The following is a 288,358-nucleotide window of genomic DNA, read 5'->3' on the forward strand; positions in this document are numbered from 1 at the left end:
AAAGAGAGTTCAGCTCTGTATCGATAGCCTTGAAATAAAGGTATTTTCTGTTTACCTGCATTTGGGTCCTGCTTTCCTCACTCAACCCTTACAGAATCTGCATTTGGGTCCTGCTTGCCTCACTCAACCCTGACAATAACTTACATTGGTTGCCATAAACATTTGGGCTTTCAATCCTGTTGCTTACAAAATTTGTTTTAATGTATACTGCAAATTGCTCTGCCAAATATGAGCTGTGTAATGCCTTATAGCAATGTCTCTTTCAATCCAGTAGGTGTGACATTATCTGATTACACAGACGTCCCATAGCTTGTCTTGTTGTTCAGATCAGTGTTGACTTGTTCAGTATTCAACCAACATCAACCAACCTCCATCAACCAATCATACCCGTAAAGCAATTGATAACAAAGTAGTTACTAGAAGTTGATATAGTAAAGGAATACAATTACTTTTACAGTTTTTTTCGATTGAATTGCTTGCTATGAAAATGCTCTGACATGTTAATTAAAACATGGCTACATTGTTTTCCCTTTAAACTATATTGGAACAAATGTGTATTGGGACAGCGTTGGATAATTGCTGTTTTATAAAACACTTGAGTTCATCAATCAAACTATTTAACATTGATTACATATTGATCTATCTGTTGTAATTGATTGAATATTCATTATAGTTGAGATTGGAGTTTGAAAAAACTATCCTTTTACAAAGAAAATCTTTGCATAAGAATAACGAACAAAGCTTGCCTTAGTTTAGACACATCAGCATTGGTATCACTGATGCATTATTTGTTGGTTAACAGTTGACTTGTAACATGCTCATATATTCCCTTATTCAAGTGTACTAGATGGGCTCCTCTAACTCCTCCTCATGTGATTTATGTTTTGGTTTTAGGGAGATGACTTCTCCCAGCATAATCTGGGACACTAATTTTATCAATACATTATGTGTGTGACTACACTCTTTAAGTTATGAACATTACCAACACCCAAGAGTCTCAGGGAGTTTTATTTGTTTCCCAAAGCCTTTTATCTTCCCATATTTCCACTTCTCAACCTTGATCCCAGACAACATGTTTTTCTTCACTTGGAGAAACATAGACAGAACATACAGCAAAAGAAAAGCCAAAAATGACCATGTGCTGTTCTAATTTCTGAAGATATTTTTCTACACTTTTTTTCGCTTGGCTGGTGTTGCGTTGAGATGATGCTGGCTCCATGAAGGAGCAGATGCCTCTGATAAGCTGCCATCACTCCTCTGTCGCGTCACACAAGCATATTCCTGCTTCCTCCCATGGGTGATCAGACATCCAACATTATCTTCTGCCAGTTTTGTGCACGAGTGTCTGTGTGTGTAGCAGGGAGTGATAAACAGGCAGATTGAGGACAAAATGTGGCAATAAGATAGATGATGCATGAGGAAGAGAGAAAGAAGTCTGTGTGAGGAGAGAGTTGAGAGAGCTGTCACACTTCCTCTCTGTCTGCTGGGACACAGACTCAGTTTATGACACCGTCAGGCCGTCGGGCAGACAGGATCCTTGCGAGACCAGTCCAGAAGATTAAAGCAGGACAGCTGGCTTTGATGCTGGCTCTGCTCGGTGGTGAGTGGGGTGGAGCGGGGTGGAGAGCTGGCTTGTTGTTCTGCCCGGGGCTCCAGCCTCTTTTTCCCTGTCTGCAGAAACAGCTATTCATCCATTGGCTGGACACAGAACCATGTTCATAATCAGAGTCTGGTTTCACATACAGGCAAAAATATCAGTCTGGCATAAAGTCATTGTAAAGGATTTGATGTCCTGTACAACTCGAGTACATATTCAGCTGATGCTTTTATCCAAAGCCACTAACACACACTTCAATAATATTAGCAATGACTACAGGAGACATTTTGGGCTTGAGTATCTTGCCCAAGGACACTTCGGCATGGTCAATGCAGGGGCTGCAGATCAAACTACTGACTTTCTGAATGATAAATGTCCATTTTCCCTCTGTGCCACATCCACACCCTTAACACTATCAACACTAAAGGGGAAAAAAAGGCAATTGTTTTAAATAAAACGCAGAGGCAATTGAAAATCATAAATGTAAGGCATATCATTTGATAAAAACAGCAGTTAAATACACACTTATGAGGAAAACAATCACAATTAAAGTACAAAGAATTACATTTAGTGCATTTATGTTTCGATAAGAGTGCAGGTAGGCCATTATTGTGGGTGGTGGTTGGATCTTGTTTTTTATTTTGTCCTTGAGCAAGACCACGAAGCCCGAAATTTCTTTGGATGTGTCCACATGTGAGGAAACATACAGTTTCAATGCGGACCTGTGCAGCTATAACCAAGCTATAGTAAGACAATGCCTACATTTATAGCAAGGAATAGCTGTTAACTGGATTATTTGAGAGAGAAGATGGTAAGGAATTTGTTGTATCATCCTTTAAATTGCTTTACTTTCAATCAGATTTCTAATATTGATATCTAATTTGCTGTAGGTCAAGTGAGTGAGAGTTGGAAATATGTGTGCCAGGAAGAGTTTCTTTTTTAGTGCAGACAGCACAGCTGAGTGGTATATAAAAGATGTTCAATGTCATTGCTCAATATTTAGCTGATCCTGACAATGTTGTTATCCTAACCCTCATGCAAGACTTGAGATAACACTTGGTTAGACAAAACAGGCCCCATCAATGGACTAGTAAAAAAAAGAAAAAAGTTCCATAATATTGTACTTACAGAATAATAACAATCTGAGCCAGTCAATGAAAACACTTTTATTGGACATTCACAGACGGTGCCAAATTGCCCAATAGTACTGCCGGCTAAAGCACTCTCACTGGACTCAAAACTTTTGGACCCCATCAGTCACTCAAAATCATGGGAACATAGGATTCAGGTTGAAAAATACCCAATGGTTACCCATAAACTGCTTGTTTTGTTGTACAGCATTTATTTTACCCTTATGAAACACCTGTTGCTTAACACCTGCTGTATACATTTTCTGAGACCTTGATTTATTTGTTCTCAGGCGAGAGCACGATGACTGACATGCATGCTGGTTATACGGTGCACTTTGCTGCTAATGGTGTCTCACAATACATCTAATGCACGGGGGGTGGTATAGAGCTAATCAACAAGACAGCAAGCTAAGGCAAGGAAACACCAGACACTAGAAAATGAATGTAAACAATTATGGTTTGAAGTATCCTTCTTTTTTATCTGCAAATGTTTTTATGTAGCACATTTCTCAAAGGATACACTCAATATGTTCTGGTGAGAAACACTGAATGTAAAGAGACACTTTGTTTGTTTATAAGAAAGCCCTCAGGCACCTTTAAGTACATTTATAACACATTCTTTGTCTTAACTGCCTCTTAAGAGCCATAAGAGCATACATGAGAAACGAATGTACAAAGTGCTTGTGAAAAATTAGGAAGGCATAACATCTCATTACACTTTCATAGTGTTCACATAATTCTGAGATGTCTCTCTTTACTAACCCTGGGGGAAAATAGTCATTATACATCAGAGTGTGACAGTCTTCTTTCCAAACCATTCATTATCGTAGGTGAGGGATAATTCTCTATGTTTGGTTATTGCATCACTTTGTTTACTCCGTTTTTTTGCGGTGCATAATGAGCTTCTCTAGATGACAGGAAGCTTCTGTGCATATGCCAAAGATGAATACAACTTCGGAAATATCAGTGCCTGATAAATTCATATGCTGTCCCTGAATGCATGAGTCACCCCAAAAGTATCTGCAGGATACATATTAATGACTGATGCTTGGAGGATAAAATAACACTGAAATGTGTCATCATGCAGTGACAAAATCAACTATTTCTCGTGGATAACAGTATCTTACAGGACGAAATCCAGACAGGAAGACATAGTGTGATGGCCAGAAGCTGGATTTTTTTTTTGAATCACCAGGAGATCATTGTAGTACAATATTGCAGGAAGAATGAATCACTCTTTCTTTGCCATCAGTGTTTATTTGTGTGCTCTGTCTCACTGTTGATGATCTTTAGGGGCATTGAAGTCTGAGAAAATTAAGGCCATCAACGCATTTGTCATGCAGAGTGGCTGATTGCAGAATTCCCACATCAGGGAGCAGAGTCCATTATCATCAGTTATACACAGATATGTGCCGCAGAGAGTCAAGGATGACAGGGCGAGGGGAGAGCAGGAGACAGAGAGAGAAAGAGTAGGAGACGAGCTAGGTAAAACACAAAAGAATGAGAAAAGAGAGCTCAATAAAGTCGGGGAGATTGAAAAGAGAATGCACAGACACACGGGGAGGGAGAAGTAGGGGCAAAGGGAGGGTGAGGGGGAAAGTGAGAACAAGAGGGAGCTATTGATTGTCGCCCTGACGTACAGAAAGGAAAAAGCACCAGTGAACATCAGACGTCATTATTTGGGAGGAGATTGGTGAGTTCCCTGACTCATCTGTCATCCACCATTTCCTCCACCACACATCAAAATGCAGCACTTCTCAGAGTGTGATTCATTTGAAGCAAACAACATGCAAAATAAATGATTGTGGACTGGATATTGCAAGTGTCAATCACTTGTACACAGAGAGGAAGACAATACTGCTTTTTCAGGTATTAAAGGTCCCATGTCATGCTTTTCCGGTTATTACCTGTCCCCTTGTGTGTTTTGTAGCTTTTTTTATGCAGAGTCACAAACCCTCAAAGTACACACTGTAGTGAGTAAAACTCTAACACAGAAAAGACCTGTCTATGCTGCCCCAGAACGGCTCGTTGGAGATTTTTCTTTTTCTTCCTGGGTACAGTGACGTGCCCATACCCAAATAGACCCATTGGTCCACATAATCACTGATGTGTAGGACAGAGAGTGAATACACATACTATACAGAGATGCTGTATGAGAAACCAATGTGAGTTTGGAACATTGAACAATGTAAATCTATTCTTGTATACTTTAACAATGGAATTATGATCAGTAGAAATGGCCAAGACATGGGACCTTTAAAGTCCTTAAAAAAGAGCACTTTGAAGTTTTCTGAGTTGGAGTTATATTGAAAGGTATAAACCAGATTATCAATATCAAATTCTTGATGAGGTATTTCAAATCAACAATGGTCAGGTACAGATGTAGCACTTCATTTCAGACTCCAGCTTACAGCTTCCTGGCTACGACCTGCCTAAAACCAGTATAGAGGAATGTTAAGCCCTCCCACTATTTTCCAAGAGGGCGTTGCCAGATTTTCAATTTCAGATTTTAACCAGGAGATGTCGCTTCATTCACAAATACAGAAAGACAAGTTTCATGGACTTTCAGTTGTGTTTTGAAGAGCATTTGAACACATCAATATTTTAGATACTATACTAAAGTATATCTAATCTTGTAATTCAATAATATATAGTCTTTATATATTAAATAATCATTATAATGTAAATGTTTACATTACACTTCTTTATTTGTTATGCTCATACTTTTACCTTTACAATCGTTTGCTTTAATATGCAGTATATTTTTTGTATGTTTTTGTGTTTGCTTCCTCCTGCTCCCTTTCAGACACATACTGTATGATTTATTATTATTATTAATATGAAGATATTATTAAGATAAGATAAGATGTTACTTTATTGATTGAACATTTTAGTTTAGAATGTGCTGTCTGTCCCACGGTAATTCAGAAGGCTCACAGGTCACATTCCGACCATTATTTAAAACAATAGGTGCTTTCACACCGTCTACAGTTTGATTTGTATAGAGGGAGCTCTGTGGCTGAATGGCCAGCGATTAGGTGTGGCGCATTTATCATAGGTGATCAGAGCTAACTGCCTGCCGTCAGATTTCATTTAAAAAACAGATCTGATTTTAAGACTATTTCTGCGCTCATAAAGAATGATAAGAATAAGAATAATGCGTATTGAGCTGGTTTCATTAATTAGTGAGTTTATTTAACACTAGAACCACCAATCGGGTCAATTTGTGTGATGTGTGTTGTGTGTGTGCAATGTAACTTTTTTTCAATAAAATATTAAAGTCTCCCAGTCCGTGACTTTTCCTGAAAGTGTGTTATGTAGCACCCTATGTTGTTAAAAATTGCATTCTAATAGCGGGATTTGACGGTTTTAGGTAGGCCTATACAAAAACCTCTGGCGGTTCTAGTGTTAAGGTAATTAGGTACAGTAGAAGCCCTTTTTTATCAGTAACGAATTTAGCAGTTGAACATAAAAGTCAACGAACTGAGGGTCACTTGCAATGATAGTGTTGTGTCTACTGTAAGCTTGTCACTCAGAGTAACCTACAGTTAATTTAGCTGCTGGAGAAGAAAGATCAATAGGGGAGGGGGGGAGAGAGCTGTGGTTGATGGGCCATTAGTTGTGTAAATACACAGCTGATAGCTGCCGTTTCATTCAGACTGTTTAAAAAACGGTAACAACGGACTATTTTTCAAGATCAAGATCCCTCCGCTACGCTTTGGGATTCTGATCTGCGGACGAGGCTCCATTAAAATATAAATATTTTTAGTGAATTACTGAGTTTAGGCACGTTAATAACGTTTTAATGAAGTTGAATACTGTATATTCATATTTGTCAGTGATTTCATGTCATTTCATGTAGATCTGCAATAAAAATATTTTTGGGGTATGGGGGGGTCTGGGACCCGGAGTAATCTGCGGCCGTGAGCTGTTATGTGCCATCATGACACGCATGGTGTTATTTTTTTATATATTATAATGAAGTGCGAGCTGTGTGCTCGAGTCTTCCTGCCTGTCGGCTCTGCTCATGGATGTATAATAAGGCTCTGCTGCTCCGAGATGATGGTCTAGCTTCAGCAGCTACATTACCTACGGGTGCGTTCGTTAATATTAACTGCGCGTCCGGAGTCACAGTGGCACAGACTGGACCGCTGGTGAACAGCTGTTAGAACGGGCCGTTCAGGTGTTCAGAGCAGAGCTCCCTGTCGGAGCGGCAGAGCGTGATGTGAACTGAAAAGATTTTCTGTGGCAATATTATTTAAGGAATCGTTGAGCTAGCTAGCTAGCATATATTGTCACTATCTGCTAACGTTAGCTTTAGCCTTCTATTTCTAATAGTTTTTTTCATAGGCTATAAATAGAGGTGGTATAAGTATATATATATATATTATATATATATATATATATATATATATATATATATATATTGTACTTGAGTAAAAGTAGAAGCACTCAGATCTTGTACTTGAGTAAAAGTAGAAGCACGCAGATCTTGTAGAGTAAAAGTAGAAGTAGTCAGATCTTGTACTTGAGTAAAAGTAGAAGTACTCAGATCTTGTACTTGAGTAAAAGTAGAAGTACCAGAGTGTAGGAATACTCTGTTACAGTAAAAGTCCTGCATTCAAAATGTTCCTCAAGTGAAAGTAGAAAAGTATTTTCTCATCAAAATATAGTGAAAGTAGCGACAGTAAAAGTAGTCATTGTGCAGATTGGTCCATTTCAGAATAATATATATGATATGTTTTATAATGATTGATCATGAAAGTCTTCTCAAAGCTGGTAAAGGTGCAGCTAGTTTGAATGAGTTTGTATACTGCAGGGTAGCTTGTGGATTTACTCCAGGTGGAACTAAAGTCTGATTTAACACTTGATTATATTTCACATAATTCATCCACATCTGTAAAGTAACTAAAGGTATTAAATACATGTAGGGGAGTAGAAGTACACCATGTACCTCTGAACTGTAGTGGAGTAGAAGAACAAAGTAGCAAAACATTGAAATACTTAAATAAAGTACAAGTATCTCAAAATTGTGCCCAAGTATGGTACTTGTTGAGTTTATGAACTTAGTTGCTTTACACCATGTGGCTATAAAGATAAAAAGACTTAAGCCTTGCACAGAGGCATGAAAATACATTTTCAAAATGCTCAACAGTGCTGCCAAAAATATAAACTGACTGCTACACAATTAAAATAAATGCTTTTATATATTTCTATTAGATGTGACTCTTTGGCGTTTCTGTTATTATTAACACTGCTGCTTTAGTTGTTCTGACTGCTGAAATCCTCTGTTATTCCTCATTTTAAAGCCGATATTCCGTGGGGTGGGGGAACCGGGGGCTCGGATCCTTGTCACCTTTTTCATACCTGATGAGTTTGCATCCCTGTATGTTAAAAAGCCTCAACACATCTCAGGTCAGTAACACTCAAAGCTAAATGTGCAATGCCATGTTCAGCTATGTTACTATTTATAATGTTATTGTTGTTACATCCGAAGGTGTACATATTGGAATGATTTCTTAACTTACAGTAGGCTATTTTTTACAATGGATTTATTAAATTACTTTGAATAATGTCATTGTTGAAGGCTTTTAGAGAAGGATGAACTATAAGCCTGAATTACATAACATTTTATACCTAAAAACATAAAAGCCACAATAAATAAATCACAGTTATTCTAGTTATTTTTACCTCCCGTATTGCTTTCAACCCACCAGCTTTTATGGTGTTGTTACGTCACTAACTGTAAGCTTGTCACATACAGTCTATGGTCACTCAGAGTAACCTACTGTTAATTTAGCTGCTGGAGAAGAAAGATCAGGGGGGGAGGGGGGGAGAGAGCTGTGGTTGATGGGCCATTAGTTGTGTAAATACACAGCTGAGAGCTGCCGTTTCATTCACACTGTTTAAAAAACGGTAACAACGGACTATTTTTCTTAGCGGATGCATGTCAATTTAAATCAATACATACAACTATTTTTTAAATCAATAAAAACAATTTCTAAATCCATAAAAGCATTTAAATTAATATTGGGTGTCATGTCGTTACTTTGTTGAAAATGTGGCCATGTAATAAGCAGGATCATTTGCAGCGACTTGTTCCTTATGGGGAAAATAACACCTGTCATGCAGACCAAGATCCCTCCGCTGCGCGTTGGGATCCTGATCTGCCGACGAGGCTCCATTAAAATATAAATATTTTTAGTGAATTACTGAGTTTAGGCACGTTAATAACGTTTTAATGAAGTTGAATACAGTATATTCATATGTGTTAGTGATTTCATGTCAATTCGGCGAACATAAACATAAATGATTGTGGTGAAGATGATGATAAAATTAGGATTACAAATCGAGAGCCGGGCTGCATTTCCTCCCGTTCGTTTTTTTTTACTAAACAACATTATTTTGTTAAATAACAACATGGTGATGTTTTGTAAATGATTACATGTCTCTTATTTAGCACAGAGTATGATATCAGTGACATATGGATCTTAACAAAGTTCCGCTGTACATCCAGCATACTGTATCTCACTTTATTTCACATGAGCTCCAGTGTGGAACCCCACTGCACCCCCTTGTGGATCAATGATCCATTGCAGCTGGCTTCATTATAATTACATTTATCTATCATGGGGGCGGTCTCAAGTCAAGCTGGAGGTTTTCCCTTGAGCGAGGGCAGATCACGTACCAATCATGGTCCTCGCGTTTCAAACTGTCTGAAATGAATCGCTACATCTGTACATACTCTTTACACTTGGATATATTTTGATGGTAAGCTGTTCCAATAATTGCAACTTTTAAAACAGTGACAGTGATTTCTGACATAACTCACCCAGGTGTTTCTTACAAAGAATCCTCCAAGAAAACACAGACAATTGAGGAACTACTAGCATTGAAAGGGGCTGATAAGTACTGGGATGTAGATTTACCTCAACCTGATAGTTGTAATTTCATGTTTTTGCCACTCCCGCAAAATGTTCTTCAAAGCCAAGCGCTGTACTGGGGGCTTACCACTAAGCCTCTAAAAGTCGCCATTATTTTGACGAACAGTTGGCTCTCAAGGTAGGTCACACACACCAAAATCATGTGAGTAATGTGCCTAAAGGTTAGGAAATGTAGTTAATGAACATTATTCTAGATAGCGCACCTGGCCAATAATTAAACTGCTTTGATTGAAGAGTGTTTGCAGTTCAATGAGACATAACTTTCTTCCCTTACAACTTGCATGCATATTATATGAGTAGATGAGTTCGGACTGAAAAAGTTCAATATTTGGAACAAGTAAATGAGTAACTTCTATATATATATTCTATGAGTCCATATAACATATCTGACTTCATTTAGGTAAGCTTAAATATCTCATGTTGATCAAATTATAATTATGTATTCCTGTTATAGTTCATTCAAGTTCAAGTTACAGAGGATGAACTAACACTATTTCATGGAACTTGTTGACAAAATAATTTGTATTAAGTTAATATTTTCATTTTTGAGTGCAAGTTTGTATCTATTAATTTAAAATGTAATTTACTTAATAAACCCTCAACAAACCATTTAATATGTTTTTCCCCTGTGTGGAGTGTTTATGTCCGTCAAACTCTGCAGAAATGAAATAAATGATAAATTATTGTGTTTTAAGTGAGCACATTGTTTCCATCTGCACGTCTTTTCTCCGACGGTTTCACACTAGTATAAAAAAGATTAGGTGTCGGTGTTAGGTTGAGGGTGTAAGACAAATCAAGCATACCCCCATGTCTGCTTCACTTGATATTAAATTGGAATCAGGCGTTGGGGTTCGGGGATTGTGGGGTGTGCATTTTACCGATATCTCAGATTTAACACTAAATCTTTCTCAGTGGCAGAGCATGTCATTTCATTAGAAAAGAAAGGAGGAAAGGTTTATCTTGACGTATTTGCAACAGAAATGACTTGCAAACTTTTTTAACGGAATTCACTCTGCATTTTGTTGAGTACAAACCCAACCCCTGTGTGGCCTAACTCAGGTTAGATTTTAATTTACTCAAGAACAAGTTGTCGTTATTGTAGTTTATTGTTTGTGTGATTTTGGTGTGACTAGCCAAAATAAATTGGCAACCTCACCAGTAGATCTATCTAATTGTATCTCCACAAACAAAGTGTTTCTATGGTTCACACTTTTTTCATGAACTAGTTAGCTGAGTATGCTAGTGATTGTAGTTTACATGAGAATAGATTATCCAGCTCTTAATGCCATGAATGCCATTAACCAACCATGCTGCTCTTCCACTGCTTAGAATCCACAGCTGAGGATGCTAACCCAGCTACTTCTCTGTGGGTTTGACATTTACTTTAATTGCTGGTTGTGTGGAATCAACCTTTACTGATGTAGGTTGCCGTATGTTGTTTTCTGATTGCTGGAATACATTTCAAGTCACGTAAGCTTTTTCAAATGTCTTATATATCACGTTCTGGGCCATTACATTTAATTCATTTCACTTGCAATTCAAAAACCATTATTTTCTAATCCTTTGTATTGAGGATCAACAATCTCTTGACCTTCCTTTTGGGAGATCTGCAGTACAGCTGGGAGTGAGGGCTGCTGGCAGGTACAAGGAGTTATACTCTCATTAAAGCCTCCTTGACATCTAGGTGACAGGGTGTTAAAAAATACTGCTGGTCAACTTTCCGTTGATCTTTTAGTAACCCATGTTTTCTACAAGAATGTCACATAAAGGTCATTTTACACATCCCGAGGATAAGCAGGTGCAGCAGCAGGAAGACTTTCTGTTATCTAACATCTATCAAGGATACGCAGCACCGACTCTGCACAGACCTTGGTTTCAATGCTGAGCCTTGGTACCTTTACGCACATGTTAAAAAGTGTTTCGCAACTCTTTTATATCAACTGTGACAGGACATGTAGACAATATGCTGTGAAGGTTATAATAAAATGTTATATTCCTAATTTGCAAGTCAAAGTCTCTCATATCTTAGCAGGATCTACAATTTTAATGGACTGCCTTTAAAAAGTAATTGCTCTTTATTCCTGCAACTGCCCAATCTGATCCTCAATCAAATCATTAAAAAAAAAAAAATCGTCTTTTAAACAAGTTATATCAGTAGTCGGGATGAAAGAAGATCTCAAACTTTATCACCCATTGCAATTTAAACAACTTTCATCTCTTCGTCATTCTCCATTCACAATTACTTTAATATATGTCGGTTTTATGACTGATTGATTAAGTTGACTTGGATTAAGTTAACTCTCCTAATATACGGGAATTGATTGCAATGCACATAGGGGAAATGTGCTTTTGAAACAGGGACTTATAACTCTTTTATTTTGCAATATATCACAAAGTCCAAAACCGAAAATCCAGATCATTATATGTTAACATGTTATGTTGAAGATTTCAGCAAGAAAAGATAATGAGCTAACTTTTAACATGACCAAAAAGGCATGATGAACACTTGAGGTTTACCAACTTTGAAACACGTTTAACCCATAAGAACCTGAGGTGACGCGCATGTCACACACAATTTTAGGGTGTAGCAGGGGTGTCACTTCAAGTATACCCTTAATTTCAACTCATATAGTCCTGAAGCGACACCCAAGTCACATTTCTGAAAGGTCATGTGACCATTGGGATGACCTCATGTTCAATTAGCAGCCACCTTTCCTGACTGTTTTCTCCACAAGCTAACTTCAGTCTGCCAGCTAATTTGCCCCTCTGCCCATCCTGAGGATAAAAGGTAAGATCCATCAAATCCTATGGTTGAAATATTGGATAACATGTTGTTTGTCGAATATAAATCATTGTTTAGACTTTTTATTTTTTATTCTGTGGTAAAAGAGCAAGTAAATATGTGTGTGACATAGACGTCACTGCAGGCATTTAGACTAAACTGGTAAAAAAAATAAGTGTTGTGACCTATATGTCACAATTAGAAAACTTGTCATTATCTGATCAGTTTACTTAATTCAATTATACTCAGTAATATATTGTTATTATATTATATATATATAGCTAGCTATAACTAGTAATAACTAGTTACTTATACTACTATCTAGCTAGCTACCTACAACATGGCAGGTTTAGGACTAACGTCATGTGGCACTTTACCTCACAGCTGGAAATGATAATTACCGTGCTGTAGGGTAAAGTGCTACCAACGTTACATGATGACATCAGCTGAAAGTCATGATTATTTTCCATATTTTCTTCTCTAGATGAACAGGAAAAATAGGTGGGATGGAGACAAGGACATCCAGAAGATCCTGGAAATAATCCTGGATGGAAACGAAAGTGAGGTGGAGGGATTAGGTGGTGAGGATGAAGATGAGGATGAATTTGATGATCCTGTCTTAGATCCTGATTATCAGGAGGAGCCATATGAGTCGGAAAGCGACATAGGGGAAGAGGAACCACCTCAACCAGAGGGAGAAGAACCTCCTAATGAAGAACCTCCGACTGCAGCATCCCACCGTTCTACTGGCCAAGAAAGATTCTTATGGCGAAAAAAAAGCTTTTGAAACACCAGACCACACCTTCAAAGGAGAGAGGGTCCAACCTCCAGATGAGCTCCCCACTCCCCTGCAGTACTTCAGGAGGTTCATTACAGATGAGATGCTTGTGGCAATGATGGAGCAAACCAACCTCTACAGCGTTCAAACCTCTGCCACCCACAAGAACGTGCAGACCACAGTAAAGGAGCTGGAAATCCTAATCGGCATGTACCTGCGCATGGGACTTTGCCAGCTTCCAGGAAACCGTGTCTACTGGGAAAACGACACAAGGATTGGCATGGTCGCTGACAACATGTCACGCGACCGTTTCCAGACCCTCCTCACATCTCTCCACTTCACCGACAACGAGGCTCCATCCAACAGGCAAAAAGGGGATAAGTGCTGGAAGATCCGTCCATGGCTTGACATGTTCCGCAAACAATGTCTCCAGATCACCCCGATGGAGCACAACTCCATCGATGAACAGATGGTCTCGTTCAGAGGAACGCGCTGCCCCATCAGGCAATATGTGAAGGGCAAACCCCACCCCTGGGGATTCAAGATCTGGGCCCGTTGCTCATCCGACGGAATCCTATGTGATTTCCAGGTCTATGAAGGTGGCACTGGGAAAAGAACCACACTTGGAATGGGAGGAGATGTGGTCGTCAAGTTGTGTGAAACTCTTCCATCAGGCCAGAACTACAAAGTGTTCGCCGACAACCTCTTCTCTTCAGCCGCACTGGTGCGAGAGCTTCGTCAGCGGCAGATCTTCTACACAGGTAACACACACACACACACACATACATACACGCACACACACACAAACACACACACACACACACACACACACACAGGTAATAACAACATACCTATGGTCTCATTCTCCTTTGTTTCTAGTTTTGACTCATCTTGTCTTATTCTTTATGTATTACAGGAACAGTCCGCAGCAGTCGCCTGGCTGGATGTCAGCTTGAGGATGACAAGAGTCTTGCCAAGAGAGGCAGAGGATCTTTCGATTGCCGGGTGGAGAAAGAGGGGTCCATGGCCATAGTAAAGTGGCATGACAACAGACCTGTCACCTTGATCTCCTCTCAAACAGCAGTGGAACCACAAGACAAAGCTAGGCGCTGGAGCAAACCCCAGAAGGCATTCCTTGACGTCATCCGGCCTAATGTCGTCAAAGAGTACAACACCTTCATGGGGGGGGTGGATCTCATGGATAGATGCCTTCTCCGGTACAAATACCACATGAGATCACGGAGATGGTACATCTACCTCTTCTGGCACACCCTCATGGTAGCCCTGGTCAACGCGTGGCTGATCTACAAGAACGACTGCAAGCTGATCGGTGAGAGAGCACTGAATCTAAGAAGATTCCAGGCAGAGGTGGCAACTTGCCTCATCCTCATCCAGGCAAGAAGGGGGCGCCCATCACTTGACATGAACACTCCATCTCCTTCAGCACCTCCCACGAGAAAGAGAGTCCGTGTTGGAGTTCCTGATGATGTCCGTAAGGACCACTTTGGACACTGGCCCGTGAAATCTACCGAGCGTGGCCGCTGCACAGTCTGCAAAACAAATGCAACCACCACCCTGTGTGAGAAATGCGACGTGCATCTCTGCTTCACAGAAGAGAGAAACTGCTTCAAAGGCTACCATTTCTAAACAGCCAGCAGTAGGCTTGGAAAGGATAGTGTAGGATGACTGGGAGGAGAAGAGGAACGGGAAGTTGTTGAGATGTAGGTGTTGTGGAATTAAAAATATTCCTGGTGATTATTGACACTCTGTTTCACGTGTTCCAAATGGTTCCAAATCTACCAGGCAACATGTTTTCTATTGTTCAGATTGTACTTTTCCTGCTGTTGATCTGAAATAATTTCTAGCCGGACATTGTTTTTTTTATTATTCAAGTGGCATTGGATGTTGATAAAAATAAAAAGTCAGCTACATTCTCAGTCTGATTAATTTTAGACAAATGAAGATTGACATTGACCTAACAGACAAAGATCCACCTCTCACCTGGTCCAGTTTGAAATGTCAGACACCTGGTGTGAAAAATGAATGAATGGCACTTGTTCTACACTAGTAATACATGGCATATTACATATAATAGATATAATACATATTGTATTGTCTCTTGAGGACAGTGTGGGACATGGACATGGTCTTTGAATAGAGTGCAATTGCGTTATCAACACAGGTGAGTCAGGTGAGCACTAATGATCAGTCCCTTGCTGCAGGTGTGGTGCTCTGGCGACAACACTTGACCTTTATTTGATGATAACTCCTTCTGGGAAGGTCTTATGGACCTTGGGGAATGGACTTGATATAATTGTTCCTTGGGAAATGTAGATGTTAAAAAACATATGGCATGCCTAGGTGTAGAGATGTTTGGTGGGGGCACTTTTGGGGCCAATAATGGCATGCGGGCCCTTTTGGGGGCAATCGGAAATGCAAATACTCCTTTCTCTCTCTGTGCTCTTTCTGAGATGGTTTGACCATGACTAAGTCATCTGAAATGGATTCCATTCCTTCTCAGCTTTCCAACCATACATAATATGCCTATGGTAACATCTTTGGAAGCTTCAGAGTTAATGGAATGTGCTCAGGAATGTCAGAAATGTCAGAAAACACTGTACATTTAATAATTTAATTTAACAATCAAATAAGACTGCAGTGACACTGATGTCACTTTTCAGATCTCTGTCATCTGGTGGTGGAATTTAGATTTTTTTTTTAGACATGTGTTCTATGTGCTCTATTCAACCTGTGTTATGCTCCCACTAATTTTTATTGAGCCAGAAATTGGTCCAGGTTCTTATGGGTTAAAGATACAACACGTAAACAAATGTCTGTGATGGATGATGGGATAGGAGAATTAGCATAGTAAATCAGGATACAGCTATGTAGCTTGTTTTTAATCTTGTTATGTTTTTTTTATTCTTATTGAATTACTCTTGGTTTGTTTGAGTGCTTCATTCCCTTTATTTTCTCCAACAAGTTGATCAAGGTGTGTGTGTATAGTCAGCACATAGTTGGAAAGTTTATTGATTAAGTACAAACAATGGGCTAAGACTTGACAAGCATTCACTGGTTCCTACTGTACTTCCTAATCTTCTACTTAACTTATTTGTTTACTTTATATATTAAAAGTTGAAAATGTCTTACTTTTATAATATTTATATCACATATAATGTTCAGTATAGGATCACAAAATACATCTAAAACTACCACAATAACCCTGACTATATACTGTATTGTTGTTGTATGCCACATACATTACTCTGTCTTTCTGTCTCCCCACAGATGGGAGCTGTCAGTCAGAGGATGGAGGATCAAGAGGTCTGTGCCAGAGGTGACAGAGCTGACTCCCACATGTCAAGTTTTTCCATGCTGAAATATGAAAAGACATGGCGGCATTGCTGCTCACTTTAGCCCGACATGAAATACATGTATACACCAACAAGATACACCCAAATAAAAGCAAGTTACTGTAGGCTGTGTGTATGTGGTGTTCACAACTCTCAACACCTTGTTTCCGCTTTCTTTGAAATAAGTTGAATCACCACAATTACAGCATGAACGGCTTTTCATAACATCTTATGAACAGATCAAGGCAAAGGATGGTAATGCAATATACAATTAGATTGTTCAATAAAACTAAAAGTGTGATCCATGCTCTATGCATCAGAAATCCAACTCCTTTTCCAAAGTGCAAGAAATCAGTAAATGACATCATGCACACAATGCTGCAACGTGCTCTCTCTGGTGAGAGACGTCTTTAGGATAAAAACACAAACATAAACGAAAAATAGATCATATTAAAGCACATTGTATAATTTAAGCTTTATAGATAGTCTTTAATTGTCGGCTTTTCCTTAATCGTAAATTTTACTATAGATGTTTGCCAATGTGTTTAGAAACAACAGTAAGCCGTCCGTAATAATAACATATCACCTTGAAAAATGACATTCATGTCTGTTGATGAAAGCCCTTAAATTGGCTATACATTATCTAGAATTAGCCTTTTAAACGTATTGCTAGCATTGGTTCTTACTACCAAATACCAATATATTGTTTTATTGTATTGTTACTTATCGCATTAATCTGAATGACTTCCATAATTATGTTGTCTTCTTTCTTCATGAAATACAACTGCATGTTGTAGTAGTGAAGAGATTTCTTTAACCTACTGCCAAATAGACTATTTTTAGAATGTTCTTTGTTCATCTAGTTTTGCTTCCCGAGGTGGATGATGTGCACAGGTTGTGAGTTCTCCTGGATGGAGTCATTTCATCATGACCTTTTGAGACTCTGTTTCTGTTACTTTTTTGTGCAGCTGCGGGTGATAATGAAATAAGGGGAAGGGTTGAGGTGAGAATTGGGACAAAGCCTTAAGTTACAAATCTTCCCAGCACCTTATTTCAACACTCAGCCTCTCACACGAATAAAACCACGTTAGCCGAGTTGGTGTGTTTGCATTTGTTCTGTATGTGTGTGTGCAATCATCCAGTGCACTTGCTCCCCGGCCATGGAGGGGTGGGGCTCTGGGCGGCACTGATAAGGATGCCCAGTGACGAGAACAGCATGCCACTTGTAGATAAAATAAAGGGACAACAAGAGAAAAAAGGCTGAAAAACAGAGATTTTGTCATTCTTTCCCGGCAAAATCAAGGTTACAGTACGCTAGAGTAGACACATTTCCAGACAATGTAACAGGATTAGTTTCACCCTAGTGTGTGTGTTGTGAAGCCACTTCAACTGTGTAATAGAGTGACGGGGAGGGGCCCTGACCGACCGTCAACACGTGACGGGTTGGGAGTGAGAACGTGTTGGTATGGTATATGGTGTTATTATTTGATGTTATAATGATCAATGTGTGTGTGTTTCCAACATAGCACACAGGACCACATGCTAACTGAAATTCCTGTCACTAAAAATATCTTGTTCTCACCAAAGTCGTAATTCACATACACAAGCTCTGTTTACCAGCTGTTTATCTTCTTGTCACAGCTGGATAGCACTTTTGTGACATCTGTTTTTCTGTTCAGCAGCATCACTTCCTCCTCTCAGCAGGATTCCTCTCACAGCATCTTTGTGATGTTGATGATATGCTTATGGAGCCAAACTGACTGATGGCAGTGTCACGCCTGACAGTAGCATTATAGATTGTGGAACAACAATGTGATGTGACATCTTAAAAACCACTGAAGAAGAAAAGAGGAAGACAAAGCAGAGATGTTAATGGCGCATGATTGAGGATATTTTGAACCTCCTTTAAATGCAGCCGACATTGAGACACCTCTGTGCCTCTGTTTCATATTGCTCTGAAACAGATTTTGAAGTTAATAAGAAGTGATAGAGATCAAATGAAAAACCTCCGAGGTGTTAAGGGAACTGGGCCTGGCATTGATTTCCTTCCCTCCCCAACTATTTCCAGGCAGGACTGATTGAGATTTGACTCCAGTTTTACCAAGGTCCTGTTGGAGGTGGTAGGAAGAGCAGGACGCCTTATCTCCTCCTGGAGAACTCGCCGGGAAAATAGTACTAACCCGCTCCCACACAAGGACATTGAGACACTTTAAGAGTAATCTTAAGGTTTTTCACTCCTGGGGTGCTCCTTCTGCTTGGAACAAAAACCCAATGCCATTGTAAGAAAAATCTGTTTTTCCTCGCTTTTTTCAACATCTTCTTAAGCTTGGCAGACATGGCTAAGCCCCATTGAGCTCACAGTGGTTGGTAGAAGATCACAGAGAAACTAATCTGTATCTGCGGGAGGAGAAAGGAATAAATGTTTTGAAATAGCATAGGGATGTAAACACATTACTAGCATTTAGCTTATTTTATGACAATGTGTCTGAATCAAAGCCTGAGCTTTATGAATGATGTATTTTTAACAGTGACGTGCGGTGAGGTTCATGGCTGGTGAGGCACTGACTCTTTCAGAGTCAGATTTACAAATATTATATTTTGGCCTTAATCGAAATATTCGGCTATTTTCAAAAGCTGTTTTAGTCTGATGCTTCAATTCATTTTAAACAGACCGTTCAACAAAAGGATACCCAACATCTAAATATTGGATTGTTCTTTCTTAGTAAGATCCCATTTTCATTACAATTGTGGTCTTACCTTGACTTGAAGATGAAGTTCATGCTATCCTTCTGGACAACAATCTCTATTACTTTTTTGTAAAAGTCCTCCTTATCTTCCTGTAATTTGAAAAGTCTAGCTTGTTGTTTGTGTCTATCCGTCTCTGCTTAGAATAACAGTAGCAACAAGAACCTGTGGGCTCATGTGCGCCCCCTTCAGTGCGGCAGAGGTTATGGCTGCCTCCCCTGGTGCTTTTTTCATTGCCGTTGTATGATGAGACCAGCGAGCCTAAATATCATATATACATGAAAAAAGTTATTTAGAGACTATGGATGGCGAGGATAAATGTAATAAAGGGATCTACAAACATTACCTTGGTGACCTACAGTGAGATGGTAACAGGCATGCGCTTATGGCCCGCGCTCCAGCCAGTTTCTGTGGGGTGACGCATTCTGAAGTGAGGCAGAGCTCATCTGTGCCTCAGTTTACCCCACAGCGGCGCTGCCCCACAGTAACTGGCTTGAGCGCGCTCACAAAATAAGTGCCCGCGTTAAATTAGTGCCCGTGCTCCAGCAAGTTCTCATTCGTAACACTCCGTTCGATGTCTCACTATGGGATGCGCCTCATCGCGGAGCAAACAGAAGCATCAATCTCATTACGCCAATCCTGATTGGCTGGTGATCTTGACGTCAGCGTCAGGGAATCTACCCCCTATAAGTAGCTTGCGCTACGCCGCATGCATCATTCAAACACCTCTTCTCGCTTCAGAGCACATCTCTATTGGTAGCCGGGCTAGCTCACACAGTCCACAGACGGAACCAAGCTATCCAAGCTAACTTCGGTCGACGGGCGCTCGCCGGCTACTTTTATATATACTTCTGCAAGAAGACTGTTAATACTAACACACCAGTTAGTGTTGCAATCTACCTCGCCGTTTATTTCTTCGGAATTAAAGGTAAGGTTTTGATTTTTAAGCTGGTAACACACCTGTTACTAGCTTGCCTTTCCTCACTACCGACACCAAGGTAGCGGGGACGGTTTTTTCTTTTTCTCTCTCACACCAGAGGAGGGGAAGATAAAAAGGGTATTAACACACCAGTTAATATTCTTTGAGAATAAAATTCTACACCGTCGATTTTTTCTCCGCATTAACGACAGGTGGGGAAGGATTTTTTCTCAGCAACGTACCTGTTATGAGCGGGTCCTCTCCACGCCTTCACCACGGCGAACGAGATGGACGCTTCTCTCCCTCACACCAGAGGAGTCAGGGACTCGGAGGCTCGGCTCTGCGGCTGCGGGTTGAAGATATCAGGCACAGACTCACACCAGGTCTGCTCGTCCTGCCTCGGGCTGGAACACGCCCAGGAGGCTATCGACAACCCCGGCTCGTGCGGGCATTGTGCCCGCTTCACCATCAAGAGCCTCCGCCAACGGCTAGCACGCCAAGCTAGCTTGTCGGGACAGGACCCCCTCATGTCCGCTGTTTCGCCGGCCGGCAATCAAGACATGGGGGCGTCCGCCGCGGTGATTGAGCCCCGCGCTGTGTCAGGCTGGGGCTCAATAACAGCGGCAGCTGCTGAACCGGAGCCCCGCGCCGTGTCACGCTGGGACCCGGTGGCGGCAACAGCCGCGAAAGCGGAGCCCCGCGCTATGTCAGGCTGGGGCTCCCAACTGGACCTCACCATGGTCTCGCCCGCGGATGATGTCCTGGAGTTGCACTACATGGAGGACGAAGAGGATACCTCTGAGTTCCTCCTGTCCGACTCGGATGAGCAAGACGATGATGTCTTCGTGTCATCAGCTCAGGCTGCAAAGCCGGGAGCGATGGCTGCTCTCCCGGGCGATAGCGCACCAGCTTCGCCCTGTCTGAGCATGGACCTGCAGGCCGTGTGTCAACGTGCCGCGTCCAGGCTGGACATCCCATGGCCTGAATTGGCCAAGGAGACCTCCAGGTCTCGCTACGAGGGGAAGACTGAGGCTGGCTGTGACACCAAGCAGGAACCCCACGCTACCGGTGAAGGCAGACCGGTTCCAGTCAGCGATGACGGAACGGGCCTATAAAGCCGCAGCGTTGTCCGCCAGGGCACTCAATGTCTCCTCACTGCTGACCGCCTACCAGGCGGAGCTCTGCGAGGACCTATCGAGCAAACCTGGGCCGGCCTTATGGGACAAGATCGCAGCGATCATGGACATTTGCCTCCGTGTGAAGCGCTGTGCAGTCCAGGCCACGGGCAAAGTCATGGGCATAATGGTGGTACAGGAGAGAGCCAGGTGGCTCAACCTGACCAACCTCCCAGACCGGGAAAAGGAGGATGTTCTTGACATGCCCATCGTTCCCGAGGGTATTTTCGGCTCCGCTTTAGTCTCGATGCAGCGGAGATGTGAGTCGAAAAAGAAGGAAGACGAGGCCCTGCACCTCTGTCTCCCCCGAAGGGTCCAGCCGCTACCTGCGACGGTCTCGCGGCAGTCCTTCGCCCAAGTTGCCTCACGTTCTACCCGGTTCAAGGTACCGAGGCAGCAGAGGCCACAGCCCGCCCCGAGTCCCCAGCCCAGGCAGGAGACGAGGACGAGCTGGCCGAGGAAATCTCTGGTTTCGGCAGCTGCTGTTCAGGCACAGCCGACTCAGATTTTCGGTCACCAGTCGAGGAAGAAGAAGCGGGCGGCCTGACGGCCTCCTCTCCTCTCCTCGGTGACAGAGCTGGAAGTTCCCTGTTCCCCAGCTCCAGATGTGTTTTCGGGATGCCACCAGGCCTCCATCTTCCCGCCGCCTCGAGTGATGCCGCAACGCCATCCTCAAGTTCGCGCCAGAAGGGAAACAGACTTAATACCAGAGACAGCGAGTTCTGCTATCTGCCTAAGTCACAAAAACACATGTCACAATTGTTGGTGTTTTCAAATAAACCATTTTTCACTGTCGCATCCAGGCTTCAAGCCGAGGGCGCAGTCCAAAAAAATGAAAAGAAAGACAATAAAAACAATAAACAGTCTGTCGCCTGTCCCTCTTTTGAGAGCAGCTACGGCCTCTCTCAAAAGGCGGATAATAGACGGGTCTGTGAAGGCACCACCGCCATGCGCATGCGCAGTGCCGACTGGGGTTATAGAGCCGCTACCGTCACGCGCATGAGCAGTGCCGGCTGGGGTTGTGAAGGCACCACCGTCACGCGCATGCGCAGTCTCGGTGGGGATTGTCGAAATGGGGTACCATCGTGTTCAGACACTAGAGGGCCCCATAACACAACAAATAGAGACTCAGAGGGTAAGAGACGTGACATCTCCGCTGGCTCTAAGGAGCAAACAGTGGGAGATGCTCACAGCGTCTGCTTGGGTTTTCAAGACAGTAACACGGGGCTACAGACTCCAATTCGCTGTCACCCCCCCTCGCTTCTCGGGCGTTCTGTATTCACAAACCCGAGGAGAGTCAGCCCATATTCTGGAGAGAGAGATTCTCTCACTTCTAGAAAAGAAGGCTATATCTATAATACCCTCCGAGCAGAGTCAGAGCAGCTTTTATTCCAAGTATTTCCTCGTTCCCAAACGGGGAGGGAACGGAATTCGGCCAATACTAGATTTGAGGGCTCTGAACAAATATCTAAGAAGATACAAATTCAGAATGCTCACTCACACATACATCTCTGCTGCGTCTCGTGCGACAAAACGACTGGTTTACATCAGTCAACCTGAAAGATGCGTATTTCCACATCCCAGTATATTACCCACACAGGAAATATCTGAGGTTCGCATTTCGGTCTGTCTCTCAGTCCAAGAGTGTTTGTACGATGTACGGAAGCCGCAATAGCCCCGTTAAGACAACAGGGTATTCGCCTGGCAACCTACCTAGACGACTGGCTGCTTCTCGCACAGTCGGAACAGGAGGCTATTACGCAAATGTCCTCGTAAAGCACCTGCTCAACCTGGTTTTCATAATAAACACAGAAAAGAGCATGTTGTGCCCGGCACAGACTGTAATCTTCCTGGGTTTACACCTGAACTCGGTGCCTTTTACAGCCCGCCTGTCAGCGGAAAGAGTGAAAGCTTTCATTGCTTGCCTCGCTCATTTCCAGCTGCGAAAAAATGTTCTTTTCAGATCATGCCTGCGGTTACTGGGGCTCATGGCGTCAGCCATCCTGGTCGTACGACTGGGACGGTTACACATGAGGGAGTTTCAGCGCTGGGTAGCCGCTCTAAAACTAAACCCCGCCATGGAGCGCTGAGAGTGATGGTTACTGTGAAATGCGTAATGGCACTGCGCCACTGGCTGCACCCGACTTTTCTGGTACGGGGCGTGCCTATGGGTGCTGTCCTTTCACGGAAGGTGGTCACCACAGACGCATGTCTGACAGGGGCAGGTATACGAAGGTCGTCCGGTGAGGGGTCTCTGGAGCAGAGACCTCCAGCGGTCGCACATAAATTACCTGGAGCTTTTAGCGGTGTTCTTCACCCTAAAACGCTTTCTGCCTTTTCTCAGAGGACACCATGTCCTCGTGAGGACGGACAATACAATTTGCGCTCTCTCCAGTTACACATGCTGGCACGCAAACTGATCTTGTGGAGCTGCGGCCGTCTCCTCTCTCTGAGAGCGACGCACGTACCGGGTGTGATGAACCTCGGGGCAGACCTGCTGTCCAGAGGTGTACCACTGTATGCAGACTGGACTCTACATCCAATGGTTGTGAGCCAGCTGTGGGTGCGTTACGGCCGAGTCGCGGTAGATCTGTTCGCATCAAAAGAAAATGCTCACTGTCAGCTTTTCTTTTCAATGCGCGATCCAAACGCACCATTAGGCGTGGACGCGCTCGCGCACATTTGGCCTCCGGTCCTCCTGTACGCGTTTCCACCCCTGGCGCTGATACCCCCAGTTCTGGCCAGAGTGAGGGAACGGCGACACAAAATGATCCTGATAGCTCCGCACTGGCCTGCAATGTACTGGCTGGCGGAGATATATCAGCTGCTGTGCGGTCAGCCGTGGCAGCTCCCCCTACGCAGAGACATACTGTCTCAGGCGGGGGGGACGATCTTTCACCCACACCCGGAGCGCATGGCCCTATGGGACTGGCCCGTGAGTGGTATAATCTGAATGCAGTGGGTCTCCCGCAGAAGGTGATAAACACTATTCAGGGTGCGAGAGCTTCCTCCACTAGGTGTCTTTATGACTGTAAGTGGAGGGTGTTTGAGGACTGGTGCCTTCAAAAAGGGCACACCTCTTTTCAATGCCCTGTGGGAGTGATTTTATCATTTCTACAGGACCTAATTGATAAACACAGAGCTTTCTACACGATCAAAGTCTACCTGGCTGCTATTGCTGCATGCCATGTGGGTTTTGAGGGTTAGACGGCCGGCCAACATCCTCTGGTCTGCCGTTTTATGAAGGGAGCTCGCAGGCTCCTTCCTGTTTCCAGGTCACTGGTGCCCTTATGGGACTTGACAGTGGTTTTAGATGGGCTCACTCGAGCCCCATTTGAACCCCTGGAAGAAGCTGACATGAAGCACCTGTCACTCAAGTCAGTGCTGTTACTGGCCCTGGCATCCGCCAAGCGAGTCAGTGACATTCATGCGCTATCTGTACATCTTTCATGCACTCAGTTCGCCCGAGGGTTAACGAGAGTGTTGCTGAAGCCCAACCCTGCCTTTATACCTAAGGTGGTTGGTTCATGTACCCCCATTGACATTGAGGCATTTCCTCCGCCGCCGTGTCCCTCCGGGGAACAGCAGCCGAATTTGCTATGTCCAGTCCGTGCTTTACGCACTTATATGGACAGATCAGAAGAGTTTCGTCATAAAGACCAACTCTTTGTGTCCTGGGCTAACCCTCAGAAGGGCAAGCCTGTTACTAGGCAACGGCTCTCTCACTGGATTGTGGAGGCAATTGCTTTGGCTTACACGAGTCAGGGTCTGCAGGCACCTTCGGGTTTGCGTGCTCATTCGACTCATGGTCTGGCTACATCCTGGGCTTTGTTCAGGGGTGTTTCCATCCAAGACATTTGTGCAGCGGCGAGCTGGTCCTCGCCGCTCACTTTTGTCCGCTTTTACAGATTAGACGTCTCTGCTCCCAGTGTGGCCCATGCAGTGCTGGGCCCCCTGCTGAGTTAGAGCTCTAACTGTTCAATTCTGGTTGGGTTTGGTGATTTTCGAGATAAGCTCGTCTGGCAATACGGGAGCTACAATATCCCATAGTGAGACATCGAACGGAGTGTTACGAATGAGAACTATAGGTTACTTACGTAACCCCAGTTCTCAGAGTAACATGAAGTGATATGTCTCACCAGACGGCCCTCCTTGCTATGGTGAAGCGAGAAGAGGTGCTTATTTTGAATGATGCATGCGGCGTAGCGCAAGCTACTTATAGGGGGTAGATTCCCTGACGCTGACGTCAAGATCACCAGCCAATCAGGATTGGCGTAATGAGATTGATGCTTCTGTTTGCTCCGCGATGAGGCGCATCCCATAGTGAGACATCTCACTTCATGTTACTCTGAGAACTGGGGTTACGTAAGTAACCTATAGTTACTGTGGGCTTACGAGAGGCAGAGCTCGTCCCTGCCTCACTTCTCATCACTACCCGTAGTTGTAGCGGAGCTCGGCAAATTTGCTGATTTTGACTTTAAAAAGCGATTGGAATCATACATAAATCACACTTACAACACAGATCAGTGGAGACATTTTATTATTACTATTACTATTTAGTTTTTCTTTAGTTATTTTTCCGTTACATTGGAGTATGACAGGAGAGGCTCTGCCTCCCCTGACCGCACGTCGCTGATTTTTAATGGGGTGTTTTATTACTTTGTCTGCCATCTGATGGTTATCTGTTATTATATGTGATATTTCTGAGGAAAAATGCTTTGGTAAACATGAAATGATGATTGTAACAACTGTAAAAATAGCATTAGCAGTTTGTTCAGAATAAATCAGAAGAGGATATTGTCGACTTCTTTTGGGATTTAAGCAGAAAACATTTATTGCAACCACAATTTTTATCTGTAACTTAGGTAAGTATTTATTTATTTATGTCATATTTATTTTTAAAGGAGATCTGGACTACACAAGAAATGTGGGTTTTTGTACTTTGAACCAATATCCTAATAATATGATATTTCATTGATACCTCATTAGTGTATTTAATACTGTTGTCTTGTTATTCATACAAAAATTACTTGGTCCACAAAAAAATAAAAATAATGCTCAACCTGGAATTTTTTTTTTAATTATGCAAATGAACGGTTCTATTGTCTTCGTTTCCCCCTCCCTTACTTTGGTGTTCGCGGTCAAATTTGACCGGTCCTGTTTTAACTGCTATTACACAAACACAAAAAACATTAATCATCACCAAATGTCATTGAATACCCTTTCAAACTGCAAACATTGTATCAGACTACTGGTATACATGAACAACTGCAGTATAGACACTGAGTATGTATTGCGTGGGCCAGGTGTGATCCATGTGGGGGGATGGGCATATACGAGCGGGAAATGTGTCAAATTGTGTGTGTGTGTGTGTGTGTGTGTGTGTGTGTGTGTGTGTGTGTGTGTGTGTGTGTATGCGTGTGTGTGTGTGTGTGTGTGTGTGTGTGTGTGTGGGTGTGTGTGTGTGTGTGTGTGTGTGTGTGTGTGTGTGTGTGTGGGGGGGGGGGGGGGGGGGGGGTGTGTGTGTGTGTGTGTGTGTGTGTGTGTGTGTGTGTGTGTGTGTGTGTCTATGCGTGTGTGTGTGTGTGTGTGTGTGTGTGTGTGTGTGTTTGTGTGTGTGTGTGGGTGTGTGTGTGTGTGGGTGTGTGTGTGTGTGTGTGTGTGTGTGTGTGGGGGGGGGGGGGTGTGTGTGTGTGGGTGTGTGTATTTTATCTGATCCGGATGGTTACTAATTCCTTTTCTTTATGGGTGTTACAAAGTTGACTAAATCCTCCAAAATTCAATGAAAGTGGTGATCAGCCATTTCATATGTTCAAATGTATACTGTGAAGGATATCATAAATCCTAAAGGATGTTAAATGATGTAAATATGCGTTTAAAGATCATATTTTTACTAAGGTTTTAAGAGGTGACAGGCAGCTTCTGTTTGGGGCAACATATGATGTGGCTTAGATTTTACTAATCCCTCCAAGGCCTGTCGCTCAACAGACATGAACATACAGGATTTATAGAACAAAAGAAAAAGGTGGACATCCACTGTTCAACTCACAGTGATTGATAGTCACTTCAAAGGAATCTGTCATCCCAGAAAAAAAAGAGAGCATTTGTCATTTGTTCAAATGCCAAAATGACCTACGTTTTCTTGACAAGGGCCTCTGGTGTCTGAGGGGTAATGGAAGACGTACTGCATCGTGGCTGCAGAAGGTCTTATGAAGGAGGTTGGGATGGATGGCTGTGTCAACAAAGCATTAGACCTTTTCGTTACCCATTTCCTTCTTACTGCCAACACTGATTTCATTTAATGTTTCTGTGATTTAACCAAGCCAAACCAGAACCATAGTGTCGAAATATTAGAAAATATTTTGATATGTACATTTCTGGAAGGCTTTTCATTCAAATGTACAATGAATTTTAAGCTCAAGTTTAGAATGTCGCAAATATAGAAATGCGAATTAACATCGTTTTCATTGACTGATTTTAGATCTAGAAACCGTGTATCTGTAATGCGTAGAAGAATTAGAGGCTGCGATTTAAAAATGCAACAAGCCGCCTTTGTCTTCTTACACATCTATGAGAGATAATGGAAAAAGGTCTTCAGGAATGTATCAGCTCGAATTGGCTATGCTTAATGCTGTATGAATGTTTTGCATGATGGGAACACTGCTTATCTAATGTAGATATGGATATGTGTAAATGCAATGTATTCTTTTATTCTTATCTGTTGTTTATGTTTGAGCTTTATTTGTCAAAACGAGACAAAATAAACTGAGACGCAATACTTATTAAGACGGATATGGATAAAAACAGGTCGCCAACTGGCCGTTTTAATGAAAAATATACTGCCTTCATGCTTTTAAGGTTGCAAAAAAGATGGAAAAAGGTCAGAAATCTCCCGGATGACAGCTGATCTATACTCCTTATGAGTTACTGTGTCTCTGGAGAAACAAATCGATCAGTTTCTGCCCAGTGATTGATTTGAATGTTGACCCCCCCACACCTCCTGTCAACTTTGCCCTTCACTAGAACAAACTGAGTGTGAAGGTAGCCACGCTAATCTGACTCTAATACTGACCAACCTTCTGGGAACCATTTAGAAACACATTTCATGGCATAATTCAACTTCTACCAAAGCAGGAGGCAACAACTGCTGCACCCTTGAGACCAGTAAACTATGCTAGTTCATTATTTCATACAAATAGCCTTGAAAACATAGATGTTGTAGGTGCCATAACGCTACTTAGCTCAAGTTCATTATTTATATTATTATTATTCGTTTACGTCACCTTTATTTGTTTGTTGAGCACTTCCGGTAATTGTCACATGGGTGTTGTTTGGTTATATAAGTCACCTGTTTGATTTCGATTGCACATGACAGAGGGTGAGCTTGTGCTGTCATTTTTTCTGTTGACCGTTTTGTCCATAGTTACTATGTTTTGATTTTGTTTATTAAATATCCCTAAAACTATATTGCTTCAATAAGGACTTTCTTTTCGAAAACGCGTCACAGTTTATAGCCAAGTTTAGCCTCTCGGCGACTCAAATGTAACTGGGGATTGAGCCGCCGCAGATGTCTAAAGCTGGTTGTTATTGATTGACCTTGATATTGTGTTAAGAGGGTTTACATCTCACATTTTTTGATGTATGTTTTATGTGAGGCAATTTGTAACACTGAGTCAAATGTCTCAACAGTTATAGGATGGTCGTAAAATACAGACAGTGATTATGCAACCCAGTCTCACGGCATTTCGTGTTATAGTCACGACATTTATTGATTCATGTTCACCAACACATCGAAGGGGGAAAACACAAAAGGATTGTACACAATTCAAACCAATCAATGTTGTTTAATTAACAAGGATAAACTGATGTGTTTAGTTGATGAGATACTGCAGATTACTATGCAAACTTTGAGACCAGAAATACTGTTTTCACCCCAAGCGTAATTCTGTTGATAGTTATTTCATATCACATTAACACCATATCCCAACGTGCATTGCGGCTAAAACATCCAATCACCGAGCTTCAACCATAGCTGAGGATCTTGGGTAATCAGTTCAGTGGGTGTGTATCGCCTACGTCTGTTTCCGGTGACTTTACTTTGAAATTCAGTTCCTGACGGACGGCAAAAAAGAAACAAAATCAAACAAATAAATAAAAACAAGGATAATTGTGTGTTATTGTTGAGTATATAACAGTGTGTTATTTAGAAAACAATAACAAATTAGAAGGAAACAAATTATAAAAAAATACAGCTTTCAGTATTCTGAGCCCAATTTATTTTCCTCACGGATGGCAAAAAAAGTCTGACATTATAGAATTTGAAATAAAAACAATAAAAGTGGCTTGATATTGAGTAATAAAATGTTTTTATGAACCACACAGCTTCCGGTCTTCCAAGACCCGACCGGACAAAAACACGAAACACACTACCAATAGAAATACATTGCTTTTAAAATCGTTCTGTGTGACACGAAAAAAATGGGGAAATCGTGTTGGTGAACACGAATCAATAGATTAAATGTCGTGACTATAACACAAAATGCCATGAGACTGGGTTGGATTATGATCTCATCAATAGTGTTGAGTGTTCTTCAATAGGCTATGCCATGATGTCCCCGTTGTTAATAAAGGTTCCATTTAAAGGAAAATAAATGACTTGCCAACACAGCATTGTACAAATTGGATGTCCTTTTTGGACAATTTTTTTTTGTAAAAATCAGCGGTGCGCTTGATTTGAGCCTGGAATGCACCGCTCGAACGGTCTATGATGACAGTTGACATCAGTCTAGGACCTATCTCCGCCCACCCCCTCACGCGTCCGTGTGCGTAGGACGGTCTAGGACCAAGCTAGCTGATTCTCCGCTCAAGAAAAGGCTGAGGTGAGGTAAGGTTTTGTGATGATCCTGTTTGCCGTTAAGTTTTTCATTTGTCCAGCTTTAAGTGTAATTTTATGGATAACATAACTATTTCTTGCTCGTATGGTAATGCATAATTATAATATTTTGAAGTGTTTTTGTTACTACTTGGATAAGTTATCAGGGCTCGTACGGGTGCTTGAAATCCTTGAAAATGCTTGAATTTTTACGAGGTGTTTTCATGACTTGAAAAGTGCTTGAATTTTGGGAATGGTGCTTGGATTTGAGATAAAGTGCTTGAAATTGTAAATGCTTTACTTTTACAATAAATTGTTGTCTGACTGAATAGTTCGCTTTTTAGATTAAAAGAAAATAAAGAAGTCGGAGCGCGCTTAGTTGCTTCGCTTCTACATAAAACAGCTCCGCTCCGGCCTTCCCGCGCTATGCGCGCGACCTGCAAGTGTTTTATTTGTGTGACCTGGGCATTCTAATGAGAGAATGACAGTATGCCAGGAGGTTGCTGTTTTAACGAGCGTTGGCTATCCGAAAAGAAATACAAGCTGTGGCTAAAACGAGGATCAACCCAACGATTCGCCTTCTGCACAGTTTGCCACAAAGAATTTCAATTATTCGCGATGGGAGAGTCTGCGCTGACGAGCAATATGAAAGGTAAGCCGTAGTAGAGCATTTTGGATTAGGCTAACGTTGCATGTTACGTTTGTTTAAGCTAGTAACGTTAGCGAACTCGATGTGGATTATTGCTTATGCAGGTGACAATAATAAAAAGGAGCGTACCTATGTCAGTATGTGCGACAGTCGCCATCCTGTGGTTTTCAGAGGATGAAGCACATAAAAGCAATGTATTTCTACTGTTAGTATTTTTCGTGCCTAAACTTGCTCCATCGAAATCAGTCACATTGACCCGAAGACACATTTTGAGTTATACACTGTTGGAAAGAGGATATTCCTAGCTTTCTAACGGAGGAAACATATTTTAGTTTGTATTAATGGTCTGGGGGAAGCTCGCGAGTGTGTGTTTGTGTATTTTTGCGTTTGTGTGTATTGTGTTAGTTTCCCGGGGAAAACACTCACAAGAAACACCGGCTGTTGTTATGCCTGCTTTGACGTAAAGTTACTCCGTTCTCCGCTTGTAATTATGCCGTTACAAGCTTCAAAGTTGTATTTATCATCTGAATTTGCCGAAACAAGTTTAATATTCTGAAAGCCAAGACTTTGTTTATTTGAAATCAGATGAAAACAAACTGTAACGGACCCTGCCGTGTTATCTATGATTACTATACGCCAGGGGTCAGCAACCCCTGGCACGCGTGCCAGCATTGGCATAACCAGTGGCACACTAGGAATAAGTGGAATAAGTGTGCAAAATATTTAAATTAATTTTCGGATCCTGAACGCGAGACCGCCGCCAGAGCTCGTCTCCCCGTTACCTGCAGAAGGAAGCCATGCACGCAACGCAGCCCCGCTCTCTTTATCTCCAGTTGACTTTCTGCCGCTTTCCTCTGTGGTGCAGTTCTGATCGTTTTACCACGGAGGAAAGCACTTCACTAATTGCAGTAACCATAAGGAGCTGTACAAATGCCGCAGTTTTTGCGTGGCTGTGTATTTAGTTGAAAGCCCAGTGGCGATCTGCTCATCTCTCATCGAAATAATATGCTACAAAGGGGCGGACTGGCCATCTGTGTGTTGAACTTTCCTGTCGGCTCCCAGACCGTAGTCGAGGAGGGCAGAAGCAACAAGCTTCAGGTTCAATAACCCACTTTAGCTTAAATGACTGGAGAGAGGCGAGCTCTTCTTGGGAGGACGTTGCATTTATTTAGCTGTTCTTCTGTTTCACAAAATACATCACAGACCTCTGTTTTTCTGCTTTCGCGTTTCACTTCCAGAAACATATACACGTTCCCTCACTGTCGCTCTACCATTCACAAACACACATGCACAAGCCGCACCCCTTTCTCTCTCTCTTAAAGGGAGAGCGATCTCATCTCACTCTGCATGACCCTAATATCATAACATTTGTGCTCTGGAGAATCACAGAACGGACGATCGTCCTTATTATTATGCCGTTTAAACCAACTATTTAAATGTGTTTTTTAAATTCGGCATCATGTAAGTTGCGCTGACAGGTCCACACACTGCTTCCCCGCAGCGAGGCTCCCCCGCCCTCCAGCTGATAGTTGACGAGCGTCAAGCTTTGTTTAATTGCAATTTGGTGTCCATTGAATGCTTAATAAATATATATAAAAGTATTGTAAATGCATATACAATCGTAGTCACTTCATATCGTATGTTAAATCATTGTTTTAATTTATGGCCTTGGTGCCCTGGCTTTTGGCCTTTGTGCCCTTAAAAAATTGACAACTCAAAAGGCCAAGTGGCCTTGCCCCTAAAATGACGAAATTCCAGGCCTGATGGCAACAGACAAAATATAAAACTCAAGGATTCAAGATGGAAGTCAACATGTCTAACTTAGTTTATAAAGTTTCTTTAAAGTTTCTTGAATCTGAGGTGTTTGAGGTATATGCCTCTAACACAGCTGAAAAAGCGGCAATGGGACCAGACGCTGTTCAGTCAAACTTTGCACTTTCAACAATTTCAAACTTCTTCTCTACCCTTTCAACCCTTGTTTGGCTACAAGGAAGCCAACAAGTAAAGAGATGCCAAATGCTTTTAGAGTGTCCATCTGAAAGTTCATAGCCTCAAGAAATAGGACGGTTACTGTATTTACTGGTGCTCCCTTTGGTGCCACTGAAGAAAGCATTAACGCTGATGAATGCTTTCTCTTGTGAGCATATCCATTCATATTCTGTATTGCCAGAGGAAACACATTGACATATATCAATATATATATATATATATATATTTCTATATATATATATAGCAAATTGTTAAATTGTGTTTCCATCTGTTGTTGTAGATATCTGCAGTGTATTGATATTTTTGACATTCCACTGTGTCAAGCTTAAGGTAAGGTGACTTTTTAAGCATTTCATATTTAAATTGTATGCAGCAGATCTATTTTAGTGTCATAACCTTATTTACAACTTTAATTTTATTCCTGTCTCTTTAACAGCTTTGTAAGATTGAATTCATAACTAATTGACCAGTTTTTGCTTTGTCAGGTTAAAGTTATTAACTTCGAAAGTTAGCACGGAGTCGAGCATATTCATGAGGGTTAAAACTCACTCAAGTATTTGAAATTCACCATCCTGTCTTTTTAATTAAGGGCAGGGAGACATCTTATCTCTGCTGTAATTAATCAGAAGAACACACTTTCTGCACTGCTGAATGAAAATGATGAGCATGTGTGTGTGTGTGTGTGTGTGTGTGTGTGTGTGTGTGTGTGTGTGTGTGTGTGTGTGTGTGTGTGTGTGTGTGTGTGTGTGTGTGTGTGTGTGTGTGTGTGTGTGTGTGTGTGTGTGTGTACATGTGTGAAGAAAATGAGAAAATCGACTACTCATCCCTTCAGTCCACTTATCTTTTGATATCACTTTGAACACTGTGGCTATTTGTGGAGAAGGTTTTCCCTTTATCAGCCAGTAATATAAGAGTTACTGTGCAAAATATGGCATATCCATGTTGAGAGTTTGTGTTTTCATATCATTTGAAATACATTGTACATTATGGAAATTGCAAAAGCATTGCATTTAGTAAAAAAATGATCTTATTATCTCAAGATGACAAATCATACAGTACAGCATGACTGAGATTGAAGAACAAATATCTTAATTATGATGATCAGGATAATTGATTGTGTTTTTTTTATTGAATAAGATGTTATATTATCATATTATCTAAAAAAGATCAAATGTTGTTCTCTCAAAATAACATGATAAGTAACCAGTTTTGATGAAGTGATAACCCAATTATAAAGAATAGTATATTGTTGGAGTGTGTGAGTTCTGTTGCTGTACATAGTTTAGCTGGTCATAAATGGGAAAGTCCATTTCAAACAATATCTCTATCAGAAAGAAAATAATTCTGTCCATGTTAGACCTTGATTGACATACACTCAATGCTCTAATCATGGGTAAGTAATATATAAGATATTTTCAGCTGAAATCAGGTGCTACACTACCCAGGGTGCATGTTCTTTTTCCATTATAACGTTTGTTTTAATGAATTATTGCAGATAGCGCAAAATCTCTTCTTGTGGTAATTAGATAATCATTCTGTTAATTTGTTTTCTTGACAGGAACTTTATTTTGTTTACAAGATAATTAATCTGTTATCTTGAGAAAATGAGCGTGTTGTTGTGATAAGATCATTATCTCTGTGAGGGACTGAGCTGGGAGGCATGAGGAGACACAGGAAGGGTTTTTAAAAAGGTGAGTTTTTTCACCCCAAAACAAAGGAAACAACTTGCAAAACATGCAATAAACATACAAAAGGCCAACTTTCCATGACTTAACTTACAGTTTGGGTGTTACGGAGGGGGCCTGCTACATTATAGGTTGTTAACTGTAATCACATTCGAGAAAATTGAGATTTTCGCTTGCAGACAACACCATAATTCAAACTAAGCACAAGGATAGAATTACCCTATTTCAATTAGTGTGTATGAAACGTTGTCCGCAGTAGCAGGAGAGGTTTTCTGATTTAGGCGAATGAGATAACAATTTTATCGATTTTTATATAGCTTGTATCATTGCTGAGTGTCCATCCAAGTGGTTACAGCAGATGATAACATTAACATCCCAGTTTTGATTATGGCATTGGGACAAATTGTTGCGATAGACGATGGATTGTCACAAAATCTACCCATTTCTAGTTATTTCTACTTTGTTCTACAAAGATTTTTTTTTTTTTTTAAACTAATATGTAATACTTTAAAATGTACCATTGGTTTAAAGAAAGAAATACAGTCTACAGTCTTTGAGTTGTGAAAAGCGCTATATAAATAAAATGCATTATTATTATTATTATTATTACATATATATACAGTATAACCAACTGTATACGCTTCTCTGGTTCTAGGAAGAACTATATCACTAAATTACAGCTCAATAATGCTTCCTGGTATAGCTCAATAATAATTTCCTCTTCATGACCCTTCTGGAAGGAAGATGAATCATCCACTACAAATTGCAACAGGAATGTATCCCCCACAGTCACAATTACAGGTGCATGCAGTAAATACCTCTGTAATTTACACAGGGTATCTCACTGCTCCTCGTATCAGCCAATCTTCTCATTTCGGAGGAATACTCTATGACTGCCAAGAAATAATAGGGCTGGCCCCTGTGTTAATTGCATTCTGAGATTCAGAATTATACAGCAGTTGGAATCTGAATAAAGTTATTTCCAAGCACCGACTGTGAGGATTCTTTGTGAATATTAAAAGATGGGATTATATAATGTGATACACGAATGTGATGAACACCGCTGGTGAAGGTAGCAGTGGAGGTCGGCCGATGATATTGCAGATGCAAACATTTGCTTAATCTCTTTCTGAACTTAATAAAGGGTGGTGTTTGTTTCTTATTTCACTGGATAGAGGTTGAGTAAATTATGTTTGTTTTGTTCTGCCATGGCTATTTATGCCCATGCTAGTTCATCTCTTTGTTAAAGAAACACACTAAATGAATTTTGAACACCAGGTTTCAAAAACAAACATTTCAAAAGCCATTTAAGGGCTGAGTCATCACCGTGTTTTATCAGACACCAACAGCTACAAAACAGATATTTGTTTATAGGAAAATGCAAGAAAAGCCATGAAATGCAAATATGAAAGACAGCATCTGTGGAGTGGTGTTGAATTTTAATCACTAAGTAATGGCAGGTCACCAAGAAGGTATTATGAACTACAAAGGCAGTGCTGCTGATGGGATGTTAAAATTAAAGAGAATTTGAACCAACAACCGTGTAGTTTAAAAAATGTTCAATTATCAAGCTTCAGAGTCACTTCACTCTTGCCGTCCTTGCTTCGTCAATCACATTATCGAGAGGAGCATTACTAAGCTAACTGGATATTGCCCATTTTCCATTATCTGGAATTTACACTGGGACAACAATGAACTGCAATTGCAAATTCAACAGGCGCCAAGCCAAGGGAATGTCACAGTGATGGTTCAAGGTACGACTAAATAACAGGATATCCAAACACGGCACAACCTTGAGTCTGAGAAGCTATTAGGATTGAGAGAAGCTTTGCAGGATGCAATACGTTAAACACTGATATACAGCATGTGATGCTCAGGCAAACTCATGCTATGAACAGTGCAATAGGACTTTCAAAGTTTGTTATAAATGCTGTTCCTAAACTTCATAGAGCAAATGTTTGAAATAAGTATATAACGTTCAATATTCCACAAAAATAGACCATGCATCTCTGATCCACTATGCTTTATTTAAGTTATATCTATCATTATTTATGGCTCCTTTACTCCCACACAGTTACTTTGGCTCTGGTTAGACCACTGCTCTGTTTTGCATGGAATGAGGCCAAATTCATGTCACAGCATTTGTTTCATTACTCGTTTCCGCCTTGTTGATAGCATTCTCATTAATATAATTAAAAGTTATAATTACGGCTAGTATTCATTTTTCCTGAAAACTTTGATACATCTACCTAGATTAAAAATAAAAACAACAAACACGAATGCCGCACACCACCCAAAGTCAGCGATATAAGGTAATTAAAATTCACATTTAATGCATAATCCACAACACTTCCTATGCACATACTTTTTAACCCTGGCATGACCAACCTTGCAGTCAAACAAATGTTAGATGACGTATATAAACTTCAATATTAGATGATGTGCCAATAGCGGGGAAACAATTGTGAAGTCAGGCCTAACATGCCTGTTGAGCCCTGAGCCTGTTTTTCAGGTCTCAGTCTCGAAAATGACATTCCCAGAACAAATTACTATAACTTCACTTCTAAAAGGGGTAAATTAATAATGTTTTTCTCAAAGCAATGATAAACCTGTGATTTGGATGTAGAAAAGTCAGAATCAATATAGATTGTTTTAATTTTAAAGTAAATTCAGATTGAACAAAGTAAAACAAATTAAATTATAGTGTCTTTCCAAAAAAATAAAAAATACTTATAGTGAAAACCACATTTGAATGATGGGATGGTAGACTAAAAGCTTAAAGAATCCAAACTATAATAAGTACCCTGTATCAAGATTGATGCAAAACAAGTGACATTTGACCTTTTTAGAGAGATTTAGAAAAAACACTTCTGGGGTCATTTGGGTGCATTTTCCATATCTCTGGCCCCCCTCGGTCGATTTTGATGATTGACATCTCTTTTTAACCGTTAGAGCCAATATAATCGAGGGGAAGTCCCTAAAATCCATCTAAACATTACCCATTGGTGAATGAGTGATGCGCAGCCAGAATGCCCCGGAACTGGAAGCTGCGATTTTTTACATAAAAATGGAATGATTGATTATCAGTAATCATTTCAGAGTGACACAGACAGACACATTGGATTAACCTATGGATTAACCTTCAGTAGAGTTTTTATTGTTTTAATGCCATTGAACACAAGTTTTGATCAGAATAACAGCTAAGGTGAGACGATCTCCCGTGAATGCTCCGTAATGCTACATGTTGTGATGTCTGTGTTTGCTTCCCCTGTCGCGAGTTCTGATCGCTCACGGATGATACCAATACCTATGTAATCTGTGGAATCTCAATCAATCTGTTTTAATCTGATATCTTGTATGAGCAGTTACGATAAGTAATAAGGGTATTTTTACCTTGAGTTCTGTGCTAAGTGCTCATTTTTTCGCTCAGGGCTCATTTAGACGCTTCTTGTGAGACTTGTGCTTTGTTTCGGTAAAAATGTTTCGTATCTCCAGTTAGCTGAGTTTCTTACCATTAAGTGAGTATGACACATGAATAGGTTTTTAAATATTAAGATGCCCTGAGACACAGTTTTGTGAAAAAATACCCCGCAGCCCCCTGTGCAGGGGGCTCTTGGGCTTAACAGGTTAAGTGCAAATGTTGACATGTCAGATTTAACATGAGTTTGGTTATATGAATCTAACAAAGGGGCAGTATATATTTTCCAACCTTACTCAGATGAGAGTGGATCTGTCAATCAAACACAGGTTGAAACCGTTTTAATACCGAGAAGGCAATTAAGAAGTTCATTACAATTATTAATTAATAATGCAAAACACGTTTCTGGGTGGAATATTTAAATTAATGTACAATTTATGAATCATTATTGGGCTAAGCTAAGCAAGTTATTTTATTTTGTTTTAAATATTATAAAAGTAAGTCTCATCGGTGTGTTGTGAATGTGTTTTTCTTACCTGAACTTTGGTGTAAATTGTTTTTTCCTACATTTGAACTTGACCATAAATGACCATGTTGGATGTTATGAGAATGTAAAAAAGTAAGACACCTAATGAAAACTATGCTCGTGTTACTAAATATAAAAAACAAACTGTGCACAGGTCTCACTCCCTATGAAACAACCTCTTTGTCATAATACACAGAGATGTCAGTTATGACTAATCCAAAATTAAAATATCCATGCATATACAAAAAGTAGTCTGTGTTAGTTGGCTATACATCCAATCTGTTATTTGTGGCACCAGCTGACATAAGTTGGCTATACAGTAAATTACCTTTTTAAGGATCAGATTCCTTGTTAGTGTCCTCTTTAATGCATTTTGAAATAAATAGAAGCTTGTATAATTTGGCGTAGAGTAGCTGAAACCTTTTCATATCAGAAATCACAATCAGTTTGTCTAAAAAAATAAATAAAATGCAACCAACTAATTAATGGATAATAACTGTGATGCTGTTGATGTAGATATTGAGTGTGAAATGTACTGTTGTTAAATCTGACAGTTGAATGGATTTGCACACCCATATTTGTGTGTTTGTTAGAAAAATGTTTTCAAAACACATTTAAGGTCATCAGTATATCTCGTTTGAAAACGAAGCCATATAATAATGAATAGATTTGTTTTTGGTCAGAACTGGATCCAGTGTTTTGCACTTTTATTGACATTTTTCAAATGCCCAAAACATTTTTTTAATTGTCAAAGTATAGGTTTACTTATGAGCAGCAAGGCGGGTGTTTTCAATATTGTTATAATCATTTTAAAAGCTTCACCTAGAGTTTACCTGGCAGACTCGACCATTTTGTGTGAGCGCATTGCAGTACCACCCTTGACCACACAAAATGACCTGCTTCAACAATGGGATTAAAGGGGGCGCTCTTTGGCCTATTTGAAGAAAATATGTACACAATTAGAAAATAAATAAGCCTTAAATACAGTTTGATTAATGTTAAAGTGGACCTATCATGCTATATTTGAATAATATAGTGTAGGACCATACCTATATAAGGCATATTCATACTTTTATTTTTCAAAATACCAAACAGATCATGCATTTTAGCCATTCCTCATTTCGCTCAATTTAACACTGTCTTTTCATGGGCTGATTCTGTGAGAACAGCACCATCTACAGGCCCGGCATATGTACTACAGCGTCTGAAGCGCTTTTGAACGGCAATGTCCGTGGCTGTCTCCTCCTGATTGGTGGAGTTGGCCCAATAGCCGTAGCGCCACCTCTGTGACGTAATAGAAGTGTTCAAATCTGGATAAGTTTGTATCAGATCCGTTGCAGCCCCTTTTTAAGAGATTTGGGTATGGAGGAAAATAGAGAGGGTTGTGTTTTCTGACACTTGGTGAGTTCCCTGGAACACCGGGGACACATATTCATGTATAAAAGAAGTACAAAAGTGCATTTTGCATGATAGGTCACCTTTAAATGAAAAACGAAGTATTTAAAACAAATAATGAGTAATGGGATAGGTGGCGGTCAGTTACTCTCATGTTACTGTGAGACTCGAAGTGGTCAAGTTAACCTACACTTTACTTACAGTTAAACCAGGGCTCTGCAAGATTTTTTGTCTGGAGCCGCAAAACATATTTCATAGCTTGATAGCTAATAAAGTTGTATTTATTGTTATATCAGACAAAAACTACAGTTTTTTTGCATTTATTAGCAGTGGTTTTTTTCCTGGAGGCCAAGGGAAGCTTCCCCTGTTTTTTCGGATTGTATTTATAATTTTAATAAATAAATAAAAACACTTCGTTGAGTTTCGGAAATTCTTTGTTGTGTGTTGCTGCCGGCCCGTCTCTCACCCATTCTCATTGAGTATTTTACAAAGAGTGAAACAGCGCCCCTCTAGATGTTATGGTGAAACAGTAGATTGCACTCTCTGTTGCGAGAGGAGGCCAGCCGAAATTTGCTTCCCTTGGTGAAAAAAAATGGAGGGATTGACCAATCAGATGAGGCTCACGTCATGCCCCTGCCAACCTGTGATTGGTCAGGGCCATGCCAAGGGAAGCCAGAGGCGGCTGGCTTCCCTTGCCTCACAATCCAATCAAATCGCATCAACTTAGTGGTGCAGTGACGCGTCCCAAAAAGCGGAAGTAAGCTGCGCTCGGTTTCCCTCTACAAAATGGTTATGGCTAGAAAGGATCCGTCTAGTGTAAATATGACGTCACGTTCTCGTTGTAACTCTCGTTCTATATCGTATAAGGCTTCGCCCTCTAAGGCTATCGCTATTGGGTAATCCCTCCTGCACGTGTGCAGCACTGACAGATTTAATCCACGCCCACCTATGACGTGGGCCCCACCTCCGGGCTCACTTCCGTATAAATAGGAAGTAGGCCCTACTATCTACTCCCACTTTTCTTCAGCACTCCGTTGCAGAAGCATTGTCAGGCAAAAACAGTTCTGTTAAGAGCTACTTACCGTAACACAAGCATTCCTCCTAAAAAGCTTCTGTTTTCCGGTAAAATGGAGACTGGACAGGAAAGTCAAGGCTGTGTCAGGGATTGCCTCGTATGCGGAACGGGCTACATTATGAGTTTTGACAGGCACTCACAGTGTGAGTCCTGCCTGGGATTAGAGCATGCGAACGCTGCTCTCAATCCCGGGGTGTCTTGCTCGCATTGTGCCCGTCTCCCGCTGGCCCTCAGACAGCAGAGAGCGGACGCTCTCGCGACTGCGGCCGCCGAGGACGATTGGCACGTCCAGGAGGAGTACTCCGGGGACAAAGCCCTTGATTTCCTGGATCCGAGTGGAGGGCACGAGTCGGACGACTACGTCCCCTCCATTCAGGGATCACCGGGTGATTCCCCCATCATCTCTCCCCTCCGGACGGAGGAGACAGGTATGGGGCCCGGTGCAGGGCCGGTGTACGTCCCAGTGATCCCTATCTCCGGCGCCACGGCGTTGCCATCGATCGGTGGGATCCTCCTAGAACTTCCGGAGATTATATCTAAGGCGGCCGCCTGGAGAAATCTCCCTGTTCCCCTAGCTCAGGAGAGCTCACCGCCGGATGATATGTCCGGGGTGTTCTCCCGGGTGCACAGGGTTAGGACTGACCCGATCTGGCCACGCTTCCCGGCCATAAGGAAGTACCAGGAGGGGGCAGCGAGGGACCCTGGAGCAATGAAAGCTCCGATAGGGACATACGTGCCCCTCACGAGAGTGGAGGGATTCACGGACGTGAATTTCCCGACCGTGCCTCCTCTAGAGCCGAACCTCACGGCATTCTTTGGGGCTAGGCAGGCCAACACGGTTTCCGGACGGCAACCCATGTTGGCTGCCGCCAAAGATCGGTTTGTCGCTTGACAGACTGACCTCATGCATCAGTGTGCGTTCCAGGCGTCGGCGGCGGCAAACAATATAGCGTTGCTGTCAAATTCCATGGTGGAAATGTCAGAGCAGTCTAAAACCATGTCCTCAGTGGAGGCTGAGGAGATAGGTAAGGCGGCTAGTACTGCACTTACCCTGTGCGCAGCAGTCGCAGTCTCGCAGGCGCGGATTGCGACATGGGCGACACAGGTTCAACGGTACCTCTGGCTACAGCAGGGGAATATACCGGAGGGTGCAGGAAAGGAGCTGCTGGAGGCGCCAGTCAGTCCGGACGGACTGTTTGGGCCACAGTTCCACACCATGGTGGAGTCTATGAAATCTGCCGCGGAGCAGGCAGAAGACATAAGGCGTCACGCTAGCTGGCTTCAGGACAAACGTCCTCAGCAACAGCAGCGACAGCAACGACAGCACCCGCAGCCCCCGCAACAGTCTCAGCGAGGGCAGCGCGGGCAACGGCGAGAACAGCAACGGCGTCAGAATCGCCCTTCGGCAGCTGCAGGGGCTCCGTCCCAGGTCTCCGCTCCTCCGCCACAGAGACAGGATCTGCAGGCGTCGAGTCGGAGGGGAAAAAGGAACCCCCACTCCTGGTCTGCTCCTCCGAGGGAACCTCCGAGGAAACAGAACCGAAGATGACTCTTTGGGGGGGTTATGTGGGAAGAGAGAATTTTGAATAAAAACGATTCAAATCTCAACAGTGTGTCTGTAGCAACTGTGTCTCACATGTCCCCCACACTAGTCAGGCCGGCTGCCATTAATCTATTGGTTAAAAGGCAGCGGGACTTGTTGCATATTCCATCTGTTTTTTCCTTTTCGGGTAAAAGACAGAAGGACTCGCCGTTTGAGCCAGCTGTTTCTAATCTGTCGGTTAGAAAACAGCAAGGCTCGCTGTATAAGCCTGCGGTATTTAACCAGTCGGTTAAAAGACAACAGGGCTTGACATTTAAACCGGCTACTTCTATCCTTTTGGGTAACAAGCAGCGCAGTTTTTTCTCTGTTCCAGTTGTGCCTACACACAGTCGTATTAAGCCTAGCGCGGCTATTACGCACGAGGTGAATAGCACTGCACACACCTCCACGAGTTGGAGCATAAACCCGCCTCAGGGTCCTGTTGATGAGTCTTCTCCTAAACAGAGACAGGTTGAGAGCCGGTATGTGATGCAGCGTGTGGAGACCCCTTCAAAGCCCTTTAGGGCGGGGCCCCCCTTGGGTTGCTTCACGGGCAACGGCGGCAAGGGCTCTGGCATGGCTTGTCACCATGACTACCACAACACAACAAAAACAGGTATGCCCGCTCTCAGAGCGGTGCTCAGAGTGGAGGCGGTTATGTTTAATGGACGGATGGATGAGCAGGCTGATCAGCAGAGGGTACTCTCTGCAATTTGCCTTACCCCCCCCCGCAGTTCGAGGGGATTCAGGAAACGCTCCTGTCATCCCAAGAACAGTGTCTTGCGCTCCAGTCAGAGCTGCGGAAACTCCTGTTAAAGAAAGCAATTTCCAGGGTTCCTCAGGGGAAAGAAAATCGGGGGTTTTTCTCCCGTTATTTTCTTATCCCGAAAAAGACCGGGGGGATGAGACCCATCCTAGATCTGTCAGCATTCAACAGGGTGATAATGAAAAGACCGTTTCATATGCTGACAATCAAACAGGTAATGGAGTGTGTTCACCAGGGAGATTGGTGCACCTCCATAGACCTGAAGGATGCTTACTTCCACATAACCATCATCCCAAAACACAGGAAATTCCTGCGTTTTTCATTCCAGGGAATAGCGTACCAGTTCAATCGACTGCCGTTCGGATATTCTCTGGCTCCACGCACTTTTTCAAAGTGTGTAGAGACGGCGCTGGAGCCGCTACGCAGAAGAGGGATGAGAGTGTTATTTTATCTGGACGACCTGCTATTGCTGGCCCGCTCCAGAGAGGAAGCTGCTTTACAGACGGTACAACTTGTATCTCACCTGTCAAGCCTGGGTTTCATAATCAATTGGGAGAAGAGCTGTCCTCTTCCCTCCCAGGTTATCATATATCTGGGGGTGGAATTCAACTCAGCCCGCATGAGAGCACGACTCTCACAGCGGAGAGTGGAGGATCTGACAGCTCTCCTCGGGCGCGTCACACCCGGCAGGGTGGTGACAGCCCTCTCCGTGATGCAGCTGTTGGGCATGATGTCAGCTGGTCACGTGGTGATCCCCCTGGGTCTCCTTTACATGAGGAGACTTCAGAGAGGGTTTATTCGCCTGCGCATCGACCCCGTGCGTCAGAAGAGACGCATGGTGTACATTCCTCTGTCCGTAGGTTTAGATCTGACCTACTGGAAAAATCCCCACGTCCTGTCAGTGGGGGTTCCCCTCGGCAGAGTGACGTCACACACCTCGGTGTTCACAGACGCATCGCTCTCAGGGTGGGGAGGAACATGCATGTCGCAGGCAGTGGGGGGACAGTGGCCGCCTCACATGTCCCTTCATATAAACGCGCTGGAATTACTCGCCATATGGAAAGTAATCCGGCACTTCGCCCCGTTGCTGTGGAATCATCATGTGTTGATTCGAACGGACAACAAGGCAGCAGCAGCATACATAAATCGTCAGGGAGGTGTACGATCAGCGCAGCTGCTGGACACAGCCAGGAGGCTGTTGTGCTGGGCGCGCACACACGTACTCTCTGTCAGAGCAGTATATATTCCCGGCGAGCTGAACAGAGGGGCAGACCTCATGTCCAGAGGAGGTCCTCGACAAGGGGACTGGAGCCTCCACCCCGAGCTGGTCTCCCAGGTATGGAGCAGGTTCGGAAGAGCGGAGGTAGATCTGTTCGCTGCACGCGGGAACGCGCAATGTGCTCTCTGGTTCTCCCTGAGAAGGCAGGATCACCCCCCTCTGGGGGTGGACGCGTTCGCACACAGACCTTGGCCCAAGGTGTTACTGTACGCTTTCCCACCAGTCCCTCTGATCCCTCGGTTCCTGGACCGAGTGCAGGAGGAGCGGCTGATAGCGGTCTTAATAGCCCCGGAGCGCACGGGAGCGTCCTGGTTCCCCGGCATACAGCGGATGCTGTCAGGGAGACCGTGGGAAATTCCATGGCGGGGGGATGCTCTCTCCCAGGTGGAGGGAGCGATCCACAGTCACCCAATGTTAGGCCAACGTTTGTGGGCATGGCCCCTGAGCGGGAACACTTAGAGAGGCTTGGCCTCTCTCAAGATGTTGTGAGTACTATTCAGGGGTCTAGGGCCGCGTCCACCAGGGCGTCTTACACAGCCAAATGGACAGCGTTCCAGCGTTGGTGTGTAGGGAAAGGCTTGGACCCCGTTACGTGTCCCCTGCCTCACGTGCTGTCATTCCTCCAGCTGTTGCTGGACAGGAATTTGGCTTATAGCACGATAAAAACATATGCCGCTGCCATTTCTTCATGCCACGTAGGTTTTGAGATCAGCACGGTGTTCAGTCACCCTCTGACAAAACGTTTTCTACGAGGAGTACAGAGACTCAGACCGGTGTCACGCGCTTTAGCGCCTCAATGGGATTTGGCTTTAGTGCTGCGCGCACTGGGTAAAGCTCCTTTTGAACCATTAGATCAGGTTCCCCTGAAGTTTTTGTCAGTCAAAGTAGCTCTGCTCTTAGCTCTGACATCAGCTAAAAGGGTGAGTGACTTGTCTGCTCTCTCGGTGGCTCCGTCGTGTCTCCAGATCCAAGGAGATGGCAGCTCAGCTGTATTACGCCCGAACCCGGCGTTTATGCCAAAGGTGATAACAAGCTCTTTTAGATCAAGAGTGATAACCTTGAAGGGCTTCTTTCCCCCTCCTCACATATCGGAGGAAGAAGCCACTTTTCATCTCCTCTGTCCCGTGCGCGCGCTGGCAGGCTATATTGCACGCACGGCTGCTTTACGCAAATCCCAGCGTCTGTTTGTACATTATAGAGAGCGCTCATTAGGGCAGCCTCTATCTACACAGCGCCTGTCACACTGGCTATGTGAGGCGGTGTCACAGGCGTATGTCTCCTCTGGGTTGGATCCCCCGGAGAACATTAAAGCGCACAGCACCAGGGGAGTTTCAACCTCTACGGCGTTGCACGGAGGAATGACACTGGAAGACATTTGCACGGCTGCATCTTGGTCTTCACCCTGTTCTTTTATTCGTTTTTATTTGAGGGATGTCTCCCATTCCTCTCTGACACATTCAGTGCTGAATAGCCTGTCAGAATGAGTAATGTCGGGGTTTTTTAATTGCGTGCCCTCTCTCCGGCCGGTAGGCACTTAGAGAGCTGCCCTTTTTCCCCCTCTCTTGATCGTTTTATTTAAAGGAGACTCGGTCTCTATCTCTTATAAACGATAGGTAGCATAAGTAAGCCTACCCTCGTTCCCTTATGGAGAATATTCATTTTTTAAATGATATATTCCCTGGGAATGTGATGCTCCATTTTACGCAGGACGAAATGGACATGGGTTATTAACTGAGTAGGTGTGTTTTGTGCTTCTGGTAACGGACGGAACCAGTGGGGCGTAGACTACATCCTGCTTCGCCCTTAACCCAATAGCGATAGCCTTAGAGGGCGAAGCCTTATACGATATAGAACTGGGGTTACGTAATGTAACCCAGCTTCTATGAGTATAGGCGCAGCCCTCTAAGGGTCGGGCCCCACTGGCTCCGCGAATAGCTGAAGAAAAGCTGTTTGTGTGGGAGTAGATAGTAGGGCCTACTTCCTATTTATACGGAAGTGAGCCCGGAGGTGGGGCCCACGTCATAGGTGGGCGTGGATTAAAATCTGTCAGTGCTGCACACGTGCAGGAGGGATTACCCAATAGCGATAGCCTTAGAGGGCTGCGCCTATACTCATAGAAGCTGGGTTACATTACGTAACCCCAGTTGTAATTGGAGCGGCTCGGAAACACATCTACAGCAGTAACATGATGCAACATACAAATTAATGCAGCAGCAATATTAATAGAGACATAATAGTAAAACACTGCAAGGGAAAATTTTATTGCACCAGGAACTAACGTTGACTTGCCTGTGAATAAAAAATAAACCATAGTATTGGTGATCTACAGTGTTGTCATTCTTCTTTGAACACCAGCAAGACCGCTAACACCCTATTTCAACAATCACACTCCCTGTAATTGACATAATTAATAGATAGTTTAGCTTCTCATCATCATTTGCTGTGGCCCACTGATGTTAACGATCGTAACTGAAAGGCTGCCTGCCAAACGTAAACATTCAGCCACGTGACATTCAGCTCTCGCGAGAGTTTTACACAAGACGGATCCTTTCTAGCCATAACCCGACAAAATAGCAATGAGATTTCTCCATGGGATTTTGGAAAATAGCTCGAAAAAAGGTCAATGGAAAACGAACCTGTTAGGTAAATGCACGTTTTGTTCAGTCGGATAATATCCACATGTCTACCCTACTTTTATAATTTTCGAATCATAAATCTAATCGATAGAAGATAGATAGCGTCACTGCACCACTCTCACCGCCGTTAGAAAGTAGCAAGCAACTGAAGCAAGTGCAATTATGGAGGGTGGAGATTCGGAGTATTTAATCAAAAATAATTGTACTAAACTTCCGCTGCAGCAGCAACAACAAATACAATCTGATGACAGGCCAATGCCCAAACTGGAGCTGTGTACAGCGAGGAACAAAAGAGCGAACCTGACGTAAAACGTTGAAGGTCTCCTGATTTAGTTTGTGAATGAATGCTTATTAGAGTTTCGGCTGGAGGGCGCGTGCGGACCTGTCGGTCAGATAACAGGCGTGTGTAAGTCCTGCATCTGTATGATACAAATGTGTGTAAAATGATACCGGGCGCTGTAATCACTCATCTGGTTACGTTATTACATTGACCACCCCCCCCCCCCCCCCCCCCCAAAAGAAAGGACGTATTATTGGCTTCCCCTAATTTTTCCCCCACGCCACGCTACTGTTTATTAGGCTATTTATTACATTATATAAAACTGTTAACCTCTAATAAGAAACAAATAACTCCTATAAGGAGATTTAGCAGCTCAAGTTATTCGCCTGCAAGAAAAGGCGCTAGCGCGGGACCGTAGCAGGATGTGACGCATATTTAGTTGACCTAATTAAAACCGTTTTGTTTTTTATTTATGTGTCACACAGTATCACCTCAAAATACAAGATATGAAACATTTTTTTTGCAACCGTGCAACAAAATATAAATAGTCCTACAAATACTTTTATTTTATTTCCTTCTTATTTTTGTCTAAGCTCAAGGGAGCCAGAGCAGGGGGCTTAATAAAGGGCTGCATGCGGCTCGAGAGCCGCGGGTTGCCGACCCCTGAGTTAAACTAACAAGTTATAAAAAGTCATAAAACAGTCGGGAGAGTTAGCTAGCTTTTTGAATATAGATTGTAGATGTAAGCTAGTTTAGAAGCGTGGTGGAAAGAAACAACAACAGCAACACGTCTTGCAGTGAGATACTGTGACATGAAAATCAATCATATTCGCCTCCAACGAAACAACTGGAATCTTAAATTATCGTGAGTAAAAAAAATATTTATTTGCTGGATGTGTCTTGACTGTAACTGTATGCAATATAACTTCCTGTCTAGTTGTTGATGTTTTGTTCAAATGTGGCCTGTTTGCTTGGACACTTGTGTGTTGTCTCAGGGTGTGTGAATTATAATTTTCCAATTGTGTGTTTCTCAGTAGTCTTTTATTCACTGTCTCTGGTGTGTGAATATAGTGTATTCTGTGCATTAATTGATTGTTGCTTCAGATGCAGTAGGCTATTGCCCTTAAAAAAGGCTTTGTATTCTATGCCAACTAGAGATATTTATCATATTTTGATGCATGGATAAATCATATTGCTCTCTCCAATAAACCTAATATGATCTTTAGTTTAAAATGTCCTTAAAGAGATACGAGTCTGTGTAAGTCGTGTATCTATGATATGTGCATTATTTCCTTTTTATCAACATGTTATCTCAATGCAGTCATGTACTTTTGCTAAGGTACTACCAATTGTATTGATTGGGGTTAAACTCCTTATTTAATGTTGGCTTTGTTTTCACAGTTGACTCTCGAAGGCATAGTTTAATGGAAAGCAGCAGTTGCATTGTGTTGCTCTTTGTATTGTCTATGTTAAAATAAACTGTTGGACCATCAGAAGCTATGAACCATCTGTAGGTGGTGCACTTGAATACTAAATTGTAGCACTAACCTTGACCAGTTTCCAATTTACTGGAGCTCTGGTTCTATGATTGAATGATCTTGGCTTGGTTAAAGGTCCCATCTCATGGCCATTTTTTACTGATCATAATTCCATTATTGAGGTCTACTAGAATAGATTAACATTGTTCAATGTTCCAAAATCACATTGGTTTCTCACACAGCATCTCTGTATAGTATGTGTATTCACTCTCTGTCCTACATGGCTTGTTGGAGCTCCTGCCCCCCCCCCCCTCCCTATGAGCCCACTGTGCTCTGATTGGTCAGCTCGCCCACTCTGTTCTGATGAGTCAGTCCACCACCGTAACAGCGGAACATCAGTGATTATGTGTCACAATGGCGTCAGAAACCAGAAAATGACACCAGTAAGGACAAACAGATGAGAATGCTGCGTGGGGTCTGGGTGCCGTGTTGGCGGCACGTTGCGAAGCTCGCTGCTTCCCCCTTTGGTGTCATTTCCTGGTTGCTGCGTGGGGTCTGCGAGACAGCGAGACACCGCGAAACTCACCTGAACTCAGCTTGAGTAAAAACAGCCTGGCTGTGAGTCTGTGTGTGTGCTCGGGCTGAGTTCAGGCTGAATTTCGCGTTGTCTCGCTGTCTCAGGCTGAATTCAAGCTGAGAAATCCGCGGCTAAGATAAGATAAGGCTGAGTGAGTGAGTGAGTGAGTGAGTGTGTGTGTGAGGAGCTCCACGGATTGGTCCATTTGGACCTGGGCATGGTCACGTCACCATACTCAGGAAGAAAGAAATGGAAAAAGAGAAATCTCCAACGAGGCGTTATGGGTTAGCATAGACAGGTCTTTCCTGTATTAGAGTTTTACTCGCTACAGGGTGTACTTTCAGGGTTTGAGACTTTGCAGACCGTTTACATGCATAAAAAGCGACATAACACACAAGGGGACGGGTAATAACCTGACATGGGATCTTTAAGACATAGTTTGGTTCTTGGTTGACTCTGATTTCAGGTGTTGAGCATTCATGCCCTTGTATTTGTTTTATTTCTTGCTAAATCACTTTGCTCTTAATTGTATACACAAATTCAGTTGGTTTTGAAGTTTAAGAAATGTAATAAATACTGATTTAATTAACAGATAAAAAAAGAAAAGAAAACCTTTAAAAGAGAAGACTAAATTAAAGGAACAACAAATAAATCACACTGACTGGGTAGTTAGATACCTGTAGATTTATCCAATGGGTACAAGATAAATTATGGTTCTAGTGTTGGTTAAACACTCACAAAATTAAACTTGAAATGTAAATGTAAATTTTCCTAGAGCAAAAAATGCACATGAAATAACCTGGAGAAGAGTGTTACTGGTATAATGCAGCTCACAAAATAAATAAATAGCGCTTACCATTTTCCTTAATGATATTTAAAAAATGCATTGAAGTGCATTCTGGACGCACTACAAGATGCTTTTTATTGATTTCTTATGAAGTCATATTTCACAGTTTTTACTCAAAGTGTTAGTTGGTTCAGTTATTCTCCTATTTCTTTCATGTGAGCTCAGTGGTGTCCTTGCAGAGTTGTCTGTTATTGCACTACTTCATAAGTGCCAGAAAGCAAAAGGACTGACTCATTAATTCCTGCCTTGCTGTGCGAGGACAAATGCGGCCAGAATAAATGGTATCATAAACAAGGTATTTGATGATCTATTTAGCAATATTTCCTGTTAGACTCAATCCCTTTTCTGGGGTGGATTGTATAGTGCACAGCCTCATAGACAAGACTACAGCGTCTGGGCTAGTTTATATATTCAGGTGGTTGTATGAAGAAGACAGCATACAGATGCCTTTCAAGAAAATAAGCTTTTCTTGTTTGTGTCTTTTACCAATGTTTGCTTTTCTTCTCTGTGTGTGGTGGGAGCAATTACTGGAAACACTTCAAAGCCATTGTGTGCACCACAGTTGGGGGGCTTACATTAGGGATACACTATATACCTCTACCTGTACGACATGAAATACAGAGACCATTAAAGTCTCCAATAAAGCAGCATTCTTTCACATCATTGGTTCAGGTCTATGGTCAAATGGGAACAAAGAAAACAAATCCAGCGAATCGACATCCAGCTGCTTTTATAGGTGCAATCAGTGATTCTGCTTTTGGTGCTAGATGCGCAACATTGCAATGTTTCGAAACACGCCTTGTCCTGGGGGGTATACTGCGAAGCAGGATTTTCGCTTGGCCGGCTAACTTCAGGGAAAACTCGGGGTTTCCGGTCCTACGAAGCTGGTTCTCTTTTTAGCAGGCTAGATCTCCATGGTAACTTATGCTGTGCGGCTAACCTGCCCCGGAGCAGGTTAGGTTGCAGGCTAAGAGCTCAACTCAGTGAAAGCACTGCCTGCTGACCAATCAGAGCTCAGTGTGCGGAGTTTAAAGCGATCAGGTCATATTACAGGAGAAAGGAAATACAGAAAAACTGCCGTTGCAGGAAAGACGGCCGGCAAAAATCACGATTGTGTGAACGTGAACATTAATAGAATCACCTCCCATCTTCAGAGCAATCTGACTAGTATAACATTAGCGTTAAGAAAGCTTATTTAAATATCTGCCACAACATAAGTAACCGGATCAGAGTAACATTCACCCCCTGATCCCACCGGAAGCGTCTGCGCTGTGCTACGGCTGCGCCGCGATGCGACCTCCTCCTGCGTCATAACCCACCAGGCGCGTTTCAAAACATTGCGGAAGCGGAGCGTCGTGTATGCAGCCTCGCAGTTGTTGTTGATTTTGGAATATTTCCTGGACATTTGTACTTCTAGGCTACGTAGTTAAATGGTTTATGTTTGTGTCTGTTTAAATCGTGTTTATTGTTGTTATTTCCTATTTTGTTGTGTTCTAGACTACAGACATAGTTAATAATAATTGTAATATTCCAGTTATAAACGACATGAATCAAAGATGTGTTGCTGTATTTTAGTGGTAAAAAAATATGCATTCATCATCATAATTATTCCATATATATATAATTTACAGTGCCTGTAAACCGGAGGAGAACGCTGGCATGTATTCTCCAACTTGAAAGACTACGGGGGGGTGGGGGGAGGAGAAGGAGCCGGTTTTGGGTGCACCCCCTCAACCAGCAAAGGAGACAACAAGGTGATTTTCATCACCTCGTGGCTGGACAGCCAACAACATCACCAATATTTTCGGATGAACGTTCCACTTCCCGCCTGCGCTGCGCTGCGTCAAAAATAGGATTCATCCTATATTTTAGAAATGCCTTGCGGCGAGGAGCTTCTGGGACGCTTCGAGCCACGGCGCGGCGCAGCGGGTCTGGTGGAATAGCATCCATTGACTAGAGTGGCCGCGATCGCTATAAACGCCACAGCCGCAGCGCAGACGCTTCCGGTGGGATCAGGGGGTCAGTACAGTCCGCGGCATATCACATCATAACGTATCAGTATATTTCCTTATCTGAGTCAGCTGAGCCGTATCTGGCCGTGCAACTCAGTGTCACATACTGTATGCAGAAGTAATATACGCTAGTAATAATACGCTTTCATAAATAACACATTTGTTCTGCAATAATATGTTTTATGTTTCCTGTAATTTTTGTTAGGAAAGGACATGCCTGAAAGACAAGACATTTTCTCCTTCTCTGAGGGTCAAGAAGAACATCCAAGAGGAAAATTAAAAGCTGATGCTATGAGATTTTAAGACCAGTACACTAAGAAACTACTTTTATTATAAAAACAATCAGCTGATCGAATGCACCTATTTCCACATCTACGCTCCATCAGCTAATTATTTCTATTTGCCTCGCTTTATGAGCTTCACATTACTTGTGCCTTGTACCGCAGAGTTTGCAACGTCACAAATAAATGGGGCCAATCTTCAGTCAGAGGTGAATGTGTAATCTAACATTTTCAGTAGGAGTAATGGACAAAAGGAGTGCAAATACAAATATAATTTATTGAAATGTCAACCAAAACTTAATCAAACATGTTTTAAATAAAAAGCACATAAGGACAGAAGGTGTAAAACTATTAAATGTACAAGTAAACACATTTAGTCAAATAAAGTGACAGACTAGGCCTGTGCAGTTGGTATCAGCTTTGCCCAGATGGGCTCCTCCATCAGGCCTGGTCCCCCTCGCTGAGGAAAGACCCTCAGTCTTCTCCGGGCCAAACAAACAGACAGGACATTCATCACACGGAGGTTTCTCCCTGAAGTCTCTGCAGTTTTCTGGACACCACGCTGTCTCAGTCCATCCACACTGAATATGAGAGGGGGAAATGAAAATAACAAATGCTTTAGAAAATAAGAAACATAAAGTTGACTGTTGAGTTGCTACATTTTTTTAGATTGTCAATACTATTACTGTATAACTAATATATCAGGTTAAGAGGCACATTCAAATAAAGATTGGTCTTTAAATGCATGTTGTCTTTTGAATTGTTTGTCTAAAGTCAAGGATCTAGAACTGGTACTTAGTTTTAATGATAGTCTGTTTATTATGCTGTTTGGAGGAGGCCTCACAGGTAAGAGCACTAACTAGCTACCATCACATGTACCTTAGCTTGACTTAAATGTATTAAACGTATAATTAAGTGATATCAAAATATAAATAACTAATATCATGCAAACATATTAATATTTGCTGGATTCCAGTGTTGAATCTAGCACAATTGCATACAAACGTTAAGGGATTTTAAGATTCTGAAGTATTATGCTAAAAACTCAATAACTTAGATTATTATTTATAGTTTTGCTGAGTAGTTTCATGTCCGCTTACCTTAGAAACGTAAAATGCCACGGTAGTGTGCAGATGGGGAGCATGTCAGCTAGCTCTGGAACTTTCAGCTCGGTGGCAGGAGGTCCCGCCTCGGCTCCGCCTCTTTGCCCTTATTTGGAGCAGGCTGGAGAAGGCGGGAGTTGAACTCTGACGTCACTGCCGAGCCGTTCGTGGCCGACTCCGCCTGCTAAGGGCTTCTCGGCAGAATCCTATGGGTGATGTCACGGACCCTACGTCCATTTATATATACAGTCTATGGCAGGGGTATTCAACTAGATTAGGAAGGGGGCCACAATTGTAAAATGTCTTGAAGGCGAGGGCCACAAGACTGACAATGAAAATGAACAAATGCCATTGTTATTGTACAACCAACCATGCAATAATAAATTATTATTATTATTATTATTGATATTGTTATTATTATTGTAGTAGTAGTAAAATAGGCAACCAAAATAGTAATGTAGGCTACTGTGGCAGATTTGTGGTCTGCTGCGGAATATAAGGAGGGAGAGCGAGACGCAGTCGGGTAAACGGATATTTATTTCACACAAGGTTCCCGAGGTGGCTAAAACAGAACAATCCCTCAACGGGCAAATGATAACTGGCAGGGGTCTGGATTCTCGTCCTGGCGTAACGTTCGTCTTTCCGTCTGTCCGCCAGTCTCCTACTGAGAGAACAAAAACACACGTGGTTAAATACCACCGCATTCCTATCATTCTAATCCACTTGACAGCTACGTCAATCCCAGGCAATTAGCCGCTCCGCCCCCTGCTTTACAACCTGCCGCTAAACCACGCCCGCCCCCCCATACCACAGCTACTTTATTCTAATGAATCCATATAGATTTGTGTATTATAACACCAAAATGCTGGGTGGCAACAAATACCAGAAAACAATGCTAGGCCTAGGATAGCAAATGCGATCAGTAAGAGGCAGAGGAGGCCTAGAAGTCCGAGATTAACAAAGATGCAAGCATAGGCAGCGTCCCATCATTACAAAATAAATGAAAATAGAAGCTACCTGACAAATCAGTGTGAGAAGTTGCATTTCCGAGCCATAGCCAGTTTGCTGAATTCAGGTCGGTGCGAGGTCAGAGCAAGCTGCATGCACTGGTTGAGATGTTCATCCGTGAGTCGATTGCGATGTTGATTCTTTATCAAGTTCATTGTCGAAAATCCGGACTCGCATATGTAAGTAGATCCAAACATGGTTAACAGGTAGATAGCCAGTCTCCGGCAGTGATGAAACTGATGAGTAGAATGAGCCCAAAACTCGCACAGTCCCTCTTCTCCGAATTTTGCTTTCAGCACATCAGAGCTCTGAATTTGCACCAACTCCAGCTGGAATGCAGCCTCGTCAATACCGGGCATCACGGCTTTCGCCTCGGCTGGACAGGACCCGGAAACATCGACCGCAAATGGATTGCGCACAAATAAAAGAACCTGTTTTGGAATCTTGAAGTCGTTGAATCGCTCTGTGAAGTTTTCAGCCAAGCTTTTCAAAAGTCCCTTCATTCCAGCCATTGCTGCGCTGCTCACGGGGACGTTGCGTAGTGTTGGGAAGTGGATCTTCCTCCCCATTACGTCAGGTAGAAAGAGGTCCAGGTTCACCCGAAACGCACTAACCTTCTCAATGATCTCAGCCACACTTGACCCTCCCCCCTGTAGCTGCAGGTTGAGTGTGTTTAGGTGGCCCATGATGTCGCACAAAAAGGCAATCTGTGCAATGAAATCCGGCTTTTGCATGCGTGCAAGTAGGTCTTTAGCTTTGCTTGATTTCTGGCTTGAGAGGAATTCACTCACCTCCTTTCGCAGTGCAAAGAAACGTTCGAGAACACGTCCTCGGCTCAACCAGCGGACATCGTTATGTTGCAATAGGTCTGAGTATGCGGCTTCCTGCTCTTGAAGCAGCATTTTGAACAGTCGGTGCTGCAGACCTGACGTCGAGCGAATATGATTCACAATTTTTACGACAGTCTCCATTGTTTCTTTCAACTCCCCTGACAATTTCGCACACAGAACTGATTGATGTATGATGCAATGCAGTGTGTTCACTGTGAGATGCTCTGCACATAAGCGAGATGCAAAGCCCCTTTCTTTCCCAATCATGGACGGGCAGCCATCGGTAACGAGAAGGTTGATCTTACCTAGATCCAAACCTTTCTCTTCAAAAAAACTCCAAACTGCAGCGAAAATCACTTCACCTGTAGTGCTGGTTGTCAGTGGTAAAAGGCATAACAACTCCTCTTTAAAAACGTCACCATCGAAGTACCTCACAAACATCGAGAGCTGTGCCGTATCTGTTGCATCGGTCGATTCATCGACAGCGAGTGACATGTACTCTGTCGATTTGAGATCGGCAATTAATGCTGAAAAACAGTCCTCAAACAGTACCTCTACTCTTCGACTTCCCGATGTGTCAGAGAGCGGTACTTGCTTCAAACGGTTCATTATATATTCCTTGTTTTTATCTCCTGCAAAAAGTTCATCCACCATCTCAAGAGTACACTCCTTCACAACTTCAGCGTCAGTGAATGGCTTTCTCTTTTTGGCTAAAGCGAACATCACTCGTAGGGAAGCAGCAGTGGCCTTTTCCTGGGCTGTAGAAGCAGTTGTAAGAATAGTGGTTGATGCAGTGTAAGAAGATTTAAGTATTTCTATTTTACCACGTCTAGCTGTGCTACCAGGCGGGTAAGCAGCATTGAAGTTAGCAGCATGCTAGGTCTCATAGTGGCGCCTCACAATAGCAACCTTGCAGACTGAAACAGTTATTTGACATATTAAACATAAAGGTCTAGGATTGGCGTGCGATGGTAAAATAAATACAAAATCATCAGTCCATTTGGGGTTGAAGTGTCGGTTTTCACCGTCAATTTTCCGCCGTTTCTCTCCGCTCATTTTGGATCAGTAACGAGAGTAACGAGATTGACACGATATCGCGATAATTACACGCTGATCAGTCCAATGCAAGATTGCCTTTTAAGAGCTATTGAAGGAGAAATAATTTGGACTCATTTAATTCGGATAACATAATAGCGAACATATATTTACATTTATTTAAATGATTATAAAAATAAATTCTGTAATTAGAATTTTTTTTGTATATATTTTTTTTAATATTTTTTTTTAATATTTTTTTTTTAAATATTTTTTTTATATTGGAATATGGAGTGCGTTCCAGGGGCCACGAGAAAGCTCCCCGCGGGCCGCCAGTTTAATATCCCTGGTCTATGGTATTAACACGTCTTCATTAATCTTTTGGCATTGTTACTGAAATAAGCATGGTCTCTGCCATTTCTACATTAACGTTTCACCCGTTGTTTAATGGGACACCAGTAATAGAGTAATTTGGAGGGGGAAATCAGCGAACTTTTTCTGTAGGCTAGTTAACTGATTGAGCTAACTGTCAAGCTATGAATGTTAAATTAGGAAATTTAGATGCAAGACATTTGGACAAGTGTACTCTAAATAACTTATTGTTAAGTTGGTGTGCTATGTGTTGAGTGTATTTTATTGTATTTTGCTTCTCTGTAGTGTAGGCTACTCCTAGTGGTTTTATGATGATACTGAAAACTACATTTCAACCTTAGTAGCCATAGTGCAGGCTCCAGCACAATCCTCTGTATTGGAACCATGTTCACTTACATTGTCCCTTTGAATGAAATGGAAATAGTAAACAATGAAGAATAGTGGAAGCTATCCCCAAGAACGACATTCGAAAGCTGAATATGAGGAATTGTAATGATATAAAGTGAAAGCATTTTGAATTGTTAACATGTTACTGTTATAAGTTTCACTTTATTATCCATCCTCAGGATCCTTACTTAAGTTTCTAGCACCAGCAGCAGCAACGGAAAAGGATAAGGTGCCCCCTCCAAATGCTGATGATGGTAAGTTAAGTATTCCACTTTTAATTGATTATACTGTGCATTGCACTCCAAAGATTCCTTGTAACATTATATTCCCTGTTTCTTTTTTGGTCATAGCAGTTCAGTCAACATCTACCTCCAGTGGGGAGTCAATATCTACCTTGAGTGGGGCGTCAACATCTTCCTCCAGTGGGGCGTCCACATCTGCCTCCAGTGAGGCGTCAACATCTGCCTCCAGTGGGGCGTCAACATCTGCCTCCAGTGGGACAGCAACATCTTCTCATCATGAAGATGACACGTCACCCCCTACCTCCAGCAGCACTACCACGACTACAAAAGGTTTGATCACATCAGACGACCCTGCATAATGGCCAAATGTCCTAAATGATAGTGAAAAGTGTGCACTAGTAACAAGAGGACCAATACAAGAAACAGATATAGTCTTTCCGCAGAATACTGAAAAAACTTCACATAGATTTACAAAGAAAAATTACTCTGGTTTTAATTGTTCTTTATATTTATATGCGTGATTTATTCGTTTTTGTACGTCTTTTATATTCATATTACTAACTAATAACTAACTTTGAAAATAACAAAAATGCGAAGTTGTTAAATAACAAAACTGTTTAGCAATTTTTTTGTTCGTGTCGGATTATTTATAACACAATGGTGATGAAAGCTGGTTCGAGGGGCCCCCAGTGAATTTTTGCCTAGGGCCCCCACAGACCCTAGAATCGGCCCTGGGTATGCTAATAGAAACACACGCCAAACACGCTAAATCATATCAGAAGGCATAACCCAGATTTGCCAATCACCGGAGCCCGGCAAAAGACAACAGCAGTTCAACAGCTTATCCCCACTGTTTTTAAGAAGCCAATAGACATGAAAGCCGTGAGACCAAAAGAAATAACGGAAGCTTTTGGCATATGTTTTTCAACGACTATGCGCTCTTGAAACACTTTCTTATTATTTATGATGTAATATTTTCAAGACATTCTTTTTAGTTTTACAGCTTGATGAAACCTTTTTGTTTGACATCAGCTATAGATAATATGGCCATCTGAGTGTGTGTGGTACGGTTTGTGGTTTGTTTTTAACTGTTTAATACAGTTAATTATTCAAAATGTTAGAGTTCCTTATTTTTAAACTGAAAATTGCATTACTGTTCAAAAATAAATAACAACAAACCTGGAATTATGCATTTGGGACTTTTTTTTGCTTTTTCTTGTTGTACCGAACCCGTACCGAACCGCGGCCCCCAAACCGAGGTACGAACCGAACCATGGCTTGTGTGAACCGTTACACCCCTATGTCTGGCTGATTTTATTTTGCTGTACTGTTACAGAGAATCTAAATCTCACTTTGAATTGTTGTTGTTGTTTACAACTAAATTCATTCTTACTGAATATTTTAAAGCAAACTGTCATGTTTATGCTGACATAAAATAACGAATTTTGTTCTTAAAGTTAATGATACAACATGTTTCTATTTTTGTCAGCTTCAAGAAGAAAGGAAAGCAGAAATATACTGAAATATTGGGATATTATTCTAGGGCCATGCTATCCACCCCTACTGACCACCTTTGCATTAACAACAGTAAGGAGAATTAAAGCGTTTAATGAAACTGTCTTAACCTGAATTCAGGCTTTCACCTTTTGGAGTCATACAAAAACAACATAAAGAAAAGTTACATCCGCAAGAATAAAATAATAATAATAATAATACAGAAAATACATTTTATTTATCAAGTGCTTTTAAGGTGCTCAAAGACACAGAGATACAAATAAATAAATAAAATAAAACTCATATTGAAATTGAGTACACAACATTAACCACACATTACAAGCCATTCTGTAAAGGAGAGTTTTGGTCAGTGTTTTGAAGGTTGGGAGGTCAGTGCATAAATTGTGGACAAAATGATTTTGAACTATTTCTTATGAAGTGATATTTGTTATTATATATAGACACTTTCAAAGTGTTAGTGGGTTCAGTTAGCTTATACTCATTTGAAACCATTGTTAATATATTGCACAGTATTATTTTCACAAAAAATTCTTAACCTTATCACACATTGGTTGAGGAACCAATGTGAATCTTTATTACTAGAACTCTCTGTTGGCTGTTTGCCGTAGTAAAGTCATTTGCGTGTATCTAATAAAAATGCCATTTAATTGTATTGAATTCTACATTGTAAACCAAGGAGGGTAGAAGAGGCAGAGAAGATGCCGGTGATGTTACACTGTTGTTTTAGTTTCCACAAATCACAGATAAACAGGATAGGAGATATAGATTGCTTCATGCCCCTTTAATCCCTCGATAAATTACACAATAGATTTTCTCCTTGGTTTTGTGGAGCGGTAAGAACAATTTACAACAACAAACATCACAGCTTTTGTTGTATGTTTTGCTTCCCTGCTCTGCCTCTCTGTGTAACATGTGCTGGGCGCAAGAATATTTATATGTACACTGTTATTATCTATGAAAAGAATAGGCACCCTGCTGGCCTTCTGTATCTGTATTTAGACATCAAGTTGTGCAATTATCTATGAAGATTGGAATGAGCCGAGCAGGCAGGAGATCTGACTTATATTTCTTTCTTTAAAGCTTCTATGGCACTGAGGGAGATTGAAAATAACTGCACATTGAAAAAAGTCATTACATTCCCTTGATTTACTCTGTTTTTGAGCGAAATAGAATTTGAACTTCATTATTGAATCTTATCACAATATATTTATATAATACTTTACACAGTTTCGCAATTTTTCACGTTCCATCCTCTCTTCAAATGTATGCATGTTCCTTATCATGACAGCTACATGTATCACTGGATACAGATGACAAGTGTGAGAGTTGTGTAGAGAGGAGAGTCTTTCATGGATATTTGCTTTGACATGCAATAGTCGGTACATTCTTGACTGTAATATGTTTTTACAGCACTGCAAGCTCAGCTACTCTGACGGTCAAACATATCATGCACCATATAGTCTGAAGTGTGTAAAGGAACATGTTGTGCACCGACAGAAATGTTGAGATTTATGTTTTTTGGTTGTATTGTCTTCCACTTCCTGTTTTGTTTTGTCACTCACCGTTTACTTGTCAATCCAGACTCATCAGCACCAGCCCCGGCCCTAATTGTTTTCACCTGTCACCCCTTCTGTGTCTCCTGTGCTCATCAGCCCCGCCCCTGATTGTTCCCACCTGTGTCTTATTGTCTTGTGTTTAAATTCCCCTGTTCCCCCCAGTGTTCCTTGTCAGTTTGTTTTTGTCTATTGCCATGGTCAGATCTTGCTCTAGTCTTTTGCCACAGTCAGGTCTATGCTCTCTAAGTGCTCTTGTGAAAGTTTTGATCCTCACTACGTGAGCGTTTTCATTTTGTTCTCCATTTTTGTAGAGAACATTTTTTGTTGATCATTTTTGCTGTTCTTGAAAAAATAAAGTATCTTACAAATACTTTACCTCTGTCTCCCGGGTCGTGCAATTGGGTCCTACCTCCTAAGTGTCTGAGTTCGTAACAGAACAGGCTGCACTTATTTACTTTATCTATGTTTTATTTGGCTTATAAGAAAGTGGCTTCTGGTCACTGGTGGTGGGCATATTTGTGACACTAAACCTACTTTTTTGTTTTTCAAGCACATTGGTATACATTTAATTTATATTATTTCTTTGTATTCAAGCCTAATGAAAAGCAGTTGACACCATCAGTGAGGTTAAAACTCAAGGCAGCTCTATGCCTTCATGCCCTCAGAGAACACAGAGGCAATCTAAAGCTAATTATAATGAACAGCGTGAAACAATGGCAGTGTTTTCTTTTTTTGGGCCAGAGCTACAGTATATCATTAATCCCATGCCAACCGATGCAGCTTCAATGTGAGGCTCCGACTCACGTCTCTGAACCAATCACTACACTCAAGTAAATCGTACAACAGAACAAGCAAGTTTCTTATTTTCACACGTACAGTACAATATTGACTAAATCTCTTAAAAGATATATATGTATCAAACATTACACCTCATCCAATTTGAAGTCTTTATTTGTCATATACACAACATTACAGTATTGGGTTGTTGTGAGTGATTGCACATCTAGAATAACTGATTATATTAATAAAATGTGTGTTGTACAAAATGTATTTTATAATAGCGAACATCATGATTTAGAAGTGTGATGTTTCTCTTTGAACATCACCATATACCGATTTGTTAAATATCCCAACCCTTGTACATCAAGCACAATTATATTTTATTTCTAAACATTGGAAACATGTTGCCAAAAATAATATAATGTAATATTAATATGAATATTATATTATTTTGCAAAGGTTATTACAACTCATTAGTTGTTTAACAGCAGGTTATTCAGATATTCGATGTAGGCTACTGCATTGGTGCAAAAATATTACAATATGTATTTATATTTTTATAATATAACGAATATTAATACTATTACTGCTGGGATTGAAATGTATGAATAAATGTTCTCGTGTGACGCTATTGATTTCATGGGCAAGAAAAGGAGAGTTTTTCAAAGATGAATACTGTAAGTAACCTGGTTTATAACCAGGGGTGCACATAACTGGTGCGCAGCTACGCATGCGCGGCCTAAGTGTGGAATGCGTAACGTCACGTGAGTCACTGCGCGCCTTTGCGTACCTGATCAAATCATAACATATTTGGTGTACACGTGTTTCATGTAAACATTCAATGGAGTAGACATGTCGAAAAAACAAAAAATACTGAGCAACTACTTTGGCGTTGCGCCACCTGCAAAGAAACAACAAACCAAGCCAGAGCCGAAGAAACAATTGTTTTCTGAAAAGTGGCTCCAAGACGTGCCGTGGCTGGATGCCGATGATGAGCGCACTGAAATGTGGTGCAAAATATGCTGCTCGCATCCACATCTAGCAGACAAAACGGGTACGTGTTATACAGGCTCGAAAAATGTCAACCACCCTTTGTTTGAAAAACATGAAAAGAGCATGTTAATGTGGCACAAGTTATTGTTAATAATAACAACAAGCTACTAACGAAGAACTATCCATCAACCAACTTGCTAGATGGCAAGGCAAGCTGAATGAAGAACAAGGCAAGCTGAATGAAGAACAACGGCAAGGCCTGTGTAATATGTTTCTCCTCGCCTTTCATAAAGCTAAACATGCACGTCCCATGTCTTCCTACTGTATGCTGAGGATATTCCTTTACTGAAGCGGCTAGGAGTAAATATCGGAGGCGCATATCAGTCACGTGAAAGGGGGACACTGTCAGGGTGCGGGAAAAATAGGACCCAAATGCAGAATGAGGAGGAAGCTGTTTTCAAAAGGAAACAAAAGGCGAGCTTTATTCAACAAAAGCTGAACAAAAACAAGAATCCAAAACAGGTACCAGGTAGCATCCAATACTAAGGTGACAATGACCAACATGAAGGGGAACAGGAATGACAAAATAATGCACCAACACTGAACACAGGAAGAGACAAGACTAAATACAGAGAGGGATAATCACAAGACGAGAAATAGCCGGGCAGGGGAGGAGAAACACAAGGGCCACAGGTGAACACAATCGGGTAATCAGGGAGGGAAAACAGACAGCAAGCAACAGGCAAGACAGGAGGTGAACACTTTACAAATTAAAAACAGGAAACCAAAGACAGAAAAAGACAAGACAAAACAGACAGATCGTGACAGACACGGATAATGCAGACCATTGCACAAACTATCAGTGGGGAGTTGAGACTAAAGTTGAAGTCTGCTGAATTTGGGGGCTGCTTTTTGATTTATCTGAGGACATCATAAAAACCGAGCAGGAGATCGTTTACATCGTGTCTGTACGGAGATTTTACTTCGGACTTTCTTGGACTAATTGAACTGGGTGCTGACCGAACCGCAAAGGCCATAACAGACGGACTGGTGACGCTTTTCCAGGAGGCAGGCTTGGATGACTGGAAGAAAAAGTTAGTCGCTGTGTGCACAGACAGGGCTGCTGTTAACGCTGGTGTGTACAACGGTATTGTGCCAAAACTACGCCGACTGGCTGCGGGGGGAGACTCGCTTGTGCACATTCTGTGCACCGCGCACACACTGGAGAACTGCGCCAAATCAGTTGATCGCAACGTTCCTTACTGTGAAACTTTTAATCGATCTGTGTTCATGCTGCTCCAGTTTTATTTACAGAAATGTGGAGCAAAACACACTGCTGTGCTAAAGAGATTGTGTCCTGAAATGGGATCCCCTTTGTGAAACTGGGTAAGTTTCACAATATCAGATGGTCTGCGTGGAGGCATGCAACACTGTTAAAAATATCAAGACTATTGCCAGCCATTAAAGTGCAACTGGCTACAAGTGATAACAATGACTTAAAGCATATGCTCTGAGCGTTTTCACTGTTTTCTGGCCAACATGTTTGACATTGGCAACATTTCTAAGATCACATCCATTAGATTTCAGAAGGAAAAACTGACTATTGGGGAATGTAAGGATGAACTCATGGTGGCTATTGGACAGTTCACACTTCTGCTCGATGCTGAAGGCCACTACAGGAGGAGACACACTGTTTCTAATGATGATGCTGACAGGGACAAGACAAACGTACTCAGGGGGTTAATTGAAGAGTTTGAAATCGGATATGACTCCCTCAAGTCATGTGATCACTTCTTAGTGTTTGATCCTTGAACTTGACCTCAGGAATGCAAGGAATTCACAGTTTTGTCAACACAACAGTTTGCAACATTCTTCAGAAATATGAGGCCACCTTGCAACTTGACAGAGACACTATTCTGAGAGAATGGAAAACGCTTGGCTGCTTCCTCTGTGTATGACTTGCTCCAAATATTAAATTGTAATCCAGATGCTTCCTCCAGCATCAACACATTAGTTAAACTGTCTCTTATACTGCCTTTGAGCAGTGCAGCTTGTGGGAGGGGATTCAAATCTAAACATAATAAAAAACCAAGTATAGATCTCGTCTGTCACATGCTCGTCTGTCAGCCCTGATGCAAATTCACCTGTCAAAGAAGACCACAGAGACATTTGACCCAAAGCCAGCTGTTGACCTGTGGATGGACACGGCGAATCGGAGGCTTAAACAGGGACAGGGAGGTGCATCTGCAGCATCTTCATCCTTTACCATGCAAGAAGTGGAAATAGAGGACAGTGAGGAAGACACTGAGGAAGATGCTGAGGAGGAATACACTTATTGAAACCACGCTTCGTGTGGGGTGAGTACCAAACCCTGTCTCCTGGTACTCATCTGAGTAACTCTCTGAAAAGGTTATGTGCACTCCTGTTTATAACTATGTCTTTATACCTTATACTTTTAATAAGTGTATTTAAAGAAAACTGCCACATTATCTACTATAACTTTCAGTTCACATTACAGAATGCAACTGAACTTTTTTTTTTACTTCCTCCGAATTTTTCTTCAAAAAGACCTGTCTGAAGTATGAAAGAAAATTGCCACAAACAGTACTCTTTATCTTAATTTGGATTTATCAGAGCCTTGAAAGAGCAGCATGGGAGTAATACTTGTGGTTGATAACGCTCTACAATCTCATTTATACAACCTCAGAAACATTTTCTCCAGCAGTTATGAGGAGGACAAACTCTTCATCATTATTATACATGTTTGTTTGTCTCCCCCAGCTGGCAAATGCCTCAAGTGTGAGAGTGAATTCTGATTTCACTACATGGTCATTTTAACGTATACATTCTGTGTAAAGTTCACCAAAACGCACTTGTATATGTTTTTCAACAACAGAACATATTAGAGATTTGAATCTGCCTTGGATCTTGTTAACTGTTTGGAAGACGTCTAACCTGAACTTAATGTGAGTTTGTGGGTGGCTATCAATCTAATGTGTTGAAAGGGTTACAAGTACATTTTAATAACTCCAAAATGGCTAGCAGTGCAGAAAATAATGAATTTTTTTCATGTGGAAAGAGATCTAGAAATCTGAGACCTTTTAAAGAAAATAAGACCTGATGAGCAATTTTGCTCTTCCCAAAACATTTTCTTTTAAAAGAAGCCACATTTTTCAGATAAGCATAGCAGACATAAGTTGTCTTAAGTTGACTTGGTACTGGCCAAATTCATGGACCAACTTAAACTGTGTGTACACATACAGAGAGAAATATGCATTATTTTAATTTTGGATAAAAGCGTCAGCTAAATGCAATGTAATGTAATGTAAAGCCGCATATACGCCTCTTCTGTTTGATAAATCTTGATCATTATGGATCAGGGTGCACAGGCACAGACCTCATTTCCTCTCCCACAGTTAGCTTAAATGCATGTAAGTACGCCCTGAGTGGTGTGTTTGCATATTGATACTGTGCCTGCTCCATCACTCATTAGACCTGCCGATGAAAATAACTGCAAAGAAGACATTCAATTTCATTTCTGCAGCGCCACCAGAGCAGCTGTCATTAAACAAGACATTACTCCAGGACGAGGCTGTGTAGGAACCACTTATTCATTACATGCCTCAGTCATATTGAAACAAACTTTGGAAGGTGCTTAGTATTCAGGATAACATAAACATATCATTATCATTGAAATGATCGCTTGGTTGGAAATATGATGGGAGAAATTCAAATATTCATGAATTACTTAATATTACGTTTATAAATGCAAACCTTTGATTGACATTTTAAAGTGTAGACTGCAATAACATATTTACACAATCAGTGTAGTTGACAACAAACGGCAACAAACAATGTTCAAGTCTTAGTTTAAGGCTGCTACCTCATATGACCACCATATCCAACCCAGTCTCATGGCATTTCGTGTTCAACAACACGATTTTTAATCTATTGATTCGTGTTCACCAACACGATTTTCCCCTTTTTTTCGTGTTACACAGCACGATTTTAAAAGCAATGTATTTCTACTGGTAGTGTGTTTTTCGTGCCTGAAGCACGTCTTTTTCTCCGTTCAGGTCGTGGAATACCGGAAGCTGTGTGGTTCATAAAAACATGTTCTTACTCAATATCAAGCCAAAATTATTGCTTTTATTTTAAATCGTATAATTTCTGACTTTTGTTGCCGTCTGTGAGGAAAATAAATAGGGCTCAGAGCCTCAGAATACTGAAATCTGTATTTTTTAAATCTTTTTTTCCTTCTAATTTGTTATTATTTTCAAAATAACACACTGTTATTTACTCACCAATAACACACAATTATAATTGCTTTTATTTATTTGTTTAATTCCATAATCTCAGGCTTTTTTGGCGTCCGTCAGGAACTGAATTTCAAAATAAAAATAACCGGAAACAGACGTAGGCATTTCGAGCGATTACCCAAGATCCGCAGCTATGGTTTAAGGAGGACAAACGGAAGTGGGCGTGGCCTACACATTTTTTGACGCAAAGTTCCGGAACCAATTACACCTCGCAATTTTCCCCACTTGTGACGCACGTGCAACATTTGGTGAGTTTTCACATATGTTACGGGGGTCAAAAGTGCGCGCAATGTATTTAAATAATAATCATAACAAATAATCCGTCCGATCTCAATAATGTGCTAGTTTACAGTGAGGTGGGCTTTTGCCCTTCGTTTCCCCTGTTTTTTGTGGGTTTTGCATGGTTATGCGAGCGACTAAATTGATCGTAACGATATCAAATATGCGAGTTGCTCCGCCCACGTGACTGGGCTCGCGCGGCCTATCAGCCGTCATCATTTCCGAACCTTTTCTGTGCTTTTGCCGGTCGTTTTCCCTGTTTTGGGTGTGTTTCGCAGGTTTATCGGTCGCTGCGTTCTCTGAGGGGGAGGCTCACCTTCCCACACTTTGGGAACCCCTGCTTTAGGTTAAGGTCTTCTTTTAAATAAGAAAAAAACTTTGGGGGTATCTATCTACAGATAAATATTAAACCTGACAAAGTACTTAACGTCTAATATATTGCTTTCCTGCGATGTTAACTATGTTGAAGCACTTATTTTAACTGATATTATACTTAAAGAGCAACTTCCAGGTTAAAGACACCTGTGAATAAATGTGTAGGAAAATGATGAATACACTAGATTTTCAAAAAAATATATAAAGAAATATACACTACAGTGACATCTGGCGTCGTTTTTGTAAGAAATGTTCACTTCCGCATAAAAAAGCCTCGTGACCTCCCGCGTGTGACGTAACATGGGGGAAACAAGGGGGAGAGCGGCCGGTGTAACGTATTAATAAACATGGATCCCAATGCTAGTTTCGACACAGAAGACACAGAAGAAGTTGAACATGAATATTCGAATGCATATGACGGACCACAACCTTATAATGATGAGCTTGCTAGGCGTCCAAGAGACCAGGAGCAGCCAAGGATTAGAAGAAATAACGGCCATCGGAGAGAAATTGAGCTTTGGTGTGAGGAGAACCAGTGGAGAACTGGGCAGCTATCCTGGTGAGTGACCGGCGTTAGCTACAGAATGTTAGCTAACGTCACATCACAACATTGTGAAGTTAGCTATCATATATCAGGCTATAGCTAAAGTAGCATTGATAATATAGTAACGTTACTGGCAGGACTGTTGATACTGATCCATAACAGAAACTAATGCGCAAGTATCAGCCGTATCTCGCGTTACCTAATGCAACTCCACACTACGGTGCTGTGTACCGGAGGGGAGACGCGAGATACGGCTGATACTTGACGATCTGAAGGAGAAAGGTTGTGGAGCCTCCGTTGATATGCCGTTGTAAATGGCTTGATGGAAAGCAGGTGTGTAGTCGGGGAGGGTGCACAGCTGATTGCAGCAGGTGAGTGGAGGTTGAGCCGGGAGCCTGGAGTGACAGCCACCACGCACACACAAACAACACAGACAGGGGGAAACAAGCAAACACAAAGGAGACGGCTGGAGCAGTACAGCCACCACAGCGTTACCTAATGCATCTCCACACTATGTCTTACGGTGCCGTGTACCGGAGGGGAGAGAGAGAGAGAGCAGCGAAGGGGGGAGGGAGAGAGATGTAATACGGTTTCCTGATAAAGCTGTGGAGAGTATGCTGCAGGGAGGTGGATGCACAACGCACCCAAGAACGAACGCTAGCTCCGGTCCTTTTCCCGTGAGGCAAACTGTGGACTCGATGTCCTGACAGGCTGGTATTTGTGCAACCTGCACAAACACAATACTGCACCATGATTACAAATGGTGAAATACAATGTAAAACTACCGAAAAATACCAGCTCACTAAAACACAACCGCTCAACTCAACGCAACTACTAACTATACCCGCGGTCAGAGAGCGGAGATGTTTACCCTTTGTGATGTAATATGACGCGTTTGACGTATGACCTTAACCCTTTGGAGTCGACCGTCACGCCGGCGTGATCAGATCACATGACCTGTTCAAGCCGGTGCCGCATAAAAACAACAGTCCGGACAACATTGCCGTGTCGAAAGTACTGGCTTGAAACTATATCCCAGTCTTTGTTTCATGCAAAAAGACCCAGTAAACACGGAGATACGATGATATAAAGTTAATACATTTCAAAAGTATGAAAAATGGAAGCACATATTTGAATATCTTCGCCGTATTTGATCATTTTACGAAACGGAAAATACTGGAAACTGTAGATCCTGCTCAACAGGATGTATATGTGTATTTCTGTCGAAAGTACTGGCTTGAAACTATATCCCAGTCTTTGTTTCATGCAAAAAGACCCAATAAACACGGAGATACGATGATATAAAGTTAATACATTTCAAAAGTATGAAAAATGGAAGCACATATTTGAATATCTTCGCCGTATTTTATCATTTTACGAAACGGAAAATACTGGAAACTGTAGATTCTGCTCAACAGGATGTATTTAACAGGGAGGGGGTGAGGTAATCAGGTAAACGGAGGGATACGAAGCAAGACGAAAAGAGACGAAGAGGGACGGCGGGAAATGGAGAGAGACGGCGGGAGACTGCGATTGAAGTAAAGTGACAGACAAACATTGAGAATTTAGATATAGTTAGATAGATTTAGAGTTTTGAAGATTCAACTATGATGAAGAGAACTCTGAACGTGAGTCAAGCTATGAGCTTGTTTTTTGACATGGAGGAGGAGGAGGAGGAGCCTGTGATGTTGCCCTCTTGTCGTAGTTGACAGAAACTGCTTTGAAGCGTGGCACAGATAAAGACAGAAACAACAGATTTTTGCTATGTGTATATATATATGTGTATATATATATATCTGTATTATATTTATAATAACACTTTTGCCTTATCAGAATGAAATCCCATGTAAATTATTTAAGCTTTTAAATGTTTTGTTATGCCTACTGTGTCACTGTTGTCATAACTTGAGAAATGAGGGAAAAAAGCCTATGGATACACCTGTTATTTGTTCCTAAAATTTGTATATATGTTCATGCTACCTCAATCAAACTTTCACATTATCATAGTGACATGCATCTATTTCCAGCTTTCAAATGGTTTCGTTGTGTATGTTTGTGTTACCTATATGAAAAATAATATCATTTTCAAAATCTGTTTTTACGTTTTTTTTAGATTTTGGGTCCAAAATGTTCATATAGTATCTCAAAATAAAAGAAATAACTATCAGGTTATATAGGTGAGGTTGTCCTTAAAAAAAAAGATACCAAATATTGACATGCCAAACATTTCTTAATGGGGCTTAGTAAGACAAATCAAAAGTATGCGAAAACGGCAAAATTAGCCCAGGACCGCAAAGGGTTAAAAAAAAAGAAGCCGTTTTTAAGTGCAGAGCTCAAAATTGCTCCTTTCCTTCTGAATTCCTGCCCTTATGTCTCCTTATGTTACTTCTCCGCTGCTTTCTTGTTCCAGTTTGAAAAGCAAACTCCAGGCAGTTTGCTTTTCAGCCCAACTGTTTACTGTTTGTCTCAGGCGCGGAGGGATACTGACTTGTTGTGAAAAGTTACTTACAATTGACCTTTCGCAAAGCCACGCCCCCCCTTGGTTACTGTTGCTAGTCCGACAAGCTGAGAGCCAGATGCGTTAAACAAAGCCATAATGGAGGGTCTCCGTAACGTCGGAGTCGCCTTAACAGACTAATTTTGTAGCAATAACGCAGCAATATCCTCCAGGTCCCGACAAAAGGGGCTACAATACGCTATGGAGGGTTGTATCCACAGTATAAACATTAGAAAAGAGGGAGGCACAACATCAATAGAGGCACTTGCATACAGGTCGCAGTGCAAGAGTGAAAAACCACATGAGCTGTATGTCAAATTCGACGGAATTATTATTATTATTTTGGAATAAAACAATACAATCACAAGAGGCATTAAATGTTGTAGTTTGTCTAAAGTTAACTACCATTTCCTTGGTGGCTTTCTGCATCCACCTTGTTCCTTTGTGGGGGTCGGGGTGCCCACTTGTGCAGCAGGATTAGGGAAGTCGGCAGTAGGCTTTCCATTAACAAAATGCTACAAAGATTAAAGCAAAATATAAATGAATGATTGCCTGTTGGCTTTCTTGTTTGTACTTTGACCACAGGTAGACTAATAACGGAGCTCAGCTGTTCAGACATTATTATGCATCAAGTGATATACATGGTCAAAACGACCTATAAGCACACAGCTTACAGCTGTAGTCGTGTGACTTTAGCTAACGTTAGTTAGTGAAATTAGTTAATTAAATTAGTTAGTTAATTTGTGAATGTAATCTTTGCTAGCTAGCTAGCTACGTTAGCACGTATACTACGTTAGCACCCCCCCCGCCCCCTAAGCTTATGGGATATCTGCTATCCGATTTGCAAAGACCATAAGCACAACGCTTCACCATTTTCGCAATGAATTTGAGCGCTAAGCTTGTCGGACTTCCACAGGGAGCCGCGCACGTGATCGAATATGATTGGACAACGGGCATTTAGGGGCGTGGCTTTGCGAAAGGTCAATTCTACCCGTGGTATACGCTCAGTATATCACGGCTAATAACCAATCAGATTGCTTGATTTGACTTGTCCGTTTTATAAATATGAATTATACTCTTATGTATGTAGATAATATAAAAAATGTGCAGAATATGACAGTTTAATGGTGGAGGTATACACACATATTGATAGATGTCTTGTAATGCACTGTTGAGGAACCTCAGGTGCGACCCAAGTTTTTCATTCATTGCATACACCGTAGTTGTGTATATGATATTTCAATAAACCTTTGAAAATCTTGAAATCTTGTAAGGGATGTGCAACATAGCCATTATACAGTCTTTAATTAACTGTTAGTAGAGAATAACGAGTAATGAATATACTTTATTACTCGTTTCCATTCATGTCAATTGCAGATACATGTTTAGTCCTCTCAAGCACCAACTATCAAATATCTCTCCTAATTGTTGGCACTTGACAATCACCTTACCTGAATTTTACTCAGGTGTAACTAAAGCCTGATTTAAGGGTTGTTTATATTTCACATCATTAATCAGAATCTGCAAAGTAACTCAAATAAATGTAGTGGAGTAAAAATACCAGGTTAACCTCTGAATTGTAGTGGAGTAGAATTACAAAGTAACAATGAGCTGTCATGTGGGTATATATTAATACTGCGCATTATGGACACAAGCGATTTGAACCCATTTATTAATTATATGTTTTACATTTGATAACACCAATGTGTTTAATACTGGCAACTTCTAATTGTGGGAAAAACGAAAACGTTCAGTAGAGACGTCCCATAGCACATTTTGCGAAACACAATAGCCAGCATGTGTAGTTCTGGGGGGGCGTTCGATTCCAGTTTTGGATAGTCTGGCGTGGTTTAGTTCCATTTCAAACAGCTGTTTGACGCTCGGCGTGACCTTGGTGCACTGCCACTCCAACATCCAATCCCAGAGCTTGAAGATTAATCACGGGGACTGTAGTCCTAAACGATAGCTGGGGATTAGGGGTAGTGTAGTGTCTTCGGCCATCCTAAACTCCTAGAGGCCTATACGTCTGTTTCCGGTTATTTTTATTTTGAAATTCAGTTCCTGATGGACGCCAAAAAAGCGAATATGAAATTAAACCAATAAATAAAAGCAAGGATAATTATGTGTTATTGGTGAGTAAATAACAGTGTGTTATTTTGAAAATAATAACAAATTAGAAGGAAAAAAAGATTTAAAAAATACAGATATCAGTATTCTGAGGCTCTGAGCCCCATTTATTTTCCTCACAGACGGCAAAAAAAGTCAGAAATGATACGATTTAAAATAAAAGCAATAATTGTGGCTTGATATTGAGTAAGAACATGTTTTTATGAACCACACAGCTTCCGGTCTTCCACGACCCGACCGGAGAAAAAGACGTGCTGCAGCCACGAAACATATTACCAGTAGAAATACATTGCTTTTAAAATTGTGCTGTGCAACACGAAAAAAAGGGGAAAATCGTGTTGGTGAACACAAATCAATAGATTAAAAATCGTGTTGGTGAACACGAATCAATAGATTAAAAATCGTGTTGGCGAACACGAAATGCCATGAGACTGGGTTGCCATATCATATTGCCTGCCGCTATGTCAATGTTTTCATTAAGTATGCCTAAATACATAACGGTAACATGTAAAAGATTCAGAATTGCTTCTATACATCAATATATCAGATTATATTGACTTTGACAAAAGTCAGTATTATTTGTCTTATTCTACAGCCCAAGCTGGTGTTTTGTTTGTCTGAAGTACATTTCCATTGTAATACATCTTCCCTCGTATGGTAATTGTTGCTCATAGCAAGATACATTACATTTTCCATCATAATCATTTCTAAAACCAAATATTATTTACCAGTAAAAACACTGAACTCTGCTTCCAAAACAAATTTCCCAAGATACCTAATCATGATGATGATAAAAAATGGGGAGGAACATACTTTTTTTTAAGAAATGCCACTTTTACTGATGCAGAGAGGAACAAAAACACCTCATTGCTCATCCACTTCAATCACAAACCACACATAAAAGCAGTTTGCCCTCAAATTATTTTCCTTCCGCGTCCATCCTCTTTGAGTGTCCTCTCCCTTTGAGTTCTTATGGCATAAGAGCTCCATTACAATGATTTAGTCTGCACGGAACGAGCACACACATACAAGCACACACGCACTCATGCCTCAGGCCAAGGGACCCATCAATTAGAGTGGGTTCAGTCAAGTCATCATCATCTTCCACTATTTTTTTTTCTTTCCCTCAGTGCACAGAAGTGGCACAATATGGACTGTCTACCCCCTCTGAGCACTTAAAATCTAGAGCACTTGCATAAGACAAGAGTCTATTTTATTGGCACGTAAGCGAAAATAAATCCCAGATTCCATCGGGGTATTGTGAGTGGATCTTGTTTTATGTCAAGGAGGGAAGGTGTGAAAGCCACAAGGGTATTTTAGGGAGAAGAGATTGGCAGAATGGAGCTGAGGCCATCAAATCGTGTTTGTCTGCCGGTTTTTGTTTTGCTTTGTACCTCCGCTGTTCGCTGTCCCGGAGACGAAGGCTGTCGTGCTCGTCAGGCCGCTTCGTTTACCTTGTGCTGTCAGATGTCGTCTCAGAAAGATGTTGGGCACAACACAGACATAGACACACACTCCAGCCTCCCACAGCTGTCTTTGAATTCAGGTCCTATTCACTTTTTACAACCTAGTAAACCACTGTGATGTATTACCAAAATATATTTCTCTTCATTTGAACCCTAATGTTGAAGTAAAATAGTTTGCATGTGGCAATGTCAGTCCGTCCACAATTTCGTCCAAATGGCAAAAAACGTTATGAATATATTTAATGTATTTGTTTGATCTCACCGACAGTGTTACACAGTTTGTTATGTGAGTGGCAGTGAAAGTAGAAATTACTTATGTATGTTAAGTTTACAAGAAAACGCAACAGATTAAGATGGTAAATATATTTAAGATGCTCAACAAGCACTGATGTTAGCACAGCCTCACAGATCCGCCTGCATGAATGGCTGTTGACTTGTTCTTGTTGAAATGTAAAAAATACAGTAAGTACAAATTCAAAATCTGGTTTCTCTTTATCCTATAATCTCCAGGTGTAGTGTATTCACAAGTAGAAAAAGCAAAGGAATGACCAATAACATGTGTCACAATCTAATGCAATACACAACTCCTCCCTTGGATCTTTTTAATATTTACTATTTGTTGACACTATCGAGAGGTTTTTGTTATTTTTGAGTCAGCCATTCTTCATTTCGCTTGTATTAGACTGTTTCAAATCTTTTGACACAATATAAACAGTGGATTCCATATTCAATCATCAGTTTCTTCTCAATACCACTTGCTGACATTTGACGAATATGTCAACTAAAGTGATAGTTCAGTTTAGGAAGAGAAATAATGGCTATTTGAGATGGAGATTACAAGTTTACTACCTCTTTTTTGTCGGTGTGCTAAGGTTGAGTCAGGACATGGTTAGAAAAGTTTACCATAGATCTCGGCATCAAAACGTACTATCCACTACATAAACTTTGTCCTGCACCAAGCAATGCCCTTCTTGAGCAACTTGTTTTTTAAGTGAAAACACTGATGGACTCCTGCAGCCCGGGGTCAGAGAGGCGGCCATATTGATTTAGCTGTTTATAAAGACAGTAGGAAACAGGGCAGGCTCTGAATGCCAACAGGAGAGACTTGAAAATGGCAGCGCCTGGAGGTATTTCTGTTTCCCCCCGTCTCTGCCTCTCCTTTTGTTTACCTTGGACGCATTTTGCTCTCAATGTTCTAACAGTCATTGCCGCTCTTCTTTGCATCTGTCTGTGTCTTTATTCCGTCTATAATGTGTATTCCGTCTATAATGTGTATTCTGCAGGGATGAGTGATTTTTAACATGAAGTAAAAAAAAAATATGACCATCTGACAAGCGTTGTTATGAAACTGAGGTCCACGGAAGACCGTGTTTGTTGTGGAGAAATTCTCTGACGTCCTGCTATGGATTTCTCCGACAAGTTGATAAGTAATGCAATTAAATGGACTGCATGCTGCAGGACGGGGATTATTTATTCACGGCTAAAGCTCATTACTTTTTTGTATCAAAAGCTTCCTCTGAGTCTTTTTATGGCATGCATGTTTCATTTTATCTTATTTATGTGAATTTCTGAGGATTATAGGCAGTGTGTGAACTATTCCATGGTGCTGATGGTGAATGTTTCCTACAGCAAAAATTTACTTTGGCCGTCAGACTATATTAAACCTATTTAGCAACGCATTCTACAATAATAAAAAAAAAAACAACATATAGATTTATTACAATACAGCTAGCATTTTCCCTTCCACCTCCTTTTTGGGACGCAGAAGGCAGTTGTTCTTTTACAGTAGATAAACACATTAGTTAACATTAACTAGACATTACCTGCTCAGCACCAAACAGCAGACGGACACAGTAAGTGAACACCTGGGGATAACATTTGAGTATTTAGCTGCTAAAGAGCTAGAATATGTCGATTGAGGATATTAAGGTCCTAATTTTCTAAAAGTACTGAATCGAATTTCTATTTGAAAGTTATACAAGTACAGCTTTCAATAATAATGATAGCGAAAAAATGCAAGTTTGGTGCAATGGTGCATTTGATCAAAGACCCAGAGGTAGCAATATCTTGACCTGTAATTAATTGACTTTAACCTAAATTAGTTAAAGTAGCGAGAAGGAATGACAAAAAAGTGGTATTTAAGTATTTGTATTACAATGTTAAAGCTCTTAAAATAATTAATATAATATGAATTAATTAATGTATTCATTTACTGTCTTATAAAGATTTTTCTTAATGATACTTATATTTAAAGCTTTCCACTAGCCTCCACTACAGAACTTACAGACAGAGCTCTGGCCAGTGCCAGTGTAGTGTCAGCTCAGGGCAGCAGAAAGTCTCGCTCTGCAAATGAACGTCGGACATTTGGCATCCCCTACCACCTTTTCTTAATTGCCATCTGTATTATTAGATGGCGTATTCATCCTTAATGATCTGAGGGGCACAGCTGCACATCTCTGTCATTTGATACTTTTCAGAGCACATCTTTGGCCATGCTGAGAAGTCTATATAAAGATTCAGATTCCATAACAAAACAATCAAATCGTACCTCATTAATATTGCTATGTATACCTCTTGTAGATTTAGTATTAATTATGTATAAATGCATGCATCAAGAGGAACAATTAAACAAGACTGCAGCAGTTTTGGGTTTATCACAAACTGAATTAAGTTTAACTAGGGTCAACCCGTACAGGCCCATTATAAGCAGCTGTTGAAACTGAATAAATTATTATTTTTATCTGGAAGAGACACAGATGATTTTCTCTCTCTGAGCCAGAGGTCTGTAAATTCTTCACAACACGACCGCTGTCCTCTATGATAAGAACTCCCAAGGTGACCCACAGCCTTTCTCTGGGGGGCTCTGCGTAACGCTCCATGTCCTGGCACGCAATCACCACGGATGAGTGTTATTCTGTATCCTCGGGGCCCGGGAAGGGCAGATCTGCAACACAGAGTCGTCCTCCTTACCCTACGGTTTTCTTACCCTAATGGTGACTCCTGATTGAATTTGGCAAGATGGTAGTGTCTTCTTTCCCTCGCCCTTTGAAGCGGTGTCTCTCCTCCACACAGCCTTCCCTGACCGCTTCTTCACATGACTGGCTTGGTTACACTGTGCTGAGTCACTAAAATAACATATTTTAGAATCTGCCTAATTGATGTGCGCTGGCACGACTTGCAGATGTTTGTCATCCCTGTTTTATTCTCTGTTCTATTATCGAGACGTTTGACTAAAATCTTATTGATATATAATTTGTTCTTAAAGTGGACCCATCATGCTATATTTGAAACATATATTGTAGGGCCATACCCATACAAAACATGTCTGTGAAGCTTTTTTTTCAAAATACCAAACAGTTCGCCCATTGTAGCCATCCCTCATACTGCTCATACCCCTCTTTTGAAGCTTGAAAAAAAAAGAATAAGAGGAGGCCGAGCTAATGCCTGATCAGAATTCTATCGGAGATAAAGTTAAATTTGGTTGTGATAAAACACCATCCTGTTTAAACCACGTCAAGGATTATTTCTGAAACAGTATGGAGCTCAAATACTTTTTCTCTTGCAGGTTTATCACAAGGTGAGTTCTTTTTTTTCTTCCTGCTTTTTAAGCATATGTGCTCTCCAGTACAGGTTAGCTCTGAGTGTTAGCGAGGCTTGCTAATGTAAACAAAGACGAGATTACGTCCAAAACACGTCAGGCATTGTTTCTGATAGCATCTTTCTGTGGGTCCGCTGCTGATCTGACGTCAGTTCAGATTAAATCTGTATCCGCTCGTTGTACACCCGTTTTTAAAAGATTTGGGTACGGAAGAAAACAGGGTTTTATTTTCTAACGCTGCGTGAGTTCCCCGACGCACCGGGGACACATATGTATGTATAAAAGACATCACAAAGTGCATTTTGCATGATAGGTCCCCTTTAAGTAATGTTGGATTCACCTTTTTAAAAAGCTTAATGTGAAGGAGAATTTGATGAATATTAATTATGGTATTCTTTAAATTAAAGATAACTTAGATTGCCAGGAGAAGAGAAACTGGTCTTAATGTTTGAATTACAGCCCAGAACTCTTGTGCTATGTCAAGTGGAAAATGCACACTCATGTTTTTAATTTTGGCAGACAGCACAATTATTCTATCCCCAACCAGTGCCAATGTGTTCATCAAGAAGAGCAAAGTCCTGAATTTGGCAAGCACAGGACAAAATATTGCTTGAAAACAAAATCTGCAAGGTTTTATTTAAACCAAGATTATCGAAATGTCCCTTTTTTGCTTGTAGTGTGATCATGTTTTGGGGGACTTCTAAATGAATCTGTTATCATGACCAGAAGTCCTTTGCACATTTTCTGATCTTTGACCTCTGGTGTCTTTTTAAGTTTAGTCAACTAAAACAACCTTATTTAAGTTAGAAAAGTGTGTTCATGGTACATATTTCTGATGAAGCAATGTTAAATGTTGACTCTATATCTCTCTGCACTGCCTGCCATCCACTATATTATCCTCAGTTAGAGGTTTGTGCCCCCATTAAATTGACACACTAGCTTTTGATTCTTAGAAAGATCTCTATGCAAGACCAGAAGGGGGTCGACAATCAGGAAAACGTAGACATTTCTCTTGATGAAATTCAATTCCAACTATTCCCCCGTATCCACTGGAAGTAGTCCATGCCGGTGTCGGTACCAGATGTGTTCGGGGTACCATATGTGTTCGGGGGCCGTCTCTTACCAATGACGTCACACATTGTACGCATTGTGATTGGCTGTACGGTAATTTACCCAGGGGTGCTTGGGGGCAAATCACATCTACAGATCATGACGAACCGAATTGAATTATTCCTATGCTCCTAGCGTGTGAAAATGTTTGTGAAAAACATGTTAAAAAAACATGAAAACGGAGCAATGGCTGTACGCCATTGGCTGTACGCAACTCAAGAGGACCATCATACAGGGTCAAATTCCGAACATTTAAACATAGCCTACACTTCATTCTTTACTTTGTCCGTTATTATATGTAGAAGATGAACTACCTCTCTGAAAAGTCCCAATGTGTTCATTTTGATGGGCTGTCTTCTGAGTGGTTAAACATCACTAATGATTTTCTGACTTCTGACTGCTTTGGATATATAATGACACCACAATAATGTTTTACTATCACAGTGCACTGAGATTTGTGACAAACTGTAAAGCACTTACGCATCACTGTACACTGTAAACCAAGGCGGTTTTGCCATCACTTACTGTACTGAGACTCAGTCACTGGTACATTTTCATTTACAAAGCCATGTTGGAAAAAGTACCATCTTATATCTGCTCCCTGATCTCTCGGCAAATTGAAAGTACTTATTGCCTGAGATCTCATGCTGTGGTTTTATTAAATGTGCCAAGTGCTAGGACTGTCTTAGGGAAGAAAGCTTTTAGATGTGCAGCTCCACTAACTTGGAACAGTCTGCAAAAAGAATGTAAAATTACCAAGCTGGTACCACTACATGTTTTTAAAGCTCGGTTGGATGCTCCACAGTCAGATGCTGTTGGTACCTGTACATGTGGATAGATATGTAAATTGTAATCCCTTTTTTTTTTTGCTGTATGATGTCCTTTTGTTGTTCTGTTGTTTATGTTTTTATGTCTTCATGTGGAACCTACTGCTGCAGGTCTCCCTTGAAAAATAGATCATTGATCTCAATGGGATTTTACCTGGATAAATAAAGGTTTTGAATTGAATGTCGAGCATTAACTGCAAGTCACTCAAATGCATAAACTGGAGAATAATTATGTTACAAGTGTTACAGAAAACATAATATCCAAGTGTAACAAACATCCAGTATTAACCTTACTGTTATTTACTAACAGTAACCAACTAATAATTTTCTTAAAGTGCATATTTATTCCAAAATCACAATATATATATATATATATATATATATATATATATATATATATATATATATATATATGTAATAAAACATAATGCACAATGGTACACAATATCCAAACTCTTTAGGCACTGGTCAGAGGCATTCATGTAAAGCAGATCACCAGAATCCAATACTGGTAAAAACGTTGCAGAGATCAAATGTTTCCTTTTCTGAAAGGAGAAACCTAATTTTAAAACAACATTTTCAGTGTGTCACTTGAAAGATAAGTTCTGATCAATAATAAAACCTAGATATGTGTATCAGTGTGAGAAAAAGTTTTTAGAGAGTACTTGTCCATGGACAAGTGAGTTAGGCAATTTACTTGTCCGAATACATTTTTCACTTGTCCAGAATGGACACAAATTGGGGCCACTGGAATCTTCTTCTTCGCCATCGTATTTTACATTTTCCCACGGTTTTTACGACACCGCTAACGTAAGTGAGCGGTAAGATTTTACTGCATCACACATAGGGTTGGGTATCGTTTGGATTTTAACGATTCCGGTTCTGCTTTTCGATTCTAGTCATTTTCGGTTATCGATTCCAGTTCTTTGAGAGGGTAAAAATAAGTCCCATGACAAACTGGGAGAAAAATATATTTATGAAAACATTAAGTCAAATCTGTATTCCTATTTACAAATCACTTCATACTGTTTAATTTCTTACGGTTACTGAATACAATTATATAAAAATAATCTTTGCATTGTTTAGTTAGTTCTAAGTGGTGCAGTTTGAGAATGTACAATTGGCCCAGTCTCCTCTGATGTTACACTGCAACCTGCCTGTGAGACAGAGTCCAACCAGACAGTCTGTGTGTCCAACACATGTCCTGCAACACACATGCTGTAACCTTCCTGTGAGACAGAGTCCAACCACACATGTCCAACACATAGGCCTAATAATAATAATAATAATAATACATTATATTTATAGCCTATAGGCCTAGCGCTTTTCTACAACTCAAAGATGCTTGCACGCTTACACATATCCTGCAATACACATGCTGCAGCTGCCCAGCTGCTCACTGTTTGTAAAAGTAAATAAATAGTATTTTCATTTCATTAATGTACTTTCTATACCCTGCTTCATAAACAATACTGACATCCCTGTGCTCCTCCGAGTCTGGGGGTCCGGGGAAGTGAGTACAGCGCGAGGACACAGGGAGGCTGCTTCACTTCATAAAGGAAATGAGGGTCAATATTAAAAACACAGGAGCTAAAACGCTTAATAACCATCATTATGTGTTAGAGAAAGAACATAAGAAAGTTTGAAAAAGATGAGGCTGTTAAACGGGCAGCGGATCTGCTGTGTGTAGAAAGAGAGAGAGAGAGAGAGACGCTGAGCTGCACCGTGCAGCGATCAGCTGATACGGAGCATAGAGAGAGAGCTGCGGTCCGCGGGGCTCGGCCTCGCCTCCTGTCCTCACAACTCTTATCAATCCCGGGACCGGACAATTGTTATTTGTTCCTACTCGGAACCAAGTTTTGCTTCCCAACTCTGCCACTGTGCTACACTTCCCGCCCCTCCCCGCCCCGCCTAACTGTTCAGAAAGCGGCGAGATGCATTTCCTTAGGAATCGACAAGCAGAACCGAAACTAACATTTCTAAACGAACAATGGCGGACACGTACAATTTGTGAATGAGTTCTGCCTTTTGTAAACTGAATTTATCAATAATTTGTCAATAAATCAGGGCGAAAAACGTCACTTGTCCGCCGGACAAGTCAATTGAAAGATCTACTTGTCCAATATTGTAAATAACATGTCCCGGACGGTGGGACGTGTACTTTTTCGCACACTGTGTATGTAGTGACCCTTCAATGTCAATGTCAGTCCCTTGAACAGTACAAATGTTGGGGAGAAAAGAAGTTAACTTTTTGCCATTTGAGAATATCATGAGTTTGGAGTTGTCTGCATTTAATACTAACTTGAGTTGAGATAAATGGGATGGAATAACATCAAAGGCAGACTGGAGGAAATCAAGACTTTGCTCTATAGAAGAGGATGAACAATAAATAACAGTATCATCTGCATAAAAATGGAAAGCAGCATTTGAAAAATTATTAGAGATTATTTACATACAGTATATGCGGAAATTATTGGTCCTAATATGGAACCTTGGCGCACACCCTTTCAAATCAAATTAATCAAATCAAGTTTTATTTATATAGCACATTTATAAAAGATTTTTGGTCGAGCCAAAGTGCTGTACAAATAATAAAAATACCCTACAGTAGAGACACTTTACAGCTAATGCAACAGCAGTTTGTTCAGAATATCAGTATGAGAAGAAAACGACACCCTCTGTCCTTAGACCCTCACATCGTACAAGGAAAAACTTCCAGAGAAAACCCACAGTTTAAAGGGAAAAATGGGAGAAACCTCGGGGAGAGCAACAGAGGAGGGATCCCTCTCCCAGGACGGACAGACGTGCAATAGATGCCGTGTGTAAATCGAAGAGATAATACATTTACATAGGTAGACCGAATGTTAGGAAATGCATGTGTCTATAATAAGAGGATGAATCCACGAAGATGTCAACAATCCTGTAGGAGCCTTCAGGGAGGCAGCACGACGAGACCCAGGCAGGACCGCAGAGAAAGGTTCAGCCACGACCCGAAGTCCACGACTTAATCCAGAACTCAGGATAGAGGATCCAGGATGCGGGACCACAGCAAGAGGATCAGCCTCGACTCTAGATCCCGGCGTCGATATAGACACGAAAGAAGAAAAACTTGGCTGGGTTAATCGGAACATGAGAATACACAGATACAGACAGACAGAAGGAAGAACAAGCACTCCCTTTGGAGTGATTTTTTTTTTATATTGAAGTTAAATGCATCAATCTGGTGCACTTTGAGAGCAAAATGAAGAGATATATGGATACCTCTCAACATCCATATGAAACAACTGTAAACAGATTTACTTTGTCTTTATGGATTCGATTGTGGACTTGATTGTGATTGCTGCACATTATCCCTTACTTAATAAATACTTTTTTTGATAATCTATTATATAGAAAAGTATATCATATTGATATATAATATATAATTTATTGATAATATATAATATAATCAAATATAACAATCTAAACGAAATAAGTAGTATTAAGTATTAGGGCTAAGAAAATATTGTACATGTGAAATAGTTGTATGTATTGATTTAAATTGACATGCATCCGCAAAGAAAAATAGTCCGTTGTTACTGTTTGGTTTGAACTAACGTACCAACGGCACTGAACATATTACATATTACCTACCATATTACGTTATATACTTCTTACCTTCGATTTCTCTTATTCTTCTCCTCATTCGTCTTTGTTTTTCTTCAAGTTTGTATTGTATTTCTTCAAGTTTTTATCTTGTTAGTCGAATGCACTTAAGCGTCAGCTAAATGCAATGTAATGTAATGATAAAAAAAAACCTCTGCTCTAGTCTAGACAGCGTGGGTAAATTACCGTACAGCCAATCACGATGCGTGACGTCATTGACGTCGTACGTCGTGACGTCACTGGTAAGAGACGGACCCCGAACACATATGGTACCCCGGACACATCTGGTACCGACACCGGCACTAGTTCAGAGTTGACTCCACTTTGTTTTCCACCTCTTTCAATGCCAACATTGACAGCGCATATTTCTCTTAGCTTACAACAATGTTTTACGCCGTTGGAGCAGTGCTTATGCTGTTCATACTCTTCCAAAGCAAGATTGAATTGCAAGCATGACTTCTTCAAAAACTTCAAACTCTTTGTTGTACCGACCATATAATGTTGTTTCTCATGTTAATCCAGCCCCAGCCTCTCACGAAAGTCTCAGATGTCTATTTATGCTGACCGATCAAAGAGCTCAAACCAATTTTCGGTCCTCTGAAGTTTAACCAAAAAATCTAGTTGGAAATCTTGCTCCGACTCTGAACTGGCCCTGCAACTGCCTCGATGGAAAAGCACTAACTGCAGGCATGTCTCTGCAGTTTTTTGGGCTGTAAATCAAAGTATATGCCATCTTCAACAAAATGTACCAAATTAGTTTAAATTACTTTCTAAATGATTGTCGCTTCAAACCAGGACTAAAGTATGTCTTGTGAATACTATGGGCGGTTTATGAAGGTCGTTCCAAAGTCATGTGCTTGCTGCCATTGGCACCGAGGTAATATTTCACAGAACGGTCAGGTGCAGCGAGTCTTACAGTTTGTTTACCTGGACAGCAGTCTTTGCTTATCAGGGCAATAAGATGTATTGATTACTGATAATGTGTGTGGCTGTCAGTTATAGGACGAGGATGTTAGATAATTATGTGAAAAGAGGAGTATTTCTGAGGTGTTTTATTGAACTGTTATTTAGCGAAACGCTGCTCTGGCTTAATATTCATAATGCATAATAATACATCTGTGCACACTGCCAACATTTAACATAGTTTTTGATTTAAAACCTTCATCAACTTCAACTCTTTTCTCACTAGTTTGTTGCCCTTTGGTTAAAGTACAGATTAAATTATTCAAATTGTTATTAACCTGAAGACGATTTGAGCTCCAAGTTTCTATGATTAAAACCAGATTTAAAATACTGCTTGGTTTGAGGGATTATCTTTATTTTATCTTGTCGTGCACCTAGAAGGAAAAAGAGGAATGTTGAGCTACGGCATGATGGGTAATTACACTGCCAGAATGACTGCTTTGCTGGTTTTATCCAATGTCTGTTAAGCTGAGACACCTTTCTACATGTGTCCACCTCTCTGTCGGTGACAGTGCTGATAGGGAGATGAGAATCCATTTATATTCAGTATGATATGCTAATAGAAAGATTCAGTGCAAAGCAAAGTATTCTATGACATTTCCTGTCGGTCTGCACTGATTTTTATTGTAAAGCGGAATCAGTCATTGTTATCGCTGTGCTGTTAGTTTTCTTTTTTGGAAGCTGCTGTACATTCTTCAGTTTAACAAACATACCAACAGTGGCAGGGTTTGCAACTCCCTTTCTTTGTTAATTTTGCTTTTATCGAACATCCTCCTCACACCTTGTGCTACGTCACACAAATGACTCACAACAGGTCTATTTTCTTCTCAAAATTGCAGTCGTCTGAAATGAAATATGTTATCAGGGTTTAGCAGCCTGAGCCAAAGCACCTAGAGTTTAGGGTTTACATGTTTACATCCAAGAGACTGTGTCTTTATTGGCAGCCACGCTAAAACAGTGCAGGCCTGGATTTATTCTGTGCTGTGTTTGTCCTACTTTAAAAAGTCATTTGTAGTTCAGTATTGTGACAACCTCTCAAAAATGTCTCAAATCTAGTTGTGTCAGCTACAGGTGAGGGAACACTATCATGATTGTGAAAGTGTTTTCACCTCGGGTATCTCTGGTAAAGCACTAGTTATTATTTTCTATTAACAAATAGACACAAGCAGTAGTGCTGCACGATTTGGGGAAATAATGTAATTGCTATTTTGCTGACAAATATTGCGATTGCGATTCGATTTTCGATATTTGTTTTTAAGCGACCCAACGGAAGTTTATTGTAAAATGCGGCCATATCTCCGGCTAGGAAGGTCGTATCAACATGCTCCTGTCTCTAGCAGTCCCGCAGCCCGAGCTAAGAGTGAAAGAACTAAACTTACATTAAACTTCCGTTGGGTTGCTTTAAAGTCAAGCTTCAGTTTAAGATTCACCCTGTAATAGATGTAAAACATGTGATGCAGCATCACTAACCTAACTTAGATGGTTTGTTTCACCAAACCATCTAGGAAAGCTCCATTGGAAGCCATTTGGAAAGGGCAGGCACTTTCAAAAATACTTGGCAGGTGATTGGATCAATCTGTCTATCACCTTCTATCATGGGCCATTTCTGATTGGTTAACAATGGCTGGTACATGTGGAGCACAGCACTTCTGATTGGTGTGGATGACTGACACACAAGAACAAAACAAAAACAAAAAAATTGATAATTGCCCCATTTCAAATCGCGATTTCGATTTAAAATCGATTAATTGTTCAGCCCTAACAAGCAGGGGTGGAAAGTAATACATTACCATTGCTGTAGTACTGTCAATACTGTATGTACAATTTTGATTGACTTTTCTAGGTATATATAATTAATCAATACATTATGATACATTACAATCCAATAATTAATATGCATTATTCTGCAATGACACTGCAATAACTTTTGTTACTTTAAGTTTATTTTGATTCTAATACTTTTTTACTTTAAGATTGATTTTTATATCTATACAAATTAATTTCACTTGACGTTGTGATATTGCAAAATATTACTTTAATTTGAGAGATCTTCCTTCAACACGGATTGGAAGTTTTCTTTTTTTTCTTGAGAGCTGAACAATTTCAGGAAGTTGGCTGAAAAGAATTGGTCGATGTAAACTTTTCATTGATTTAAACCATTTTATGACAACAATTCTGTCTGATGCGTAAACGCTATACAAAGTGTTCAAAGCTGTTTATCCATCTTTCTGAAAGACTGCAGGAATAGAAAAGATTCAACGATACATTGTGTGCTGTGGATTATTTATTTCCCAAACATCTTACATCATGACTTGTAGAATTATTTTTAGGTTCAAACGTTTGTGACATTGTAGGTAAGACCATCACAGAAAATAATAGAAGACACCAAATGTACCATTATTTACATTTCTCTTTCCCACCTCCTGATCTGGAAATAGTTTCTCTATTTTGTGTTCGCAAGTCATATTATACATTTTGACATCTGTAACTTCTATTGCACCTATCAGAGCATGATGAGCCATCTGATTATCTATTCTGACAACAACATGGATCACACATGTTTAGAGAAAAGCGTGGCTGTCCTGAACGCTTTGAAAAGAAAGTACTGATCATGGTTTTGAATGAAAGGTTATGCTAAGCTTTTTCTTTCACAAGTTTCACCAGAGAAAACATAATTTTGAAATGATGCAAACAGTGGCGGGAAAAGAAATGTATTGACTTACACTGTGAAACAAAAACGCTTTAGCTTTTCCTGTTCATGCTGAATATATTTGTTTAAAAAACCCATGGAGATGAATCTGCGCTAACAACTGCAATTACTGTCAGCATGAGATCTGACAGCGCAAAGCCATTGAGCCCAGCCGAAACATGGCAGACATTCCCTCTGCTTCTTTTAAAATACATCAACTAATTGGTGATGTACAATGGATGGAGGACAAATTACAGAGGACTGTTCAGCTGCCTTGTTAAGAGCCTTCAAATGGTCGATGATTTGTAGAGGTAGATTGCTCAATTTGCAGTTATTCCAGCATTTGATTATATTTTGACGCCTTTACCATAAAATCAGTTACGTATCAATTATTTTTGAAAAGTCTCTTATAGTGTACGTGATGCCTTGTTTTCATAGGTAAAAATCTATGACTAAATCTGGCACATTTACATGGTAGACTCAAGTGCTCATGTTAATAATGTGAATAAAAGAAATGAATAAAACATCTCTCTATTAAAACGCCAAAGCTGAAAAAGGAAAAGTTGTCCCTCCTCTGTTTAATTCAGCTCAATGTTCCATATAAGACCAGAAGCTAGCAGAAGCACTTCATAGAAATACTCAGCAGGAGGAAGCTGACCTCGGCACAGCCTCCACTATAACCTGGACTTCCTCCCAGGGCAGAAAAAGCTGTTTGGTATTCGCCACCATAAGTGAAACATATTCTGTGTTTTGCAGGGCCTGCTCCTCTCTGCCCTCTGATTTGATGCTTCTGCGCCATCTTTATGCAAATATACTCTCACTGATGAAGCAGCCACTTATCATTAAGTGGCTGCGGTAGTTATACATCAAGGTTTCATGTTATCAGTTTATATATGCATTATTAATCCAGACCAAGTGCTATGTCTTAATGCATTCCTATTAGCGGGGATACATATGAATTCCAACACTGTTAAAACATATTTAAAGAAAATAACTTTCAAATTGTTTGAAATAAAACAAAAATCTTATAATAAATGACCAATCAGTGCAAACATCTATGCAATTACAACAATAAATACTATGTATTATAATTCAGTCCTATTTCACCTATTTTAAGGTAAATTACATTAATTCTATTTGTCCTTTTACATTTAAATCCTGTAAGAAAACAGGTTTAACACAATGGCTTTCTCAGATCTAAGCTACACTACAAATATATCTTATCTGCTCTCTGTTGTTTCTTCCAATCTAGAGAAACATTTCAAAGGAAGTTAAGAAGTTTGAGCAGAGGATCATGAAGAACAATAAGGAGTTCATGTGTTTGAGTCTGGACCTCCTGAAAGAGGGTGAGTATATTGTGAGCTTGTTGAGCTGTTGCTCCGTGTTATGTGTCGTGTAGAAGCAGCCTGGAGAGGAAAGGAGGAGGTATCCGACGGCGGGGAAAAGATGAAACCTCCTGGGGGAGGTTTGTGTCAGCCACATGCTCCGGCTGCTCCTCAGCGAGCCGGCCCTTTGTTATGCTGATTTGCTCAGCCTTTTGTCCAAGACTCCCACAGAGTGTCTGTGTGAGTGAGAGGACAAGAAAGAGAGAAAGACTGACATCGTTTACAACATTTTACAGAATACATCTTTCTAATATTCAGGCGATAGCAGCACTTTGCAATATCATGCTATCCTATTCAATACTGATTTAATAATACAACTTTATGATGAAACTGAAAATGTTAAAATACATTCATTTTCATCTTCATCTTCAAGGCAAAGATTTGTCCTTTTTAAAGGAATTTTTTTATTATTTATCAACTTACCGATATCATTTAGTGTATATTATCTTTGCGGCTGTAGATACCGAAGACATTTATTGGTCCCAGTTGGTTTGTTCTCCAACAACATTAGTCTTGGTGGTGACAGTATAGGTTCAATACAACACACAGAACGTTAATGAAAAAGCATGAATAAATAACAACGTTACCGTAACAACAAGTTGATATAAGTGATATATCCAATCCAATCCACTTTATAGCACATATTAAAAACAGAGGGTTTACCGAAGTGCTTCACAGCAAACATAACATTATAATAAAATATAATATTACAATATTAGATAAAAGGCATACATAAGAATAGATAAAAGGCACATAAAGGCTATGGACAGACAATAAAAGCATACAAATCGATAAAACATAGCTCAAACTGACTCCAAAACGAGGGAAAAGAGGTGGGTCTTCAGACAGGACTTAAAAGTTTGAAGGGTGGGCGACAATTTGACATGGGGGGGCTGGTTGTTCCAGAGCCTGGGGGCTAGTGCTGAGAAGGCTCGGTCTCCCCTGGTATTTTTCTTGGTTTTTGGGACTACCAGCCGCAGCTGATCACCCGGCCTCAAAGCCCTTGAGGGGGTGTACACCTGTAGAAGGTCTGAGATGTACTGAGGGGCCAGCCCATTCAGCGATTTAAAAACAAACAATAGAATCTTAAAATTAACTCTAAAATGGACAGGAAGCAAGTGGAGGGAAGACAGAATTGGTGTGATGTGTTCATGCTTGCGTGTTCCTGTAAGCAGCCGAGCCGCAGCGTTTTGTACCAGCTACAGGCGTGCCAGCGTGGTCTGGTTTAGGCCTATTATATATCAAGACACTATAAATGTTCTGAGCTGTGATATTATCTACATTCATTTTTTCTACCCTCTGTAGAGGGCGTATAGTCATGGTGCACCAACCAAAGCAAAAGCAACAGGTTTATTTATTTTTAAATAACAAAATATCCATTTATTAATTGAAAACACCTTTTAAAAAGCATGAAACTTCTTCCAGGCACACATTATTTGTTTTAAGAAGTAAATGCACAGGTCTGAAACTAACCATTATTTTATTATGGATTTACCATTAGGCCTTTAAATGTCCGAAAAATAGTAAAGACATAAACACATTGCAGGATTTTATAGTTGTAGTTAACATAACAACGGTCTGAATCTCCAAGATATTACATTTACATTGATGAAAAACAGACAATCCTCACAACGTAGAAGCCAGTGTTTTGAGTTTTTGCCTCATCGATTAGAAAATTATTTGATCGATAAATTGACTAAATAATAGAAGTATCCAAGTGATAAAAAGTAAACAAGAGAAGGAAAAAAATACTAAGGTATGAGTGAAGGGAGAAAAAAATAAACGATGACACAAAGAAGGAACGGATGTAAGAAAGAGAGAAACTGATGAAATGTGAACCTAATCAAAGGTCAGGCAGAGTGAAACAAGTGTAACACAAAGACAGTGACGATGACAGAGGGTGTCCCTCTCCCCTGCGCCCAGCCCCCGTCTTTGACGTCACAGACCGAGACACACAAAACAAGCGTCTCTGCTGAGCCCCTCACTCGCTTTCCAACCGCACGCTCTCCAGCGCACATTCATGCGTGCCCTCACATACGGAGCAACACTTGCCTCGATACCCGCTCAGCCTTCAGCCGGTGTGCGTGGGAGTGCAATCATCTCTACACCAAAACATTGCACTCCAGCATCAAGAAAAGCCACTCTCACCCCTCGGGACTGAAACAAGCTCCTGTGAGTGATGCCTCATCCTGTGTGAGGCTGCCGACCGGGAGCACACGGGAGAAAAAGGAGAGCTCCGACTCCCAGCCCAGACCCCGACTCCGTCCCGAAACCAAAAAGCAGCAGATGTGACAGAGAAGGAGAGGCGGAGAGAAAGAAACACAATCCCCCCCACCCCTCCTTCCCTCATCTGGGAGAACAATAACCAGCTTTCAGTTGGAGAGGGTCAGCTTTTGTCCCTCTCCCCACGCTCCCGTTGAAGAGCGAGGAGCAGACAGACGAGCTGACACATTGACCCGCTGCTTTGAGAGGAGGGGATCGCGCAAAGCAGTCACTGCGCTTGGAAAGATTTTATTCAGTACTTGGACAGCTCCTGAGCAACCAGCCGGCCGAGTGTTTCCATGAGTGAGTAGACAATATTGTTTTTGGTTCGGAGACTAAGGCACCACAGATGGAGCCCCCGTGTTCGCTCCAACTCGGCCCCTGTGGCCCCTCTCCATCCCTTGGATCGCAGAGCAGCACTGCCGGCTTCGAGCAGCTGGAGGAAAAGCAGCTCTTTGAGAAGTTTTGGAGGGGGACTTTCAAGGCTGTGGCCACCCCGAGAGCAGAGAGCGTCATTGTGGCCAGCATCACCGCACACAGGAGGGTGACCAAGTAAGTTCTCTACCTTTTCATCACAGTTAAGGAATAAACACATCTTGGTCTTTCTCACACTTTTGAATTGTGTTGCTGCTTCAGTGTAAGCTGTCAAAGAAGGTAGTAAATCTCCTTTGCTTTTACACAAAACAGGTGGTTGTAGAGGTTTTGTCAAGCAGGACACTGATGTTTGTTTGTAAGCGGTTGCCTAAATGTAGCCATGCCAGAATCACTAAACTCTATTGTCAACAACAGGACGGATCCTTGTTGTGTCAGACATTCCCTAGCATCCTTCATATCACCCTGTGTTTGTTCATTTACCAAGTCAAGAGACAGTTGTCCAGTTGACAACACTCAATTAAGATATTTAGGTGGCATAAAAGCATCATTCGAACAGCCTTTTTACATCTATATATTTTATACTAGCTACTACATGTACACCTTGATATGTTTGTCTGCCAATCCAATCCTTTCCGACGAAAATATCTCAAAATATGTCTTTGGTGTTGATTTATCTCCACCCATTTGAATTATCTCCCTTTTTAGTTTTTGAATGCAGCTGGACACTTGACATACGGCCAAACACAGCTGGCATGGAGAGTGTGAAGCTCAGTTAATTGTCCCTTTTAAAGGTCACATGGCGGCATCTAAATGCCTCTAATGTCACACTTGTCCCCCTCTTTCCACTTGTGACATTGCTTTGTGACAGCATCGGTTAAAGATGCAACATGTCACGTGTTTTTCCCCCCTTTTCATCCATCCAACCAAAGGTTAGCCCGAGATGAAATGAAAAATATCTGTTGCCCTTTCTCTTCTTCATCCATTCCTTTTAATCCCATCTTTGCTCCTTAGTGTGCAATCAAGCATCAACTGCTGGCCTTGACAATTTGATCAATTGTGTCATGCACTGCTCTGCCTTTTTTGTCAAATACCATACCATTTTGGCAGTAATACAGAATACGTAATGACTGATCAAACCGGTACATCATTTAACACACTTGTGCGTTTGCGCATGCGTACTCACACGTCAAATGATGTAGCTTGCTTGGTTGACCTTTGAATGGTTTTGACACCCACTATCAACTTTCTCTTATGTGAAATTAGCTATGTTAATGAGGATTAGAATGGCCCATTTCATCCTACATCGGCCCAGGCGGTGCAACACACTGAACCAGATAATGTGCGTTTAATGGGTTCAATTACAGCAGGGCCGTAATGCTGCACATGGCCTGGTTATAAGCTATTTTATAACCTTGCATGATATGACAAAAAATAACACTTTACTTGTAAGAATATGATAGAATATGAATTGTGCCCCCAGCTCAGCAATCTAACCAAATAACTACAGCCCTATTTTAAAAGGACAAAAACAACCACAACCTGGTACATAAGATGGAATCCATTGCATACTATTTTGGGAAACTGGCAAAAATCAAATTGAAAGAGAAAAAATTCACACAGGAGAAAATTAGCTTCAAAGTGGCTGGCCGCCATGAACTGAGCAGACTTTTTTTTAAATAGCTGGAGCCTCTGGAGCGGGTCCCAGCTGTCTGTTCAGCTTCAGATGTTTAAGGAAGGAAAGTCTCCTCAAGTGGCATTGCCCCTGCATGGACTCCATCAGGGTGACAGTGACAATGATGGCGGCATGGCAGGGGCAGGCGGAGACTCAACGTCCCCAGAGAGCAGACATAATGTTGCTAATTCGCCTGGGTCTGTTTTTAAGACGTCAGCAGTCTCCTTCGTCCGCTTTTCCTCTGGGGTCCTGTCTCTTTGTACATTTGCTGAAATGCAGATGGACTTTTGGGTGATACAGATTGTAAATAATGAGTAAAACACAACAAACAATACACCCAGAGAATATAAATACAGGAGAGGACTCAAACTGTAGATTTTGTTCGAGCCGAGTGTGGCCGGGGAATGCTAAGACCATCAGATTGCATGGCCTACGGCTTGGTCCTCTTCCTCCTTCTCTCCGAGAGGAAGCATCATTATTCACCGTGGATAAGTGAGGGGTGAGGAACAATTGCAGTGAAAGTGAGAGGCCATTATCTACAACAAGCAGAGAGGGAGAGAAGAGGGAAGACAGAGGGAGAGCCACAGGGAGATGTTTCATGTTCAATGAGCACGCGTCTTTCTCTTTTTGCACCGTCCTCACCCTTGCTTTCTGTTCTCCTCCTTTTGTCTCAGTACTGCTGAAATCAAAATGCTAGAGGGGCCAGTGAGCCACAGAGGAGTAATTAGAGTTTTGTTGTCCTCCCCTCTCTGTCCTCACTGTCTCCCCCCTCTTCAGGCCAGTCACTCAGTGCAGGGGAGGAGTTCACTGACTCTGTGCAGCGGGGTGGGGCTCTGCTTAAAACCATTGACCCCTGCAAGCTGTTTTGTTCGTGGGGGGCTCCTAATTAAATATGCAGGCTGGCTAACTTTGGGTTGTGTGAGAGTGTGTTTGTGCGTGCATTCATGTTCATCTGTACTGGAAATGTTTTTCAGAAATGGCAAGGGTTTTAAATGATGCCGTAAGCCTGTGTGTGTCTCCGTGCATGTCTGTCTATGTGTGGCTGCAATAAGTGGGGTCTTGTCCAACTCAGAGGCAGATGGCAGGCTTGAGAGAATGCAATGCATGGGAGAAGGGAGAGTGTGTGTGTGTGTGTGTTTCAGGGGGGTTCAGGCCTCTTACCTCAGCAGATGCTGGTTCAACGAGGAAGAGGAAAAGGGTTTGGAGGGGCTTGTTCACTGACAGCACCAATGGGAATATACAGCCGGGTGGACAAAAAAGCTGGATCACTAAAGCTGGAAAAAATGCATTCAACATGTTAGAAATGGTCTTTTAAATAATTGATAATTATAAGAAAACTTTTGAACATAGGTACAAAGTGCAGTAAAAAAAACAAATAGTAAACAGTTATGGCTATTCTGAGATAATAGTGACCTCGAGTAACAAAGCAAGTGGGTGGAACAACTAGGAGACCCCCGCCTGAGGATCTCAGTGGCTCATAAGGGATTAACAAATCAACAATACTAGAGGCCTGGCCAAGCAAAGCCTTAAATGTACAAGGAACATCTTCTAATCAATTAAAAAACCCACAGGGAGAAGATGCAGAGATTCAACAATGGGAATGATGGGATCTGATTTTAACAGTAGTCAAACTGAGAGGAAATAGGCTGAAGGAAGTATTATTGTACCACTCTAGTTGCTCAGTTTTTGAATGGCGAGGACTCCTTTTAGATAAGATGATTGTATATGATGATTGATGTATTTACAGGAAACGCTGAGCCATCCAGCACTTGCGGTCAGAGAAACAGCTGAGGAGTGAGGCTATATTTGCACTCTCAAAGGGCAAACAGCTGTATGTCATCGCCATAGATATGAAAATCAATACGATGATCAAATATGCGGCCTATTGGCAGCATGTGAATGGAAAACTCAAGAGAGCCCAGAATTCAGGGCTCAATTTAGCAGAATTCGGAAACAGAATTTTCTGAACTGCAACAACTATTGTCTCCCCATTGCACAGGAAAACTGTACACAACTTTAGCACGTTTGGTAGGTCATTGTTGAACTTCTACTCTTTGATGAATTGATAGTTTAGGTAATATTGTACCTTTTCTACATAAGTTTGGCCGAAATGGTGGTTTGTTAACAATATATATGATTGTTTGACAGCTAGAGCTTTTGTCTACTCAGAATTACTTATGTTGTTATTCTCAAAAAATGCTTTGGTGTCCATTCCCTGTTTAGGGATTTTTCCCCACATAAACACAAAAATACAGAGATAAAATGTTCTGAGAGTGAGAATAAATGAATTGAAGATTTAGAGTCTCAATAACATCAAGGAGAAGCAGTCAGAGCTCCCCCTGGGACATAGCGTCTCTCTTTCCTTCTCTCTGTGAGAATGACAAACATGATTTAGTGACGGACGAGTGGTTTGTCTGCCGTTATATATCTCTCTGTCTGCAACCCTGCTCTTTTCATCGCTGATTATCTTTACGCGACTTCTCTCCCTCGCCTCACATCAGTATTTCCCTACCTCTTTCTCTCTGTATCTTTTTATTTTGCGTAAACTCGCCCTCTCTGTGTCTGTGTGGTATTACTCAGAGCACACAGGAGGCGGCTGCTGAGGCATGCTGACAAGAGAGTAGGAGATGATACTCCCAGACTCCCCGGGCAGGAATAGGACTTATCACTGCAATGAATTCACATTTAATATGTATTCCAATGTAGCCAGTCCATTTGAATCAAACCATTTTCTTTGGCTTAACACATTAGACATCGTTCCAGTGTGTGTTTGCAGCAGGATGCATTTTGTATGTCAGCAGCTACAATAGAGAGGCTATTAAGTAAAGGTGTTTTCTGTATATCTGATGCACAGTCACAGCATGTAGTTGCTTTAGAAGGCATTTAAGAAATCCAAGATACAAATAAAGTAAGTGGTGGAAAAGAACAGGAAGAAAAGAGAAACATTTTCTTAATTGAAATTATTTTGGAAATGTTTCTTGATTACTTAAATCAAGAATAGACATATGCAATTTAACAAGAAATGTGCGTCAAACAACAAACCCAGGTGTTTGACAGAAGGCTTGGTGTTTTTCATTTTCGAAAGGACATTGTAATGCAGAAGCTAAGACTAATACGACTGCTCATTTCTTGTTTGGCTGAAGATATTTTGGCTCATTAACAAATAGAGAGTGAGAGTAGTTTACATCTTAATGATCAAGCATTTTTTAAGTTGAGGGTTTGAAACTACCAAGATGTGTTGAACATCCTCGAATTCCCAAACAACACTGAATCACTAGCTTTTTCAACTATAAATTCAAAGTATTTCAAAACTTTTGACACAACTATCTACTGTAGTCAGCAAATGGTAGAGAATCAACATTTCCTTTTTCCTTATTTCTGCACATATAAAAGAGTCATATTGTGTCAGTTATGTCCATTTTATACAGTAGCAATATGTATGCAATATTTTCTTTTGTCAAATAACATTACTGTAGCTGCCTTAACCTACTCAGTATGCCGGTCACAGTAAAGCTGTAGATGCAAAACTGTTGAGTTTATAATAAACAAAGACCTTTTTTTACTTAGTAATTTAACTTTCCATTTCTTAATAGAATACTATTTGATTTCTTCTTCAAAACTTGCATAGTCTTGCTTTACTAAGCCAGTATGTGTTGTATCACATAGTCCTGATGGGTTAAGGAAGAAAAATAATTGTACATCTGTCACATTAACTCACCAGACAGGCCATCGTAATTCTTAGTAGAAATGAAGGGATGCTGTTATTTATTCTACTGCAACGTCAACCTGCAGAGGCCAGTCTGTCAGACCGCTTTTACTTTTCTAATAAGAAACACTGCTACCATCTATATTCCTCTCTACCTGCAGGGTATTGCTGTACCAAGTCTAATCTCTTCCAAGTACTGCTGCGAAATAGAATACATAGCTAAAAAAAGTAAAGCTCTGTTGGCCATGTTCTGATTTTGAATTAACAGAGAATATGACTTTGGAGCAGCTGTGGCTCAGGAGGTAAATGGTGCACCAATTGAACGGTTGGAGGTTTAATCCTCAGCCCCAGCAGTCTAAGGGTCTAACGGCAAGATACCTGACCCAACGTGCTTGTGTAAAAGTGCTTTGAGGGGTCTCAAAGACTGTACAATTTACCATAATTCTGTCTTTTAAAACTCAATGACATTTCGAAATGTCACCCTGTTCTCTTCATGATAAAGGTACTGTGAGACATTACTCGAGCTATAATGACACTCCGTTTGTTTCCAGGAGACGATATGTTGCACTTGACTGCTAACTTGTAATGGATGATCGATATTGCCTGGAGGGTAACAAAAAGCTTCAGAATTCTCTGTGATTCTTTTAATAACGCCATCATTTTCTTTTTTGTTCTAATAGGCTGTTGCTTGCTCGGGGTTATGCGAAGGAGCTTCTTTGAACCCTTCTACACACACACAAACACAAACACACACACACACACACACAAACACAAACACACACACACACACACACACACACACACACACACACTGTCATGTCCAAGAAACTTATTGTGAAAGTTTATTCTTTATGTTAGAGTTGTCATGTCCCTTTGTCTTGTGCTTTATGTCTATACCCTTAATTATTTCTTCCTCTCATTTCAGGCCTCCACGCTCCCCGCCCCTTTTCTGTCTCCTGCGTCCTTGATTATTTTCCCCGCCCTGATTGTTTCCAACTGTGTCCCCTTTACCTGTGTATATATTGTGTTAGCTCCCTCCTGTTAATTGTCAGTTCGTTGTCTCTCGAAGACCACGTATCGGCTTACCTCACGGACCTTTTCACGGACCTTTGCTATAGATCGCATTATAGTTTTCCTCGAAAGAGTGGTTTTGTTTTCCTTGTTTGATTACTGTGCAAATTCCAGTAAAGTCTTTATTTTGAAACGCTATCTGAGTCTGAGTTTTGAGTCGTGCAATTGAGTTCATGCCTCAGTGTTCTCCCCTTGACAGTACGAACTGACCATCAAAATGAACTCAGCCGACTCAGATCAGATTAAGAACGCTATCCGTTCTCAGGGCCAACGTCTTGGGCAACAAGAGGAGCGTATGGCCACCATGCAGCAGGGAGTGCAGGATCTAACCAGCAGCCAGGGGGAACTACAAACATCGTTGACGACCCAAGTTAATCTACTGGCAGCAGAGGTTCAGCGTGTGCTCACTCACCTGCAGGCTGTTTCTCCTCCTACGACTCCTCCGGTTCCAGCGGTGACCGGATTCGATCCCAACCGGGTTACTGAGCCGCACAGTGCTTCCATGCGTCTGGCTCCACCCGAAAGGTACTCCGGGGACTCAGAAGGCTGCCGGCCGTTCATCGTGCAGTGTGAGTTACACTATCACCACCAACCGGCTGCTTTTCCCACGGACATTTCCAAAGTGGCTTTTATGATCTCTCATCTCTCCGGCCGAGCAGCAGCGTGGGCCACGGCAGAATGGTCCCGAGGCTCGCCTATCTGCGGGTCTCTGGAAAACTTCATAGACACTATGAGGAAGACTTTCGATCAAACCACGCCGGGCAGGGAAGCAGCTCGGGCTCTGATCAAGCTGCGACAACATCAGCGGAGTGTGGCTGACTACGCCATCGAGTTCCGGACTAAGGCAGCCGACAGCGGCTGGAACTCCGCTGCATTGTTTGACGCTTTCGTCAGCGGTCTCTCGGATTCTTTACAAGACCAGCTGGCGCCTCTCGATCTGCCCGCTGATTTGGACTCTGTCATATCCATGGCTGTACGTATAGACAATCGTTTGACGGAGAGGAGAAGGAATAAATCCAAGGATGCGGTTGACCCACCTCTCCAGAGGAGACGCTCGCCGCTGGATATTACTTCTTCTTGGAGGCCCCGTCACCCCTCACCACCTGCGTTCCGGACAACAGCGCCCCCTGGCTCCGTGGAGGAGCCAATGCAGTTGGGCCGCGCCAAGCTGTCGCTGGCAGAACGTCAGCGTCGATTCAAGGAAGGTCTGTGTTTCTACTGCGGGCAGCGCGGACACCCACAAGCGGCTTGTCCGGTAAAAGAGGAGGCTCACCAATGAAGAGGAGTACGTTGGTGAGCCGGATCTCTTCCTCTGACTTTCCTCCTCGCACCCTGACCCGGATCCAGGTAAAAATCAGAGACAATGTAGTTACTCATGGTGTTCTCATTGACTCAGGGGCGGACGAAAGTCTTATGGATTGGGGTTTAGTTAAAAAATGGGACATAAAAACTAAACCTCTACCCCAGCCTCTTGAAGCGAGTGCTCTCGATGGGCGGCTGTTGTTTAAAGTGACTCACCAAACGGAGCCTTTAGAAGTAAGATGTAATGATAACCACCATGAGACAATGTCTTTTCACTTATTTAACTCAGCCCAACATCCACTCATTTTGGGGTTTCCCTGGTTGAAACTTCATAACCCTCACATAGATTGGCAATCTGGGAGGGTGGAGGGGTGGGGAAAAAATTGCATTGATCTCTGTTTTAAGCAGGTAGCAGAGATTGACAGGGGATGTAACACTGGGAGTGTTAGGCAGGATACAGTCCCAAAAATATATCTTCCGGATGTACTTTCAGTTCCTTCCTGCTACCACGACCTTAGTGAAGTTTTTAGTAAGTCCAAAGCTCTGGCTCTTCCTCCTCACCGCTCCTATGACTGTGCTATTGACTTAATTGCCGGGTCTCCCATTCCTAAGGGTCGACTTTATGCAATTTCAGGACCTGAGAAAGAGGCCATGAAGGACTATATTGATGCCTCCCTCAAGACAGGGCTTATTCGTCATTCCTCATCCCCAGCAGGGGCAGGTTTTTTTTTCGTGGGCAAAAAGGATGGGTCTCTTAGGCCCTGTATCGACTACTCACCTCTCAATGACATTACGGTTAAAAACCGGTACCCCCTCCCTCTCATCTCGTCCGCTTTCGAGCAGCTTCAGGAAGCCAAGGTTTTCACCAAATTAGACCTGCGGAACGCCTATCATTTGGTCAGGATCAGGGAGGGCGATGAATGGAAGACGGGTTTTAACACCCCTTCAGGACATTATGAATACCTGGTCATGCCGTTTGGATTATCAAACGCTCCTGCAGTCTTCCAGGCTATGATCAACGACGTGTTGAGGGAGTTTCTGAACCGTTTCGTTTTTGTTTATCTGGACGACATTCTGATCTACTCCCCTGACCTTCACACCCACAAACAACATGTCCGCCTGGTTCTACAGAAACTGCTCCAAAATAAGTTGTTTGTCAAAGCTGAAAAGTGTGAATTTCATGTGGAAACAGTCACTTTTTTGGGCTTCATCATTTCCCCAGGTCAGGTTATGATGGACCCAGAGAAGGTTAGCGCAGTAGCCTGTTGGCCTACCCCTGACTCTCGCAAAAAAGTGCAGCAGTTTTTAGGCTTTGCTAATTTTTACAGACGTTTTGTGCGGAGCTTCAGCGCTATTGCAGCCCCTCTTCATGTCCTCACGTCCCCTCAGGTGCCTTTTGTGTGGTCTCCTCAGGCTGAGGAGGCTTTTTCTCGGCTGAAAAAGATGTTCACCACTGCCCCCATACTTACCATGCCGGATCCCACTCGCCAGTTCGTGGTGGAAGTGGATGCCTCCAACGAGGGGGTGGGAGCGGTCCTCTCCCAGCAACAACAGAAGGACAACAAACTTCACCCCTGCGCCTTCCTGTCCAGGAAGCTCTCCCCGGCAGAGAGAAATTATGACGTGGGAAACCGTGAGTTGCTGGCCGTGAAGTTAGCGTTGGAAGAGTGGAGGCATTGGTTGGAGGGAGCCGAGCATCCTTTTGTGGTCTGGACCGATCACAAGAACCTGGAGTACATCAGAAAGGCCAAAAGACTGAACTCCCGCCAGGCTAGGTGGACCTTGTTTTTCAACCGTTTTGACTTTGTTCTTTCCTACAGGCCGGGGTCTCAGAATGTCAAGCCTGACGCTCTGTCCCGTCTGTTTGACCCTGTGCCTGCAGCCAAGGAGCCGGAACCCATCATCCCATTGAACCGGGTGGTAGGAGCGCTGACTTGGCCAGTAGAGAAGGAGGTAATACGTGCCAATGCTGGAGCTCCTGCACCAAGGGGTTGCCCGCCTAACCGGATTTTTGTTCAGGAGGCCGAGCGACCACAGGTGATCCACTGGGCTCACACTTCGCTGCTCACCTGTCACCCCGGAGTCAAGAGAACTATGTTCATTGTAAAACAACGTTTCTGGTGGACATCCATGGAGAAGGAGGTGAAGGAGTATGTGGAGGCGTGCCCTATCTGCGCTCGAAACAAGACCTCTTCCAGGTCGCGAATAGGGTTATTACAACCACTCCCTATTCCCAACAGGCCCTGGTCAGAGATCTCCATGGACTTCGTCACTGGCCTGCCCCTCTCTAGAGGTAAAACCACAGTTCTCACGGTAGTGGACAGATTTTCCAAAATGACACATTTCATTGCTCTGCCAAAGATGCCCTCAGCTAAGGAAACGGCGGAGGTCATGATGCAGAATGTGTTTCGGCTTCATGGTTTCCCTAAGGATATTGTCTCCGACCGGGGCCCCCAGTTTGTGTCACGCTTCTGGAAGGAGTTCTGCAGCCTCATCGGTGCCACGGTCAGTCTCTCGTCTGGATATCATCCGGAGTCTAACGGCCAGACAGAGCGCCTAAATCAAGAACTGGAGACCTGCCTGCGCTGCCTGGTGTCCCAGAATCCATCCTCCTGGAGCGAGCACCTCACCTGGGTTGAGTATGCACACAACATCCTCCCTACTTCTGCCACGGGCCTGTCCCCGTTTCACTGTGTTTATGGCTACCAGCCGCCACTGTTCCCAGCCACGGAGGGGGAGGTCACGGTCCCGTCTGCCCACGCTCTGGTCAGGCGTTGTCGGCGCGTGTGGGCTGCGGCTAGGAAGATACTCTGCAGGAATTCACAACTGGTTAAAAGAGCAGCAGACCGAAAACGCCGACCAGCCCCTGTATACCAGCCAGGCCAAAAAGTCTGGCTCTCTACACGAGACCTTCCCCTCCACTTACTCTCCCGAAAACTGGCTCCCCGGTTTGTGGGTCCTTTTCCCATCACCAAGGTCATAAACCCAGTCTCAGTGAGACTACGGCTTCCCAGGGCCATGAAGGTACATCCCACCTTCCATGTAGGGAAATTAAAACCATTGAAGGAGAGCGCTATGGTTCCCACCGTCAAACCCCCCCCGCCCCCCCGGATGATCGATGGAGGTCCGGTTTACACGGTCAAGTCACTATTGGCTAGTCGGAAAAGGGGTAGAGGGCGACAGTTACTGGTTGACTGGAAGGGTTATGGTCCTGAGGAGCGGCAATGGATTCCTTCCCGCTTCATCGTGGACAAAAGCCTCATTGAGGATTTTGACCGCCTCAACTCAGAGGAGCCTGGGCCGTCAGGAGCCGTCCCTAGAAGGGGGGGTACTGTCATGTCCAAGAAACTTATTGTGAAAGTTTATTCTTTATGTTAGAGTTGTCATGTCCCTTTGTCTTGTGCTTTATGTCTATACCCTTAATTATTTCTTCCTCTCATTTCAGGCCTCCACGCTCCCCGCCCCTTTTCTGTCTCCTGCGTCCTTGATTATTTTCCCCGCCCTGATTGTTTCCAACTGTGTCCCCTTTACCTGTGTATATATTGTGTTAGCTCCCTCCTGTTAATTGTCAGTTCGTTGTCTCTCGAAGACCACGTATCGGCTTACCTCACGGACCTTTTCACGGACCTTTGCTATAGATCGCATTATAGTTTTCCTCGAAAGAGTGGTTTTGTTTTCCTTGTTTGATTACTGTGCAAATTCCAGTAAAGTCTTTATTTTGAAACGCTATCTGAGTCTGAGTTTTGAGTCGTGCAATTGAGTTCATGCCTCAGTGTTCTCCCCTTGACACACACACACACACACACACACACACACACACACACACACACACACACAATAAACTGTTTATATAGTGTGTGTATATATTTATACATTTGATTATTAGTACTGTGTTCAATGGTTGAGTTCATCTAAACCCCTAAAGGCATCAACATGCTGGCAACGAAGAGGAACATATCTTAATGGGAACCACACATGAACTCTCTTTTTATGATGTTCATTGTGTTGTCTTTATGCCAGGCATGCAGCAGAAAAGGCAATGTCTAGCAGCAGAAGATCAAAGACGATCAAAGATAACCTTTTAATTTGTTCAGCAAGACATTTTAAAGAATTGATTATCATAGCGAAAATAAACAAAAGCAATGGACAAAAGTTTTAATTTAAAGACACTTTGCTAGAAGAAAGGACATCTGAGATTTGTTCGGCAATAATATGGCACGTTATTTTGTTTTTAAACATACCTTGAAAAGCCTGCCTGTATTTCTTAATCTTTATTGTAGTTGCCTATTAATTACCTTAACCCTCATCCCAGAAAAGTGAGGACTTCACTTGGGAGGATTTCCTGTTCTCATGAGGATATCTGGTTCTTATAGAAGCATATACATCAGAATCATGTGCAGGCACCTACCTATAAGAACATAATGGTCATGCACATATGGAGACTGACACATTGCCCATGGGGGGGGGGGGGTAGATGTGATAATTCCTCCAGCTGAACAGCAACAGCAGCGTTTTCGAGGATGAAAGCAAAGAGTTGAGAGTTAACCCTTTCCTTCAAACATCAGCTCAAAGCTGCTGTGAAAATTCCCCCTCAGGGATCACAGCTCCAAGCCCGTGGTCCACCTTAGAGGGGAAAATGCCACACACTTTGAAGGCTCATATCCTGAGTAGCACATTTTCATGTGCTACATATTCTTGCAGTTGAGGTTTCATATCCCAGTTTAGAGGATAAAAACGTCAACATTTGACCCTATCTGGCATCCCCGACCATTTTGAAGCAAAATGACATAATTATATTGTGGATTAATTCCACCTAATCACATTAGTAATCCCTTGCTTTGCATCTGGTTCATATCGTGAGTAGGTGCAGGGGTCAGACTTTAATTTAGGCATGTGGTCATCCTGCTGGATGTTTTTTTAAACAAATACCACTGTCTTAATTTATCAAGTTCACTTTGGTTAATATACGTAAAATAGCTCTACCCCGTATACTATGTGCTATTCTTTTTCCTATGAATTTTCTTGAGATATAAAATATATTACAATAAAAGGGTCGTCTTTCTGTATTATCCCAAATTAAAATGTAACCAAAGTAAAAGAAGGTTTTAGAACAAAAATCTTAATGCTCCAAATTATATTATTAAAAGTAAATATATTTACTTTATGAGAAAAGTTACTTACAGTGTAAACATATGTAATACTATTCATTTAATGGAATACAAATACAATTATTAAAACAAGCACAGTTATAGACTTCATTTTAAATATTGTATTAAAGGTGTAGTTAACTGCATAACTCATCCTAATAGGTGCCAATGACTCCATAGTTACCTCATTTGGCAATAAGAGTGAACATTTAAAAGAAAAAACATGTCATTGTCAACAAATTCAACAAGTTTGTTAAGCTCATCATACATTTTGCATGTAACACTTGACAGGACACCAAAATTGAAGTGTAAATGTAGAATCATAACCTTCTTGTATGCTTCTATATTGCAATACAGTGGTTCATTAAAGTCTACATTGCATCTCAGAGCATTGACACTAAGACAAGAGAATGTATTTCACAAGTTGTTTGCATATGTTCAATCAGCATCAGTAAAATAATAGGCGAGAATGTATTCTGTCAAGCTGTAGAGAGAGTTGTTCTGCTCTGATGGCAGAGAGGAGTTAACCAATTTAGTTTGAACTTGTGTTGTTATGCCTGAATTAGTTTAATTCCATAATCATAACAGTGAGGACAAAAAAACACAAGCCCTGCTTAAAAATGACTGTCTTGTTCATTTAAATGAAATCTGTTCATGTACAAAATGAACTGCTAGAGTGTGTATCTGTACAGCACCTGCCTGCACTTAGAGTACTTTATGTTAAAACCCAGTGCACTGACATTTAAAAAGACTCATGACATTTAAGTCCATTAACATAGTAAATTGTGTTTGCTTGTTCACAAGATGTGATGGTGTATGCTTGTCATTTTATCAGTTTGCCAAGTGAACAATCTGAGGCACACGGAGACAGAAAAGTGCGGAATCGTAATCAATGGGTAAAATATCTCTAACACTGATTATTTTCTTAGTATTTCGGTTGACACAAACTCTGCGGTCTGCGTATTTCTTTCAGAAACTGTTAAGAATCACTAGCTTTAGTCTTTCAAAATGTATTAGGTGTTCCTTATCTCTATGACCTTTTGGCGTGTAATGTTCTAGCTATTCAACTTTATTTGGTGATGTGAGTAACACATGCAGACAGATGTTGCCTCTGATACTTCAATGAACTTTCAGCTATGTTGCCTTTGGCTGCTTCACAGTTCAACCTTCAGAACACTTTGAATGAGTTGGTGTGTATTACTTTAAAGGTGGGGTAGGTCATTTTGGAGAAACCAGCTCGAGTGCGCTTGAATTTGAAAATACACAGCCGGAAAAATCTGCCACTTCCTTACAGAGCCCCTCCTCCAACACACACGAATGCGCACATGACCAATGAGGGCACGAGAAAAGTTTGTGCACAGATGGAAGGCTGACAGGCAGGTAGGCCATCCAGTTATTTTAGCCAGGCCGGCTAAAATGATTGGTCGTGCTTTTTACAGTATTACGGGTTCCACAGATGACATTTTTTTATGGATTTATTGTCAAAGCATTTAATGTATTCATTGCTATCAGGATGTTAAGAGAATTCCATGGAATATAACAAAAAGTGTTTCTGAAATAAATTAAATACCCCACCTTTAACATTGGTGAGCAAGTACACAACAAGGTTAAAGCTGACTCAACTGAATAAGCAAAAAATAAAAGACTAAAGAACAAGCTTCACTTTAGTTCATAACATTTTTCTCTTGCGAAAATGCATATTTTGAAATTGTTAAGAGTGTGAACAGCAACAAACAGCCTTGTGTAATTTGCTTCTTTATTTTGTGAAAGAAACAGGGTGAAAGAGGAAAGAGAAAAATAGTTTTCAATAAATACGTTTGATGGAAATACAACAGCACTGCAAAGCATTACAAAGAACTGTGTGAAAGGAAATAGAAGTAGAAGGAAACAAATAATTGACAAGGAAGACTCTGAGAGTGACATTTTGAGATTAGCCTTTTGGGGGCACAGGAGCAGCCAAGGTTATTACATTTTACTTAATATCATACTCTTATGAATCTGAATTATTTCTTGAATCTCGGCTAAAGGGAATTGAATTATATGTAGGCACATAATGTACAGCATTGAATACACGTATAAAAGATGAGAGAGAAGTTGAAACACTCCTTTGTGCTCTTACTGACTTGACATGAAATGGAGAGTAGGTAATCTTACAGACAGTAAGAAATGACCTATTCCTTTGAGAGAGTCATTGTCTGTGAGTGTGGTAGCTGAGAGAGAGGGACGGCTCGGTCATTACCACCTATTAGATCTTCACAAAGCGGGGACGTCCCTGGACATGAAAAATATATGACCTAACTTTCAACGCGAGTCATTTGGCCTCCAGCAAAATGGGTCACTAAAAGAGAAACAAAGTCATGCGTTTTGTTAGCAAGCCGAGAAGGATTGATTTTGCTTCTTTATATCAAATGAGCTGATATTTCTTCACTTAAAACTTAAAACGTATGCAGTATTCCATATACTGTATATAAGAATTGGATTTATTAACCGTGATGTCACACATTGATTTTAGGACTACAGTTTGAATCCTAGAGCATGGCCGTCACTATCTTGTTTTTGGAAACAAAAGTGACACTAGATGGTGGAGATATGTACAACTAAACGCTAACAAATAAATGTTTAGGCTACACAAAACCTTACAATTACCTTTTGAGAACTATAAACACAAATTGATAGGTTCCGCAACCAAAACAAACATACCCAAGCCGGACAACACTGTGGGAGCGACCTGCAAACGCAAGGGAGCCATGCCCTAAAGCTTTCACTGCCAACATTTGTAAGAGCTTGCATACATTATATGATGTGACAGGTTTTGAATATACAGCAGCTGAAAAAAATCATAATCATAATAAAATCAGTGGTGCTTTGGGGGATAGACTGATAGTTATTGCCGCATCCAACTGAAATTTGCCACAAGGAAGCACAATCACTCATAATGACAGTAGGCAGAAATCCCTCTCGGACTAGCATTGCACCAAGGCAAAGCCCCTTTTAAATATTCATACACACCGCAGAGTTTGGTATATTGGAAAAACAGAAAAGTCCTACATAATAGGCTGGAGCCGTTTTTCCCTGGCAGGAAATTTAACTCCAGTCAGAAAACTCCCAGGAGCATCTTATTTAGTTGACACACACACACACACACACACACACACACACACACACACACACACACACACACCCACCCACCCACCCACCCACACACACACACACACCCACACACACACACACACACACACACACACGCACGCACGCACGCACGCACGCACGCACGCACGCACGCACGCACGCACGCAGGCACACATACACACACACACACACACACGCACACATACACACACACACACACACACACACACACGCACACATACATACGCAGACATTTAAACAACAGCTTTTTCCTACAGTGACTGTCTCTCAGACATGTTGGTTTCATATTTAATTTTTCCTTTTTTGCCAAGTACGCTTCTTCTTTGTAGCTGGACCCCTGAAGCGGTCATAGTATTCATTATTAAAATGCAAACTTATCAAAGTCAACTCCTCATCGCTTAAATTAAATCATTTCAAGGCTGACTGGCTCCCACGTCTCTGGCTTCTATTTCATTTTCGCTTCTTGCCCATCCTCATTTCAGGAAGACGATCTGCCATTCATGTGAAATTGCCAACATGTGCATAACTGATGGAAGGGTAAGGGTGAACACTGTGGCGGTGTTGATGTCAGAAATGCAATCGGAGATGGGAGCGGAGGAATTAATTGACCCCCAGCATTTCTCCCTCCCTCCATTGTCACTTTTACCTCTGCTGTCGCTTCTTGACACAAAATGTCACCATTAAGGTTCACTGCAGGTTGCTTTGTATTCTGTACTCAGAAGAGTACACAGAGAACAGTTGTTTGTTTGCAGAGACTGAATGTGTGTGTTTAGCTGCATTGGCCCAAATAAATGAAAAGGAACATGTCTAACTGCCTCAAATGTCTATATTAAGAATGTATGTCTCTAAACCTCTTATGATTCCAGTTAAGTATAACACTCTTGGCTCATTATATTATTATGGCTGTTTCCAATATTCAGTCATAAATAATGAATCCATTTTGCCTTGTGCTTTACTGTAACATCAAAATGTCCCCACAAGCCAGGATTCATGCTTTTTTAAAAACCTATAAAATAACTTTTATTGCCTTTTAGCAGTAAATTGACGATTATATCTGAGAGGTCGTCAGGGGTGTTGATCAATACCAGTGTCTCCCGGTTTTAAAGCGACCCTAGGCATATAACAGCTAGTCATTAGTGCAGTTACAGCTGCTCTAGGGAAACCTTTAATGAAACAAGGACTCAGTGTCAAAGACAGTGGACCACCCTTCACTGTTTAGTATTATCACAGAGACATGATATGTGAATGATCCAGTCTGTTCAGTTACACGTTGGCTTAATTAGTTAAGCAATGTCGTAGACTTGTAGACAATGTTGGCTATTATTCTTTGCATTGAGACTCTGTTATACTCTGACTCTTAATACAATGTGAATGGCAGCATGATTTAACCGGATTGTCAAAAGATTAAATTGACCAGAATGTGATGAGCTCCCTTTTCACCCACTCAGAACTAGGCAAATTAGACTCTGTAGAAAATAGCCTAATAAATAAATGAATATATAAGTTTGTTTATTTGTGTCAGTGAAGTGCTGTGGAGCTAAAGGCTTGGTATAGCATTTCTTTTGAAAGAAATTATGCATTTTCGTTTCAACTGTCATGATCAGTGGATTTTGAATGAGTCAAAAAAATGAAAGCGATCTTACTGTATGTTGCGATATCAACTTCCTTTTAACTTCATCTGTTGGAGAACAAATTGTTACACCAAATTGGAATGGTATAAAGGAGTCAAGTTAATATGTTTGCTGAATGAGAACAAGCTAGCTGAAAGTTAGCAAGTGAGCTAGCTTGTAGAGCGTTATCCCCCCTCTTTAAAATAATGTAAAATCTGTATACAACATTTCAGAGTTTAGTAAATGCCAAAGCACAGACAAAGAACAAAGAAGTTCAGAAAGCTATTGAAACTGACAACCATTTTGTCCGCTTGCGACTTTTTGGCCATTTGCTCGGCAGCAGTTCACCAAGTAAAGATTCCATACGTTACTAAACCTTTAACAGTGGCTGTTTTGTGAGGATGTATGTCTTTCTCATTTGACAGAACCTTGACTCTATTCCTTTATTTTACTGCCTGGCATAATGATATAGTCAAACTTTAACGGAGAGACTAATGTCTAGGCTTGATTCCCTTGAAAACTGATACCATTTCTCGATATTTTAGTTTTAATTCATATTTTTTGGCACTTATATCATTTGTTCACCTGCACACAGGTTCCAATGAAATATCAGAGCTTCCTTAATGCCACATCAGATGAACATACTGTAGATAAGGTATCCAAAGCAACAAGCTGATTCTGAGTAGTGCCACTGCCATTTCAAGGTCATTATCAAGGTCAAAGAAAACAACGTAGAGGGTCAAAATTGGTACTCTGAGGGCACTGACTATTTTTCAAAGGGTTATCTTCCCTGTGTGCTACTTTCAAGTGTGAGTTTTATTCGCAATGACATTCCAGTAGCCGGCACATCCTACTGAGAACTGATTAGGACAAATGGAGCTGACAGGTTTGTGGCTGTACCCGGACTGAGAAGGACATGTTAGGAAGTAGAGTAGAAATCTCCTGTTATGTCAGGCCAAATGACACTGTGGCGAGATGGGAGATATGATCCTTTTAGGGAACTTGGAATCACTTCTTTTCGACGTTTTTGCATTTTTTTTGTAATAAAAACTGAGCATTTCCTAGCCATCTCCTCATAACAACCCCAAATGACTTGCAACAAAATGGTGGATTACTGAAAATCATCATCAGGTTTTAATGACCAACTATCAAAAGGTATAAATAAGAGACATGCTGTCAGTTTTCAGCCATCAATAACTATTACATGAGTTTAATACAGGCTAGTGACTATGAATCCTTATGAATTGGGTGATTGCATGATGTTTTCTCCAGCTGAGAAAATGTTGTACTTTGGCAAGTCAATTTTCATTTCCATTGGCAATTATATTTTCTTGTCTGACACTTCGGAAACATTGGTTGGAAATCTATCTCGTGGCTTGTGACCTACTTTTTTGACAGGTCCTTATTTAAGTTGATGGTTAAAGCGGCAAAATGTGGTTGTTTGCCAATTGTAGTAATAAGTATTACCATTCAAACTTGGGGCAGAACTTTCTTAAATACAAATTGTTGTTTTTCTTAATGTATTTCTGTATTCTTTGTGTCACTGTTTTAGACTATTTAAAATAACTGCCTTCAATTTACTGCAAAATTGTCCTTTTTTTTTTTTTTTTTGGAAATGTGTCTTTGACCATACCTTGAGATAAAGAAGAATGAGAAACTAAGACATCTACTAGCCACCAGAGATATGGACATAGCATGTTCCGTTTAATTTGTCCACTAATTACATTTATCTGGCAGGCATTGGGGTGATCTGGGGATATTATACCTATTTATAAGAAAGATATTGAATGTATCTGGCATATGAGCTAATTTCAGTGGCTTCCTATCATTTTTGATAGAAGCGAAGAAGGCTTTTTTCCTTTTTTTATCACACTAGCCCTGATTAATTTGGAAAACATGAAAGGCTCTCCGATAGCCACATAATTAAACTGTTATTTTGGGGGCGTTCAATTTAAACTTGTGCTCAGCAGTGCCCTTGCAGTATAAAGAGAATTGCTTTGTCTCAGCACTCTCTTTGACTCCAAAGACAGTTTAAAGAAATATAGTCGCAATAAAACACCAGATCTCACTACAACAGGAGGCTCAGAATGAATGATTTGCCTTTGATCCAACTAAAGCAATGCACAAGTTCCTTTTGTCCCCAACTGAAATGAGTTCTGTGGAATCCTACTAAATTATTAAGCTTGTGCTAGAAGTTTGACTTTTTGATTTTTCTTGCATTGCATTGCTCTGAGGAAACCGTTGTCTCAGAAATCAAAATATTAAAAATAGAAAGGATTTGGTTTTGTATTAATCAAAATGCCTCATAGACTGACATTGCTGAACATCTGCCTGATCTAATCAACTTCACATTAAGCTACATTGTCTATATTTGGATATTATTACAGCACTTACTGCAGCAGAATGCAGCGGACTCCATTACATCATGGCATGGACATTGAGCTGCCGGCCACAATTTGACTGCAGGACGCCCTCATCTTGTTTAATATATTTAGCCAAGGTTGGGGGAGGTTGGCCTATCAAGTGATGATTTGCGTAAACAAATAGATCCTGACTGGTGGCATAATTGCTCTCATGATGGCCAAAGGGCAAACTTAATGCAATGAGATATCAATGTCAAAGTCAAAGAGTATAACAGAGTCTATTTTAATCAAATGTTTGTAGTCCTTGATTTTGTTTGCTTCTTGCCTCCTTATTCAACTTGATGTAAAGTGGTTTTAAAAAGCATATCATGTGAATAATTTGTGTGTGTGTCTGGGTAATTAAACATTTTATTTAAACTCATTCTGCATAATAACTATCCAGCAGCAGACGTGTATTCTGGGGTAGTCCTGATGCCTTAGATGTAGAGACGTTGTAGAGGAAAAGGGTTTGCTTGTTGACTCTCCTCTCTTCGTCTTCAAGAAAACCTCTTGCGTGATTGACATATTTACTACTAAAAGTCCTCCACCATCCCTCTCCATCTGCCGCTGCCCTTAACGACACCTCATCATGTTGAGAATGGGCAGATAGAGGCAAGAGATTAGGGGCTAATATGGTATTGGAAAAGTAGGAATAATCTCACAGACACCCTATCTTTTCTCATAAACTCTGCCATGAGTGCAGCCTGACTGACACACTGCTGCACTCATTGAATGACAGCCGCCAAGGTTAGAAAACGTCAGATTGGAGGAATTTAAAAGCCGGTTAGCAACGTACTGCCTTAGCCCTCAGGTCATCATTGGGAATGACCGCCCGTGCTATCAGCTCTAATCCTGGCCTCAAGCTCCGTTCCCTGTTACCACTGGACCAATATTGCTTTGGGACTCACAATGGTTTTGCAATAACTTTTCAAAGATATATAGGGATTTTGTGACGTCTTTAAATTGTAAAGTTAAAGTTCCTGACTGTAATTCAAAGAAAGGCAAAAGTCTACTGATAATACCAAATGTTTTTTATTATTTATTTATTTATTTATTTTTTAACTCTAAGTTTTTTCCATTTGCTCTCTTCTAACTTTTTTTTTAGAAATTACATTAATATTCTACTAATGTTCAACCGCAAATGCATACAGGCAGACCAAATACTGTTATTTTCATCAACATGATAATGAAATGCTTTAAGTGCATTTGATGTATTTGCAAATTCCCAAAATGTTCATAATGATCATATCTGAAAAACTTAGTTTTTTCAATATCCACCTGTAGCAGTTAATGTATGATATACTGATAAAATGTCAATTCAGTAAGTCAACAGTGGCTTGAAGCAGGGACCTGTTCTCACTATCATAAAACATGGAGACATAGGTGGAAAAAAGTATTAACTGTGCATGCAATTTAATAACTGCATTGTTCTGCGACAAATTATTTCTTAAATGTCACGTAAAGGAGAGACCCAGTTTCTATAATTGGAATAATGGATTAGAGAAGCCTTGTTCATACGGCAAGATATCTGCTGGATAAACCTGATTTCTTGACAATATAATTATGCAACTGGGTTTGAAATGGGGTCTTTGCAAGAGCGCATGACCTAGGCAGGGGAACAATAATGCAGCAGTACAGTGAGATGATGGCAAACCTTATCGCAGTTTCACATCCATCCATCCATCCAAAATAATTGAATGAAAAGATCTAAAAAGGTCAGTATTTGTTAAATTCTCTTTTAAAAGGAAAACCTTTGCTCTCCTATTATAGAAGGTCCTCTGATTGTGCGATTATCCCAAAGTTCTTCCAAAAAACAGCATATTATTCAATATTTATATTGTACTACTGCTATTCTGGGGATTGTTTGCATACAGTTCTAAGCATACTAAACTGTATCAGCTCCAAACATTGCACAATCAGACTGCCTTTCTTTTAAACTTTGTCTCCTTCAGTTCCCCTGAGGAAAAAGATTGGCCATCACACTCCTGAGTCACTTTCACTTCGTCCTTCCCTCGCTATTATTTCCTGCTTATTGTAAGTCTGCGACAAAAGGAAGAGATTCAAGTTTACATCTATCTGCCCACTTCTCAGGCCCTGCTGCTTTTGATGTTCACTCAGAGAAGGGCTGCATTTCCCAGCAAAATGACAATAAACCGGCGGTCAATACACTGACAACGTTCAAAGAAGCCGACAGGCTTTCTGCCAGATACCTCATACATGCCTTAAGGAATATTCTCCAACATATCTTATTTCCCAAAATGTCCTGCACAATGAAAACCGATATTAAATATGCAATTTATTATGCCTGCTTACCTATGTTATTAAGCAGTGATGCTTTCCAGCGAGTTTTCAAATTAGATCTGGATTCAATATGCTCGGTGTGCGTACACACTGTATAATACATTGATGAAATATGTCTTTACCTTGAGAATCACTTCATTAAAACTCTAGCTGGCAGGACTGTCAACCATTTGGTCATGATAAGGGAAAATTCAAAGAATTAATATTGTACTTATTTTTTTAGGTCTAGTGTTCTTATATTTTTCAGAATCACTGTACCTTCAAAAACTGTGGTAAAAACGTACTGCTAACCAACCAGAGCTAACAAGTTCATAATCTAAGAGGCGGCTGGCTGCGGCTGTACATTTATTTATACAGATAGATAGATAGATATATAGATATGGTTGATATGTTATTAATCTTCTTATTGAAATCTCGACTAGAAAGAAATATTGCCCAAAATGTAAACTGTTCCCTATAAAACCATTAGCTGAAAGGTTGCATGTTGTCTTGGCTTTTTGAGCATCTACAAAATCAGGGATTCCCATATATTTTATATTTATTTTAATGAAAAAAAGCGTTAAACTTTAAAAAAGGAGGAGAGGTAACACTTTGTGAATCTTAATCTAGTGTATTAACAAATAGGTTTGCTTTGGAATTTTGGTGCATAACATCAACATAGTAAGTGAAATTCAATTTAAAAGCAAGGGTTGGAGAAATATTTAAATAAAATAGAAGAAAGATACAATTAAATCTAAATCTATAAACAGATAAGTACAAGACATATAAATATTCAGAAGAAGAACATTTAAAAAAGATAAAGTATAAAATATCTGAACTAAAATGGAATATATGTGCACCTTTAAGAATATGCTGTTAAATGAATTTGCTATTGTTTAGTCCAAAATCTACTAAATAACCTTTTAAGGTTTGTCGGATAATTTGTAGAACCAACGGTATTATAGTGTTCAAAGATGAACACTACTTTTGACTTTAAGGGGGATTATCTTTTAATAAGGTTTAAGCTAAATTTAAGATGACCCTTTAAATAAGAAAATCATTTAGAGCCATTTGGCTTTTAAGCTTTTGAATCAAATCCTATTAAAGTTGTATGTTTGTCACATCAGCTTCCAACCTTAAACAAAGAGAAAGACAGTGTTCTGGTGCAAGTTACTGTACATTGACTGGACAATAATACAATTATACTGAAGGCAGGCATTCTTAATATTATTTATTAGAGCAACTTGTTATTTACTCTAATTGTTTCCTCCTGAGGATCAGAGGTTACATAGCTAAATAAATCCCCTCCGGACCTTGGCCGCGTTGGCCATCCCAAACATTAAAGATAATGGAATAATTCACTTGCCCTTGAGCCCCTTGCCGTGCATTCATACAGAACTTCTTATTGGGTTGCCAGCAAATTGAATGAACCTCCTCTCCATAAAAACGTAATGGACTCCCTCGGATAGCCCTCTAAACAACATGGACGGTACGGAGAGGTGAGATGAACCAATTTATTATCCGACTTTGAAGAAGGTGCGTACCGAGGGGAAGGTCACTCTCTCATTGATCACCTGTTCTCCCGTAGGGAAATAATAATTATGTGTACCAACATGCACCGAGGTGACCTCCAGCCACCACCGGGAAGGGTTGGAAATCCTCCAGGGAGGAAGTAGCCCTGTGTTGTGGAACAGTATTGTTTAAGCATAGACTAAATGGCTTTATGTCATTGTTTGCGTTCATGGTGATGTGAAAGTCTAGCTTTTTATGAACAGTAAGGCATACATGATTTATTGCCCTTACATGTGTTTCTCAAAGACTGGGTTTTAATTTAAAATGATGCAACAGCATGGTTGTGCCAAACTATTCTGCTCAAAGAGATAAATTGTTAAATATTGACATATCATTTCAGGCTGAAAAACCTATTTAAGAGAAGATTTAGCTTAAAGCGTAATTATAATTAAAACAACTTATAATAATAATAATAATAATAATAATGCATTACATTTTTTTATTAGAGCGCTTTAACATGTGCTCAAAGCGCTTTACAATGACACATTACACATATTAGACATGTAAGAGTCATTACTGTGGACATTACCGACAGGAGCAAATGCAGGTAAAGTGTCTTGCCCAAGGACACAACGGCCTGACGCAGTCTTATGTCGCGTCTTATGACACAATGCGCACATTTTTTCTCTTTGCTCTGTGGCTATCAGTTCTGAGAGCCAAGAGGATGCATTCTGTGCATAAGAGTGATATCAAATGTGCTGGTAGACCTTCATAAACATGCTTGTAATGCAATCCCAGTCTTGCCAATCTAAATCATGATGAGGCCCGGGCTGCGACACAAAACCCAATTAATTGAGAAGCAAGATAGGTAGTAAAAAAAAACATCTGGTACCTCTGCCGGTGCAGCTTTACTGAGGAAAATCAAACCCAAACCTCTGATTGAAAATGCAGAATGATCCTGCGGGGCTGCAACAATAATTATTTTACCATCAACTAATCTTTGATTAAGTCATCATCTAAATATACAAATTGTTTGGCTTATAAATTGTCAAAGTAATTAGTTACATGTGTAAATTGCATTTTTCTTGAAGTTGTACTGTATGGTGTATACTACAGTATGTCCCCACATCAGTCTAAACCCGCCAATGTGCCAAGGTCCAGGTGAACTGCAGGCAGTTATTTAAATTATCTTAAATAGGCTTGAGAAATTATAAAAACAATGGTATTATTAATAACACAATATTCAAGTGAGTGGAAGGTCAGTGTCAGCTGATTGGGATGGATTTATCCTCGGGATTTAATGCGACATTGACCCTATGTTGCATAGAAACAAAACTTGACTACCATGCCACCTCTGAGTAAAGTATATGTTGGAGGCTGCTCTGCCTATCATGAAATGCTAATGGTGTTTCTGTCTCAAAATCAGATCAAGTCGAGCTAACAGCCAGCAGTGCCCACACTGATTAGCATGGAGGGGGGAGAGGTGGGCGGAGGAAAGGGAAGACAGCGGGGGTCTTGATTGCTCTCTATAGTCATCACATTCTGCATACCCTGCTCCATTTTTAAGATGATTATTTTAGATGTGAATGCCAGGTTGCATAGCTAATGTAATGTCATCTTAAGAGCCAACAGTAATATGTCACACTTGTAACTGAAGCCTTCAACTTCTCCTAGGCACATATACATGCATAGTCATGTATCGGTGGGCTGCGTGGTACTACTACGTGGTATTACTTATTCTAATTAATGGGCTGTCAGCAGTGTAAATATATGTAAATGTAGGAAAAGGATGAAATGGTCACATTGACATTTTCTTTTGAACTACGGTTTTGCCTTCTCCATCATGTTTTATTGGAATTAGCAAAGATATGAGAGGGTGGAAAAAAGTGCAACCAAATCGCTGAGCAGTATATTTTAGGCAACAACAACACCGAAACCAGAAATAAACATATACTTACTTGTTAATACATACCCTGCCTTGGTATCTATTTGACTCTCAATGAGACCATAATGTGCTAAATGTACATCATGCTGTATTAAGACTTTTAAACCATAAAGTCATTTGGAAAATGTTTGCTTAGGGGATAAACTTCAAGAGAAGTAGGGTCTTGTTCTTGTAGACTACTAAACAATCTGACTGATTTTTGCAACCATGGTGGAGTACCCACCTAGAGGTCATTTGAAATAATGCAGGTTTGTTGTTTGAGTTGACTTCACTTTTCTCTCCCTGACGTTACGGCTTGGTTGTGAAGAAGAAATGGACATAGTGGTTGTGTTAGGAAGTATATAGATGATGCTTATAGAGCACTGTGAAATTAATGCAACAGACAACTTTTTGAAGTGTTTCTTGAAGGACAGTGGAGAGAGATATGACTGAAGATGTAGGACACATAAAGACTGTCAAGGGCTGTCAAGTTAACGCGTTAATAAAAAAAATGTTAACGCCACTAATTATTTTAACGTGTGATTAACGCATGTGTATTTGTCTTCGGCCCGCCCCGTAGTTTCAGAACACAAAGGCTTGACTTTGTTGTTGTTGTTGTTGTTGTTGTTGTTAGTTGGATGGTGGGAGATTCTAGCGAGAGATATGGATTAGGGCTGATTATCTGTTCTAAAAGTACCTTAGACTAGAGGAATACTTTTCAAGTTTGTAATACTCTTACAAACACTCAACATATGAGTGGACAAATATGCTTTATGCAAACGTTTTGTTGTAAAATTACATTTGCATAAAGCATATTTGTCCACTCATATGTTGATAAGAGTATTAAAAACTTGAAAAGTATTACATATTACACACAGTAGGTACATTTAGAACAGATAAAAAATGTGCGATTAATCGCGATTAACTATGGACATCATGAGATTAATCGCGATTACATATTTTAATCGACTGACAGCCCTAATAAAGAGACAATATTGAGGGACAGAGAATGCAGTCAGGTGAATAAAGAGAAGAGATGGAGAAAGAGATAACACTGAGGATATGACACCCGTTGCCCGTAACAGCCCAAAGGGTGAAGTAGCAGACGTGGGAGGAGGTCCTGACTCTGATATACCACAGACAGCCAATGTCATGGGACTATGGAGCTCTAGTAGCAAAACCAAGACTTAGCTTCTTGGATGAGACTCAGATAGACAGAGACAGAAAGTTAAAGCAGCACAGAAACAAAGACGAACAAGCCTGAGGTCTGATACAAACATACGAACACAGTGGGGAGATTCTTAGCTGGAGATTGCATATTACAATTATCAACCACCAAGGTACATTATTAGCATCAAAATAGTGGTAGATCTGCTGGATTGGATGGATGATGCGGCTCCATCTGCCAGTGCGGCACACCTGGTAGGTGGCAGGGATGAGAGCACGAATGATCATGGGGATAGTTTACCTGTTCACATTGGCAAGCCAAAATCTGCATGAAAAGACAATGTGTGTAAACTGTAAAAAGCCCAGAAAAGGGAACAGGTTTTAATTGCTATTAATTTTATGATGTGCAGCTTCAATGAAAGTGCTGTATAATATTATTTAACTTTGGATTTGTGGTTAAAAAGTGTATATTCTATTTCTCTACCCTACTCTAGAAAGGCAGCTCAATTTGAGGTATCGTTTAGAATAAATTGAATTCCATGAATCCAATCATCAACCTGACTTTTAGCCATTTTCTGGCCCAGACGTTATTTATTATAAACATGCCTATTTGAAATTCACACATATGTGTGGACATGACATGAAAGTGAAGTGTGAAAGCACATTGTTATCCAGGAATCCAGATGTTACTTGTGACATTATGTCAAGCCTTACCCCCCTCCCTGACTTATTGTACATTGCTTTTAGGGCACATCAATCAGCAAGAAGGGTGGAAAGAAATCTCCTTCATTCTTAATTCTAGTAATTTTTTATCTTTTGACATTGATTATTTAATGGGAGAACAGATACTGTGAAACATGCTCAAAGGCGGGCCTTGGGGAATAATTCACATGGCTATTTTGCTTAGAAGAGGGCGTCAATGCTGAGATAAAAAAAAAAGATAGAGAGATGGGAAAATAAGGTAACATGTTTTTCCATCCTGAAGCTGTTCTCTAATTACCAGCATATATCTGGATGTTGTCAGGAGTTCCCTCACTCTCTCCCACAACGAGATGTCGATTGGCCCATTGAGTTTCATTCTGCCTGTCATGGCCGACTGCAAACTTGATATGTTTACTGACACAAATTAGTGTGGAACTCCAGAAGCTCATTAAGGCAGGGGGGAAGATTTCAATAGCAAAGTATAGGGTCCTAATGTGTTCCCGCCTCGAGGTCAGAACATCCAGAGAGGTGTGTGGAGAAACACCTAATTTAATGCCAGGAATTGTTCCCATGGAGCAACAACAAGAAAATGGTGGATAATTGGAGGTAGAAGTAGGAAAATGCTTTCCTTAATGCACAGAGAGTGGTTGCTTGTCTGTCAAAGAAGATTCTAAATTAGCTGCAGTGTCATGGGGAAATGTGATATAGGGTTATCCTTGCAGTTGCTGATAAATATCACTTGTTTAATTAGCTGATTAAGTTCAGCCAGTTGGCAGTTTTATTTTCTGTTTTTTCTCTCTATTAATTGGGAGAGGTGTGCTGCAAAAGTTGGAAATGTTTGTTTTGTCTCACCCAACAAATTAAGGGAAACCTTCCTTCTAGAAGCCCAACAACTCGAGAAATTGAGCAAGACATATTTTCCATTCCTGCACCCATCTGTCAGCTGCTCTTTGAGCAAGCAAATTAGACTTAATTGGAAAAAATAACAATTTCACAGCATTGTTAGCCCATTTCAAACTGATCCAACTTTCTTTTGATAACCTCAACTCTTTCTTTTCTCCTTCTTTGGTAAACTCCACAGAAAAACCTTCTGCCAGTCTTCCATCGGCTTTTTCCTCAGCAGCTTCCTCCTGGCGCAATGTCAAAGTCGTGCCAATTAAACATGGGGTGGTTCGCGCAATGATTATTGCTCGCTGCACTCCACATACATTAGCTACATTAGCATCTGCAGAAGGCTCTTCAGTAATCTCCTTCATACAGGAAGAAGTGCAATGAGGAAGTGCACCCCACAAGCTGCTAATTAAACCCAACCAGGCCCGCTTCCCTCCCTACGCCTCCACACAAAGAACCCTCTAATCACTTCTAACTCGATTTGGAAGCAAGTAATTGATGCACATGTAAGGTTTATGATGTGTGAAACAGGAGAAGCACTACCAGTTTGGATGAACAATCTGGACCAAGAGGACAATCTGACGCTGGAGTTATTTCTCTTCTAAATGCTTCGGAAATGTCTTCATTGGTTTAGACCACAAAGGGCATAACGTCAATGATGATGATGATGATCCACAGTGGAATAAACTTCGCCTTCCATTTAGTTTCTCAGGCCAAAGCGTCTTGTAGTAGAAATGAAATGTAAAGGAGCAGCTACAGGAAATGGTGCCATCTTTGTCAGAGCCCCGGGTTCAGCATGCAATTCACAGGGAAGTGCTGCTGCCCTTACTCTGACATGAGCTCACTCGGGCAGAAAAATGACCATGCAGACAGCCCTGACACATACTGTACATGTGACAATATTTGACATGTCACCATCCAATAAGACAGTTTTCTACTCAAATCACACACGTTGTGGAGGAGCAGCTTATCGTATAGAGACATTATCAAAATGTGTACATTCCTCAACGTTCCCACCTACACGGTCTCCCCTCCTCACAGGATGAGGCGACTCTTATCATGAACGCTAACCCTAACAGCTCTTGTGAATCAGAGCACTATGACTATGATTTGATTTTAGCTCAACAGAGAGTAGGCCAATAGAAAGAGCTGCCAATACGAATGGCAGGGTTACTCAAGTCAAATGACGCGTTTAGGCTGTGACTTACTGGCAAAAAAATGAATTCAAAAATGCTAATCCGCTCTATGATGATACACTTATAATGTACATAACTCTGTTGAGGAACATCTATTTCCTCTATCATAATTGAAATACAATCTTCCGACTTAAGTGGTAAATATTTGGGTAAAGATGGGGTTTTCGACTTTTTTGACAGTTATATGTATTGTAACATTTACTTTATTCAATTTCATATCGGCTTTTACTTTATTTATTTTTCTTAAACAATAGACCTGTTCTTTACTGCACAATATCTTAATTCACTAGTTGAGTAGCTGATTATATGTAAAGAGACCTCTAGGCTTTCTATTTAAACAAAAACAAGGTCCTAAGGAGGTTTATTTTATGCTAAGATCCCCTGGTATGCTTTACACTCTGCTTGTAATGCTTTTGTTCTTTTTAATTCCATTGTTTAAATAGTCCCTTAATTGCACCTTTATTTGCATTTGTTGGTTTTATATATTTATATATTTTGTAGATCACAACAGATGCTCAGCTCTTTAACTTGAAATAAGAGAGGCACAAACTGAGGCTCAGTCTTTTTAACACGATTCAGTTCAATATATCTTTAAACGTTCAAGCAGTGATTTAATTTTTTTTTTTTTTTTTATCACACTTTACCTGTATACATCCTACTCAGTCTCAATGGTAACCAATTCTACCTGACAATAACTGCTAAGAGAAGTCAGTAAGCCCCTTGACTAGATATTAGAGCAAAGTCAACTTGACCCCGTCAATTCAGTCTCATGTAATAGTGTAATAGGAAATTAGCATTGCGAATACATCCCAGTGTTGGAAGAGGTCATGGAGTATCTCCTGCATTATTATGCGTTGACATTTGATTGCTGTCTCACAGTTACACAGTTTTCCTGCTGGTTAGAAGCGTCGGGTCGTCATGATTGTCTCAAGCTCAAATGATCGCTTAAGGCAAATAAACTCACTGCTGCTAAGCCACGCTCACTCTGGCATTTTAATATTGCCTGCACATTTTTCTGTTGAGATTGTGGACGTGTTCGGAGCTTACTAATCACCCTGAGTGACCTTTGCTTGGAGTTACAGTTCTTAGGTAAACACTTCCCTGGCCGGAGGCAGAGGTCTGAGCCAATCGACTAATTTGTTCTGTGTGGAAGTGATTGCTGCTGAGTGGAGACTGCTTTAATTTGATTGATGTGTGGTTCACCAAGCGGTGGATTTGGTTGTAATTACTCTTTGTGCTCACCGTGATAAGGAAATTAATCAAGCCATTATGTTGCTCCCATTTTATCATCAGGACACAATAATTGAATAAACCAACCTCACTTGTCGTCAAAGTCACTCGCGCACATGCCTGCTGCTAGGGTAAAGGGCCCACTGTTGCTGATTGGCTGATAGTGAGGCGATGTTCAGCCTATTTAATATTCAAAGACTATGTAGCAATACTGTTTGAAATAATCAGGAACAGTTGTTCTCCAAGCGTAATCACAAAGCCACATTACCATCAATACGTCCAATGTACAATTAAGTAATCTACTTTATTAAGAAGTATTCAAATTCAAATTCAAATGATTGGTTAAGGTAACAATACTACCTTGTAAAAATAAGAATCCCACATTTTAAAATATTGCTCAATTAAAAACAAAATGTAGCTTTATTATCAGGAGAACATTTTCATTTTCCTTGACATAAAATATAATATAGTTTGGCTTGGACAACTATGGGACATTTAAATGTACTTGTGGGAATGTACTTAGTTACTTCCCATCATTGCTCTTCCCTGCAATGTGTAAAGCTCATCAATATAAATTGTTAAGGGAATTCATTTACAGAGAATCAATTTATAGATAAATCATGAACCTTGAAATTAAAATAAAGAAAATAAAAGTTCCATCATTACACCATTTCAGACTAATGTACTGTCAAAGCTTAATGCTGGTTGGATGTTACATTTGGAGCAAACTAGCGAAGACGCAATATTGCCTGGAGCCACTGTTGCCTCCTAACGGGGGCTGAACAGCCATTCAATCTTTGATGTTCGTTTCTATCATGCTGCCTTCCCATCATGTAAGGGAGAAGAGGTGGCCAATTTCGGGCTGATCAGAGATGCCCAAAATAATTTGTATGCATCCTTGCAATGTATTTTAATAAGAGGAATGAGACAAAGAAATCTTTAAACCATCCACACACATTTGGGAGAAAAACCTCCAATGCTGGGGAGGGAATTCATGGGGTGATTTTCTCACCTATAAAAAAAGAAACAACACTCACAAGAAGCAGACTTGTTCCATGGGACATGACAACCCGCAGAACACATTTACAATGGCAGCTACAAAACTGGATTAGTTTCATGGCAACATAAGTGTTCAGTAGTCAGATACCTTTGATCACACTTTCCCTAAGAGTAAAGCTTTGATTTAATTTGTATTTAGAAAAGATGGCAGCTTCAGTAAAGTGATTACATAATTTGTGTATGTGCCTAATTGATTTGGACTGCTTGATTTCAAGTTTGTGTCATGTAAACATCTCTTTACATCAAGAACACTTCCACAAAAGTATCCTCTTTGCATTGAAAAGTGCCTTGAGAGTCGGCCTTGTGAGGAAAGTGTTTGATCTTCTTTGTCTTCTTCTTTCTTTCTTCCATTGGGTGGTGATTAACTTGTTCTTGACTTGAGTCTGACATTTGGATAGATACTCTCAGTGTGAATTAAAGAAAAATGCCTTGGGACCACCCTGTTTGGGTTTTAATTGTGGCAGTAGATCACCTCTTTCCCTGGTACTTATCTCAACTATCATCACTCCTTTAATAATTATAATCAATTGTTCCTGGTGGCTCTGAAAGGGATAATGAAAAGTTAATTAACCTTCCTGAACCTCACAAGTGGCGGGAGAACTCATAAATCATCTGTGAAAACAGGGAGAAAAATAATCTACTTTACTGTCACTTACAGACATTTCTCTTGAGAGGACGAACGTCATGCCAGACTCTCCTCAGTCTCCATTATCAGCTCTGAAAGCCTTGACATGTTTACAAGCTTGTAACTTAGAACAGAGCTCTTAAAGTGCTAATGTGCGCAATTTGGCAACTGAGGGCCACTCCACTGTAAAGAGGAACGACACTGAGGAAATGTTTTTCCAATTATATGTGAAAGCAAAGTTTCTCCGTCAAGAGTTCTTCAGTTAATTTCAGTCATTGTTGAATGAACCAAAACATGATTTTTGTTTTCTTCTTAATTAAGGTTGAAATCATGTGCTTTTTCAATGTGGAATAAAAAAGTAATTCTGGACTGAAGTTTTCCTTTTCTTTTGATCCTTCTCAAAGTTGACGTATCATCCATTGATCGCCTGATGTTGTTTTCCTGTTGTTGCTTTTGGGTTAGATGTATTGATCCTTCTGTGTATGTCCCCTGTCTTGTTTGCCACAGTTTGTTATTCCCCTTCTCTATTAGGTTTAGGTCTTCTCAGCAATCTGCAGGAAGATGTAGGGATGGCATGGCAACTAAAATGACCCTCAGTTTAGGATTTTAAAATAAAGTCACCAAAAACAAAAGTCACTTAACATTTCACAACAAACATCAAAATGTTTTTCTCAACCCATTAGAAAAGGGTCTAGAAGAAAAAATCGAGTTAAATAAGCATTGTTAAATGTCATTAGAAATGAGCAATTATCATTGTAATGGTTCATACTTTGGGGTTTAGATCATTAAAGTGATAAGAAATAAATACTTCTTACATTTAGCAAGAAAGTATTCTTTTCAATTTTTCATTTACATTTACATTAAATGTGGAAGTGGATCCGAATCACGGGGCGGATATGCCCTTTATTTTTCCCTCATTGAAATGGCCTTGGTGTAAGTCTCTGCAAGTGCCCTTCTAGCAAAAGTGAAAGACTCTCTGACCCTGAAAAATCCCTCAGTAAAGAAAAATCAATGTGTGGTTTCACTTTTAATAAGTTATGTCCACACTACAGGCCATACATTCACTGTAATGTAATGTCCCAAGTAAATATAGCTTAATTTTAAAGAAATAATGCAGGATAAGAAAATCAACACCACTCTCATGGCTGTATGGTTCATATGAAGCAACTGCCAGCATCAGGAAGTTAACTTACTAAGGTTACTTACTAACTATTCATGCTCTCCAATGGTATCAACATTGGAATACCAGCATTTCTCGAGCTTACTAATTATCATTTTATACAGAAATTGTTATATGTGTGCAACAAATTCATAAAAAATTGCAGTGTTATTAATGGCTATGTACTAGACTATTTCTTTGCTGGGCACAGAGATTAAGTTGAGTTGAAATTGTGTGGATAATCCAGCATGCACTGGTGCAGAGATGTCTAATCAAACAAAAATAATTGTGCCAAATAGACCCTAGAAGCAAAGTATGTGATAGTACACTGATTTACGCTGAGACGGCAGAACACAACAAAGTGGATTTGTCTTGTTGCGCTTTCGGGGACAGATCGAATCAAAGAAAATGTACAAATGCCCCTCTAGTGCCTCTTAAATCTATCTGGTAAGATCTTGTTCTGTCACAGTGGGGTGTTTATAGACAGAAGGGTTAGAAGGAAAAGGTTGCATTTGAGTGCTGTGTGTGTTGTTGTGTGGATAGATCCTCCAGCTCTGCACACACTCAAACGTACCCAGAAGGCCTCCTGAAGCAAACTGTCAGGTGTTTTTTCTTCCCACGCTTGGAGTAAACACTTGATTTGAAAAAGCCGAGTGCAGATGAAAACATGTTTTGCAGAATGTAATTGAAGGCAGCTGATATTGCAATCTGTGTTAATCGCATGGTGTGATTTTGACACGGTTTTAATGCAAACACCGTAGCTGTGCAGCACTGTTTTGCTGGTTTGTTTAATGGCTGCCTGCATGCTTCTTTGCTTCGTGCACACCTGTACAATGTCAGCCGGTGTTGTGAGTTTGAGCCCTCCCACATAAAGCCATGCAGTGTTGTGTAAAGCAGCTGGCAGATTACAGAGCAGCTCCTGGCAGATATTGTAGCAGTTTATCTGAATTTAACATCGTAAATGGGCTGTGGACAATGAAACTGTACACAAACTGTGATGATCCCCCCCTGGACCTGGCAGTCGATGACGGTCTATGAATATATCAGCGCAGAGAAGTTCTCTTTTATCATCCCTTTTTTCTTTACCAACAGACCCTTTGGTAATGTTTCACATTTGTAATCCTGCACTGTTACCTGAAAACGACATCCACACGCAATGAAATGCCTCAACTAACGATGTGTTATCTATGAAATACAAAATGTTGCTCCATTTATAATTTTGGTCATTAAAATGTTTTCAGCCTCTCAAATATGGATAATTCCTGTGTAACTCAAAAAGTGCTTACTTTGTCAGACCAACAGTAATCCAAAGATAATTTGCTTACTAAATGAATGGATCAATTCAAATGATGAAATGGAGCTAAAACATTTAGTAAATTAATAGATTAAACTAATTTGCACTAACACATATGTGGCACAAAAAGAATAGTGCTCTGGATGAAATTCACTTCAGGAATTACTGCTACAATCTATCCCACATTTAGAGGAGGATCTAATAATCACATCCTCACTCTCTTTTACAAGAGTGTTCTCTTCCTGTTTGCAGTGTGCACCATCTGTCAGTATGTGTTATCCATCCACGTGCCAGCGTACAGCAGCCCTGTATGACAGGGCCGAGAAGCCCCATGTTGAGAGGAGACAAAGACTTAAATGAGAGCTAGTCACCGCATGGTCACCCCTCTTAGCCTCCGGTGACAGAATTACTCATCGCCAAGGCAGTAGTGCTGAGGCAAACATGTACAGTATGACACATGATGAGAGGAAAAGGTCACAAAGTCAAAAAGTGAGATGCTTCCAGAATCGGCTTTGTGCATTCAATGGTTTCAATGAGTGGCATTCCCATCATGCCTTATTTCAACAGGGAGTGTAATGGAGCTGATCCCAGCCTATGACTTTATTTCACCTGTGTTATGGTAAACAAATCCAGTCAGTATTTTGGAGGATTAACGTCCACATAATTCTTCGTCATCAACTGTGACTTAATCGGCTCAGTATTTGCTTTCATTTCAAGCTTTTTGCAAGTCTGGTGCTTTGAATTGTCCCTTTTTAAATAAATTCAACCGCTGCCTGGTTATGAAGGACTTTTTCAAAAAGGATTTTCCATGCTTGTGTGTGTTTGTTTGAACGCCTGTGTGTTAGTGTGTGTGACAGATACAAACAGTCAGAGATAAATCCTGGTGCTTATAGCTTGGAATGTTTGGGCCATAAATTGAGGGATATATATATATAATATATATAATCATCAAGGGAATGTGCATCCTTGATGGCAAAATCGATTTCATTTAGAACTCATCAAAAGCAGCTCTTACAGTGGCAGCAAATAACAAAGATGCACAGAAGGGAGGGCGGTTCAAGGAGCCTTGGCCACTTTACACTTCTGCTTTATTTAGGGACTTTGAACGGAGCATTTGACAGCGCAAATGTTTCATCCTTTTTGTGTCAAGTATAATTATTTATATTCAGATCTTCGCAGGAAGTATTAGCAATGTCTTAGACATCAATATATTTGCCTAAATCCAGCGAAATACCTCCTTACATGAGGTCTGCTTAATAGCTGTGAATTGACAGTGATTCCGCAGAATTCTTGTGCTATGTTGGATTTTTTAGAATGCATCAGATGAGTAAAAAAATGCAGGAGTTTGGTGTTTTATTGGTCTGAATGACTCACCTATAGAGCCAGGATTTCCTAGGGGAAAAAAAATGTCCTTGGTTTAACATGGTCTTTATATTCTACTTTGCTTTATTATTGCCGGATCGCAGTGAAGTAACGATCAAGTTACGCGGTTGTTGGTTTTGGTTATGCATTCAATATGCACCCCCACATATAAGAAACATAGGAATGCGGTTACATCTAAATGCAAATACAAGAGCAGTAGGGTAGCAGGAGAACATTAAATAGCTGAAACCAGAAAGTAGTGCTGCTGGGCCTATTATTGGGGTATGCACAAAATCACTATATGAACCTCCTACTGTTAGCTGGGATTAGTCTAGAAAATAATTTCCCATTTTAGATGGTCACTGTTACAAAATAACTAATCAAATACCAATAAATGACTGCCTCGAGACATGGCAGACATGTATGATGCCGACCAATTAACCACAACTATCGTGAAGTACACAGGTGATCGGAAAAGATAATTTAACCATATTCGCTGTTTGACCTGACGCTTCCAACTAAAATGCAGCCTTAAGGAGCAGTATAGAAAATCGAACAGACCAATCGGCTGTCTTAAATGATCAACCGCTGTAAAAATAATTATAAATCAATCCTCAATTTGTCATCTCTAACAGCAATAATTCCATGCAACGACACATTGAATAATACTATCAAACTTGTATTTTGGTCTCTAACAAACATTGGAGAACATTTGCAATGATCACCAGGACCTTTGAAGGTTCCTTTCCCATCAGCCTCCTTCATCAGAGTAATAGTCTTTATCTCCTTCATCACCTTCCAAACCCTTGGTCATGTTGGGGCACCCAGTCTGCCATTTTATATTATTAGTTCCGTGCCGGGGGCAATCCCCATACTATGCAGAGAATCAGAGGGAAGTGAAGGTGAGGAAGATGGAAAGGGACGGCTCCTGCCTGCTCGTCTCTGGGGGAAGAGGAGGAGTAATCTCCGGCTCTGATTATCTTCTCATTACAATCAGACGGGAGCCACTCGAAGAAGAGGAGAATGTGTAATTACGCTCAAATCTCCCATGACTGAAACAGAGGATAATAGGCAGGGCTAGAACTGTGTGCTCACATATAATCATTCAGTTTATTTAGTCATTTGTTCTGCAGCCAAACTTGACTATGGATGAACATTTTGAACACCTGACTTAAAGCAGCATTGTTCGGAAGCCAGAAATTATTTACCTTGTTTTAAAAATTGCTTAAACCTTTTCTTTTTTATGCCTGCTTTAAAATAGACTGCTAACTACAATTGTATAGCTCTGGTTTATCAGAAACACATTTGAAAGAGAACTTCAACCACACCAATAACCATGCATCTCATGTCGCTACATCTGCCCAGCACATGAGAAAACACCCTTTACCAAAATGCAGGTTAACTGAAGCATGTAAATAACATTTCAATTGACACCTCGATTTGAATGGGAAATGACTGCCCTCCAATTTCCCCAGAGAATGGCTGGCAGGGAGAAATGGAGGGGAATAAAATGCTTATCCAGTAGACCAGAGGGAATAAGGCTAACCAAGCATGCCAAAATCGTCCTCACTTTTGTATGATAGAGGCTTTAAGAAAAGTTCTCATGCAAAGGCAAGAGAGCAAACAGTAATTCAATTTCTGCCTCACAGCTTGGAGACAGCCGCCTGCCAGCCGCTCAAGACTGATGAGAGAAAAGCTGTGGACACCAGGGTGGACAGCGCGGACAGAAATGGCTGCATCAAAGGGAAAGGACGCAAACACCACAGTCATCGCAGGGCCCGGAGGTGAGTGAGAATCAATGATTTCAAAAAAGCACTTGAATACCATCAAGGAAGTTCTTCTCATCTTGAAATTCATCCCTTGAAGTTGTAGGATTGTTGATCATAATGAAACATTTCAGGTGATGAATGGTTTGTGATGTTATTAGTTTTGTGGTTGATGCTTTTGTAGATATTGGTACTGATGATGAAGCAGTACACCAAAAACTCCTTGAGGGCTCGACTCTCGGTGAGAAAAACAGAGCTAATCTCTGTATTCTGGTTCGGGGGAAAGTAAACAGTGTTATCAGCCCTGGCCCAGTGGAGAAATACAAACATGTTGTGAGGAATCCCACACTGTGTCATTCAGAACCTTTCTTTTCACCAGCACCTTAAACCAAAAGTCTCCTTCACACACTAACAATAGTTTTCAGGGTTTTTTATTCTGAGGTGGGATAAATCGATTCAGGCATTTTTCTCCTTTAAAAAGAAACCTTTCAATTAATCTGACACCTTCAAAGCCTTTTGCAGTCAAACACTAGGGGAGCAGACAGCGATATGTAAAACACGACGGAAGCCACATCGGAGGTGTTAGAGAGGATCATAAACATGAATCACTTCTCTTCGGATGAACTTTACCCAGCGGCTGCTTCTCTTTGTTTTTGAATTAGACAGAGAGTGCAGAGAACATGCAGCCATGCGGGCTTGTGATAATCATTTTTCTAGTTTGTGCGTGCAAGAAGAAACATCTGATAGAAGGAGCGCAGTGAGAAAGATTTATGGTGTTTGTTATCCTTGAAATAGAGCCTTTTTCTGCGATTTGAAGTTGCCCTTGAGCACTTTAGCTTTAAGTAGCAGTGAGATATGAGTGAGTTGTTTTAACTGCACTGAGGAATCACAAGACATGTCTTTAGGAAAGTAGACCTGATAACATCATTATCACCCGCTCAGCCAATGTTTTCCTATAGAAGGATATCAAGAGCATATCATAATCATATTTTAGTTACAAAAACATTCATTTAAATAGTTATTACACAGATAAAATACCCTGCTTTTTTTGTACACTTTCCCATAAGCTTAATAAATATGTATCTACAGTATAATGAGGTTTCATAAAAGTGTTTTAGTCTTTTCAGAGTTTCAGCCTAGGCATTGTGCCCAACTATGTTGTGACATTTAGTCTGATGTATCTTAGTTGACTGATTTCTTATATTTCACCCTGATGCTGTAAAAATCCTGCATTGTTTTGTACACGTGACAAAAAAATTAATCAGAGAAAAAAGGTCTTCTTTTACATTTTGAGAATAAAGTTGAACTTTCAGTCTAAGTGCCTTTTTTAGTAGATATAAATCGGAGGATGAGTATTTTCTATGTTATTTGTTTGAAAATACGGTCAAAATAAGAAAATAATAAAGTTATAATATCGAAAATAAAGTTGAAATGCGAAGAATAAACTTGACATTTCAAGTTTAAGTTAGAAAAAAGTCAAGCTACAGCATTGGTGAGTTGTTGAAAGTTGAAAAAAAAAACTCATGCATTATCTGATATTATATAATATGATAGTAGTATACTGGATACTAGATGATCATGTACAACTGAAATCGCTGAAGGAGACTGTATATATAATTGCTAACTGAAGCCTACATTCAGCTGGTTGATTTTTATAATAGTCATTATCACAAAAATAATTCTATGTATTTATAAAAGCACAACACATTCATTATTACAGAAGATGTCCTATTCAAAAAGGTCATCTTACAATAAAACAGTGAATATGTGTTATGTGATACTTGTTATCAAAAACCTTTCAATAAAATGTGCTTTAGGATGAAATGTAAAGCAGAGACATTGTTGGCAGGGCTGTAGTAGAAGGCTGTTTCAGAGCCAAGGAGCCAACACAGCTTTCATCACACTTGGTTATTAACCTTGACTCTGGAATAGATACATATCCAAAAATGCGGACCTCAGGGGAACAGAACAGGTTTGAAGTTTGGTTATATACTATCTTGCAAGACCATGCTGAGCCTTGATTTTGAATATTAGCATTTTAAAAGGAATTCTCAAACAGATTTGAGAGAATTGGGACAATACTGTTATAAATCCTCCAACTTCAATATTTTCTGACAATCACTACTTATCTAAATGGTGAACTTTGTCTATGGGATTGTCATCAAGAGCAATGGAAGGTTATTCAGTTACTGACTGTACAGTCAGGATCAAGCTTCTACAGCTACACAGAGGCATCTCTGGCTATAAACACATAATTAATTCATCAAAAATGACCAAGAACGAAATAAATTGTTTGTGTTTATTCATCTCCGTCTGTTAAAAAGTGGCTAATGAGGTGGATACACTTCCAAAGCCTTTGTCTCATTTACAAAGCACTGCAAGTGGCTGCCTGTGAAAACTCTCCTCTGTTGAGAAAGACATTTGTTCTTTGAATTGTTATCTTGCTAATTGACCAGAAGCCGCCTTATTCAGCAGAGCAACCAATGTTAATTATAACATGAAACAGAACCAACTGACAGCAGCTCCCTTATAGACACTAGAAGTTAGCTACTGTGTTTCAGAAAGCTGTTACCAACACATCATTTCATAGAACAAGTGACACTGAAATTAACCATTTGCGTTTAATTCTGTTCCCAGAAAAGGTTTTATTCCTCGACAACCCCCCACTAGAAACATAAGAAATTCAATATCCAAATGTACAATATATGCGCTTTGAGTGATGCATTTTTTATATAACAGCATATCTAAGATGCAGTTACAATTACAGTACTTGTGCATGATTGCGACCCTGGGAAAAAGCAACATGTTTTCAGGAAAATAGACTGCATTGAGCATATTCTCATCAGGTGTCCCCTAAATCTCTTTTTTCCATACGACATTGTTTTGCACAATCACCATTCCCAGTGTAGCCAGCAATTGACTGTTCTCTCATTTTCCCTTTCATTCTCTCCACCTCATCAAAAGAAACTGTTTCTGCTGGCAAGAAAAAATGCAAATGCTTTCCTTGTGCTCTCTTCCTACAAGGCCAGAATGCTACAAGTGTTAATGAGTGACAAAGTGTTCTCATTACCAGGAGAGGGTACTTGGGCTTGGTCGGTCTAATCAGCCCTAATGCATTTCAGTTCCTAATGCTCCCAAACTGCCGACTACAAGCAGGGCCATTTATTATAGAGAGACAGTCTTCTGCATCCAATGAAACAGGCAGATAGTCTCCAGAGCTCTGTAGTCGCATACATCAAGCTGGGGTGCAGTTTGTCTCTGTCCGGACCACTTCTGATCACACTCACCTGTAACTGTGACCTGCTGTTGGTTCGATGCAAGTGTCAAGTATTAAGAAAGTGCGTGAAGGGGCCCTGTCATGCTAATTTTCAGATTTCGTTATTGTTTAGTGCCTTTACAGTGACATGTTTCCATGCTCAAAAAGGTCTTTATCCATCTCATACTGCCTGTGCTGCAGCACCTCTTTTCACCCTCTGTCTGAAACCAGAGCCCAGTCAGCCGGCCGGCTCTGTTGTGATTGGTCAACCGCTTAGAGAAGTCCCGCCCCTTAGCCTATTACGTACAATGTGTTGGAGCGCTAGTCAATAGAAGCACGAGTGTTACATAGTGATGTCACTATGTAAAGGGAAGTAAACCAAGGACTACACACAGGGCGTTTCAGGCAGGGGCGGAGTGTGTGGGAGGGAAACTTCCTCTGGAGGGAACTTTTGTTTTTCAGTGGAGAAGAGCACTAGCACTTGTGTGTCACGAAGGAATCTATAAAAAAAACTTGATTGATTGCCACTCGTGCGTGTCCTTGAATTCAGCTGAAGCTTCGCCTTCCCCACGTCCTTGAGTCACGGTGGATGGCTGCAGATGTTTCTCGAGGAGGAGTCTGCTGCTTGCGTTCATTTGTCTAGCGCAAGGCTCTTTGTAAACACTTAATCTAAATGGCCCCAGAAACAACTGAGCCAATGAGAGCCATGCTACACTGCAAACAGCAATTTAAGGGAGTGGTTAATATGTGGATTATCTTGAGTTCAATAAACCTCGGAAATGAGTCTCAAAAGTCATATTGATAATGGACCAACAGTCTCGAACACAAAGACATTACATTTAGAATTATATTAACATACAGGATTGAGAGAAAAGCAGCAACGTATAACAATTGAGGAACCTGGATCCTATGAATGTTTTTTGTTTTTGCTTGACCAAATAATTAACAATAATCATTACATTTAGTTCTTCAAAGAAGAGCTGCCAGGGAAAACATATATTTTTCTGATCTTCCCTATGGATTTATTTTTTAGAAAGATTTGATATGTCTAGTGCTTGGGGATTGAGAAGATTGAAGCTTGTTTCTCACTTGATGGAGGATCAAAACAAATCTGAGAGGCTTGGCTCAAAGCTGGTTGGAGTTTACAATACAAATGTAATAGTAAATAGTGAAAGGAACTTGACGTTTAACAAATGAAAGGTTAAGGTTGACTTTCCTTGAGTTGCTAGTCATAAAGGCACCTTCTTTGTGGACTGGGAATACGGATGCATTGTTCAATGGATAAGCTTCAATTATTAATCCATAAAACTCTTCAGTGTGCATGTAGCAATATATTTCTGTCTGTATCGGGGTAAATGCCAGTGCAGTAGTTGTAGTGCATCATGTCTCCATGCCAACTCCCTCCTCTACCTTATTTACTACCCTATATGATGTTAACACTCCATCACCAATTCAGGTTTATCCTACACCAGACACCATTTCCAGATTTCAAAATGAAGCTAATGTTAAACCTCCTTATCAAAGGCAAGGTGAAGCTGCCGGAGTGAGTTGCATTCAACATGATGTTATTGTACATCTCTCCTTTACCCAGTACCACCCTACATGCTCGCTCACTCCCACCTGTCTTTGCTTCTTATGAGATTCAGTTGGTCTGCACTTGAAAGGCTCACTCAGTGAACCTGTGGTGCTTCAAAGGCCCTCATCTCCCTTCACACATCAGTCATTTTCAGAGAGAAAATTAAGCGGACCTCTGGACAGCAATCAAGCTGTTCAACATATGGAATCAGACAAGTTTCATTTCTTGGTAATTACTTGTGCAAAACATGCCTTTTTGGAAAGGATTTATTTGGACTGGTATTTTTGCGCCAGAACGCTCATGCACACTTCCTTTCACTTTTGGTACGCTTCCTCTGGTCCGGAGAAATATACCTGCAGTGACATAATTTGGTCACACAGCCAAGTCGCAGCTACTCAGATCCCAAATGCTCAGTGATCGATATTTGACTTAATACAGTAAAACAGGTCTCTTAGTGCTCTATAAGTACCCATACGCAATTGAATTATAGAGAATCCCTAAGATAAATTAAAACACTTTTTCTCACAAGAATCCAAAATGTTTTAATTATCAGGATAAAAAAAGGATATTATTAAACGATCAATTCTTACATTCATAAAGGTAATATTTTGTAGGGATTACTGCCCAAGTGTAGATTGAACACAGTGAAAGATTACAGGTTATGTTTTGTACCGTATATGTGTTGGTACAGTAGAAAATATACAATTATTACAGCCAATAGAAATGCACAACACAGATTTCAAGGCTTAAGCAGGGGATGGGGTGTATCACAGATCTATCTCACCCTCTGAGAGAGGCCATGTTGTCATCAGCCTCAACTTCAGTGACACTCACTGGCATGCGATCTGCTTTGTACTTTAAAACAGTCCCGATAGGATTTCATCATCCTGTTGTGATGGGATCATCTGGTATAGGACATTCAGCTCACAGATAATCTTGCTTGTGTTTGTTGTGAGAGGGAATCGGGATGCATTTTCGTGCAGTTGTGTGATGCCAGCCATGAGTCATGTGGATTATTTTACCCCACTCATTCTGTGAGGGTTATTTGCCAGAAAATAATTTAGGAAGATCATTTTTTTATGACTTGGAAAGTATAGAAAACTGTAGAAAAATAAGCAACTTTTACACTGGGGCCTCACATGTAAAGATTGGTAAATAACTTATAATATATTGCCTCCAGCAAGGGCTATGGCACAAAAACAAATTTTCACAATTCTCTTTAGTTGCGCTCACAGCCTTGAAAAGTGACATTTGAAATGGACAAAGAACCACTATTAACCTAAATACTTGGTTCCAATTTAGGTATTTTGTAATACTTTGAGCACCACCACAGGATCGTCAACCCTGTTGCCTGGAAAGCATGTCAAGATTGATTGTTTTTCTAAATTATGTTCAGTACAAAATGCTTCTGTTTTGTGTTATCCGCTTCGAACAATGCTTGTTTTTTTAATTATCTTGTTCCACTGAATGTGTGCATAGCAACTGCACTATGGCTAAGCTCAGGGTAAGGTCGTGGTTAAAGTCAATAAAAAACCCAACGCTTAATTGTTCATTTTTGAATGCACACTGCTCCACCACACTGACTGCCACTGGCACGGTCTGTATTAGGGTGGTCCTTAAAATTGAAAGTCGGAAAGTCTAAGCTCCAATCCCCAGAATTCATTCTATTAGTCAAGAAAACTCTCCTGGTGAATTTTTTCCTCAATCTGACAACATTTACCCCTCCCTCATCGACGTTGAAGTTTAGCCTCAGTTGCAGCACCGTGGCTGCTGGTGTGGCAGCCCAGGTCGATGAGGGAGGGGTAAATGTTGTCAGATTGATGAAAAGATTCACCAGGAGAGTTTTCTTGACTAATAGAATGAATTCTGGGGGTTGGAGCTTAGACTTTCCGACTTTCAATTTTAAGGACCACCCTACATGAGGCTAAACTTCAAGGTTGATGAGGGAGGTTTAAATGCAATGAATTTGAATGAAATTCACCAGGAGAGTTTTCTTGACTATCATAATGAATTACGGTGTTTGAAGCTTAAAATAAATGAATTTGAAAATGTGCATGGCACTAAGGACCACCCTACTCTGTATGTATGTACTTATCTTTGGCATTGCATTTAAATTGCGAGCTCTAGAATTGTCCAATATGGACCTATTTCCCATGACCACTGGGCTGTTGATAATCCATTAACCTCTGTTGTATAAGGTGGAGGAAGAAATATCAGAGACGGTCGGATACCCCAACTTGGCAAATAAAACTTAAACTATCTGTGTTGGTAGATAATACAAGAGGGAAGCAAAAAGTAACTTTTCGAAATTGAGTGGAATAACCTTTTAACTCTCAGCAAACGCAATATATTCTGTAAATAAAATTCCAAAAGTCCAAACATTGGAAGAAATATTAGAATCTCTGCTGCTGCTGAGATTTCCCATTTCATATCACTGAAGACTGACGTGCCCCCTCTGTTCTGTCTCTGCTCGCAGTCCCTCCTTTGATGAGGAGCTCTCCCCTTGGCCCAAGGGGAAGAAGAAAAAGCGAAAGTCTGAGCGTAAGAGGAAAAGGAAAAGGTCAGTTCCCAAAATGATATGACTCTAAACTAAACAAACTAAGAAAATAGGTACAAGAAGAAGCTTGGTTCTCTCTATAGTTCATGTTTATTTGTTCTCCGGCTTTAGGTCTACTTCCTACAGCCTGTCCCCGCTGAGGAAGAAGAAAAAGAAGAAGAAGAAGAAGAAGAAGTGCTCCAAGAAAAGCAAACGGCATAGGTAGTTCTTTCTTTCTACAACAATATTGGAAATATGGCATGACATTTATTTTAAGATAACTGAAATCCTCTTTTTTCCCTATTCCAGGTATACCTCCAAAAAGTCAAAGCACAGGTATGTGTCCGATAAAAAATGTATGCCTTTCAAATGGTTAAATATTCATTTGAAAGAGCAAAATGTAAATGTGAACACCTGGATTAATTTGTGTCATAAAGAAGTTAATATTTAGCTTCTGCTTTTGGTAAGATTTCCAACTGAAAAGCCAATTTTTTTCATGTATGAGTATGAAAGCAGTCTGCTTGTGTAAGCTTTATACGCCTCGCTCTTTATTCTATTATTTTTCTTCCCACCAGTTCTTCAAGTTTAAAACATAAGAGGAAGGATGAGCGCAAGCACAAGAAAAGGTCAGTCTGTGATTGTTGCATTAGAATCACGTACTCTCTAAATCATACATAACTTTTTTATTCCCTCAGCCTCCTTTTCCTCCTCCATGGTAAGCCAGTCACTGTATGTTTTGGTCATTGGATTTTCTTTTCACAAATGGATATTCAAAAACAAAAAACGACTGGATATTTAATTTTCGTTTTAAAATTGAAAAACCAAAATTGAAATACAAGGCGTTTTTCTTTATCATGGTCAAAAAGGGATTTACTAAACTTAAAACGAGATGATTTTCATTTTCTACTTCTCAAAACAAAAAATAAAATCACTAGAAAACAGAAACAATTTTTCTGCTACCGGAAGTTACCTTACTAAATAAGAGCGCAGATGAGGTCAGCATCCGTGTAATCTGTGTATCTACCGTCTAATTGTTTTTCTTTATTAAACAAGTAATGAAATTGTCTTAAAGCAACCAAATTATTTGAGTTAGGGGAGAAGGCTTATCCTCTACAATCAGAGGTGTTTTTAATTACCACTTACTTAATAATTGGTAGCATAAACACAAGTTTTGAAGTTGATTACTCAAAAGATTAAGTTGTTCCGACTAGTTTTACTCCATGATTTAAAAGGAATTTTAAGTTGTAAGTACTTAATTACCCTCATTCGGGATACAAGTTTTTAAGTTGATTACTCCAAAAATTAAGTTGTTCCAACTTGTTTTAAGAGGTGAAATGTAATAGGTTAAAGAGAACGCCTGTGATGAGCTGATTATAAGCAGCTGCGGAGTGAATGTATATACACCCATTCTTCCTGAAAGAACTTGCGCTGAGCTTCATTTAAATCTTGAAAAAAAAGATAAATAACACAAATTTGAATTGCCCCACAAATAATAAATAAACACATTAGCCATATTACCATGGGAAATGGGGACACAGCAAATACGTGCTGCCATCACAACGAAGTTAGAGGCCAAATATGTAAAATATATAAAGTTTTTGTAAAACTACAGTAACAAACTCTCAATGGCACCAATCTGCAGATCACACACATCAATTTTACAAAAGATGTAACAAAGATGTTTACACTGCCGACAGTCATTATTTCAAACAGTATGAACACATTTAACGCAGAATGCTCGCTCATTCATTTGTTTCCCTCGACCACGATGGTTGCCATTGTATGGTCAGATCCTGGGGTGGACCGGTCACTGATGACGGCGATATTCATGTCCTTTTGAAGCACATTAAATAATAGGTTAGCGCACAAGAGATAATGAATCAGGTAATTGCATACTTTTTAAACTGTCACTCTTAGCGAATTCAGAGCCATTATTACCAGCTGCTAAAGCAACGCTGGCATTGTTTTCACCTATTGAGTCTGCATGTGTGTGTCATCATGGCAATGTGGTCCTGAAGACACACAGAGGTGCTTTTGAGTACTTTGCCTAGTGTTTAAATGTATGTGGACAGATTTTGTCAATCACAACTGTGCAAGTTTTAGTGTATCTTCTCATCTTTTTTGCAGGTTCCATACAATATTTGAACTGGTTAAGTGAAGAGCAGAAGCCACTTTTCAAATTGTACACAATCCTTTTCCCATGCCCTTGCTGTCAACACCTATCCATGCTGAACGTTGCTAAGATATTATTGATTGGGGTGTGGCCAAAAGTGCAATATGCTTCAAAATGTAACTGACAGAGAGCAGTGCTTTTGTCCTGTGTTTACAGTGTTACACTGTGCCCATGGATTTTATTTTATTTCAAGATTTTTAATTACGTCGCTAAACTCCTTGAAAAGGTCCTCTTCCTTTTCTCCAAGGCACACGACAAGGCAGCAGATGGCTATAGTTCTCTGCGTACTTCAATTGTCTTGTGCTATTTTTGAAAAAGGAAAAAAAAGAGAAATTACCTAAATTAATATATTCTGAACTGGTGACTGCCTGGTGACTGCCAACAACTTGCATTTCAATGAAAACTCTAAATAATGATCCTACCTCAAGAAGCTAGTCCTTGATCTGCTTCACGAGATTCATTTTTAATAAAAAGCGATATCACAATAGTAAACAAAGTATTTTTACTCTCACAGTAGCCTCTACTACTTTGTACCCTCTCACAGAACTATTCACAGTTCAAAGGCTGCTAATTTTGGTCAAACAGCAATTTGCCTATACAGTGCAACTACAAGGCTATCTACTGTATTTGAATGACAAAAGATGACACTCACCTTAAAATGTCCTTTGTATATTTATATTTGTCTTAACTGTCAGAACTTGTCCAGGCATGTTAAGTGGGAGTGGACTTGAAATCCTTAACCCAAGGTGTAGAACAATGAAGTTATCAAGCCAATTGAATTACTTACTACAACTTGTATTTTGTTTTAAGTCAATTAACGCAGAAATCAGAGTTCAAATTACACACAATATTAAGTTGATGTAATTACCAACATTATTACGTCAACACAACTTATAAATTAATGTTTGCAACTTAAAATATTTATCTAAATCAATTAACTCACATTTTTATCTTGCAACCATGCATTTAATTAAGTGGAGGTGAAAGGTCGCCTGAATTCGTTTTTAGAGTGTAGGTGAATTTAGCGGTCACAACAAAAACAGCCAAGACATATATTGAGCCCAGAAAATTAATGTTATTAAGGGCTGTAAATATAATAAGCCTGTGTCTAAAATGGACAACATTGTTAGGAGATTTAAACTACAGCGATTCTGCCCTGCGGTCAACTCAGCCGTCTCTCGAGTTTGTTTTTTCAATTCAGCTGCTCTTCATTTTTTGTCCTGTTATATTTGATGATCGATACAAATATTTGTTATCATAAGTTCTTAATAAAACTGACACTGTTGGACTCGGAACTAGTTTGACTGCTACCAGAAATAAAATGAAGTACTTTTACGGTGTAGCTTAGTGAATAATCCTCTGCCAGACTCCCTATAGTACCAACCCAGTCTCATGGCATTTCGTGTTCACCAACACGATTTTTAATCTATTGATTCGTGTTCACCAACACGATTTCCCCCTTTTTTTCGTGTTGCACAGCACGATTTTAAAAGCAATGTATTTCTATTGGTAGTCTCACGGCATTACGTGTTATAGGAAGACCGGAAGCTGTGTGGTTCATAAAAACATGTTCTTACTCAATATCAAGCCACAATTATTGCTTTTATTTTAAATCGTATAATTTCGGACTTTTGTTGCCATCTGTGAGGAAAATAAATGGGGCTGAGAGCCTCAGGATACTGAAATCTGTATTTTTTAAATCTTCTTTTCCTTCTAATTTGTTCTTCTTTTCAAAATAACACACTGTTATTTACTCACCAATAACACACATTTATCCTTGTTTTTATTTATTGGTTTATTTCCATAATCTCGGGAATTTTTGACGTCCGTCAGGAACTGAATTTCAAAATAAAAATAACCGGAAACAGACGTAGGCCTCTATAGAGTTTAGGATGGACGAAGACACTACACTACCCATAATCCCCAGCTATCGTTTAGGACTACAGTCCCCGTGATTAATCTTCAAGCTCTGGGATTGGATGTTGGAGTGGCAGTGCGCCAAGGTTAGCCTAGCGTCAAACAGCTGTTTGAAATGGAACGAAACCACGCCAGACTATCCAAAACTGGAATCGAACCCCCCCCCAGAACTACACATGCTGGCTATTGTGTTTCGCAAAATGTTCTATGGGACGTCTCTACTGAACGTTTTCGTTTTTCCCACAATTAGAAGTTGCCATGACATTGGTGTTATCAAATGTAAAACATATAATTAATAAATGGGTTAAAATCGCTTGTGTCCATAATGCGCAGCATTAATATATACCCACATGACAGCTCATTGTTACTTTGCAATTCTACTCCACTACAATACAGAGGTTAACCTGGTATTTTTACTCCACTACACTTATTTGAGTTACTTTGCAGATTCTGATTAATGATGTGAAATATAAACAACCCTTAAATCAGACTTTAGTTACACCTGAGTAAAATTCAGGGAAGGTGATTGTCAAGTGCCAACAATCAGTAGAGATATTTGATAGTTGGTGCTTGAGAAGACTAAACATTTATCTGCAATTGACATGAATGGAAACGAGTAATAAAGTATATTCATTACTCGTTATTCTCTACTAATAGTTAATTAAAGACTGTATAATGGCTATTTTGCACATCCCTTTCAAGATTTTCAAAGGTTATTGACATATCATATACACAATACGGTGTATGCAATGAATGAAAATCTTGGGTCACAGGTTCCTCAACAGCGCATTAAAAGACATCTATCAATATGTGTGTATACCTCCACCATTAAACTGTCATATTCTGCACATTTATTATACTATCTGCATACATAAGAGTATAATTAATATGTATAATATCAGTTAAAATAGGTGCTTCAACATAGTTAACATTGCAGGAAAGCAATATATTAGGCGTTAAGTACTTTGTCAGGCTTAATATTTATCTGTAGATACCCCCAAAGCTTTTTTCTTATTTAAAAGAAGACCTTAATCTAAAGTACTATTTAATGTTTAAATAAAGGTTAATTCGTTTTTCTGTTTTGCACCTCCTCCTATTAATATCTTTGTACATCCTGCACTAAACTGTTTTATTGTAGAGATCACTTATAGTATCTTCTTGATTTTTTATATTCTATATTGCTATCATTGACCTTCTACTTTCCCCCTATGAAAGTATGTACTCTTAATATTTTTTTAATCAAATATAACAATAATTATTCAAACAATAATTCAATAACGTGCTTTAACCACTAGGCGGTGCACACAAGGTACACACAGCCATAATAACTTTGTATTATTAGTGTAGGACACTTATGTATGTACAACATCTGAAGATGTGTAGTTTTATTCATGTTTTCACATAATTTTACAGCATATTGCTATACTATTTCAGACTCAGTATTTACATTCTTATATTCAAAGAAAATCAGTAATATCTTTAAAAACTACAAGTCCTTTTCTATCAGCTGTGCACCGTTATGGTGTAAATATAACCTATCTACTGTACGAATTAGATCAAATGTAGAAGTCAGCCGAATTAGTGTTGATACTGCAAGGAGACGTATTGTGTGAAGAGAAATTGAACATGTTGTTTCCTTGTTAATATATTTATGATCCACGTCAAGTATTCAGTTTCGGCGGCATTTCCTTCAGTTTTTCCAAAGGTCTTCTCATCAGGGCTCCATAAATAAACAACTACGGCAGATCTGTAATATGTAATACAGCCGAACCTTGTATTACAATGTCGTTATGTGATGACTTTCAAAGAGAAAAGCAAGAACACTCGGAATTAAGTATTATTTTATTATTTTAAAATGTTTTTCCGATTTCATATCATATAAACTCCAAATACCAACAGGCATTGCGGCTAAAACATCCAATCGGCAAGCTTAAACCATAGCTGAGGATCTTGGGTAATCGCTCGAAATGCCTACGTCTGTTTCCGGTTATTTTTATTTTGAAATTCAGTTCCTGACGAACGCCAAAAAAGCCCAAGATTATGGAACAAAACCAATAAATAAGGCTCTGAGCCCCATTTATTTTCCTCACAGACGGTAGCAAAAGTCCGAAATTATACGATTTAAAATAAAAGCAATAATATCTCTCCTGATTGTTGGCACTTGAAAATCACCTTCCCTGAATTATTATTATTTTTAGGGAAAAAAAGATTTTTGACATTAGTTCTTCGTGAGTACTCCCACAAGTACTATGGAGTACTTTTACTATGTACTTTTCCAGTAATCCTCTGTCAATGTCCCCTCCTGAGTACAAGAATGCATGTTTTTCTGCTATTTTTAATAAGCATTAAAAAACCTTTCTTCCTGAGACTGATATTATTAGACAGAGTATTTTAAGAGGATATGGTGGACGTATTATCAGCAATACTTCCAGTCAGTACTCCAGCAGCAGCATTTTTAACCCTTGGAAAGTCTTTAGAGTCTGGCCTGGATAGCTGGTCACAAATATCCTTCAGCAAAGTGACACACTCTGGTTGGCCTCTTATGATTTTGCTGTCTTTTAATATATAATTATTTCTCTGCCGCTAGTTCGTTCCTCGCAGATTCTTCATTCAATCAGGCTTCAAAACAGGCACTTTTACTGTATGTGTTTGGAGAAATAACACAATCAATGGCCCAGAATTGTACTTTATAAACTGTGAATCTTGTGGTGTTTGAAGAAATACAGACTTAAGCCGGCCAGGTTATATTATGCCTTTTTTGGAGCCCTTTTTTTCAATATTTATTAAAATGTCACTGATTTTTTAAACAAACCACTATCTGAGGATAATACAAGCAACCATAAAACGACCCTTTATCTAGAGAGCCATTGAAGCCCATCAAGAATTTATCCTTCCACAAATCTTTTCAACTGCTGTATTAATAAATTTGCCACGTGTTTTCAAATTCAAGTTAAGGCACTATCTGTGTAGAACATTACAAATATTCTTAATTTGCAGTATTTTATTTTAAAAGTGTTCAGAAAGACTGCATCAATGATATGCTATATATCTATATATATTATTATAATTTAGAAAGGTTTTTGTGAGAAATCATTTCAAAGTAAACTTTTTTTTCATTTTATATTTAAATTTGAAATGTTGGTACACAACATTATTAATTTATACATTTTTATAATTTAAAAAAAATTATGAATCCATTTATTTGATTGTGTTTCCTTGAGGCTCAGAGGCTGGGGAAGATATCCAGCAGTTCAACATGCACATGTTCTATTACATGTAAGTATAAGTATAACATGGAGAAGGAAATAAAATAGGTTTCATAGGACGATGTGGATTTGTTTTCTCTCACCTTGTAATTACACAATCAAATACTCTATAATTTAGCTCTGGCCTTCACTCACAAAAAAACATTTTGTTGAATTGGACAACATTTTTTAATCTCTATTGACTGACACGCAATGACTGGGACTGATGGAAGAATCTGCGAGGAATGAACTAGGATCAGAGAAATAGTCCTATTTAAAAGACAGCAATGTCATAAGAGGCCAACAAGAGTCACAAGGGTTTGTCACATTTCTGAAGGCCAGTCTCTAAAGACTTTCCAAGGTGTAAAAATGCTGCTGCCGGAGTACTGACTGGAAGTATTGCTGATATCGTGTCAAATCCTCTTAAAATACTCTGTCCAATAATATAAGTCTCATGAAGAAAGGTGTTTTAACGCTTATTCAAAATAGCAGAGAAACATGCATTCTTGTACTCAGGAGGGGACATTGACAGAGGATTACTCAAAAAGTACACAGTAAAAGTACTTCATAGTACTTGTAGGAGTAGTTTAACTAGTACTGAGTCCAACAGTGTCAATATCACGAAGAACTAATGGCAAAAATATTTTTCCCGTCATCAAACTTAGCAGAAATGGCTTGATTTTGTTCTCATAAGGGGACTTTGACAGAGGATGTTTTACACATTAGAAGTAGCCTACTTCATTGTATTGTGGTAGTAGGTGTAATGGCGCATTTCCACTACAGGGCATCGCTCGGCCTCGTTCGGTATGGCTAGGCCTCGTTAGGCCTTGTTAGGACTGGCTCACTTTATGCTGCGTTTCCATTCAAGTTTAGTATCTGGGGCAGTAACTATAGCAGGGGTGGGGAACTTCCGGCCCCCGGGGCGTATACGGCCCGCAAGACCATTTGATACGGCCCTCGAGGTAATTTATAAACACATGCAAAAAAGAAAAAAATTAAAGAAATCTAGACCGCAAAAAAATTAAACAAGTGAGTGCCTGTTTTTCCTGGCCAAGGTCAGGGTCCTTGAACACAACACAAGCCTAACGTGTCATCACGTGATATATGTTTCGTCTGACAGGGGTGCAGTTCTGAGGAGAGCACCAGAATGTCGCTCCGGCACTTCCAAAAATCGCAGTACCCATAATGAGCCGTACATGCCGCAGTTTTTGCGTGGCTGTGTCTTTAGTTGAAAGCCCATTGGCGATCTGTTCATCTGTCATACTGATCATACAGTCAATAACTTTGTTGTTGTTAGCATCCGGTTAGCTAGCTATGCTAACGAATATAAGAAGCTTTTTCTCCAACCAGTGAGGTAAAGGCACATCTTTATATGATCATTATAGTTATAAAAAAATAAGACAATAAAGTAAACAGGTATAAAATAATATACCTTTAACTTCAACATTTAAAAAAAATCTTCCCGGGGGAGCATGCCCCCGGACCCCCCTAGAGGAGGTTAGGTCCCCCCACTTAAATCATGTCCACATGGATAGGAAACTAAATACATTTGCACACATCTTGTGTCCATATCTTTCTGTTGTGGTGGTCATACCACAACCGTGCACATGCATGCATGCACGAGTCATGGTAAGATATCTGGATTAAGAGGTTGCTTTTTCTTTGCACAGCATGAAAGATAGGCCAAATGAATGGGCTGTGATTTTAGTATTTTTAAGCAGAGTTCAATAATTTGTATGGCCCTCGGAGGATGTTGGAAACATTGAAATGGTCCCTGAGAGGAAAAAGGTTCCCCACCCCTGAACTATAGTAACGCAGTGTAGGCGGAGCCGTGACGTCATCTTCAATGAGAACCACAGAAAAACAACATCAGCCGTTAGCTGTTAGCACTCAGAGCTCACAGCTCCTCATATCTGTTCAGAAACTAGACAAAAGTTAAACAAGTAAAAAACAAAGACTGTCTGTGTCATGGTGAATACAGTCGCTGGTTTATTTATGTCTGTATAGGCCGTTGTTGTGAGTGTGGACGGTCAGAGCATATATAACGTTAGCTTAGCCAATCTCCATTCAGAAAACACACATTTTAAAAAGTTTCTCGCCTGCCGTCTGTCTGCAGACTTGTCAAAGCATTAATTCATGGTTTTTACAAACCGGTATCAGTATATTGTTACTTCGGCAGCATTTTGAAACGTCTATTACAATTAAATCACGGTCAAATATGTTCATTTTGTTGTAGTTGTAGCCCCCTTGCCAGCGATTCTCTCTCTAGTTTAGCATATTCAAAAACGGCACGTTTAAAGCAAGCTCCGCGCTCTAGTGGAAATGCGCCATAGACTACTGAGTCCAGCAGTATCAATTTCATTAAGAACTTATGGTAAAATGTTCTTTTTGTCACTCATCAACGATAGCAGATAAACATGCATTATGGAGGGGACTTTGACAGAGGATTACTCAAAAAGTACACAGTAAAACTTAATTTCATTTCTGGTAGCAGTCAAACTAGTACCGAGTCCTACAGTGTCAGTTTTATTAAGAACTTGTGGTAAAAAATATTTGTATCACTCATTGAATATAGCAGGGAAAAAAATGAAGAGCAGCTGATTTGATAAAACAAACTTGAGACAGCTGAGGTGACCAGGTGCCAGAAAACATGGCAAAACATGGCAAAACATACTCTAGAGTTTTTTACCACAAGTTCTTAATAAAACTGACACTGTTGTGCTCGGTACTAGTTTGACTGCTACCAGAAATTAAGTACTTTTACTGTGTACTTTTTGAGTAATCCTCTGTCAAAGTCCCCTCCATAGTAGCCTACATAATGCATGTTTATCTGCTATCTTTGATGAGTGATAAAAAGACAATGTTACCATTAGTTCGAAATGATATTGATACTGTTTGACTTTGTAATAGTTAGCCTACTACTAACAATACATTGAAGTAATTTTACGGTGTACTTTTTGAGAAATCCTCTGTCAAAGTCCCCTGCTGAGAACAAAATCAAGCCACTTCTGCTCAAGTATGTTTGTGTGAGACAATGTGGGACATGTAAATGCAATGTCGACGCGTGAACTTTCAACGGGGGATGGAGAGACACTATGGACGCTTGTGAACTGTCAGTGGGGGGTGGTACACTGTCGACCTATGTCGCCTGTCAGCGCAACTTACATGATGCCGTTTAAAACATATAATAATAAAGGATGGTGTCGGTGTTGTGTCAAATTATGAACCCCCGTCGTGAAATGCACCCCTTGACACGGGAGCGCACATTTCAATGTATAGTCCGCTATTCTATGTTGTCTTTTTGATGGTTGGGTTGTCGAATCCTGGATTTTGCATTCATTCGTCACTTTTTTTTCAGTACATTTTTTATTTAATATGTTTTTATTTAATTGTGACGTCCTGTCTGTATACTTGTGCTTGTACTTGTGCTTTACAATGTATTGTTTATTTTTACATCAAGTGCTTGAGGGTGGGATTAATAGAAACATTTGTATTTAGGGGGGTGCTTTTATGAACAGCCTGGTTGCCACGATAGGCACCCCTTGCTATCTCTGACAATAAACGTGTTGCATACATGAACTTGCTCCATTTATTGGTACTTCAATCAGGAGAGACGTTGATGTAAGAAATACATATTTATTACTGGGACACGTCATATGAATGAAATAATGATTGCCAGAATTGAGACAGGAGAATGGAATGGTGTTTGGCGATTAGGCCCAATTTGCAGGATTATCATTCAGGAGGGGAAGAACCGCTCCGAAGAAACCCCCGGGGTCTAGACACTGGTGGTGGTGATCAGTAGGTGAGACTGGTCTGGAGGGAGAAGCATTAGCTTGGTCCTGTATGAGACGGGAGGCGAGAGGGGTGGAGGAGGGTTGCGTATTGTCACCTGAAATGACAGCTGACAAGAGGGAAGAGCAGATATAAAGGGATTAGCGGGTGCAACGATAGGCTTGTGAGAATGGAGAGAGGAGTGATTGGTTAGCTGGGGAGTGACGCCCCCGATCACTTAATGAGGGAGGAGAGGGTAAAGAAGTGACGTGTAATATGGATGGAGAGCTTGGTCTTCCTGCTTGAACTTGCGCCAAGCTTCATTAGTCCTACAACTGGGGTGCTTTTTACGGCAGGCCAGGGGGTGCATTTCACGACGTGGGTGCATCATTTGACACAAAACCGGCCGTCAGCGAACCAAGCCGGCCTTTCTCCGCATCTGATTCATGTCATAAATCAGACTTTAGAAAAACATTTTAGCCAATCAAAAAAGGAAAATATGCGGGACATCGTCTCAATTTACGGGATGCACCAAAAGTCGTGAAAATGCTGTGCAGTACCGCACAAAGCGGGACATCTGGTCACCCCAGTGACTTCCGGTAGCAAAATATGAAAAACCGGTAGTTTTTTTGTTTCTGTTTTCTATTGATTACATTTTTTGTTTTGAGAAGTAGAAAATGAAAATCATCCCGTTTTTTAAGTTTAGTAAATCCCTTTTTGACCATGATAAAGAAAAACGCCTTGTATTTCAATTTTGGTTTTTCAATTTTAAAACGAAAATCAAATATCCAGTCGTTTTTTGTTTTTGAATATCCATTTGTGAAAAGAAAATCCAATGACCAAAACATACACTGACCGCCTATCTACCCTTTTCAGAACAGCCATTACTGAGGAAGAAATAGAAGGCATCCTCACATGTAGGGACACGAAGGGTGAATACACAAACTCGCAGGCGTTTATTTCTCAGAGCAAAGCGTGAAAAAGCCCTCGTAGAAGAGGAAAAAGCGATTGAATGCTTGAGCCACAAAGGGAGTTAAAAAAGGGGTGGAAGAGGGTAAGAGAAACCAATTTCATGCTGTGATCTTGCAACATCTTATAATTCGACTTTGGATGAGCGCGCCGTTGTTTGTAAGCACAGAGCCAAGTTCAGTTTCTTCTTACTTCAACAGAATCCATTCCTTTTCCAGCTCACGTCAACTCTCGCCTCTTTTATGCTCTTCATGCCTTCGCTGTTTCTTTATACTTTCACTTTCCCTGATGTGCTCTCCTATTTTTCCTGCTCATATGCTTCACAAAAAACAAGATTCAAACATTTTGCATATGCCATTCATTTTACATACGCTACAGGTTATAGCCAGTGAGGAAGATGCCATCCACATTCCAAACACTTCTTGCTGTGCTCTGATTGGTTGATTGTTTTATCAACGGGGGGTAAAACATCAGTAAGCACAACCCCTGACCTATTTGAATTTCTTTTAAAGAAAGTCAGTAAGTTAGTTGCTGACATTTGGTAAAGCAGCGCTAATGCTAAGAAAAAGATGCCCAATGGGGAGGGTTAGGGTTACACATATGTTGTCAAACAGGATCTACAATGTAATTTAATGTTACTTGCAAGAAATGCGGGGAGACTAAGATGGAGAATATCACAAATCAAAGTTCCTGGGCCAGATATCAGGCTGGGGTATGTTGATGGAGCCTCTAACTCCAACACGGTCCTAGAAGTAGAATTGTCAGGTGTAAATGTCTTAAATAGTTAATGGACTATTTTCCTTGTTCTTCATTGACCTGCCGACTTTGTGCAGTTGCACACAAACACACAGCCTACCTGTGCAGCCACTATTACAGATCTTTGAGTTTTAAGTGGTTTATTTCAGAGTTTTCTGCAATGTCAGTGGACCCCAAGAGGGCATTCAGATAGTTCCAATGGTCCCTAGAGAAAGGGTATTTTATACTAATCAATTCACTATAGAATTGAGCCTTATGTAACTTATACCCATAACAGTGACTATTTTTAACATAGGTTTCACTTGTTGAACTTATCTCCTCAACTTAAGTAAAGAACCATAAAATCCAGTGCTTTTTATGATCCAATAACCAAACTCTTTTCAGATGACGGTCCCTGAAGTAACATTTTTAAATAAACAGGCCTTTGATCCAATGTACCTGAATTTAAGTGCCTGACTTGAAAAAGGTTAATCCATTGGTTTAGATAACTAACTGTTGTGCATTGATAGGCTGATCGTTTGACTGCTTGTGTTTCTTTAAATGTCTCACTTTGTGATAGCGATGTTTTGTTCCCTGTTCTCAGCACTTCATTTAGTATATCATGATGGTATAAGAAGGTAAAAGGTGGAGGCTGAAGACATAGCGGAGCACGTCTTCCTTTATAACACAACATAAAGGGTATACAGTATGTGCAATATGTACAAAGATGCAAATGTAAGCCATTTCCATTGGTATAAAACAAATAGAAGAAGGAGTCAATACTTGGTAAATGAAATAAACTGATAAGCTGATTATAAAAGTAGTCAAGTGCTTCCTGTGGATTGATTGCTTGTAGTACTCTGAGCTCCTTATCCACTGGTGTCTTCTCTCCTCATCACCTCATCAGTTCACGGACTCGGCGGAGGCGACGCTATCGGAGGTCAGAGTCGGACAGTTCTTCTTACCGATCGTCCGCAGAGGACAGGTAGGAAGCTGTCCCTCCCCCTCCTCACCCCCTTTACTCCCTCAGTTTATCTTATCAGCTCCGGGTGTCTGCCGGTTTCCTGGTCACACCAGAGCGATGACTGATAAGGCAGAGGTGACTTCCTGATCTCAGGCACGACCGGCCCTTATCACAGCTTCACAGGAAGTGGCCCCATATTCCCTGCACAGATCAATTCACTCCATTATAATGACATATTGCAAAAATCTTGAAAGATGAAGGATGTTGTTTTTCACAGTTTTTATGGATTTTACTGAAAAGGGTGGACACGTAAGGATCTCTAGAGCTAGAGGAAGAAGTTGGCCCTGGTGATAATTGCTTTTTAAATAGTCATTGATCAACACTGAATGCAGAACATTGCACTTAGCATCAGAGCGCCACTTAGCTCCATCTTTATGAACACTTCAATAAGTGAACTTTGACCTGTTAATCTGTAAGATTAAATTGAGGTCTGATTTTCAAAAGAACAATTACATTTAATTATATTAAATATGTTTATAGTTTTTTATTACACAATTATTATTATTATTATGATTTTATTGGGTTTAGAGAAATAATGATTTGGCTTTAAAATACATTATTATAAAGAAGAAAAAAATATTTCCGCTATTTTCTTAGGTAGAAAAAGGCTTGAGAAGACATTCTCTTGAGTGCAGAATTAGCTGTAAGTGATTTGAAGCATTAATGTAACGATGCTATGTAACTTAAACTAAGCATTTTCCCACAGACACCACCTGCAGAGATCTGTTGTTCATCACACATTAGGAAACCTGGCAGCTGTAGTAGAGGAAAACAACGGAATGCTTGACCATACCGACCTGAAGTGGAGACCCGCCACCAAATCAGTGTGTAAAACGGCTCCAAAATATCGCTCCATCCTGTCCACCGCCACAGTAAGTACACTTCAGACCTCTAACGCTGCTGGGTCAATTCCATTTCTCAGTTACAGTATGGCCATGTGAGGCAGCTCATTCTCAGTCAAAATGAAATGCCTACAGAGAGGCAGTTGGGTTTGGAAAATACTCATTTAAAAGAAGAAATCATATTTTGAAACTCAGCTGCTTTAAAGGTGGGGTAGGTAATTTTGGAGAAACCAGCTCGAGTTCGTTAGAATTTGAAAATACACAACCAGAAAAAAATCTGCCACTTCCTTACAGAGCCCCTCCTCCAACACACACGAACGCTCACATGACCAATGAGGGCACGAGATAAGTTTGTGCACAGATGGAAGGCTGACAGGCAGGTAGGCCATCCAGTTATTTTAGCCGGGCCGGCTAAAATGATTGGTCGTGCTTTTTACAGTATTACGGGTTCCACAGATGACATTTCTTTATGGATTTTTTGTCAAAGCACTTAAGATATTCATTGCTATCGGGATGTTAAGAGCATTACATGGAATATAACAAAAAGTGTATCTCGAGCCGGTTTCTCAAACTTACCTAACCCACCTTTAAAGGATCGATATTCCCAAAAAATATTCATGGCCTGACTGATCTTTTATGAATTCTTTATTTGTACAGTTATTTTGTCAGTTCTTGTTGACTTTCTAAAACCTAATATAGACCTCTCCATAACTATAATGATACTGCTGGGAAAAGGACACATTCTTTGTATTGAGGCAATGTGAGTACAGTGTTTTCTAATCCTTATTTTCCCTTCTATAAATAAAGTTCTGGATTCAAATGAAAACCAACACCAATAATTGTTTTTCAATTTTCGGAGCTATTACTATGAATTTAATTTAGAAAAATGTGTTGAGTGATGTCAAAGAATATTCAGTGACAATATTTTTCAATAATTGTTTTAGGGCTGTGTTGCATCCTTGGTCAAGGTGAGGATAATACTGTGTGTCAGCTTTAACTGTTGACTTGCTAATATAGATTTTTAGTTGACGTACAGTATACTGGATGTAAAAAAGCCAGTACTTTATATTAAGATGTGTCTGTAGTTAGATCTGCGGGGTACTGCTTGAAAAACAGCTAAATTGAGTATAGCTGCACAGGAAGTGAAGCATTTGTTGTGTATAAGGAACACAAATTAGATTTTAAAAAACTGTTTTCATGCAAGAAGGAGAAAGGAAGCACATGTTTATTGTCTTGGGTCATCAAAAGTTCAACATACTGGGATTAGTCACTTCTGCTTCCTCCACACACACACACACACACACACACACACACACACACACACACACACACACACACACACACACACACACACACACACACACACACACACACACACACACACACACACACACACACACACACACACACACACACACACACACACACACACACACACACACACACACACAGCACTGGCATTGGATTCAATTGTAACTACTTAATTCATGTCAGAATAATTGTACGGGAGAGTGGGCTGAAGCAGGAAAATACGTCACAAAATGATCACTTGATTTTTTGAATTGTTAGTATTTTCTTGCCACTTTTGACCAAAATAAGCAACAACAAAAATCAGGTAAAAAAATCATAGTTTTATTTACTTTTTTATTTGTATCTAATTACCGGTAAATACTTCTGGTTTAGACGGACAGTATTTTGTGATGTCTAAATACTACTAGCTTTCTTTCTGGACTGAGGATTTACTGTACATTCATCAAAATATGTTTTATATATATATCCACGACTCAACTGCGAATCACAGACGACAGCATTTTCCAAATGTGCTGTTTATTGCAGGTTGATTATCTTTTTTTTCTTTTATGTGATGTTCTCCCATAGTGTCTTATCAAGGCTGTACAGCTTTGACCTTAACCTCACTTTCCCTTGCTTACGGAGTGTGAAATATATTTAATTTCTCACCAGCAATCATTAAATGATGCTAATTGCACATCATGTTTTTATAATTACACACCACAGGGCTTTCATTGAAATGCAATAAATGAATCCATATATCAAATCATGCCTGGCATTCAATATCCCAAAGTCTTTTAGGAGGAATTCACAGTTGGTTGCTGAGGGGACGCCTTACTGTATTGCAATAACTCTGTGGTATTTGCATTTATTTTGGGGGTTTGGTTTGGTAAATGTAATTTCAAAAGCAATGCCGAATGATTTTTGTTTAATATTTCTTTCCCCAAAAAAGCAATCCAGAAAGGGACAGGTAGGTATGACCGGACAGAATAACCCCCAGAAAACCCTCTAACCCTGTAAATGTAACTAATGAAATGATTTTGTGGTGGGAGAATAAAAAAGACAAAAGCAAAATTGAAAGCTCACAAGAACCATTTGAAATGTTTATTTGAAGGCAACTTATCCAAATATCTCCAGGTGACGGTAAAAGAGGTCTCTGTTTAAAAAATGTCTTTCTGTTAGTGAGAACGATGCGAGTGGAAGACAGGATTGTAGAGGAACTAAGATGTGTTTATTTCCCTCAGGGGTTCCTCTGTTGTATTGACTTTAGACTAGATAATGGAACACCTTCGGGAGGACAGACTAGATAAAGAAAGAGTGACTCCTTATCAATAAATAAACAGAGATCTTCCTTTTATTAGTCAGCTATGATCCTTGAAGAGACACTATATTTTTCCCGTGCATGGATATTCGCAGTAAAAAACTTTAATAGCTGCATTGTGCAGTTGTGCTTTAAAAGTACGCTCTCAGAAAAACTCCATAACAATGCACCATTAAGGAGAGAAAAAGGAATATACCAATATAGGTCTAACTGGCTCTGGGTTTGAAGAGAGGGTTATTGTCTTTTTCTTGCAATTGACGACTCTAATGATGCACTTATGTTGCCCGCTCTTCCCTTTTTCTTACACCTTACCTACTTAAGGAGGAAATCTTGATTGGTAAGTCGATGCTATCTGCAGATTTAGGGATTTACTTGTCGGTCGCTGCAGGCAAATGATTTACTTCTTACAGGAGAAAGAGCAGTCATCTGTCCCATTCTGAGGGCTTTCTTAGTTAGAATGATGGGATCTCTCTTTGTCTGCAAATCCTTTTCATTTATACATAATACCCATTTTGTGATGTTTGTTCAATGTTCTTAAATGAGGCTTTTCAAGGGGGCTATTGTTTACTCTTCTTCTCTTCACTCGAGTTAGAACCGGTAGATCTTTCCACGCATAGTTTCTCTCTCTTCTCTGCTCTTTTGTTGTTCCTTTCATATAATTGTTTTAGATTAGACTTAATTTATCTCAATTAGTTTCTTTTTGATTTATTTGTCTATAATTCATTTCAGACTTTCTTTTGGGGTTAATCGCATGCTTAAAATTTGCATGATGTCTTTATCTTTTCAAATGTTCTGTCCTGAGGAAAAAAAAATCCCTTCTCTTTGTTTTCAAGGGGAATATGTGCCTTTGTAGTAGAGTATTCACAGTGCATCAAAGCAGATAGCAGGTTCCATTCATCAACTCGTTTGGTTTTAAACTGCAGCTTATTTGTCTGTTTGCAGATTTTGTCACCAAAACCTGGAAACAAGCTTTTACACGGAAAAGAGTCTCAGCATTTATCGGGCCAGGCCAAAGCTCCACACGATTACGATTCTGGGAATGACACGTCTTCGCCTCCGTCAAGCAAAACTGGTGTTTTTCAGGCGATTGTCACTGACAACAAGAGGAACAACTGTAAACGCCTGGCCTCGCCAGAGAAGCTGAAGTTCACTGACAGAGACAATGCCTCTGATTCAGGAAACTCTGTGACAAGCTACGCTTCCCTGTGCAAACCTTACAGAGAGGACAGCTTGTCTGCAACGCTTTTCAGTGGAAACGGCAAGAGGTAAAGTTCTTAATAAATATAGCATCTGAATGAATACTTACCAGAAAAACTGCAGGTTGTTGATCTTCACACTCTGTTTCCCTATTTTAAAAATATTCATATCTCGAGTCAGAAAAAGGAAGAGCTTTTATTAAAAACAACCCAAGATACAGTTTGGGTTTTTGTCTTTTAAAGTAGTGAAACTTGTTTTCTTCGCAGAGAGCAGATAACCTTGGGGTGCCGGGTAGGTGTTGTGAGGTCTCCAAAGACCTCCTACTGCTCTCGAAGGGCGAGGAAGTCGTCTCGAAGGCGACTGAAAGCCCGATTATCCAACAGCAGGAGTAGGAGCAGATCCTCAGCAAGTTCCAGATATTCCGGACGCTATTCCCGAAGCCTGTCACGATCATCATGCAGGTGGGTTAACTACTCGTTGTAAATGACCATCATCCACTAATTCCAAAGTTAATAAGTACATTTCCACTCGTATGTACTTCAATTAGCACATCAAAAAGTGAAAATGTAGGAGACCACAGTAGGTCCAGGCTGAAATATCTCAACAACTGTTCAAATGAATTGCCATGAAATGTTGTACGGGTGTCTGTGTTGCCAAAAAAACTAAACTTCATGGCTTTGGTGATCCATTTTCCGAGTGCCACCTGCAGGTCAAAGTTGTTGCTTATCCTGAAAATGTCTCATCATCTACCTGATTAATTGGCAAAAGATACATCACAGACATTTACTCTTGGCTTTGGTGATTCAGTGACTTCCTGTAATTACACCATGAGGTTCACATTTGGGGTTGGAGATTTACTCTGGATGACTGAAAACACTTTAGGTTAGGGGGTTAACCACATGTCCTGAGCAGCTAGTGAGCTCCAGGGTAAATGATTTGCCTGTCCTGGCTGCTTGCTTCATGTCATTTCCTACGCTCATGCCTTTATTCACTAACACTATTCAATGAAGGTATGTAAAAAATAATCAATCCATCCAATACTTTATTTTACCTGCAAAACCAAGAATTTGTAATTCATGTTAAGTGCTATTATGTATGTTAGCATACTAAAATGACACTAGCATTGTCACTGTGAGCGTTTGCTATCAATCTGTCAGGAACAGTGCCATTCTTTAAAGCCAATTTAACAAACGGTGTAATTCTAACTTCTACGTCATCATATGATATCATTTACGCTAAAAATGATTTATCCCATAGAATTACTTTGGGAAACAGCCTTTTGTAAATAGCAAAATAACGTTTGATGCTGAATTTCAGGAGTAAAGGAAATTAGGTTATGCAATCGTTACTTCTGCATCTATGCTCAATACCAGGAGATAATTGTCCTTTTTTATTTGACAGCTCATACTCGCGCTCCCCGAGTCATTCAGCTGATCTGAGGCGGCGAGGCAGCGTGGCCAGCCTAAGCTCCAGAGGAAGCCACTCCAGATACAGTGCTGACAGGTAAACATTGCAAAACCTCCCGGCTGCCAATGACTCCTCATTCGGGGTGTACAGGAACACATAAACATAAACATTGTTGGTTATCCATGTTTCTCATTGTCATGTCTGCTTCCCAGATTACGAGAAAGAAAGAGAACTCATAGCTCCAGAGATGCAAATGTGAAGCATGCACAAAAGGTTAGTGGGAATAGACAAAGACGCAAATCCTACTCTCCTATGAAGAAGAGGAGAAGAGACTCACCGAGCCATCTGGAAGCACGCCGGATCACAAGGTAAGGCTTTCCGAGTCGGGTCATTTAAAGATACAATATACATTGTTATGCCTAAAGGTAGCAAATATCTACTGCAGGTCCCCTCCTTCGCCCCCTCACGTCTCTGAACTGAAATAGTTCTAATCGTGTTGATGAGCTGTGTACCTTGAAATGGCATTTAGCCAGAGGAGGAGATAAGTGTCAGTTCTAAAGCCATGGCAGGTGCTAAAGCAGCAGATGGTGGAACACAGGCAATCTGAGAAGTAAAAAAACAAAACAAGCAAGTGTGATAATCACTGCTTTATTTTTAACAGATCTTGGCTGCCACACACTTTATTTCATAGTCCTGTATGAGTGCAACAAATTATATAAACCCAGAAATATGCACAAAAGCACGACACAGGATGATTAAACTAAAGTATTTTATACAGTTATTTCTCCACCAATCTACTGTTAACAGCTTTGTATATTACCTATAGGCCAAGAGGTGTAAAAATAGTGGCTCATAGTGAAGAATTGTCACCTGACTTTGCAGTTCCTCAGCTCTACAGGGCATGTTGGCGTCTATAATCTGACTTTTTGGTTTTACTAACCCGACATGCTTGTAAAGGAGGTTTTGAATTTCAGCTAAAATAAAGTTTTCTATATGCAGCAACTATCTGGTAAAAGGTTTAGGACCAATTTACATGGGGGTTGACTCGCTTTTGAAGTAATTTGAGGAACTGCAGTTGGCTTAATTTTTATACCCGGAGGTTGCTGCTCTGTAAAGCTAATTTGACACGTTATTTACATGAAAACAATGGTCAATGCCCCTTTAATCTGTGATCACATCTACACATTGTTGCTTAAATCCTTTCTGTCCGTTTCACACCACTTACCTTTATGTCTCTCCGTAGTGCCAGGAAGCGGCCCATTCCTTATTTCCGCCCCAGTCCTTCTTCCAGCAGTCGGTCCACCAGCGTGTCGTCCTGGAGCAGCCTCTTCACCCGCAGCCGCAGCCGCAGTCCGATACTCAGCCTCAGCAGGAGCAGGAGCCGGAGCCGGAGACACAGTTACTCCTCTTACAGGAGCAACAGCCGCAGTTCATCCTGGAACTCCGTCTTTGGGAGTCGCAGCCGGTGTCGGAGTCGCTGTTCGTTACACAAACGCAACAAAACAAGGCATTAAGATTTTAAGAGCAAGTTAAGGAAGCAAAGCACCATTCTTGTTTCTATTTCAGAGAGGACACTGGATTGGATTAACTGACTGTGTGCGTCTCTGTGCTGCGCTTCAACACTTAAGTGGAAATGTCCCCACAGGGGTCCCACCACGTCTTTTACTGAGGAAGGAGACTGAATGTCTTTTTGTCCGTTTGTTTTGTTCCAGTACTGCATTCTCCTGGATTAGCACTCACAATGGCCTGAGACTGTTTATCTATTAAATACTTAACAATGGAAACTGCACATAACACAGAAACCGTGTTTATGTATTTGGTCAACACACAATGTTGTTTTTTATTTTAATGTTCAAGCACTGTATTATTCTTTAAAAATATATGCTTTAAAATGTTTAATATTCATTTTTAAAAACGGGGCATATTAAGGCCTGAAGGTACCAACAAGGGATGAATTTACTTGATAAACATTTGTTTGGTGGCACAATACTGAATGTTGTAGGTTTTTGTGCAGAGAAGTGAACTTTGGAGCTGTTTGATCTGAGTGTTTCAGAGGAATAGTCGTCGGAAATAAGGAAAGGTTTATTGCTCTGATCTTTGCACTTCAAAAGGTGGAGAACGAATGTGTTTCCTGTGAAAAATGACACAGTGAGGGTGGCCTGACGGCGAGCAAACTGCCTGTCAGCTCAAATGTCAAATTAATTTATCCTCTGATCAAGTGGAACACAATTGAAATGTCAGTCCATGTAATACCACAGAGAACGATTGAAACATTGTGCTGCAACAGGAACACAGATTTATTTTTGAACAATTCTTCAAGTGTCAGAGGAGGCATTTGTTTTGAAAGAATATGAATACTTTAAAGGTGAATATATTGGACTTATTGAGAAGTTGTACCACATGTGGTTGCAACCTTTTGACTATAATAATTAACTTATGATGGCAGTTATTCTCAATTTACTTGAATATTGGTTTTTTTGTTACAACACTGGAACAAAACACATAAATCAACACTGTTTTTATGTTAAGTTATATGACAAAGGAAGGTCAAGTTTTTTGTATTGTGCAGTACCACCGTTATTTATTACTTATTTCATATTTATTGGTTTGTTGGCCCTGCCAGTAGTGGCAAATCTTTCTATGCAACACTGTCGATTTGTAGTTATGACACTGCTGTAATTTATTTTTGGTTGGTTGTAAATTATTGTGGATTTTGCCACTTTACTCAAACATACACCTCAAAGCAGAAGATAGTCTTGTAGAGACTGAGGAGCAGAAACTGAAATAGCAGGAAATAGTTCTAACTTTGAGTTTTAAGTTTTCATATTTAATTGCACTCTTGCCAAAAATGTAATGAAAAGATTAATCCCAGTATCATTTTAGTCTGCAGCCTGCAGCTGGCTAACTTAGCTTAGCATAGCATAGAGACTGCCCAAGGAAAAACAGCTAAGATAAGATCTGCCTGAGAAGCGCACCAATTTAACTGTGCATTTGACAAGGTGTGTTTATACAGGGATGCACCTTTTTTTCCTGCTAATGCTACTTTTAACAACTAATCCTTGTTGGAAAGGTCTGGATTAGAGCTAAGCTAATTAGCTGTTAGCAGCTGGTGGGCAGCACTAATAATAATAATAGCTTAAATGTATACAATAATAATAATAATAATACATTTGATTTAAATAGCACACTTTAAAAACAACGTCATCTCAAGGTGCTTCACAAAGCTGGAGAAAATAATAAAACAAATAAAATAAATATATATCTAAGGAGCATATTGAATAAAATATGGTAATATAAAAAATAAAAATAAAAGGTTAGCATGAAAGGTTTAAAATAAATAAAGTAAAGGACAGTATAGCGCCTTTCATGGGATCCAAGGTCACTGTCTGGCTTGGCTAAAAAAAGGAGCTAACAGCCAAATCTACTAAGTAAAATAAAGAATGACTGAATGTGAATTCCAATGTTATCATGATGCATTCAAAGTGATATTTAAAAAAAAAAAATAGATATTAAAGAGGGAAATACATCCTGTTTAACCTCCTAGAGTTTTTAACTTGTGACATAAGACCTAATGATTTTCCCATTGTTTCCAGTCTTTATGCTAAGCTAAGCTAACTGGTGGCTCATCATCATTTGATATTTGCATTACATTTAACTCGGCAAGAAAGCTAATTATTTTATAAAAGTTAAAAGGTATTTCTTTGAAGTACATTTTGAAGCTGCTTTCATTGAGTTTGAATCTACAAAGGAAGTTTGAGACAGCCTTTGCATATAATGAAGATACTCATTATTCTGACTTATTTCAAATCCATCATCGTGTCTGTGTAACTGCTCCAGGCCTCACAGACTGCTCACTATGCACTCAATACTCCCAGCTTATTTCCCTGAATGTCAACTAAATTGGACGAATGAGGGAATTATGATGCTGGAAGACGAAGGGACTTGCCACAAAAGTCATCCATAAACCATAAAGGGATGACGACTCGTGTCAACCAGCGTTGACGAAGTGCCGGTGGAAGATTTGTGCAGTCGCGTTGTAAACTACATGGGCTCCCAGGCCCCAGCGTGGCCCTCTCCCTATCTCACAATGTATTTGAAATCGGTTCTCGTGCAAGATAATTTTGTATAGGCCCCTATGTGATTACTATGGTGTAAATATGCATCTACGTTGTATAAAGATGTTATAATTGTTGGTATACATTGAGCAGTGGTCGAGGAACAGAAGACAATATTCCCGTCTATGGACTCTAGATGTGTCTGTGCTAAAGAAAGACGCTTCTGATCATGTCATGTTATTTAAAAAAATCCCAATAACAAGGTCATAGCCAGAGTGATCCAGTGTTTCAGTGTTGAATTATGCATAACCCCCTTGTTTTCCATAATATTATGAAAGAGCGTATTGCAAAATGATGTTGTTCGTACTGTCACGTTTTATCTTGTGTCAGTGGGAACTCCACACTGTAATAACACCTGGAAATTGAATTGTCCACAGGAAATGAACTTTCCCTTTCACTGCGTGTTTAGAATAAGCTCTATAAAATCATGTTCTGAATAAAATGTGTTATGCTCCTATAAATCACACTTATTTGCCCCCAGTAAACACAAGCCTCCTTCACAAAGTTGTCTTCTCTTAGCTGTTTTTGTTTTATCCGTACTGTGACATCAGTGTGTTGACCTGAAGCTCTGTGTTATCTTCTATTAAAAAGCAAGTGAGTCACCAATAGGAGGAACTCTAACTCTGTCTGAGTGACATCTGGACAGTAACTTAATTTGGAGAAGGGGGTGGCTGCTCTCTGGTCAGCTGTTGCGCCTGCACTGCAAGAAATATCCAAAGCAGTAAGTATTTATACCTAATCTATTACTAAATCACTTGTATTTACCCTTACAAACAGCTGGAACAGTTAATCTAAAGTATAATATGCTTATAATTTGACCAAATCATCTTTATTTTGAATATATAAAGACTCGGTTTAACTTCTCTTCAGGATATTTTTTGCAGTGTTGCCGCTTTCCAGATCCTCCCAGCACTTTCCCGACATTTGCACTGTGTCGACTCATGGTCTGTGTGATCACCGTCCAGTATAAAACCCACAGCCAGGAGGACTTTAGGAGAGCCAGAGCACACTTTAACAGTTTGTTGTTGAATCTGGTGACTTGTTGCGTAACGGTGATGCGCAAAACCCAAATAACGATACAGTTTACCACACATTGTTGTTTTTATTAGTTTTTATCTTAAAAGAAAAGTTTGTATTCGGTGTTTTTTGGCAGACCTTTAACTGGTTTTTAACTCGGCTGGACTAACATGGCAGAGGGAGACTTCTACACGATGGGAAACCGGCAGAGGTTTCCCAGGGATCCGTTTGGAGAGTCTCCGTTCAGGGATCAACTGGGGTCTCGGTTTATGGAGGATGACTTTGGGATGCCCGCTTTCCCCGAAGATCTGTCCATGGACTGGCCGGGCTGGGCTCGGCCGGGCCGACTCGGCACGCGCCTCAGTTCCTCGCCCTTCAGCACCACTTTACGCACAGGTTTCCCCTCACGCCAGTCCACGGGAGGCCCCACGCTGTACACCAGTATGTACGGCGAGCCTTCCTCCCGGAGCTCCCCCACCACCACCGGGGGCGAACCCTGGAAAGTTTGCGTGAACGTCCACAGCTTCAAACCAGAGGAATTAAACGTCAAAACGAGAGACGGTTTTGTAGAAGTGTCAGGTGAGTTGTTGCACAGGCCTGAAGTAAATACAACTACTTTTTCAGGAGGATACGTTACTTTAAAAGCAGGTTCATTGGGGAAGAAGGCCTGTAAGGGAAGAAAAATGTATTACCCTCCTATTAACTTCCCAATTTCCCTAAATAGCAATTTATACTTAGAGCACATTTAAACACAACAAATGGTGTGCAAATATTCTTAAAATGTGGATTATACATAATCAAAATGGAAGTTACAGGTTCAATGTCAGACATGGTGCACACAAAAACACAACTAATAGAATACAAACCAAAACAATTAGACAAATAGTATCATTTGCTTGTGAAAAAAAAATGCAGGGCTTCAGCTGCCATTAAGGACATTGAGGTCATGCCCTCAGTATTGCTAATGGTATAAATTACACACCGTTTTATTAACGGTGAATTTAGAAGTTGCTAAACTCTCAATATCTATATGACTGTAGTTTTATTATTATCCCACAGAGTACTGAGATTTAATTTGAGGGAATTTGGCCTGTCTATAAATAATCTATAAACCTTCCCCAGGTAATCCAGTGTTTTTCTTATACAGCTAAGACTACCATCCTGTTAGCCATATGAACATGAAAATCACACTCAAATCACATACACAAATGTTAGCTGATTAAAAAGCAGAAGTACAACCCAATCAAAAGGCAGAATTGCATCTCTCAGGATCCTCACTCTGACCTGGCTGTGCGCTTTACCTTTGAAAACAGATCTAAAGCCACACAATGAAAGCTTCGGTGGGCTCAGCTTTAATGAGTCTTGATGTGGACGAGCTGTACAGATTTTGGGGACTGGGACTCGCACGTTGGCAGGCAGATTCTCAAACTTGGACACCTGTTTCAGATTCCTGGAGAATCACTCCCTCAGTCGCCCATGAGCTCGATTTAGATTTGAGGCAAGGCCCGTGACAACAGTCTCTGTTTACAATAAGACACGCCAAGAGAGAGAGAGAGAGAATGTTCTGGAAATAGGATTTTACCCAGCAGTCCTTGTTCTGCTGGTGTCATGTTCAGGCTCACTCCCACTGATTATGGGAGTAAGGGTTAGAAGTAAGGGTTTCAGAATTTGCTTCCTCATGTCGGTGATTCAAACGAAGGATGGATTCCAGGGATACCCGGGGCTGAGGAGGGCACAGAGGACAGCAGGCCCCCCGACTCTGAGTTTTTTATAAACACATTGTTGGTATGCCAGTTGAGTTATTCAATCAGCCCCAGTGACTCAACCCCGTTCTAAAAGTGTGACAGGGAGTTTGATAAAAGCATGTCGGAGGTGTACGAGCTGTAGGAGCAAATGTTGAACACGGACTCCTCCAGATGAACTAAGTGTACTCATCTGATGCTTTTAGTCCACCCCAGCGGTCCAAGAGCAATTGTCTGCCTGGTGACAGTCACTGGAAGTACCATTTTAATTATAATCTTACTGAGGATTTTAACATTATTCTTATCCTTCAGAATTTAACCTTAACAGATACAAGGAAAGTTTGAAAAAACCTACAAATTGTGTTGTTACTACAATATTAATGTCACAAATGTTGCTTTTATGGTGCTTGTTCTCGAGCAACAGAAGCAGACTGAACTACAATCTATCCAATCTGTTTAATATCCCAGCATTACTCTTGTATTATAAAAAATGTATTCATAAATACATCTACATTATTGTATAATCACCGGACGCTATTGAATGGGTGTGTTTTTGTTAGCTTAAAATTAGCCTTTGATCTCTACATTTAGAGCACGTCCTCTTCTTGGAGTCTTTCTGGGTGCACAACCATGTTTCTACAGTAGCCCAAAATAGACAAACTGAACTTTAGAGAGGGTCTTGTTGCGTACTTACTATACCTGAAGGTTGACGTAGCTCCTAACATGCTTGTAAATGAAGGAGGGTTGTTTTTGTTGGTTGGAAACTGCAACCTCAACCTTAGATGCGACTAAATCGCACATACTGGTCCTTTTTAAAGCAGTGTTGATGGCCTATTTTTATATTTTTTTATTGTTTTCACTGGCAAAATGTGCTCCTGGAGACATTTACTGTTGCAGAGACAACGGCAGAGAATTGTTTTGAGTATGCCAGTTTTAAGGCAAGTAGACAACAGTGGTCTTATAAGATTTTTTCCTCCCAAAAGAATTAGCTGCCCCGGGCGACAGAAAAAAGTGAGACGAGAAGGAATCAAAATAGAGAATGTTTGGACATTAAAAAAGCAATATGTTTCTTTTGAAGGACACTAAAAAGTAGTTGACGATTAGTCTTTGTGGGTTCTTCACCATGGGCAACACCTTGACACATTATTATTATAAAGATATGGATAAGTGAAGCTTTAAAACAAAATAAAAAACAGCGAAGTACAATTAGTGATTCTGTGGATTTAGCGCTTGCTACATGTACAAAAGGACACACAGCATATGCAATCCTCTGTGACACAAAGTACCAGCTTCATCTGCAAATGTGAAAACCACAGCCCTGTCCTTGACACTTGTACAGACAGAAAATAACTTTTAGTGCGTTGTACATGACGCTAAGATCTCTCCTGTCGGAACATTCATATTCAGGAGCATTACATAGGGCATCTGGAATTTGGCATCTCTGTCGTAAGAGACTTACTAACAAGGAGAGGCAGCTCCCTGTAGGATTACTATCTGACCAAACCTCTGTTAATCATGAAATGGGACCAGTTTTAAGTGTTGGTGGAGTTTAAATAATCCTGCTATGACTTCACCGGTGATGTAGGCATAGTTTCATCTGTAGTTTCATTCCAGCCCCTCGATCTTTCCAGCACTTACTGCAGGCGGAGACGTCACAGTGGGGGTATAGGGTAGCACATAGTCAGGCCTGGAGTGCAGACTGTGGCTGACGGGGGGTGCAGGCTACACTGTTGGCGGGAGCAGGGATATTTAGCAGCCCCACAGCAGCTGCTAACCAGCCCGAGAGATGGAGCGGCCATAAACAGAGCCAGGAAGAAAAGGGTGGAGGGAGGGGGGGATTTCCAGCCTTAGCTTGTCTCCCCAACTTCGGAAAAACATGCCCCAAGTGTCTTTCTGCAGGTGGATCATACTTGGGAGTGACTGAAAAGTTTGGTTCATCATTTCAACATGTTCCCATTGCAACCCTCCCAGAGGCACCAAAGTGAAAACACTGCTGTGGTTGAGCAACGGGAAACTGTGTGTGCCAAATGCAACGTGTTTTTTAATGTCAGTGTCACCATAACCTTCTGAATATAAATCCATTCTGTAGCTTTTTGCTATATTTAGAGGATTAAAGAGCCATTAAATGTACATGATGTGGTTTTGAACTGATGATAACTTGTTTAGGATCCATTAAATGTTCAAACTATTGCACAATACTGAGCTTAATCATATCTGAGGTTATTTAAAGTTACTCTAAGCTGCAACCACATCTTCTGTTCGAGCTGCCTGCAAAAATTCTGGGAACAAAGTAAGAACAAAAACTGTCCCAGGGTCCCATCTGCTGATGTTGTTTTTTTCTTTACTAACAGGAAAACATGAAGAGAAGCAGGAAGAAGGAGGCATAGTGACAAAGAATTTCACAAAGAAAATACAGTGAGTATAATTTCACTACATATTCAAGATATTATATGTGTGGAAGTGTTGTTACATTTATGCCAAAAAGTTTTTATGAATGCAGTACAGTTGTGGTTTCTACCCCCGGTGGTAAAGGACAAGGGTTAATTACACTGAGCTAGTGGTAAGCTACCTGAATTCTGAACTAGGTATTAATTAATAATTCAAACATAAAAAAGTCAAATCTGAACCGCAGGCACATACATGTTATGATTAGCTGACTAATCTGTCTTTTTTGTTTTAATCCAAATAATAAGGAATAATATTTCCTGGGTGGATTAGTCATTTGTTATACTCTTTTCCTGCTGATTTAAATTTTTTTCAGAGAAACATATCTAGTCCTCTCTGTCACTTTGTTCATTCTTTCCTCCTTCTATTCAGAACCATTGTAGTTACTTTTGTTGTGTTATGAAAAGTTATATGTATTTTAGGCCACGTTTTACACGGAGATGAAAACGAACCGATGTCGTTATCAAAAAAGTATTCCGTCCACACGGAATTGGCTCAAGAAACGTGTCCGTCCAAAAGAGGCCGCTCGATCCGCTGGAGACGCTGTAGTACCTGTAAGTGGCGCTGTACTTCCGCCACAAAATACACCGAAAGCAGCGAAGAAGACCCCCCGAGCATGGTTGCCTGGTTGCCCTTCTGTTTATTCTCCGCGCTGGATTTAGCAATATGTAGTTCATGTAGTTCTCTATGTCCACTTGTTGCTGATGGTTGTTGTAGAGGAGCTGTAGACTTTGCACTAACATCTGTAGCATGGTCAGTAGCGTCTGGAGCACGAAAGCAACCCTGTGATCCGCCATTGTTGTTGGCGAAACACATCAGCAATGACGCGGGTGACACAGGAGTGAGCAGCAGAGGTGGGGAGAGGCGGGGCTATGGCGTCATCGTTATCAGGAAATGATCGTATAGGACGTACACACAGCACCGTTTGGCCACCCAGAGCGTTTCGTCCGCAGATCTACCCAGGCGCTGGGAGTAAAGGTCCTCCATGGATGGCAACTCCGTCCTGTTGATGTTCTGTGCAGTTTTCACCACCTTCTGTAAAGCCTTACGATTGAGGTCGGTGCAGCTGCCGTACCAGGCCGTGAAGCAGCCAGGATACTCTCTATGGTGAAACAACTAGTTTCGTCTCTGTGTAAACGTGGCCTTAGAACATAAAGGAAAGGGTACTTATTATCCGGGGTGCACACAACGTTCTCACGGGGGGGGGGGGGGTGAACGTTGTGATCAGCTGTTTTAGCGCAGTGCTGCTGTACAAACCGATGTTAACAGCAGCCCTTTCTGTGCACACGGAAACCGACTCTTAATACATGGACATACGGCGAAGCATTTCCCCTTTCAACAACATGACAACATTGTGCTATTGTCCTTGCTGTTTATTCAGAACTTAAAAGTCAAATCAGTCCACAGCCCTAAAGGCCCAGATACACCTGCCCGAAATCGTCAGTAAATGGGAGTCGGGCCGAACATGAGCGTGGGCACGCCCTATTCGGAGTGGTGTGCACCGCACCGTCGGGTCTTTTCTGCCAACTTGACGCCTTTTCTTGCCGATTCAACATGTTGAATCGGCGTCGGGAACACCACCGGAAGTCGGACAAAGGGATAACACTGATTGGCTGTTCAGCTAGCAAATCAGTGCATGAGAAGCGTTAACGGAAGTGAGGGAGGTAAACAAATGATTTCAAATGGAAGATGGAACACACACGGACGGCTATTTCACCTCATCGGTTTATAGAGCTCCTGTTCGTTTATGTTTTCAATGAACGAGAGTAAAAATGGAAAGAAAAACGCTATTTGTTGTTTGTTTATATCACGGAGTCTGTTCTTCTTCTCTGTCTTCCGGTTGTTGCCTCTTTTGAATGATGAATACACACTACCGCCGCCTGCTGGTAAGGAGAGTTATTGCCACTCACGCATACGCAATTCATACGTGCTCGGCTCGGATTTGCGGTGTGTTCCAGTGTGCGATGTCGGCAAATACGCAGGAGAGTCCGGCGACGCAACATTCGGTGTCGGCGTCGGCGACTTCTCAGGTGACTGGCCGGTGTATCTGGGCCTTAAAACAGCTGCTCCAAACTTAAACCAGCATTGAGTTGACAACAAACTCTCCTTGAAAAAAAGAATCCTAAACTCCAAACAACACTCACTAACTCTAGAATACTGAAACATTTACTTCGAGGAAAAGTATTGTTGATGCGAGCAGACCTGCACCAACGTCTCGCACATTGTCGACTTTTCATATTGTTAGTCATTCAAGCCAAACAGGCCATAGAAGTTTCCTCAACCTGCTGGCTCTCCGCCTGTAATTGGGCAGCAGAAGACTTCAAACAGCAGAGCTAATCGCTGGGGTGCATCGGCGTCTCGCTGGCGCGTCACTCCGGATCTGCTCATTTCCCGTTAGCTAATTAGTAAGCAGTTGTGCTAGCCGCGCAGTGTTCATATCACAATGCTTTTAATTGGAAAGCCTTTCAGATCAGGCCTGTGCTCCTCAGCTAAGCACAACCTAAAACCAATGACTGCTGGTGGAGGGTGGGGGGGGGGGATTATATATAAATAACTGACCTCGATACCCAAATCCTCTACGTATATGAAAGAGGGAGATAGCACAGGAGAGCCACAGTACAAGTTAGTATGACTGGGAATGTACTTTTAATTGAAGCACTAGCTCATTCTGTTTCTTTTGTTAAGAATAATGGCCGACATTACTTTTATTCAGTGGAGTTCAAATGCAAAATTAGTAGTATAAATATAAGGAAGCATTCAATGGAAATATTTATGTGCCTCACAATTAAACGTACTGTAAGTCAGGGCTGAAACCACCAATTATTTTTGATTAAGCAATTTTAATTGGTCTATAAAATGTCAGAAAAGTGTTTAAAGTATCAACCAGTGTTTCAAGTGTAAGATTTTGTCTTTGAATGTCTTGATTTGTCAACAAAGATATTAAGTTAATAGAGTAGTACAGTAACTAGCAAGTATTTACATTTCAGGAGCTGTAATCGACTCCACTTCGAGCAATAAAATGAATAAAATAAAACTTATATACTAACTAAGCACTTATATACTAACTAAGCACTTACGTATTAACAAAGCACTTATACAACAAAGGACTGGCTTCTCTCAAGCCTATTGAGTATCATTTGAAATTGTTTGGCTCTATGAAACCTAATGTACTTATATGATTCTGTTTTCTTCAAGTTTGTATCTTCTTGGTGGAATGCACTTATTGTAAGTCGCTTTGAATAAAAGCGTCAGCTAAATGAAATGTAATGTAATGTAATTATTTAACAAATACTCGAAATGACCAAAAACCCAACTAGTTGGTGATTGATTTAATAGTTGACTCATTTTTACTTTAAACGTTATTTCCCCCCAATGATTGTATAATGGTTATAAATAAATGCAAAGTTAATGCTCCAATAACAAGGGAGAATGCAGATTAAAGAAAGGGTAGAAACTTCCAAAAAGTGTATTTAAAGGGGCCATATTATGCTCATTTTCAGGTTTCATAATTAGTTACTAATTAAATACTACCCCTTCCACATACATTCAGCTAGAGACTTCATTCCAACTTTAAAATGATCACAAGACATGCAGCTATTAAAATTGTATTCAGATTTCTGATATCTTTTACACTTTTTGAGATATTCAAATTAGTTTGGAGCTTGGTAAAGAGGCCTTCTTCAGATTTTAACATTAGTGTGTATAGAGTGCCACAGTGACGCGTCCTAAAACCCGGAAGTAAGTTAGCATTTTACCACTTCCGGTACCCTACTTTTATAATTTCGAATTTTAAATCTAGATTTATGATTCGAAAATTATAAAAGTAGGGTAAACATGTGGATATTATCCGGCTGAACAAAACGTGATCTGTCTCTTCAATTTGTGTCAACCACAGACCTTATTTCGAGCTATTTTTCAAAATCCTATGGAAAAAATGCATAGGTTTTTGTCGAAGGAAACGGAAGAAGTTCACTTCCGGGTTTTAGGATGCGTCACTGTGGCACTCTATTGCGCAGCTCGTTAAGGCTTGGAGTGCGTGATGTTAGAGCTAGAGTGGATGAGAGCTTGAAATTCGCCTTAAATGTTTTTTTTAAACCTGCCATAATTCCCAAACCCTACAGTATACTTCCGGGACATCATTTTATGCTTGAATTGTAAGAATACCTCTCTTAGGTTGAACAATTAATAATAATAATTAAGCAAAATGCCTCTTGAGGGCATGAAGTGACAACAACTTTCAACATGTCTCCATTAAGGCCCATTGTAAATTCAGCCTGATCTTTCCTCAGAGCAGCAGCTGCACATCTTTAGTAAATCTGCCAAAAATGCCACATTATTGACCTGAAAGTACACAAAAAGCAGACTCAGGCGCTTGTCAGAGTCCTGACATGCTGCACGCGTTGACATTTTACCGATAGCAGCTACTGTTTCTAAACTATAGTTACAAATGTAATAGGTTTATCTCTCATTCAGAACAATGGAAAGGCTCTCCTCTCACAAATCACTGCACATCACCATGGTAACCTTTGATCTCTGGGCTCACACACAGGTGTTTGATAACGTTGTCAACTCAAACACAAACACACAGACTGGAGACTGTCTCAGCCTATTATTATATCTGATGGAGACTTCATACTGACTTCAACACGTTCCACATATTTTATACATTATTGTTGACGTATGGTTATAGTTCAAAAGTTTGCAGCTAAAATATTCTGCTGCTTGTCAAAGCGTTTTTATTTTATTTTATCTTCTTAATACACATTCATTCACTACTACTTACATTTAATATCAACCTCCTTCAGCCTACTTTCAGCTACAGAAACCATTCAACTAAATTATTCAGCTATTTCAGGACATTGAGGCTATACATTTTGTTGTTTATACATTTTTTAAACCTTTTCTTTAAATATTAAGCTTCTTCACTATTTTTCATACTCTTCCCATTTAACTATTCACTTTCAAGTTTTCCACAAAGGTATTGCAATGCATTTGAGCTGTAACCATTTTGATTCAAATCATTTCACTTTTCTGCATTTCTCCGCTAAGTTCAGCAACACACTTACTTGGTTTTTGTAGCTAAAGCAGCTGACCATTCAACTAATACAATATTCAGCTTTTTCTGCATTTTCAGCTAAATTCAGCAACAAATGTACACAATTTACAGCATTCACACGCATTTTCAGCAGGAAATGCATTTTCTAGTTGTATGTTGCGCCTCTACTGTGACATATTTCCATGCTTTAATGTTCAAAAAGGTCTTTATTTTCTCATACTGCCTGTGTTGCAGCACCTCTTTTCACCCTCTGTCTGAGACCATTGCCCAGTCTGCTCTGATTGGTTAGCTGGCCGGCTCTCTTGTGATTGGCTTAGAGATGTTTCTGCCCTGTTATGTACAATGTGTTGAAAACTAGCCAAAAGAAGAGACATTTTACATAGTGATGTCATTATGCTACAGAAGTAAACAAAGGATTTAGATCAAGGCGTTTATAGACAAGGGGGAGTGTGTGGGAGAGAAACTCATTTGAGAGGGAACTTTAGGATTTTAGTCTTTGCAGACGTTTTACATGCACAAAAACCTTTATAACACATTACAGGAAAGACAAAAGCCCTGAAAGCATAATGGGGCCCTTTTAAAGAAGTAATTGATAGACGGAGATGGACAGTAAACAGCTGAACAGGTTCAAAGGGTGTTTTCCTCTGTTAAACCTGAAATATGTCAGATATTAACCAAAGAGTTTGTTGTTGAGTTCTGAGGGTAAAGGTCTATAGAAAGGTCAGGAACAAATGGAACATGTTTTACACAGTCAGTGAACACACTACCATGTCCCTGTCTCAGCATCTCTGCGGGGGAAAGCATATTGAACAGTGTGTTGGCAGTTGTACAAAATCAATGAGTGAGATAAATGATGTGCTGAACTGTAAATAAAGTCCACGGAGCTGGACAGATAAGGTTTTTGCCAGAGTCCCACGTAATGCGTCAGCTGAGTGATTTGACTTTGTCAAGAGGGGCAACTGCTTCACAGCAATCGGCTCCTTGGTTAATGTTTTCCTTAATGAACATTATATATTATAATATTAGCCATGGTAGTGTCATGACTCTATGTATGGCAATAATAGTTGGTTGGTTCATCACTTGGGTCTAGACTGTAACATCTCAACACCTAACGGATGTTTTGCTATGAACATGTACTGACATTCATAGTCCTCAGAGGGTGAATATGGATGACTCCAACATTGGTGTTTTTTTGGTAAAATGCCAAACAGCTATTGGATAAATTGGCTCAAAAGATGGGGTTTTTCCCCAAAAAATATAAATTACGAGTGTACATACATTTTCTCTATAAAGTCACCAGCCGTTCAGAAGGAAATATTTCAATGTTGTTGTTATCACAAAATCCCCTCAGCCTCACTTTGTTTTAAACAATAATTAGCTAATTTAAGCATGCTAAATTAGGGTGAACATGACATATAGTATACCTACAATGAGATGCACCATTAGCTGTAGTTGAAAAAATTCAGATTATAAGATTATTTGTATGTTTGTGTCTAGTACATATATTATTCTAGTTTAGATACACTGTAAATTATTGTTTCTCTTCAAATCTCTGGGCCACCTCTATCTTGCTCCCTCACATCCTCGATGATGTAATTTGTACTTACTCTCGACCTAACCCAACACTCGCATGAGATGTGAAGACATTTTCAGTGAACTACTTCATGTAACTTATCTCTTTGTACATGTATTGGTCTTGTTCTATTTAAATTGGATTTACTATATTCCACTGTTTCTATTATTTCTAAAATGTTCTCTATATTTTTTTGTAATTGCCATTTGTTTTCTCTGTTCCAGATTGAATAACATTTTTTTTATTGTGCTCCTTAATTTTAAAAGGGAGGGTTTGGTCTGTGTGGAGGTTGATGCTGTAGTGGACCTGTAAAGCTCATCACCTTTTAGGTTAATTTGTATGATATCTTTCTAAAAGTTTATTCCCCATTTTTCAGAGGTTGTTGCTCTTAAAACTTCCTGGTTCCCAATTATATTAAATACATGTCTGTTATTGTGGTATATACACATTACAGCTAAGGTTTTGTGCAGGTATAGCTATACAGTATGGTAACAGACTGAGCTCAATTAAATGCTGGTTCCTCTACAAGAATAGACCTGATGTGACCTCTGCTTCTGTGTGGTGACGTTTCCCTTCTGACTTGTATTTCTCAGTGGAGTGGGAAGCCAGTGGAGGGTCCTCTCTAATTAAACCCACAGTCTCACGTCTGAGCAGGCCAGCCTTATGTTTATATTAACTCCCAGAGACACTTGGCTGCTCACACAGAAAACCTACAATACCCATATTTGGCCACACTGTCTGGACAAAGAACAGAGTTAGCCTTGATGTCTGTGTTTGTCTTTACAGCAGATGACTTTCATTCCAAAGTGAAGTTTGATAATGTAACCTCGTTAAATAACTTTGTTATATACCGTTTTAGATGCGCTTCATGTGAGCAGTTATCTCTTACCTACTGCAGCTTGGCTGATTTTCCATCACCTTATATCTTCCTGCAAGATTTGGAAGCCAATTATCTCGCTCCTCTCTGGCAATTCAGCATGAGAGATGTCAAAAAGTGAAGCGAAGAGGCGAGAAAAAAAATGCCAGACACAAAATTAGCTGTTGCCTATGTGACAGATGAGAGCAGCAGATTAGGCAAGTATACACCAATAAAAATGTACAGGTGTTGAACTTCTGCAGACAGACCCTCTCATTAATTGGAATCAAGAAAATGTTTTACCTCAGACTCAGATCCTCTCTTTCAGCTCATCCCTTGGGTGTGAGCTAGTTTGTGCGAGTCTGGAGTGAGTGCTAGCCAAAGAGGACAGGGTGAAAGTTTTTTAATAACCGTCAAAATCCCAAACCTCCTTTTTTTTCTATTCCCAGGCATACGCTGCTAAGACTGTGGGCGTTTTAATGGTTTTTACAAAGTGTCCATAATAAATTGCAGCATTTAACAATGTTTGCACAGCAAGTCTTATCTGACTAAAATGGAAGGAGTCTGGTTGTATGTACAGTATGGCTGTCCTTTTTTTTCTTGACAACCGTTCATGTGATTTACTTCATACTTGGAGGGTGTATTATTGAGGATCAAGGGAAGTGCATTATTGAGTGTGAACCTGTTTGGATGAGCAGTTCTTGAGAAAGCACCAATAATGAAGGCCTAGTAATTGGCCAAACAGGACCCTGCATTAGTGAAGGACAACTTCCGAGTTTTGCAAGACTTCCAAGCAGGAAGTGAACAGTTTCTCCTAATCACTCTCCCTTTTTTTGTTCTTCCAATTGGCGTTTTTTAACCCGCTGAATACACACAGAAGCTTACAGATTAAAAAGCCCTCATACAGACTTTCTCACTTCTCTTCTCCTCTGATTCACCAGGATCCCAATAGATGTGGACCCTCTGACCGTTCTCGCCTCATTGTCCCCCGAGGGCGTCCTCATCATCGAAGCTCGGCAGACGCCTCCATATTACCTCTTCAGCAACGAGGGCTCCCAGGATGAAGAGGACCAGGAGGTGGAGGCACTCAAGCCCCAAGAGGCCCCCATGGTCTAAACCCCCAACTCCTCACTATCCTATCAAATCATCCTGCGCAATTGATGAATGAAATGAATGATGTGACCTATAGCTTCCTGTTGTTAAAATTCCAATGGGAAGGTATGTAAGGTAAATAGTTATGACCTGTTGTATGTCTTTATTAAAGCTGCACAAGACAACAATGTTATATATGCAAGCAGAGTAGTGAAGAGTCGCCTCCCCCTACTGGCAGAGATGCTATAGATTTGCCACGGTGCAAGATTTCAGTGCACGATTTTGAAAGATATCTTTTGATTAAATCAGTGGTTGTTAATATAAGTGTAATGCATCAGCTAAGACAATCCAGATCTACTGTTGTAAAAGTAAAAAAAAGGAAGTGTATCATGTTGTAAAACTGACTGAGACGTAACGTTAGGCAACACAACTTTATGGTCAGGTTATGGAAAAGATTGTGGTTTCAGTTAAAATAACTGTAAAGTGAAACTTTACGTGACCATAAGAATAGCAAAAATGAAACTCTGGGATTGAAGACAGAAACAAAGAACATTCTCATACAACGTTCTGGACACATTTTAAAGATCACAAATGTTCAAACAGCTTATGGAGGAGCCATAGTGTGAACTTGTCTTGTGCAGCTTTAATATTATATATGGCTATATACCGAGGTCATGAAATATCAGCTGGGCCACTTATACATTATAAGCCAAATAATTCTCCCTTACCAGTAAGTCAATATAACACTGTATGTGTATCAAATTTGTATTTATGATTATTATTATCTTTGCATCAAACGTATTATATGTGATTTTGTTGGTCTGAAATTAATGTGCCTTTATTTACTGGAGTGCCTTGACTTTACAGTTGTTTATTTTTTGTGTTAATGAATGTCACTTAAACTGACAAGAAACGAAAGCAAGCTACCTTTTGTGGCTTCATTAAAGTGTGAATTGTGTGCATTCATACTGTATTCTACCAAAGAGTATTGTAAATATACTTCAACATGTGCCAATTCATTATAAATATGAATCTAAAGTGTTCCAGGTTTTTGCAATATGGTTTGCATTTTTTTTCTTTTCTATTTGAGCATTCAGGAAGATGGCTGCATGATTGTTGGAGCGGACAGACTCCCTTGTTTGCCAAAGACGTTTTTTTCCTGCCTTCTTCTCTGCCCATGTCTTTGTATCGGCTGACGCAATAAAACTGTCCAGCCAATCTCCCAGCGTGTTATAACATCTGTGTCTTTTATTGAGAATCATGCCACTCACTGGCCTGGCACCATGGGAGCCTGTGGTGTTATTGTTGGATAACAGAAGGAATTGGGCAGCAGATTAGCAAAGGGCTTAGTGCGGGCTGAGATTGGCACTGGTGTTTGCAGAATGGGACGAACGCACAGAAGCAGCACCACCAGAGCCTTTTATGCAAGTGCAAAATAATTGGGGCAGTTGCTATGCATGTGTCATGTGATGCAATATTTTTTTAATCTTCTCAGTGCATTGGAATCAGGAGGGAATGATCAGTTTGAAAAGTTTTTTAATTGAAAAAAAACCAAATGGCCTCCATTGTCGGCACTACTGCGCTTGTTTTGTGTCATGAGCTCACTTTAACTGCTGTATTTAATGGTATTTGATAATGCACACAATTGTGCTGCCGTGGCAACAGCATAGTTGGGCAAGTTACTCGTGTAGAAGTGACTACAGCATGATAATTAATCACCTTTTCCATTTTAGCACCCACACAGAGGTGGCTATGAATGTGATCACTTATTCATGAATGGTTGCAAAGTCACATGATCATTTCAAGATTAAGAGGAAGTAAATTCATGTATAAATAATGAGTGACGCCAACACAGTTTCTAACATTTTCACATGCTATTGCTTTATTGGAGCTCCAATGGAAGCATGGTTATATATGGCTATTATATATTGTATCTAAAATGCATCTGAACTGGTGCAAGTTAAGCAGTGCACGCTGTTTCTGTATGTTGGTGCAACATTTGGAGAAAACTTGTGTTTGTACTCAGTTTTCTTGTTTTATGTCGGGGACCTCCAACTCTTGGCTTGGGGCATCATTCGGTGGACTCTTGCCTAGCTCTTGCCCCTCAGGGTGGGTGATCTCATCAGTAGTCTCCCCTGAGCCTGGCTGTATCTCTCCATCCACTGCTGGTTCTTGGTATTCTGTGTCTGGAATTTCTAGGATTTCCTGGGCTTCATTGTGCTCAGAAGACACTTGGAAATTCTCTATGCCTTCGTCATCTACAGGCGCTGATGGGTGGGACTCTCCAGCTGGCTTTTCAAGGGTCTCCTCCTCCTGGTCCCTCCTCTCTTCAAGCCCAGCTCCATGGACCTCTAGTGGAGACTCTTTCCCGTCATCCTCTGCAGACGGCAGACATGGGGCCTCTGGGGCTCTGCAGCTACCTGGGTCTGTATCAGGGGCTTCTTCTTTCTCCTGTTCCTTTCCAGTCGCCTCCACCTCCACCTGTATTGTAAATACATATTTGGAAAAGGTTGCTCGACTCTACCCATTTCCTCACTGTCAATGCATAAGTTGAAACTCAAGAGGGATATTGAAACAACATTGATCATCATGCTCATTTTCTGGTTCAAAAATGTATTTCGGGTGTGTGTGAATTGTTTTTATGACAGGCCACTTTCAAAACAATGGTACCTTTTTTTTATGTGTTTTTTTGCTAAGCATTGGATGCAAAAGGTTGACAACAGTGTTTTTTGTGTCTGGTAAAGTGACTAAGACTACAGCCAGCAGCACATTTGCTTAGCTTAGCATCACCTTTATGATGATGTCAGCAGGAATTGAGTTATCGGAAACCGGTGCTACTACAGTCAGGATACCATCAGCAGAAAGAGTGGAGACGATTTTGGTTGCATCTAGGTCTTCGGGGAGCCTGAACAAAGACAGGATTCTGTTAACAATATATCTACATAAAAGTGCCAGTATTTAAATAGTCAAATTGATGTACTTAATATCATGTTTCATTCTAGGGAGCATTTTAGGGATTGAAAAAGGCTTAACTGTGGGTACATAATTGTCAACAGGTTAACAACGGTGTTTACTTTGCATACAGTACCTGTATTTCCTTGTAAAACATCTGGCAATAAATCCATGCTCATCTGGCCTCTCCTCGTGTTTCCCTGGGGATGGATTACCATTTATGGGGAAGACACACATAGGAATCAAGCCACACAGAGAAACCACTCAACATACAAATTAATTTCTGCCGCAGAGCTTTGATTTCCCCGAGCACATTATTCAAGCAGCTTTCTAATTTTGTTACAGTCAGCTTCCTTTCCATTAGTCTTTAGTTTTAAAGGGGTTTATCCTGTGAAACTTGAGTCTATTTAGATAACAGTTAGTCTTAGAGATAATATTAGATAGATTTGTTTTGGTTTTACTTTATTATGAGCAAAAACAATCCTGTGTGTAAAAGTGAATAACGCTGCTAAGTGAACCTATAGAGCTGTTTAAATAACAGGTTTGTTTAACGTACCTCTGACCTCCAGGAATCCGTCGCTGACGCTGACAAAAATGTCTGAGGGAAAGAAGTGAGCCACTTCCAGGTTGACCCTCCACTTGTACTGCTCCTCACTAATCTTCTGGCCAGAGTGATACACTGACGCAGAGATGTAGGGCACAAACAGCGGAGGGGGAATGTACCCTGGCCAGGAGCAGGCTGCCAGACTCCTCTGGAGCCGGTCCACATCCCTCCACCGAGGGTCCCCTGGCTCCAGGAACGGTGGCAGGCCAAGATCCTGATTGAAAAGCCTGCTGGACTGCCACCATTTTCTCAGGGGGTACCAACACACTCCCCTGTTGGACTCCTCGTTTGACAGCTCTGTTTTAGCTTGTTGGCTCATTTTCCAAATATTAAATGGGACAAAATCTATTGAGATTGTAAAAAAGAAATGCCAGCCCTTTGTAAAGACACTCAGCGAGTAACTTTTGGACTCTCCGCGTTGACTTGTTGAAATTTCAGCAATTAAAAACTCCTTAATGAGAGCAAGAATGATAAAGGAAAGCTAAGGGTGGTGAGATGGAGAAATCTCTGAGGGCCGTTATATATACTGCTCCTGTCTGTTTTAGCACTTATTAAGCACTCATTCCGATCCCATGAGAAGGGTGTGTGGGCATGGGGTGATGGGTGTGGAGGGGAGGTCATTACCTCTTGCAGGCCTGAAAAAGGCGGCAGACTAATTAGTTGTATTTATAACTTTTAAGGGAGCCATGGCAAATAGCGAGCAGTTGGCTGGAGGCAAGTTTGTGTGTCTATTGCATCTGTTGCCTGAAGACAGTTCTTCTCACATCCCAGTGAACTCCTCAGTGCTGTCATGAACCGGTGAGAGTTTATCTTGCCCGTGTTTCACCCCTGAAAGGACTCAAGCTGGCATTGGGTTGTCTGGAGCATGAGATTGTGGATTCTGAGGGGACCCCAAATTGTCTTTTTACTGTTATCCAAAAACATTTCTGTAGCATGCGTGTGTATTGAGTTTACAAAGCTCCCTTTCACTCCATTTTTCTTATGCTCGGCAGTTTCAACGGGATTATTATTGTCCCCTCTTTTATCAAGTGTGACAGACTTGTCACTGTTTCATTTTTCGAGCTGTGTGCCCTGAGATCTTGGCGTATTGTACACTGGAGCACCAAACAGATTGAACAGATGTTTCTGACACTTTGTGTGATGCTTCACCCACAGATTCTGTCTGTAGGATATGCTCTAAGAGGTTAAATTGGGCTTTGCTGCTGCTGCTGCTCCTGATGCAGCTGCTGGAGTCGCCTGAAAATTGGTCCCTCTGTTGCAACGATCAATAGAGACTTCCATCCTGTTCACATTAAAAGGCACATAATGCCCACGGTGCACCAAGATGTTCATGCTACTCTTCAAAAAGACGAATACAATATTTTGAGTGTAAAACTTTTTGTGTGGGATTATTGTACACCATTAATAGACTACTCAGAAATATTTAGTTTTTTTTCTCAAATATATCTCAACCATAGTTGCCAGTTGCCATAGCCAGATTAAATAAGTAGAAGACAGAAATTCAGGGTAAACTTCTTCCAAATGTATAAAAATGTTTTCGGTAAGGCAACTGATTTTTCATTATGTCATTTACTTCCTGTATACATAAATGTCACCATTTGATACACTGTACCAGAATATAGGTAAGATATAGACTCTGGACCTACTGTCTTTCCTGTTTTCCATCACCTATTTTGTTCTTGGTCTGTGTATATACCTAATATTGTTGATAAGGTGATTAGAGTGTATTTTCCAAATTAGCAGGTTGAGAGTGTTCAAGGTCCATCTAAGTGCTGCATGGACTAAAATGTTACGGAACAGATGGAGCATGAAAAGTTAGATTAATAGACTGAGAGGAAATTAATTATTGATTTTGCAACATTATCTTGATTAATTCATTTGGATTGATTGCATGAAGTCTCACATAGCTGGGATTTTGACAAAGCCAGTTATCAAAAAAGCTTTGGCTCACTTCAGTCAGTATCAATAAATTCACAATGGTGGGTTAGTAGATAATCTATAATCTCACTATAAATATAAGGAAAATGTATGACACTCAGTTTTGGGGTCCGTATTGTGCGTGCTGGTTTACTGTCACATATTGGCTTACTTGGAAACTTGACGAGAACAGAGCCATCCTTAATCTCATTAGTAACACCTGTCCTTTTTCGCTATGGCCTTAATTAGGCTTTTGATGGTGGAAAATAACACAGACAATTAATCACATTAAAAGCAATCCATAGGTGTGTCCTAGGCCTACTCAGGGTCTACTGTCTTATTGGGGAGGCTTACTAAGACTCTTAATGGAACACATTCATCATAAATGTTATACATTGCTTTTTCTGAAGTGATAAAGTAAACTCTGCAGTGAAAAAAAGGATTCTAACTCAAATAAACTCATTGCTGATATAATAATCACCTCGCTCTTCATTTGACGGGGTGTCATGTTTGTGTTGATTATAACATGCTGGAAATGGTTGCTTTATACTGCCATGCCAATGCATTTCTTTTGACTATATTTTGAACTATTGGTTCAAAATATAGAAAAGGCCTGAATCTGACATTTAAACTTTTGTGGTAGGCTACTGTAAAAACAATATTTTGCCATAGAAATGTCAAGTGTGTCATTGGAAACAGCTCAAATAAAGCTATCCGATAGTGCACTTGGCTGCCTTATTAGTCAGATTTTCGTTCACATGTTAGAATCCCACACATAAGTGGTTTCAGTCACATTATAGTAAGCTGTTCAGTAGAACACCAACCTTACATTTAACACCAAATGTCTAGCTTCATTTTTGTGCAACACTTAGGTGGATATAGGGCTTTAAAATGCAGTGTCCACATAGCCTACTTTTGGCCACAAACTTTTACTTCCTTGTGGGCTGAGCTTCATTTGTCGTAACTATGGGAAACGGAGATCGCAGGGCAAACCGCATGGAGCAGAAGTTGGTGAAATGTAGGCCTACCCTTTAACTCCGTGTATTCGCTCCAGTGATAGTCACCATTTTCATGCAATTGTAATTTTACACATTTATCATGATACATCGATATTACACGCCAGACCTACGTTGTTTGGGAACAGCCAAGTCTGTCCCGGTGTGTGACCGTCCTCCGTGGAGCGGTTCCTCACGTCCGGGGCGGACAGAGCCGGACTCCCGGGAGACTTGTGGCCGCCGGCAGTTGAGCGGGCAGGGCTGGCTGGAAGATCCCCGGAGACAGAGTGGGGTTACCAGACTTTCCTCACACCTGGAAACCAAATCATTGATCCAGGACAATGTGGTAGAACAACATGAGGTAACTTAAGGCCTATTTCATTATTATCCCAAATAAATTGCTTGGTGTCAGTGTCAGTCACATTCACACATTAGTTTTGTCCGTGTATAAATATCTTCTCTCAGATGACTTCTCCCACACCCTGTAAACACATCATCAGAAAATCATTTTGATGCTTTGAATCAGGATTAACTTAAAAGATGGCTGGCAGTTTATTCATCTCACCCCAAATTAAAAACGGCACATTTGAAGAAACCCAAACCCTCTCTCTCTCTCTCTCTCTCTTTAAACAATCTTTGATTAAAAAAATCATCAGGCAGCTGCTAAAGATCAGAGATCTTCACGGTCTCTCTTGCTTTTACTCCTTTGAACTGCTATTTTCCCTCTCAAGTGATATTAATATATGTCTTTGTATTGTGTATGTAGGCCTGCGTGTGATTCCTTTCAATTCATAGCACCAGTTCCATCTCCTATTAATCAGTTACACCATCCGCCTACTCCGGGCTACATACAGGAGTCCCAGCCAATACCAGTTGTTTTTAAATTTTGCAAAACCACATTTTCTAGCCTAGACGAAAACACATTTCGGACTTGCAATCAAAGGAAGGGAGCCACTCATGCCATGACTCAGTCTCCTTTAACTGTCCTCAGTGCAATTTGAGTTGCAGACAATCGCAGATATGATTTGATCTGATCCCCCAAAGCCAGTTTCCACTAATAAATGCATTTGAAGTAAGACCCCTTCAATTCTATGATGATTGCATCCACCAATGTGCTGGGGAGGGCTCAGCAGAGTCCAGTCACAGCGACTCAGATCCACGGGATATTAGCAGCTAATGCATCAAGCGGGATGAAATGTCAAATGGCTGGTTTGTTCCTGTGGACAATGCATTCATCATAATTATTGTGAGTCTGGCTCAGTTGCTGAGGCCGGCCTGCAAACAGAGAGAAGTGGTCCATATCAGAACTGACACATCAGAATGGATTGGCTATGGAAATATATTTTTGAAAAGTTGTTTCATACGTTTTTGCAGCCAGCAAAGAGTCAGAAATAATTTGGAATGATGCTTCAAACTTGATCTAGCACAAATTGATTCTATCTGTAGATGGAATGTATTTGTTGAATTGGTTTAGCCATGCCGGTTGCCAATCCATTGCCGCTATGACTGTGGGGAACAAGAGTAAGCTGGTATAGACTGTAAATCAACAAGGAGGGAGAACAAGGCAATCTCATTGCCTGCAGTTTCCTGCCCTCTGTTATTGTATTTTCAATGCTTTTGATTCACCTCCCTGTAGTACTGTTAAGACAAATGCAATACCAACAGCATTGTTCCGTTTGTTACTCCTCGTGTGTTGATGGAAATACACAGGCTGAGGCCAACAGAAGGAGTTTTTTTTTTTTTTACAAGTCTTTTTATTTCATTATAGTGTACAATAATCGATGCCATTTCATTTACATGGTAATATCACAGTACACTCACTACACTCCCCACTCCCTCCCTCCACCGCACATGCCCACACAGGCAAAACCAAAACACGGTTATCAAGAAAACTTAAACAACATAGCCATTAAAATAAACACAGAAAGGAAAACAAAACAAAAACAAAAACATCAAAGTATAACAAACAAATAATACAATACAGCGACAATGTAGACAATGACAACACCACAACTACTATTTCCGGCCGTCAGGACTAATAGCCACAGAATGCACCATTCCACCACTGGTCATATCTCAGATATATTTTCCAAATAAGAAAACAATGGCAACTACAGAGCTTGAAAAATATGTCCACGATTATGTTTTTCCAATGTCATTTTCTCCAGAGGTAAAACATATGTTATCTGATCAATGAAAAGTTTAAATGTTGGGGGACGTTCATTCTTCCAGAATAAAAGTATACATTTCTTGGCAAAATATGTTATTGTGATTAGTATTCTGTAATGTTTGGCGTTCAGTTTAAAGTTTGGCATGTCATTTAACAGGAAAAAACATGGATTTAGGCTCATTTCGATGCCTAAAACGGCTTTTGTGAGAGCATGAATCGAATCCCAGAAATGTTTCAAGAGATCACAATCCCAAAACAGATGCATGAATGTTCCTTCTTTTATGTTACATCTCGGACAGTTTGGAGAGTTTTCTTTTGAAATTGTATGCATCTTTATGGGTGTGAGGTAACATTTGTTGATGCATTTAAAGTTTGCTTCTTTGATTTTATTGCTTGTGAATGGAAAATGTATTCTTTCACAAATATTGAGCCAAGTAGTTTAATCTATCTGCATCCTTAAGTCCTTTTCTCAGATATGTTCTCAAGTTAGAAAGGATGACTGATCTCTTTTAGAAGGAGTTTGTATGGGAACATGCATTTTCTGTTTGCATTCGCATACAGCATCATAGGCTGAGGTCTCTATTCTCTGTGTCCAAGTAGCAGAGAGAGAACAACAGTGACTCAACAGTATGACTCAAAAGAGATTTGCAGCAAATGAGCTCATCCATCAGCAGAAGCGTGTGTGGACAAGGGGATGATGAGGGTGAGGAGGAAGATGAAGAGAGACGGTGGGGCGGAGCAGGGGGCTGTGAAATATGACGGCCTTGGCATTTCCATGCTCTCCGGCACCTGCTTTTGTCCTTTGGATGTTGCAGCTTGAAGACCTGAGCTCAGCCTGGTCCTTGTCGAGTCCACCTGAAGCTTTGCCATTACTCTGAACAAAGTCATGATATTTGGAGGAGTCACATTTTTACCTGCTTTAACCACCAGCGAGTCAGCGTTTACTCCCTGGAACTGTTATGCTGTTCCAACCTCTCAATGAAGACATGTTATATTAAAAGGGAGTGAAATATTCAAACGCAAGACATGTTAGCATGGTGGTGCCATAATTAAATATATTCAAGAATGCTTGTGCACATTTAACCCAAATTGCAGCCAAATATATTTCTTATTTTTAGAAAGTTTGCGATCTCCCTGGAATAAAAATATATATAAGTGCTCTGTGAGTTTAAACAGAGCTTGACTGAACATAATTATTTTTGTCCCAACTGACCTACGAGGGGCTCGGTGCAGTTAAACAGGTTAATTGTGCATGGCTACTAATTTACAAGGCCTTTGAAGATGAAGAAGACACAAGATTGATCTGGAACAACAGATGGCTGGCCTTTAAGTCATTGATCTGTGGTCAGAGTTTAAGAGGTGGCTTGATTAAAAGGTGTAGATGTCATCAGCAAGGAATACTTTCGTGGGTAGACATTTTTAGTAACGTTGTAATAGCCAGATGCTGCAAAGACATAAACATTTAACTTTAATTGCAAATTAGGAACACTTATAGGGAAAAAAGAAGCTTGACTTCTAGATTCAGGCTCATTCCCAATTCATACTGAATGTGTCAAGCAATACAATTTTAATAGCCCATATGTGGACCACGATGATGGCAGTTTTAGCTCTGAATATTATAGTCATTTTTGATAAGATTTTGTTTTTCATAAAAAGTTAGAAAAAAAAAAGTTGTTAACGGCCGAAATGACAAGTGTCGCTTAGCCTTAGAGTCTAGCTGCTAGAAATAGCTAGCGATGTAAGCTAGCATTAGCTCTGCAAAATGAGTTGATACGCAGTCTCTGGCTGACTCTTTAAGTTTCAGCTTAATGGTTTTAAAACAGTCTTGTAAATGAAGTCTCAAATATGTACTCGATTGATATAAAGGCCTACATTAGGCTATACCAGGCTAAAAGACTGCAAAGCTGGGTGTCAAAAATTTAGCATTGTCATTTCTCGCCAGGTGATCTGTGTAGAAGACAAAACATACATTTCTGTTCTTTTTTGCAAGTAAAGAGAACATTGAAAATGAAGAATGTTAAAAATGAACATCTAGTCCAAGCCAATGCCTCCCTGCATTCTTTTTGATGATCTATTCATCTACAGATGACCTACCATAGATAGTCCACTAAGCCATTAACAGCAACCCTCCAGATTCCACAGGAGGAAGTAAGGTGACTGATAATCTTCCAGCCCACATTTATACTCCTCACACACCCTCATCCAATTTAAATCATTGAAAACATCAGTTTATCTTACAGAAGGAGGGTTTCTTTACCCTTTGCAGTTAATTATGTAAAGATGAATTGCCTGATTAACTGTCATTTCCAAAAGCGATGTCATATTAAAGACACAATCTTTACTCCTGGCCTTCTGCCCAATTTGCAGAGGTCACATGGGGATGCAGCAGAGTCTTTCATGGGTGAAAAAGTGCTCTGAGGTCCAGAGCTACTCGTACGAAAAAAAGATAATAGCTGGCTGCTAGTCCTTTTGTTTTTACGTCTTTGTTTTTGTGCACATTCTTTTCCAGAGATGGCCAGTTTGTCCTACGCAGGCTGGAAAGAGAGCTGATATCGTTTCCCTGAGGAAGCATCTGGGCACCACCAGGTGAGAGTTACATCTGTGAGTGATAAGCAAATATGACCCCTTCTGTTGATACAAATATGTGGTGTCTAGCTGAGTTTTCCTGGGGGAAGACAGCAAAAGCAGCATATGGAAAAATTCACATTTAAAAATAACATACCTCTTAAAAAAAAGGTTTCAGTTCTTGTGTGTCCTGCAGGGGAGGAGTCCTGGCAATGAAAAAGCGCTGGCATTTGGTCCAATGTGTGTGCGTGTATTTGTGTGTGCAACCCACCACCCCACTAGAGACAACATCCTCTGGGGGCTCCAAGGGTACTTTCAACCAGCTGACATTTCTGTCGGCCTCTGATAGAGCCTAGAGTGTTGAATTATTCATACAGGTGTTATGGGGAAAGGTTGCCATTTTCACAGGAGATACCAACCCCCAGATGAATTGTGGCAGTTTGTCCCTGCATGTAAAGTACTAATGATTTGGGTCTGTGATGCCTTTAAGGACAAATGGCAGCCCATTTTACTTTCAGCTCTCATGTCTAAAGCCTGTACGTCTCAATGCACTTCTGGCAACCTTACACTTAATCAGCAAGCTTTAATTGTTTTCAGCTCGGACAGGTAGAAACATTTGACACTGGTCTGTTATTTAGCGCTCAATATTTCAATTTGATTAAATATGACTATCAACATTATCTCTTCTCACCACAGTAATAGCACTAAAGGGTCAGTTCAACCCAAGAACAAAAAATAAATTGTGTCCCCTTTTAGTGTGTTTAGCTAAGGAGGAAACCAATGATCTTAAGAGTTACTGATTTTTAAAAACTTTATACCTCTTTCACCAAAATTAGCTTTTTGAAACACAGGAAAATCATCGATGAAGATCGAGAATCAGAGCTTTAGTGTCTTCCATTTTTAAGTGAAGACTATGATATATTTAATTAGATATGAGAATAGTTTTGATGATCTACTCCAACCCTCTGCAAGAAAGCAAGTGGACGTAGTTTCAATATTCAAACAAAGCAATTAACAGTGTGTCAAGGTGTGAACTCTGAGGCATGAACTCAAATGCACGACTCAAACTCAGACTCGGATAGCGTTTCAAAATAAAGACTTTACTGGGATTTGCACAGTAATGAAAACAAGGAAAACAAAAACACTCTTTCGAGGAAAACTAGAATCGTGATCTATATCATAGATCCGTGAGAAGTCCGTGAGGTAAGCAGGAACGTAGGCCATAGAGAGACAACGAACTGACAATGAACAGGAGGGAGCTAACACAATATATACACAGGTAAAGGGGACACAGGTGGAAACAATCAGGGCGGGGAAAATAATCAAGGACGCAGGAGACAGAAGGGGGTGGGGAGCGTGGAGGCCTGAAATGAGAGGGAGAATTAATTAAGGGAATAAACATAAAGCACAGGACAAAGGGACATGACAAAACTAACATAAAGAATAAACTTTCACTATAAGTTTCTTAGACATGACAGTACCCCCCCTTCTAGGGACGGCTCCTGACGGCCCAGGCTCCTCTGAGTTGAGGCGGTCAAAATCCTCAATGAGGCTTTTATCTATGACGAAGCGGGAAGAAATCCATTGCCGCTCCTCAGGACCATAACCCTTCCAGTCAACCAGTAGCTGTCGCCCTCTACCCCTTTTCCGACTAGCCAATAGTGTCTTGACTTTGTAAACCGGACCTCCATCGATCATCCGGGGGGGGTTTGGCGGTGGGAACCTTAGTGCTCTCCTTCAATGGTTTTAGTTTCCCTACATGGAAGGTGGGATGTACCTTCATGGCCCTGGGAAGCCGCAGTCTCACTGAAACCGGGTTGATGACCTTGGTGATGGGAAAAGGACCCACAAACCGGGGAGCCAATTTTCGGGAGAGTAAGTGGAGGGGAAGGTCTCGTGTAGAGAGCCAGACTTTTTGGCCTGGCTGGTATACAGGGGCTGGTCGGCCTTTTCGGTCTGTTGCTCTTTTAACCAGTTGTGAATTCCTGCAGAGGATCTTCCTAGCCGCAGCCCACACGCGCCGACAACGACTGACCAGATCGTGGGCAGACGGGACCGTGACCCCTCTCTCCGTGGCTGGGAACAGTGGCGGCTGGTAGCCATAAACACAGTGAAACGGGGAAAGGCCCGTGGCCGAAGTAGGGAGGATGTTGTGCGCATACTCAACCCAGGTGAGGTGCTCGCTCCAGGAGGATGGATTCTGGGACACCAGGCAGCGAAGGCAGGTCTCCAGTTCTTGATTGAACTGTCTGGCCGTTAGACTCCGGATGGTATCCAGACGAGAGACTGAAAGTGGCACCGATGAGGCTGCAGAACTCCTTCCAGAAGCGTGACACAAACTGGGGGCCCCGGTCGGAGACAATATCCTCTGGGAAACCATGAAGCCGAAACACATTATGCATCATGACCTCAGCCGTTTCCTTAGCTGAGGGCATCTTGGGCAGAGCAATGAAATGTGTCATTTTAGAAAACCGGTCCACTACCGTGAGAACTGTGGTTTTACCTCTAGAGAGGGGCAGGCCAGTGACGAAGTCCATGGAGATCTCTGCTGACCAAGTCAGCGCTCCTACCACCCGGTTTAATGGGATGATGGGTTCCGGCTCCTTGACCGCAGGCACAGGGTCAAACAGACGGGACAGAGCGTCAGGCTTGACATTCTGAGACCCCGGCCTGTAGGAAAGAACAAAGTCAAAACGGTTAAAAAACAAGGTCCACCTAGCCTGGCGGGAGTTCAGTCTTTTGGCTTTTCTTATATACTCCAGGTTTTTGTGATCGGTCCAGACCACAAAAGGATGCTCGGCTCCCTCCAACCAATGCCTCCACTCTTCCAGTGCCAGCTTCACGGCCAGCAACTCACGGTTTCCCACGTCGTAATTTCTCTCTGCTGGGGAGAGCTTCCTGGACAGGCCCGGCGTGGTTTGATCGAAGATCTTTCTCATAGTGTCTATGAAGTTTTCCAGAGACCCGCAGATGGGGGAGCCTCGAGACCACTCTGCCGTAGCCCACGCTGCTGCTCGGCCGGAGAGATGGGAGATCATGAAAGCCACTTTGGAATTGTCCGTGGGAAAAGCAGCCGGTTGGTGGTGATAGTGTAGCTCCCACTGCAGGATGAACGGCCGGCAGCCTTCCGAGTCTCCGGAGTACTTTTCGGGTGGAGCCAGACGCATGGAAGCACTGTGCGGCTCAGTGGCCCGGTTGGGATCGGATCCGGTCGCCGCTAGAACCGGAGGAGTCGTAGGAGGAGAAACAGCCTGCAGGTGAGTGAGTACACGCTGAACCTCTGCTGCCAGTAGATTTACTTGGGTCGTCACCGATGTTTGTAGTTCCCCATGGCCGTTGGTTAGATTCTGCACTCCCTGCTGCATGGTGGCCATATGCTCCTCTTGTTGCCCAAGACGTTGGCCCTGGAAGTGGATGGCGTTCTTAATCTGATCTGAGTCGGCTGAGTTCATTTTGTTGGTCAGTTCGTACTGTCAAGGAGTGAACTCTGAGGCATGAACTCAATTGCACGACTCAAACTCAAGACTCGGATAGTGTTTCAAAATAAAGACTTTACTGGGATTTGCACAGTAATGAAAACAAGGAAAACAAAAACACTCTTTCGAGGAAAACTAGAACAGTGACCAGTAACATAGATCCGTGAGAAGTCCGTGAGGTAAGCAGGAACGTAGGTCATAGAGAGACAACGAACTGACAATGAACAGGAGGGAGCTAACACAATATATACACAGGTAAAGGGGACACAGGTGGAAACAATCAGGGCGGGGAAAATAATCAAGGACGCAGGAGACAGAAGGGGGCGGGGAGCGTGGAGGCCTGAAATGAGAGGGAGAATTAATTAAGGGAATAAACATAAAGCACAGACAAAGGGACATGACCAAACTAACATAAAGAATACACTTTCACTATAAGTTTCTTAGACATGACACAGTGAACAACTTGTCTTGCTGTCACAGCTCTATTATTGAATTCTATTCACTCTTTAAGCTATACAGCTCACACAAACCATACGCTTACAATGATCAAATATGGGTTTATTATCAGTTTTGTTTGACATGGATGTTTGACAGACAATATTTTTTGTTTGCTGGCTGACAGGTTATAAGCTACAGATCAGAGCCACATGAATACATTGGATGCTGACAGCTGATTAAGCTGATTAAGAAGCCCCAGAAAACAGGCTGTGTGCATTTTTCCATGGAGTTATGGTACTTGTGCAGTACTTATATGCTATATAGCACATGGATCTGCTTGGAAAGAAACACTAAATTCATTCATATATAATTTGTTTACTGTATAAGACCTTTAAAGTTAGACTGTTAAACCATCAGTTCACAAGGTTTATTTAATTCCTAGAAACAATAATAGTATGTTAAGTGCGGTCTGCAAACAAAGTTTTAAAGAGGAGGATTTGATCACAACTTCTCTGAGAGGTGGTATAAGTATGATAACACTTTGTGACATCCAGATATAGAACATAATGTATCCTGACAAGGGAAAATAATTCCCATTGTCAGGATCTTCATTAATTCCATTCATGTCAAAAGGAGTAAGGATGAGTGGTGTGGAAAAAAAAGCATTGCAGCTCTTTGACTTAAGGGCCAGCTGTAGCTCAGGAGTTTGAGCATGTCATCCACCAATAAGAATATCGACATTCTGATCTCCGTCTCTATATAAATCCAAGTCCATTAACATGTAAAGACAGAATTCTGAAAAAAATATCACTATCCTCAGATTAAAAACACAGAAATATCAGAAAAACTGGTTCAGGGTGTCTAATAATGTATTGCAAATGGCCCTAATCCTCTGTAGGAAGGGGATTTGTCACATAATGGAGGTAATCCCAAAACACATGTACACAGCTGTAATAATTGTCTCCTTTTGAAGATGAGGTGGAAATTAGGACACATTTAAAGATTTTGCACCACAGCTGTCATGTTATTTACAGGATGTCTAAGGATCTTTGTGCATCTTGGTCATGCTTTCATGGCTTTAACCAGTCCCTATCCATGCATTAAGTAATTTCTGTCACAATATGGAGGTGAACTTTGGTTCTCCTTTAAATGGTCTGATGTGAAAATAACATCAGGGTCCAGTTTGAATTCTTATTTCTTGCTGTTTCTTTCCTGTTCTATTTCAGTAGACGCTACAAAGCTTAAATTAATCAGCGTTTTGGCTCGTACCCTTGCCTGTGGCAGTCTGTCACGTATGACTGTGCCATCTTGTGTTGTCGTGGCCTGCCATTTGTCTCTGGCGATGTTGACACGAAACATCCCACGCTGTCTTGTCAACAATGCTGCGAATCCTGTTTCTCAACATGTTGCAGATGACAGATAATACCTTCCAAGAAGTAGCATTCTTCTGCTAGAGTTATAATTAGGATTTAATTATGAAATGTGTTTGAAATTCCTTAATGTCATGCTGCAGTCACTTGTGCACCATACCCTGCGAAATCCAGGCTTGAATCATAACTCATGCTTCAAAAATGCACCTGTGCGATTATGATACACGGACATCTTAGTTGGTCTAATCACTGTAAGGATTCCTAACCTACCACAAACCCTATCTCTTTTTGTTGCCTGGCAACAAGCTGCCATCCAAAAAAAAATAAACGGCCCCCCTCTACCAACACCCTCCCTCAATGCACAAATGTGGACATTTTTTAAATCAATTTTTAACCACCGTTCAAGCCTCCGTTCCAAGCGCCGTCGTCTTTAATGAGCTTTTCAAGCCAGCCTCTGAGTTGTGGTCATGATTCACTCTCACAAAAGAAGAACAACTTGTTATTGACTGGGAAAACAGACGGTGGTGATGAGAAAAGGCATAATGGGGTTTCACTTCAGAGCTTCTTGGCTTTCAAATACAAAAGTTTCATTGTGTGTTTGCGTATTGATGATACACTGCTTCTCCTCCATGCCTTTTATTTTCTTGTCACACCAAATACTGCAGCCTTCCATTGACTCGGCTGCTTTATTCTCTCTGCTGCTTTCCCTCTCACCCCCTGTCTTCCCCTTTAGCACATTATTGTTTAGCTTTCATGTTACATTCAGGCTTAGCCGGTGCTGTTGCACACACATTTGTTTATGTGGTGCATCAAACACAATCAAAAAGACACCCACTAGCCTGCCATTAAGAATATATGAATCAATTTAAAAAACAACCTCATATGAACTAAAGTGAAAGAGCCACTTGAGTGCTAACAAAATGAGTCACGTCTGAGGCAAAGTCACCAAGCAACCTCCCACTCTATTGGCAGCCGGCAGCTACTCTGGGGAAAAACTTTTTTGCACATTTGAAGCTACGAGTCATTAGCGATGCTGATAGAAACACACTTTAATTAAGACTGCTGCATTTTGGACTTAGATGTCACATCTGAAGATTAATAAGTAATATCAGGGGTGTGGTGGTATGCAAATAGAACAGACATGCCTCCGAGCTAAACTGGTGCACTCTGTGTATCGCCAAACTGAGCCAAATTAGCATGCTGCAGTACAAGTGCTCTGTGCCCCCCTCCTAGGCTGAAGTGCTTGGCTCTACTTGTGGGCAAAATATTACCAGCCAGCTGCTCGCTAGATAACAAATAAGAACTGGAGCAGAAGAGGATAGGAACATATGCAGGCATATGTGCCGTTTGTGCTTTATCCTTGCAAAAATCCCACTTGGCCTTTAACAGAAAGGTTACGAGAGTAACTATGGTCACCGTGGCTCAGACCCCTCACTCTACTACTTTTGCAAAACTTTGTATTTTGTAACCTTCATTCTTGTTTCATATATTGATTTAGTAGATACTGGGTTCCAATACGTATGTGCCTACTGCAATACACTCAAGATGTTGTTCCTGCTTGAGCTTCTGCATTTTCAGACTCTTAGACCAAGAGGACTAGAGACAGAAGCCCGGCGGGGACCCTGTTTTTTTTTTCTTCAGGACACTGTGTCTCAGGGGATCTTAATATTTAAGAACCTATTAATGTGTTATACCACATTAATGGAAATAATCTCAGCTAAATGACGATATAAACCATTTTTACCAAAACAAAACACAAGTCTCATAAGAAGCATCTAAATGACCCCTTAGCGAAAAATGCTAACGGACATTGGCACAGAACTCAAGATAAAAGTACCCTTATTACTTATCGTAGCTGCACATACAAGACCTCCGATTAAAGCTGAGGTTCCACAGATTATTTAGGTATATAGTATCATCACTGAGTGATCCGAATTTGCGACAGGGGAGGCTAAAACAGACATCGCAACACGTACCTTTACGTAGCTTCTAGGGAGATCGTCTCACCGTAGCTGTTAATCTGATCAAAAGACGTGTTCAATGGCATTAAAACGAGAAAAACGCGGCTGAATCGGTTAATCCATAGGTTGATAAAATTCCTGGGCAATAATTGGAAATATTTATAATCCATAATTCAATTTTTATGTAAAAATCGCAGAGCAAAAGTTAGCTGCTAATGGTAGCCGAGTGGCTGCTGCTTCCGGTCTTGGGGCTATGCGGCAGTATAATACACACACAGGACCAAATAAGGACTATGTGGGAGTTCCCCTCGATTCCATTGGCTCTGACGGTTAGAAAGAGATGTCACATGTCAAAATCCAGCAGGGGGGGCCAGAGATATGAAAAATCCACCCAAATGGCCCCAGAAGAGGTTTTTTTGTGCTAAATCTTTCATAAAAATGTCAAATATCACTTGTTTTGCATCAGGGTACTTATTATATGTTGTACTTTGGATTCCTAAAGCTTTTGGTCTACTAACCCATCATCCAAGGTTAGTTTTCACTATAAGTACAAAATATTTTTGGGACGGACACTATAATTTACAGTTTTTTACCATGTTCAATCTGAATTTTCTTTAAAATAAAAAACATCTCTATTGAATCTGACTTTTCTACATCCAACTGACAGGTTTATCATTACTTTGAGAAAAAAGATTATTAGTTTAACCCTTTTAGAAGGGAAGTTATGGTCATTTGTTCTGGGAATGTCATTTTCGAGCCTGAAACCTGAAAAACAGGCTCGGGGTTTAACAGGTTAAAGGCTCACTCAACTTGCATAAATCTTTTCAACTACGTTTCTAATACAATGGTGGGAAAATGCTTCTTAGGCTGCAAAGATTTTTTCATTGCATTATTGCAAATGGCCACTGAAACACATTTGCAGCCAAGCTTAATGGAAGTTAAAGATTTATGGAATCAAATTAGGGTCAATAATATTCACAAATTATTTCACAGTCTGCAGTTGTATATCACCTGTTGTGCGCATGTGAAAAGATTTTGTGCATGTGTAAAAAAGTTTTGTGCACACAGATATAATTTGCTCGTGTAAAAACATTTTGCAGCTGTAGAAATATTTTGTGCGTGTGTGAAAAGTTTTTGCAGATATAATTTGCACGTGTAAAAAAGTTTTGCAGGTGTAGAAATATTTTGTGCAAGGATATTTACAACAGTGAGGTTTCACAAAGTCTGAGATACGGACACACAAATTTCCTATCTGTGTGTGCGAACCTGAAGTTACAAGCTACAAGCTGCTATTTACGAGTACGAATTTTGACCCTGTTTTTACGCCTGAGTATGCTAGCCAATCAGCACGTTGCCCACTGACTAGCCAATCGGGACGTAGCCCACTGACCATCCAATCATAGGACACAAGGTTCTAACGCGTTCGTTTTGCTGACCTGCGCCACTTGGAGCGTGCTTGCGGGAGTCAACATGGAGGAGCCCGAGGCGAACTCTTGTGGGACACAGGTGGGTTGACGGAACATGCCACTACAGTTTTAATTAACTAACGTTACATCGTAATTAACTAAATATATCAAGACAGCTGTGCGTGCATCCCTGAGTTACTTATATTTTATATTTAACGCTAGCTAGTTGATGTGGTCTTTGCTATTGTCTTAGCTAGCTACAGTCTGTTGGCTAAATTAACGTTTGTTGTTGTTGTGCCGTTTGAATGAGTAACGTTAATGTTAAAGAAATTAATGCAACACTTTTGTCGGGTGCTTCCTGACATAATGCCCCGGGCATTTAATATGGAGAGGAAGGTAACGTAACGTTAGTTAGCCAAAGGTCGAAAAGGTTCAGTTTCCAATCCGACTTGTGTTCACGTCAGCTGGAAAATAAGTGAACAGAAAAGGAACGGTAAAGTGGGCTAACCATACGATCTTCATAATCAATAATAAATAACTGTATGGCCTACTCAACACAAATGCTCCTTACAACCCGCTGCAATAGACGATGAGCGATTCATGTTTTCTTAAAAATCAATCAATCATATTATTATTATTATTATTATCAATCTAATTATTTTATTTGTTTAAATATAATTGTATATTTTTTTCATATACTCTACAGTCCATGCATTATACTTTTTTGCATGAAAAGGGTAGAACTTCAAAAGCTTTAACCTGAAACACATGCCTCACTGCTCGAGTTCAGGCCAAAATTAGCCTTACTTCATTCATTTAAAAGACCAATCAGCAATATTTAGGACACAAATAACATAGTTATAACAATAAATGCTCTTCCTCAGCTTTGTTTTATATAATGTAAACACAAGCAGTATTGTAGCCAAAGATAAACATTTCACTATACATTGTGCGGGTCATCTTATGTAGGCGCCGATCACATCATGTTATTCAGCACAACACCACAAAAAGGGGTCTGGCGATGGACACGAAGATTATTTCAATCATCAAAGGACTTGGTGGGACAAGATGTGGTGTGGATACATCAAGCAATTAATACCTTTTTATTTTGCAGATATGGTATGGTAATATTTGGTGGAATTGATGGATTTTCAAGAAAGGTTAGTGCTTCCTGGAGTTTATTTTACAATTGACCAAAAGTGAATTGATATTAAATGCCATTTTTTAAAGTTAATTATCACGCACATACAGTATGGGGTCAGTATTTAATTCATTAATAGGTTATTTGAGTACTGTGTTTCTGTGGTGCTTACTTTTTCCTTTCTATAAATGCTCTCATAGATCATGTACCTACAAGTAGCCAATAACAACAAGGCTTCAACAGCTCTGCAGTTCTTCCTTGAGGCTGTGGACAAACACGGATTTCCATCCAGGTAACAGGCTATTTCTTGTTTTGTGTGTGTTTTTTTTTACATGTAAACATTGGATTATTGGAAATAGTGAATATGAAGAAAAATGTCAGGTGCACTTGATACAGTTAAAAGAACACTGATTTGTATCAGTCTAGGCCATTTTATAAAAATAAGGTAGACTTTTGTCACGGCAGCCGTATTGACATGAACTAGCAGGTAAATACAGGTTAAATTAATTAAGTTGATATAAGGTTCCATTCTATTTAGTGCAGTAGAGCCTTTCCAGTGAGCCAACATGCACAATAGCAGCACCCTGACTGTTTGATCTGAATGGAACAGAACATTAATTAGTATCACTGGTAACACCTGTGTTTACCCTACTATTTTATGTCAAAATGGCTGCTTTTCAAAAAGGTCTATAGGCCTACATGATCAACAGATTTTTCACTAAGTTTTACAAGAAAAGTTGTAAATTGATAGTTGGGGATATAGTGCCTATTAAGCAAAGGCCCAGGAAGCCCTAGCACCCCCTATATGTCATTTCTGAAACAACACTTTACCAGTGATGACACTTATGGGGATGGCCTTAGAATGAGATTGGATTATTCATTCCTTGTTTATATTACTTTACATGACCTCATGACATATTCCCAATATTATGTGTAGGTCTTTCCAGTGATGTGCCCATAAAGAATGTTTCAGTCTCATACTAAAACCTCTTGTTTCTGTGGTAACAAAATCTTTAAAACTGCTGGTTCCCTGGGGGATTAGCCAGGAGCCAATAGTGAAGCTTGTTAAATGGCTATAGCTGTACTTAGAAAACTGGAGATACAGCCAGCTCTAAGAGTACAGAGATTCAAATTTCACATTGTCAAATTACTTAACATGGTATCTGTATGGTTGTACATGTCAAGGGTCAGAGGAGACCAAGGTGTGGAAAATGTGGACATTGCCAGACATATGTTTGACGTTCGTGGGTGCAGCAGGGGAAGCATCATCTCAGGGAAAAGTGTTCATAATCAAAGGTAATATCAGTGTATGGTTGTAGCTTCTGTCATAAAGCTTTCTTTGGTCAAAATATCTTTTGCTAGTGTATCGCTTAATAGTGACGTGCTGCCATTAATTATGGTGCTAAAAGTTGTTGCTGAGATTAATGTACATATTAGTGTTATTAGGGATGGGGAAAAATCCATTGAGTTACTATTTGCATTTTTTGCAACGTAAAGGTGTGATAATTGTTTACGGACTGCATTTATTCATTTATTTTTGTCAACTGTCTTTCAGGATAGAGCGCCTGTGGCGTGACGTGTGGAATGTCGTGTCAAGTATTTATTACGATCTGCTCCACAGCCTAGAGGAGGATGGCCTGCTCGACCCAGCAAATTGCACACACCTTTTCTGTGCTCAGTATGTCTTTCTGCCCCGAATTCAGGAAGATCTTGACACATTCACAGATGGCTGGAATAACCATTCACTCCGAACAGAACGTAACCTCACTCCTAACCAGCTGTGGGAAATCGGGAAGAGTCAGAGCCCTGTCAGCCCTCCTGACAACTTCGAGGTAAAGGGGAAAAACTGTTTTGTAGTTCTGTGTTTTATTCACCATTGTGGAGGAAGCCAATGTTAGCACACCTTGCTTTCTTTTAGAAGTCATAACAATGTTAGTATTTGGTTATATGTTTATTTGACAAAATCCTTACACTGTTCTTAATATTATAATGAAAATGCAACACACGGGAACTGGAATTTAGCCTACCAGGACCACTGTGTTTCACTTTACCAGGCATCTTCCAATAGTACACATCAATAACCATATGCATAATCAGGCTACAGCAGAATTACAATTTGTGTCAAAGCCAACAATGGGCTATGCAACACAATGTAACATTGAGTTTCAGTTGCATAGAATAGTTTTGTTGATATACAAAGACATAGGCCACAATCCGAAAAATGTAAAACTAATGAAAACAACTACTGTTGTTATTTTTCTTTGAATTTGTAGGCCTCAAAAATAATATTGCAGGAAAAAAAGATGCTGACTTCTTTCACTGGTAAATTAACACCTGAAAACTGCAATGAATATGCAGTGCACTAGTCTATTTAGTCTGTACAAGGATAACATTTAAACTAAATAAATGGCTTAATAAATTACAGTTCAGTAATGCATGTCAAGTGATTGAAATCTAGTTTAGTGTTCATGTCAAGATTGACAAAACAACAATTTAATCAGTGGGGTGGAAATAATTTAATAATAAATAATGGACTGTATTAGTAATTTAGAATTTGTATTTGTTGGGAGCCAAATGATTTCTAGAAAAGGTTCCTGACCACTGTTTTAGGGTGTCATCCCATGTAATTATTTTTAACTAACCCGATTACTTTTTTATTTCAGGGGATCCATTTTCCAGATGTGGAAATTGCAGACATGGATCAAATTGGAGTACAGGTTCCTGAACTGGCATCTCGCCTGGGCATCGAAGAACTGGAAGGACTGAATCAACTTTTTAATCCTACTGCTCCTTCATTGTGTTTTGGGGCAGACATCTATAGTGCTGTAGTTCACTACATAGAGGGTGTCCTTGAATCAAGTCAGGAAGCATAAGGCATAATGCATACTAACTTTCAGCAGTGGAAGAAGTATTCAGTAATTAGTTGCATTTAAATCCTTTATATCCTGTTGGCTAGTTTAATCTCCATCAATGCATCATATTCTATAAGATCATCATGTGTTTGTATCTTTGTCTCTGTCCTGTGAAAACCACGTATCTACAAAGTCAGAAAAACAGCCTGTTTTCAGCTTTGTGACGACTACTTTTCAAGCTGATCCAAGAGGCTTTTTAAAGAGTTTATTTAGCTGAAGAAGAATTTAAGTAACACTTCATCCTTCAGTTGATCACAAACATTCAACACCAACACATCTGGAGATACGTGGTACTTTTGTGGGGGTGGTTGGGTAGAGGATGATGGAATATATATATATATATATATATATATATATATATATATATATATATATATATATATATATATATATATATATATATATATATATAGGGCATGACTGTTATATTCTCATTTTGAAAAGGGAAAATAAATGTATTTCAATTTTAGAGGCCTACTTTATTTGTAGTAACCTGAAATGTTACTCTTAGAATAACATGGCTTTCCACTAGCTAATGCAGTTCCTTGTTACATGAAAGATACTACAGTAGTAGTATAATGTTCTATTTTAGAACTCACAATAATGTCCCTACCTTTCATCCTGACATTGACTTCTGTTCATTCCGCTACGACTTGAAAAAATCATTTTCAGAGACTTCAACCTGCATTCAAAATAGTCCCCGGGGAAATGTTTACACAGCAAATGATCAGTTCTGTGGTTTATGAATGGAAATTACTTTTTTAGCCGCAGAACATTTTAAGGTATATAATATAATAATTCACATTTTGATTGTTGTGAAAAATGTAAAATGTGGGTAAATTGAAATGAAGCAAACATCCAAAGTCACTGGTCAATGGTTTATTTCTTAGAATCTTTGGATACAAGAGCTGTAGGATTCAAGTAAATACATCAGCAATAACAAGTACTGTAATAGACCATTTTCTAAATATTGACTCTATTAACAGAATGAATGATGCCATTGGTTACAACTACCTGAACCAGGTGCCAGAACTACATATGGCACAATCCAAACAGCCCTTCCAACAAAATGCAGTACAAAAAGAGTACCAGGCAAAGGTTATAGTATCTGTCACAAAATGTCATGTTCAAGTTCAATTTTGAGCTGACCACTGGAACAAATGAAGTAGTAATAATCTCAAAAGGTTTCGTTTCTGTGAGTCGATATTCTTAAAATGGAGATCTCTTTTCAGGTAAAAGAATACCAAAGACAAAATCCCTTTTTACACCAATGAACAAAAGCAGAAGCTCCATAACACTGAAACAATGTTTTTTTTGCAACAGAATCATACTGATGAGCAGTATCTAAACTAGACCAAAGCCTGTAACATAGGTTGCAATGCAGCTCTCCACATGCTTGGAAAAGTCCTCATAGTTTTGGAAGTGCCCAGGTACATGCAATGTGCCAAAACATGTGGAAGACTTCAGGTACGCCCCCTTCACAACTCGGACCTTCAAGGTGTCTAGGGATTTCCCACCCTACCCAGAATTTTGTCAGCTGTTCGAGTTGGGATGGAGAGGCTGCATTCAAAGACAACAAGAGGTTGTGGAAATACATCAAATAAATGACATTTGCGTTTTTAAAGATGAGCTGTATTTTACTGCTTTACCATGTTGTTTTATATATAGGTAAATGGAAATACTTTGTTGGGATAGTACTGAGCCCAAAAAAGGAGGGTGGCACAAAGTAGTATTAGCAAAGACCACATCAACTAGCTAGCGTTAAATATACAATTTAAGTAACTCCGGGATGCACGCACAGCTGTCTTGATATATTTAGTTAATTACGATGTAACGTCAGTTAATTAAAACTGTAGTGGCATGTTCCGTGGTAGCATGTAATTAACCCACCTGTGTCCCACAAGAGTTCGCCTCGGGCTCCTCCATGTTGACTCCCGCAAGCACGCTCCAAGTGGCGCAGGTCAGCAAAACGAACGCGTTAGAACCTTGTGTCCTATGATTGGATGGTCAGTGGGCTACGTCCCGATTGGCTAGTCAGTGGACAACGTGCTGATTGGCTAGCATACTCAGGCGTAAAAACAGGGTCAAAATTCGTACTCGTAAATAGCAGCTTGTAGCTTGTAACTTCAGGTTCGCACACACAGATAGGAAATTTGTGTGTCCGTATCTCAGACTTTGTGAAACCTCACTGTTGTAAATATCCTTGCACAAAATATTTCTACACCTGCAAAACTTTTTTACACGTGCAAATTATATCTGCAAAAACTTTTCACACACGCACAAAATATTTCTACAGCTGCAACATGTTTTTACACGAGCAAATTATATCTGTGTGCACAAAACTTTTTTACACATGCACAAAATCTTTTCACATGCGCACAACAGGTGATATACAACTGCAGACTGTGAAATAATTTGTGAATATTATTGACCCTAATTTGATTCCATAAAGATTCCCTATTATGCTTTTTGGGGTTTTCCTTCCCTGCAGTGTGTTGTATAGGTTTGTGTGCATGTAAATGGGCTGCAAAGGCAAAAATCCCCTCCAACACATTGCACATGATAGGCTAAGGGGCCGGAAATCTCTAAGTGTTTGACCAATCACAACAGAGCCGTCAAGCTAACCAATCAGAGCAGACTGGGCTCTGGTTTCAGACAGAGGGTGAAAAGAGGTGCTGCAGCATAGGCAGTATGATTACAAAAATAAAGACCTTTTTAAACATTAAAGCATGTTAACGTGTCCCGGTAAAGGCACAAGATATAAATATGGAACTTGAACATTAGCATTATAGGGTCCCTATAAAACAAGGGAGAAACACAGGGTCAGAGAATGGGGTTTAACACATGTAACTGAACCTGGATGCATGATAAAATATGCTAAAAATAAAGGATCGGTGCTGTCTGACAGTCGTAACTTTTTGGGTACTCTTGAATTGATGAAAGTTGATACCCAATAGAAGGCTTTCAATTTGAAAGCATTGGTTTATGGGTAAACCAATATATCTCAGTCTGTATCAAGTAAACTCTGTGAACTTCACTTCAGACTGTAGTATGAGTTAACTCAGTGTAACTCAATATAAGATATATACATAGAAGTATACATATGAATATACCTATTGTTTGCAGATACTGTACAGTTTGTGTCTTTTTGCATGTTGTAGTAGCATGATGAGCAAAAACCCACACAAATGACCAATTCATCACAACATTTTTCACATGTTACCTCGCACTGAGTTTTATAATTACAGTTGGCTGGAAATGACAATTTCATGAAACTACATAAACCTTAATATTTAATTATTACCTATTCTGTAGAATTTGGTTTTATTATTACATTGAAATGCCCTGGTCTTCCAACATTGGTAACATCTATTTAAAACGAACCAGAGCCTTTTTTACATTGTAAATCACATCCCTGTAATATCCCTTTGAATCTCAGTTGATTCAAACAATAAAACATCATACTCCCATCTTAACTCTCCACTCCAGCTCAGCACAAAGAGCTTCGTCGCAGAGTGAACTTTGACCTGGTTTTCCTCTGCCTCCTTCACTCACTAGAAGGCGATGTAAAATGATTAAGAAACACTGAAGTGTGTTAGCTCAGCCGCTCCACTGACAAAGCCATCACGACAGTTGCTTCTAAGCAGCCTCTTTTAATTTTCCACTGCAGCATTAATGCAAAGGTAATTACGCGTGCAGTATGAGAAAAACAAGCAAACAGTATTTGAGGAAAGGTTATGGTTGAAAGCTAAACCTCTATAATTAAGTCATTAATCTGGCCAGACGTAACACGTTTCTCCCATAATGCTCTAGTTAGGTGTCATTTGTGCCTGCAGCTTTGGTGTTCTCTGATTTGCATGATTTACAGTGCACTTTGTGTATGTGTGTGCACGTGCGTACATGCATGCTCGATGGATGTGAGGGATTATTGTTAAGTCACGTGAGCACGTCTGACCGTAACTCATGGGCTGTGATGGTTTTTTGTATGTCTGACAGGATATTAATGTGTTGGACTGGCATTTGTTCTCTCTGCAATTTTATCTGTCATTTTGATTCCTGGAAAGTGAACATTTATCATCATTAAAGCGTGACGGTGCTGCCCTGTATTTATGACTCCCGCTCCTGTCTCCATGCTTTGCAGGCGTTTGGTGTCGGCAATTAAGCGAGGCCAGAGCTACTTCCACCTCCTGCAGAAAGAGGAGCAGGAGAAGCAGGAGGAAGAGGAGAGGCAGCGGATGAGGAGGGAGGAGCAGTTGAGAACAGAGCCACGACCTCCCAGTTTCTCCTCCGACTCCGACAGCAATTCAGAGGGGTGAGCTCACATCAGCTCAGTGTATTTTCATATTTCTTGCAGTGTCACTCATTGGCGCAGTCTATCTCTTTTTAGACCACCTTAGCTGCACTAACAATGTGTCAAATGACAAAAGAAATGTGCTCCTTATGACAATCAACTTTAAAGGGGCTCTATTATGCTCATTTTCAGGTTCATATGTATATGTTGTGCCTCCACTGTGAAATGCTTCCATGCTTTAATGTTCAAAAAGCTCTTTATTTTTCTCACACTGCCTCTGCTGCAGCACCTCTTTTCACCCTCTGTCTAAAACCATCTCATTGGTTAGCTGGCTGGCTCTGTTGTGATTGGTCAACTGCTTAGAGATCTCCCATCCTATCACGTACAATGTGTTGAAGCGCTAGCCAATAGAAGCGCAAGTTTAACATAGTGATCAGTATTTTACAGAATTAAACTAAGGAATTTAATGGAGGCGTTTCAGGCAGGGTGGGAGAGAAACTCCCTCTGGAGGGAACGTTGGGATTTTAACCTTTGCAGACCATTTACAAGCTCAGAAATGTATATAGCACACTACATGGATGGGAAACCCCCAAAAAGCATAATAGGGCTTCTTTGACCAAATCACTCGCCTCACATGTTTTGTAGCCATATATGAATTTCATTGGAGATTTATACATTCAAATTATGATCTCCTATTATCATGGTCAGATAAAGATTATAAAAAAAGATGCGTTTCAAGATCCAAGTTCTTACCAACAACTACTTGAAGCTGAACAGTAGCAGTGGCGGCCGGCCCATAGGAGCGCTAGGGGCGCCGCCCCCCCTCTTCCCACATGTTTGATTGTCATTAAAAATTAAAAATTAATAAAAAAATATATTTCCAAAAAATATATATTTTTTATTTTTATTTTTAAAGAACAAGTTAAATATTATATAGTTGGTATCAGTAAAATGTATAATCTACAATAAAATCTCGTTTAAAATTGTTTTACGATGTCTAAAGTTACTGATAAGTCACATGTTTCCTGCCTGGCCGCAGCGTGTATCATTACCCTCTCTCGTCCGGGCGGTAGAAAAGAGCCCTCAGCCAGAGCAGCTGCAACCAACTAGCTGACTGTTGCTATCTGTAAACTATGCCGCCGAAACATAATTTCAGCCAATCAGCGTCGTCAGATCTGATATTCAAAGGGCGCCCTTTCAGCGCCCTGGCCTGTGTGTCTGTTTAGACTCGTATCCAAGGTGACGCTACAGTAGGGGATGGCTGCGTCTGCAGGTGTAGACTCTGGTGCTAGTGGATCGCCGGAGCTGTAGATTAACATTTGCATGCTTATTGTAGCTGTAAGGGCAATACCTGTAGCACCATGGAGCATATGTGTGGGCTGGACCTGTATTTTACAGGAAAGGAGTGATCAGAGGGTTGAGTTGTCGATTCTTGTTCAGTTGTCATCTTCCTCACCCTCTCAGACTTTGAGTTGCGCGCGCTGCTAAAGAGACGCGCTACCATGGAAACCAAACAATGGTGTGCCTACAGTATATTAAAATCAGAGTGGAAACAGTCGTGAGTAAATCTGATTTTGTCAGAAATCGGGAGAAATGCGGGAGGGTTGGCAAGTATGACACACACACACACACACACACACACACACACACACACACACACACACACACACACACACACACACACACACACACACAAACACACACACACACACACACACACACACACACACAAACACACACACACACACACACACTCACACACACACACACACACACAATGTTCGTATTTAGTCTCCTGATTTGAAATGCCCTAGTATGGTTTTGTCACCATTTCCATAGCCCCACCAAAAATATTTTCCACCAGCCGCCACTGAACAGTAATATTGCAAATGATAAACTAGGTTAAACTGGAATAGATTTAACTTCATAATGAAAGGTAACGCACATATACTGTATATCCAGAGATGTCAACAGGAATTAAAAGCTAATATAGCTAATGTATAATATAACTAAGGATCATATAAGTCATCCTTAGTTGATGGTACCAGTTTAAAATAACTCGTCACATCAGTCGCATCATCCATATGTTCACATGGTTCTAACAGCAGTGTATGTCTGCTGCGTTCAGGTGGCCTCTGCCTACAGAATCCAGCTGTTCAGGTGTGACTGTAGCGTGGCCGTGCAGGAAGAAGATCCAGTCAGCGCGACCTTTCACCCCCCTCCACCACTCTCTCAGCTCTCCTCTGCTGAGTGAAGCACCGAGGTAAAGTTTACTGTTCACCGCACGGCCTGTTTACTTAACCAAGATGGTGGCCTTTATATGAGACGCATATATGTGTGAGTGTTTTATTCTACTTAAAGGTGTGGTATGTAAGTTTGAGAAACCGGCTCGAGATACACTCTTTGTTATATTCCATGGAATGCTCTTAACATCCCGATAGCGATGAATATCTTAAGTGCTTTGACAATAAATCCATACAAAAATGTCGTCTGTGGAAGCCGTAGTACTGTAAAAAGCACGACCAATCATTTTAGCCGGCCCGGCTAAAATAACCGGATGGCCTACCTGCCTGTCAGCCTTCCATCTGTGCAAAAACTTATCTCGTGCCCTCATTGGTCATGTGCGCGTTCGTGTGTGTTGGAGGAGGGGCTCTGTAAGGATTTGGCAGATTTTTTACAGCTGTGTATTTTCAAATTCTAGCGCACTCATGCTGGTTTCTCCAAAATTACATACCCCACCTTTAAGGTTACAAGCCGCTCGAGCAGTTTAAGAGCAGCACCACACACATTAAAAAGAGACGTGAGAAACACAGCCGCCTCGCATTTCGTCCAACTATAAGTCGATAACCTTCAGGTTAACAGTGCTTATACAATGTTGTGCTATACTTCACCATATGCAGTTCATAGGTGGAGTTAGTGTAGATGTAGCTGGAAACAGGAGCTGTTTGCTGTTTATACTCCACAAATAACTCTTAAAGTTAGTCTTAAACCAGAAAAGAAATGTCTAGGCTTTGACCTATACAAATAAATAGTTTGTGGGATCAAATAATAAAAAGAAACGCATTTAATTACCCATGATCATTCAGTGCCTTTTATAGAGGGGTGCAGTTATGGCATGGGCCAGACTCGGAAGTTAGCATAGCAAAGGGGTCCCTTGATAAAAAGCAATGGGATTTGGAATTCGGTAAATTGAAGAATACAGTATAAGTTCTGTGGCCATCACACATTTATGATACTTCACATGTTTGTTCAGCGGAATAATCTCTACATATGAAATCTACTTTGTGATTTTTGAAGCTTTAATACAATTGCCAGGGTTTTGTCTAAACCGGGTAACAGGGGCGCTGCGCTCTTTTTACCAAAATGTCAATTTTCCCCCTAAAATGTTAAAGTGATGCAGGAAAACAATATCTCTTTTAGTCTAAAACTGTATAATTACTACCGTCAGAAGGCCTAGAAAGCTTTGTTTTTACGGAGCTCCGACGTCACGTTGTTGGTTACATCCGCGGCGCCATATTGTTTAAGGCCGTCATGTTTTCTCGAGAATTGATCAATCGTATATACCAGATCGGCGCCACAGTGTTGCCCCCATATTATATTTTCATAGAAAAACCTCTGCAAACCACAAGTAAAAAGCTAACGCTAGGCTATAAACAACTGCAACACCACCGCTAAGCTAAACGCAGACTGCTATCGGGGTTATTTAGTCAGTTGTTTGCAACCACCGTTTTTATGACACATAAACACTTCGAGCATCCCCCTGTGGAGTGATTACTGGCACATTTTATGTTGTATAACAAAATATCAAAATCTCTTCAGCTTGTGTTAACTGCAGACCTTATTTCAGGCTTCTAACCACACACACATTCAAAAAACCTTTGACTTTGAGACAAGGGAACAGGAAGTGGTGAAATGCTATGTTATTTCTGGGTATAATTTAGCATAAAAAGGTATCTTATTATTTGCCCTGATTATCATTGTCAAATGTTCAAATCAGGGCCTAGGCATTTTCTAAGAATCCCTGTACAGCAGTAAAGAGAATGTTGAAATGTTGAAAAGGATTTGATTTTAAGGAGTCACTGCACTTTTTCAGCCTCTCCTGTCTGCTGGTGTTAATCCGTGTGATTCATGTCAAACAGATGTGTTATTACACTTCAGCAAACATCAAACACAGAAAAACAAACAGGCGGATACCTGAATATTTAATGCCAAACATCTGAAATTGACAGATATTCGTAATGCTTTTATTTTTGTATTGCTTTCATATGGCAGGATCCTTTGATGCTGTGTGAACCGGAGCTAACCTTTCGGAGAAACGCGTCAGAACACATTTTTTTCTGTTAAATCTGCCTTGATAAAAACTCAGCTGTTGGCTGCCAATATACCCACTGAAGTCTGGTTCACAAAAGCAACATTTAGTTCCTGCTCTGCAAGTGTTATGCACTGCTTTGATCTTGTATGCAAGATTTGATGGCAATGCTCCCTACAATCCACAAGTACCGGCTTCTAACAAAAGTTAAATACAGAATGTGTCACACTTTATGCAGTGACTAGTGTGATGTGGTTAAAAAAAAGCCATAATTACCATCAATAAAGCCATGATAGCCATCCAAAAAGTATTTATAGACTGTTTTATGATAGCCATAATGCAAATATCTATAGGTTACTTACGTAACCCCAGTTCTCAGAGTAACATGAAGTGAGATGTCTCACTATGGGATGCGCCTCAACGCGTATGCAAACAGAAGCATCAATCTCATTACGCCAATCCTGATTGGCTGGTGATCTTGACGTCTACGTCAGGGAATCCACCCACCCTATAAGTAGCTTGCACTACGACGCAGCGTCATTCAAAAATAAGCACCTCTTCTCGCTTCGCCTTAGCAAGAAGGGCCGTCTGGTGAGACATCTCACTTCATGTTACTCTGAGAACTGGGGTTACGTAAGTAACCTATAGTTCTCATTCATAACACTCCGTTCGATGTCTCACTATGGGATATTGAAACTCCCGTATTGCTAGATATGCTTATCTCGAAAATCACCAAAACAACCAGAACTTAACAGGTAGAACCCTCTCTCAACACGGGGCCCAGCACTGCGCGGGCCACACTTGGAGCAGAGACATCTAGCCTGTAAAAGCGGACAAAAGTGAGCGGTGAGGACCAGCTCGCTGCTGCACAAATGTCTTGGATGGAAACATCCTTGAACGAAGCCCAGGATGTAGCCAGTCCACGAGTAGAATGAGCACGCAGGCCCGTTGGTGCCTGCAAACCCTGACTCGTATAAGCCAGAGCAATCGCTTCCACAATCCAGTGGGAGAGCCGTTGCCTGGTAACGGGCTTGCCCTTCTGAGGGTTAGCCCAGGATATAAAAAGTTGGTCATTGCAACGAAACTCTTTTGACCTGTCCATATAGGTGCGTAAAGCACGGACTGGGCACAGCAAATTCGGCCGCTGTTCCTCAGAGGAACACAGCGGCGGAGGAAATGCCACAATGTCAATGGGGGTACATGAGCCAACCACCTTAGGTATTAAGGCAGGGTTGGGCTTCAGCAACACTATCGTTTGCCCCGGGGCAAACTGAGTGCATGAAGGATGTACAGAGAGCGCATGAATGTCACTGACTCGCTTGGCAGATGCCCGAGCCAGTAACAGCACTGTCTTCAGTGACAGATGTTTCATGTCAGCTTCTTCCAGGGGTTCAAATGGAGGTCGAGTGAGCCCATCTAAAACCACTGCCAAGTCCCATAAGGGCACCTGTGACCTGGAAACAGGGAGGAGCCTGCGAGCCCCTTTCATAAAACGGCATACCAAAGGATGTTGGCTAGCCGTCTTTCCCTCAAAGCCAACATGGCATGCAGCAATAGCAGCCAGGTACACTTTGATCGTAGAGAAAGCTCTGTGTTTATCAATTAGGTCCTGTAGAAATGATAAAATCACCCCGACAGGCCATTGAAAAGAGATGTGTCCTTTTTGAAGGCACCACTCCTCAAACACCCTCCACTTACAGTCATAGAGAGACCTGCTGGAGGCAGCTCTTGCACTCTGAATAGTGTTTATCACCTTCTGAGGGAGCCCCACTGTATTCAGGTTATACCACTCACGGGCCAGGCCCATAGTGCCAAGCGCTCTGGATGTGGGTGAAAGATCATCCCCCCCGCCTGAGACAGTTTGTCCCTGCGTAGTGGGACTGCCACGGCTGCCCGCACAGCAGCTGATATATCTCCGCCAGCCAGTACATTGCAGGCCAGTGCGGAGCTATCAGGATCAGTGTGTGGCGTTGTTCTCTCACTCTGGCCAGAGTTGGGGGTATCAGAGCCAGGGGTGGGAATGCGTACAGAAGGACCGGAGGCCAAACGTGCGCGAGCGCGTCCACGCCTAACGGTGCGTTTAAATCGCACATTGAAAAGAACAGCTGACATTGAGCATTTTCTTTTAATGCGAACAGATCTACTAGCTGACTCACAACCATTGGATGTACAGTCCAGTCTGCATATAGTGGTGCACCTCTGGACAGCAGATCTGCCTCGAGGTTCATCACTCCTGGTACGTGCGTCGCTCTCAGAGAGAGGAGACGTCTGCAGCTCCATAAGATCAGTCTGCGTGCCAGCATGTGTAACTGGAGAGAACGCAAACCCCCTTGGCGGTTTATATACGATATTTTGGTCGTGTTGTCTGTCCTCACGAGGACATGATGTCCTCTGAGAAAAGGCAGAAAGCATTTTAGGGTGAGGAACACCGTTAAAAGCTCCAGATAATTTATGTGTGACCGTTGGAGGTCTCTGCTCCAGAGACCCCTCACAGGTCGACCTTCGTATATACCCCCCCAGACCGTCAGACATGCGTCTGTGGTGACCACCTTCCGCGATAGGACAGCACCCATAGGCACGCCCCGTACTAGAAAAGTCGGGTGTAGCCAGTGGCGCAGTGCCATTACGCATTTCATAGTGACCATCACTCTCCGCGCGCCATGACGCGCTGGGTCCAGTCTGAGAGCAGCTACCCAGCGCTTAAACTCCCTCATGTGTAAACTCCCCAGTCGTACCACCAGGATGGCTGACGCCATGAGCCCCAGTAACCGCAGACATGATCTGAAGAGAACATATTTGCGTAGCCGGAAATGAGCGAGGCAAGCTCTGAAGGCTTTCACTCTTTCTGCTGACAGGCGGGCTGTAAAGGGCACCGAATTCAGGTGTAGGCCCAGGAAGAGTACAGTCTGGGCTGGGGACAACATGCTCTTTTCTGTGTTTATTACGAAACCCAGATCGAGCAGATGTTTTACGAGGACATTCGTCTGCGTAATAGCCTCTTGCTCCGACTGTGCGAGAAGCAGCCAGTCATCCAGATAAGTTGCCAAGCGAATACCCTGTTGTCTTAACGGGGCTATCGCGGCTTCCGTACACCGTACAAACACTCGCGGGCTGAGAGACAGACCGAAGGGAAGGACTCTGTACTCGTAACAGACACCCTGAAAGGCGAACCTCAGATATTTCCTGTGTGGGTAATATACTGGGATGTGGAAATAAGCATCTTTCAGGTTGACTGATGTGAACCAGTCGTTCTGGCGCACGAGACGCAACAGAGATGTGTGAGTGAGCATTCTGAATTTGTATCTTTTGAGATATTTGTTCAGAGCTCTCAAATCTAGTATAGGCCGAAAATCTCTTGCTCTAGAATATGGGCCGACTCTCCCCGGGCTTGTGAATACAGAATGCCCGAGAAACAAAGGGGAGTGACAGCGAATTGGAGCCTGTAGCCCCGTGTTACTGTCTTGAAAACCCAAGCAGAATCTGTGAGCATCTTCCACTTTTCGCTTCTTAAGGCGAGCGGAAATGTCACATCTCTGTCGTCTGTCCTCTGTGTCTTTATTTGTTGTGTTATGGGGCCCTCTAGTGTCTGAACATGGTGGTACCCCAGGTTGACAACCCCGGCCGACACTGCGCATGCGGTGGTGCCTTCACAATCCCGTCTAATGTCCGCCTTTTGAGAGAGGCCATAGCCGCTCTCAAAAGAGGGGTAGACGACAGACTGTTTATTGTTTTTATTGTTTTTCTTTTAATTTTTATTGACTGCGCCCTTGTCTTCAAGCCTGGAAACGACAGTGGAAAATGATTTATTAGGAAACAATAATGATGACATGTGCTTGTGTGACTTAAACAGGCAGCGGAACTTGCTGTCTTTGATGTTAAGTCCATTTCCCTTATGGCGCGAACTTGAGGATGACGTTCTGGCATCACTCGAGCCGGCGGGAAGATGGGGGCATGATGGCACCCCGAAAACACATGAGCATCTAACACTGGAACGTGTTCTGGAGCTGGGGAACAGGGAACTTCCAGCTCTCTCGTCGAGGAGAGGACTGAAAACGGTCTGCCTTTGCCGGTAGCGTGGGGTTCCTGCTCGGTGTCGAAGCCAGCCTCGGTAGGAGGTGGGCTGCCACCAGCGGTTCCATGGGCGGCATGCGGAGCAGGCCGAGCCTCTCCATACCGTCACAGTCCAGGGAGGAGGCACCCTGGATTGGGGCCTTGTTGCTGAAAGGACGTTCTCTCCACGAGACCGACACCTCGTCCAGCATCTCCGGAAAGACTGGAAGGAGCTGCCTCTTTGTCCTCGCTGCTTGGGGCAATTGCTGCCCCTCATAGCGAGATCTGGAGGTCTCCTTGGCCACTTCAGGCCATGGGATGTCCAGCCTGGACGCAGCGCCTTGACACACGGCCTGCAAGTCCATACTTAGGCAGGGCGAAGCTGGTGTGCTTTCGCCCGGGAGAGCGGACATCGCTCCCGGCTTTGCAGCCTGAGCCGATGAAACGAAGATGTCATCCTCGTGCTCATCCGAGTCGGACAGGAGGAACTCAGAGGCATCCTCTTCTTCCTCCATTTGGTCCAACTCCAGGACATCCTCCGCGGGTGGAACCACGGTGAGGTCCAGTTGGGAGCCCCAGCTTGACACAGCGCGGGGCTCCGCTCTGTCGGCTCTTGCCGCCACCGGACCCTTAGCCTGACACGGGCGGGGCTCCGGTTCAGCGGCTGCCGCTGTTATTGAGCCCCAGCCTGACACAGCGCGGGGCTCAATCTCTGCGGCGGACGCCACCATGTCTTGATTGCCGGCCGGCGAATCAGCGGACATGAGGGGGTCCTGTCCCGACAAGCTAGCTTGGCGTGCTAGCCGTCGGCGGAGGCTCTTAATGGTGAAGCGGGCACAATGCCCGCACGAGCCAGGGTTATCGATAGCCTCCTGGGCGTGTTCCAGCCCGAGGCAGGACGAGCAGACCTGGTGTGAGTCTGTGCCTGAGATCTTAAACCCGCAGCCGCATAGCCGAGCCTCCGAGTCCCTGAGTCCTCTGGTGTGAGGGAGAGAAGGGTCCATCTTTGTTCGCCGGGGTGTCGGCGTGGAGTGGACACGCTAGTAACAGGTACGTTACTGAGAAAAAAATCCAACCTTTTCGTTAATCCGAAAGGAAAAAGTGACGGCGTAGATTTGATTCTTTAAAGAATATTAACTGGTGTGTTAATACCTTTTGTTTTGATCTCCGTCTCCTCTGGTGTGAGAGAGAAAAGAGAACGTCCTCGCTACCGTGGTGTCGGTGTGGAGGGAAGAAAAGCTAGCAACAGGTATGTTACTAGCTTGAAAAAAAAAATCAAACCTTACCGTAATTTCGAAAGAAAGAAACGGCGAGGCAAATTACAATATTAACTGGTGTGTTAATATTGTTCAGTCTTCTTGCAAAGCAAAAAAGTAACCGGCAAGCGCCCGTCGACCGAATGTTAGCTTTGGGTTCAGTCTGTGGACCGTTAAGCTAGCCCGGCTACTGATAATTCGAGATGTGCTCTGAAGCGAGAAGAGGTGTTTGAATGACGCTGCGTCGTAGCGCAAGCTACTTATAGGGTGGGTGGATTCCCTGATGTAAACGTCAAGATCACCAGCCAATCAGGATTGGCGAAATGAGATTGATGCTTCTGTTTGCATATGCGTTGAGGCGCTTCCCATAGTGAGACATCGAACGGAGTGTTATGAATGAGAACTACATCTATCTTTCTATGTAATGCTTATAGATGTTTTACAAGGGACTTTTTAAAGGTTTAAGAATAATTTGGTTACAAAATGTTATAACAATAAACAAATTATAGCATTATTTATAATTAGCCGTTTCAATTATGATAATATATCAAATAACTTGACCAAAATGTAAGTAAATACCACCATAGTAAAAGTTTACCATCTATAAATGCTGGTTATTGCATCATGTTGGGTTTACAACAAGGACTCCTGTGTTTTACATCAGTGTTCCACAGGGACACATCTACAGCCCGTGTTTATGGTGCATCCCCCCCGAATCAACATGCATTTGGTCTGACAATGCATTATTGGCACCACCAGAATAGTCCTTGCTGTATGGTGAGACCTCAGTAAAAACCACAGCCGTGTTGGAAGGCTGTTACCTGACATCTGATGGATCCTAATCTAACACATTATACCCGCCTGGCAGACAAACAGCCTGGTCGATAATGAAAAGAGCTCAGAGCGACCCGGGGCGGCAGCATTTGTGCACGAGGAGAAAAAAGGAGGCAGACTTCATATTGTGTGTGATGTGTTTGGAGAGACCATCAGAATGGATGTGGTAATAAAGCCTCGAAGCGTGAGAGTGTCAAGCTGATGGACGGCACCGCTTGACTGCAGGTGCACGCTTTAGAGAGATGGCATGTTTTGCATTTGTTGCCACTACAGCAGCCCTTGTGTTTTAGTTGGTGTTCATGTGTCCATGATTTCATCCACTTATTTTACCAACAACAAAAGAAATGAAGGGCGCTCACTATGATTGCTTTTTTCCCATTTGAGAGGGCACTACACCATTGTTTCCTGTAGTGATATTTACCTTTTTATCCAATATCGGGTAGTTTCATTTAAGTTCAAGATTTTTCAGGAAACAAAGACTTTCACTATCAGGTATAACCACACTAACAGCATACAATAAACTATGATCATAAGGCATCATACAGGTTACCAAAAATGTTACAAAAAGGTAATAGAGGATTAATATTAGGAAATTGTTGTATATTGCTTAAGAATAATGAATGATAAACCCATTTTAATTTTAGTGCCATTATTTATTTAATCGTTTATTTGGCAGGGACAATGCAGAGTAATGAACACTTAAAACATTAAAATGTGTCAAGCGTAACAGTGCCAGATTTAGCTTTGAGCTAATTTCCATCCGCAGTCTCTCATATAAAACATTTAAGAAAATTACATTTTACAAACATAGCAAAAACAAAATACTTGATATGCAACAAGTGCAAAAGAGCAAGAGCAACATACACAAGTGTTTATGACATGGTAGTACAATATAGGGGGGGGAATTATAAAAAAAACACATACTTTTAAAATATTTAAAATTGTCAAAACTTAAGAAATTGTGTTTTTCAAGGATGGTACAGTGGTGGTATGACTTTGGCTTTCTGTCAAAAACCTTGATAGCTCTCTTGTACAGCTGTTCTATTGGTTTCAGGTTTGTGGCACCAATTGTGCAAGTTCTCCCACTTACGGCAGGCAAAAACATCGTTTTTCAAGCACTGGTCAATTTTGAGATTTTGTGCTATTTTGATTCTATAACATGTTTTCTTTTAGGCTTTTGGAAGGAAAACGTACAAAATACACATTTAAGTGTTTATTTGACTATAGTTTGTCTATTTGCGTCAGTAGATTTCTCCTAAATTCACCAAAAGTTAGCTTTCTAACGAAACATAAAGTACCGCGACCGCTGTGTGCACCATGTCAACAGAGATATCGTTGGAAAGCTGTGTCTCTCCTGCACAATCTCATCGGATCCAAATATGGTCATTTCCTTTGTATCAGCAACCAATCGGGAAAGCACAAAGGGGTCTTAAACCAAGAAACGAAATCTCATTGGCTGGTGTCAATTTCAGACAATGTGATTCGTTCAGATGCGTCACGTGGTGTGCTAAAACACTTCCTGGTTAGCTTTCCGCTAGAAATGTAAATCTCAAAATGGCAAAAGAACGGCGAAAAAAAAGTTTACAGAGAAGATGACAACAATTATCCCTTGCACGAAGCAAGATTATACAAAAAACAAATGACCCCGAACATGAAATACCTTCACGGAGTGCGTCGAGGCGCAAGCTGTCATCCAGAGAACAGGAGGGTTTAGCTAGCGCCTCACTGCAATCTTTAAAGGTCGTTTTCTCCAAATGAGTTTTTTCTCCTACTCTGAGTTCGAAATCTCAACTTCAGTAGCACTTAGACACACCAAACCTTCCAGTTATATTCCTATCAATATTATGAAGGCTTTTACAGAAGGGTTTGTTCATATATCATTCATAGCCTGAATTATACAACATTGTATATCTAAAAACATGGCAAAAATTGATATTTTAGGGCTGTTGACAGTATTTTCTGATTTATGGAGTGATAAAAAGAGATATCCAAAATCCCTTCTGTAAAAGCCTAAGATACTAATATGACTACAAAATGAAACAAGAATTTTGAACCTGGCTTTATCCAAAGTTCAGATTTCGATTCCTGAAATGTGTTAAAATATGCACATATTTGATGACATAATGGCTAATTTGCATATTTAAACATGCTATTTCAGAAAACTTGTAATACAAAAGACAATTGCCTTATTGTAAGTAATTAACTGGAGAAATGTCTAGCTGATACCTTTAAGTTAAAAAAAGTACCCTATTCACCTGGGGTGTCTCGCCTCAAAAAGATGAGAGAGGCCTGTAATTTTCATCCTAGGTATACCTCAACTATGAGAGACAAAATAAGAAAAAGAAATCCAGAAAATCACATTGTCTGATTTTTAAAGACTTTATTTGCACATTATGGTGGAAAATAAGTATTTGGTCAATAACAAAAGTTCATCTCAATACTTTGTTATATAGCCTTTGTTGGCAATGACAGAGGTCAAACGTTTTCTGTAAGTCTTCACAAGGTTTTCACACACTGTTGCTGGTATTTTGGCCCATTCCTCCATGCAGATCTCCTCTAGAGCAGTGATGTTTTGGGGCTGTCGCTAGGCAACACGGACTTTCAACTCCCTCCAAAGATTTTCTATGGGGTTGAGATCTGGAGACTGGCTAGGCCACTCCAGGACCTTGAAATGCTTCTTACGAAGCCACTCCTTCGTTGCCCGGGCGGTGTGTTTGGGATCTGTGTCATGCAGAAAGACCCAGCCACGTTTCATCTTCAATGCCCTTGCTGATGGAAGGAGGTTGTCACTCAAAATCTCACAATACATGGCCCCATTCATTCTTTCCTTTACACGGATCAGTCGTCCTGGTCCCTTTGCAGAAAAACAGCCCCAAAGCATGATGTTTCCACCTCCATGTTTCACAGTAGGTATGGTGTTATTTGGATGCAACTCAGCATTCTTTCTCCTCCAAACACATCTAGTTGAGTTTTTACCAAAAAGTTCTATTTTGGTTTCATCTGACCATATGGCATTCTCCCAATCCTCTTCTGGATCATCTAAATGCTCTCTAGCAAACTTCCGACGGGCCCGGACATGTAATGGCTTACGCAGGGGGACACGTCTGGCACTGCAGGATTTGAGTCCCTGGCGGCGTGGTGTATTACTGATGGTAGCCTTTGTTACTTTGGTCCCAGCTCTCTGCAGGTCATTGACTAGGTCCTCCCGTGTGGTTGTGGGATTTTTGCTCACCGTTCTTGTGATCATTTTGACCCCACGGGGTGAGATCTTGCGTGGAGCCCCAGATCGAGGGAGATTATCAGTGATCTTGTATGTCTTCCATTTTCTAATAATTGCTCCAACAGTTGATTTCTTCACACCAAGCTGCTGAACTATTGCAGATTCAGTCTTCCCAGCCTGGTGCAGGTCTACAATTTTGTTTCTGGTGTCCTTTGACAGCTCTTTGGTCTTGGCCATAGTGGAGTTCGGAGTTTGACTGTTTGAGGTTGTGAACAGGTGTCTTTTATACTGATAACAAGTTCAAACAGGTGCCATTAATACAGTTAACAAGTGGAGGACAGAGGAGGCTCTTAAAGAAGAGCCATAAATCTTGTTTGTTTGTAGGTGACCAAATACTTATTTTCCACCATAATTTGCAAATAAATTCTTTAAAAATCAGACAATGTGATTTTCTGGATTTTTTTTATACCTTCTTTATACCTAGGATGTAAATTACAGGCCTCTCTCATCTTTTTAAGTGGGAGAACTTGCACAATTGGTGGCTGACTAAATACTTTTTTGCCCCACTGTATTTTATGAAACAATTGAACCTGCATAAGCTGCACATTCTAGAACATAATTTAGACATTGTGTACAAAATAACATCTTCATTCTTTGTTTTAATTTTCTATGAGATAGCAACAGTGGCGGCTGGTGGAAAATATTTTTGGTGGGGCTATGGAAATGGTGACAAAACCATACTAGGGCATTTAAAATCAAGAGACTAAATACAAACATTTTGTGTGTGTGTGTGTGTGTGTGTGTGTGTGTGTGTGTGTGTGTGTGTGTGTGTCATACTTGCCAACCCTCCCGATTTTCTCCCGATTTCTGACAAAATCAGATTTACTCACGACTGTTTCCACTCGGACTTTAATACAGCTACACCATTGTTTGGTTTCCATGGTAGCGCGTCTCTTTAGCAGCCTGCGCAACTCAAAGTCTGAGAGGGTGAGGAAGATGAAAACTGAACAAGAATCGACAACTCGACCCTCTGATCACTCCTTTCCTGTAAAATACAGGTCCAGCCCACACATATGCTCCATGGTGCCACAGGCATTGCCCTTACAACTACAATAAGCATGTAAATGTTAATCTACAGCTCCGGCGATCCACTAGCACTGGAGTCTACACCTGCAGACAACTACTGTAGCGTCACCTTGGATACGAGTCCAAACAGACACACAGACACACAGGCCAGGGCGCTGAAAGGGCGCCCTTTGAGCATCAGATCTGACGACGCTGATTGGCTGAAATTATGTTACGGCGGCATAGTTTATAGATAACAACAGTCAGCGCCATATAGATAGAAGAGTTACGACAGCGGAAGTCCAAAAACGGTTATCGTCACGTGGTTCATGCAGACGAGGATTGTTCCCCAGAAGTTCATGGCGGGCAATGTGAATGCATTGATAACAGAAGATAGAACTACGATTTTTGGTAATCATTAGTGAATAAAGGTTTTGATTTGCAATATTTATACAACAAATCGATAAGTGTATGTATTTACATCAATATGTTTTAAAATAGAATATAAAAAAATAGAATTTGCTAATATTAAGTGATAATATAAGGATTAGTGTGAACAACTAGTTTACATGTTAGGCTAACAGTGCCTTGGTTAAAGAGCCTGTTGCTGTTTATAACTTTGAATTCTTTCAAACCAATATTATCTTCTTAAACTTGTATGGTAGTCAGGAGCATCACTTTCTAATGTTCATTGATATATTTAGAGGGAGGGGATCTAAAGGAATGCTTCAAAATTCAGATTAGATTAATTTCTACCATTTTCTTAAATTCATGGTAGTTTCAGTAATCCCATGGTAATTGAGGACACAAGTTATCTAAATGACTAATGTCATCTTTATGGCTTTCAGAAAAGACAGGAGACCGACAGGTGAATATCAAAGGACTAGCAGCGGACTAGCAGCAGCAGCAGCAGCATGATGATGATGTTAAATGTGTTGTTTTAGGAACATCCATTGCAAATACATGGAATTCAATAAACATTGAATAGCATATCATGCAGTTTGTCTGTGCCTTTTCCTCCGTGTTGTCCTGGTTTGCTGTGCTGCCTCCTAGTCGCCACCATGGTTTACTGTGCTGCCTGGGGATGCTCAAATCGCTCCGAGAAAGGAGTACGAATGTACGGCTTCCCCACTGACACCGAGCGGAGGAAAAAATGGCTGGCTCAAGTCAGCAGGAGCAATTTCACGACCAACAGCAAAAAAATATGTGAGGTTATTATATACAAACACTGCATTTGCACTTTTTCACAAAACGAAAACCACACCATTGGGAAAGCTTAATGTTTTGTTTAATACAAAAAAACAGGGAAAGGCTTGAAAAACACTGAGAGTTGAGACTCAGGGTGCAGGGTGAGGGTCTCAGTGCAGGCATTCAGGCTCCATTGAATCCCCCCCTGTTTCTTGTGCTGAAAGAGGGAGTAACAGACAGGAGAAGGGGTTATACACACCTATATAGCACACCTATTGGATGGGAAATTGCCTTGGGGAGATAAGGTGTGGTCTTTGTTCCCAACTGAAGTTATGGAACTTTATTATTTGTGAGTTTAACAAAGTATGACAAATGGCATCAGTAACAGATGTGATATGAATTTCTATAAAGTTGTCTCACATTCTTGGTCATATTTTATATACAGTATGTAATTAGTATAACATGTCCAGTAAGTATAAAGTGTTTCCTAATACTGTGTATTCAATCACTATGGAATATGTATGTGGGCAGACAAAACTGAGTTGTTCTGTGTGTGAAGTAACCTCAAGTCACTCCGCAGGCACATTTTGATGCAGACCAGTTTGTCAAGACAAAAAAGGGCAAGACTAGGCTGAGAGCAGAGGCTATACCCACCATCTTCGTGCATCGCCCTGTGGTCAAAAAGAGAAGGGCCCCTGCACCACGATTCACCCCGGGACCTGTATCTACAAAGCCCATAGCCCATGATCACAGCTATAGTGTGAAAGGTGACACAGGTATAATAAGTATGAACTCTTAGTAACAAAAGTAATATTTCTTATTTTTAAGTGGTATAATATTTTAAATGTTCGAAAATCTACAGTGCCATGTCTTCTCCTTACATTAGTCTCAAAGATTGAGTGAAGAAGGGATGAGGAGACTGAGAGAAAGGAAAGTGAGGGTGAAGAAAGAGAGGACATGGCTAGTGAGGAGACACAGGGAGGGTGGACACCACCCACTCAGCAGCCAGTCAGCATATGAGGGAACCAGCAGCCAGTCAGCATACGAGGGAACCAGCAGCCAGTCAGCATACGAGGGAACCAGCAGCCAGTCAGCATACGAGGGAACCAGCAGCCAGTCAGCATACGAGGGAACCAGCATCCACTCAGCATACGAGGGAACCAGCAGCCAGTCAGCATACGAGGGAACCAGCAGCCAGTCAGCATACGAGGGAACCAGCAGCCAGTCAGCCTACGAGGGAACCAGCAGCCAGTCAAACAGATATATTAAAAAAATGAAAGAGAAAATAAAAGAGCCAAGAAGGAATCACCAAAAAAGCAAAGTCTGCACTAAGAAAAATCAGGAACGAAAATGCAGCTCTCAAGAAAACAATGAAAATTAGGGACAACAAATATAAGAAAACGTTTTCAAAAGACCAACCAAAGGCATTAGGCAGACTCACCACAAAGGGGATGAAATGGAGCAATGAGACAATTAAGAAGGCTTTACAAATGTGCTTTGCGTGCAGACCAACGGGTTACAAAACTCTGCAGGAATTGCAGATTCCCCTTCCAGGAATAAGGAGACTGCAAAGAAGGATGCAATGTGTTAAGTTTGAGCCTGGTGTGTAACAGCTAAAATCACTGCCCCTCCACCCGTAACATCACTGCCCCTCCACGTGCCAACATCACTGCCCTCCACCTGCCAGCACCCAGCCAGAGGAGCGCAAACAACAAAAAGAAGCAAGGTGTCCCGTCATATACCTGGAAGTTTGGGTTGGCAAAATGGAGCAAGAGAGGGACTTGAAAAACCTTGGTGGCTCTCTACTCATGTTGTTACAGTTGTCTTGGTTACAGCTCTCAAGTTTTTTTTTGTTGCCATTTCCACATCTTTAGAAAATATGAAATAAATGAAGTGAAATCAACCTCTTCTCTGGAGAACAAACTTTGATTTCTCTGTCTTGTGAGTTTGCAGTCTTGCAGTTTTGCTCCTCCACCTGTAACATCACTGCCCCTCCACCTGCCATACAGTAGGTTACTAACAAGATTACTTATATAATACAGTGATAGAATACATGTTTAGTATGCTTACTTATATAAAACAGTAGTATTAAACTTACCTTCTGTTTTCATTCTCACTTAAGACCCTCTCCCTTTGCCATCAATCCAAAATCAGCTGAGCTGCAACATAATACAGACAGGTAATAATCAACATAATCACAAGGACACAATATGGCTCTGCTAAAAACACTCACTCTTACACGCACTAAAGTTATATTTATCTAATATTTAACTCCCTCCACCCCCGAATACAATCCCGTTTAGAAGCCCCTCTTCTCTAATTCAACAACGTTGGACGAAATGACATTAAGAGAATGGAATTTACAATTAAAAGGCTGTTCAACGTGTGTTGCTAACTTGATCCGTTATCCTAGCTTTATCTGTTATCTGTAAACGTTCCCTAAATCTACAAATTTAGGGATAATCCACTGACATCCTTTAATACATATGTTAATTTGAATCAGATGTACTGATAATATCCGCAATATAAATCTATAGGTTACTTACGTAACCCCAGTTCTCAGAGTAACATGAAGTGAGATGTCTCACTATGGGATGCGCCTCATCGCGGAGCAAACAGAAGCATTAATCTCATTACGCCAATCCTGATTGGCTGGTGATCTTGACGTCAGCGTCAGGGAATCCACCCCCTATAAGTAGCTTGCGCTACGCCGCATGCGTCATTCAAAATAAGCACCTCTTCTCGCTTCACCATAGCAAGGAGGGCCGTCTGGTGAGACATCTCACTTCATGTTACTCTGAGAACTGGGGTTACGTAAGTAACCTATAGTTCTCATTCATAACACTCCGTTCGATGTCTCACTATGGGATATTGTAGCTCCCGAATTGCCAGACGAGCTTATCTCAAAAGTCACCAAGACCAACCAGAACTTAACAGTTAGAGCTCTAACTCAGCAGGGGGCCCAGCACTGCATGGGCCACACTGGGAGCAAAGACGTCTAATCTGTAAAAGCGGACAAAAGTGAGCGGCGAGGACCAGCTCGCTGCTGCACAAATGTCTTGGATGGAAACACCCTTGAACAAAGCCCAGGATGTAGCCAGACCACGAGTCGAATGAGCACGCAAACCCGAAGGTGCCTGCAGACCCTGACTCGTGTAAGCCAAAGCAATTGCCTCCACAATCCAGTGAGAGAGCCGTTGCTTAGTAACAGGCTTGCCCTTCTGAGGGTTAGCCCAGGACACAAAGAGTTGGTCATTATGACGAAACTCTTTTGATCTGTCCATATAAGTGCGTAAAGCACGGACTGGACATAGCAAATTCGGCTGCTGTTCCCCGGAGGGACACAGCGGCGGAGGAAATACCTCAATGTCAAAGGGGGTACATGAACCAACCACCTTAGGTATAAAGGCAGGGTTGGGCTTCAGCAACACTCTCGTTAACCCTCGGGCGAACTGAGTGCATGAAGGATGTACAGATAGCGCATGAATGTCACTAACTCGCTTGGCGGATGCCAGGGTCAGTAACAGCACTGTCTTGAGTGACAGGTGCTTCATGTCAGCTTCTTCCAGGGGTTCAAATGGGGCTCGAGTGAGCCCATCTAAAACCACTGTCAAGTCCCATAAGGGCACCAGTGACCTGGAAACAGGAAGGAGCCTGCAAGCTCCCTTCATAAAACGGCAGACCAGAGGATGCTGGCCAGCCGTCTTACCCTCAAAACCCACATGGCATGCAGCAATAGCAGCCAGGTAGACTTCGATCGTGGAGAAAGCTCTGTGTTGATCAATTAGGTCCTGTAGAAATGATAAAATCACTCCCACAGGGCATTGAAAAGAGGTGTGCCCTTTTTGAAGGCACCAGTCCTCAAACACCCTCCACTTACAGTCATAAAGAGACCTAGTGGAGGAAGCAGGAGGACCGGAGGCCAAATGTGCGCGAGCGCGTCCACGCCTAATGGTGCGTTTTGATCGCGCATTGAAAAGAAAAGCTGACAGTGAGCATTTTCTTTTGATGCGAACAGATCTACCGCGGCTCGGCCGTAACGCACCCACAGCTGGCTCACAATCATTGGATGTAGAGTCCAGTCTGCATATAGTGGTACACCTCTGGACAGCAGGTCTGCACCGAGGTTCATCACACCCGGTACGTGCGTCGCTCTCAGAGAGAGGAGACGGCCGCAGCTCCACAAGATCAGTTTGCGTGCCAGCATGTGTAACTGGAGAGAGCGCAAACCCCCTTGTCGGTTTATATACGATATTGTGGTCGTATTGTCCGTCCTCACAAGGACATGGTGTCCTCTGAGAAAAGGCAGAAAGCGTTTTAGGGTGAGGAACACCGCTAAAAGCTCCAGGTAATTTATGTGCGACCGCTGGAGGTCTCTGCTCCAGAGACCCCTCACCGGACGACCTTCGTAAATACCTCCCCAGCCTGTCAGACATGCGTCTGTGGTGACCACCTTCCGTGAAAGGACAGCACCCATAGGCACGCCCCGTACCAGAAAAGTCGGGTGCAGCCAGTGGCGCAGTGCCATTACGCATTTCACAGTAACCATCACTCTCCGTGCTCCATGACGCGCGGGGTTTAGTTTTAGAGCGGCTACCCAGCGCTGAAACTCCCTCATGTGTAACCGTTCCAGCCGTACAACCAGGATGGCTGACGCCATGAGCCCCAGTAACCGCAGGCATGATCTGAAAAGAACATGTTTGCGCAGCTGGAAATGAGCGAGGCAAGCTCTGAAAGCTTTCACTCTTTCCGCTGACAGGCGGGCTGGGCACCGAGTTCAGGTGTAAACCCAGGAAGAGTACAGTCTGTGCCGGGCACAACATGCTCTTTTCTGTGTTTATTATGAAACCCAGGTTGAGCAGGTGCTTTACGAGGACATTTGTCTGCGTAATAGTCTCCTGTTCCGACTGTGCGAGAAGCAGCCAGTCGTCTAGGTAGGTTGCCAGGCGAATACCCTGTTGTCTTAACGGGCTATCGCGGCTTCCGTACATCGTACAAACACTCTTGGACTGAGAGACAGACCGAAGGGAAGTACTCTGTATTCGTAACAGATCCCCTGAAATGCGAACCTCAGATATTTCCTGTGTGGGTAATATACTGGGATGTGGAAATACGCATCTTTCAGGTTGACTGATGTAAACCAGTCGTTTTGTCGCACGAGACGCAGCAGAGATGTGTGAGTGAGCATTCTGAATTTGTATCTTCTTAGATATTGTTCAGAGCCCTCAAATCTAGTATTGGCCGAATTCCGTTCCCTCCCCGTTTGGGAACGAGGAAATACTTGGAATAAAAGCCGCTCTGACTCTGCTCGGCGGGTATTATAGATATAGCCTCCTTTTCTAGAAGTGAGAGAATCTCTCTTTCTATAATGTGGGCTGACTCCCCTCGGGCCTGTGAATACAGAACGCCCGAGAAGCAAGGGGGGGTGACAGCGAATTGGAGTCTGTAACCCCGTGTAACTGTCTTGAACACCCAAGCAGACGTTGTGAGCATCTTCCACTGTTCGCTCCTTAGAGCCAGCGGAGATGTCACGTCTTTTGCCCTCTGAGTCTCTATTTGTTGTGTTATGGGGCCCTCTAGTGTCTGAACATGGTGGTACCCCGATTTGACAGTCCCCACCGACACTGCGCATGCGCGTGACGGAGGTGCCTTCACAACCCCAGCCGGCACTGCGCCTGCACGTGACGGTGGTAGCCTCACAGCCCCAGTCGTTACTGCGCATGCGCGTGGCGGCGGTGCCTTCACAGACCCGTTCATCATCCGCCTTTTGAGAGAGGCCGTAGCTGCTCTCAAAAGGGGAACAAATGTGGGGCTGTTTATTGGTTTTATTGTTTTCTCTTTCATTTTTCTGAGCTGCGCCCTCAGCGGAAAATGCTTTATCCGAGAAAACAGAGCAATATTGTGACATGTGTTTTGGTGCACTTGAGGATGGCTTTGAGGCATCTCTCGAGGCAGCGGGAACACATCTGGAGCTGGGGAACCTTCCAGCTCCGTCACCGAGGGAAGAAGAGGAGGCTGTCAGGCCGCCAGCTTCTTCTTCCTCGCCTGCTGGCCGAAATTCCGGGTTGGCTGCGCCTGGGCTGCAGCCGGAACCGGAGACTTTCTGGGCCAATTCGCCCTCGTCTCCTGCCTGGGCTGGGGACTCGGGGCGGGCCGTGACCTCTGCTGTTTCGGTACTTTAAACCGAGCAGCTGAGGTAGCTTGGGCGAGGGACTGCCGCTGTGAAGGCAGCGGCTGGACCCATCGAGGAAGACAGAGGTGGAGGGCCTCGTCTTCCTTCTTCTTGGACTCGCATCTCTTCTGCATAGAAGCGAGCGCAGATCCGAAAATCCCCTCGGGAACGATGGGCATGTCCAGCACATCCTCTCTTTCCCGGTTTTGGGAGGTTGGTGAGGTTGAGCCATCTAGCTCTTTCCTGCACCACCATAATTCCCATTGCCTTTCCCGTGGCCTGGACGGCGCAGCGTTGAACGCGGAGACAGATGTCCGTGATCGCGGCTAACTTGTCCAGTACTGCCGGTCCAGGATTACTCGATAGATCCTCGCAGAGCTCCGCTTGGTAAGCGGTTAGCAGCGAGGAAATGTTCAAAGCCCTGGCAGACAATGCTGCGGCTCTGTAGGACCGTTCAGTCATGGTTGACTGGAACCGGTCCGCCTTTGCCGGCAGCGTGGGGTTCCTGCTCGGTGTAGTCGCCATCCTCGGGAGGAGGTGAGCTGCCACCAGCGGTTCCATCGGCGGTATGCGGAGCAGGCCGAGCCTCTCCATACCGTCGCAGTCTAGGGGAGGAGGCACCCTGGATTGGGGCCTTGTTGCTGAAGGGCCGGTCTCTCCACGAGATCGACACCTCATCCAACATCTCCGGGAAGACCGGCAGGAGTTGCCTCTTTGTCCTCGTTGCTTGGGGCAAATTTTTCCCCTCGTAACGGGACCTGTAGGTCTCCTTGGCCATTTCGGGCCATGGGATGTCTAGGCTGGCTGCGGCACGCTGACACACGGCCTGCAGGTCTATACTCAGACAGGGCAAAGCTGGTGTGCTATCGCCCGGGAGAGCAGCCATCGCTCCCGGCTTTGCAGCCTGAGCTGATGACACGAAGACATCATCGTCTTGCTCATCAGAGTCGGACAGGAGGAATCCAGAGGTTTCATCCTCTTCGTCCTCCATGTAGTCCAACTCCGGGACATCATCCGCGGGCGAGACCATGGTGAGGTCCAGTTGGGAGCCCCAGCTTGACACAGCGCGGGGCTCCGCTCGCACGTCCCTCGCTGCCACCGAGTCCCAGCCTGACACGGCGCGGGACTCCGGTTCTGCAGCTGCCACTACTGATGAGCCCCAGACCGACACAGTGCGGGGCTCCATCTCTGTGGTGGACGCCCCCGTGTCCTGATTTCCGTCCGGTAAATCAGAGGACATGAGGGAGTCCTGACCCGACAAGCTAGCTTGGCGTGCTAGCCGTCGGCGGAGGCTCTTGATGGTGAAGCGGGCACAATGTCCGCACGAGCCGGGGTTGTCGATAGCCTCCTGGGCGTGTTCCAGCCCGAGACAGGACGAGCAGACCTGGTGTGAGTCTGTGCCTGATATCTTCAACCCGCAGCCACAGAGCCGAGCCTCCGAGTCCCTGACTCCTCTGGTGTGAGGGAGAGAAGCGTCCATCTCGGTCGCCGTGGTGACGGCGTGGAGAGGACCCGCTCGTAACAGGTACGTTGCTGAGAAAAAATACTTCCCCAACTGTCGTTAATCCGGAGAAAAAACGACGGTGTAGAATTTTATTCTCAAAGAATATTAACTGGTGTGTTAATACCCTTTTTATCTTCCCCTCCTCTGGTGTGAGAGAGAAAAAGAAAAAACGTCCTCGCTACCGTGGTGTCGGTAGTGAGGGAAGACAAGCTAGCAACACGTGTGTTGCTAGCTTGAAAAAATCAAAACCTTACCTTTATTCCCGAGGAGAAAACGGCGAGGTCGATTTGCAATACTAACTGGTGTGTTGGTATTAACAGTCTTCTTGCAGAAGTATATATAGAAGTAGCCGGCGAGCGCCCGTCGACCGAAGGTTAGCTTCGTAAATCAGTCTGTGGACCGTTAAGCTAGCTAGCTACTGATCTTTCTCGAGATGTGCTCCGAAGCGAGAAGAGGTGTTTGAATGACGCATGCGGCGTAGCGCAAGCTACTTATAGGGGGTGGATTCCCTGACGCTGACGTCAAGATCACCAGCCAATCAGGATTGGCGTAATGAGATTAATGCTTCTGTTTGCTCCGCGATGAGGCGCATCCCATAGTGAGACATCGAACGGAGTGTTATGAATGAGAACTTTAAACTTCTTCTTACCTTTAAAGGTCCGTCACGAACGGTCTATTATGCTGCAACTCTACAGCTCTGCTAGCCTTGGCGCTAACTTCCGGGGAACGATTGAGAGGCTCCACGATCCGCCATTGCTGTAAAAAAGTGGTCCATTGGAGTGAACGGAGATGACGTAACTCTCAGTCTATACGGCGCTGGCAACAGTCAGCTTGTTGGCTGCAGCTGCTCTGGCTGAGGGCTCCTTACCGCCCGGACGAGAGAGGGTAATGATACACGCTGCGGCCAGGCAGGAAACATTTGACATATCAGTAACTTTAGACATCGCCAGACAATTTTAAACGAGATTTTATTGTAGATTATACATTTTACTGATACCAACTATATAATATTTACCTTGTTCTTTAAAAATAAAAAATAAAATATTTTTTGGAAATATATTTATTTATTTATTTTTTATTTTTAATGACAATCAAACACGTGGGAAGAGGGGGGGCAGCACCCCTAGTGCCCCTATGGGCCGGCCGCCACTGCATAGCAATGTCAAATGGCCTTCACTAAAACAAGCATTTCTGCTAAGGTGCTCTTCAGCAAAGCACTCTGCCCAGGAGTACATTTGAAATGCTATGAGTGTAGAGCATTGGCCTTTTTGCCAGAAAATAAAATATCAAATGTATTTGTGACACAAGACAAGAGCAGTCAGCAATATTTTTTTTATTATTTTATTTATTATTTTAAACTCTGTGACTAGTTTTACAGTGTGGAGAGAAATCATTTTTCATCATTCAGAAAAAGTGTTACAGTTGTTAAACCATTTGCTTGTGAATTGCACGCTTGGTTCAACTACAACATGAAGCTCTGTTCCTTACAAACACGAGTAGTCGGCCCGTCTACACAACAGGCATCGAAAAATGCTTTCAACGCTTCGCCCATTCACTTGAATGGGGTGACGTAGAAGATTTTTAATCTTCGCCGAACTGCATTGTGGGGAGCATGGCATGGCTTTGCAAGCATCACGAGCATCTATCGGCATCAAAAGTTGAACAATGTTCAACTTTTGAGGCTCGATGCTTGGCATCAGCCAATCAAATTCCGAGACAGTGGGTGAAACTGATAGTTTTTTCGCCTGTTTGGAGAGTTTATATCCAGTTTACTTCGTTTTAACATTGCTATTGCTTTGTATGTCGGGGGCGGGAGATTCATGTGATTGGTTGCTCGCAAAAAATCGGCAAGCTTCAGACACGCCCAGCTTCAAGATTTTTTCATGCCTGTAGTGTAGACGGGCCGTAACAATGTTCAACTTTTGAGGCGCGATGCTTGGCATCAGCCAATCAAATCCCGTTTATGCAAATCCCGCCAGTGCAAGCGCAGCCAATCAAACCGCGTGCAAGCTGGGAGAGCCAGACCGCAGTTCATTTCCTCATATTCCAAACGAGATATTATGGTAGCAAATCACCCGGTTCTTTACGACCAGAACTATTTACCGGGATACAAACCGGAGGAACCAGGCATGGAGGGAGGTGGCAGAGACAGTGTTTGAAACTGGTAGGTTTTTCGCCTGTTTGGAGAGTTTATATCCAGTTTACTTCGTTTTAACATTGCTATTGCTTTGTATGTCGGGGGCGGGAGATTCATGTGATTGGTTGTTGGTCGCGTTGCTCGCAAAAAATCGCCAAAATTCAGACACGCCCAGCTTCAAGATTTTTTGATGCCTGTAGTGTAGACGGGCCTAGAACTTATTGAGATCCAAGCCAGCATCATGTGTCCCACTCTCCTAAAATAGTGGAATATGCTGTAAAACATTCACAAAGTACCTATGTTATTTTTTAGCTTTGAAGCTTAACAATTCACATTCTACAAGTTGACCTTTGTCTTCTAAAAGTTAGTATTTTTTTGTTTCTTGACTTGGATGTGTTTTGTTCACAGTTCAAACGTTTAGTTTTACATACAGCATGAATATAACAAGACCAAGAACTTACGGCCCATCCACACGGCGGCGTGCGTTGAAGCTTCAACGCTTCTGCCCATTCACTTTGAATGGGGTGACATCAGGCTTTGCCGAACCAGGCCCGGCTCCAGGATGAAATGACTGAGGGGGCTGTTAAAAAATAAGAGGGGGCGATTTTTTTTCACAACAACGAAAAATACTGGCAATGTAATGAATTGACACACCAAGCTTTTTTCCTTCTCACTGCTCTACAATCTCTTTGCTTCTTTATTTTTATTCTGGATTTACCCCTCTCATTCTGTTCTTTTCCTCTGATCTTTAATAATAGATAGTAGATATTTGATAGATAGATGCCTGCACTTTGGTTAACAGACTAACATTGATTTCCTCAATTTATAAATGGACAGGCTCTGTAATTGCACCATAACCTTTTCTCCTCTATCCCTTAACTCGTCTTCCGTCTTCCTATACATATTTACTTACTTACTATCCACTCTAGTCAGGTCAGGATTAAAGAAACATTAATCTGGTTGATTTTTTATTTTCAGGATTGAATGTTCAAATCAAGGCCTAAAACCTGGCATGTCATAAGAAAGTGACTAATATATAAACCAAATGTAATATTGGATCAAATACTACACCAAATGGATTAAAAATAAAAAATAAAAGTCCCCTGGTTTGTCTCTAGAGTCTAACTGCCATGAGAAAAATCAAATCAATGTTCCAAAATCCGTCACTAGATGACGCTCATTGTACCAATACGGTTTATATAATACATAACACATTATTATTCTAGTAAAAGGGCTCGCTTTGGGGCAGTATGATCCATACAGGCAGCCCTAAATGATAACAAGTAACCATCATGTGTGGTGCTATCTGTAGTTGTCTGTCTTATTTTTTGTTGATGTCAAACAACATGGATTTCAAGTCAATATACGAAAGTAAATCAAGAAATGAAGTAAACAAGCTGATCTTCAAGTTCCTCAAAAACACTGGTCTGAGGACAAGGATTTAATATAAACATTTAACAAATCAACAGTAGGTTCCAAGTGGAAGCGATTCGCCATTAAAGACAAAAGAAGAAGAAGAAGAAGAAGAAGAAGAAGTAGTCAAAGAAGAAATACGCTAACGCTACAAACAGGCACAACACTGTTACTCTGTTTTTACTGACATGTAACATTTGATTTCACCTTGCTCTATTTTTTTTAACACACGTTCAAAAACGGGAACATTTTCGGGAGTTTCAACCGGGTACCAGCCACCAAAAACGGGGACTCTGCCCCTGAAAACGGGGACGTTTTGGTCACCCATCCGACTGTGTTTACAGCTAAGCACACAGGCTAACATTAAGACTACAAAGACACTTGGAGTTGAGGCTTTTTTACACGTTGCTTGACTGCCTGCCCACATATCTTATCCAAAAATAGTAACGTGTGTTGGGGGAAAACAATCATTTAAAGTTATTTAATAATTGTGACATGTATTGTACTTTTTGATGGATGAATGATGCTCAAAGTGAGGGGGCAAAGAATACAACTGAGGGGGCAATGCCCCCTTTTGCCCCCTCGTGGCGCCGGGCCCGTGCCGAACTGCATTGTGGTTCCGTCGCTTCGCTTTGCTCGCGTTGCTCGCTTTAAAAGTAGAGCAATGTTCAACTTTTGAAGCTTCGACGGAAGCGTCAGCCAATCAAATAATATGCCAGTACAAGCTCTAGCCAATCAAACCACGTGCTTGTGTGTCCGGGGCGGGAGATTCATGTGATTGGTTGTTGGTCGAGTTTCAGACACGCCCGCCGGCAAGCTACAACGCACGCCGCCATGTGGACGCTGCGTTATTCTTTGCCATGAAACCGAAAGCATTTCTTTAAAGTCAGTCTACTGGGTCAGGTTATTAGTGAAAATTAGGTTGAGGGCGCCCTGGTAGATTGACCTTTATATCATACCCCCCCCCCTTATCTCGCCCCAACTCTACCTCCAAATGAACTATTCATGTCATTTTTCAAATAGCTTCGTTTGTTCTGAAAAACAGGATGTTTATTGAAATGCATATTTGAAACAAAGAAATACAAATATATTGAATATATTTGGCCTGAGTACAAATAAAATGTGTTATTATTTAAGTCATGGAAATATGAATTTGACAATTTGTTATAAAGAATATGTTTTTGCTTGCTGCATATTGAATTACTCTAATACAAAAGCATATGGGTACTTTTGACAAACAAACCTCTGATAGACGTTGAAGCTCCTGTCTGTGTGTGTTGCTGCAGGAAGCTGATCTACCGCCAGCTCTGCTGTCTCAGTTGGCTCCTGGAGGCCCTGACTCTGGATCACTCTGGCAGAGTGGGCCCCCTCACCGCCTGCTGGGACCCCGGGTTAGTAATCCTTTTGTCAACGATTCTCAACACCCTCACACTGTAAATACAGACAATTTTGTAATCTTGGAAATACACTTCATTACACCCACCTGTTTAAAATGTATAAACCAATCTGCTCCTAACAAAATGTAACTTGTTTGGCATTAAAGGTCCCCTATTATACTCTTTTTCATCAATATATTATAGGTCTCAGATATATACAAAACATGTCTCTGAAGGGTTTGGCTCCAAACACCAAACAGATAATTATAGCATCCCATAATCCCCTCTGTTTCAGCCCTGTTTCAAAAGTGCTGATTCTCTGTCTGTTACTTTAGATGAAAATAAGGAGCCACTCCCCACGCCCCTCTGAGAGATATCTGCTTAAAAAGAACACAATGGAACTCTAGGAGGAGATTCAGGTGATAAGGTGGTGGTGGGGGGGGGTTGGTTACCTTGGTTGGTGATTGGCTAATGATTACACAAGCCAACAAATCGTATAATCATAAAGTGGCCAAAATCTGATCAGCTCATTTTCAGACAGGTTTTTATATAAATGGATCAGGACAAAAAGAGAGCGAATCTTTGTTCCTGAAACTTTCAGAATCTCTTTACACAGAGGGGACACATGTTTATGCATAAAAGACATGAAAAAGTGGATTTTGCATAATAGGTGACCTTTAATGTATATGTAGATGCATGATTTATTGATACTGCCACAACAGTACATCTGATGTGATCTGATTTTTTCTCCTGAATATTGTTTTGAATATGATGGAGACACAAAAGTCAGGGACTGTCGTCATCAATACATAATACATGAAATGTCATTCACATCTTAGTAGTGATTCCACTGCCTGCAATTTCAATACAGATGCTAAAACACAGCATCCTGAATGACATCATCAGCGATCGGCTCATTGCAACGCTGACCAATGAGCAACTCCTGTCAGCACTGTGCTGTTTTTTAAACGAGCCACCTGAAGAGACGTAGCATCTATACTGTAGAGCCGGGGATGAAGGGCTGCTGATCCGGAGCTGTAGGCCAGGAGCGAGCTGACAGTGCTGGATGAAATATAAAGTCCAAATCACCGTAGGGGGTCCAGGCTTAGCGAGGAGATTGCATTCTTCCATCTTCGTCCCCACCCTCCAGGTGTCAGCTCCTGTGATATTGACCCACCACAGGGTGTTGAGGGTGAGGAAATGGAGAACAAGTGCAGAAGCAGCAGCCGTTTGATACTCAAACATGGATGTTTTACCCTCGCTATTGCTGTTAAATTGCATCTGTAGTCCATTTTAATTCCTCAGTTACGTTTTATTCCAAATGTCCATCTTTTGATTATTTGTTTTGTATCCTTTTATGATCTTTATGGCCTCTCTCATAGTGTCAGAGGAGAGCAGGAGTAGGAGAATAGATTAATTCATAAATGTTAAAAGCGACTGCTTGGTCTCTCCTTGTAGAATGTAGTAAAGGAATATTATTGCACACTACTGTAAAGCTTGAATAATTGATGGGAAAATGAAAAAGAACAAGAAAAGCGGAAGGAAAGGGAATAAAAGATGGACCCAAACGGCGTCATGTTACAGCCTCCAGGGCCTTCGCTTAGCTTCAAATCCAATTTCCCAGAAAGTCTTAAGCTTTATGGGCCAAATGATACAGCTGAGGTATTACTGTACAGGAAGACAAGGAGAGGATGAAATGAAACATTATCACAAGGTTGCGACACTGCTGGGCTTCCCACCAGGCAGACCGCTCTGATCTTGGGCATCAATCTTAAACACTGCACAGTTTTTAGAATAAGATGAATTATGATTTTGATAATGGCCCGAGCAACTCTGGAGCTGTCTCTGCCTGGAAGGCTGCTTTCGACTAGTGGTGAGTCGCAGAAGGTCAGCGGAGTGATGAATGTTTCACACCGGCAATTATTTTCCATTCCCAGAGACCCTGGCCGAGGCAGAACCACGATAAAGATGCTGAAAAAAGAAAGAGCCATTGAGAACAAATGGGAGCAGTTTGTTTCCTCCAAGGTATAACACTCTCTTAACACCCTTTTTTGTTTTATCACTTCATTTTATTATTGTCATAAACATTTATTTTAAATGTCGGATTGAATTGTATTTACATTACAAAAGCCTGTTTTAAGGACCAAAGCTAAATGTACAGTACACATTTATATACTTCCTTTCAGCAAGTAACACTTAAGATAAATTAAAGTACATATTTGAAGAAAAATAATATCGAGACAAATGTATATAAATGATTATGTAAACAAATTAAATATGATACAAATCAATACAAAAATTAAATGTGTCAATATTTGAAAAAATATAGAAATTAATAAATAATTTCAAACACAATAAATACCCATATTAATGTATGGTCAAATGGTTTCGACCTTTGCTAATGGAATAACATGTTCCGCAATCACACATTGGTGGAATGCATGTATGTTCACATACTTTGAGCAGAGGACAGTATACCTTTTCCCCATTGTTTAGGGTGACCATGAATTTAACAGAATGTTGGAGTTTGAAATACAGCACTGTGCACCCCCCCCCCGACACACACACACACACACACACACACACACACACACACACACACACACACACACACACACACACACACACACACACACACACACACACACACACACACACACACACACACACACACACAAGTCGGGTGTATTGGGAGAGCTGAAGTGTTGTCCTCCCCTCCACCCTGATAATTAGGCTGAAGGGAGCGTCACACACACTTAAGGCCTGGGTCTTCTCTGACAGACAGGCGGGAGAGAGGGAAGGGCATAGGGGAGAGGAGTGGGGTGGGGGGGGGCATTTCAGGCCCCTTTGCTTATATGTCATCCTCAGTTGAGAGATGGGTCTACCTTATGGGTGTGTGCCAAGCTTCCGCCTGTCAGCCTGTCTGTGTGTGAATGTGTGTGTTTGCATTTTTCTTATGAGAATCAGATGACTGCACAAGGAGCCAGCATAAATTGAAGATATAGCTTGAGGCTTTGAGGAAATCTAATTCTAATTTACTAACAAATAAACATTTCACAATTTCTCAGCTTTTGTTACACGATTGCTTTACTTTTTCTCAAAATAGCCGGCCAAACAACGGCCCGTCTACACAGCAGCGTTAAAAAAAACTTCCAACGCTTCCCTGCCCATTCACTTTGAATGGGGTGATGTCACTTTGCCTCGCTTTTTGCCGAACTGCATTGTGGGGAAGCAAAACGAAGATTTCCACGATTTTCAGGATTCTAACGGCCCGTCTACACTACAGGCATCAAAAAATCTTGAAGCTGGGCGTGTCTGAAGCTTGGCGATTTTTTGCAAGCAACGCGACCAACAACCAATCACACGAATCTCCCGCCCCCGACATACAAAGCAATAGCGATGTTAAAACGAAGTAAACTGGATAAACTCCCCAAACAGGCGAAAAACCTCCCAGTTTCACCCACTGTCTCTGCCACCTCCCTCCATGCCTGGTTCCTCCGGTTTGTATCCCGGTAAATAGTTCTGGTCGTAAAGAACCGGGTGATTTGCTACCATAATATCTCGTTTAGAATATGAGGAAATGAACTGCGGTCTGGCTCTCCCAGCTTGCACACGGTTTGATTGGCTAGCGCTTGCACTGGCGGGATTTGCATAAACGGGATTTGATTGGCTGAGGCCAAGCATCGAGCCTCAAAAGTTGAACATTGTTCAACTTTTGATGCCGATAGATGCTCGTGATGCTTGCAAAGCCATGCCATGCTCCCCACAATGCAGTTCGGCGAAGATTAAAAATCTTCTACGTCACCCCATTCAAGTGAATGGGCGAAGCGTTGAAAGCATTTTTCGATGCCTGTAGTGTAGACGGGCCGTAACGGCCCGTCCACACAGCGGCGTGCGTTGACGCTTCACCATTCAATTTGAATGGGGTGACGTCAATTTTTGCCGAACTGCATTTTGGGAAGCGACGCGTTGCTGGCGTTGCGCGCTTCAAAAGTTGAGCAATGTTCAACTTTTGGCGCCTCGGCAGAAGCGTCAGCCAATGAAATCCCGTTTATGCAAATCTGCCAGTACAAGCGCTAGCCAATCAAACCGCGTGTATGCTGGGAGAGACGACGCAGGTCATTTCCTCATATTCCAAAAAATTGAGGAAAAATTCATTATAGCGGTAATGAATCACCCCGTGCTGTATGATCAGTCTCTGTTCATCTACCGGGATACAAACCGGAGGAGCCAGGCATGGAGGGAGGTGGCAGAGACAGTGGGTGAAACTGGTAGGTTTTCGCCTGTTTGGGAAGTTTATATCCAGTTTACTTCGTTTTAACATTGCTTTTGCTTTGTATGTCGGAGCGGGAGATTCATGTGATTGGTTGTTGGTCGCGTTGCTCGCAAAAAATCCCCAAGCTTTCAGACACACCCACCTCCAAGATTTTCAAGATTTTTTCAAAGCTGCTGTGTGGACGGGCCCGTAATGGCTAGTCATTACGAGATAGAGATATTTCTAGCATGGAGAAAATATTAGAAGCAAACAACCATCAGCTGTTACCGACACGTTTTTATCAGCCTCTCAAAACTGATACTAAGGGTCTCCATTCTGTGCTGACCTTTCACACATGGAGAAAAGTGGCAATTATTACCAGTAGCCTCAAGGAAGTTCAGGTTTGGGTTGAGATTTTTGGAATTGTGTGTGATTCACTGTGTGTGCCATAGGTTGTCGCTGTACTATTCCCTATGGCACAGGTATTAAGGTGTGTGATGTCACAGGATTGGGTGTGTCTGACCCCAGAAGGGCAAATGGTTTTTGACCGCAGTGCCGCAAGTGTGAATACCGGTTAATAATTGTTTGTTAAGGTAGTTAATAGAAATGTACTTTATTATGCACAACAACAATGCATTAAATGGATTGTATTATTCCGCACCTGAATACAAGCCTACCGATTCATCATTAAAACAACAAAACAACCAGTATCGTATGAACACAGTAAAGCGCGTCAGCCAAGTCATCCCTGGGAGTTCATCACAGTAGCTTCAGAATTAGGCTAAAGCTCCTACAGAGGTGTTGTGTGAGAAAGTGGTGTGCTAGCCACGGTGATACAGGCCTACAAAACTGTAGCTATACTGTGTCTAAGACTGAAAGTGACCATTTTCATTGGTGGTTTGAAAAGGCAACCTGTGACGTGTAGGGAACAAATACCTAGTAAACGATGAAAGAAACGTCCACAGAATATTGCTTACTGAAAAAATATGTATTGAGCAGCAACGTGGATCTTGCATATAAATACACAAAGGATCTCTATGAATAAACCAATGAGAGGACTAGAAATGTGTTAGACTGGTGATCACCTTGAATTTATTCAGATAACATTAGTTGTAATTTTAAAAGTTAGAAAGAGGCAAAGTATCTTTATATGAAGACACTAATATTGAGTCACCTTCATGTTACCATATCAAATATTGAACTCAATTTAAGAGGACATTTATTAATGAATCCTCCAATATTGTGAATAATATATAAAAAAAGAATAAACTATAATATCAATTTGTCAAAGAACATTTTCAATGTTATCATACATTCAAAATTATCTACCAGCATTAGCATTATATAGTCAAAGGTCAGTGATGTAAATCATTTCCCATTCATCAGTAAATGTATACAGTGACATCCTTGTAATTGAAATAATAATAAAAGCGTTATTGAGGCCCTGGCTAGATTTCATTTGCATTGCAAATATATTTTTTTCACACTTTGAAAACAACTCAGCTGTTAAAATGAAGCAGGATTAGATAAAGTGGGTACACCAGAAATATACATTGCAATACCTCATCGCTAAATACTGTAACATACAAGAAAGCACTGTTGAATTATGAAGTTCACTAAACAAAAATATGGGCGGGGGGGCAGTTATGTTCTGGTTAGGCACTACTCTACTGTTATCCTATATGGCAGATAAGCTTAGTTGTACTGACCTCTATGGGTTAAAAGTCTGAACTCTGTTGTGACCACTATAAACAGGGCTTGGTCTACTTGCGTTTTAGGTGATGAACTAAAACCATGCTGTCCTTTGTTAATGTACGCTACTATGTTATTAAACTACTTCTCTTTTCCTCTCTAAAAGCCTTGCAGCGCTCCTCCCCGGCGCCCTCGCAGCTCCTCGGCTCACTTCCACTCACACAGGAAGTCTCCCTTCATGAGTGCCGCCTCCCTCTCTGCCGTCATCCCCTCCACTGTGGGCAGCAGCAGTGTGTCCTCTCTGCTGCGGGACGTAGGGGAGGACACAGAGTCTTCAGGAGCACAGGAGACAGGCCAATCTCCCTCAGAGTGTGAGTTCTAGATTTATACAAGTACTCATATATTTTACTGAAGGTTAAGTAATAATACCCTCTGACAAGAAGAAGTTCAAAATGTTCAAAATGTTACTTTAAAAATTAAATTACAAAAATAATTAGCATCAAAGTATACTTATAGTACCAAACCTAAAAGTTCTCTTAATGCAGATGTCACTTTCAAAATAATATATATTTTATATTTCTGCTTTCTGCTAACTTTAATGGCTTTTTATACTGCCATGTTTCTTTATCCATAAAAGTACATTTCATCAAAGAAATTAACCTGCAAAGTAATTCATCTTGGCAACTAAATGTACTGAGTGAAAAGTAAAATATTTGCTCACAGTACAAGTTGTAGTAGCGGTATAAAGTAGCATGAAATGGAAATACTAAAATAAAGCACAAGTACTTCAAATATGTAGGACTGTAATTGAGTCAATGTGCTAAGTTATTTCTCATTTTTGACAGGTACAATTTTTTGTTTTTGTAATACTAATTGTAGCCATCAGAGTGCACCACTACTCCATTCTCTAATTATGGACAACTTTCATTTTTTATTATGAAGTTGTAATGTAGTCAGAATATAATCTTAAACTAGAATATGTTCTTTTGCACATTTTTGTTGAATTTCTATTTACAAAATGTTCAACCATGTCCCTGTTACACAGTGCAGTGTCACTACAAGTATTTAACCCATCACTGGTTACCTCCTGATGTTGGACGTAAATTATCTAATGTAAGTGTTATAGTAGAATCAAAAGTGCATCATGAACTTGTGCATACATATAGCTTACAACAGAATGCTACTGTGGTTTCCATATCAAATACAATAAATAAACCAAACTTTACAGGCAAGCATGTGAAAGCAAACAGGTTCCTCAAAGGGTGTCGTATTATAAAGAAGAGTCTCAAGACCATGTATGGACGGAAGGTGTAAAAGACAAGAACATCTCTGAGACATGTGTTAAGTTACACTGAAACATTTTTGAAACGTTAACTTCAATAATTATGTAAACAGATTTCACACAACTTTATTGGGTTAGTTGAAAGCAATAATATTACTCTTAAATAATATAATAATAGGTTCAACTTAATATTATTGCTTTCAACTAACCTTATACAATTGTGGGGAACCTGTTGACATAAAACATTTATTTAAAGGCCATTTTTCAGTTTTTCAGTGTGCAATAATCATTCTAATGCTTGTCCATGTTTATAAGGCCTGCATTAATTCCTTAGTTCCTAAGTAACTTAAACCCTCACCACTCAAATCTTATTACCAGATTACCTTACCACTAAAAACTCTTATTCTTTTTCTGATCCTTACCCTTATTCATTTATCTTATTTATTATCGTAATTATCGTAATTATCGTATTTATCTTATTTAACTTATTTATATAAATATCTCTATCCTGAACTTCTTAACTTCCATAATTCTTTCTGAAGGCAGAGTCACCCAGACAATGTGAATCTTTACTTAAATTATAAGAAAAAAAAAACATCCAAAACAATCTCTCTACATGAAAACACTTTCACTACTGTAGGAAGATAGGAACATTTGTTCACCGAAAGAAAGAAGTTTCATGAACACACACACTCCAACAGAATACTCTGTTGTCATAGAAACAGTTGGACTTAATCTAGTAAGATCACAAATCCTCACTTTTGACGGCCTTACAGAAATGAAAAAGAAAAACATGAAAACATACATTTATTTTCCAACCATGGCAACACACACACACACACACACACACACACACACACACACACACACACACACACACACACACACACACACACACACACACACACACACACACACACACACACACACACACACCACTGAAATGGGAAGCAAAATAAGAGGCAGGTCTATTCAGTACACTTTTCACTGAGTGATCAGAACCTTTCTGCCCAGGCTGAGGCCTCTTGTGCCCGGTACTGATTCCCAGAGTGCACTGCTCCAGACTTCATAGCAGAGAATAATAAGTCGCCTGACCCTCCCCTCATATCCTCACCTCCTGATATCTAGCGACCTCTGCCTGAGTCATTGTCGGGTTGTTCTGTCTTCTTTTGCTTCTCCATTTCTCTCACATTTTACTCTCTCCTCCCTCCCTCCTGCTCTAATCATAAAAGGAGTCCAAAAATATCAAAGGATTGATTCACCGCCATTGGTTTAAAGCAATTAACTGCTTTTTCAGGCTTATCCCCAGGGTTATATCTCAAATCCAGAAGTTGGCCACTGGAGATGTGCAGCTCTGCCCACACTCCATTGTTTTGCCTTGTAAATCTGCACAATGAGTTCTAGTTTAGCGTAAAAAATGTAGCCTAGTTTCAAAGTCTTTGATTTAAAAAATGGAATTGTACAACTTTGAATAATAAGGAGGTTTATCTTTGCATTTCAATGCCTCCCCCACAGCAGTTTTTTTTTTTTACCAGAACAGATAGTTAATTCTCCGCATTCATCTGGGATAATTAAAATAAGAACTCAATTTATTCAATCTGAAATTAGCCAATTTGCAAAAGTTATGTCCTTTTACAGTGTCTGCTGCAGGTTTTTATAGCTCTTCCTCATGAGAAATCAGGCTATACATTTTTTAATAGGCGTCTCATCTCCCCGATTTTCCACACTGTGATTAATTTAGTCACAGCTCATAGAGAAGTTGAATCATTTAGCCTGGTATTTAACATTTTAATGAATGCTTTCTACTCCTGGGAAACTTCATGAAGACTTATTGTGTCCTCACCGTGTCTGCCTTCTATGAATAAAACTATAAGCGGATGCTTCAGTCGGATTACATACAGGATCAACTTCTCTCAATTTCATGGTGTAGTAACAGTGTGTGGACACCAAGGGGAGCTGTTCGATTATAAATTAAAAAACGGCATAACTATTTGGCCTAGTTATGTCTACAACCCTCTTACATATTTTACTCACATATTTGCATCCTTGACAGACTCACAATTAATTAAGCATATTAGACTACCAGCTAATGAAGAAGCAGGAAAACATAATATATAGACATTTGTATTCATTGGGATAAACCCCTTGAGATGCACCATCTCGTTTTCAAGGGGTCCCGGCCAGGTCCCGACAATAGCAACAACTTACAGAAATACATAAACAAAAAGACAAAATGCAAAACATGACACACAAGACAAACCACATAAAGTCTGTTAAGTGAAATTCAAGCAATGCACACAATCATTACAATGAGACAGTCGAGCAAATCAGTTTCATCAATATCAGTTAATAACAAGTACAGACCAGTTGAAAGTGAGATAACAATGCATGTTTAAATATATGATGCAAGAGATCTAATAACAGCAGGTAAAGTATTCCAGTCTGTTGGGGCTTTGAAAATGAACGCTCTTATCTAATAAAGATAACACTTTGCAAAAATACAGGTTTAATACCTGTTTACTCCCTGTCTAGTTTTAGCCCTGTTTTACATTTCTGTCTGGTTAAATGTGTCTGAAATGTGTTGTGTAAATGACATAGAGCCCTGTCTGAAGAGATGTTCTCAATAAAGTTTGTCTTATATCATCTTATCTTAGAACGATGCAATGTGTACTCTGTCCCAATAGCTGTGAACATGATTACATTTGAAAGATTTTGACAGGATTTGTACTCAGTTTTGTCTCGGACCTATATGACTCAAGATTTTATGTCAAAACCACGGCTGTGGCAACCAATAACATGAACCTTGCAATCAGAGCCGGCCCGACCCATTAAGCGACATAAGCGGCCGCTTAGGGCCCCGCAGCCACTAAAGGGCCCCCTAGCAAAAAACTTTTAAAAAAATATATATATACAAAAAAAAAACAGTACACAGTCGCCGTGATAAGTACGTTTAACTAATTGTGTTAATATGCGTAGATTGCCTACTCTCAAAGTCATGTATTATATTATTGAGTCAATAATATAATACATTAACCGTGCTTTACCTGAACCTCATCATGAGAGGATGGGAGGATTGTAATTTCCCGTGTTCACTGAATGCAACAGAGGCAAGACACCAGACCAACCAGAGAGTTAAATGGAAATAAACATCTGTCTTATTGGCTGACAGGTACCTATCCTGTGAGCTGTGACAATGTTTAAAATAAACTGTCAGTCGGACTCAGAGTTTTTGAAGATGGACATAAGAAAACATTTTCTTAAAAAAGACGACAATTCATGGTGGCTCAACAACCCCAGAGCCACCACTTGAGCCAGGTAAACAAGGTATGTAAATGTCAGTAAACTTCCAAGTTATGCGAACATGTAAGCAAAGCATAAATTACAGCTACGTTGACGTTACTTTGAATCGCGGGGGTAAGCTAAACCGTTAGCAAGTAGCTATAGCTAGCCAGTTATTAAATAAACACTTTGTCATACAATCTAAATGTTATGTTTTTTAGCGTTTCAAAGAAAGCTCTCTGGGAAATGTTGACTTACTGTTCGACATGAAGCTAGAAGCTACCTTACAGTACACAGTTGATCCGGAGTCCTGTCAGTTAAAGTGTTTCATAGTTAGCTTAGCTAAGCATCAACCTAGCACTGAAATACATGGATGTTATGTGACAGTATTTCTGAGAAAAAGTCAGCTGAAAGGGTGGCATAGTTGCCACTGTGTGTCAACAGCATGTTTGAACGTATTTGCAGCAGTAAATGTGGGTGTTTGGCCACTGACGTTGCCATAACAACACCTGCATTTAAATGTGCAACCTCTTTTTGTGACCGATTTTTGCAAGAAATTATAATTCTTCTGAATGATATTCCTATTGACAGCTAGTTTCTATTTGAACATTATGAGATGGACAGCCAGAGAGAATAAATGAAAAACAGTTATGAAATACTATATGACAAAACAAGAATACAGTTTAAGTGATTTGTAAAATATCCATAAAGAAAAATCTGTTTACAGTTCTGTTTCATATGGGTGTTGAGAGATGTATCCATAGATCTCTTAATTTTGCTATCAAAGTGCACCAGATTGATGCTTTTAACTTCAATATTTAAAAAAAAAAAAAAGATCCCAGGGGAGCATGCCCCCGGACCCCCCTAGAGGAGATGAGGACCCCCCCTAGAGGAGGTTAGGTCCATGGTGTTTACATGCTTATGTATACAATATGTGTGCTTATGCTAACATCATAAGACAAAAGTTGGTTCCGTGTTGTGTGTAGTGAGAACACGCTAGAGTGAGGGGGGCCCCCAAGCCAAAGCTCGCTTAGGGCCCCCAAAAGTCTAGGGCCGGCCCTGCTTGCAATACATATGACAAAGAGGAATGTATATCTTACTGTTTGTATGTGGGTCTTGTTATGATGTGGATCTTTCAGATTTATGTGGGGCAGGACATAAAGTCTACATTTTAAAATACTAAAATGTTTAATTTAAGGTGAAAATTAAAAGGGGAAGAAAGACGGAGAAAAAATAATAATGGGTACTCACAAAAATCTCACATTAATTATCTTACAAAGGATGCAATACTCGTTTTGAAAACATACACAAATACTGAAATGCTGCTTTTAAAAGAAGTGAGAATCTGAGCACATCTCAGGTCATCAGGAAACTGAAAGCTGTAAATGTAAATGTTTGTCTTGTGGCAGGTTGGCAGGAAACAGGCTGCAGCTGCTTACATGCGGGGAATGCAGTGAATAACGCCAAGATTTATTTTCAGAATTCAAGTGTATAGACCTGACTTAAGGACTCTTCTGTCTCAGAAAGCCTGCTGTCCTCTGACTGCAAAACATGAAAAGTAATGTCTTTTTCACAGTTTGAACATTTGAGCTGAGAGAGTTACAGATCTATAATAACATGCAGTTAAAAATCGCTGAGGAAGATGGAGTAGGAACAAAATTAAATTAAAGTTGTTTTTGTGTCTCTAGATCTTTGCACACTGTCAGATGTCCACCAGAAAGGCAAGAAAGAGAGCCAAAGCTCAAAAACCAGCAAGTAAGTTCAGCTATAATTCGGCACCAACGTCTTTAAACAATAACTGTGTTCGTTTATGTTGAGATATGAGACTAAAATGTTGTTGTAAACCAGGATATTTTTCGTAAATCTGTATTTACACTCAAGGACTCTCAGAAACAATATTCCTTTAAAAAAAATTCAACCTGTGTCAAATTTGTTCAGATAATGATAAGATACAATCTTGTGGGAATAACAATTTGACTAAAACTACAAAATGATTTGGGTTTTTTTCAGAATAAATTGAAGGAAATATGAATATGATCTAATGACTAAATGTCTGCTTTAACCAAGATTAAACTAAAATGCACATTAAAACAGGATAAGGATGACTAAATATGATGAAAACTAAGTACTTTTTCAACCTTTTAGCATGAATATAAAATAAATATATATATATTTCAGCTGCTGGAAAGATAAACATGGTGTCAAAGATAACAACTATGTATAATTTTCAGCCTACTGCCATAGGCCTTCTACCCCTGACTGCTGCTTTTTCCTATATGATATAAGCCCTTGCAGTAATTGTAACAGTAGCCACATCTCTATTTCCTAGTTTCACATTAGAGAATCATAAATAAGCCATTATGACCAGCACCAATATCCATGTGAACCCTGCAATGGTTATGTGAACAGAAGTGGGGAAAAGGAACGAGAGAGGCAACTCAACCTGTCCTCCTGTCCCTCGCTCTGTGGTGACAGCCCTTCAATTTGTGGTCCTATTTTTAGTTCCCTTCATCTTCATTCCTCTTCTGGCCTATTCAGAGGTTTAAAGGCACTGATCTGAAAGACTATGTGAGGAATTTGCTGTAAATCGTTAGCCTTTGTGGCCGAGGGAACAAAAGGGCAAGTTATCAGGATAATTCCTCTGGTGCTTTCGGCCTGATATTTACCGTATCTGTTAAAGGTGATCACATGGTTACCATCATTCATTGGCTGATTACATGCTCCAGAGGACTTGTTTCTCTCAGACAGCTTTCAGTCATTATGGGGTTGTTAAAAATGTCTTCATCAACATTTATACTTTGAATGGTTGTAAATGTAACCATATTGGTCGTAAAGTTACTTTATACAGCATTTCAGTTGTGCTGCATTACATTTTCGTACATAAAATATATAAAAGTCAAAAGAAGCAACTAGAAGAATCTGACAATTAGCTTCCACAGATGTATATTTTGTGCCAAAAATGGACCTTAAAGATGGCAAAAGAAGAGGGGCTACCGTATAGCTTACCTGGTAGAGCTAGCGGTGCTATATACTAAAAATAATATATTTTTTTATAAAGTATTGACGTCAAAAGAAATAGAAAAAGTAAAATAAAAAAGTCTAACTAAGTACAATGGCCCAAAGATTGTTTTTTTAAGTGTTATTTGGAAAATTGGTCCAAGAAACTATTCTGTTTCTTAGAGAAATGTCTCGGGCCTCATTCTATCCAACCTGTTTTAGAAAGCATGCCACTTTAACAATACATGACCTATCCCTCTTTTAACAGTCTCTTTGATAAACAGGTCTTACTTGTTGTAATTGCCCTCTTTTACAGTTGGACCCCACCCGAGTCTAACCCACAGCCCCTGAAGATGGACGACCAAACCGGCTCCAAGACCACAAAGAGCTTTCCAACCGAGAGGTGCAACTCCAACTGCACCCATACAAACAAAAACTGAAATTGTTATCAAACTAACAGTGTGTGATGTACTTTATTATTATACCTATGTCACATTCTGTTTATATCAATGTTTGTATGCTTGTTCAACATAGATGCAATGTAATGAGGGCAGGTCTTCTTTTATTTTTTTATTTAAACACCGATCAGGTTTTGTCTTTTTCTAAGACATGGTCATAAACATTCTGTCATCATTTACATCATTTATTAACATATTTAATGGCAGTTATTTTTCATCCAATCATATTCATTTTCTAAATTCATCTACAGAACATGCTTATCGTATTCATGTCAATACACAGGAAACCGATCAATGCATTTTTTCGGGCAGTAACAATGGAGGCCATTCAAAACACTGCAGCCATTGTACCTAAACAGACAGATATAAAAATTGCAATTTTACAAAGTTAGTTATTGCTTATGTTTTTGATACATATTATCATCACAAATTAGCAATGAGCCAAGATATTTTAAGTGTTCACGTTTAATATGATTCCTCCCATAAAGCTTTGTCAAACAAAAATGTGGGGGCTATGTTTTGAACCAAAAAAAGATATAATTCAAACACTGTTCATTTCCAAATCAAGTAAATCCAATATGCTATAATACAATACGAAACAACGGGGTCATTTCATAAATTATTGTAGTTTGCTATACAAATGCCGTCTTGTTAGGGAGTCAACATCTGGCACACAGGCCCAGTGTACAGCTGAATTATCATCATAAATGAATCGACACAACACTTATTATTGTTTTTCTTTTTGTTTTCTTCACCCAGCTGTCCTGCCATCAGCCACCTCATCAACGACAAAGCCACCAGCCTACGAGAGATAAAAACTGCCTTTAAGGAAAGAGTGGAGGAGATATCTCGGAGCTACGCAGACGTCCTGGAGCTCAAAGCCAGGTTTGATAATCATCCTATCCCAACAGACTTATTTCTCATTATTGGTTCCCCAAAGATATTCATATAGTATGAATATATAAGTATCAGCATGATGGTAACCTGCCATCAAATACTGCATGGCTCTGAATCATTGTTTGTCCAAAAACTTGAGGGCTTCCTTGCTGAGCATTTTAATACATTGAGATTAATTTAGTAACTGTTGTGACCTTATTCTGTTTTATCTTGTCGTATACTTTTACTTGATTACTCACTGAGCCTTTGCTCTACGATGACTGAGAGCTGGGTGTCCTTCACATCCCTCAGGGTGGTTCTCCTACTCGAGTAACAACCATGTTTGTTCTGTTATACCAGTGTGTGTGCTTAATAATTTTTTAAGCGTAGTTCAAATACAGGCAGGGTACCAATGCAGCATACCTTCTTCTCTTTTTTGTCAATGTGCTTTCCTTCCCCCATCCAGGGAGAGGTTAAACAGCGGCCTCCAGGGGTATCGAGCCCCGGGTCACGTGACCAAATCCAAGGGCCTTCCTCCCCATGTGACCTGCCTGTCCCAAGAGTCAGAAGCTCCAGACAACAAGAATAAAAACAAGCACAGTAACAATATGTGGTATGCAGCCTGTTGAAGACATTATCAAATGGAATGTGGAGTTGGGGGGGGCTGAGAGGTTGACTGGGGCTGGGGAAAGGTCCCGTTTGTGGACCTGCATGCACATGTGGTCTGCATATGTGTTAAAAATGTGCACAAGAGAGCATAAAAACATCATATTCTGATGTGTTGTAGCACAGTGGCAGTGATAGATCTGAGATTGTTTCATTTCCTCGCAGGCTGTCCTCTCTGCTGAGCAGCTTGCCACAGGAGGTGTGCAGGGAGCGGGCGGGGGGCCGGGTGCTGGAGAAGCTGAGGGGCTTTGCCGAGCAGCAGAGCCTCAGGGTTCCACCTCAGGTCCTGCTGAAGGTGCTGGGGGGTCTGGAGCCGTGGGAGCTCTGTCTGCCTGAGCTGTGTGTGGCCGTCCAGGTACACAAAACACTTCCTCACACTCAATTCACAAAGCATAATACACGTATAGGGAGCTAGCACACTTTTTAACCAACATCAAGGGACTGCTGCAATCAGTGATAGTTTATTCCCCACATTGAAAAGTGTACACAACATTATGAACAAACACAAAGGTTTAATTATGGAGTAAATGTCACATTGATTTTAGAGCGGGAGCATATATAATGAGTTATGTATGATACAAAAAAAAATAAGCATTCAAAAAATAACCAACAGTTTGGCCATCATCCTGTGATAAAAGGTGTCCAAATGACAAATAAATAGGGAGAGGAAACATAACACTACATTATCTAAATTCAAAGGTTTTCACACTGCACTGTAACTTTTATTCATGTTACTTTGTTATTCATGTGTTATTATCTTTTTAAATGCCATTTTATTTTATGTTTCTCTGAATGTCTTTCATTTTTGTAAAGCACTTTGAATTGTCTTGTGTTGAAAGGTGCTATGTAAATAAACTTGCCTTGTAGAGTATGTTAAAAAGTAATATTTCGTAGTATGCAATGTTCAAATTCCTAGTTGAAATGACCACAATTCCAACTGAAATCTGGACAAACTTAATCCTATTTCGGTCTTCTGAGCTGGGTATAGTGCAAATCTGTATTTAGGCAACTGTATAAAATGTGTGATGAAAAATGGTCATTGTGATTTGAGGGCAGTTATCCTGAGACCATTATCCTGGTTAATTTCCACATGTTAAATTATAGACAATAGGTTGTGGGATTTTTCCAACTCTTCTGATCTTCCCCCAAACGTTAAACCCGGTAGTTATAAAACCATCAATTAGGGACGAGACCCACTCCCAACACTAACAGACCCCAGACCTTCTGAACACGCCCCTACCGGTCAGAGATGAGGGGCAATTAGATCCTTCCAGACTCCGGAGCAGATAGCTGAAGGTGTAATGACAGGAAGCCGCCTGATAAATCACACCGGGGCTCTGTAGGGGGGTTCACTTTTTTTGGAGGGGCAGTGGGGAGGGGAATGCTGTCCCACCTTGTTCCTTTTCAGGAGAGTGTGTGGCAGTGTGTCCCACTCTGATGCTCAGACCTGAATCCAACAGAGCACAGAGGACTTGGATTGTTTCCTGTCTCAGCGATGAGGGCTGTGGCGATGGGCACTAACGTATAATTATACTGGTCGCCATCAGTGTTTTTTCAACAAAGCCTCATTTCTATTTTTATTTTTTCAAACATAATGGGCAAGGAAAGGCAACATTTTTTATTTAGCAGTCCAAATTAAGACAATTCAGAATGCTTTTTAATAAAACAAACATACAAGCATCAAGATATAGTGCAACATGCACCCATTATAATATAACATTTAAATCAAATCAAAAACAGAAGTCAATGAAAACAGTCATTCAAAAGCCAAAATAATACAAATAAAACAGCTAAAATAGAATAAGACAGGATTCAAATACCAGAATAAAAGTGACAGTACAGTGAAAGATAGTTATTTGATGTAATAGAAGGCAGCAGCAAAAAATAAAGTCTTCAGTCTTGATTTAGAAGAAGTGATGCTTGCCTTTTTCCGGGAGTTTGTTCCAGATAAATGGAGCATAATACCTGGACGCTGCTTCTCAATGTTTAGTTTTGACTCTGAGGACAGAAAGAAACCCTGAGAGTTCTGGATGGTTCATAATGCTAAATGCAATGTAATGTAATGTAGCTGAAGATCTGAAATGTATTTTGGCCCTAAACCACTGGGTCTCTATACATCACCAGTAGTATGTTGCACTTAATTCTTGAACAGTTAGGAAGCCAGTCTAAAGACCTCAAAGCTGGAATGATGTGATGCACTTTCTTGGTGTTAGTTAGGACTGGAGCTCTTAATATTTGAAATACTGTAACTTTTTTGTCCAGCATCTGTCAAAGTCTCTGTGACCATCAGTGGTTACTTTTCACCTATGCAGAATCAAAATGCATATTTGTCTGTCTTATTTAATCTACCCCTCCTCCGTTTCCCTTCCTCCTCTGTCAGCTTGCCACAGAGCACGTGGTCCAGATGCCCAGGGAGGAGTACGATGCCTGGCTGGGTTCAAGGGTCACTCTGCTCCCACAGTACCTCCGTGCCCCTCAAACACCAGGTGACCCACACTCATTGAGACCTTGAAGAAGCCTACTGGCAGGGACAAACAATACACAACAGCCCCACCCAGTTTGGTCAAATTAAATGTGAGCTCAAGGGTGAAAGAGCCTAAGGTCGCGTTCACACCAGCCTTGTTTAGTACGGTTTAATCGAACCCTGGAGCATTCAACCCAGGGGTGTCATAACTTTTTTCACAGAGGACCACATACAGAAAAATATTCGAAGGGCCAGGCCGCTCACTAGAGGTGAGGTATAATGCCTCATTAGTTCAGTTATAAGTTGGCAAAATCAATCAAAAGTAGGTCAATTATGCTTGATACTTGAATCTGCTTTAAGAAAAATAAACAGCCTACATCCCAGCTCTCCAGAGAGTTTCATTTAATTTGTTAGCAGCTCATCCCTTACAACAGGAGCCCCTGATTGATTATCATAAGAGGAAATAGGAAAGGTATATTTCAAGCTTGTTATGTATACAAGTTATTGGGTTTTTTCTTATTGACATAGATTTGTTAGAACATATTTTCAAATGTAATTATTTTTAAATGAGTCTTTAAATTAGGCACATGAACACTACTTTGTAATATATGTTTACAGATATATTTAAAAGTACAGTAAAAGAAAAGCTGAAGTTTCATTTGTGGGCCGTATTATATTATTACATTACTTTTTTAATTTGCTGAGGGCCGATTCAAAGGGGCGTAGTTTGACCCTTTGTTTAACCCCTGGGTGAGGTTCGTTTGGGTTGGTGTGAACACAGTCCGCTTGCTAGTGAACTCTGGAGCGGTTCATCATTGGTGTCAAGGCAGTCCGCACCAAAACAAAGGAAGCGTAGTATTTACGTGTAATTTCCTGTTCTGGTTACTGGAGGAGAAGTTAGCAAGTTGTGGCTAACAAAATGAGCAGCAGGGGACAAACATGGAGCTACGAAGAGCACAGATGCCTTCTGAAAAAATAATAAAATGACATGCAATGAACAAAGTTCAAGTTTCAGGAGTTTTTTCAATTAAGTGCTTCACATATATAAGAATATATAACAAATAAGAAAATATTTTGTACTTTTGTTAACAGTTTAGAATCCGTTTGAGGTTTGCCTGTGTGAACGCAAACCGAACCTTCTGGAAAATGAAACAATGTAACAAACTCTCATCTTGTGCACACCAAAGAAGAGGACTATTAGGTGAGAATGTGACCTAAATTAGCGTTACAGTAATGGGTTAGGTTAGGAACTATGAGATTAAAGGCACTATAATAAAAAAAATGCTTCTGATTGAAGGTAATCCTACACACCCGGTCAAAATTTTGTCAAGAACTATTGTATAATTTTTTGCAAAAATTAATTGTTTTTTAACTTGTTTAGTTTTAAAAAAAATAGATAAAAACTCATCGTTTTGGTTAAACGTTTGTATTTGTGCACATTGAGAATGGACAAATGTTACGTTTTGTTTTGATTTGCGTTATTATTGCAATTAGTTGATAATAACTCCATATTGTATACACACTTACTCTGCTTGATGCCATCATTTTCATACCAAGTTTTATTAGGGCACAGCGGACTGAAGTACATTGTAAAATTAGCACCCTTATTTACAAAACTATTGATTGTTAATCCAAGCATGAGACACAGGGAGATTCACACCCTACTCTGGGTTATACATATTTACAGGAAGAGATAAAGACAGACATACCTTCACACAAAGAGCAGAGAAGCAGGAAGCAGGAACAGTACATACCTTTCTCACCTTTGTCTACTGAATAGATTTACAAAAAATAACAAGATGTCTTCCTGGATGCCTGCATGTAGTCTTTTTCCCGCAAGTTTCCGGTGATAACTCACAAGATAACATAATTTCCACTACTTCCTTGCTACTCATGCCAAAAACCCAATTATCTTATTCATTCTAAACAAACCACTGATGTTGCAGAATGTGAAATATGTTTTAAAAGGCATCCCTTCCTGTTGGTGAGATTTTTTTTTCCTGCAACGGCCTAATTCACTCAGTGTTTCCACCAGTAAATGTGCTGGAAGAAGATAGGTTGACCCACAATCACACACAGTATTAGCTGTCTGTAGCAAAACAGACATTTACAACATACTATAAGAGGCTGCTTTTTAAAATACCTCTGTTCTTTCTAATGAATTGCAAGCATGTGACATATAATTCAATATATCAACACTCAGTTGTGCAGTTGAACCCAGCCAAACCTCCACAGTGACCTTCAGCATTTTCTGTGTTATTTTCACCAAAATATATTTAGTAACTTGCAGTCCTTATCCATTCATGATAACATGTACAGTTTGTTTTCCACGTGAGATGGGGGGCATGGCATGGCATACAACTTCTTTAATCTTTGTTTGTGTGTGTGTATGTGTGGGTGTATTGGCAGCGCCCCAGTTTAGAGTGAAAGGGGAAGTGTTTTGCCTAGAAGAGGAGGAGTGGAGTTGGGAATAGGAACAGCAGCCAGCCAGCTAGCAATCAGTTCAGGAATGCCACAGAGTCTGAGCTCAACTCACCCACCCCCACACATCCCTCACTCAGCCCTGGGCTCGGGATAGTGGGTGCGGGGCGACTACGAAAACATGAGGGGGAACATTCTTTCATTTGAACTTCTCACTTAGGTCTTAAGTCTCAGGGCACAAAGTCTAGACCAAATAATGTGAGTGATAGCAAATAAAACGGCAAGTCAGTGGTTTAACTGCTAAGTTATGCACATAAGTAAAAGGATGAAATAGGATTTAATGATGTCTCAATCTGGTTAGCTTTTAAGTTATTACCCAATATTTAAGGTTGCACATTAAAATCAACCAACAGCTGTTGACTCCAAACATTTGTATAAACTATGTTATTAATAGAAACCAGAAAAAAATCAACTGTTCTATTAATTTCCTTCTCTTTTTTTCTTATTATTTGTTTGTCTTCTCAGACTTTAAAAAACATTCCACTCTATTGACTCTACACTGGCGTACACACTCACAAACAAAATAATCAATAGACTTCCTTAATTTCAAGGATCTAACAAAAGTGGCAATTTATCAAGCACGGAAGACGGTGTAAGAAAATGCTATCATGTTGCATTATGGGAAATGTAGAAGCCAGTTTTTTCGGATGGGTGCTTAAAGTCAGGATATCGTGCTACTTTTTGACACAATTGTTTCCTTTAACCAGTCTCTCGCAAGCCCCCTGCTTTACACAATACTGAATTGCTTTCTGCTTTGCATCTTTGTCAATAAGTATCAACAAAGTGCATGTGTCAATAATTTTTGAATATTGAAAAATGTACATAAGAACTGGGTCAACTCTGTGAGCATTTAAAAAAAAATGACCAATACCATTACAAGCAGTGAGGAGTATGAACAGAGTAAGAATCCTTTCTGTGAAAATGTACCCTTAAATTAATGACAGAACAACCGTTCCCTGCTTCAGGTTTAGATAGCAATGAAGTCTGCAGGCGTCCTGATCTTATAACCTTGAGTCATTTCCACCACTTCATATCAGAAGTACAATGACCGGGCTGCCTCGGAAAATTCAATATTTACTCTCCAGTTTACCGGCAGTGGCCTCCCCATGCTTGTGTAGTTATGAAAGTTAATTTGACTTCAGTAATGGCACAGAGAAGTTGTGTTTGCTCAGTTGTGAAAATGATTACGCAAAAGAGTTGAGCTGTAATGAAATCAACTTACATTAGCGGTTGTGAAAGGCAGATGTTATAGTATATGCTGCAATTCTCCTGGGATTTAAAATTCAGCTAAATAATCATCAGTTCTTATGCATCTGTATTTCTGCTTGCTCAAAGTAATAGATAGGACATCATTTTTAAGTTAAACATGTGATAAGGTTAAAGTAGACTTTCGAAAAATATAATGTAAAATCTGTTATGGCTGCATGACATGCTTTTATCAGTTCCTTTATTGTGCCCTCCTGCATGTTCTCTTGGTTAGCACTTTGCACTACTGATAAACTCCCCACAGCTGGCACTTCGCACATGTATTCTTATCACTGCTCAAACATTAAGTGCTGTTCTCAAAGTCACACAAGTTTTCAAATATTGTGATCCAGAGCTCTATCGTGGTAGTAACTAGTGATTCGATGTGTTTTTATGTCACTGTGACAAATGTTGTTTTGCCCAAGTTCAAAGTAACTTGTCAAACCAGCTCTGTCCACACTGACCGAAATAACCGTAGCGTTAGCTTAAAGTACACACAGGGCCCTTTACAGCTGAGGCCGCAGAGGGAAAACACCTGTTGCTGGTCGTCTGACCATTACTGTACATTTAGCCTGGTTGTGACTTGTATTGACCGAATTGTCTTTCTTGGAGTATTAAGTACATTTAGTAGTTTCCATACATTTACTTTCAGTGACAGAAATAGTCTTCACTTCATTACATTACATGTTAAACGCTTTTATCCAAAGCGACTTACATACTCAATACTGTGGGCAATCCCCACAGGAGCAAGTTAGTGTGAAGTGTCTTGCCCAGGGACACAACGACATGCTGACTGCAGTGGGGTTTGAACCTGTGCTCCCCTGATCCGAACACCAACGCACTATCCACTGCGCCACACGCCTCCCTTCATCTGTTGTCATCATATTTTCAAAGTATGTTATTTTTGGTTGTTGCTGTGTGAAAACCTTGTGATTCAAGTGGTGTGGCCCAATGGGAATGTCCAAAATATTTAATCTATTGGATAGATTATGTACATTTGTACAGAAATTAGTGGTTTCCAGTCAACACATCCTACAGTAATCATTTTAGTTATTAGACTTATTTCGGAGGAAACAGCAGGTCAAAATGTTATTTGTTGAATACTTGAAACCACCGATAACCATATGCCCTAAAAACGTTGGGACAGTCCAGTATTACGAGCAGTTGTCGCAAATGGTCTTATCTTGTTTGTCCTTAAAATCAGACTAAGCCCAAAAACCTGAAATAATTATTGCTGTGAAACATAAATGTTGTGTTGCCTGGCCAGTGTTACGTCCGTTAACTACATGAGATATGGCCGATGTCATTTTTTTTGCTATGTTCAGTAGCGCTACAACCGGATAAACGACCACACATAGCAAAATAAAAGATTATTGAGTTAAAGCAATAACAAACAAAAAACATCCATCCCTGACATAGAGACTTGTGTCCCAAGACCAAAAAGAAAGAAATTGCGGTTAAAAGACATTAAAACGGCAACATTTTGTCAACACTAATGTACTGGAGGCTACGCCCAACCCCCAGCAGCCCTGTCCTAAATAGCACCCATATGTATCCGGTCACCAACGTGAACATGTTAAACATAGCCGCTAAACAACTGTCTGTTAGCATTTTCATTTGGAGCATGTTAGCATTAAGCTCAAAGCAACACTGTGCCTGAGAAGAGTCCAAAAGAGCTGTGAACTGGTTTAAAATTGTATATTATTACATATCGCAAGCAGTTGTAACACTTTTGAGTTTCCAAAAAGCTGTCATACAGTACCTGACAGCAACACTATTGATCTATGACTCCTACACCTGGTCACTGCTGGAGTGTTCAATATTACAACAGACAAAGTACAAGCTGTGACAGCTAAAGGATGTTTGTTGTCTCAGATTTCGTAGGTGGTCCTGATTAACACACATGAAAGATGAAATACCAAACAGGAATTATGGTTCTTAGCTTGCATATGAGTGTGCATGCCTGCCTGTCTGTACTTTGTGATCATGTCTAAGCCTACTCTGTAATTGCTGGCAGACACAGGCTGAGGTATGAGCGTCTAACCTCACGGGCCTGGTTAGAGCAAGCAGTGAAAGGCATTATAGTGCTGCATAGTTGCGCAAATACTCTCTAAGATAATTATTACAAAACTTTTATACGTGGAAGTTTGAATTAGCTTGCAGATAAAGTCAAATTTAAAGCTGTGTCAAGGTTATGAAAGCTGAAGGCATGATTCAGATGATATCAAAAGATATGATGTGCAGTTTAAATCCCCTTGATCTGCTCTGAAAAGCTTCAAACAGAGACTCTTCCTCGCTGTGTAGGAGGAATCCAAGTGATTCATGTTTTTCTTCCAGCACACGGGCTGCCTCTTGCAGAACTGCCACATGTACAGGAAGCGAAACCATGGCAATGAACCCTTGTGTAATGTGTGACGCTGGTTCTCCCTCGGCTTGCATTAGCTTTGGCCAATTAAATATGACTCCAGGAAGCCTTGGATAGCCTGCAGTCATGCTTTTTACAAAAGGTCTCCTGGTCACCCTGCTGACATTGGATTCTTTGTTGTAGTTTAATTTGAAATCAAAAGAAACAGATCTCTCTCTTGAAGATAAAATATTATTTGTAAAAAGTGGAATAATTTTGTATTTTTATTCCAAATGTGTTTTGCTTATTGTTACTCTATTCAGATGTTTGACGTTTACTTTCTTGACACTATAAGGCACTTTTCACATTAATCTTCTGAAGGAGGAGAGTTCCTTTGTACTAACATTGTATTTGAGTTTAAGATGTGTAAAACTAGTTGGAACTAATTGTGATGCAAAAGGTAACTTACGTACACAAGTAAGTTACCTCCATGGAACAAACACAGAGAATTAATGAAACTGCAAAAATGATACGTTGACTTTAATTATATGTACAGTATTATGTCAACAGATTTAACATAACCGTATTGGGTGGTGGAATTGGAAAGCAGTTTAAATTAAAAAGAACGTAATATTGTTGCTTTCAACTAGCCTGATACAGTTATGTGAAATCTGTTGACATAACACATTTAATCAAAGTCAACGTTATAAGTGTACAGTGAAGTAGGAGGCATTTTGTTGAGTAGTTGTTAAAGTTTTGAATTTTAAAATATTTGCATATTCAGATTTTTCAATTAGGAAGAAAGAGTAGATCTATTTTTAAGAACATTTGGCAAAACAACATATTATCTTAGTATGTTTAAGGTCTTTAAACATGTGTGGAGGGGCTCTTTAAACAGTTCAACTTGTAGAACTGCATGTTCTTTACTTCCAGGGTCCCATCGGACTCCCATAAGAAGCCTTACTGTTCTCTCAGTGAGCTTTGGCTCAGTGCCATGGATCAGAGGGCATTAGCACACTCCACTGACCATCCTTTGTTGCCAATGGTAACTGAGGATAGTGATCTCTCTCACAGTTTGAGCGCAAATCACCTTGACTGAGCACAGTGAAGAGTCTGCTGTATGTGAGTGCCTGCTGCTGTGTGTGCGTCATGATCACATACGTCTGAGCTTTTGTTTGCGCCCACATTCAAGGTGTGATGCAACTAAGGAAAGGTCGGCTTGATCCCAACAACAAAGGAGGGGCTGTCAGGTTGCTATTGTTATTATCTTGCATGTCAAAAGAGCAGCAGTGGGCAGGGTAATGAAGAAGAATAGCCGCTTTCACACCAAGTACTTTGCCGTACTTAGTGCCCTGGGGTACTTAGTGCCCCGGCACTTAGTACCCCAGGGCACTACCAATCGCGTTCACAACGGATTAAGTTCCCTGAGGGAAGATTACGCAAATGAGCCACTGACGTCACTTCGTCTTCTTCTGCTTTGGGTTTACTGGCATGCCGCAAAGAACTTCACGGCGTATACTGCTGCCCGAAGTCACCGGCCGGAAGTCCCCGGAGTTGGGGACTGGCTACGCAACATAAGGGGTACTAACGGAACTAAATGGGAAAAGTACGGGGGAAAAGTACTCCGGTGTGAACGTGCCCACTGATGATTGAAGGCTTATTTTCGTTCTAATAATTGACTGCATGTTAATCTATCATTGTGATGGTTATACCTTGCAAACATCCAGAAAAACCAGTCAGATAATAATAGAAACACACCTTTTTGAACTGGTGGAACAGGATTAACCAGCAATGATTCCTAGAATAGTAACAGAATCAGTTTGCCCTTTAAACGGACTGGGGAATCGTGTTCTTCCAACAGGGATGGACAGATGTTGTTTGTTGAGAATGACGCAGTCAGTGACTCAATTGTCCCCAACTGAATCATTAATAAAGTGGCCTAAATACCAAAGATATAACCCCCTTTCGCTCCAGCTTGTGATTAGCCACTCTTAGCCTTTTAATAAAGAAAGCCAAAGGGGGTAGTTGATTAACATTCCTCAGTTGGGTCAGGGGACTCTAGTTGCTCAGCCCTCGAGGCAGGACAACTGCCAAGAGACCCCAACTCACCCAGCTACACCATTAACATGAGAAACATGTCACATGGCTGCGTTGACCTCTTGTTTGCTTTACACCTGACTTGTGTCTTTGAATCCTGTTTGATCAGGCGGTACTTCTTTTTTCTTTCTCAGAATCCTTGTTGTAAAGCTAATGCAACACTTAAAAGGGTTTATGTTGTTGTGTGTCAAAGGAGAACCCACAACACTGTCTCATTTTAACGGTAGCCTACATTTTGAGCTCACTGTTTAAACTGAATAGCTTGGAATCACCAACTGTAAAACCTGCATTTACATAAGTGGCAGCTGCCAGTGTGGGTTTAGCAATACTCTTTATAATACTGCTGAGCGTAGTAACTCGAAGCCTGCAGTAAGGTTTATCCAAATCCGTGCATCGGTGACGACAGTGTCATATTAGCACGACAAATCCAGTTCTAATTTAAGCATGAACCTCAACATCATTCGGTTTCATACTGGTTTAGAGGGACACACTGAACTGCAGTTTGTCTTGACCAAGTCCTTGGCAAAAATAATATATATGTTTTTAACACCAAACTGTGTTCAACAAATCCCCTTTCCCACATGCACTTTAACCCTAAGATTACCTAGACATTACCCAGAGAAGGTGTACATCCTGAGAATGCATATGACCGTATCATTGCGATCAGATAGATAGCAGTTCCTTGGTACAAAGTCTAGGTAATATCCAATTCAGACTGAGTGAATAGAACAGAGATTAACAGCCAGTTTAGGCGTGTTGATGTTTCTATAGCGGCTGGTGCAAAACCAGAAGAAAACAAACTTTTAAAGGCTAAGATAAGGTGTATTTTACACAAATATACAAGCGAAATGTGTATAGGAGAGCAGACAAGATTCAGGAACTATTTTCTGTAATGTCCATTGGTGAAATTGTGAGTCAAGTTAAAGGAACGACAAGAGATTCAGTTGTTTATGCCAAAATTACACTGGATATGTGTTGTTATGCCAAGCCTCTTGCCCACTCTACCAACTTGTTATTATTTCACAAACCAAACGGAGTATTTCCAGTAAATGGGATCGCTTCTAACACAAACAATCTCTTGTTGTGTACCACATGTGTGACACACTAGGTCCAATGTGCAGACCTTATCCTCCAGATTTTGTCCAGAGATCTGTAATATCAAAAGATCTGCATGGTCATTATGAAACATTTGTGTACCCCTGTTACCCCTTTAGTCAGAACCAGTTCAATTCTTCTACTTTTGCTCCGGACCTCAACTGTGATGTCCTCACTCACATTCTTTACATTTGTTTTCAGTCACACAAGCTAAATGTCCAAAACGGCAAGATCCAAAATTACACTTTTTTTTTCCCCAACAGATATAGTTGAGTTTGTTGGGTTTGAGCTTAAAGTCCTTTGGCAATATAAAAAAAAACACATCTTTATTTTGTAACAGCACCCAGCAATGCCTTCATATCCTAAAATGTTCTTTGGTTTACTGTGTACTTTATCTCAGTATTGGACCAGGACTGGCAGATTAGCAAGAGAACCGGAAGTAGAATTTACCGGAAGGGGAAAATGCTGTGTTTTACCATCTATTGCAGAAAACCCTTAAATTAAGCAGATATCTCTTTTTAACGAGATCATGTGAACACTAATTTCACCCTACAAATGGCTTTAAACAAAACTGGCTCAAACACCAAGGAGAAACAGAAACGAGACTACTGTCCCTAAATAAACCAGAATCTACGTTCTGAAATCAAAAGACCTGCAACAGCAGATATTTTTCAGTTTCAGCTCCACAGCTATAAGTTTGATCTTTGCTGTGGTTCCCACCTACGAGACAGGAAATGGTACTTTTCTCACCACACTCTTTCGGGGTAACTACGTCAAATGCAGCTGTGGTTTCTGTCAACCTACCACAAGTGGAGTTCAATTTACAATGAAATATCTGAGTTGCCAATTGTTCTTCCCCTTCCACCTCTTCCAGATAATATACTGTCATGTACGAGGGTAGTTGCTGTGAGACATAATGGATGACATCACTTATGCAAAGCTTTGTGATCAGTTTACAGGAGCTAAAGCTAACAGAGACCGACAGGCCCTGCAGAGTTCAGATCAATTTCATTCGTGTTGCATCTGTAAAGCTGATCTAATCAACATAGGGACTCCAGGGGATCTCATTCAAAGGGGTGGGTCGTACCAATCACAGCTTGAAGAATTAAACCTCATTGTGATTAGAATAACAGCCTGAGGGGGAAGGTGTGTTCCCCACTCGGTCTTTTCTCTTCATACCAGGCCAAAACACCAACAATACCTGAGACAAAAAACTGACCTATTTCTGAGGAAGCTAAGACTAAAACGGTCTCAGGTTGGCTTCCCAGGAAACTCCCAGTTACATTAGAAGTGTTATGTAACACAAGCAGGCCTGCTTCTCAGAAAAGCAAGGTTGTGGGGGCACAAGAGAGATAGGGTATATAAACAATGTGTCTGCACACGTGTTAGATTATTTCACAGTTGTAGATTGGACAGTTTTAGTTTGATAAACCTGTTTGGTGAAACAAATACCTAATGCCCTAACCTTATGACCCTTCATACTGAACCAAGAGCACAGTTAACATTCTACTTTCTAATTAAAACTCCTGATATCCCTACCTTGGAGGTAATAACATTATTGATGGGATTTAAATGTCAAGACAACACAAGATGTCTTAATGGTTTGAACAGGTTTCCGTTGTTTTGAGTGTTGATTAATCCTTCAATTCGTTTTTATAATGAATTGCTTTGTCTAGTGGTCTATAAGATTGCAACATTTTTTGGGTTGTTAACCCAAATCACAGGTTTTGGCCTTAGCGTGGAGATATTCATCAATTGTTTCCCCTTTAATCATCTGATGTCACCTCAAATTCAGCCCAGTTCATTGCTTTGGTCTAAAATGTTGTGTTTTGCTGAGGTCAACGTGACATTTTAATTAGTTAGTTCTGTGCATTCCAAAATGTCCAAGATGTTTGGATTATGATATAAAGCTGGAAAAGGCAATATATTTGAGATGCTGGAGCAGCAAGTCTTCAAAAAATGCTGCTAGATAAATTGCCTTAATTGCAAACAACTTCTAACAGCCTGTTGATTGATCTATCAACCACTTCAACACAATTCCATTATAGCAGTACATTTCATGGCAGCACTGTCACCCTGCCTAAACCAAGTTAACCTGGTAGAGCAGACCTTCCCATATATTGAAGCTCAACATTTTGCTTCATATCCACCCTTCTCCCCATTTCCAGTGCTCTTCTGTACCTTCTGTAGTCAAAAAGAAAATCCTAAAATGTATTGTTTTAAACATTACCTGCGTTGACTATCCTTCATTTTAACATTCTGCTTTCCTGATGTGCATATTCATTTGGGAACTAAATACTGTAGAGTTAATTATTCTCTAAAATATGATTGTTGCAGTTCTTTCTTCCCTGTATAAGCAGTTACAATGACTTAAGAGACACGAGGTGCAATGCAAAAAGTTTTTTAATGCAGTAGGCTACATAGAGAGCGTCGACAAATTAGAAGAAAGCATTTTACATACAATGACTCCGAAGCAGAATACACAAATAAATAGGTTATATTTAAATGATCGGTCCCCATCCCCCTAATAATTTGCAGAAATACTTGATTCTACCCACGTGTCAACATGAACTGTGAGCGAGAGATTTTAAATCCATTTTGAATTCTCTGCTGTAATTAAAGGATGCCAAAATTAGCTGTCATGAACTCCATCTCCCACAAGTCAATGCAGCATCGCCATTTGTACAGACCTGCTGTAATATAAAAGGAGATTATGAGCTTAACTTTAGCCTATACATGAGTGGATTGTGTTCTATACGGTACTCTGAAGCTTTGTGTGCTTCTCCATTGTTATTAACACTACACATTAGCGCTTAAATGTAAATATATTATAACTTATTGGGCTGTATGGTTGATTCAGACACTGATAAGCTGGGGGAAGAGTTCATTAGCAAACATGTCTTCCCAGGTGCTCTCTGAGCACAGGGGAGAAGACATGTCGCTGAAAGGGGAAGGGGACCCTTCGTATCCGGAGTCGCTGTAGGTGTCCGCAAGACAAGCTTCCTTATCCAGGCCGCTGAGGGCAGGGGAGGGGGTTTCAGAGAAAAAGTCATCCACCTGACTGTGACTGTCACAGCTGGGGATGACCACTTCCTCCGGCTCGTCTTTAACGCAGACGGTCTCCTCCTCGAGCACCACCATGTCGATAACCGATAAGGTAGCCTCGTCGATATTCTCTGTGTCGCTCTCTGGGTCGCTGCACTGCCCGATGCTCACCTCCTCCACGGGCTTCGTGTAAATGTGGTCAAAGTGGATCAGTTCATTAAGGGCCTCCAGCTTAACTGGTGAGGCCCCCAGAGTCGCAGGTGTGGCGGGAGGTACTGGGTTCCCCCCTCCGACCAGCAGCTCCTCCGGCTCCTGGCACTCCTGCTCACAAGACTTGAGGAAAAGCTCTGGGTCAAGGATGTCCAGAATGCCCATGAGCAAATCAGACTAGTGAGGGGGGAGAATGGAGAAAAGATAGGAGATTAGCCTAGTTACCCTTGACCTGGCTAGTGGATTCCTTAGAGACAGGATTAAAATCTCAAGACATGACTTTTCATTATAAAAAGGAGACATCCATATGAGAGACTTACCTCATCGTCTGAACAGTCAGAATCATCTGAATCCATTGAGAAGTCTTCAGATTTAGGGACTGCTGGGCCTGCACCTGCTGCGGAGGCACACATAGCCTGAGTGCTGCGGACTCAGAAGACCCGATCCCTAAAACTGCGTCATTCCCGATGGATAACAAACTCTGAACCTGTTATGAAAATGAATGAAAAAGTGTGAATTAGGGTAACTCCACTGAAAACACAATCATTATAAAACCAACCCTACTTCCCCTTCATTACAACCAAATGGCATCATAATCGTACCTCCTCTTTTGAGTCGAGGGCATCCAACCCAAGTCTCTGTCTCAGTTCAATATTTTCTGTCAAAAGGCCGCTTGACTTTTCCCGAAGTAGCCTGTTTTCAATGTGAAGTTTCTGATTCTGCGGGAAGAGAACAAATAGATGTTTGAACTGGAAACTTGCAACTGGTTATGGGGAAGTGATGCTTGAAGTGAAAAAACCAACACTAGATATGTAACTGCTGTGTGGTTTTGCAATGTAGTTTAGTTTTTCTTTTGCAACACTAAAAACATTATAGGATGTTATACATTTATGGCTGGAAATGCCATTGTGTTGTGAAATGGCATAATAAAAAATAAAAAAATCTCAACAATGGCATTATGCTCAAGACATATGTTTGACTTTTGGCAAATATAAAAAGAGGAATTCATAGCTACATCCCGTTTTAAAATGTTTGTTATTTTTACCTCCAGCTCCAACTCTATGACTTGCTGTTCCAGGTCTCCCATTTTGGCCTTTTTCCTGTCTCTGGCTGTCTGGGCTGCGACTCTGTTCTTGAGTTTCCTGGAAAAAAAATTGACGGGGGGGGACGGGGGGACAGGAATTTAGCACACATTATTTCCATGATGCTGACTAAGCCTCCTGACATTACTTGAGTTCACAGTACTGCGCAATCCCCGGCCATGTTGCTGCCACGCAGACATACCAGGATATCAGTATCCTGCTCAGTGACGGGCGCGTCTGCGGACAGTCAAATGTCTCAGATAGCACTTTGACAAGCTAGTTCAAAGTCCAAGGGTGATAAATTAACAACATGAACTGTAACTACATTATGGTGCTATTTAAAACTGCATAGATTATCTATTTATATTAATATTGGGAGATTCAGCATTGACCTACTTTCTTTGTGCTGCGGTTTAAACGTCAAATCAAAGGGATCCATATGTTTGGGCGTGTCCCTGTGGTAATACCGTGAACAATGGCCGGGTTTTCCCTTTAAAAATAAAGGTTTTAACCCCATACATAATGATATATCAAGGGATATTTTTGAGGGACTAACCTGCGAAGTGCTTTTTCTTCTGGACTCAAGTGTGTGAGCCTCTGTCTTTTTCGTATGGGCGGCCCCGCGGAGGAGTTGGACTCTGAATCCGACGACGCCGGGCTGGAGCATGACGGTAAAACGACAGATATGGGCCGGTTGTAGACTGCCTGTGAGCCACTAGCCGAGCTGCATTGTTTGCCGGAGATCAGGAGCACTTTGTGGGACACTCCGGTCCCTGCTGTTACCACCACCATGTTGATATATCCTACTGGGGGTGATGAAATCAGAATTAATCGGGTATCCTTATTGTATTCAGTGGAACCCTTGAGGTTTCACTGCTTGCCTGATCACTGGCAATTCTCAACTGTTGATCAAGAAGGGCTGCACCTCCGGTCTTTTTCTACTGTCGTGGTGAAAGCTGATAGGCTCCCTGTGGCTCTGACGCAACTTGTTTACGGCCTGTGATTGGTCGCCTTGTTGATGAAATTTGCATTGAAAGTTTCACTCTGCTTTAAAAAAAAGTCAAATTAACCCAAATTCGTTTTAAAGTGTAATTTCCCCTCAATACTAGCTGTCAATTTCGGTTTTCAAGTCAACACTCTCTGCACCATTGTATTTTGTGAACCAGACATGATAGTTTAAAAGAGTTCATTTCGATTTCAGTGTATACTCAATGCTTATTTCAAAGAGTTGCATCAGATTTTACACACATAGACACGTTCAGTTCTCAGTTCCAATTAGAACACTATGAGCCTATTGTACTTTCACTGTATTGATTATAGAGCTATGACATTGATTTGGAGTTTCCTGGATCCATTACATATTTTCTATTCCCTAAAGTAGCCCACTTTAAGTTGGTTAGTTTTTCACAGAAACTTATCATATTGAGGTTCTAGATGTTATGCAAGACAAAGTATGTAAAACAACTTTTTTCTTTTAGATTTTTTTTTAGACCTCAGTTTCTATGTTCCAATATGCTGTTAGTTGGCCTCTTTGAGACATCTCGTGTTCTCTGCTCTTTGTCTTGTACATTCTAGTTTCCTCATTATTTTCTTTGAGGAAGTCTAATTGACTCGTAAAACAAGCTTTACCACTCTGATGGCTTTCCCTGAAATGGTTATTTTATATATCCTGGAGAGATCTATTGTAAGAATGAAATATTTATCAATTGTTTTGTCTGCCAAAGGATTTTCTTTCTTTTTCCTCTCCACTGAGAGAGGTTTTAACCCTATTTAAATCCTGTAAAATTAAACAGTATCAGTAGCACTAGATTGTGTTATTATCAGCAAGCGAACAAAACTTCATATTAATGTAACAGGAAACGTGGAAGTGAAATATATGGTTCAATGTTTGCTCTTTTTAAATGAGGAGCCTTGAGACGTTTTTTACGATTCATTTGAGCAAGTGTGAAGATAAATGTTCTGTTTGAATGTGATAAAAAAAAACAGTTATCATTTCTAAAAGTTTAATTTAATAACATTGACTTGATGTAAAATAGGTCTATAAAGGATGCTTTTGAAACTGTGGTTTGCTTGGCCTATAGAGAAATCCATCACACAGGACTCTAGTTTGCAGTTCTTTGCTTCACAACAAAAACAAGTGGATGTGGTGACAGCGACCACACTGTTGCTCAACTATGAACACAATAGGTGACATTTTCAGTTCACGACATGAAAAGCCTTGTGGTGAAAGATATGTATACATATGATAAGAGCGTACTTTATGGTACTCAAAAACTTTGTGTAGCAATCAATGCGATCACAGTAACTCTGCAGGTGGCATTCTATCGACAAGCAGTCTTTCAATGATCAGACAAAGGTATCACCAGTAAACAGGCCTCAGTTAGAAACTGTTAAAAAACACATCAAACAAGTTCACAAGTACGCTCTCTTTCTGAAACTTCTTTTTGTCCTTAAACAGGAATTTACATTTTTGCTATCTGGCTACCATTATCGTTGACAGCTTTTAGTCCTTTGCCCCAGTTATCTCTCACCTCAGCGGGAGTAACGACAGGAGCTAGAGCAAACACTGGCCTGTTTGCAGACATTTTACTGTCACTACAAAATCAACAGCTGGGAAAGTGAGAGCATCCGTTTATGATGATGTGTGTGTCAGTGTAGCTGTTACTGAAGAAAGAAACTGGATCTAAATACAGGATGTCATTCATTTAGAGCACTACACTAGATAGGTAAAAGTCCCTCTGCATCATGAATGAAAGTTTATACTAACGAGCCACAAGCCTAAAAGCAAAAAAGGCTTATTTAGATTGAGTTGTGGCTTTATACTTCCTAATTATCATTTCCTATTTTCAAGTTTCTTTATGTCACTCAAGAGAGCAAACAGGCAACACTACCATCTCACCATGACATTAAACGCAAATAGTTATTATTAATATGGAATATTGGCGGGGGTTCACCCATTATGTGTGAGATAAATGTCACATTTATCATCAGTGAAGTAAAATCTCAAATGTGAAGCTTTTTATCAATTCTAAGCCGCATACGGGATAGAAGTGTAAACACATGAGAATTAAAATCTTTCAGCTAAATAGCCTGAGGGATTTTTCCTTTGATTGTGCTAAGTTTTAGTTAAGACAGTATAGCCAGTGGGTACTGTATCTGTCATCAATCAAACTGAAAATGTTCCCCATCTGCTTTTGTTCTGCAAATTACGTACATTAAAAATGCAAATCATGTCACTGAGTCCAAAGTGTTTCTCGACACTTCAAGTAAAAATGCTGCATTCCAAATTTCACTTAAGTAAAAATAAATTACCAGCAAGTTGTACTCAAATATCAATAATGAAGGTATTGTTTGTCTACATAGGCCATTGTAATATAATAATATATCTGGACCATTATTATTGATGAATTCAAATGTAAACTGTACTTTAATGTTACGGTGGGTTGAGATGGAGCTCATTTTCCTTTTTTTAGTTTAATGTAACAACACAATAGATTATATACTATCTCGAACCGAAAGCTTTTTAAAAAAACGTAGTTGAGAAGAATGTACGACAAGTATAAAGTAGCATACAATGAAATTCAAATATATTAAAATTGTAAAAGCACAGCCCTTAATGTACTTATATTTGACCATTGCCAATGGATTTATACTTCTGTTGAAGAGAGCACTGTAATTACAAACTAATACTCTGGAAGGACTTCATAAAAATCCTCTTTACACATGATGTGCTTACATGGGTGTAACATCACAACCTAAGCACAAACATCTACTCATCTCAGAATACAATGTAAGAAAACAAGATCAAGACGCGCTTAAGTCTTTGCTGCCTGACTTGTTCAAAAGAATGTACCGGTAAGTGCAATTGTAGAATACTTGAGCTTGAACTGAACACACTGAGAAAATGTTTTGCCTTGAAGAGTGCCCTTAAGCTTCTTGAAACTTCTTCTTATTACTGTTCCAAATCAGAAACAGCTTTACCAAACAACTACACAAAGAGAACCCTAGTAAAATCGCTCTGTTTTGTTATTCGTTATTTCCCTTAAATCAGTTTTAACCGGCAGATGGATAGCTTAGCATAGATACTCAGGCTGAAAAAGTGGAAACTCACTGTGGACTAGAACCTCCAGAAATTGTTATAAACTATATTTTTGTATTGTATATATCATCATGTCTTATTTTTTGAGTTGCAAATTGTTCTTTTTACATTCGGCATTTACAATTCCATTTTTCCCAATTGTTCACCTCAGAGTGACATCTATTGGTTTCAGGTAATAGATAATAGAACAGATACAATTGAACAAAAAGCTAATTATTTAGATATGACTGTGCTTAAGAATTCCCATAAAAATAAAATACAACAGATTCAAAATGTAAAGGTGCCAATATTGATAAATGTTCAGATAGATGCAAATCTATCCGCATCCTGGATTCAGAAAAACTTCATTGGAAGATTCCCAGAAGGACTGTGAGCACAGCTTAACCTAAATATAGTCCGCCTTGGCTGTAGACTCGGCTCAACCAGTACTTAGACACAAACACACACACACACACACACACACACACACACACACACACACACACACACACACACACACACACACACACACACACACACACACACACACACACACACACACACACACACACACACACACACACACACACACACACACACACACACACACACACACACACACACACACACACACACACACACACACACACACAAATGGGGATCCTCCCTTGAGCTCACAGTCGGAGCCTGTGATTAAGGTGGATGGTTTCTTCAAAACCACATTATAAAATGGACCAATCCCTAAAGCATAAAAAAAAACCTCTCAGGCATTTAAATCACATTTATTTCTAAAAGATGGTGACATAGTGGGGATGTTAGCGATAACCGGTCCTTCGAGATTACAACTGCACCCAGTGGTGTTGAAACTGAGGTGCTAACTGAGGGCATGCTAATGTCGGACAAGTCTGGTTTGATTAAATGTCATTGAATTATTACATTTAGGTTTCAAACTATGCCAGTTGATGTTTTGGGTGAGGTTCACAACAAAGCTTAATGAAAAGCATACTGTGAGCATGTGGTTTAATAAACCGTATCACCACTGAATGGATGATATTCAATAGTTACATAAAGCAGTTTATAAAAACTGGAATTAAACGTTATTTTATTTGCAATTTTTATGTAAATTAAATCACTTTTGGACAGATTGGTAACCCTAAAATCAATTAATATTTTATGAAAAGTGTGCAGTCAAATTAAAGATTTTTGGATGTTTGCTAATCTCAGTAACATCAGCTACACATCCTACACTTCGCTCCACGGCATTCTTTCATAGCTATGACCTTGATTAGAACAATATAATTATATTGCAACATGTCTCGTCTTCAGCATTCACGTTGTAATTAGGAACAAGATATGCATGTTTTATTTGGAGGCTGCTGCCAACCTACCATGGCTTTATTTTATTAAATGTTTCCACAGGGAAGGCCTGGCATGCAGGATAAACAGTGACGCCTGTGTGTTTGCTCATTGGGGCGGTACTGGTGTTAACGGTGTTGTATGGCAAAGCCGGGTTGGACAATGGGGTTGAGTTGGGTCACACCCTGGGACCGCATCCATCTGCAGGGGGGTGTGTTTGCCTTTACCTCCTGCCATTTGCACATCGCGTTCCCTACCCACGATCCACTGGGGTGTTTGTTCGGCCTTGAGCCTTCCCACACCTTCCAGAATCTCTTGCTCTGTCACCCTTTTCTCAGTTTTTGGTTATTCTCCATTGCCAATTTCTGCACAGAGATCTATTGTTTTGCCCTACCTGCTTCAATTCTTCTTGAAATATGAGTCATTCTTGCCAGTTGTTCATATGTCAAGTCCTTGTTTGAACTCTGTTACTTCCACTTTAATGTTTCCCCTTTACATTTCATTGCTGTGAAGGCGCCAACGCCAGTTGCAACCCTGCAAAAGCAGCTCTGTTGACAGGCTGCAGAGTCATTCTTTCTTAGCACTGAAGCATGATGCTGCAGAAACTCATTCAGCTCTCTGATATCTCCTCACCTGTTAGCTTATTTTGAGTGTGTGTGAGTGCAAAAGCAATCTACAGATAAGGAAACCACTACTTTCATTTGCATTTTTTATCAGTAAAACAGGTGACAGAGACACCAACGGTTTTAAGTCAAGAATGTCCCTGCTAGTAGATCAAAGAAAACCCATTTGTCTTTGTTGCATCAGAGCAGTTTAATTAATCCATCCATCATAGTGTTTCTTCACCAAATGCAATTTTTGGGAAATTAAACAATCAAGCCAAATACTTCTTCAGTATAAATTAACCTAAATGCAACCAGTGGAACAGTGCTTGTTGTCCCTCCTCTACTGTATGTAATTGTCTTAAGACTCTGCAAGCACTTTGTTCGACCCAGATAAGCCAGGCTTTGTTAGAACAGAGAGCTGACATAGCGCTCTTTTTGTTCCCTGTACTGGTAGGCTAACAACAACAACAACAACAACAACACTAACACTGTTTGTCCGTGACAAAACTGTAATGTTCACATACGGGAAGGCTATATTGTGCAGGGCCCTTGTCATGATCTGCTGCTACGGTTTTGCTCACTATTAACTGCAGGGTCTTAAAACCTGTTAAACCCCAAGTGGGTTTTTTTTTTCACGGCACTGTGTCTCAGGGGATCTTAATATTTAAGAACCTATTAATGTGTTATACCAGATTAACGGAAATAATCTCAGATAACTGACAATACAAACCATTTTTACCAAAACAAAACACAAGTCTCATAAGAAGCATCTAAATGACCCCTTAGCGAAAAATGCTAACGGACATTGGCACAGAACTCAAGATAAAAGTACCCTTATTACTTATCGTAGCTGCACATACAAGATATCCGATTAAAACTGAGGTTCCACAGATTATTTAGGTATATATTATCATCACTGAGTGATCCGAACTTGCGACAGGGGAAGCAAACACAGACATCACAACACGTACCTTTACGGAGCTTCTAGGGAGATCGTCTCAACGTAGCTGTCAATCTGATCAAAAGACGTGTTCAATGGCATTAAAACGAGAAAAAACGCAGCTGAATCGGTTAATCCATAGGTTGATAAAGTCTCTGGGCAATAATTTGTCTTATTTATAATCCATAATTCCATTTTTATGTAAAGATCGCAGAGCAAAAGTTAGCTGCTAATGGTAGCCACCAGAGTGGCTGCTGCTTCCGGTCTTGGCTATGCGGCAGTCTAACACACACACATGACCAAATAAGGACTATGTGGGAGTTCCCCTCGATTCCATTGGCTCTGACGGTTAGAAAGAGATGTCACATGTCAAAATCCAGCAAGGGGGGCCAGAGATATGAAAAATCCACCCAAATGGCCCCAGAAGAGGTTTTTTTGTGCTAAATCTGTGTAAAAAGGTCAAATATCACTTGTTTTGCATCAATCTTGATACAGGGTACTTATTATATGTTTTACTTTGGATTCCTAAAGCTTTTAGTCTACTAACCCATCATCCAAGGTTAGTTTTCACTATAAGTAAAACATATTTTTTGGACGGACACTATAATTGACAGTTTTTTACCATGTTCAATCTGAATTTTCTTTAAAATTAAAAACACCTATATTGAATCTGACTTTTCTACATCCAACTCACAGGTTTACCATTACTTTGAGAAAAAAAGATTATTAATTTAACGCTTTTAGAAGGGAAGATATGGTCATTTGTTCTGGGAATGTCATTTTCGAGCCTGAAACCTGAAAAACAGGCTTGGGGTTTAACAGTAGTAAAAATGTGATGATGGAAATTGCCTAACATTTTTTATCATACACATCTATTATACATTAACACACTGTCACTGAAGAGGAATATGATGAAACATCTGCGAAACTTGTTACTATCAATGATCATGATATATGTGCATTTAACAGTAACATGCATGATTTGTTCTGACCAGTATGATATCTCAATATGATGCAACATTGTTCTGATGCAACACAGAGGCAAGACATCCGGCCCCTAAAAAATGATGAAACTCACGTTAATCTTCCAGTCATCACAGCCGGCATCATTTTTCCTGAGTGGTCACTTCCTCTTCCTGTTGTTAGTGTCAAAGTCAGATGTGTGTGGAAAACACGTCCTACAACAAGAGTGTAAATAACTCTTGATGATATACCTGACTTTTCCCACTCAGGTTAAAGTATTGCATGAACTGCCCAGGTAGCAGTCATGTGTCCTGCTGCCCTCTGGTGTTCAAAAGAGGGAATTACATACATAATAAGCGGGTTACTTCAAGATACAAAGGTTTTATTGGCAAAAACAGATTGTTGTTGGAAATGAAAATATGCAGTCCTTGGCCCCACATGTAAAGAAATTTTTTTTCTATGCATCAAATTAAAATCTTGTTTTTAATTTAAAAGACAACACTTTTACATCATTTATCATCTCAAGGTACATGTACAAAAGGATAAGACATCCTCATACTACAAAACAAAAACATTCACCTTCCCAAGAAACAAACGGATCACAGACAAAAAAAGGTGCATCATTGTATTTTAGTTTATAGAACACCAACCTGTAGTAGTGAGTGGTAGAGCCAAAGTCCCTCCCCTTCCGGGGACCTGGACCTTATTTCGGAAAAAGTATTGAAGTCAATGGCGAGAGAAAGATTATCTTTCGATCCTGTTTGAATTGTGCCACAAATTACACATATGATGTTTGTCAATTTAAAAGATAATTGCAAGTCAATTTTTTTTAAATGTGTCGTAAAACTGTGAAGTACATTTTTTTTTTGTGTGAAACCGCTCAATGAACTACATTTCCCGTCTCGCACCACACACCAAGATGGCCGTCGCGTTAGCATATTTCACTTCTTTCTTTCAGAATGAGGCGAAAGGTATTACAAGAGGTGAAAATCACTACAAGTCTGGGCATGTTGAGAGCTGCACACAAAAGGGGAGTTAGTTAGTTCCGTAAGAGCTTGCGGGACCGGGATTCTGGGATTTGTAATCTTTCTAGTTGTGTATTTTTCATAGTCTTATATTTCAACAAACTGTGACTTTTTTTACATGGAAATTATTTTTTAAGATTGACAAACATCATATGTGTAATTCGTGGCACAATTCAAACGGGATCGAGAGATACGTTTTCTCTCTCCATTGACTTCAATACACATCTTTTCAGAAATAAGGTCCCATGGAGCTCCCCCGTTGTGGCGAGGAGAAGAATACACAAACAATACATTAATCCAGTGTATTACTACAGTTGGACAGAGATAATAATAATAAACTCATGCTTCCCTATGCTAAAAATGTATCGCCTAAAATATTTTACTGAACTGAGTCTATAATGTTCTAAATCTAAACTGACTTTTATAACCTGAAATTACCAGCTTTAGCAGTAGCCTACTACAGGAACTTAAATTGCTATACTTTATAAGTACTGAGTCTTAAAACGGCCAACCACTGCAGTTTATTCAAGATGGCGTCAGCATCAAAATGAAAGTCGATTTATACAAAGGAACTCGTTCAAACTGGCATCTTCATGGGTGTTAGGATTTGAAATAAATGTTATCAAAATAATAGATTCCCTTAAAAATCTCCACAAGGGTACAGTTTAGTTCAGATTTAGGTATCACATACATATTCAGGATTAAACAAGCAATGAATACACAATTCTATACAATATTATGGGGCTTAGTTAAGACCTTGTCATTCATGGTAAAAAATAAAGCTGATCTCAACAATACAGTATCATCGCTGAAGTAATCCAACTACAATTCTGCATCCGAACTCAACAAAATCAATCCGTTGAGGAAGACCTTTTAAATTGATCAAAAGCTATGGAAAAGCCAGTTAATACACATATTAGTGGTGAGATTCTTTTGACGGCCGTTTCCGAGTTCAGGAATGAACTTCAAATAATATGTGCTGCTATTTAAGAACATACAAGGTTTGCTGTACTTTAAAGTTTTGGCCGACATCCAAGTAGAAAATCTAGTGAACTAATCATTTGAATACAGCAGTAATGCAATAAGCTGGTGCTTCATACAAAGATCTGATTCTCAAGGGAAATTGAATTTGTGTCCACGGGCTTAGTTGGAACTGAAGTCTCTTTGATGTCTTCTTTGAGTGGATCCTACCCTGCTGTGTGTGTATGTGTGTTAGTCTATAATCGTTTATGTGTGTGCACCCATTACCACAAAATCAGCAGAAAACAAAATAAGTCTCCCAGACATCAAAGAGACCCAGGAGGAAAGACGATCTGTTTTCAGTCATGGTGAGCCACGTTTCTCTCCCCAACTCGTTTCCCAGTCATCCCTCACTTCATCCCCCATGCTTACATCTCTACTGCCACCCAACCACTGGGTGGCACATGTGGCAAAGTCTTGCACCATGTTAGCATGCCCTCTCACACAAAGCAAATATCCCTTCTTTGAGAGCAGTATGAGTGATGAGACCAGCTTTTCATCTGGGGATTTGGTGCTCTGACGCATTGTTTTCCTACTTAGAGTAGCAATCTACACCGGGAGTCAGATGCAATAAGGAGCGATGGAATGAGACTCTGGGGAATATGTTGAACCATCCAAGAGAGTTATTGGGTGTTTGGAATGGATAAATGAAGACAAGGCCTTAGAGGAGATGAATGAGGGTGAGAGTGAGTGAGGGACTGAAAATATATGTCTTTTAGTGAGAGGGATGATGAGGGGGAGTAAATTACTGCATTTTCAGCCTCAAGTAGAGGCAATTACAGATACATTTTAATGGAGATTATTTCAATCTAAGACTATAACAAATGTATTACAAGTGTGTATGTTGAGGATCACATTTTTTGTTTGTCTAAGACACTGTTGGTCAGTTTTGTTCACTTTCTGTTGAAGTGATTAATTTTACTCGCACTTGGATTAGGACTACAACTTTAAGTGTTTGGTTTTCCTTGTACTGTTTCTCTTCTGATATGATGTAAAGCGTGTTTGAGCATTAGGAAAAGCGCTATAAAAATCCAATGTATTATTATTATTTAGGAAATTAAACTAAGCGATAAACATAATATGGTATCAAAGTACATTTTCCAATCACAAGGAAAATGAGCTTTTTAAAAGTAAGATACAATAATTAACAAATAAACCTATAGACAAGTTTACGCGACAAACCACGGGTAGCGCCATAACCCTACACAAATGCACTTCATTTCCGCCGGAAGTCTTTTGCACAGCGTCTGTCGGTGTAAACCGGTGTAAACAGTCAGACGGGCACTGGTGTAAACACAGCGATTTCGATGCTAACAGTGATGCTAGCTTGGGAACACGATTCTACTTCTTTGACTGGAGATGGCGTTACTCTCCCCCACCCGAATTCAGTGCAAAACTGGGAGGATAACATGACGACGTGGCCCAGCATAACGTACAGCAAAATTTGCTCCTACTTCGTTCAATCCATGGCAATAGATGGAAAAGCAATGGACAGTCTGAAGGCATATCATAAGGCTGCGCACATTCTACTTTGCCCACATGCTCCCGAAAATTGTTGACGATTTTGTTGAGGGAAGGTTACAGTTCTGCAGTAAATATCTCAGCATTTTAAAACCAAAATAAACTGCCTTATTTAGGTCATGCCCACAGGAGCCAACAGTTGTCTGTTGTTTACATAATGCACAATTTACATGATCTCTTTATGCTGTGCAATATATCATATGTGCCTGTACTGTTTGAGTGAAAATAAAGTTTGATGTAATTTAATTTCATTATTGCACTGTTATTGCATTATTGCATTTCATATGTTCCTTAGAGTGCTACAATTTCTTTTAACACAGTTCATCATTCATATTAAGCTCATACTGTACATAAATAACACTGAATGAATTAATTGTTTAGAGGAAACTAAAGAAATGGCTTCAACAAGAAAGATCACATGTTTAATCCTAACAGGTATTATAAATTAAAATATAAAAGCAGCCCACACAATTACATCACTATGAAAATATTCATATATAATATTAAAAAATACAATGCATGCAGTATTTGTTGTGTTTATCTGTATTTAATGAACAACATGGCTGGGTGCTGGGTGCTGGTTTGTGGTCGTAGCACTCTCTATCTAACCACTCGTTCAGGTGCTTTCTCGAGTGATTGCAACCAACTACCGCACACGTAGTTCCCGAACCACTTTTCTTCATGTTGTAATTGTTATATCCTCTTTGTCTCTGCGATATCAGTGCTTTGTCGGCACAACGGAGCTAGCTAGCAAAACAAACCCAGTCCGCCAAAACGGAAGTGCCTTGCATCGAAGGGAGGAGTTCAGGATGTAGAGCGGAAACGGCTCAATAACTTGTGTATTGATGTAGGTAGGTAAGTAATGAAGACATTTAAAATAAAAACAAACAACTATACAAAGCAAAAATAAATAAAACTCTAAATTATACATCACAAATGTGCCACAAAATTATTATACAGCTTTATACATTTCTTGGATTTTTTAAGTTATTAAAAATAACTAAGTAGAAACTATATTTCATGTTGTTGTGAAATGAGCAGTGTTGGGCAAGTTACTTTTAAAAAGTAACTAGTAATAGTTACTGCTCTCAAAAAGTAACTAGTTACTTCATTAGTTACTAAATTATAAAAGTAACTAGTAACACGTTACTTTACTTTACTTTAAAAATAATAACAATAAAAATACAAGGTTTTGTGTTGTTTTTTGCTGACTAGTTCTCTGAAGGCATGCAACAGACTCGACCGTTGCGATGGGCAGCATGTCCTCAACAACATACCTGGCAATCAATCTGTTTAGTTGACTCTGGGTGACATGTGGCGATTTAAAAAAATCGTTTTTTGGCTGTTTAGATGGTGTTGCTCCATCTGGGTCACTGCCGGTGGTTGACATGGTGGGGTCTTTGGCGACTAGTTGTATAGCCCCATGCAGTGGCGGCCGGCCCATAGGGGCGGTAGGGGCGCCGCCCCACCTCTTCCCACATACAAAAAAAAAAATTAAATAAAAAAATATATATTAAAAAAAATATATATATTTTATATTTTTATTTTTAATGAACAAGGTAAATATCATCCAATTGGTATCAGTAACATGTATAATCTACAATAAAATCTTGTTTAAAATTGTGTTACGATGTCTAAAGTTACTGATAAGTCACATGTTTCCTGCCTGGCCTTGGCCTTGCCCTTGGCATTAGTTTATCATTACGGGGCGCTGCCCCCGAGCCAAACAGCAGCAACCAGCACGTTGCAAAAGTCTCAATAGTAAACTGTGCCGCCGAAACATAATTTCAGCCAATCAGCGCTGTCAAATATTTTGGTCACGAGAGCGCTCACGTTGGCGCCCACGTTGCTTACGTGCGTTGACGTGAGTTGTTTTTTAGACTCGTGAGGAACTGGGGTAGTATCTAGCGCCGTATAGATAGAAGAGTTACGACAGCGGAAGTCCAAAAACGGTTATCGTCACGTGGTTCATGCAGACGAGGATCGTTCCCCGGAAGTTCATGGCGGGCAATGTGAAAGCATTGATAACAGGAGATAGAACTTCGACTTTTGGTAATTATTAGTGAATAAAGGTTTTGATTTGCAATATTTATACAACAAATCGATATGTGTATGTATTTACATCAATATGTTTTAAAAAATAAAATAGAATTTGCTAATATTAAGTGATAATATTAGGATTAGTGTGAACAACTAGTTTACATGTTAGGCTAACAGTGCCTTGGTTAAAGAGCCTGTTGCTCTTTATAGCTTTGAATTCTTTCAAACCAATATTATCTTCTTAAACTTGTATAGTAGTCAGGAGCATCACTTTCTAATGTTTATTGATATATTTAGAGGGAGGGGATCTAAAGGAATGCTTCAAAATTCAGATTAGATTAATTTCTACCATTTTCTTAAATTCATGGTAGTTTCAGTAATCCCATGGTAATTGAGGACACAAGTTATCTAAATGACTAATGTCATCTTTATGGCTTTCAGAAAGGACAGGAGACCGACAGGTGACTATCAAAGGACTAGCAGCAGCAGCAGCAGCAGCAGCAGCAGCAGCAGCAGCAGCAGCATGATGATGATGATGATGATGTTAAATGTGTTGTTTTAGGAACATCCATTGCAAATACATGGAATTCAATAAACATTGAATAGCATATCATGCAGTTTGTCTGTGCCTTTTCCTCCGTGTTGTCCTGGTTTGCTGTGCTGCCTCCTAGTCGCCACCATGGTTTGCTGTGCTGCCTGGGGATGCTCAAATCGCTCTGAGAAAGGAGTACGAATGTACGGCTTCCCCACTGACACAGAGCGGAGGAAAAAATGGCTGGCTCAAGTCAGCAGGAGCAATTTCACGACCAACAGCAAAAAAATATGTGAGGTAATTATATACAAACACTGCATTTGCACTTTTTCACAAAACGAAAACCACACCATTGGGAAAGCTTAATGTTTTGTTTAATACAAAAAAACAGGGAAAGGCTTGAAAACCACAGAGCTGAGACTCAGGGTGCAGGGTGAGGGTCTCAGTGCAGGCATTCAGGCTCCATTGAATCCCCCTCTGGTTCTTCTGCTGAAAGAGGGAGTAACAGACAGGAGAAAGGGTTATACACACCTATATAGCACACCTATTGGATGGGAAATTGCCTTGGGGAGATAAGGTGTGGTCTTTTTTCCCAACTGAAGTTATGGAACTTTATTATTTGTGAGTTTAACAAAGTATGACAAATGGCATCATACATCTTTAGAAAATAATGAATAAAAAATTGAAGTGAAATCAACCTCTTCTCTGGAGAACAAACTTTGATTTCTCTGTCTTGTGAGTTTGCAGTCTTGCTCCTCCACCTGTAACATCACTGCCCCTCCACCTGCCATACAGTAGGTTACTCACAAGATTACTTATATAATACAGTGATAGAATACATGTTTAGTATGCTTACTTATATAAAACAGTAGTATTAAACTTACCTTCTGTTTTCATTCTCACTTAAGTCCCTCTCCCTTTGACATCAATCCAAAATCAGCTGAGCTGCAACATAATACAGACAGGTAATAATCAACATAATCACAAGGACACAATATGGCTCTGCTAAAAACACTCACTCTTACACGCACCAAACGTTATATTTATCTAATATTTAACTCCCTCCACCCCCGCATACAATCCCGTTTATAAGCCCCTCTTCTCTAATTCAACAATGTTGGACGAAATGACATTAAGAGAACGGAATTTACAATTAAAAGGCTGTTCAACGTGTGCTGCTAACTTGACCCGGTAGCTTTATCTGTTATCTGTAAACGTTCCCTAAATCTACTAATTTAGGGATAACTGTTAAATATGTTCTTTATTCTCGCGTCCAGGAGAGAAGCTTTAAAATGAGACTAAATGGAGTCTCTGAAAAGATTCAAATGGGATACTTTAATTAAAAAAGGCGCGGTAGTGTTACAGACAGAATATTGTTCCGGCAGAAAACAGCTGTGATCTGGCTCTCCTGAGCAAGAAGAGAAGAGAGCGGATCTCTCCTCCGGCGCTGTTATATATCCTCTGCTGGCTCCTCCCCGCCAGCCGGCTCACCTCGTCTCCAATGTCCGTTATTGCATTTAAACAGAGGATAGGTTCTTTTCACATTCAATATATGCTTAACACGCCGTTTCTCCTCATATTCTCTTTCATCACTTTTCATTTAACACATTCTAAACGCTGTAATCAATACTCTAAACAATACTTCTCGGCTCGTTTGGTTTCCGGTCATTCCGGATGTTGTCACATGCTACTCTCGTCTGTAAACAATAATGTATTCAAATAAACTGTACTTTCATTTAATATTCAACATGGTAGTACCTCGACATCTATAGTTGTAGTGTTAAATCCGTAGGTTTCGGTTTGCACCACTCCATATCATTTCGCTACTCAATTCACCTCTTTAGGAAATCGTATATTAGCCACATGCTAAATGCTAACCGTAGATGAAGGATTTTCAGAATAAAAGCTTAACTGCTTGTGCACAAGAATTTCTGGTTTTTCAGTATAAAAGACAGTTTAAACTGACGGTATTGTAGCGATCTGCATTTATTGTTCAAGTGTTCTGTTAACTGTTTGTGTCAGGCTTCTGTGAGGAGAGCAGGTAGGGGCGGGGTTGGGGAGCAGAGGGTTTGGTGTGTGTGTGTCTGTGTGGGCGCGTGGAGGTGAGTGAGAGGTTGGCGCGAGAGGAGAGAGAGTGAGAAAGGACGGATGAGAGCCGTTGGTTGTTAATAAACCTGTTTAACTTGAGAACGCTTCACTCGTCATTCCGACACGTCCGGGTGGACGTTACATTGGTGTCAGAAGTGGGAGCGGGGCTCCGCTTCCCCCAGAAGCAAACGACATCGCAGAGTCTGTGAGGGTGGTGGGCTGGACTCACGCGGGGGATTTCTGCCATGTCCCCGTCACCCTGGCAGGGGCCCCATGGACGGCCCTTGTTGACACCGGCTCCACAGCGACACTGATGAGACCGGACGTGGTCCCAGCGGGGACACGGTTGACACCCACTCTGGTGAAACTGCGAACAGTAACCGGTGAGCTAGCCCCTATGCTTGGGAGAGGGGTGGTGGTTATACAGGTGGGGGGGCTGTCAGTGTCTGTTAAGGTGTGGGTTGCGGCAGTACAGGACTCCTGCATATTAGGACTTGACTTTCTGCGGGTTGCACGCTGTGTGCTAGACCTGGGGAGGAACACGCTGGCCTTTCCAGGGGGTCCCACAGTTGAAATGGTGCACCCCACACTTGCCACGACACCACACCCACCTACATCAAGAGTGACTGAAACACTTCCCCCACCCCAAACCCCCCCCCCTGCAGCCATGCCCCCTGTCATCAATGCTAACCCCAGCCCCAACCCCACACCCCGTACTCCAGTTGATGTACGGCCCCCGGCCCCGGAACAACAACCTGCAGCTCTAAAGGGGGACAGACGGGCGGCAGTGAAGGAGGTGTGGAAACGCAGCTGTGATGACTTAAAACCCGAGCAGCGGGAGGAACTGTGGCAAGTGCTGTGGGAGTTTAAGGACATTTTTGCTCTGACAGAAGAGGAAGTGGGCCTGACACACCTGGTGCAGCACGATATCGACACGGGCGACGCACGGCCCGTCAAGACACGCCCCCGCCGCCTTCCCCTGGCCCATCAGACAGCAGCAGACAGCGCTATTGATATGATGCTGTCAGCTGGCATTATTGAGCCCTCTGACAGCCCCTGGGCCTCGGGGGTTGTGATGGTCAATAAGAAGAAGAGTTCAAAGATGAGGTTTTGTGTGGACTACAGACCGCTGAACAGTGTGACCAAGAAAGACTCATACCCGCTGCCCCGCATAGATGAGTGTTTGGACTTGGTGTCTGGCTCATCCTGGTTCTCCTCTTTAGACCTGCGCAGCGGGTATTGGCAAGTTCCCCTCAGCCCAGAAGCCAGACCAAAGACAGCTTTTTGCACTGGGAGGGGGCTGTGGCAGTTTCGAGTCCTCTCCTTCGGCCTGTGCAACGCTCCGGCCACGTTTGAGCGGCTGATGGAAAGGGTGCTCGCTGACGTTCCCCGACAGGAGTGCCTGGTCTACCTGGACGATATCCTGGTCCATGGTAGCTCCTTCCAGGCGGCTTTAGGAGCCCTGCGGCGGGTTCTACAGAGGATAGCAGCAGCGGGGTTGAAGCTCCACCCCGACAAGTGCTGTTTCTTGAGGAGAGAGTTGGAGTTCCTGGGGCACCGAGTCGGAGGAGAGGGCATCAGCACGCTGGAGGAGAAGGTGCGGGCAGTAAAGGACTGGCCAGCCCCCATCAATCTGCGGGAGCTGAAGAGCTTCATTGGGTTAGCGTCGTACTACAGGCGGTTCGTGCGTGGCTTCTCTTGCATAGCTGCACCCCTGTTCCGCCTGCAACAGAAAGACTGTGATTTTGCTTGGACTCCAGAGTGTGAGCTGGCCTTCAGCTCTTTAAAGAAGGCCTTGACGGAGTCTCCCATCCTCACTCCCCCAGACCTCAGCCTACCGTTCGTCCTGGATACGGACGCCAGTGACGTCGGGATGGGGGCGGTGTTGAGCCAGGTGGGGCCTGGGGGGGAAAAAGTGGTGGCGTATTTCAGCAAAACCTTCAACAAAGCTGAACGGCGCTATTGTGTGACACGCAGAGAGTTGCTGGCAATTGTGAGAGCAATCAGCCATTTCAGGTACTACCTGTGTGGCCTGTCCTTCACAGTGAGGACTGACCACGCAGCCCTCCAGTGGCTGATGTCCTTCAAGGAGCCCGAGGGACAGATTGCACGCTGGCTAGAAGGACTGGCGCCGTACGTCTTCACAGTGGAGCACAGGGCGGGGGTTCGCCATACCAACGCTGACGCCCTGTCCCGGCGCCCCTGTGCTCCCAGCGGCTGTCGGTACTGTGAAAAGAGAGAGGACCAAGAAAAGGAGCTCTGTGCAGAGGAGGAGCGAGACCACAGGCATAAACCAGCCGAGCCGGTCTGCAGAGGTGCACGGATCATCGACTCACCCGAATGGAGAGCGCGGCAGGAAGAGGATGCTGACCTACAGCCAGTGCTGAGGTGGGTGGAGTCAGGACAAAAGCCACTGTGGAATGAAGTTGCTGGGTGCTCGCTTGCCACCAAAGGACTGGTTGCAAAGTTTGAGGCTCTCCGGACGAAGGATGGAGTGCTGCAGAGAGCCTGGAAAGAGCCTGCAACGGGGGAGGAGAGGTGGCAGGTGGTGGTCCCCAGGGCGCTGAGGGAAGAAGTGCTTAAGGCCTCCCATGGAACTACTGGGGCAGGACACTTTGGGGTCTCCAAAACCTTGCGTCGACTCCGCCAAAGCTGTTACTGGGGCCAGCTCAGGAGAGATGTTGAGGACTTCTGCCGCCGCTGCGACCTTTGTACGGCGTACAAAGGTCCCACTGATCAGTCACGTGCCCAGCTTCAGCAGCTAGCGGTGGGGGCCCCGATGGAGAGGGTGGCGGTGGACATAATGGGCCCATTCCCATGCACAGAGAAGGGGAACCGTTACGTCCTGGCCGCCATGGACTATTTTACAAAATGGCCAGAGGCGTATGCTATACCAGACCAGGAGGCGGTGACCGTTGCAGGTGCCCTGGTGGAGGGCATGTTTGCCAGATTTGGAGCGGCCGAGGTCATTCACAGCGACCAAGGAAGAAACTTTGAGTCGAGGGTGTTCGCCGCTATGTGTGACCGGCTGGGCATGCAAAAGACGCGGACTACTCCTCTGCACCCGCAGAGTGACGGACTGGTCGAACGGTTCAATAGGACTCTGGGAAAACAACTCGCTATCCTCACCGCGGAGCATCAGCGTGATTGGGACATGCACCTCCCTCTTGTTCTTTGGGCCTACAGATCGGCTGTGCAGGAGTCCACCTCATGCACACCGGCCCTGCTCATGCTGGGGCGAGAGCTGCGGACACCAGCAGAAATGGCTTTTGGCCGACCCCCGACACACCAGCGGTTCCTCCGGGACCGGAATATGCCAGGAGGCTCCAGGATAGAATGGAGTCAGCACATGCCTTTGCCCGCGATCAGCTGCAGAAGGCGGGCATGAGACAGAAAATAAACTATGACACGAGGGCTAGAGGGGGGGACTTCAAGGCCGGGGACCTGGTGTGGGTGTATAGTCCAAGAAGAAAGAAGGGCCGGTGCCCTAAGTTGGACTGTCACTGGGTGGGCCCTTGTGAGGTGCTGGAAAAGCTGGGAGAGGTGGTCTATAGGGTCCAGCTGCCGCCTAGAGGGAGACGGGTGGCCCTCCACAGGGACCGGCTGGCCCCATACAGAGGCGATGCACATCCGCGGCCTAGACCCCCAGCATCGTCTAGGAGAAACCAGACAGTCACTTCCCCCGATTCACTGACTGTGTCCCCTGCTGACCCCCCACATTCACCCCCACCCCCTGTTCCGGGACAGGATGTTCCAAGCCGGCAAGCGCAGCCGCCTGTGTTCACTCCAAGGCGGCCTCAGAGACCAAGAAGAGCCCCGGGCCACCTCAGAGACTTTTTATGCATTCCCTCGGGGCGAGGGACTTAGTAAGGGGGGGGCAATGTAGCGATCTGCATTTATTGTTCAAGTGTTCTGTTAACTGTTTGTGTCAGGCTTCTGTGAGGAGAGCAGGTAGGGGCGGGGTTGGGGAGCAGAGGGTTTGGTGTGTGTGTGTCTGTGTGGGCGCGTGGAGGTGAGTGAGAGGTTGGCGCGAGAGGAGAGAGAGTGAGAAAGGACGGATGAGAGCCGTTGGTTGTTAATAAACCTGTTTAACTTGAGAACGCTTCACTCGTCATTCCGACACGTCCGGGTGGACGTTACAGTATGTTTAAGCTACATTATACCATCAAAACATTGATTTTAATTTCTAACATAACCCACTGACATCCTTTAATACACATGTTAATTTGAATCAGATGTACTGATAATATCCGCAATATAAATCTTTAAACTTCTTCTTACCTTTCAAAAGTCCGTCACGAACGGTCTATTATGCTGCAACTCTACTGCACTGCTAGCCTTGGCGCTAACTTCCGGGGAACGATTGAGAGGCTCCACGATCCGCCATTGGTGTAAAAAAGTGGTCCATTGGAGTGAACGGAGATGACATAACTCTCAGTCTATACGGCGCTGGTAGTATCTATACTAGTAACGCAGTGTAGGCGGAGCCGTGACGTCATCTTCAATGAGCTCCCCAGAAAAACAACACAGCCGTTAGCTCTTAGCACTCAGAGCTCACAGCTCTTCATATCTGTTCAGAAACTAGACAAAAGTTAAACAAGTACAAACCACATACTGTCTGTGTCATGGCGAATACATTCGCTGGTTTATTTATGTCTGTATAGGCCGTTGTTGTGAGTGTGGACGGTCGGAGCATTTACAACGTTAGCTTAGCCAAATCTCCATTGGAAAACACGCATTTTAAAAGGTTTTTCGCCTGCGGTCTGTCTGCAGACTTGTCAAAGCCTTAATTCATGGTTTTTACTATCCGGTATCAGTATGTTGTTACTTCGGCATCATTTTGAAACGTGTATTACAATTAAATCACGGTCAAATATGTTCATCTTGTTGTAGTTGTAGCCCCCTTGACAGCGATTCTCTCTCTAGTTTAGACTGCGGTCAAGCCAGCCCCCACTCGGAAAAACCTAGTCAAGCCAGCCCTCACGTGATATTGCGGTGCCTGAATATCCTATGCATTACGGTAGAGTCCAAATAAATCCTCCCTCTGTGTTTAGACTAGAATAAAACAAAAACTGTCCAGTATCAAAGACTCATTTCACTTCAGGGTGATAGCAGGACATCCCATCTAGTCACTCAGAAAAACTCAGGACATTCTGATGTAGAGTTTCAAAATAAAAGACCTTTGAAATCTCTATTGTATGAGTTATCATCCATGTTTTTAGATGAGAATAAAACAAAAACTGTCCAGTATCATAGATCCATCTCACTCCAGGTTGATAGCAGGACACCCCATGTAGTCACTCAGAAGAAATCAGGACATTCTGATGTACAGTTTCAAAATAAAAGACCTTTGAAGTCTCATATATGAGCTATCATCCCTGTTTTTAGATGAGAATAAAACAAAAACTGTCCAGTATCATAGATCCATCTCACTCCAGGGTGATAGAAGGACACCCCATCTAGTCACTCAGAAAAAAATCAGGAGATTCTGATGTACAGTTTCAAAATAAAAGACCTTTGGGGACAGGGATGTCCTGCTATCACCCTGAAGTGAAATGAGTCTTTGATACTGGACAGTTTTTGTTTTATTCTCATCTAAACACAGAGGGATGATTTTTGTTTTACTCTACCGTAATGCATAGGATATTCGCGCACCGCAATATCACGTGAGGGCTGGCTTGACTAGGTTTTCCCGAGTGGAGGCTGGCTTGACCAGTTAGTTTAGCACACTCAGCCCGACTCAGCCTGGTTGTTCCTGGCCCTAGAACCACGATTTTATGGGGCCATTACATCAACAGAAGTCCCAATTTAAGGGGTCATTTCTCCCCCAAAAATTGTTTTACTCACTATATCAACAGCCCCACCAAAAATATTTTCCACCACCCGCCACTGGCCCCATGTACATTACTTAGGTTCTTCAGGAGATTGGAATTGCTGTTATTCGATGTGGACAATGCTTTCTGTCCGGCACACAGTTTACATTTTACCGTAATATTTTTTGCTTCCTTTATCCCCACAAATTGAAAATAGTGGTTATATTTCCAAGTTGCAAATGCGCTGCTGCTCTCGCTGATACTTGCATCTGCCATTGTGTGTGTGCTGGTGGTGAGCGTTGCCGTGTGTGGGTGTGCGTGTGCGTGTGTGTGTGTGTTAGCATTAGCAAGTGTTCGTGTGTGTATTTTCCCCATAAGGCAAGACCCGCCCAACTCTGTCTCTGATTGGCTTACCCTGAAATGTTACCCCACTTAACCAATCATCACTCCTCTCTGGTTACTTTCACTTGTATATGGTGCTGTGAGAGGAAATCGCTGTATTCGCTTGTAAGTTACATCCGGAGGGAGATTCGAAATCCAGTTCCATCAAATAATGTAACGCAGTAACGCACCCATTTAAATCACAGTAACTATAACGACGTTACTTAATGGGAATAGGTAACTAGTAACGCTATTAGTTACAGCGAAGAAGTTGTTGCGTTACAGTAACGCGCTACAGTGACGCGTTACTTTTTGCCGCGTTGGTCCCAACGCTGGAAATGAGGAATGTGGCATACTTTTCACTCCAAAAAGTTTGACTAGTAAAGTTGTATCAATTAATAGATGGCAACTTGAAGGCAACCCAAAAACTATAATAAAACACTGACCTTAAAATCTTGTAAAAGCTAACATGTTAGCAAACAGACACGGAGCAACATTTGCATACATTTTGCTTTTTACCAACTCCCAAGCAAAATATCGAAATATAATTTGATAGGAATAGATTGACTTTGTATGAAATCTTTGGTTTCTAGTTGGTTAAGAAGATTGATACTACTCATAAATGTTTGTTGTGTAGGTATGAACCTTCAGCCCGCAGCCGGTTGGGATAACTTAGCTCAGTTAGCATAAAGACTGAAACAGGAACAGCTTGTCTTGTCCAGTAAAGTGGGTGAAAAATTACCAAAACAGACAGTTGCTGTTGTCTGTGCGCACACACGCACACGCACACGCACACGCACACACACACACACGCACACGCACACAGACACGTCCTAAGGGGTCATCATCTATCTCCTGTTTCTTTCTCACAATGTCGCCACAAGGCAAACCTTACTCACTCTTTTACTCTTTGATGGTTGATAAGCCAAAAACTTTTCTCTCCTTTTTATTTTTGATATGGTGTTTTCAGAATAAAGACCTAAATACTATCTGTATAGTGTGTCAGGAGAATAGGAGTTTTCAGCTCCTTTTGGGTGTATGAGATTATTTTTCCACCACAATAGTCTAAATAACTCTCTGTTTTTGTCTTGTTGCTGTGTGTGTGTGTGCATGTGTGAGCACAGATTCCATCCATCCATCCAGTCCTTTGAGAACATGTTCACGCCTGTGTGAGTGTATCAACATCATATCCCCCCCTATCCTCCTCACTTCTCAGAACAGATTATGAGCGTTGGAGCTGACTGAAATGACTTTGAATTCTCCAAAGCCCCTAACCCCTGGGAACATACCTGTTCTTGCAAGCCTCAAACGTACAGGTGCCTCATTTCAAAAGCCTCCTCTCTTTCTCTTCCTCGCTCCTTTCCCTCTCTCGGTTTCTCCCTCCCCCTTACGGCTGCAACTTTAGCCCTCGTCTGAACTAGAGGCCTATTGAAATACCTCCCCCTGGTATAGTCTGCACTTCAAAGTCGACTTTCACCCCCGAGCCAGATCCGAGGAGCGGTCTGACCAGGAAAGGGCCCAGCCCCTGAATAGTTGGTACTTCAAAGCTTGTAACATTTAGTTATGAGCCTTTCGAAAATTGGAAAACATATTGATGCTATAGTTTTTATGAGAAAGACAAATATTAATCAGGCTATAAACTTCGTCCAGATCGTTCAACTGCGTGTTATTGCATTTTACCAAAGTGTTTTGATCCCTTAACTTATTATTCTATTTCCCCGTTTTAATTGAGTCCTTATAGCCATTGTGACCATTAATGATTAAATAATACATTTAAAAGCCTCTTGGATCGGCTGGAAAATCCTTGGTCACATATCTGTAAACATGACTGTTTTTTTTCTGAGGAACTGTCATGATTGGTCTGTGTTTTATTTTGTAATGTCACGATCTGTCTGTTTCCCTGTTTTATTTTGAAAAGTCTTCACTCCCTGTGTAATGTCTCTTTTTACTTCCTGTCTCTGTGTTTTCCCCCCTGTTTGATTACCTGGGTGTTTCTCAATCGCGAGGATGCTGGTTTGGTAGTCGCGTACTACCAAGTCACTTCCTTCAGAAACGAAGCAATTATGCTTCCAAGCCACGGCTTCGGAAAACGAAGAAGAATGGAACAGGCTAACAAGTGTGCCACTCTCTCTAACGGTTTAACATAAACTGTACCGAAAATAAATACCTCCCGATGTCTATCTAATTATGAACTTGCTTTACTTTCACGGAACACATTTTTGGTGATAACAAACAAATGTAACAAAGTAACATATTTACCAACATGACCAATGAGGGCACGAGATAAGTTTGTGCACAGATGGAAGGCTGACATGCAGGCAGGCCATCCAATTATTTTAGCCGGGCCTGCTAAAATGATTGGTCGTGCTTTTTACAGTACTAATGTACGGCTTCCAGACATTTATCAAATTAATAACATCAGTATTTATTTATTTCTCCAAGTTATGTTTTTGTGTGCACTGAGGAGTAGCAAATAGGCGTTTGTTTAATCATTTTAAGATTGGCTTTAATCAATGTTTAAAAATGAATTCTTCATATATGATAAATGAGAGGTAACATTTTATTTATGGTATTATTTCCACATATTTCTCTCCATTCTTCCTTCTGCCAACAGTGTAGCAGTTTCTCGTCTTTTCCCGTTTTTGTGCTTAGTGCGTACGCATGGGTTAGAGTTTGCGTGGAGGACCGCATATTTACCCGTCGCAAACATTGCGTAGAAACTGGCGTACGCCATTTTTTGAGCGTATATCCCTTTATAAATGAGGCCCCAGGTGTCTGGTCTTTGTTCAATATACAGGAAACATTCGATGGATTCAGCTAGCGGTTTTCACTTTTTTAGCATTCGAATATCAGATTATTGGGAAGAGGAGAGAGATGCTCTTTAAGTCAGGTTTTCAATTAAGGATTTATTGAATGTAGTGAGTAATTGGAACTTTGACTTCATTAAAAAATCTGAATGTACTCCTTTCATACAGCTTTTCCTTATTTGGGAACCCATTAATAACATTTGTATTATTATATTCAAAGTACTGTCAAGCATCCCTCCCTCAGTGCTGGTATTTTTCCCCCTCTGTCAAATTTATTTTCATGAGAGTTTCCCGCTGGGATCTTTGCAGTGACATAATGCGAATAGTCATCATCGTTCTGTGTCATCAGAGGGAAAGCATCTCCCATAATCTGGTTGTGAGGCCCATTAACTGCTTTATGTAATAATATGCTGCAGTGATGCACTCTTCTGGGAGCCATGAATGTAAATGTCCCCCCCCCCC

General features: G+C 41.0%; 8 protein-coding genes and 2 long non-coding RNA genes across 15 annotated transcripts; 7 read left to right on the plus strand and 3 right to left on the minus strand.

The window, feature by feature from the left end:
* The first annotated feature begins 10,573 nt into the window (after positions 1-10,573).
* LOC307045241 lies at positions 10,574-18,138 on the plus strand. Its single transcript, XR_013809829.1, has 2 exons — positions 10,574-10,730; positions 16,520-18,138. It is a non-coding gene; the product is annotated as an uncharacterized lncRNA (long non-coding RNA).
* LOC307045149 (piggyBac transposable element-derived protein 3-like) lies at positions 12,219-15,162 on the plus strand. Its single transcript, XM_079690682.1, has 2 exons — positions 12,219-13,992; positions 14,148-15,162. The coding sequence occupies exons 1-2, from the start codon at positions 13,164-13,166 to the stop codon at positions 14,876-14,878; spliced, it is 1,560 nt and encodes a 519-aa protein (XP_079546808.1). The 5' UTR covers positions 12,219-13,163; the 3' UTR covers positions 14,879-15,162.
* Positions 18,139-30,398: 12,260 nt separating the features above from the next.
* Positions 30,399-160,082, plus strand: srrm4 (serine/arginine repetitive matrix 4). 5 transcript variants are annotated; one of them, XM_079690569.1, is made up of 18 exons: positions 30,399-30,947; positions 33,214-33,263; positions 57,685-57,759; positions 57,856-58,077; positions 88,283-88,376; positions 90,265-91,229; positions 129,163-129,297; positions 136,588-136,671; positions 136,780-136,869; positions 136,957-136,983; positions 137,223-137,273; positions 150,368-150,445; positions 151,191-151,356; positions 154,880-155,202; positions 155,401-155,595; positions 156,536-156,637; positions 156,754-156,909; positions 157,785-160,082. In XM_079690569.1, exons 6-18 carry the CDS (start codon positions 91,027-91,029, stop codon positions 158,053-158,055), a joined length of 1,881 nt encoding a protein of 626 aa, XP_079546695.1. In that variant the 5' UTR covers positions 30,399-30,947; positions 33,214-33,263; positions 57,685-57,759; positions 57,856-58,077; positions 88,283-88,376; positions 90,265-91,026; the 3' UTR covers positions 158,056-160,082. The 5 variants fall into 5 exon arrangements, with proteins under 5 accessions (XP_079546695.1, XP_079546694.1, XP_079546696.1 ...); XM_079690568.1 differs by lacking the exon at positions 33,214-33,263; XM_079690570.1 differs by lacking the exon at positions 33,214-33,263 and having other exon boundaries at positions 57,859-58,077.
* Positions 160,083-161,611: 1,529 nt separating this feature from the next.
* Positions 161,612-175,662, plus strand: hspb8 (heat shock protein b8). The gene is made up of 3 exons (XM_079687175.1): positions 161,612-162,252; positions 165,767-165,830; positions 174,287-175,662. Exons 1-3 carry the CDS (start codon positions 161,844-161,846, stop codon positions 174,459-174,461), a joined length of 648 nt encoding a protein of 215 aa, XP_079543301.1. The 5' UTR covers positions 161,612-161,843; the 3' UTR covers positions 174,462-175,662.
* LOC307043000 (heat shock protein beta-1) lies at positions 174,746-178,510 on the minus strand. The gene is made up of 4 exons (XM_079687174.1): positions 177,946-178,510; positions 177,526-177,589; positions 177,228-177,342; positions 174,746-176,918 (listed from the first exon to the last, which is right to left on the minus strand). Exons 1-4 carry the CDS (start codon positions 178,310-178,312, stop codon positions 176,460-176,462), a joined length of 1,005 nt encoding a protein of 334 aa, XP_079543300.1. The 5' UTR covers positions 178,313-178,510; the 3' UTR covers positions 174,746-176,459.
* Positions 178,511-180,901: 2,391 nt separating this feature from the next.
* LOC307044562 (uncharacterized protein) lies at positions 180,902-202,660 on the plus strand (the record flags this gene model as incomplete). Its single annotated transcript, XM_079689872.1, has 3 exons — positions 180,902-181,266; positions 185,585-185,661; positions 202,486-202,660. Exons 1-3 carry the CDS (start codon positions 181,009-181,011, stop codon positions 202,658-202,660), a joined length of 510 nt encoding a protein of 169 aa, XP_079545998.1. The 5' UTR covers positions 180,902-181,008.
* On the plus strand, positions 193,877-198,465 carry LOC307043748 (uncharacterized protein). Of its 2 annotated transcripts, XM_079688525.1 has the most exons (6): positions 193,884-194,391; positions 195,406-195,451; positions 195,633-195,724; positions 196,618-196,728; positions 196,988-197,264; positions 198,096-198,465. In XM_079688525.1, the coding sequence occupies exons 2-6, from the start codon at positions 195,413-195,415 to the stop codon at positions 198,303-198,305; spliced, it is 729 nt and encodes a 242-aa protein (XP_079544651.1). In that variant the 5' UTR covers positions 193,884-194,391; positions 195,406-195,412; the 3' UTR covers positions 198,306-198,465. The 2 variants fall into 2 exon arrangements, with proteins under 2 accessions (XP_079544652.1, XP_079544651.1); XM_079688526.1 differs by lacking the exon at positions 196,618-196,728 and having other exon boundaries at positions 193,877-194,391.
* Positions 202,661-226,155: 23,495 nt separating the features above from the next.
* LOC307044136 (uncharacterized protein) lies at positions 226,156-277,668 on the plus strand. Its single transcript, XM_079689195.1, has 11 exons — positions 226,156-226,254; positions 231,070-231,174; positions 233,097-233,184; positions 237,273-237,477; positions 243,356-243,422; positions 244,981-245,067; positions 245,882-246,007; positions 246,465-246,611; positions 246,830-247,019; positions 249,045-249,150; positions 276,717-277,668. The coding sequence occupies exons 3-11, from the start codon at positions 233,128-233,130 to the stop codon at positions 276,800-276,802; spliced, it is 1,071 nt and encodes a 356-aa protein (XP_079545321.1). The 5' UTR covers positions 226,156-226,254; positions 231,070-231,174; positions 233,097-233,127; the 3' UTR covers positions 276,803-277,668.
* xbp1 (X-box binding protein 1) lies at positions 260,776-263,643 on the minus strand. Its single transcript, XM_079687619.1, is given in 6 exon segments — positions 260,776-261,714; positions 261,717-261,822; positions 261,966-262,132; positions 262,248-262,364; positions 262,691-262,787; positions 263,284-263,643. Coding segments are annotated over 6 exon segments (1,191 nt in total). The 5' UTR covers positions 263,520-263,643; the 3' UTR covers positions 260,776-261,246.
* Positions 277,476-284,038, minus strand: LOC307044137. Its single transcript, XR_013809537.1, has 3 exons — positions 283,177-284,038; positions 277,692-277,752; positions 277,476-277,591 (listed from the first exon to the last, which is right to left on the minus strand). It is a non-coding gene; the product is annotated as an uncharacterized lncRNA (long non-coding RNA).
* Positions 284,039-288,358: the final 4,320 nt, after the last annotated feature.

The sequence above is a fragment of the Notothenia rossii genome (genome assembly GCF_949606895.1).
Source record: "Notothenia rossii genome assembly, chromosome: 6".
In the NCBI taxonomy this organism is placed as follows: domain Eukaryota; kingdom Metazoa; phylum Chordata; class Actinopteri; order Perciformes; family Nototheniidae; genus Notothenia; species Notothenia rossii.

Coding starts and splice junctions, on each gene's coding strand:
- LOC307045149 (XM_079690682.1), top strand. CDS start 13,164: ATGAAGAACCTCCGACTGCAGCATCCCACCGTTCTACTGGCCAAGAAA. Junction 13,993..14,147: donor GCGGCAGATCTTCTACACAG/GTAACACACACA, acceptor TATGTATTACAG/GAACAGTCCGCAGCAGTCGC.
- srrm4 (XM_079690569.1), top strand. CDS start 91,027: ATGGAGCCCCCGTGTTCGCTCCAACTCGGCCCCTGTGGCCCCTCTCCA. Junction 150,446..151,190: donor CGATCGTCCGCAGAGGACAG/GTAGGAAGCTGT, acceptor ATTTTCCCACAG/ACACCACCTGCAGAGATCTG. Junction 156,910..157,784: donor GAAGCACGCCGGATCACAAG/GTAAGGCTTTCC, acceptor GTCTCTCCGTAG/TGCCAGGAAGCGGCCCATTC.
- hspb8 (XM_079687175.1), top strand. CDS start 161,844: ATGGCAGAGGGAGACTTCTACACGATGGGAAACCGGCAGAGGTTTCCC. Junction 162,253..165,766: donor CGGTTTTGTAGAAGTGTCAG/GTGAGTTGTTGC, acceptor CTTTACTAACAG/GAAAACATGAAGAGAAGCAG. Junction 165,831..174,286: donor AATTTCACAAAGAAAATACA/GTGAGTATAATT, acceptor CTGATTCACCAG/GATCCCAATAGATGTGGACC.
- LOC307043000 (XM_079687174.1), bottom strand. CDS start 178,312: ATGAGCCAACAAGCTAAAACAGAGCTGTCAAACGAGGAGTCCAACAGG. Junction 177,590..177,945: donor CGGATTCCTGGAGGTCAGAG/GTACGTTAAACA, acceptor ATCCATCCCCAG/GGAAACACGAGGAGAGGCCA. Junction 177,343..177,525: donor TGTTTTACAAGGAAATACAG/GTACTGTATGCA, acceptor GTCTTTGTTCAG/GCTCCCCGAAGACCTAGATG.
- LOC307043748 (XM_079688525.1), top strand. CDS start 195,413: ATGGTAATATTTGGTGGAATTGATGGATTTTCAAGAAAG. Junction 196,729..196,987: donor AAAAGTGTTCATAATCAAAG/GTAATATCAGTG, acceptor ACTGTCTTTCAG/GATAGAGCGCCTGTGGCGTG. Junction 197,265..198,095: donor GCCCTCCTGACAACTTCGAG/GTAAAGGGGAAA, acceptor TTTTTATTTCAG/GGGATCCATTTTCCAGATGT.
- LOC307044136 (XM_079689195.1), top strand. CDS start 233,128: ATGCTGAAAAAAGAAAGAGCCATTGAGAACAAATGGGAGCAGTTTGTT. Junction 245,068..245,881: donor AAGAGCTTTCCAACCGAGAG/GTGCAACTCCAA, acceptor TTCTTCACCCAG/CTGTCCTGCCATCAGCCACC. Junction 247,020..249,044: donor AGCTGTGTGTGGCCGTCCAG/GTACACAAAACA, acceptor CTCCTCTGTCAG/CTTGCCACAGAGCACGTGGT.